Source organism: the organism of the source record quoted next, unplaced genomic scaffold, assembly GCF_019419815.1.
Source record: "Pyrus x bretschneideri cultivar Hongxiangsu unplaced genomic scaffold, Pyrus_bretschneideri_v1 Contig33, whole genome shotgun sequence".
In the NCBI taxonomy this organism is placed as follows: Eukaryota; Viridiplantae; Streptophyta; class Magnoliopsida; order Rosales; family Rosaceae; genus Pyrus; species Pyrus x bretschneideri.
Window position 1 is genome coordinate 4,438,414 of NW_025999646.1, and position 236,186 is coordinate 4,674,599.

At 37.2% G+C, this 236,186-nt stretch overlaps 40 protein-coding genes and 2 non-coding genes across 52 annotated transcripts; 18 read left to right on the forward strand and 24 right to left on the reverse strand.

Annotated features, from left to right (window-relative positions):
- The first annotated feature begins 8,246 nt into the window (after positions 1–8,246).
- On the forward strand, positions 8,247–10,444 carry LOC103948211 (chaperonin-like RBCX protein 1, chloroplastic). Its single transcript, XM_009359210.3, has 6 exons — positions 8,247–8,493; positions 8,678–8,772; positions 8,871–8,988; positions 9,213–9,229; positions 9,345–9,407; positions 10,176–10,444. The coding sequence occupies exons 1-6, from the start codon at positions 8,331–8,333 to the stop codon at positions 10,254–10,256; spliced, it is 537 nt and encodes a 178-aa protein (XP_009357485.2). The 5' UTR covers positions 8,247–8,330; the 3' UTR covers positions 10,257–10,444.
- Positions 10,445–17,110: 6,666 nt separating this feature from the next.
- LOC103948212 (protein STRUBBELIG-RECEPTOR FAMILY 8) lies at positions 17,111–22,697 on the forward strand. Its single transcript, XM_009359212.3, is given in 18 exon segments — positions 17,111–17,487; positions 18,028–18,160; positions 18,263–18,334; positions 18,451–18,516; positions 18,631–18,702; positions 18,809–18,880; positions 18,958–19,029; positions 19,134–19,199; positions 19,282–19,347; positions 19,434–19,741; positions 19,989–20,245; positions 20,850–21,121; positions 21,237–21,372; positions 21,478–21,617; positions 21,742–21,760; positions 21,762–21,899; positions 22,205–22,270; positions 22,272–22,697. Coding segments are annotated over 18 exon segments (2,223 nt in total). The 5' UTR covers positions 17,111–17,303; the 3' UTR covers positions 22,356–22,697.
- Positions 22,698–23,676: 979 nt separating this feature from the next.
- Positions 23,677–27,697, forward strand: LOC103948213 (O-fucosyltransferase 15). The gene is given in 11 exon segments (XM_009359214.3): positions 23,677–24,465; positions 24,744–24,833; positions 24,926–25,025; positions 25,129–25,190; positions 25,316–25,404; positions 25,817–25,937; positions 26,030–26,173; positions 26,288–26,622; positions 26,815–27,055; positions 27,142–27,388; positions 27,391–27,697. Coding segments are annotated over 11 exon segments (1,944 nt in total). The 5' UTR covers positions 23,677–24,018; the 3' UTR covers positions 27,459–27,697.
- Positions 27,698–27,709: 12 nt separating this feature from the next.
- Positions 27,710–31,339, reverse strand: LOC103948312 (subtilisin-like protease SBT2.4). The gene is made up of 8 exons (XM_048591357.1): positions 31,155–31,339; positions 30,757–30,901; positions 29,873–30,369; positions 29,705–29,774; positions 29,312–29,594; positions 28,878–29,218; positions 28,517–28,784; positions 27,710–28,414 (listed from the first exon to the last, which is right to left on the reverse strand). Exons 1-8 carry the CDS (start codon positions 31,337–31,339, stop codon positions 27,726–27,728), a joined length of 2,478 nt encoding a protein of 825 aa, XP_048447314.1. The 3' UTR covers positions 27,710–27,725.
- A 793-nt stretch (positions 31,340–32,132) lies between these two features.
- On the reverse strand, positions 32,133–34,354 carry LOC103948214 (chromatin remodeling protein EBS). Its single transcript, XM_009359215.3, has 5 exons — positions 33,976–34,354; positions 33,505–33,847; positions 33,346–33,414; positions 32,685–32,814; positions 32,133–32,394 (listed from the first exon to the last, which is right to left on the reverse strand). Exons 1-5 carry the CDS (start codon positions 34,055–34,057, stop codon positions 32,368–32,370), a joined length of 651 nt encoding a protein of 216 aa, XP_009357490.1. The 5' UTR covers positions 34,058–34,354; the 3' UTR covers positions 32,133–32,367.
- A 1,284-nt stretch (positions 34,355–35,638) lies between these two features.
- LOC103948216 (50S ribosomal protein L4) lies at positions 35,639–39,245 on the reverse strand. Of its 2 annotated transcripts, none has more exons than XM_009359218.3 (9): positions 39,087–39,245; positions 38,545–38,680; positions 38,392–38,453; positions 38,054–38,180; positions 37,409–37,557; positions 37,055–37,162; positions 36,841–36,960; positions 36,454–36,648; positions 35,639–36,151 (listed from the first exon to the last, which is right to left on the reverse strand). In XM_009359218.3, the coding sequence occupies exons 2-9, from the start codon at positions 38,654–38,656 to the stop codon at positions 36,050–36,052; spliced, it is 975 nt and encodes a 324-aa protein (XP_009357493.2). In that variant the 5' UTR covers positions 38,657–38,680; positions 39,087–39,245; the 3' UTR covers positions 35,639–36,049. The 2 variants fall into 2 exon arrangements, with proteins under 2 accessions (XP_009357493.2, XP_048446943.1); XM_048590986.1 differs by having other exon boundaries at positions 38,545–38,714; positions 39,087–39,240.
- A 1,406-nt stretch (positions 39,246–40,651) lies between these two features.
- On the reverse strand, positions 40,652–45,355 carry LOC103948215 (homeobox protein knotted-1-like LET6). Its single transcript, XM_048591430.1, has 4 exons — positions 44,838–45,355; positions 43,953–44,214; positions 41,190–41,437; positions 40,652–41,087 (listed from the first exon to the last, which is right to left on the reverse strand). The coding sequence occupies exons 1-4, from the start codon at positions 45,288–45,290 to the stop codon at positions 40,881–40,883; spliced, it is 1,170 nt and encodes a 389-aa protein (XP_048447387.1). The 5' UTR covers positions 45,291–45,355; the 3' UTR covers positions 40,652–40,880.
- Positions 45,356–59,663: 14,308 nt separating this feature from the next.
- On the reverse strand, positions 59,664–63,547 carry LOC103948217 (plant UBX domain-containing protein 4). The gene is made up of 4 exons (XM_009359219.3): positions 63,354–63,547; positions 60,722–61,007; positions 60,374–60,469; positions 59,664–60,196 (listed from the first exon to the last, which is right to left on the reverse strand). The coding sequence occupies exons 1-4, from the start codon at positions 63,482–63,484 to the stop codon at positions 59,816–59,818; spliced, it is 894 nt and encodes a 297-aa protein (XP_009357494.2). The 5' UTR covers positions 63,485–63,547; the 3' UTR covers positions 59,664–59,815.
- Positions 63,548–63,700: 153 nt separating this feature from the next.
- On the forward strand, positions 63,701–65,006 carry LOC103948218. Its single transcript, XM_009359221.3, has 2 exons — positions 63,701–64,375; positions 64,704–65,006. Exon 1 carries the CDS (start codon positions 63,864–63,866, stop codon positions 64,362–64,364), a length of 501 nt encoding a protein of 166 aa, XP_009357496.1. The 5' UTR covers positions 63,701–63,863; the 3' UTR covers positions 64,365–64,375; positions 64,704–65,006.
- LOC103948220 (transitional endoplasmic reticulum ATPase) lies at positions 64,944–68,961 on the reverse strand. Of its 2 annotated transcripts, XM_009359222.3 has the most exons (14): positions 68,632–68,960; positions 68,338–68,432; positions 68,064–68,231; positions 67,829–67,959; positions 67,524–67,671; positions 67,111–67,385; positions 66,896–67,020; positions 66,577–66,620; positions 66,367–66,498; positions 66,092–66,169; positions 65,878–65,960; positions 65,677–65,799; positions 65,341–65,401; positions 64,944–65,259 (listed from the first exon to the last, which is right to left on the reverse strand). In XM_009359222.3, the coding sequence occupies exons 1-14, from the start codon at positions 68,759–68,761 to the stop codon at positions 65,092–65,094; spliced, it is 1,761 nt and encodes a 586-aa protein (XP_009357497.2). In that variant the 5' UTR covers positions 68,762–68,960; the 3' UTR covers positions 64,944–65,091. The 2 variants fall into 2 exon arrangements, with proteins under 2 accessions (XP_009357497.2, XP_048447106.1); XM_048591149.1 differs by lacking the exons at positions 64,944–65,259; positions 65,341–65,401 and having other exon boundaries at positions 65,721–65,759; positions 68,632–68,961.
- An 8,844-nt stretch (positions 68,962–77,805) lies between these two features.
- Positions 77,806–79,215, reverse strand: LOC103948222 (translation initiation factor IF-2-like). The gene has a single exon (XM_009359224.3). The coding sequence runs from the start codon at positions 79,092–79,094 to the stop codon at positions 78,015–78,017; it is 1,080 nt and encodes a 359-aa protein (XP_009357499.2). The 5' UTR covers positions 79,095–79,215; the 3' UTR covers positions 77,806–78,014.
- Positions 79,216–84,118: 4,903 nt separating this feature from the next.
- LOC103948223 (pyrophosphate--fructose 6-phosphate 1-phosphotransferase subunit beta) lies at positions 84,119–89,025 on the reverse strand. Its single transcript, XM_009359226.3, is given in 17 exon segments — positions 84,119–84,578; positions 84,787–84,855; positions 84,964–85,008; positions 85,267–85,351; positions 85,526–85,637; positions 85,867–85,982; positions 86,071–86,241; positions 86,400–86,531; positions 86,795–86,883; positions 86,981–86,996; positions 86,998–87,045; positions 87,318–87,423; positions 87,633–87,739; positions 87,817–87,870; positions 88,098–88,219; positions 88,312–88,473; positions 88,710–89,025. Coding segments are annotated over 17 exon segments (1,713 nt in total). The 5' UTR covers positions 88,906–89,025; the 3' UTR covers positions 84,119–84,495.
- A 2,292-nt stretch (positions 89,026–91,317) lies between these two features.
- On the forward strand, positions 91,318–91,922 carry LOC103948313 (probable transcription repressor OFP9). Its single transcript, XM_009359321.3, has one exon. It carries the CDS (start codon positions 91,380–91,382, stop codon positions 91,884–91,886), a length of 507 nt encoding a protein of 168 aa, XP_009357596.2. The 5' UTR covers positions 91,318–91,379; the 3' UTR covers positions 91,887–91,922.
- Positions 91,923–91,977: 55 nt separating this feature from the next.
- On the reverse strand, positions 91,978–95,204 carry LOC103948226. Its single transcript, XM_009359229.3, has 6 exons — positions 94,551–95,204; positions 94,298–94,447; positions 94,100–94,207; positions 93,931–93,978; positions 92,929–93,563; positions 91,978–92,833 (listed from the first exon to the last, which is right to left on the reverse strand). Exons 1-6 carry the CDS (start codon positions 95,185–95,187, stop codon positions 92,177–92,179), a joined length of 2,235 nt encoding a protein of 744 aa, XP_009357504.2. The 5' UTR covers positions 95,188–95,204; the 3' UTR covers positions 91,978–92,176.
- A 6,101-nt stretch (positions 95,205–101,305) lies between these two features.
- Positions 101,306–114,345, reverse strand: LOC103948225. Its single transcript, XM_048591193.1, has 5 exons — positions 112,867–114,345; positions 112,610–112,723; positions 103,261–103,305; positions 102,369–103,048; positions 101,306–102,203 (listed from the first exon to the last, which is right to left on the reverse strand). Exons 1-5 carry the CDS (start codon positions 113,240–113,242, stop codon positions 101,547–101,549), a joined length of 1,872 nt encoding a protein of 623 aa, XP_048447150.1. The 5' UTR covers positions 113,243–114,345; the 3' UTR covers positions 101,306–101,546.
- On the reverse strand, positions 103,412–105,124 carry LOC125480390. The gene is made up of 2 exons (XM_048591194.1): positions 103,593–105,124; positions 103,412–103,483 (listed from the first exon to the last, which is right to left on the reverse strand). Exon 1 carries the CDS (start codon positions 104,489–104,491, stop codon positions 103,814–103,816), a length of 678 nt encoding a protein of 225 aa, XP_048447151.1. The 5' UTR covers positions 104,492–105,124; the 3' UTR covers positions 103,412–103,483; positions 103,593–103,813.
- A 114-nt stretch (positions 114,346–114,459) lies between the features above and the next one.
- Positions 114,460–117,618, reverse strand: LOC103948228 (plastid-lipid-associated protein, chloroplastic). Its single transcript, XM_009359230.3, has 3 exons — positions 117,114–117,618; positions 115,577–115,772; positions 114,460–115,017 (listed from the first exon to the last, which is right to left on the reverse strand). Exons 1-3 carry the CDS (start codon positions 117,551–117,553, stop codon positions 114,706–114,708), a joined length of 948 nt encoding a protein of 315 aa, XP_009357505.2. The 5' UTR covers positions 117,554–117,618; the 3' UTR covers positions 114,460–114,705.
- A 3,833-nt stretch (positions 117,619–121,451) lies between these two features.
- On the forward strand, positions 121,452–122,700 carry LOC103948229 (E3 ubiquitin-protein ligase APD1). The gene is made up of 2 exons (XM_048590997.1): positions 121,452–121,613; positions 121,733–122,700. Exon 2 carries the CDS (start codon positions 121,790–121,792, stop codon positions 122,441–122,443), a length of 654 nt encoding a protein of 217 aa, XP_048446954.1. The 5' UTR covers positions 121,452–121,613; positions 121,733–121,789; the 3' UTR covers positions 122,444–122,700.
- An 11,856-nt stretch (positions 122,701–134,556) lies between these two features.
- LOC103948231 (1-aminocyclopropane-1-carboxylate oxidase 1) lies at positions 134,557–136,402 on the forward strand. Its single transcript, NM_001302321.1, is given in 4 exon segments — positions 134,557–134,718; positions 134,961–135,187; positions 135,364–135,697; positions 135,911–136,402. Coding segments are annotated over 4 exon segments (945 nt in total). The 5' UTR covers positions 134,557–134,613; the 3' UTR covers positions 136,190–136,402.
- Positions 136,403–136,702: 300 nt separating this feature from the next.
- LOC103948240 (protein CLMP1-like) lies at positions 136,703–139,861 on the reverse strand. Its single transcript, XM_009359248.3, has one exon. It carries the CDS (start codon positions 139,333–139,335, stop codon positions 137,041–137,043), a length of 2,295 nt encoding a protein of 764 aa, XP_009357523.2. The 5' UTR covers positions 139,336–139,861; the 3' UTR covers positions 136,703–137,040.
- A 1,854-nt stretch (positions 139,862–141,715) lies between these two features.
- LOC125480510 lies at positions 141,716–141,842 on the forward strand. Its single transcript, XR_007260869.1, has one exon. It is a non-coding gene; the product is annotated as a small nucleolar RNA snoR111 (small nucleolar RNA).
- A 605-nt stretch (positions 141,843–142,447) lies between these two features.
- Positions 142,448–145,348, reverse strand: LOC103948239 (tyrosine-protein phosphatase DSP1). Its single transcript, XM_009359247.3, has 5 exons — positions 144,948–145,348; positions 144,768–144,861; positions 143,441–143,498; positions 142,853–142,896; positions 142,448–142,767 (listed from the first exon to the last, which is right to left on the reverse strand). Exons 1-5 carry the CDS (start codon positions 145,151–145,153, stop codon positions 142,582–142,584), a joined length of 588 nt encoding a protein of 195 aa, XP_009357522.2. The 5' UTR covers positions 145,154–145,348; the 3' UTR covers positions 142,448–142,581.
- An 824-nt stretch (positions 145,349–146,172) lies between these two features.
- Positions 146,173–150,903, reverse strand: LOC103948238 (E3 ubiquitin-protein ligase COP1). 6 transcript variants are annotated; one of them, XM_048591087.1, is made up of 13 exons: positions 150,603–150,903; positions 150,420–150,497; positions 149,461–150,042; positions 149,181–149,323; positions 149,026–149,091; positions 148,769–148,847; positions 148,269–148,424; positions 148,069–148,167; positions 147,827–147,931; positions 147,497–147,676; positions 147,285–147,395; positions 146,919–147,116; positions 146,173–146,627 (listed from the first exon to the last, which is right to left on the reverse strand). In XM_048591087.1, the coding sequence occupies exons 1-12, from the start codon at positions 150,879–150,881 to the stop codon at positions 146,946–146,948; spliced, it is 2,049 nt and encodes a 682-aa protein (XP_048447044.1). In that variant the 5' UTR covers positions 150,882–150,903; the 3' UTR covers positions 146,173–146,627; positions 146,919–146,945. The 6 variants fall into 6 exon arrangements, with proteins under 6 accessions (XP_048447044.1, XP_048447045.1, XP_048447046.1 ...); XM_048591088.1 differs by having other exon boundaries at positions 146,173–146,685; XM_048591089.1 differs by lacking the exon at positions 146,173–146,627 and having other exon boundaries at positions 146,786–147,116; positions 149,461–149,787; positions 149,887–150,042.
- Positions 150,904–152,298: 1,395 nt separating this feature from the next.
- Positions 152,299–155,692, reverse strand: LOC103948237 (ubiquinol oxidase 4, chloroplastic/chromoplastic). Its single transcript, XM_009359240.3, has 9 exons — positions 155,457–155,692; positions 155,073–155,256; positions 154,663–154,756; positions 154,047–154,162; positions 153,848–153,956; positions 153,419–153,487; positions 153,142–153,213; positions 153,010–153,057; positions 152,299–152,751 (listed from the first exon to the last, which is right to left on the reverse strand). Exons 1-9 carry the CDS (start codon positions 155,609–155,611, stop codon positions 152,537–152,539), a joined length of 1,062 nt encoding a protein of 353 aa, XP_009357515.2. The 5' UTR covers positions 155,612–155,692; the 3' UTR covers positions 152,299–152,536.
- Positions 155,693–157,656: 1,964 nt separating this feature from the next.
- LOC103948236 lies at positions 157,657–159,582 on the forward strand. Its single transcript, XM_009359239.3, has 4 exons — positions 157,657–158,153; positions 158,364–158,813; positions 158,909–159,212; positions 159,294–159,582. The coding sequence occupies exons 1-4, from the start codon at positions 157,758–157,760 to the stop codon at positions 159,425–159,427; spliced, it is 1,284 nt and encodes a 427-aa protein (XP_009357514.2). The 5' UTR covers positions 157,657–157,757; the 3' UTR covers positions 159,428–159,582.
- Positions 159,583–159,909: 327 nt separating this feature from the next.
- LOC103948235 (non-specific lipid-transfer protein 8) lies at positions 159,910–160,700 on the reverse strand. The gene is made up of 2 exons (XM_009359238.3): positions 160,294–160,700; positions 159,910–160,083 (listed from the first exon to the last, which is right to left on the reverse strand). Exons 1-2 carry the CDS (start codon positions 160,635–160,637, stop codon positions 160,068–160,070), a joined length of 360 nt encoding a protein of 119 aa, XP_009357513.1. The 5' UTR covers positions 160,638–160,700; the 3' UTR covers positions 159,910–160,067.
- A 2,774-nt stretch (positions 160,701–163,474) lies between these two features.
- Positions 163,475–164,013, reverse strand: LOC125480471 (non-specific lipid-transfer protein-like). The gene is made up of 2 exons (XM_048591358.1): positions 163,679–164,013; positions 163,475–163,490 (listed from the first exon to the last, which is right to left on the reverse strand). Exons 1-2 carry the CDS (start codon positions 164,011–164,013, stop codon positions 163,475–163,477), a joined length of 351 nt encoding a protein of 116 aa, XP_048447315.1.
- Positions 164,014–165,598: 1,585 nt separating this feature from the next.
- LOC103948315 (RPM1-interacting protein 4-like) lies at positions 165,599–168,316 on the forward strand. Its single transcript, XM_048591359.1, has 4 exons — positions 165,599–165,646; positions 167,232–167,750; positions 167,985–168,182; positions 168,287–168,316. The coding sequence occupies exons 1-4, from the start codon at positions 165,599–165,601 to the stop codon at positions 168,314–168,316; spliced, it is 795 nt and encodes a 264-aa protein (XP_048447316.1).
- An 875-nt stretch (positions 168,317–169,191) lies between these two features.
- Positions 169,192–173,052, forward strand: LOC103948233 (EH domain-containing protein 2). Its single transcript, XM_009359234.3, has 16 exons — positions 169,192–169,355; positions 169,458–169,537; positions 169,928–169,996; positions 170,100–170,154; positions 170,273–170,328; positions 170,415–170,454; positions 170,534–170,589; positions 170,844–170,957; positions 171,110–171,212; positions 171,300–171,349; positions 171,487–171,615; positions 171,726–171,977; positions 172,067–172,146; positions 172,244–172,370; positions 172,500–172,643; positions 172,737–173,052. The coding sequence occupies exons 1-16, from the start codon at positions 169,271–169,273 to the stop codon at positions 172,920–172,922; spliced, it is 1,626 nt and encodes a 541-aa protein (XP_009357509.1). The 5' UTR covers positions 169,192–169,270; the 3' UTR covers positions 172,923–173,052.
- Positions 173,053–173,772: 720 nt separating this feature from the next.
- Positions 173,773–175,900, forward strand: LOC103948232 (tropinone reductase-like 3). Its single transcript, XM_009359233.3, has 6 exons — positions 173,773–173,934; positions 174,507–174,623; positions 174,883–175,017; positions 175,204–175,332; positions 175,426–175,527; positions 175,629–175,900. The coding sequence occupies exons 1-6, from the start codon at positions 173,797–173,799 to the stop codon at positions 175,776–175,778; spliced, it is 771 nt and encodes a 256-aa protein (XP_009357508.2). The 5' UTR covers positions 173,773–173,796; the 3' UTR covers positions 175,779–175,900.
- A 403-nt stretch (positions 175,901–176,303) lies between these two features.
- On the reverse strand, positions 176,304–180,943 carry LOC103948241 (uncharacterized membrane protein At1g16860-like). The gene is made up of 4 exons (XM_009359250.3): positions 180,197–180,943; positions 177,568–177,705; positions 177,069–177,280; positions 176,304–176,960 (listed from the first exon to the last, which is right to left on the reverse strand). Exons 1-4 carry the CDS (start codon positions 180,941–180,943, stop codon positions 176,768–176,770), a joined length of 1,290 nt encoding a protein of 429 aa, XP_009357525.1. The 3' UTR covers positions 176,304–176,767.
- A 5,370-nt stretch (positions 180,944–186,313) lies between these two features.
- LOC103948316 (probable splicing factor 3A subunit 1) lies at positions 186,314–189,588 on the forward strand. The gene is given in 4 exon segments (XM_048591360.1): positions 186,314–187,455; positions 187,458–187,916; positions 187,919–188,538; positions 189,137–189,588. Coding segments are annotated over 4 exon segments (2,007 nt in total). The 5' UTR covers positions 186,314–186,818; the 3' UTR covers positions 189,428–189,588.
- Positions 189,589–191,000: 1,412 nt separating this feature from the next.
- Positions 191,001–193,589, forward strand: LOC103948242 (serine/threonine/tyrosine-protein kinase HT1-like). The gene is made up of 3 exons (XM_009359252.3): positions 191,001–192,167; positions 192,477–192,932; positions 193,201–193,589. The coding sequence occupies exons 1-3, from the start codon at positions 191,748–191,750 to the stop codon at positions 193,447–193,449; spliced, it is 1,125 nt and encodes a 374-aa protein (XP_009357527.2). The 5' UTR covers positions 191,001–191,747; the 3' UTR covers positions 193,450–193,589.
- A 4,628-nt stretch (positions 193,590–198,217) lies between these two features.
- LOC103948243 lies at positions 198,218–199,984 on the reverse strand. 2 transcript variants are annotated; one of them, XM_009359254.3, is made up of 2 exons: positions 199,124–199,984; positions 198,218–198,598 (listed from the first exon to the last, which is right to left on the reverse strand). In XM_009359254.3, the coding sequence occupies exon 1, from the start codon at positions 199,839–199,841 to the stop codon at positions 199,191–199,193; it is 651 nt and encodes a 216-aa protein (XP_009357529.2). In that variant the 5' UTR covers positions 199,842–199,984; the 3' UTR covers positions 198,218–198,598; positions 199,124–199,190. The 2 variants fall into 2 exon arrangements, with proteins under 2 accessions (XP_009357529.2, XP_009357528.2); XM_009359253.3 differs by lacking the exon at positions 198,218–198,598 and adding an exon at positions 198,613–198,771.
- A 1,111-nt stretch (positions 199,985–201,095) lies between these two features.
- On the reverse strand, positions 201,096–201,939 carry LOC103948318 (probable carboxylesterase SOBER1-like). The gene is made up of 3 exons (XM_009359324.2): positions 201,668–201,939; positions 201,280–201,349; positions 201,096–201,188 (listed from the first exon to the last, which is right to left on the reverse strand). The coding sequence occupies exons 1-3, from the start codon at positions 201,937–201,939 to the stop codon at positions 201,096–201,098; spliced, it is 435 nt and encodes a 144-aa protein (XP_009357599.2).
- An 834-nt stretch (positions 201,940–202,773) lies between these two features.
- LOC103948244 (mitochondrial pyruvate carrier 4) lies at positions 202,774–204,665 on the forward strand. Its single transcript, XM_009359256.3, has 5 exons — positions 202,774–202,931; positions 203,392–203,490; positions 203,596–203,648; positions 204,135–204,208; positions 204,394–204,665. The coding sequence occupies exons 1-5, from the start codon at positions 202,877–202,879 to the stop codon at positions 204,437–204,439; spliced, it is 327 nt and encodes a 108-aa protein (XP_009357531.1). The 5' UTR covers positions 202,774–202,876; the 3' UTR covers positions 204,440–204,665.
- A 324-nt stretch (positions 204,666–204,989) lies between these two features.
- LOC103948252 lies at positions 204,990–208,090 on the reverse strand. Its single transcript, XM_009359262.3, has 3 exons — positions 207,575–208,090; positions 205,781–205,939; positions 204,990–205,489 (listed from the first exon to the last, which is right to left on the reverse strand). The coding sequence occupies exons 1-3, from the start codon at positions 207,920–207,922 to the stop codon at positions 205,382–205,384; spliced, it is 615 nt and encodes a 204-aa protein (XP_009357537.2). The 5' UTR covers positions 207,923–208,090; the 3' UTR covers positions 204,990–205,381.
- Positions 208,091–214,518: 6,428 nt separating this feature from the next.
- On the forward strand, positions 214,519–217,311 carry LOC103948245 (phosphoribosylglycinamide formyltransferase, chloroplastic-like). The gene is made up of 5 exons (XM_048591071.1): positions 214,519–215,085; positions 215,683–215,794; positions 216,286–216,462; positions 216,581–216,707; positions 216,874–217,311. The coding sequence occupies exons 1-5, from the start codon at positions 214,695–214,697 to the stop codon at positions 216,985–216,987; spliced, it is 921 nt and encodes a 306-aa protein (XP_048447028.1). The 5' UTR covers positions 214,519–214,694; the 3' UTR covers positions 216,988–217,311.
- A 559-nt stretch (positions 217,312–217,870) lies between these two features.
- Positions 217,871–217,963, forward strand: LOC125480509. Its single transcript, XR_007260868.1, has one exon. It is a non-coding gene; the product is annotated as a small nucleolar RNA snoR109 (small nucleolar RNA).
- A 734-nt stretch (positions 217,964–218,697) lies between these two features.
- On the reverse strand, positions 218,698–220,377 carry LOC103948319. Its single transcript, XM_009359325.3, has 2 exons — positions 219,725–220,377; positions 218,698–219,461 (listed from the first exon to the last, which is right to left on the reverse strand). Exons 1-2 carry the CDS (start codon positions 220,119–220,121, stop codon positions 218,950–218,952), a joined length of 909 nt encoding a protein of 302 aa, XP_009357600.1. The 5' UTR covers positions 220,122–220,377; the 3' UTR covers positions 218,698–218,949.
- Positions 220,378–223,624: 3,247 nt separating this feature from the next.
- Positions 223,625–226,241, forward strand: LOC103948253 (alkaline ceramidase). 2 transcript variants are annotated; one of them, XM_009359263.3, is made up of 3 exons: positions 223,625–223,781; positions 224,518–224,838; positions 225,409–226,241. In XM_009359263.3, exons 2-3 carry the CDS (start codon positions 224,585–224,587, stop codon positions 225,920–225,922), a joined length of 768 nt encoding a protein of 255 aa, XP_009357538.1. In that variant the 5' UTR covers positions 223,625–223,781; positions 224,518–224,584; the 3' UTR covers positions 225,923–226,241. The 2 variants fall into 2 exon arrangements, with proteins under 2 accessions (XP_009357538.1, XP_009357540.1); XM_009359265.3 differs by having other exon boundaries at positions 223,654–223,808.
- A 195-nt stretch (positions 226,242–226,436) lies between these two features.
- LOC103948254 (phosphatidate cytidylyltransferase 2) lies at positions 226,437–231,465 on the reverse strand. 2 transcript variants are annotated; one of them, XM_009359266.3, is made up of 12 exons: positions 231,308–231,465; positions 230,212–230,363; positions 229,603–229,856; positions 229,337–229,488; positions 228,975–229,116; positions 228,735–228,891; positions 228,271–228,318; positions 228,084–228,170; positions 227,495–227,623; positions 227,344–227,400; positions 227,054–227,137; positions 226,437–226,947 (listed from the first exon to the last, which is right to left on the reverse strand). In XM_009359266.3, the coding sequence occupies exons 2-12, from the start codon at positions 230,293–230,295 to the stop codon at positions 226,864–226,866; spliced, it is 1,278 nt and encodes a 425-aa protein (XP_009357541.1). In that variant the 5' UTR covers positions 230,296–230,363; positions 231,308–231,465; the 3' UTR covers positions 226,437–226,863. The 2 variants fall into 2 exon arrangements, with proteins under 2 accessions (XP_009357541.1, XP_009357542.1); XM_009359267.3 differs by having other exon boundaries at positions 231,276–231,418.
- Between the last annotated feature and the right edge of the window lie 4,721 nt (positions 231,466–236,186).

The following is a 236,186-nucleotide window of genomic DNA, read 5'->3' on the forward strand; positions in this document are numbered from 1 at the left end:
ATAGGAGTAGTGCTCTTTACACACTTTTTTTTTGGCACACACATTTCATTTTATTTCTGTTGTCAAATTAAATGAATTAAAGAAAATCAAATAACAAAAATTAACAAGAGTGTGTGAAAATATGTGGTCATATTTTAGGAAACACATCCTCATTTTAAAAACTTGTTCGTGTGCTTCGCACACGATACCAAAAATCATAAATTCTAAATTCAGGGACCAAAGCTTTAATTTTATTTAATGCAGCGTAACATTGTTTTTTAATTGTTATCCACTTTAACTTTATTTATTTATAATCACTAAACAAGTCATTGAAAGAGTGAAAAAATTGGAATACTTTTCACACCCCTTTGGGCTTGTGCACCTTATTTTATTATTAGGAGCCAATTACATTGATGACCACGTCATATTCAAAGTGGACATTCAAAGATTAACATGTCAAATAAAAGGACATACGGCACTAATTTAGCACTATATAATTACTTTTAAAAAATGTTCGTGTACTTTTCATTACTTTTTAAAGAAAAGTAGATACGGTATTAATTTAGCATTATATAATTTCAAAATCTTTTCATTAATTTTTTTTGTGATAAATGTTCATGTACTTTTCTCGATACCAAAAATCACAAATTTTAAATTTAGGAACCAAAGCTTTAGTTAGAAATTATTTTTCAATTAATTCTTTTATCTAATGCAGCGTAATATTGTTTTTTAATTTTAATCCACTTTAACTTTATTTATTTATAATCACTAAAAAATGAGTACGTTGCAGATTAATGATAGTTACCAGGAGAGAAAGATTAGGGTAGGGTTGTGCATTTTTAGCGTAACTCTCACAAAAGAATGAAAATTTTATTTTTTTGATGTGAAACATGTCCATTAACGACCTAATATTCTACGTATCAGTTATGTGTTATAGTTTTTTTTTATTAAGCTAATATATGTTGAGTTTGACGGTAATACCACTTCAGGTTTTACTAATTTAGCTAGTATTACACATTAATTTATTGTTTTGATTGTTTGGGGTTTTACAAGCTTTGCATAAGATCTTGATTAATTGTCGTGGTTCAAACTTTATAGTTGTTTGAGCGGATTTTCTATGTTAGAATTTCGTTAGTTTTATTGGTTATTTTTGTTGAAAACTTAGATACTTGTCATATCCCGACCCGGGCGAGACCACTTCCCGGGCCCGCTCCACCACCGTAGCACGATATTGTCCTCTTTGGGCTTACCATTCCCTCACGGTTTTGTTTTTGGGAACTCACGAGCAACTTCTCAGTGGGTCACCCATCATGGGATTGCTCTAGCCACCTTCTCGCTTAACTTCAGAGTTCCTACAGAACCCGAAGCCAGTGAGCTCCCAAAAGGCCTCGTGCTAGGTAGAGATGGGAATATACATTTAAGGATCACTCCCCTGGGCGATGTGGGATGTCACAATCCACCCCCCGTAGGGGCCCGACGTCCTCGTCGGCACACATGCGACCAAGGTTAGGCTCTGATACCAAATTGTCACATCCCGGCCCGGGCGAATCACTTCCCGGGCCCACTCCACCACCGTAGCATGATATTGTCCGCTTTGGGCTTACCATTCCCTCACGGTTTTGTTTTTGGGAACTCACGAGCAACTTCCCAGTGGGTCACCCATCATGGGATTGCTCTCGCACGCTACTCGCTTAACTTCGGAGTTCCAACGGAACCCGAAGCCAGTGAGCTCCCAAAAGGCCTCGTGCTAGGTAGAGATGGGAATATACATTTAAGGATCACTCCCCTGAGCGATGTGGGATGTCACATACGAGTAAAAGTGGACATTGTGAGTAAATTTGTTGTGTAATAATATTAAATTTCACCTAATAAAATTTATTTTTCATTGAAAATGATAAATGTTTTTATTCAAAAAAAGAAAAGGATTTGGAGATAATGATTATTTATTATTTATTATTTTTTTGATAAATTAATAGCATTGTTGTCAAATAATATTTTTTTAACAAATGATATTATTTATACTAAGAATAATGAATGAGCTTAACCTTACAATAAACGAATAATAATATAATTCAAACTTGCATTTGAAGATAAATAGTTGGCTATAAAAAAAAAATCAGAAGAAATCATGTCCGCATGCATGGACAATGATATTTTGCCACCAAAATAAAAGCGTCCTTGGTTGTTTTGGGCCCTTTTGTTTTTTTATTGATTTGTTTTTATTTTTATTTTTTCATTACTTTTTGTTTTTAGAAAAGGTAAACTTTTGTTTTTGATTGATTTGTTTGATTGAATTGAACGTTTGTTGCGCCATGCGGACAAGTATACTGAAGACAGCTCGGACACCGTTGGTTTAAGACCGGCTGCAACGGATCGGATACTGTTACGCAGTTGTGACTTTTGGAGTGTGACAGGATTCCAAGAAATGGACGAATGGATTATGAATTCTGTCAACAAGGGCCCAATAAATGTCACAATCAAACCAAATCCCCGAAAGAAAAGATAATTGTGGTTACGCACGCTCATAGTCGTTGGTATATATATAATTTTTTTTTAACAAACAATATTCTATTTTAACAGGAGGATGATAGGTTTAGTCTGATAATATGTAAGATCCCACATCGTTTAGAGGAGTAATCATTATATGTATATTCTCATCCCTACCTAGCACGAGGTTTTTTGGGAGCTCACTGGCTTCGAGTTCCGTAGGAACTCCGAAGTTAAGTGAGTTCGCGCGAGAACAATCTCAGGATGGGTGATCCACTCGAAAGTTCTCGTGTGAGTTCCCAGAAACAAAACTGTGAGGACGTGGTCATGCTCCAAAGCAGACAATATCATGCTACGATGATGGAGCGGGCCCGGGCGGGGATGTGACAATTTTGTATCAGAGCCTAACTCTAGCCGTGGTGTACTGACGAGGGTGTCAGGGCCCTAAGGGGGGTGGATTGTAAGATCCCACATCGCCCAGGGGAGTGATCCTTATATGTATATTTCCATCCCCTACCTATCACGATGCCATTTTGGAGCTCACTGGCTTCGGATTCCATAGGAACTCCGAAGTTAAGTGAGTTTGCACGAGAGCAATCCCAAGATAGGTGACCCACTGGGAAGTTCTCGTGTGAGTTCCCAAAAACAAAACCATGAGGGCATGGTCGAAGCCCAAAGTGGACAATATCGTGCTACGGTGGTGGAGCGAGCCCAGGATGTGGTGGGGGCCTGAGCCGGGATGTGACATAACGGGTTAGCAATACTGTGCTTCAAATTAGTTTTTGACGATAATCTAAACCTAAGACCTCTCATTTACAAGTGAAGAAGAATACCACAAAACCATAGTACTAGCAGTTGTTGGTATATTAAAATATCAATAATATGACATTTGATTTTGGAGCTTAATCTAAAATGACATCAAGTAATATCTTTAGAATAGGAGTTGTGCTCTCCACACACTCTTTTTCCGACACACACATTTCATTTCATTTCTAATGTCGGATCGAATGAATTAAAGAAAATCAAAGAATAAAAATTAATAAGAGTGTGTGAAAACATGTGGCCATATGTTAGCAAACACATCCTCATTTTAAAAAATGTTCGTGTGCTTGTCACACGATACCAAAAATCACAAATTTTAAATTCAGGGACCAAAACTTTGGTTAGAAATTATTTTTCAATTAATTCTTTTATCTAATGCAACAAATATTGTTTTTTTATTTTTTATTTCAATCCATTTTAACTTTATTTATTTATAATCACTAAACAAGTCATGTTGAAAGAGTAAAAATATTGGAATACTTTTCACACACCTTTGGACTTGTGCACCTTATTGTATTATTATGAGCCAATTAGATTGATGACCACGTCATATTCAAAGTGGACATTCAAAGATTAACACGTCAAAGAAAAGGAGATACGGCACTAATTTAGCACTACATGATTACTTCATTTGATTCCATGGTTCCGAGTTTTGGACTGAATGGTCGGCAACAGCATTGGGTTCAAATATAACAGCATATATTACACGTAATGTATCTTAACGATCACAACCGTCTATTTTTTAGAATATCATTCATAGATTATTTTTGCAAAAAATTAGATAAATTCAAAACTATTAAGACATTCATTTGTAGTGAATAAAGCGGACGAAATTTGGTTCTACAAATAAACCCTAAACCCTAAACCCTTAACCCTTAACCAACAGTCATATGATTTGAGATTTTGATATTTTTTGTAAACATAATTTTTAAAAGATAATTTAAAAAATAGACGGTTCAAATCGTTAGAATACATTAGAAGTGGACCCACAAAACTTGTATCATAATTTATGTAATAAAAAAAGTAATGTCATGAATTCATCCCCTTTATATGTTTATAGAATATATGCCTTGCTTTGCTTAATTTGGTCATCCAATTGTGACAATTTATACAAAGCATAATTAGACAAATGGAGAGCATTGTAATGCATTGATTGAGTCTTTTTTGACAAGAAAGTAGTGCTTTTCCTTTGGTCGGTACAAGAAAGTATGCTTAGAATACCAAGAGCATCCTCGCCTGATCCTCTTTGTCAGGATCTTGAGGATCGCCAATCACATATGTTCATCATACATCGTGCGGTAAAAAATCATTGTAAATTTTTTATTTAAAATTGAATATAAACAGTACCTGACAAAAACTGACCACACGATGTATGACGAACATATGTAATTGGAGGATTCCCAGGATCCTCACTCCTTAGAATATTATCAAGCTTTCAAGCTTGATTTTGTGCAGATCCTTTTTTTTTTTTCTCCTCGCGTACAGAGAGTCATTTTTTTAATTTGTAAATCATATCATAATATAACACGTATACATAAATAATTCGTTAAAACGATATTAACCTAGTTATTTGAAAATGTAGGAAGCATGTAACATGAACGTGCACACAACGTACAGTAATATATAAATAAGGTAGAAACTTCGTTTGCTCATAAATATGAAGTCTAAAATGTTTCACACGTAACAGGCATGCCATGCTTTGAGTATATGGAAGCTTGCAGTTTCTGCACCTGTATTTGCAGGTGGGCTTCTCCCAAACTGAGATTAATCGTTAGATAAATTGATGTAGTCCAAAATTATGATGTGTGGCTCTCACATCAAAGGAGTACAACATTCTACCGTCTAAAAGTAGGTGGTCGGCTACTAATTGTATTGAGACCCTTTTCAGATAAAACCTCGTAGGATCTCCTATTTTTAGAATTTTCTTTCCAATTTTACTATCATACGATGTATGCGACAGATCGAGGAGAGGAAGAGAATGAGTTCAAGAAGCACAATAGTACACTAGTATAGCTGAGCATGAAATTTTCATCAAATGGAAACATAATTAACACTACGGACATGATCGGCTTAAGATACTGCGGATGATTGGCATTCCGAAAGAAGAAGGATTAGGACTATTGTTCTTCTGAGGTCACTTTGTCTAGGCATGTCTAATAAGCTTGATGTTCTACGTACTACCTCCCTAACATTAGATTGACTAGATCAGCTTCACTTTCGTAAAATGAACAGACATCCCAATCATCCTTGGACGATGTAAGTGTCATCAGCGCAACCACAATCGATCTCATGCTCGGTCTCGGTTGAGGGTTTTCTTGTGTGCAAGCTTTCGCAAGTTGTGCCTTCTGCACCCGAAAAGCCAGCATGGCATTGCTAATATAATAAAATCTGCATTCCGAAATGAAATTTTACCTTACAGATTGAGCTCAAGGGGACAATAATCCCCGAGTCTGGGGTCAAGTAGTTTACCAAGATCTTCTCTTGGATCAGGCCGATTAAGAACATTTTCAAACTGCATCACATTAAGTGTGTGGTGTATTTTCCCCTCTCTAATCGCTTTTGATACCTCCATCATCCTTAACAGGGAGAAACATATCATCTTGGGGTCACTCTGGAGGTTTAAGAAGTTCGGATGTATGGACCAGAGGTGCGGGGACCATTATTTTATTTATGTCTCCATGTATTATTTACTAATTTCTGATGGTTTCCCTGTTCTATTATTTCTTGTCATAATGTGCTTGCGATTGATATTTTTCCTTAATAGACTGCATATGATTGTGAAAATCCTAAGGAGTCCGAGTCTCCCCGTTTTCAAGCTTAACAAGTGCACCGAGAAAGAGGCTTCCTGCGGATATAAAAAGTTTTTCCCATGAACTGAATTCAAAAGGTGTACGACCTTTTCCATTTTGGAAGCCTCGAGGCTTGAACAACCTGGAAGTACTTATGTCTTCATCTTATATCACATTTTTATGAGTAAATAAATTTGAACTAGGAAATTTTACCTGCTTGGAATCATGCTTGGATATGCAGGAAATCTTGGTTGCCATTAGGGCAAAGTTTGAGAAAGCAAAGGAAGACGCGAACTCTGATCTGGCTATATTTGCAGCAGATTTAGTTGGAATTCTTGAAAAAGATGCAGATAATCATCCAGAGTTGCAGGAAACCCTTGAGGATTTGCTGGTTTTGGCACGAAGTTGTGCAATGACATCATCTCCCTTTGATTCAGCAACATATTCATTTGTCCTGATAACAACTTCCTTGGCAGATATTAGTTCACAAAGAACGACACCAAAGGCGTAAACATTTTGGAGAAACATCGCCATATTGAGCATACCTAAATAATCAATCATGTCAATAGAGTAAAAGTAGAAGAAAATTGAGTAGATGTGAGATTATCTCAATGCGTCCAGTCTTTGGAAAATGTTGTTAAAATCAATGACATTGAAATTGATGCTATATTGAACGAACATCTGTTTAATAGCCCGATTAATGAATGAGCATCTTTGGACCTGGGATTACTCACCAGAAAGCTAATCAAGCCCCCCATATGATTGATTAGCAGTTGTCCTATTCCATTCACGTACACTCTTGTCTAGTATCTTCGACAAAAATATGCATCCACAGATGCAACTGTGTTATTTGTCTTTTAATTCCCAGAAATTATCAGATAATCTCTTCAATTATTCTCTAATTATTGTTTGAGCACTGTCTGAAATTCGTCCATGTGTTTTCTATGAACGGGAGAAAGAGACCTAGCGAAAGACGGAATAAAACCAAATCCAGTATATTTGTCTAATATATTGCCAGTCACTGCAATTGTCATGCATACGATTTATTAATGACAATTAGGAGAATTAAATACATCATGGCTCATCTGAGTTCTAATCTCCTGCAAGTCTACTAAAAACTATATTTAGCTTATGATACTAAAAACTATTTTAGTTTATAAGAGAAATTTCAGCGGAACTGTCTGATTAGGACAATTCTCACATTGCATGAACTAGCGTAGAATTGAATAGAGCTAAAATACAAAAATCACATGTTTTTGTGTGAGGCTCTCTGTAGATGGTGTGGTTGGGCGCCCCTCATTTAACTTTTTACGGTTTCTGAGGAGTATAGTAATGAATAAAATAATTATAATGCATGCTAACCTCTTGCCGGCACAAAGACTAAGCCATTCCCAGAACTAAAACCGGACCCTTGGTTGTACAACTTCAGAAACCCTGCCGGGACACCCTTCTCCACCGCTAGGTACGACAAGTTCTCACCGGGACGGAGTTCACCCTTTGCAGCCACTCTGCGGTGAGATTAGCAAAAGCAGACTCAGCAAATATATTGTAGGTATCACCATGCTGGTTTATAGCTTCAAGTAGAGGACAAGAGCAAGAGAAACATTCATTTTCCTATGTCCTGACTGGTAGGCGGGCTGTGGGCCAATGGGTCGAAGTAAGAGAAAAACTTGAGCAAAAGTGTTCGATAAAGTAAGTTCCCTCCCCGTTTGTAGGGCACTTTTCACAAATAACACTTGTACATTAGTAGCACCGGATCTTATATGGTATGAATATTCTCATAGTCAGGCAATCTCGTAGAACATCTTCTCTTGAAGTTGTCGATTCTTTTGATTCTCCTCATTTATGCAATCATTGCGAACCTATGCATAAATAACTTATCAAAAGTACAGAAGTAAATATCTTACATGTCAAATTTTTACTTTCATGACATGCGTACATATCATTATAGTGTACTTTGCTAATTATATAATATTATATAAAGAGATATACATATATAACATTGTATCATTGATACGGAATGTAATATGACAGAATTCTTAGCTAAATAGGATAGAAAAACTTGAACAGGTGGGCTCCACAAATGGATAGCAAAACTCTTACTTGCTTGCCAGGTAGGCTTTCATAGATATTTTGGACCATGGAGCTGGACTTGTGGTGGCATGAACTTGAAGATATTTTTTTTTCCCAAATATCTGATCATTCAGAAATCCCAATTCAGTCTGCTCTGCTCTATTCTGCTCCTAGTTATCCATGGAATCCTCTGCGTCAATACTCCCACTCTCTCAGCTCCCTTCTGTTTTCCCACAAAAACCCAAAAGAAGCAATTTACCTTACAATCCTTCTTGGCTATCCAATTCCAAACCAAGAGCCTCTCGTCCCCCTCGCATGCACTGCCACAAGATGTATGTCCGTGGTGGGTACTTCAGTAAATTACGTTTGCTCCACACCCATATTTGTTGGCAAGAAATTACCTACAAGGGGATGCTGGCGTCTCTGTTGGTATCCCAAGTCAAATCACGCACCGTCGTCTCACATGACAGTGCGTTATACACTTGTATATTGTTATGCGTTTTAATATTTTGACATGTCATATGCAGGATTTGGAGAAGCGTCGCCGGAAGCAAAGGCGGCCAACAACCTCCACAGTTTCTTCACTTATGTTGCAGTTAGTATTGTCTGTGCTCAGCTTGAGGTTCTTTCCTCCTCCTTTCCTTTGTTCTTAATTTCTTCATCGAATTTATATGTATTTTCGGTAGTATATATTTGTTAACAGTAAATCTCTCAGAGCAGAGTTACAACACGGAGGCATACGAAGAGCTGATGGAATTTCTGAGTAGGAACTCGTTGAATGATGGAGACCAATTCTGTGCCAATCTGATGAGAGAATCTTCCAGGCATAAGGGTCTAGGTATGTCCATATCCAACAGCTGCTAAACTCCTGCTACGTAAATTATCTATGCAGAACGTCTGCTTTTTGTTACAGATGGACACATCGAAAATATTATCAATAAGTTGGGAAATTTTGTTAACAACGATAATAAAAACGGACGTGTTTCATAGGCAGATTACTTACCTAATCTGAATTTTGACAATGTGGGTTTATTTGTGATTTATGTGGCGTCCAAATGGCAGCTTTGCGCATCCTAGAGGTCAGTCCATGACTTGTGAATTAAGTCAATTTGGATGCTTATTTTATTTGTTTTATAATCCACCAACTTGTTAACAATGACAAATTTGAATATGGGGGCTATTTTTTGTGTCCAGGTTCGATCTGCATACTGTAAAAATGATTTCGAGTGGGACAACTTGCAGCGATTAGCCTTCAAGGTCAGGAATTATTACCTTTCATTTTATTTTATCCCCCGTGTCATGGGGGAAGCAGATTGTCTGCCCTCTGATATGGTGCCATTTTCATACCCTCCTATTTTATGCGATCACGGTTAAGCCACGTTAATATTTTATATTGATTTTTTTATAGAGATATAAGACAAAAAGCAATAGGAATATAAAATGTTGACGTGGCTTAACCGTAACCTCATAAATAGAAGGGCATGGGGAGGGCACCATATCAGGAGTGCAGACAATCTGCCTCCTGTCATGGGAAAGTAAGTCTGTTAAAAGGGTCATGTTTGTCGTGTTCATGTCATTTTCGTGTTTATTCGTTATCTTAATGAGTCATGTCATGTCAAACCCGTTATCTTAACGGGTTCTTATCTGGTGTCTCAATAACAACCCGATTCCTTAACGAGTCGTGTCTTTTTATGTCGGGTTAACAGGTCATGCAAGAAATTGTCATGCCGAATGTCTAGGTCTGGAAAACAATATCTTATCGGATTCTTAACAGATTACCTGAAAACGATTTGATCTGTTAATAGGTACTCAAAACATGTGATTTGAGAATAACCTGAATCGTTAATGGGTTGACCCGAAACATGTTATTTTCAAGTTGTTTTGTGCTTGGTTAACGGGCCGTGCAAATAATTATCCAGCCTATATAAAGTAGCTACTTATTTTACCGGCTTATAACTACAGGGATAAAGAGAAAAGTTACCCTTTTATGATTCTCGATCATTTCTCTTTCTTTTGTTTTTGTAGATGGTGGATGAATCCAATACGAGGCTCATGAGAGATTATGTCCTAGAAATAAGTCATGTGGAAGGTGAACAGGAGAAGTGAGAGTTGACCCGATCGAATCAGTACATAAAGATGAAGCAGGTTTCCGACGTGGGACTCTATTCTGTATATGTTTCAATAGTTACAGCAACGTCGTATTTAATTTGTTACTACTAATGTTCGATAAAAAAATGTATGCGATTACAGTTGCTTTCAAATTACCAGATGCAAATCAGGGAGTACCTTGTTTACTTCTGTATTATATTTAACTGCCAGCAATCTTGAACTACAGTCTAAACTATGACATGATGTTCGAGCCCTGCAACAAAATACAGAATATGTAATTTTGACTTCTTGTTTAAAGAATTAGGATTCTCTTCCCTCCTCTTTCTATCCACTTCCATCCCTTCGTCTCACATTTTTTATTTTATCTCTTTTTCTATAAAAAATTAATATAAGATGTTGATGTGACTTAACCGTGACCGTTCAAATAGGAGGGGAGGGAAAAAAAGAGAGAAGAGAATCCTACCCCTGTTTAGAGGGCTTCAAGTCTTACAATCTTCACCAAAATAGATTATACAAGCATTTTTCCATGGAAATGTAGGGTCTAAGCATCTTTTCTCACACGCGCATGAACATGTGAGGCATTTCTTACGGTAACTAAATTATTAAGGTGTCACTTCTGTACACGACTAATTGCTTAAATGTAGCTGCCAAGATCACTAGAAGTACGGATGAGCCCTGTACTAAAATACGACAGCATAGTCTTCAATGTGCTCCAATCTACAACCATGGATCAGTAATATCATTGCTTAATGCTTAACATTTGAGGTGTTGTACTCAGATTGAAATCTATGAGCAAAAAGGAAAAGGTTGGTTTTGGTTTTCTGTAAACATAATTCACCATAATGGATTTGGATCCTCACTGGGTCGCTCCCTGGGGATCCTAGGGATCAATGAACACGAACCGTTGATAAAAAATCGTACGGTCACAATTTTTTTCACCAAAATGATAGTGTTTTACTTTTAAAAATATAAAAAACATTTAATTGAGACCATACGATTTTTGATCAACAGTCTATGTTCGTTGATCTCTAGTATCCCAAGCAGGTGAGGATCCAAATCCCACCGTAATGCCTCCACTTTGATGGAGGCCTTTCTCTGACCGGTCCGCCATCATGTAATCCACAGTAAGAAAACTCAGACTTTGCATGTCCATGCATTACGGTGAAATTGATTCACTCTATTCATCATATTATACAACAAATATAATGCCTCCTATGAGGAAAATTAAATCTATAGTCAAAGAAACAAATAGCTGTTAATAGCGTTTCGTAAGGGACTGTAAAACTAGTTATGTCATTGTCAATTACACGCAATGCTGGAATGGTTATAACATTATTATTTTAATTAAAAAAAAAAAGTTATGTCATCGTCAATTATACGCTACTCCAATATCACTAATTTAGCAAGAAAAATTTCACTTAACAACAATGTATTAATATATCTGGCACACAGTCGCATTACAAAAAAGTTTGGAATTTCACAATCGCATTCAAAATATAAAAATTCAAGCTTTTAGAGTAACAAAAAAATCGTATAAAATAAAAAAAATAAAATAAAATAAAATAAACCTCTTATTGCTCGAGGCATTGAGCTTTTCGCTTCCATGCTGAACCAATCGTCCGCTCGATTGTCTTCCATCGGAATTAGACGGCGTTTGGTTAACCACGATCTGTTGTAAAATCACCAGTAAAAGTCCATTGCAATCCAAACGCGGCCTTAAAAGTTTCCAGACTTCTCTTATTTGGCTTGGGCTAATTCTTGTCCTTTGGATCCGGGTCACCGAAAATTAGAGGCCTCCTTGATTGTAACACTAGACTGGACCAAGGCTTAATTGGTCTTCAACCCTATAAAAATAAAGCCCAATGGCTTTGGTTTTTATAGTTTCAGTTGTCTAACTCTTGTAGTTTATTACCTCCAAAAAAAAAAAAAAAAAAAAAAAAGACTATTGTAGTTTATTAGTTGGAATTTGGATCATCTCTTAACCTTAAGTGTTCGGGCCTAATGACCAAGAAATATGAGCTCTTGGTTTGTGTGAAAGAAAAATTGGAGTCATTAGTTTGTGAGGTGGGCTAGCCGAATGAGTTAATGGGGACCATCATATTCAATTTGAATGGTCTGGATTGGTTGGTCCTTAGGCTCCTGATGATGAGATCCAAAGTAGATCTTTGTCATATTAGTTGTAGCAAATGAGGACTACTTTATTGACGATTTGGTATGAAAATAAACATATGTTTATTGAGTATTCAATACAATGAAATGTTCATAAAGTTGGCTTATTGACGATTTGGTATGAAAATAAACACATGTTTATTGAGTATTCAATACAATGAAATGTTCATAAAGTTGGAGGTCCACAGTATTTGACTTGTGCCTTTATTGTATAGTCAGTCACACACACACACACACACACAAGGGTGAATCCAGACCAATAAGACTTCCCGCATTACGAAAGTCGAAAAAACATCTATCGTAAACAGTCTTATATTTACTTTACAAAATTTTGAGGTCACAAATGTGTGTGTGTGTGTACTTATATACACACGTATATAAAGCCAGGTGTAGTATACAGAACTTGGAATAATGGTGGATGGTGGTGGTCACGTGGATGGTGGACTAGTATCCAACGCATATCTTACTTAGAACTTAAGAAAATGACAAACAAAGTGGATGCAATGACAACTGGTGCGGGATTATTCTTTGCTTCCTTCGATTTCTAAATTGTGAATATAAGTTGAATATTATTTATGGCTTTTTCTCAACTTTGTATAGGTTGTCACCGGAAACTCACTTGCGCCACGACTAACAGTAATAACACATACGGCACAAGCGGTATAAAAAAAATATCATTTGCATCAACAATTAACAGTAATTTTACACTCGAACAATTATTATCGTCCGATTGTCCTTGAATTAATACTAAATACAAACAATTATTCTCGTCCGATTGTCCTTGAATTAATACTAAATACAATCGTCCGAACTCAAAATTGTGTTTATTCTTAGTCGTCAGTACACAGAAGTGCATGATTTTAATAGTACGTATAAAATTACATGAAATTCACATGCAGTGCGGGCCATACTGATTGCGAACAGATATAGCGGCAAGTTTCTGTACCATAAATGGCATTGTTTGGTTGATGGGATGGGGACAATTCTTGAGAGAAACACTTTCAGGTCATGCAGGAACCCGGATCCTTTCCGGACTCAAAAAATCTGAGCCTAAAGATCAAATGATCTGTGCCGTTGAAATTTAATCAACGGCTACAATTATTATAACTTTTAAGGGGGTTTCCTGTTTGTAGCCGTTTGATCAATTTCAACGATCTGGATCATTTGATCCTTAGGTTCAGATTTTTTGGATCCAGAAGAGATCCAGGTCCATGTATTATCACTTTCGTATGCTAAGTAACAATGTGTGCCATGTAAGTTATTCTTGCTTTCTCAACTAATTGCTGTTACAGCCTATTTCTTATTAGTGTTATATTATAGGGCTCGTAAATGCTTTTAAAGTGACTGAACGCGCTTTTGATGAAGATGTTTTTTAAACTAATTATTGGTAAAAATCTAAATGAATCATGAAAAAGTACTTCAAATGTTTTCTACAAAAAGCATCAAAAAATACTTAGTGATTTTGAAATCCAAAATCAATTTCGTTAAAAAACGTTTTTAATCATTTTAAACAAACTTCTGAACGAACTCAAAATGTTAATTTAATTTTCTTTTTATTATTAAGTGGGGAACATCTGCAACGTGACTAACAATGCAGGGCAGACAAATTGGAATTAATGGAATACACCGTGGTGATTCTCTTTTCTTTGTAAGTTTGTAGAAGATTGAGTACTGTTAACGAATTGTTGGAAATTAACATTAACCTAGTTAACAGAAAGTGATTGATTTAGAATAAATATTATGAAAATTAGATCATGGGATCCTACTGTTCATCTGAACTTGGAAGGAGTAAGAAAAGTTCTTTATTCTGTTAACCAACCTCATCATGAAAATAAAAGTCATAAATTTTAGGCAGTCAACAAGGAAATCTGCTCCCTGTCTCTTCCCTTTGTTCGAATTAATTATCACACCGTTACATGTTGTTGAATCTTCGTATATACAGATGCATCAATATTATACTATAAGTATTGATATATATATATATATATTAACAACGTGGTTCACTGTATTATATATAACATATAAACTAAGAGCGCATTACATTGGAGTATGATTATCGCACTCATAAATTATCATGTTCATCTCTCTTCGTTTGTGTGTTATGAACCGTTAACATGAACTGTCGAAGGAATCTAAAGGCAGATCACGGGCAGTTCATTGCCTTCCCATTCATGGAATAAAATTTGGAAGGCCTATACAAGTTAGTTCTTCAAGGCTCACAACACAACATTCAATTCCACTTTTCTTTTATGATTGAGAAATGACATTAACGGTCCATGATCCTTTTTTACATATTTTTTAAGAAACTGTCATTATTGGTACTTTAAAATTTTCATTTTGTATTTCTTATAAGTATATTTTTTAATATAAAAATATTTGAATTGTAAAATGAAAATTTCAAAATACCAATAACAATTTCCTTACGATGATAATTTATGGCTGCATCGTTTTCTTAGGGTCACTTTAAAGGTTAGTATAGTAAAACTACAGTCGAAATTGGACTTTTTTTTTTTTGGTGAAGAACGGGGATTACAACCCAAAGAGAACTACAAAACAACAGCGAAACGAGTCCAAGGGACTCCTGCAACATCATCAATGAGAGCTGATCTAATCCAAACGGGAGGTTCATCAAATACAAGAACACCAATATCCATATTATAACTCCAGTTAACCAACTGATCCGCCATAATATTCTTCTCTCGGTAAATGTGATTCAATTCACACCTCCTCAATTGTCTCATCATTAATCTGCAGCTACGCATAATTGTCTCCAAAGGATGGAAATTATCAACTGGGGTTTGCTTCAACAACATAACAATAGCCTTGGAATCCATCTCAATATGAAGATCAATAGCACCCTTATCAATAGCAAGCTGTAAACCAAAGAATAAACTCCATAATTCAACATCACAAACCTGCCCTTGTCCCAAATTCACCGCAAAGCCAACTAACCAGTTGCCATTATGATCTCTTAGCACACCACCAGCCCCAATTCGACTAGAATTCATCCACATTTAGCTTACACTAACCTACATTAGGATGATCCCAAGAGAGAAATTTACCTCTTTACAGGTTTAACAGAAGACTTCATACAAGCCTTCAACCATTCAACGTTTTTAAAACGTAAAAAACCCATACTATTTGAAGTAGGACTTTCATGATTAGCAAGTCCACTTTGTTTTCAATTAATGTTAACTTTTTTTTGTGATTCGCATAATAGCTAATGCCTCGAAGACCAATTCTATAAAGATCAAAGATTAGCATGGTGTGATTAGCATGGCGTCGCGATACAATATTCTCGTATTATGTAAGTTGATTTCATAAGCATATTTTAAGTGGGATGGTTTGATCATGTTATTTATGTAGCAGTTGTTATTAAAAATAGAGATTACATGCATTGAGGCTCATCCGACCTTATTTGGCGTCACCCAAGTGTTTTTTATTGTGAGAGTAGTCACACACGATGCAATATATTTTTTTTTCTATTAGATGACTTATTTATATTTGAGCAAATTCATGTAATCCACATATTACATTACATGGTTATACGATTACATATACAAAAAGAGAGCATGTAAATGATATTTTCTCTCATCCATACCCATGAACCCACCTGATTGAGAACAAGGCTACATATTACGGCTGTACACACAAGATATTGTTGTTCTACATTTATGATTGTCTCCTCATTCTACATGTAAATATCAGCCCGCACGCTAATCCTATCTAATGCAAGTTTCTCTTTTTACACGAGCGTAATGATCCCATCAAAAATTTTCATATTACAGAAAGAACTCACTTGCAATCAAGGTTCTAAAAGACGCTAAGCGCTAGTCGGGTGGCTGATTAGGGCCGAGCGTCTAGGCGGCTAAGTAGGGTCTAGGCGGATTTAATTAAATCTATTATATTTCGTGTAAATAAGTGTCTGTTTATACTTACAATATATATAATTTCATCATAAACTACAAATAGAATGACATATATATTATGAGCTATTGAAACATAATGAAACCATGGGGAACAAGTATATAATGTGTGTTCCCTTAAGTATTCAACAAGTCTTTTACAATTTATTAATAAAATAAAATGTAAAATGAAAGTTATTTATTTTCTGTTTAAGTGAGTCGTAACCTAGGCGAGTGTCTAGATAGGACTGGGCCGGTGCCTAAGCGGTCTAGACGGGTGCCCAAGGGGTCTAGGTGAGCGCCTCAATAAGTCTAGTCGCTATTTCTTAATTTTCAAATGTTTAGGCATTAATTGGTACGGTAATCAACTCCCTAGTGCTTGCAATAGAATGCCACTTGAAAAGTATGTTAAGTTAATAACGTATTATTTATGAATAAGTTAGGCATATAACAATTGCGTGATTAGTTCACGGTAATGTCAAAATAAGTCATTTTCTATCCTTCAAATTAATCACACACGTTGGAAAAGCCAAGCAGAGTTGACCAAAAAGATAGGCAAAAAAGCAGATGATAAAAAACCAGAGAGAACTGGGCAACTAAGAAACTTCAAATGAATAATAAAAGCAGTAAGAAAGAGACCTCCCACAAAAGAGTCAAACGTTACTCGCCCACTCCAAAATACCAAACCTCTGTTTCCATCCTTTTTTTTCTTTCATTTCTCATATTTTTTAATATTTTCCATTTTTTCGCCGACACAACGCATGCACAGTAACATTTTATTTATTTATTTATTTATAATTTTGGTTAATTACTCAAGCTTCGAATCTCCCAGAGAGACTCTGACTCTTTTGTTTAATGGCAATGACGCTCATTGCTGGTGGCGATCTCCTACTCCAACTAATACTGCTACCAGATAATTCTCTCTGCTGCTTCTTCTTCTTCTTCCCCTGCGCCTCCATGGTCCTCCTGCATGCGCCCCACCTCACCTGAACACACTACACTCTCCCCCTCTCTCTGTGCTTCCAACACTGCAATGGCTGATCACCCTTCTGCTAACTCGCTCTCTGTGGCTCGCTGGCTCACTGAGTTCGTGCTAATCGCCTCGATTTTGGCTGCTCTGCCTCTCGTTAGTGGCACCACTGATGCTTCTGATGGTATATTTCCATTATTTATTTACTTATTTACAATAATTTTCTCAGTGATTTATTAAATAAAAGTTTTGAGCTTCGATCCTGGGTTGGTTTTGTTTTATGGTTTTGATTGGAAATGTTGATTTTTTTTTTTTATGGAAAATGGACTTTCGAGTCTTTGACTTTGGGGTTTTGTGATTTTGTGATCTGTCGATGTATTTTTTTTTTTTTTTTTTTTTCAAAGATGAACCCCTTAGGCCTTGTTTGGCTGCTGAGAAGGGAACAAAATGTGGGAAATTAAAAAAATGCAGGTGTTTTTTGCATTTTCTCCGTACAATGTTGATTTGGTTATTGGAAAAATGAGAAATTTCATCATAATTTGGCTAAATTCAGCTCAGAGGAGTTCACCTAATTGCATAGAGGAATCAAAGCTTGAAACTTTTCCCCATTTTTGAAGTTTTGGATTTATCTTACCAGATAGCAAATGAAGGCAGGAAATAAGTAGCTAAGCTTTTGTGAGAAATTGGTGTGGTTTTTTTAAAAGTGATGTTCTTTGCTTTGCAGTTCGAGCACTTCAGGTATTGTACACCTCGGTAAACAGTCCATCTCAGCTAACCGGTTGGAAAAGTAGTGGCGGTGATCCGTGTGGAGAGTCATGGAAAGGGGTAACTTGTGAGGGCTCAGCTGTTGTTTCAGTGTACGATTCTATGTTTCGAAAATGTGGCTGGTTTTGAAGTTTATTCAATTAATTGAGTTGGTTCATTGACTTTGTTAATGTGTCATATTCTTGTTATACCAGAGAGGTTTCCGGGTTAGGTCTCAGTGGAACCATGGGATACTTGCTTTCCGACCTGCTATCATTGTTAAAACTGTGAGAATTCTTTTGCTCTGTTTTTTTATGATTTGTTTTTGGGGTATTGCGATAAATTCTATATGTTTCATTTGATTTGCCTGAGTTACTAATATTAAGTTTTTCGTGTCCATCAGTGATTTGAGCGACAACAATTTTCATGACACAGTCCCGTATCAGCTACCACCAAATCTTACAAGCCTGTAATGCTCAATCATTTATTTATTCATTCTTTTGTTCTTAGAAGTTGTTCTCCTTGCTACTCTGATACTCAATTGTTATTTTTTTTCCTTCTTGTTTTGTGCATGTATGTACAGAAATCTTGCAAGGAACAACTTCACTGGAAATTTACCTTATTCTATGGCCAACATGGTTTCTCTCAGTTATTTGTATGTAGCCGGTATTGAATTTTATGAAGTTTCATTAACGTTCTCATGCAGTTCCGTTACACACGATGAGGATGTTCTGATGTATTTGTGAAATCCATGTTTTTAGGAATGTTAGCCGTAACTCACTATCCGAGTCAATTGGTGACATTTTTGCTCAACTTGCGGGCCTTGCTACCTTGTAAGATAGATTACCTCTGGCATTTCTTTTGCATAATCATTCTACTATCTTGATTTCGTTAATGCTTTTCCTTGCAGGGATCTATCTCTTAACAACTTTACCAGTGATATTCCTGATTCCCTTAGTTCATTGTCCAATCTTTCTTCCCTGTGAGTTTTTGTTTTCAAAGTGCTGATTTCTATTGAAATTTCTGTTTGCGAATATTCTGCTGTTTATTTGCAGTCAGTTGTAATTACATCTTGATTTGTGCCAGCTATATGCAGAACAATCAACTGACTGGTACTCTCAATGTTCTGACGGGTTTGCCTTTGACTACTTTGTAAGGGTGTTTTCCCTCCTTGTTTACTTTAACATCCGACTACCTACCCTTATACTATTGTTGTGCACATTTTTTTGAGCAGAAATGTTGCCAACAACCATTTCAGCGGATGGATACCCCAAGAGCTTAGTTCAATTCGTACTTTTATGTGAGTTCCTTCTTTACTTAATGCATATCTGAATTTAGTGCTCAATTTTTTCAGTATGTCTGATTTGGTTCTTAAAATTGAAATAGTTATGATGGAAATGGTTTTGATAATGGTCCTGCTCCTCCACCACCACCATTTATCCCACCTCCCCCAGGAAGATCTACTAAGAATCGCAGTCGTTCCGGATCTGGAACACCTCCACAGGGATCTGATGGCCAATCACATGATTCAAAAAATGGGCTCGCTGTTGGGGCTTTGGTAGGGATAATTCTGGGTTCTGTTTTTGTTGCTCTCATTGTCTTACTTGCTCTTGCCTTTTGCATACGCAAAAATAAAAGGGAGGACAAGATTCCAAGAGCTTCTGGGGGAAATGTCTCTGCTCGCACAAATAATGGTAGAATCGCTTTCCTCTTCTTTTCCTTTCCCTTTTCCTTTTGAAGCTTGGCTTTTTAATATGTTGGAACTATGATTTGAGAGGCACGTGGTTTCTTTGAAACAAGATTTGTTTTTTAGTAGCGTAAATACAAGCATTTTCCTCTTTCCAAATAGACGCAGAAGGGTTAACGCTATTTCTTACAAATATTGGATGGTACTCTGAGTATCGTAAACATTTACATGCTGCACCCTGCTCTATTTTGCAGTAAATACTGAGATGCAAGAGCAGAGGGTAAAAAGTGCGGCTACTGTAACTGATCTCATGCCTCCACCCGCAGAAATTTTGGTGGTTGATAGGTTACATAGTAAAAATGGATCGATAAAAAGGATAAAATCACCTATCACTGCTACTCCTTATACTGTTGCCTCTCTCCAATCAGCAACTAATAGCTTCAGTCAAGAATTTCTTATTGGTGAAGGTTCTCTTGGTCGTGTTTACAGAGCAGAGTTCCCTAATGGAAAGGTAAATTTGTTTATTGTTGTTTTCTTCCCTTTCTTTAAAACAGATTTTATGCACATGTATAAAGTGACGGCTGTATTAGATACTGTAACAAAGATGTACATTATAAGCTGTTGATGGTGCTGCCATCATTATAGCTTCTGTGGTGGGAACTGAACTGCTGGGATCCCGAGCTAGTTCTCTCCATACACGACACAAATGCAGACACAAATATTGATGGATGTATCTTTATTTTCTTTTTCCTTGCCGTGTGGAGTGTAACTAATCTTAATAGACACATTTTTCAAATTATGGCCACCTTTTGCCGATTTAGCTAGTGAGATATGTAATCTCAGCTGAAGTAAAAAGCTAAATTAGGATAAAATTTAGTTTGTTACCTGCAATATAGACTTTGGTCTTTGATAGTATTAGATGGGGTTATCTCCACCATCTGCTTCTTGCCTTATCTGTTCGGTAGTACTTAGTTTCACTTGCTTTGTACTGTTGGCTATATATATTCTCGCAACCCGAGCTCCTAGGTTTACTGAGGTTGAATTCTCCTGTAATACCACCTGTTATACTAGTGGCACATTGACTAATTTTTTCTGTCTTTTTTTTGGTAATGTAGATAATGGCAATTAAGAAAATTGACAATGCAGCACTATCATTGCAAGAGGAAGATAATTTCCTTGAAGCTATTTCAAATATATCGCGCTTGAGGCATCCAAACATTGTTACACTGGCTGGATATTGCGCAGAGCATGGACAGCGTCTTCTAGTCTATGAGCATGTAGGAAACGGGAGCTTGCATGACATTCTTCATTTTGCTGAAGACGGCAGTAAGAATCTGAATTGGAATGCCCGTGTTAGGGTAGCACTTGGCACAGCTCGAGCTTTAGAGTATGTTACATGTTTCGAAATTTAAGTCTGCTTGTGTGAGTGTGTGTGTGGTGTGTGCGGGACATGCATAATGATAGCTCAAAAACACTTCCTAAGTTAAAGATTCCCCTGCCAGGTACTTGCATGAAGTTTGCTTACCTTCTGTTGTACATAGAAACTTCAAGTCAGCAAATATTTTACTTGACGAAGAGCTCAATCCCCACTTATCTGACTGTGGGTTAGCTGCTCTAACGCCAAACACAGAGCGACAGGTAAAACCAATGAAGTTAAACTGTTCTTATGGATTGCAAGTCAGTATTCAGTCCTCATGCTTTTGTTGTGTACTCAAGTGATTAATTTAACTTCATGATTCACAGGTTTCAACTCAGATGGTGGGTTCATTTGGTTATAGTGCTCCTGAATTCGCCTTGTCAGGAGTATACACTGTAAAAAGTGACGTCTACAGCTTTGGGGTGGTGATGCTCGAGCTGTTGACTGGTCGGAAGCCACTAGACTGGTACGCCTGGCCCACATTAATGAAATGTCTGGTTTATGTTTTCTTTTTCTTTCCTTGAAATTGCTTGATTCTTTTAATGTTGATTAATAATTTCCCATTTCCCTGGAATTTGTTTAATGTTTAGTTCAAGGTCGAGGTCAGAAGCAGTCGCTTGTGAGATGGGCTACTCCCCAACTACATGATATAGACGCCCTAGCAAAAATGGTTGATCCGGCCTTAAATGGCATGTATCCTGCGAAGTCTCTTTCGCGTTTCGCTGACATCATTGCGCTTTGTGTTCAGGTAACTTCTTTATTAATGCTAGCAGGAATTTTCTTACTGTAGTTAGATAAAGAAGAAGCAATTAGTTGCCCACTTATGGCCTTTAAGAGCATCACTAACGGTTAAATACAAGATCGAGCTGCTCACACAATTGAAGATAATCGTGTTTTTCTTTCTTCTCGTCACATCTCCGCAAGGAAAGATAAAATAGGTTCTTGTAAAGGGATGGGGGAACGTTCAGTTCAAAGTTCTCATATAATTTTTTGACCTATATCTCGTTTCTCATCGTTTAGACACTAACCATTCACATTGTCTTTTATGCATAGCCGGAGCCTGAATTTCGGCCTCCCATGTCCGAAGTTGTGCAAGCACTGGTCCGCTTAGTGCAAAGAGGCAAGCGTGGTCAGACGTTCAAGTGACGAATCTGGTTTCGCATACAGGACCCCCGATCACGAAGCAATTGACATGTCAATTTAAGCGCCCCCTCTCTCTTTTCTTTTTCTTGCTAGGAGAGATTCGGTAGTGTGTGAGTTGATAGATTCGAACCCAAGCCTCGGGAAGGAGACGACACAGACAAGTACCTGTTTTCTTGTTGAAGCACATATGTTGAAGATATTTGCAGTTTTTCTTATACAAATGGGGAGGCGAGGGTCGGATGAAACACATAGAAGCAGAGACGAACAGACGACTTGTGCTAAATTTAGAATAAAAAGATATGTAATTATGATTCTAGAGTTTTATCTGCGCATAATAATAAACCTTACGATCACTGTCAAACAATTAAATGCAATGCAAATAATCTGGAAATTGGCAGCTAAATTTTTACCTTGGTTTAGCTTCCGAAGCCATTTAAATTCTAAACTCACGGAAATGTTGCTCTTTTGTGACCGAAAAGTTACAAGTTCAATTCGTGGAAATAGTCTATTTGCAAAGTAAGGCCAGATTGCGTACGATAAACATTCACTATCGGATCCTCGTTGAGCAAGGAAGCCTTGTTGATTTTGGGTCGGCCATTTAGAGGAAATCTTTAAGGGAAGGGATCCCTTTTTAATTTTTAATTTTTTTTTTTTAATTTTAAAAATAGGGATTAGTTATGGGGTCTACACTACATCAAATTTTAACAATCTGAACCGTCTATTTTTCAAGTTACATCTCATAGATCATCCTTACAAAATATTAGTCAAATCGGAAATGTTTAAGACATCTAATTGGGTTCAAAGAAATTAACGAATACTTTGTTATATAAGAAACAATGAAATTTTATCTTAATAATTAAATAAGCAAATGGTATCGGATTGAATTGAATTTTTGCAAAGATGATCTATGAATCGAGACTTACAAAATAGAAGGTTTAAATTGTTAAATTTTGATGTAAAATGAGCCCTATACCTAATTTCATTTTTTGAAAAAAATAAAGATCATTTTGCATAAAGGGCCTGGCCAATTGTCTGCGAAATGCCAAATTGTTGCTCTTTTGTAACCGAAAGGTTACAATTTCAAGTCGTGGAAGCCATTTAAATTCTAAACTCACGAAAATGTTGCTCCTTGGTAACCGAAAGATTATAATTTCAAGTCATGAAAACTGTTTTTTTACAAAATAAAAATTAGATTGCGTACAATAAACATTTACTTCCGAATTCTCGCCTTGTTGATTTTGAATCCGCCATTTAAATTCCAAAGTCAAATCGTCTGAAATGCGAAATTGTTGGTCACAAAAGCATGATCTTTTTAGGTCCAAATCAATTACGGATCCACTGTCAAATTATGGTTGACATGTTATTGTTACTTGTAGGCAGGAATGGTTGCGTGTTGGATAAGTAATTTTAATTTTTGATACAAAATTAACTTTAAAATGGACGGATTTGATTGGCCAATTGAAATCGGTCGTCCTAAATCCCACGGCAGAGAATCCTTCTATATACAGACAAAAATAATAAAAAATAAAAAAAAACGTCAAGTCCTCGTTGTAACTCAGACAAGTCCCGCAAATTCCAGTCCCATCTCCGCCCTACCCTTTTTGGCAGATTCCGACATCTATTTTTAGCAGCTTCCGACCCGAAATCGCCGCGTTTCTCCCTCAGGTCTCAGCTGTTCTGTTGAGGAGGGTCCAAATCCAGACGGCCCGACAGCACACAAATCGATGTCCGTAAACATAGTTCAAATTGAACCCGTCCCACCAGAAGAAGATGGACCCACCTCAGCTCAGCCCCTCGACCCCACCACCTCCTCCTCCGCCTGTCCCAGCCCCGCTTTTCTGCATTACCGGTCCGGCTCCTCCACTCCCCGGAGCCGCCCTTCATCCCCGACTAACTCGCCTGGAAACGGCCTCACTCGGTTTTCCACCGCGGAGGCGCCGCCGGATTGGGTGCCGAAGATGCAGAGGAGGACCTCCGCCAGGAAGGTAGGAGCTGAGAGGGCTTGGTATATTAAAAAGCGAGTGAAGGGGATTGTGGGGGTGATTGGATTGTTGGTATTTTACTTCTTGATGAATTGGGTTATGCTTTTGCGGCTTCAAGATCATGGGATCCGTTCTGAATCTGGGTTTCCTGGGAATTCGTCTCTGCCGTCGGACTCCGTCACCATTCCGGTATGTTGTCAGATGCCAAAGTTTTGAACTTTTTCCTCTGACATATTTTACTTTAAACTAATCTAAACGGGAGAAGCGAAGTTCCAAACTTTTTATTTTCATACGAGCGATATTTTATTTTTAAAACTGTGCATAGGGGGACTTGAACTTGGGTGCATTGGGATGCACGTCCGCTTGAAGTGAAAGCTTCAAACTTCGATTTGAAATAAGAACACAGAACCGAATTTGAAAGGTTACCAGATGTGTCCTAAGATTTTTCCTTTTTTGTATGTTTTCAGGCGAAATGGAGAAAAATTGGTAAAGTAAAAAAGGCACAGAAAGGTAACTATGGAAGGATGCTGGCTTTGGCTGCCCATGCATTGGCAGAGGTACTCTCTTCTCTGGTTAACTGGAATCTGAGTTTAGTTAATTGATGAGATTTCGTTCTAATCACTCGATGTGGGTACATTGAATGATGCAGGGGCAGAGTAAACCTGAGCCGAAAGATCTGTGGCTGGAGCCATTGGTTCCTTCTGTTTCTTGGAAACCTTGTGCCGACCAACGGAACTGGGAACCTAATGGTAGTCCTTTCTTCTTGCATTTTAAAATTTCAAACGATACTCAATTTAGTTTGTTAATGGAGTAAGCTAGCTCTAATATCAACTTCTCTGTGGTACCTTATAGAGGGAAAGAATGGATACATTTTGGTCACTGCAAACGGTGGGATGAACCAGCAGCGAGTAGCTGTAAGTGATACTTGCCTTAAGTCATCGTATCTTTGGAAACGTAAATATAGGATGTGGTTCTATGAGGCTTTATGTTTCTGCGAGTTCGATTGTTATTACCTACTCGTTATTTTGTTTGGCTACAGGTTTGCAATGCTGTCGCTGTTGCACGATTACTCAATTCAACTCTGGTTGTTCCCAAGTTTTTGTATAGTAGTATATGGAGAGATGTGAGGTGACATACTTTTCCTTTTCTCCGCTCAAGAATTTTCCTTTTTTTTCGTTTGCCATATGGTTGATGTTGTTTCTGCCATAAAAAAGACCTGCATTTAACTTCCGGATTTAGAACCTAAGCAGGGTCCGAGGGTTGTTGGGGCTGCTTTTTTGGCCTGTTGGATACGATATACAAATTTCTGGCTCCATTATCATTTTGCGTTAGTCATTTTTTTTTCTTCTCGTTTGAAATAACTTTTTAATTACTGGCTTTGATGTTTTGTGATGTTTCATCGTTTACCCTTCATCATATACTGATCATGTGTTGATGGTAGTAACATCTTGCTTTCTAATTATTTGTTTTTGTGTCTTTTATTCTCCTTTTTTTTTTTTTGCCTTTGAACATAATGATAAGAAACTGTATGATTTCATAGTCAGTTCGGCGATATCTATCAGGAGGAGCATTTTATTAAGTACTTGTCGCCTGATATTCGGATAGTGAAGGAACTCCCAAACGAGCTACAGTCATTAGATTTGGAAGCAATTGGTAGTGTTGTAAGTCCCTCAGCGAAATTAAATATTCTTATCAATTAAAGTGTTTGCTTCACTATGAGTTTCTTTCTAATTCCTTTTACAATTCATTCCAGGTGACAGATGTGGACATCCCCAAAGAGGCAAAGCCAAGTTTTTACTTCAAACACATCATCCCCATTCTACTTAAGAATGGAGTTGTACATTTTCTTGGATTTGGGCATCGGTTGGCATTTGATCCAATACCATTTCAGTTGCAGGTACACAATAAGCTCTGACACCCTAAGCGATTCTGGTCTTCCTCACACTTTTCACTTGCTTGCTTGCTTACGGCTCTTCATTTCCACTATTCCTAATTGGGGAACTTCATATAGAGACTTCGATGCAGATGTAATTTTCATGCCCTTCAATTTATCCCCAAGATACAAGAAGTTGGTGCTTTACTTCTTCAAAGACTGCGTCAAAATGAAAGTCACCCTGGACCACTTGATCGTTATCTTGTTGGTTCATTTGCAGAACCAGTCAAGAAACAGACTAAAAGTCGTGCTAAGAAAGCTTCCAGATATCTAGCCTTACACCTGAGGTTTGAAATTGACATGGTAGCTCATTCTTTGTGTGAGTTTGGTGGAGGTGAGGAAGAGAGAAAAGAGTTGGAAGTGTATCGTGAAATCCATTTCCCCGCATTGACACTTCTCAAGAAGACTGCAACGTAAGCAGTATATCATTTGATTGGTGCTTTTTTTTTGTGTGATAGTTCATGATAATTAATGGTAGACTGAGAGAACATTTGCTTTAAGAGTTCCCGTTCTTACACTGACCACTTTATACGTACTTTTTACTTTTTTAGCGGATCAAAGAGATTGAGTTTTACCATCTTATCGATTTTTTTTACTTGTTTCAGGCTGCCTACTCCTGCAGAGCTCAGGGAAGAAGGCTTATGTCCCTTAACACCTGAAGAAGCAGTACTTATGCTTGCTGCTCTTGGTTTCAACAGGAAGACTCATGTATTTGTGGCAGGTTCACAGATATATGGAGGGAGATCAAGGATGATTGCTTTGACTAGCCTGTATCCGAAATTAGTGACCAAAGAAAATTTGCTCACACAGACTGAACTCGAACCTTTCATGAATTTTTCATCCCAGGTAATGAGATGCTGTAAATGTTTAGATTATTTGTACGTTTCGGTTTTACTGCCGCTTTTACATGCCTAAGTCAGCTCCTTCTGTAGTTAGCAGCACTGGACTTCATAGGCTGCACCGCTGCCGATGCATTTGCCATGACCGATTCAGGAAGTCAGTTATCATCCTTGGTGTCAGGTTTTCGAATATACTATGGTGGAGGGAAAATGCCAACAATACGACCAAACAAACGCAGGCTTGCGAGCATTTTTATGAAGAATTCCACTATCGAATGGCGTGTTTTCGAGCAGAGAATTCGAAAGGCAGTTAGACAAACTAAACATATCCAACCAAGGCCTAGGCGAGGAGTATGTATAGATATCCACGGTGCGACGAGTGTATGTGCAACATGACAATAACCTCCTGACTATTGTTTCCTAGAGTTGTGTCATGCTTTTCCCGACAACTTGCGGCATTCGGATATCTGACTAGTCCTGAAGGGTACGTATAATCCTCCCTTTAATCTGAACGGCCAGGACAAACAACCGGAGGTGGCCCTGCATGAGCGCTCCTCTTGTTGCTGATTCAATTGTAATATGTAAATTCATCATGATTTGTATTCTAACCATTGATCCAATCATAATTTTATTCATTCAATTCCATTTATCAGAGTTGTGAAAGCTAAAACTTCTCATCAGTTCGATATCGAAACGGGAAATACCGATAAGGGTATCCTGACAATATGATTTAAACTTCCAGTAAGAACAATTTCACCAAATGTAAAATCATCCATCGCTTGCGTCACTTTAACTTGTATATGCAGTTCTTGGATGCCTTCAGGAGCAATCCTAAACCAAGTTGGACACAGATCTACTATTGTCCCATTAGGTGACACCGCAGAGCAAACATAAGTCTCTGGCTTGCTCCCCACGTTATTGAAAATCCGTCGGACGATTTGAGACCCCCTCAATGCCGATATTGTTATCGAAGGCAGGTTCAAATTGGCCGGATGGTCAAGCGTGTTATTGCACGGTTCACCAGTTGCATTTCTAACTGCAGCTGGACTGATTTCAGGCAATGAGCACAAGAAGCTGATATAATCTTCATATCCGGTAGGTAAGACTAGGCCTGGATCCAGGGCTCGACTTGGACTGACTAGTCCAGCTCCGAAATCAAAATGGCTGGAAGGATATGTACTGCCTATGCCAGATCCTTCCGCCATGATAAGTTCCCCATTTTTGTCGTACTTTGTGGCAGTGGTGGAAATCGCGGACGCAATCATGGATGGAGTCCATGAAGGATTGTACTGCTTGACGAGTGCTGCTATTCCCGCCACATGAGGTGTTGCCATGCTTGTACCAGATTGTAATGCAAAACTGTACCCTAAACAACAAAATCACCAAAGTTTGTTAATTACTTGCTTGTATATCAAGGTATTACCGAAATAACGCAGAAGATTGCTGCAGGCTTGCATCTTCTTATCACCTGTTAAAGCGGGTTCTGAGGCGCTAACGGGACTCCAAGCTGCCCAAATTTGGTGCCCTGGGGCAAGAATATCCGGCTTTAATACATCACAAGGAGTCCTGGAAGTGTTTACAAAATCTGGTCCCCTCGAAGAGAATCTGCTTACAACGGGCGCTTGTCCCATGAAAGAAGCAACTCTTCCTTCTCCGATAGCTGCTTTTGCTGCGAATCGAGTAGCAAATCCTTTCTCCTCCTTGTGTGTTTCTCGTTCATAATATTGTAATATAACCTATAATTTATTGTCAGTTATTGAAAGAATTTTCTGCTAATTCTGGATAGGCCAAGGCTCATGGAAAATATGATATATTTTTAACGTAGCTACCTGAGAATTGGTTAAATTAGGGACCAAAATGCCGGGAACAACAAAAGGAATAGGTTCTGCAATGAAATCACCGTAGACCGGACTTGCAACAAGCATAAAACCCATAAACCCTAGACCTTTTGCAGTGTTGATGATGGCGGTGAGGGTGGATGTTCCGTTGTAGAATCCATCCGAGAAGGTGCAGATGACGATGCTACCTAGTACTACATTGTGATCCAATGCTTCTGGATATTGGCACTCTTCGACATAAGGCGGAGTCCTTGGGAAAGTCCCATCTGCCTTCACTGCATCCTTTGCCAAAACCAACTTATGCAGAAGTAAACCATATCCAAAAGTCGGTCCTAAAATCGATAAAGATAATCATTCATGAAAAAATTATGGATGAAGTTGAACTCGGTCTAGTTAAAATGTTGTTGAAGTTACGATATTAGTACCTGATAATCCCACACCTTCGATTTTTGTGCCGTTTCCGAGAAGAATAGAACCCGGATAAGTTCTATCTGTGCCAGATGAAGCGACACCTACAGCCCAAGGGCTGTAAGACACTACGCTCGAAATACCTGGCCCTTGATTACCTGTTGCTTGCACCACGAATACCCCTGCTCTTCGAGCAGATAACATGGCAATATCGTACGCGCTTAAGAAGGTAACCGTGTCTTCGGGCGGTTCATCTGGCCCTACGGAGAGTGTTAGGATGTCCACTCCATCCAGAATTGCCTGTCGTCACAAACGAAAACACACCACACACCAAAAGAAGGTTTTCACTATTTCGGTTCAAACTTGGATGACAAGTTAACTCGAAGAATCTGCCAAATTACAAATCTTACTTGATCGATCGCTGAAACCACATCAGTTAAAGTTCCCACTGTAGGATACACAGCTTTATACATCGCAATTCTGAGACGAAAAAACAAAGTCACAACTCAAAGAAGCCAGAAATGTGAGAATTCTGGAATCTTGACATTGCTGCAATTTAAGCAATAGACAAAGCATACCGCGCCCGTGGTGCCATCCCACTTGCTTCTCCATAGTAGTAACCATTCACAACCACTGGAACTCCAGCATTACCCGCAGCGGTTGATGCCACGTGACTTCCATGACCAACTGCATCAAAGGGTGAAAGAAAATCCACTGTAGAGTTAAGAGTGGCAGCAGCTTCAGCCCCAGCTGAGAAGAACTTTGCCAAGACTATCTTCTCATTGCATGAACTTGCAGGGAATCGAGGACCCGTTTCGCAAGATCCCAAAAAATGAGAGATATTTCCGGTGAAAGGGTGCAGGGGATCATAAGCAAAACTGGGGTGTGTGGGGTTGATGCCTGAATCCACAAAACCAATCACGATTCCCTCGCCGGCGCTACGATCATCTCCTCCATCGTGTGTCCATGCTCCTTGGGGTAGTCCAAGGAATTCAGGAGTGTACGTTGTCATCAACTTTGCTCCTCTGTCTCTCTCAACTAACTTCACTCCTGCAGCGGCTTTGAGCTTCTCAGCCTGTAATGTTCATCATCAAATACATAGTTAAATGATAAGTCTATATCCAAGAAGTATTGAACTGCATTTTATATATAAGCAATAATTTCTTTAAACCAAATTAAATTACGGGGAGTGAGACTCGAACTTAGTGAATAGGGCTAGGGGCAGCATATACGCTCCAACCAATGTGGTGCTACGCCTACATTTACATATTGGACCGAAGTTGTAAATTGAAAGTTATTGGACCCTCGCTAAAAAACAACGTCCAAAATCCAAATTTCTATTATTCAACACGTGAAGTGTGCTTCCCCCTTGCATCCAAGTTCGAAATCTCCCGCTCAATAACTTAAATTATATTAGAATATCGCTGCTTGAATAAAAAAAATATGCATAGTGGCAGTGGACCTGGGAAGGGGTGGTATGGACAGCAAAGCCATTTACAATATGTTTAAAGCTGTAAAGCTTGCTGTAGCTTCCAGTCTCTAAAGCACTCTGTAGAAGTTGGTCATGAGAATCCACCAAACGCTTTGCATGGGCCTTGAAAACTTCACTAACGATATCCATGCATCAAACCATAGATAATTAAGATCATAATCAGCAATTATCATCGTAAACACACACACACATATAGAGAGAGAATTTTTGTACAGGACGTCCTATCTTTCTTTAAAAACATGACGTTCTGCACGGAGAATCTTTTTCTAAACGTATCACGTCTTCAAGAAAGACAATATATCCTGCACAGAGCCGGACTGCATATGCATGAAAATAAAATAAGACAAGTTTTGTGATCCCCGTCCCACCTGTTTGGATCAAGACGCCTTCTGTCTTCACGAGATGATATTCGAGAACCTCCATGGAATGCGACCGGGTCTCCTTCCATCAAAACCATGTACAAGGCTCGCTCTTCCGCAAAAGTAACGAACCCGACAGAAACAATAATCGCCAGGAAAAATATTGGAGGCAATACACTGGCCCTTCCTGCCATGGTTGCAGCACAAACAGAGAAATATGTTGGGGATTATGGTGTTGATTCGTTCGGTTTAATGGTAATTAATTGTGCTGTTAGATGTTTTCCATATATATGATTCTGCAGTTTAGGAATTATGAACAGAAATTTACTTGTAACCTTCACAAATTTAAAACATGAAGAAGTTGCCATATCTGCCATGCAAACAATCAATGGTTAACTGCACTATTAATGTGAATAGAGCTTTCTTTAAGAGGAAAACCAGCCTGCTTTTTGGACTAAATCGTTATCTTTCGTTTAATTCAGTTTGTAATTGAAAGTTTACGTGAGCGTGTTCATGCCCTCTCACACCAAACAACCTTGATGAGTTCGTTATTTTCCGGCGGAGAGGGAGGGAAGAAGGGTAAAAGCAAGAAGAAAAGCTAGTTTCTGGTTCACAATCAACAAAGTCTAGGAGCTTTAGTATCGTCCAGAGGAATAGGGCGTGTGACCGTATGAATCATGTTCTTTTGGTCACCTAGTGACTAAAGATTCATGGCCACACACTGGTGAGTGACCCACACATTCTTTGGTCACTTGATGACCAAGAGAACATGTTTGGCAACTGTATATAATGGAAACCATCTACCAGGTTCGAAAAGCAGCTATCAAACCAGAAATCTGCTGTAACATTTCACTGTGCATTATTATCTGCAGCTGCCATGATGCAATTCCCGCAACTTAAACATACAAAAAGCTATCCGACCACCACGATGAAGAGAACAAGCAAAATCAGATTCATGCGTTGATAATTAAAATTACGAAGCCACAATTTTTGGAAGGAAACGATTCATTGATTGTCGAGAAAGAGAACAAGGTTCGAACTCAATTCTGTTTTGTTAAAATTACATGACCAATTTCCTGAAAATGAAGCTGGTGCATATAGCCTAAATCAAACTAAGGTCATAATATGTAACCAAAACGTTAAGCTCCTGATATCCTACTGTACAGCCCAAACGGCAGACATAGCATCTCGGCTCCTAGCAAACCGATGCTTGCTAAGGATGTTATTTCTTCTGGCGCTTGGGCTCGAGCTGCAAAAGGTTATGAATTCAGATTACACATTTGTCGGAATTAATATAACATAATTTGATATATAGAGTGTAGAATGAATAAGAAGACCACTCTACTTTTAACGTACAACAGTTTTTGAACAGAAAAACAACCGGTGAATAACAAGGAGAATGGACAATAAACTTCCGTGACGAAAGCAAGCATCATTGATCGTAAAATATACAATGAACATGTGAAACCATTATTAATTTATAATTTGTCATTCAGCCTTGTCTATAGTCATCTAAAACTCCATTATATGAAATCACACCTCCGCAACAGCTGCTGGAACTGCATTCTGGGGATTTTTCTCGTCCTCTTCAGCTAAACACTCGGAACACAAAAAGCTTTCCAGTTTTTTTGCTTCCACAATAGTCATTCCCACACAAGCAGGATGGTACCTACAAGTCCGATGGTAACATCCGTGTATGTATCAGGATATTAAAATGTATAAAGGGGAGACTTAATAATGTTGCAAAAACGACCAAAAGTTCATCTGAATAAGACTCAAATATAAAATTACCAGAGTACTAAGTTGAATTTCAGAAACCAATTCTCAAGCATGAATGTGAACAATCAACTTCTAACTAAACAAACATATGAAAACCAACCTTCGTACAGCGCAAATTTTGAGTTGGTTAAGGCAAATTACAGTGATAACTCACAGAAGTATGCAACTCAAAGCCGCCAGGAGGGAGAAGAAAACATCATCAAATGATCATTCAAATCCAAACTTCTATGCAGTTTGCATATATGCTAACCAGTGTTCTGAGACCGCAATTTCGGGATCCAGTATAGATTTAGCCTCTTAAATGCTTCTTTTCTCACTCTCCTTTAGGTACAAATTTTAATAAATATTTGAAGCACATTCTGTTCAGCAAATACAATTTACGAATCGCCAAGATAATATGATGGAAAAATGAAGAAATTACCAGTCCTTGCACTCCTCACATTGCACCATGAGGTCATCCGGATTATATGGCATCTCACACTTGCAATACCTTCAAAACACACAAAACCAATCCATCAAATCCCATCCATATATTACTACATTTCCACTAAAACCGAAAACAAGCACAAATTACACTCACACAGCAACTCGGTCGGGCGAGAACGCTCCAGTAGCAGCTTTGTACTCAAATCTACAGTAGTAATCCTCAGCTCCAACATTCTCCAGCTTCGTGTAGTTCTTGAAGGAGTGCACCGTACACTTGCCTTCAATGGTGTGAGCGCTCTGCACATCATAGTGGTCAGACAAGAACAACTCTTTGGATCCGTGGAATTGCCTCCGCCCTCCAATCGACTCCTCCGGCCTGTAATACCACCTCACTCTCACTTTCATGCCGCCCCGGCTTTCACCTTCGATCTTCTCGATGCGCGCCACGTATGGCGGCTTTCCGGTGTCCGACGGGCGCATCAGGACTGTATCCCCAGCTGCAAAATCACCAAATTTCCTCAACCCAATTAGCGTTCCAGCAAAAATTGAACAATCCGACAATTATTTTTTTCACTTTTTTGGAAATTAGCAAAAAGATTTGATTTTTGTTTTGGGTTTTTGTTACCTCTGACGATTTTGTTGGTGCCCCTAATAGTGTAAGAGTCCGCGTCCCTTGACTCCTTTTTTCCTGGTCTGGTTTTGGCCATATGGGTCTTTTCTGGGAAGCTTTGGTGGTGGAAAATGTGGGAACTTTGAAGCAATTTCAGTGGCGGAAAGTGGTTTGATTTCAAAGCCCTAAACTTTTGGACATTTGGGAGGGAGAATTCATGCAGAGAAACCCTAGATCCTTCTTCTCATGAAGACGAGAGAGAGACAGTATACAAGTGACTGTGACGCTTGACCTTTATGGGTCTCTCTCTGTCTCATAACTCCCCTCTTAAATTCTGGCGTTAACGTCTGGATCCGTTGCTTTCCACGCCTCTCCAATAATTTTTAATTTTTTTCAATTGTTCTTGTGATTAGGAATTTTTGGGAAATTGGGTTGAATAATACTTGTAAAAGCTAAATAGCCAAAATAGTTACTAAGATATACATAACACATCACTTTGGTCTCTGAAATTGAAAATCAATAGAAATGGTCTCTGAGATTGTCCACCATACATTATTTTGGTCATTCCGTTAAATGTCCCGAAGCTTTTGGCATGAAGTTTAGACAATTTTCAAAGTTTCATAACTCAATTTTTTCTTAACCAGATTCGACTCATAATACATCAAAATGAAGATAGGAAAGTGTAAAACAAGATTATAATTATTTGAAAGCCCAATGGTTGCTGGATATGGTCGGAAAATAGCCTCAAAGTTAACTAGTCCGCATGAAAACTGGAAAACTCACTGGAAGTTCGGTAAACTTTAAACGTTCTTACCTTCTTTAATACTTAACGAAATCGAGTGATTCAAAAACAAAAATCATACTTCTCGATGAGACGAAGAAAATGGTACCTTTCTCGACTGCTAATTCATTGAAGTTTGGTTGGAAAAAGGCTTGAAAGTGACTAACTTGAAAAATAATGAGCCACTTTCGAGCCGTTTTTCGGCAATACCACAGTGAATTAGCCATCTAGAAAGGTACCATTCTCTTCGTCTTGTCGGGAAGTATGATTTTCGTTTTTGAATCACTCGATTTCGTTGAGTATTGAAGAAGTTATGAATGTTAAAATTTACCCAGTTTCTAGCGATTTTTCCAGTTTTTTCGCGGACCAGTCAACTTTGAGGCTATTTTTCGGCCATCTCCGGCAATCATTGAGTTTTCAAATGGTATAATATTGTTATACACTTTCCTATCTTTATTTTGATATATTATGAGTCGAATTTGGTTGAGAAACAATTGAGTTACGAAGTTTTGAAAATTGCCCAAACTTTAGGCCAAGAGCTCTGGGACATTTAACGGAGTTTTTAACGGAATGACCAAAAATGATGGATGGTGGACAATTTCAGGGACCATTTCTATTGATTTTCAATCTCAAAGACTAAAGTGATGTGTTATGCAAATCTCAGGAACCATTTTGGCTATTTAGCCTACTTGTAAATCACTAGCGAGGGCTTACTGTTTTGGATTTTTTTTTAACAAATAATATTATTTATGCTAATGTAGAGGGGTTGAACTTAATCTTACAATATGTTAGTAATAAAATGATTCAAATTGTAAAAGTCAAACCTAACCCCTCTTACTTAAAAGTGAATAATAATCCTACTAAACCGTTGCATTTTTTTTCCAAATTTTAATCAAGTATAGCTAAGCCATGTTTTTTAATCGATCTCTTGCAGGCATGATAACCCAACAGAGAAATCCAACGTCATTTACTAAATTTGGAGACATTTTCTAAAATAATTGCGACCCCATAAAGTAACTTTACCTCCACAACAGTAAAGGTGTACAACATTTTAACAGCCATGGGAATGAATGTCCTCTAAACCTCACTCATTTCCAACCACAAAATTTTGAGGTGAAGTTAACCTAGACACAGATAGAATTCACTCAAAGTGTCGATCACTGAATTTGATTTGCATACTGTTATGAAAAAACCGCACATTATTTTTCAGCTAAAAGTGTTGGCGTTGTTTTAGCTCCATCAAAAAACAAAAGCCGGGTCCTATCTGAGCTGTAAGTGATGAAGTGGAGTAGACAAGTAGGTACTGCATCAACGGTTGATTGGGGTGTGCATCCGCTCGACAATTTCATTTACAGCAGCTTGGGTCATCACCAGTGTGTCATGCTGCAGGATGCTGTAGACGTTCAAACCCTGCAAAAGTTGAAATACACAAGTACTGAGTTCAAACCAAACTTACATGGCAGCCGGTTTCATGTATCTATAAAACTTGAGAGCGCTGTTTTGATTGTTTACTTCTAGTTTTGTGAATCAAACATCTTCAACAATGTAAGCGTTTGTCAGCTAGTTTCTATCTAAGCCATTGCTAATGAATTAAGAAGCCCACTACTTTCTAGAACAAAGTGTCTATGTGGAATGGCATCTCAGGTTGCATAGAAATTGCTAGCTAGTAGCTATAATACAACACTTAGTAAGGATCAGAAAGAGCAACTCACTACTGCAGGCAGCACGTTCACGTAATGCAAATTTTGTGTAGCCAACTTGAGCTTTTCAGGTAACATTTGTTTACCATCCTCAGTTTTGGTACCATCCACCAGCAGAAATTTCTTGGAGCCCTCCATTTGTTGGACGTAGTTCACAATATTCTTGGTTTTATGCGTAGGGACCTCAAAATCTTCAAAAACCAGAAGCTGTAGTTTTCGTACAGTTTCACTTGTTAAGTTCCATATAAGAAAAAAAAATTAAAAATTTAATTAATATAATTCAGCCACACACACGGCACAACAAAGCAAGGGGAGGAGTGTTTGTGTGTGGAGAGAAGGATTTTTTTTTTTTTTTTTTTTGGGGGGGGGGAAGTGGGGGGGAGGAAAAGAGAGAATTGCCTTTCCCTCTGCTGCCCGAGCTGTCAGAGCAATCTTTAGTCCTAGACGCCGAACCTTCTTATTCAGCTTAAATTCATGGCTTCGTGGCTTAGGACCATGCATTGTGCATCCTCCTCGGAACTGTTAACACCCACTAAATTCATTAGCAAAACCATCTTAAAGGCATAATGAAAATCAGGAAACATGCTAATTCAAAAGCATGATAAACAAGTACCTGGGGGCCACGTAATGTTCCGTGCCTTGCTCGACCAGTACCCTTCTGATTCCATGGCTTTCTGCCAGTCCCACTAACCTCACTAATTGTTTTTGTTGAATGTGTTCCCTGTAAACCAATCAACAATCATAAGTTTTTTTCTCTTCTTCCTCACTTTCATTTGTGTATAGTCCCGCCAACATTGTATGAAAAATTTAAACTTGGATAACAACAATATCTAAGCCTATGACATGCCCCCCACCAAAACAAAAATGAAAGCCCGTCTACTTTCAAGTGTCAAGTGGCACAACCGCCATTAGTGCCAGCCTTACATGCTTGAGGTGTCAATGCCTAAGTGTACAGATACGTAAATACCTGTTGCCGTTTTGCTAGCTGCCATAGTACAACCCGATGAATAATATCCTTCCTAATAGGTACATCGAAAACATCACCAGCCAAAACTGTGAAGCCTTTATCTTCATAATGAAAATTTGTCACTGGAATCACAAGGTCTTGACCAAGTCCTATAATACAATACACAAAATCACTCAAACAGTTCTACAGTAAACGTCCAGTTTTGATAGATAACATTAATAAACCATACCTACATGTAAACCTGGTAAAGTAATATGTAAGTTTTACCACAAACTAACAGTGTCTCAATTTACTGCAAGACTATGACTACATAAATGTGTCCCTCTTAGCACATAAGACAAATGAAAAAATTTCAGTGCTACAAACTACGGGACTCCAGGAAGAGTAATGTTCGAGTTCGAATTAGTATACATGAACCATAGGTCCATAGTACACTCTTAGGTCAACTAGTAACTGGGTGAGATATCTATCGGAACTATAGGATTGTTCTTGATATGCATAGAATACACACACACACACACTCACCGTATAACAATTCAGCTCAAACTCACTGTATAACAATTAATGAACGCATTCCAATATTTATAATGATTTTCTAGGTAACATAAACCTCAAAACATGCAATGCTTTGACCTTTCCTCGTACCTATAGAACGGTCTGATGCATCGACGGGCCTTGCTGACAATAAATTAGAGGGAAAGGCACCTCCACTTGATTCGGGAGTTGGGTTGGAGGTTGAAAGCCTTCGATTTGCTAGAAAAAATGATCCAGCCTATATATAGAGATACAAAAAATAGGAGTTAATTATTGAGTTGCCACATATACAGAAAGCAAAGAAGCCAATAAATCACCTTATTGAGCATATGAAAATGCTGCACTGATTCATATGATATAGCTCAACTTTCACCATATTCTTCTTTTTTCCGATATAAAAAAAAAAATAGGGTGTGGAGGAATGTAAATATATATGATGCAAGGAATACCTTGGAAACAGTTGACAATTCTCCAGAAAGTAAGATAACCCCGGGAACATGGCCGCAAAAATCTGTTCAAGAACCAAAATAAAGGTTGGAAAAACTAATAATGCTTTCAATTCCTTCCATGGAAGTCTATAACAGACATGTACACGTACTTACCGAGAGAAGCACGAAATGATGATGGATATAAATTACTTGGAGAGTCACAGCGGCCCGATGCTAATACAGACCCAAAAGTACGCAAAAGCCTTCTGGACACCAACAAAGCCATGCCAAATAATTTTCAACAGGTTATCTGCATCCACAAATCAGCTTTCTCAGTCTTCTTACTACAAAAACACACACCTTTAGACCCTAAATTGATGTTTACACCAACATAAATTCATAACGAAATTCACTTCGCTGTCGAACTCGGGCTCTCATTCTTAAATGCACGAATGTAATATTACAATGTCTCATCCTATCCCACAATACAGACAATCATTACAAACCATTTTTTTCTATCATAATTTGAATGCTTTCGAGGTGTTCGATAAAATGCCCAAAACAAAAAGATAACTTTAGCAGCTGAGGAAACAGTGACAAACACTAACCTAAATTGTTCAACCAGTGTTCATCTATATACAGAATTGAAAACGCATACTAAAAAATAGTGCCCAAAAGCTGGAAGAACTTGAAGAAAACAAAGAAGAGAGAAGTACCCAATTCGAAATGCGATCGGAGACTTGCGGCCGTCGATCCTCCAACCGGAGGGCGCTGCCGAAGGAGGCGAGTGAGAGAGAGAGAGAGAGAGAGAGAGAGAGTAAGGTAGCCGGAGCCAGGTCCGGTTCTGAAAATGTAAAACGAAAAACCCCAATTTTCCAAAACCCCAAATTCTTTGTATTCGGATAGACAAATGAGCAGATATGGGCTGGGCTTATTATTACCCACGTACGTAGTGGGCTTATATTTTATGAAGCCCAAGTACTCTTTGTAGGCTGGACTACAGGATTTTTTTTTTTTTTTTTTTTTGAGAAGTAATTTTCCACTCTTTCGTAGTTCTCATATAGAAGACACTTTCACTCATAGATACTTTTATTTAAAATCCTAGTGTTGTTACCACTGGCTTTTTCTTTTCAAAATTTATTTAAAAATACTTTTACAATTGATTACTTACGACTTATTTGAAAGTTGTTAATATAGAGTTCTTTTCGATCCTTAAAATAGTCCGAGCTGGAAAAAGGCTATGAAAGACCCAATGAAAATTAAAACCCAAAGAAGAATAAGAAGCACATGGCCCAATGAAATTAGAAGAAGGGCATGACTAGAATTGACAGCTCACTAGCTTGGTCCAACTGAGCAACATAAAGTACTTCTCGATTGTCAATGATACGTGAAAAGATTGATAACTTTATAGAACAAAGCTTTAGAAGCAGACCTACTCAATCACCAATCAAGCCATACTCAATCACCAATCAAGCCACGTGTTTACAATAGGAGGTAAAGGTGGTCGTGCCGCTGCTCGGAGTGGCATTGTTGACCACTCAAGGCCGAGCGGGTAACTCTGTGCGTATGGATCTTGAAGGGCGTGCATTTACGAAGAACAATCAATTATGGACTCATTTTGAATTGTAGACGAACAATACACTACCTCCACCACAATCAGATTGTAATTAGGTTATTTGATGTTTCTTTCCTTGTAAAACACTCTTGTACATTATATATTTTCCTCCTTGGTGAGAAGAATGATATCAAGAAATTAAAACCCTAAAATAAGTCTTAATTAGCATGGTATCAGAGCCAGAGAGCAGGCCTATACTGTACTACCACGTGACATTATATATTTTCCTCCTTGGTGAGAAGAATGATATCAAGAAATTAAAACCCTAAAATAAGCCTTAATTAGCATGGTATCAGAGCCAGGGAGCAGCCCCGTACCGTACCACGTGATGGGTGGATCCCTTGGCCCCGCACGATGATGGTGGATCCCTTAACCCCACTTGTAGGATGAGTTCTCTTGACTCCACACGATTGTCAATGTATGGATCTTCTACGTGTGACCCACTAATTAGGTCGCACGTGAAGAGACGTGTGGAAATATCCCACATCAACTGTACCAATGAGAAAATAAAAGCAACTAATACCGAGGTATTTTGTGATAAAACCCCACCTGACGGATTGTGTAGGTAATAATTACCAAGTTAGAGACAATATCGATGTTGTTGGAAGTAAACCGTATGGCTCGCCTCTCTGATAATTCTACATTTACAAAGTCAATAAATGCACATTGAGAAGATAAGAACCCACTATTTATATTGGTTAACAATTAAATTAAGTGAGATTTTATACGACATACATAGTAGCACGCACGTACACATGCATGATTGTGTGACATTAATCACAATCCATAGTCAAAAGGAATTAATAGTTAAGTTGTTAAGAAATGTACCGGCATTCCTCAATAACACATTTAAATATATATAATTAGCAGCATACTAATTGCTTGTCATCTTAGTTCAGAGCAATGTGGGAGAGATATCCATTGGAAATGGATTTCCCATGACACTGTCCATGTAATAGTGGCCTTGGTGGCTAGCATCCATCACCACAAACTGCATATCCTCTGACGGCTTCCAATGTCGCTTCCTTTGGTTGATGAACCAGTTGTTTATCTGCTTCTGGTCCAGCCCCGTTGATTCTGCAAGAGCTAGTTTCTGTGATTCCTGCATTGACCACGTGTATGAAGATAATTAATCTAATTCCCCATGAGAAAATGTGCGCATACGTATTCCGATGTATAGAAAGAAAAATGTATGACATTATACCGATGGATAAGGCCATTTGTAATGTCGACTCCACCAATCTAGCAACTGTTGCCTGGCTTCTTTAGGGAGCTTCCCTTTCTTCCTTTTCTTCATGAACTCCTGCTTCAAACTACCCAAATATCCACTGTACTTGCGCAATAGCTGCCCTTTAAGCTCCCTGTCTTCAGCTTGGGGATCTATGAAGTTGTTATTAACATCAACCTCTTCCTCAGATGATACATTGTTCCTATCAATTCCATCGCCATAACCTAATGGCATAAAACTTGAACACATAATTAAAATACATCAACAATGAATTAAACAGGCTTTCTTTATCTTAGTTGCAGCTCTAATCATAAGTAAAACTGAATAATAAAGTTCTTTACATGTTTTAGGGCATCTTCCTTCAAGTCTCTCTTTATCAATCAAAACGAATATGATCTCAGTGATCACTGGCCACTTACATTTACGAGGCCAAAAAAGCAACTCAACTATTGAAAGGTCAAAAGTTCCAGCTGGGTTCAAATAGAACTCATTGCCATCGGATCTATCATTGCATGCTCATTATGCATATATATTACTCAAAACATACACTGCTGCTGTAAAACATTTCTGCATTCAATGTAGTAAAGACACAATATTCAAACTATATCTCTATTTCCTTTCACCTTTATCTTTTTGCCAAGGTTTTTGTAGAATACATCCCTGATCTTGAGGAATATATATTCAGCCATCAGAATGGAAGTACTTTCTTTGTTTTTGTACAGGCAAAAAGTGTCTGATGTAACTAGTGTCATTCTTTTGATACATAGGGGCACTTTTTATAGACCCACAGACATTCTTTTTTCACTCCCAACATCAAATATATCACCAAGCCATGCAAGACAACTGTATGCAAAACATATAGGCATGGATCTAGCTATCTTAATCCTACTTCGAAATGCAATTACTACTTATCATTGCAATCTAAATACATTTGTGTGTGAGTGTGTGTAGGCTCCTAAGTTACAAGGAATTCTTGTCCCGAATCCAGATAAAAAAAAATATTAACATATCGCTAAGTAACTGTGAAGAGCTAGGATACCATCAAGTAAAGGATGTTCAAGATTAGTTCAATATTTTGTCAAGCAACAGAATAATTTTCACTCAAGTAAGCAAGGTTATCAGCATTTAAGGATTAAGTCGCACGCACAGCTGATTGACGATGATTAGTTAAAGTTGGTTACCTCAGCTGCCTCTTCACTTGCAGCATTAGTTGGTATATTAAAACACACTAAATATGTTGGACAACAATAAATGATTTAAATCCAAAAATGTTGCTCATGTTAATAATTATTAAGAAGCATATCCACATTAATCAGTCTTTCACAATTTGAAAATGATAATAAAATAGAACTCAAATACTTCAAAGTCCACCGTATTCAAAACCTCAATTAAGGATATGCTGGCTAAACAAATTGAGGTTCAGAAAACCTGATTACTCTGAGTCCAGCATATTGTTAATAAAATTCAAGGAACCAAATAGCCAATTTCTAGCTCATCCCTTTTGAGGACATGTATTGGCTTTTATGAATTAGACCCACCAACAACTCAGTTCTTTTGGTATCATAGTACTAGGACACCACGAGTCCACTACAGCTACGTAGGGTTTGAGAACTAATTAAATGTGTGAAAAGCTAGTCTCACGTCACTGGTCATCGATGGCAGATATTCTGTGTATATGTAAAAATCCAGGATACCACATGATCAACTTATAGCTATTGCTAGTCTTTACATGAAGACTCGTGTTACAAAAAAATAAGCATGTGCAGAAAATATTGTATCTAAAGCTCAAAATGTACAATATTTAAGAAAGACATAAAAACATCAACGATTTCTAGAGCTCGGGTCTATATATCGAAATAACCATAGAACAAGGCAGACTACCATACAAAAACTAATTTAACTAATATTCCAAGAGTATAAAAGTCATTACAAATATTATGTTGTCCACACAAATTGGTCACTAGGGTGTAAGAAAACTCTAATAATTATGAAACAGAAATTACTTTGAGCATTGCTATGTATATGCAAGACATGGGGGAAAACGCAAGCTAACCCAGTTGTCTTATATTTCTAAAGATGCAAGCAGCGCGTCAAATTCAATTAGGTAAAACAAGGTGAAGAATTCAAATGAAACCAAACAATCTCATTCAAAACCCAAACACCGAGAAGAGAATCAAAGCCATACAATTCTATGTAACACCATCGATTTGTATATTTGCATGTGGTATTGAGTTTCTACCTATACGTCCCGGATTCGAAAACACTCCCCCCTCCCCCCTAAAATTATTGTAATAGTTTCAATCTCTCTTCCTCCCTTTTATAATACTAAAATTTGAAAAAAAATGACTTGCGAGTGGAAACCTAGCTTGCTAGTACTACTACCCAGTACTAAAACAGTTCTATACATGCCAAAGAACAGCAGACACATGATTAAATAAATTATAGAAGGAACCAATTAAGCGATGAAATGGAAGGGTTTGAAAAATAAGAACAAAGAAAACTAATTGGCCACCCGCTTTCTGAACATAATTGTTAATTAATAAAATAAACCTACAGGATCTTGGAAACGACATCCATGCATGGCCAGTTATTATATTGCATTAAAAATTTCAGATAATAAAAAATAAAGAAAATACTCAAAAGATCTTCCTATACATACAAAAAGTTCGAGAAAAAGAAACGGTGAAGATATACAGATGTATATACATACACACACAGAGATAATGGTGAGATACGAACCTGCAGAATCATAAGAAGAAAGAGAGAGCGCTTTGAATTGGGACTCGATTCTTTGGATGAAGATCATGGCTTCCTTGAAGGGTTTAGAGATTTCTTGCTCATACTTGGTAAGCATCTCGCAGTAGGCCTCCATGAACTGATCCAGAGCTGGATCTTCACCGAGAGATCCTGATTCACTGCTACTACTTACCATTTGACCTATAGTCGCCGCCGATGCGCACGCTTCTTCCAGTCTCGCCACCACTTCAGGCGGCGCTCCAACCTGCACATAATCGTTTTCAATTGAATAGTATTATTCAAACACTTTTAAATGATGATGATGAAAAGGGCCTCATCTATTGACCCCAAATATATATTTAAAAATGATCAAAACTCAAAAGTCGAAGAGACTTGGACCGTCTTTATCAACAACATAATTACTTAAAGTTCCTTGTTAAACCTAATTAACTCAATAAAGCATGACAAGAACAACTTGGTAGTAGCAGTACTGGATGAACAACTTCATAATACCAAATCTTTCCATGAGGATGGGCGTTCTGAGTCCTACAGCGTCCTACCTACGGAACTGATATCGCCGTCCACATTACTTTAAGACAAACCTTCATAATTACAATGAGAACATGAATGTTGTAGATATTCAGATCCAAACTTCCCAAAGAAACGAGACGGGAAACATGAATTATCTATCCCCTTCGGGCGCATGTCAACTAAATTTTCCCTTTTTATCTAACACAAAAAAAGAGGAGGACAAACAATGGAGAGTTGTGGTCCTAACTCCTACGTTTGTAGGAATTGAAAACCTAATTGGGAGGTCAAAATACACACACACACACACACACATATATATATATATATATTTTTTTAATTAGATGGTTTCAATTTCACCTTTTGACAGTTGATATAGGAGGCCAAGAGGCGGTGATAGTGAGGATGAGCCATGATCTTAGCCTTGACAGTTGAAGGCGAAGAAGAAGAGCTACCGCCAACACCATCATTGTTGTTGTTGTCCATGAAATAGGAGGCGGCAGCTGCAACTGGGTTGTGGAGAAGGAAGGAGGAGCCGCCGCTAGTGTTATGGGGATTTTGGTGGTCGTGATGGTTGTTGGACGGAGGCAGCTGGGGAAGCTGGCGAAACTGATGAGTCGTACTAGTATTATGTGTGTCTGCATTAGGATTAAGATTCATATGATGTTGATGAAGGTGATGATGAGAGTGATGAGCATGATGTGAGGAAGTCATTAGAGGCATCATCATCATTGGACACATTCCTCCTCCATTACTGCTGTTTTCTCCAAAGGCCATCATACTACAGGTGCCATTGGCACCAACACCTTCCATTCTCTCTCTCTCTCTCTCTCTCTCTCTCGATCTCTTGGTATATCTTATCCTTCACAAATTAACTTTCTTACCTAGTCCTCTTGTACTAGTTGTTTTGTTTTGTTCACTTGGCTTTGCTACAAATCACTTCTCTCTCTAGGTTAAGGTTTTTGTTTTTCTCTCTCCTACCCAATAATATTATACATATATATATGTGGGTCTGATCCTGATCGATCTCTCTCCTCCAAGGGAAGCGAGGGCTCTCCCGGGTTTTATGCTACGATACTTTGAGCAGGCTTTAACAGGAAAATCCTAAGTAGCGAGTGAGAGTGATAGTGGAGGAGTATAGTGGGTCAGTAGTTAATAATGTTAAGTGTTTTTTCTCCAATTACTGGGTCTGCCAAAACCCTGCCTCAGATTTCCTTCGCAAAATTCTTGTTTTATCTCTCGCTTTCTTCAGACATGCATTCTATCCTCTCACACACATACAGAAAAGATACAGTACTCTCTGTCCCTCTCTCTCTCTCTCTCTCTCTCTCATGTAAAGGGCTAGCAGCAGGAAGCAAAGGAAGGGCGGTGGTGGTGCACAAAGACTCAGCTGGTTGTTTTTCTTTTTAGGGTAAACAAAACTCGTGGTTATTGATGATATTGTGTGAATCCGAATAATAATAATAATAATACTCCTTATAATAATTAATAAAAATATTGTAGAGAGAGGAGGGGAGAGTGAGTGAGTGAAGGGGGGAGAACTTCACTCTGTCACACTCTGTGTGTCGTGTGATGCAAAAGCTTTACCTTCCCGATGAAAACTCTCACCCTCTTTTCTTGCACCGCCACTGATGCCCTGCCATTACTGGCAAAGAATTATGAGAGATAGAGAGACCCAACGATCGATCAAATCGAGGGAAGAGCCAAACGGGACACCTAATGGCTAATTGAGTGTGTGTGTGTATATATATGTATGTACGAACCCACACGGATGAAAATATTACCACAAAAATAAAATTATAGACGGGAAATTGGAATCACTACTAGGTCTAGCTTTCTCAGTCTACTGTACCCTTTTGCTACTTTTTTTCTTGATTACTACTGGAGCTTGATTGCAATCTGTCCACTCATTTAATATTCGCACTTCTGCTCGTTGTCCCCTTCCCCTGCGGCCCAACGCCAACACCATTATCCATCACAATCTTAATCAAGATCAAATTAAAATTAAAATAATAAATAAAGAATATTAGTCTTATCATGCAATGTATATTGTTTTAATTCAATGAAAAGGGATTCTTCTCAATCACTTCCATCTAATTATCTTCATCAAACAATTTAGATTTTTAAAATTTGATTCAATGACTAAAGTTATTATAATTTTTAAAGTGAACCCATGATTTTAGTCGTTTAATCAAATTTCAAGAGCTTAAATTGTTTAATGAGAATAATTACGTGAAAGAGATCCAGAGAGAATCGCTTTCCTAATTCAATTTAGTTTGTCACATGCTTGTTGATGTGTATTTAAACTAATATAAATAATAAATTAATTTAAACCAAATAAACTCGCAAGCGCACGAATCAATTTTAGTAAAATATGCAAATACAAGGTCGATCCCACATGAATTGCTTTAACACCAATTTAATCGATTAATCACGCTAGACTTAATTAAACAAACAACTGGTAGATTAAATTGAATAATTGAGTAATTGATTAAGACTTAAATTAACAAGAAAAGGAAAACACAATTAATTAAAATCACACACGACACAAAACAAAATTGAGAAACAATGGAAATCTAAGGTTATGAACCACCAACAATAATCCTATTTACTTTTCCTAGAGTCAACTACTATCTAATTACCATGTCAATGTTAAAAGTTGTTCTTTCTAAGGTATGAATTAATCCGTGGTCATGCATCAACTCTTTTATCTCTATATGATAATTATATCATATTGGTTAGGCATACAATTAAACACATAAAAACCCATTAAGCGTAGAAGAATCATGTCAACCAAGTAGTACTACCTTGATATTGGTCATCCTCACTAGTTTGTCTACTCTTCTTAATCTTAGTTCCAATAAACCTAATTGATTGGTCATCCTCATAGATTTATCTAAATATCTAGATGCAAAATTCCTAAAAGTGATCAGTCATTAGAAACTTGAACCTAGAATAAAATACTCACAAAGATTAAGAATATAACATGGCATATAATCAGATAATAATTAACAAAGTACTTCTCAAAAATTAACTTAATTACATATAGAAATAAAAATTAAAAAAAAAGATAGAACCCGGAATCCATGGCAAAGCACTTCCCTAAGCTCTTCACGAATTGCAGAGATGGTGAATGATAATATGGTGTGGGTGATATGGGTTATGCGGGGTGAGCTTAGGGCACTTATTTATACTACAAAAACCCTAAAAAGTCTGGGAGAAACTCTCCTAAAATAAAACAAACTCCTAAACAATTAATGACACAAACTAGGAAATAATCATTTTTGGCTTGGGAAACAATTCATCTATCTTGCACGCCAGTTTTGGAGTCGATTTATCTTCTGAAAAATTCTGTAAAAATATGGGAAACGTAACTTTATCTCTTATCTTTCCAAGCATATATCGCACGCCACTAGGAAAAATCGGGAAAGTCTCCAAATCTTCATTCTCCTACAGCTGGGCAATTATGACTGGAAAACAACTTATACGGAATTGATTTGTAAAACTGGAATGAATGGCTCCATGGAAAATTATGAAATTCGGACACAACGATCTTTAGCCTCTTAGCTTCCTTCTCCAATTGGCCTTGCATCAAAACTCCTCCAAAAAATCAAATTATCACAAAAAACGTTCTAAGTGCACATATTGGCTAAAACTGAGAAAATAAAAATAATAAGGTTTTTTTGCAATCAATTCTTTAACAAATTTAGAGATTATTAACATGAAAATATAATAAATAATGCATATATCAGTTGTGACCCACCAAAGTACCGATCTCATGCCCTAACGGACACTCATATGCGTCTAGAATGAGTTAGTGATGCCATTTTCTTTTCTCCTTGACACTTCTTTATACAAAAGTCATTTCGCATTGCACCACTCAATCACAAGTTGAAATGGATTGACTTGATATAAATAAGAGAATTTTAACGAAAAATTTCCGGTATTGTTTATTTTAACGAAAAACTATATTTTTATACTAAAAAGTCAATCCTGATACTATTCACTTTACTTTTTATTTTATTCTTATCGTTAAAACTCAAAGTTTTCAAATCCTTTTCATTAATTTTCCTAATAAATAATTATCCATCAAGTATAATTAATGAACAAATGCTTGCTCATGCATTACATTCACATAGTAAAATTTTTGTAGATTGACATTACTATTTTATTAAACTTTTCTATATTTTATTTGAATAGTAATTATCTAACGGGATTACGTCTATACATAATATTTAGGATGTTCACAATGTAATAATCAAAGTTAGTCTATAATATACGTCATCTTGTTTTATGAAACCTTTGTCATCATTATTTTTTTTATTACAAGTAATATTATTATTCTAAGTTACATTAAGTGAAAAGATAGTATTAACTCGAGATACATTGCATTAGGTTTGACAACTTCTGACACTACTTGATAACTCGAGACAGCATGATACAAAATTAACAAGTTTTTGGGTCAACACGATAGCGAATCAGTAACCCAATAAGCACATGTTAAGATAACAATTCGGTCCAGGTATACACGTAGATAACTCGTTACATGATAAGAAAAATATTAATTTTATAATTTGATACCACTAAAAGAAATACTATAATTAAAAACAGTAAAATTTAATCCTAAACTGAACTGAAAGTTAAAATATAAATATATATATTTTAACTAAAATTTAGAAAATTGATGCCCATTGGATTAGTTGAGATTTAATCTTGCTTGTCCAATGTTTTTATCAACCCTAGATCAGGCTCTCTCTCATTCTCGAAGGCTCGAATCGAAGCAGCCACTCTCTTTTTCTCCCAAACTGAACGCTTGAATCTTAGTCTTGAAGCTCCACTCCTGCCAACCTCCACGATCACCTTCTCCAGTCCCTCCCACCACACCACACCACATACGACCTAGTAACCCATCACCAGTCGACTTACTACTTTTATCTATCTGGATTGAGCGAATCTCGAGCCCTAATGGAGGTAATTGTTGATATTTTGAATTACATTCAAAATATAGGGTTTTACTTCAAATTAGTTTTGGAATTAAGATTGGTTTTGTTTCTTCAATTGAGGTTTTTTGTTTCAAATTAGTTTTCAAGGTAATATTTATGTGACAATACAGTATGTAGAAATTTAGAATTTTTTTTTTCTTAACATGACCCGACCTATTATAAACCCGTTAAGATAAAAAATGTGACATGACACGACCCATTTGCCAGACCTACATTGAGTTGAATGCTTATCCAATATGACAATCTAACATTTGCAACCTATTCATCATTGTTTAACTATACAATAAATTCTTACCATTATAATCTAAGGAAAGAGATCTCTCCGGATCTCTTCCACTAAGGTCATTGGATCAAATGATCCAGGCCTTCTAAATTTCATCTAATGACCCACTTGTTTTGACCCCTTAAAAGTGTAATAATTTTTTACTGTTAGATGAAATTTGAAAAAGCTCGAATCACTTGATTCGACGACCTTGATGGAAGAGATTCGGAAATGATCTCTTTCCATAATCTACCATTACGTTTTTTGTAAGACGTGGAATCAAGTTGACACTTATTGTCATGTTGTAAAATGTCCTTGACCCAACAAAAAAAAATAATAATAATTCTATTAAACAAAACACATTCCTCCTTTGATACTAAGAAAATGCGGTCTAATAGGATTATTTTTTATTTTAAGTTCGATTCTTGTCAATAGAGAAATTGAATCACATTAGTATAATAAGCTCATTGTAAGACTTAGATTATTTTCTCATTCCCTTAATATAAATATTACTATTTGTTTTTAAAAAATGCGGCTGTTTTTTTTTTTTTTTTTACACAAATGAAAGGAAGCTATAAAAAACTGTTATTGGTCTCATTAAATTTAATTATTCACTCTAAATGTGTTATATTTAGAAAAAAAAAATATTCCTATAAAAGTAACAATTAAAATTTACCCAAACAAGGGGTTGAGAGAGCTTTTTCAGTTTTCTTGGATTTGGTTCGAGTTAAAAATAACTGACAAAATCTTTTTCCTAAGCAGTATATGCATATAAAATCACTCACTCCATCTCACTTAATTATTAGTCAGAGTCATAGCATCTAATCAGTAATTATTTGGCATGAAGAAAAGTTAAGTTTACTGCAGCTAAAAAATAAAGCTGGTAAAGCTAGTGGGACAGTCCGAATGTCTCTTCCATAAATCTCTCTCTTTAGGCCTCTAGCCTCTACATGTACGTAATTGATCTAGGTTCCATTTTTTTCCCTCCCATTACAGTCGGTACATCTATGTATTCCTACGGAGCTTCACTCCTTCCGCTCCTCTGGAGTCTGGAAACAGCAGAAAGACAGAAGAGCTCCAATCCTTGAAGAACACATTGGCTCCATTTCATTATTTGTTGTGTATTTTATATATATATATATATCGTATATTTGTGTATTAATCTGTATTTCCTTTGCAATGTTTATGCGTGTGTGCTCTTAATTTTGTTTACAGAAAGAATAATTAGCAGGTCATAATCTAGAGAGCTCGAGTATCTTCAATGACATTATTAATCTCAACTTCACCATGAAAGCACGTTATTAGTAGAATTTTTTGTGTCTTAGTTAACGAGTTGGTGAAACTTGTTGGACTTTTGAATCAGAAAAATCTTCCAATCTCAATTAACCAATGACAGATACGAGTCATATGACGCAAAGGGGTGATTATATGGTCACATACAGTATAGTTGGTAGATTTCTTATAATTCTTAAGCTCCCACTCATTATCCGAATGATTAAGCTTCTTCTTCTGTTTTGGTCAAATAAAAAATAGGGAGATGTCAGTAAAAACGATTTTGTTTATTGTCCAAATGTTGCAAGATTATGGTGAGGGATCATAAAACGATTTGGTTTATTATACTACTAACGTTAATTATTATATCTTAGATTATAATATAAGCCTAAATTATTATTCATGTACGTTTTAGAAATAATCTATTAAAATTAAGAAATTTTAACGAAAAACTCTCGATACTGTTTACTTTAACGAAAAATCATATTTTTACATTAAAAAGTCAATCATGATATTATTCAATTTATCCTTTATTTTATTATTATCGTTAAAACTCAAAGTTTTCAAATATTTTTCAATAATTTTCCTTTAAAATTATAATTAATAACTCAGATTTACATGTTACACCATCATGTTAAGATGTTATGCTTGAAGGTGATTATACATTTATACTATGAAAACATCATCAGATTGAAAAATACCATTACCAATGCTTTTTCTGTTAAAAAGTCTCCGGCCGTAGACTAACCCTAGAGAATAGTAAGCTTCTTCAGTTTCATTTGAAATCTCTGACTAAATCAACGGTACCTGCCAATTTAACAAGGGCCCCCATGAAAGAGGGAAAAGAGGAAGGAAAAAGAAGTGAATTACCAAAAACCTTGACAGAATAGACAAAATAGTTTTAAAATTATATGGTGTATACTAGACTAGATGGTTTGAATAGATGGGGTCGTAAATCTCCTGATAGATATCCCGTACGCAGTAAATCAAATCAAACAAAGATAAAAATATTAGGAATCTAAAGAAAAATCAACCTGCAACTGATTAAATGTGGAATATATATATTTTTTTTGTTTTCCTGGTGTGGTGTTCTGGGAAGGGAGAAACAGGGTTCAGAGTTTGAAGAATGGGACCATTTGATTTGTAGGCAGACAATAGAAGTACTTAGGAACCATAAAAAAAACCACAAAAAAGACAGTAGAAGTACTTAGAACCCAAAAAAAAAAAAAAAGACAGTAGAAGTACTTGGGGTTAAGGTTAGGGTTTAGAGTTACGGTTAGGTGGGTCTAGGGTTAGGGTTAGGGTTTCGAAATGGAGTGGAGGACAGAATAAGTACGCGAACCCGTCTCAAAAGGAGAGGAATAAAAAATAAGTAGAGGGAAAAAAGTTAGAGATACGTCACTGGTGTGAAGTTTCCAGTGTGAAGGTTTGAAGTGTTGAAGTGTGTGGGTGTAGGTGTAGGCAGAGGGAGAGTTTATAGAGGGACAGGAATGCTAGACCTAGGCCCCTTGCAAGCAAAGCTTTTCTGATAAGCACTTTACGTCCTGTCCATCAAGGCATCAACAGTTGCATGATAGAATTATTTTATAAAATTAAAATATATTTAAAAGGCCAAATTTAGGACTTTTTTCTTGTCAGCAAATTTAAGACTTTTGTTAATATCACTTGGATAAACAATTACACTGCTAATCATCATTTTCTTGGTCAACAACAAATTATTATGGACTGTTTAGGAAAATGTTAAGGTCATCGACTTTCAAAAAGTTTATAGCATCAGATTTAATTTAAGTTAGTTAAAGTTGTGTGATATTTTCAAAATTTTAAATAACAAAAGACACTTTTTATATCATGATAGTGCATGTTTTTAGGGTTTAGGACCTTAGGTATCACTATTTTCATTGATTTATGTTATCTTATATTTTTTTTATTTTGCAAAAATATAAGCAATATCTATCTCATGCTTTTTAATATAATTGATATTCCATAGAATCTATACTACAAGATGAAGAATTTGGATCTAAAACGCAATGGACTGAATTTCATCACTTGCAATATCAATATTAAGATCAACCTTAAGTATAGTCGAAGTAGGCGCCCACCTAAGACTTCCACATCCGAGGAGCCTCTAAATTTTTTTTAAAAATGTTGTTTTATATATAAAATTTTACAATTCAAATTCAATATAAATATAAAAAATTAAATCATAGGCGATTGAAGAAGAATTGATCGAAAAATTACATTAACTAGTACATTGGCGTTCAAAAAACGTGAGACGTGTAATTTAAGTGATGTTTGTAATATATTACTTTTTTTTATGTGGATTTATAATTATATTTGTTGTAAAATAAATTTTTTCATATATTTAGCGTTTTTATTTTTTAATTTTTATTTTTATACATATCAATGTACAAAGGGTCGGTCAGAGGTCAAAGAACTCTACAGCTCCACTTCAAAGCTCGCATAGAGCCTTCAAATTCTCAAGGCTGACCCTGATCTATATCGTATTAAGTTAAACCGTTTTTAAGTTTTGAGCTTAAAATCCAACCATTTTTTAAACCAGATATTATTTATTAAATATTCAAAGTAAAATTAGTTTACCCTAAAACCCAATCCACTTTTTTGTGTCGTTTACGCTCCTTCGTTTTCTCATTTTTCGTTTTTGTTTCCCGACGAAGAAATAAGATTATGTGATATTTTCATTTGGAAGCACCAGAAATAGCAAGCCGATTAACAATCCGACTGAAATAATATTTGTTATATCATAAGCATGTTCTTCTGTTGTTTGGTCCGGCTTGGCCGACTAGAACCTAGCCTTTAGGCTATACATGGCGAAAATCGTGTAGCAAAGAATCCTCACAAACAGTCCAATTGTCACGTATATGGCAAAAGGAAACAATGACGGCACCTCAAGTGAAAGAGTGAATCATACAAACTATAAATATGCGTGGAAATTGGCAAGTATAGGGCTTGAAGCTCAATTTGCTAAAAGCATGTACGTTGCACTTAAAGCAGGAGCGAAACTAGAACTTTGATTCAAAGGAAGCAACCTCATCAAGCTTCTAGAGTTAAAACATGCATACAATAGAGATAAAAGAGTATTCTTCTTGGTTAGTTAGGGTGATTTGTCCATTTTGTAATGAAATAGTGCTATTATTATGGTACAAGGATGTGAATGAGAAATTTTTATGAAAAATTGGTACAAAATACTGCAAGATAGTTACAACAGGGCCAACAAATTTGAGGAGGAGCACGTGCCCCTCCCAAGTTTTATGTGGCCTCGCCCTTGACTCAGAGTTTCAAGTTTGAGTTCTATTCTCTCCGTCTTAATATATATTGTATAGGAAAAGGCAACCAGAGAGGTGAATGTAGTGGAGGAGGAAGGAATTATTTTGCTTGCACTTATGAAAGGATAAAAGTTTCATTAAACTGGTGTAGTCTTAGCAGTTTAATTTCCGAATGCAAATAAAAACATGGGGATGATGAGTTAATCGACCTAGCTAGTTCTTCTGTGTATATAATTCCCAAAGGATATGTAATAAGCTGTCAAGACACATCTAGTCAGTACAATTCCATCCAGTGAGGTTGATATGTTGATTCACGTAGTACAATCGAGTTGTGGCTGGCTAGCTGCATTAACAGTCTACCTGAGTAGATATTTACAAATCATGTTGCAACATATAGTAATTATTCTTTTTGGCTCTATGTTCTGCATGTTGTTCCCAAAAATGCAGCCTTCCAGCTTCTTCTTTGTTTTCTGTCTCGTTTCGATATCTTTTTCCCTTATTTCCCCAATCAAGGACTTGGTTTTTAGACCCTGCTTTTGCCAAAGCTGTCATTCTATGGCACTGAGGAATCTAAAATGTATATAGGAATAATACAGTGGGGCTTTGTTTCCATTGGAGAAACGCAAGCTTTCCAATATTTTTAATCCAATGATTGAGAAAAGAAAATAAAAATTATTGAATACCAACAAGCGACGGATGTGTGTGTGATGGATCTCACCATGTTGTTATCTATTTACAATTGTATATCGTACACCGGACACATCTAAAATTGCTTGAAAAAAAAAAAAACTAATATATAAGCCCATTAGCAGAAATTTCGTTCCACCATACCAAAAAAGGGCACACTAAGCCTTCATAAAAAGTATGTATTTACAATACAAAACCGAGGTTCAGACACAAAAAATATTGAAATATGAGTATTCAATTTGATAATCTGTTACTAACTCTTCTTTTGCTTCAGCTTCTGGTAAATAAAAATGAATCGGAGAATAATAATAAGAGAAACAAAGTTCATCATTTAATTATGAGGTGCTCATAGAAAAAGTCGTAGTCGGCCCAACAACCACTAACTCAATCCCGCGGGTAATACAAGGCCGAAGATTGATGCGAAGGATATTTGAAACTGCTCTCGGAAAATTACATGGTTTAGAGGAACTCTAATTCATTTATTTGGATGAAAGCTCCTTCCAATTCGTAAAAGATCGTGTATAGGGACTAAACACGATCTTTACAATGGTCCAATCCAGAATCGCTTAATATTCTATAATAAACCAAAATGAAATGAAAAATTCACATAATTGGCTTAATTTGACAGGGAACTGCAAAAGAGAATATTTACTATTAGTCAACATTTACAAAGCTTATCATGGATTCCATTAGGCGACAACTCCCAGCCAACTAGAAAGGGGTTATTTGCTTTTATACTTTGAAGTTAGCTTATCTTGTTTTCCCTTTGTGGTGCCTCTTTGCTCCCATTAATCTTTGTTTCCTGCAGGTGGAAATGGTATTAATCAACATTCTAATTTATCTTCATATTTTGTCGTTAGGAATAATACAACCATTATGTGGTATATAAAAGGGGAAGACTTTCTGGTAATGATTGCACTTGGAGATGAGGTTCTTAAAACTTAAAAAGGGATTGTGGAGTCTTGGCTCTTTCAAACGGGACATACTCGGTTGTCATCTCTGTTCACTTACATGGTAAATGATTATTAACCAACCAGATATTTATACAAACACGTAGTAAACTACTATTCAACCATTAACGACGCTACTGACATTATATATTGGTTGCAATAAACATCTATCATGTTGTGTGGCTGGTAGATTAGGCGATCGAACCTCTAATCACGCAGAAAGATCTTTCATCTTTAAATAGGAATAGGATATATATTGGCATAAAAACAGATGTTTTGGCCGACAACGTACGGCTTTTTGGTGTCCAATCTTCTATGCCACTATGAACGGAGCTCGACTGTTTCGCAAAGTGAGATGCCTAATTAGTTCCCTTCCCACACTCAATCCCTCCAAGAAATGGAAACCAGACCACATACTATGTCGACGTCGATGCCTCCTTGTATTAATTTACCATTTACTATGGTGGTATGTAGTTTTGGAATGTCCAACTTGAATTTCCACAAGCTTAAGTTTAATGAAAATAACACGAGAATAATATTTATTGTGGTTTTTTGTAGACATTCTTATATGTGATGGAAAATCGTGAGTTATAATTGATAAGTTCTATATTGAGAAAGAACTTGTGCGGAAAAAGGTTTTATAACGGTTTTTGTAGACATTAACAAAATAAAAAATGGTGAGTGTTAGGGCATCTCTAAGGGAAGATACAATATGCCATGCAATTTGTATTTTATATTTTTTCTATCAGAAAATTCTCCAACGGCAGAACATCAATTATCTATCTTTGTCTAGATGTAGATAAAAACCTATAGTACACGAGTGTTAGGGCATCTCTAAGGGAATCTCTAAGGGAAGATAAATAATAATCTATTTTGTCAATGGTTTTTGTAGACATTAACAAAATATGAGTGTTAGGGCATCTCTAAGGGAAGATACAGTATGTCTTGCAATTTGTATTTTATATTTTTTTTGTCAGAAAATTCTCCAACGACAAAACATCAATTATCTATCTTCGTCTAGATGTAGAAAAAAACCTAAATTTACATTTATTTTAGGGTAAATTACATTTTCATATCTTAGGTTTGGGGTCTATTTCAATTTCTTACAACGTTTTTAAAACATTTCACTTTCATATCTTAAGTACTATTTTATTTCAAAATAATACCTCCGTTACATTTTCCATCCATTGATTTGTTAAATGCTGATGTGGCTGCCACATATATGCCACGTGGTTGCCAAATATCTGCCACGTGACAAATAAAAAAAAAATTTTAACCTGAATTTTCTCAAAAAAAAAGAAAAAAAATTGAAAAAAAAAGGGGTAAATTACATTTTACCCCCTCAAGTTTTGGCTCGATTTCAATTTCTTATAACATCTTTAAAGCGTTTCAATTTCATACATTTACTATCATTTTATTTCAATTTCTTACATTCGTTAAGTAAACCGTTAAGTGATGACGTGGCAAATATGGGATCCACATTTGTGCTGACGTGGCTACCAAATTTGTGCCACATGGCAAAATAAAAAATTTATGCATTTAAAAATAATTAATTAAAGAAAAGTTTCAAAAAAAACAAAAACAAAAAACAAAAACCCTTAGAAACCCATCCCTTCCATTTTCCTGCAACCCCCTCTCTTCCCCTAACTGATCCCTTCCCCTTCCTCGCAACCCAAACCCCCCCCCCATCCTACCCCACCCCCACCTCACCCTTTATCATGCGCACCCCTCACCTGGTGCTCTAGAACTGGCGATTTCGCCTCCGTTGCAAACACCTGTACCCCATGGATAGATTCGACAGTCACCATTGCCATGACATTCTTGTTCTCATCCAGAGCCTGCACCACGTGCACCACCCTGGGGTGCCTCAGCCTCACCAGCCTCGTCGCATCAGCTCAAATGATCTCCAAAAACCCATCTTTGTCCGCCTTGGTCAATCCAGCGCACATGCGTGCCTCCGACAGAGCGACGCATACGGTGGGGTCGGGCATGAGTTCTTATGTGGGATCTGGGTGTGAGTTCTTCTGGGCGTTGGGCGTGGAGAGAGAAGGGAGATCTCAAAAACCCCGAAAAGGTTCTCAGATAGCCGCTGCAGAATCGGCAGATCGAACGCCGCTGTCTTGCCACTGCCAGTCTAGCCGATGCCCAGCACGTCCCGCCCTGTTAGGATTTCAGGGTGAATGTGGTGGCAGAGTCGGGGTTAGGATTTGTGGATATTTCGATTTAGAGGTCAGGGGTGGAGGGTGCGGCGAAAATATGGTTTTTTGAGGGTTTTGAGGACGTGGGGGTGCAGGGTTTGAAGAGAGGGAGGTCAACGACATGGATCGGTTGGGGAGGTGAACAGAGTGGAGGAGAGGGGTGGGGGATTGCGGGGAAAGGGATGGGTTTCTGCATTTTTGTTTTTGTTTTTATAAACTTTTCTTTAATTAATTATTGTTTAATGTATATAAAAAAATAAAAAAATAAAAAATTTGCCATGTAGCACAAATGTGGCTGCCACGTCAACTCTTAACCGACCAATGGATGGAAAATTTAACAGATGTATTATATTGAAATAAAATAGTATTTGAGGTATGAAAGTGATCCCAAACCTAAGGTGGTAAAGTGTAATTTACCTTATTTTTATTTTTATTTTTGAGAAAATTCAGGTTTTTTTTAAATAAAAAAAATAAAAATTGCCACGTGGCATATATGTGGCAGCCACGTCAGCGCTTAACGGATCCATGGATGGAAAATGTAACGGATGTATTATTTTGAAATAAAATAGTACTTAAGGTATGAAAGTGAAACATATTGAAGATGTTGTAAGGAATTGAAATAGGCCTCAAACCTGATGTATGTAAATGTAATTTACCCTTTATTTTATATGTTTTGGTGATGAGTCCTACTAATATTCAAAGAGAATAAATAAAACGAGTTCTCAAATTTACATCCTTCCCATGTGAGTAGAACTTTCATTTATAGCTGTTGAAAATATCAAATGAGATATAAATATAATTTTTATATCTCAAATTTGCATTTCTTCGTTAGAAATGCTCTTAGCTCACAGTTTTTAAGAAAAATTGTACCGTTGAGATTTGTAAGAAATGATTCAAGGGCATTAACGGAAAGGCATTGAAAGTGGTATTATCATTTTTTGAGTCCCCAAAGTATTTTTTACGAATTAATTAATAAAAGAAAAATAGCTTTAGCTCGGAAGTGATATGTGGGAGCTTACATGATTATTTTTGGAAGCTTTCCATGCAAGTGGAATTTGCACAAAAATGGTTTCATGATTGTTTTTGTAAAAATTCGCAAAACTATAAAAATCGTGAACATTATCTAACAATTTTTTGAGAAAAATGCACCCGTTGAGTTTTCACAAGAAATGTTTAACAGACATTAAGGATAAGGTCACAAGGTCTTAGGAAGCGTTACTACTAATTTTTTCTTGATGAATTTTTAAATTAAGAAATAAATTAAAAGAGCATTCATTTACCCCCTTTCTGAAAAAGATAAAACTGAAAAATATTGGAGGTGTTCCAGGGTAAGGTGGAGCTCTAAGCCCTTTGGAGAAAATGTTCAGTGCATCTCCCGTATGCGGAAAAATCAAGATTCCGCATACGGCAGCCACACTGAAGATTATAGCAGAAAGCTCCGACTTTATCAGAACTCTACAAGCGAGCATAAATAACCATTCCATGCCAAAACCAAATAGCTGAAATGAAAATTGCTTCCGGGACGCCAAATTGAACGAAGATGCTTTCTAGTTTCCAGACGTATTTTATCGTCAGACCGACATCTTGAAAGACAATGTACGTATGGATTAAACAGTACAGGTTCTTAATACCTGGTACACATGTTGCTAATGGACAAACAGAAAATATCATGGTCCAGCCGGCTATAATTTCTGGATCACAACCGAGTTGGCGAGGCCTGCCTGCTCAATTGTTTGACTCGGATCATTGAGGAGCTTGGGAGGGAACCCCATAATCTGCAGGTGATAATTTCTTGGACCATCAGGCCTTGATGCATCAATGAAAGCGCGAATGTCACTGATGGTATGGTGGTAGTTAAAATGTCCAACAATGCGGGTTCCATCAGCCAACCTAAGTTGAACCGATGTTGATGGCAACTTTTCATCCACAACCAGGCCTGCGGAAGGGGTTGGAGCAGTGTTGAGAGGAGTCGATGCAGTCATTGGCTCGGATGCTGCTGGAGTAGAGCTGCTACCTAGAGTTCTTCCCACACCCTGAAATGGAACATGTCGCTTCACCGGTTCCTGCAAGGACATAAATATTAGTCACTTGTAAAGTAAAATATGTCCACTGGCCTTGAAAACAGGCCATAAAAATTTAAAATACATTTGATAGCAGAGAGAGATGACTTCACTGGAAAATCTTCAACTAAAATATTCCGAATGGAATTGTTCAAAGGAGATCTTAAAGAGAGAACTCACTGGGCACTTCTCATTCCTCCTTATTAGATTAACATGAACTGAGGTACCTCTATCTGCAGGTTCCAACTCTTTTGGACATTCAGATTTTTTTATGCTCTGCATTGAGACAAAGAATGGGCAGATATAAAATATCATTTATGAGAATATCACGAAACCGAGCAAAATCAAACTAGTGCTTGCGCATGAGTAATTTGTTGCCATTAATAAAGGAAATCAATGAACAACGCAGACTGTACAGAAAACCAGTTTAAAGGACATTAATGAACAACCTCCACAACAACAATTGATTCTATAATCTACTAGTTTCTTTGTTCTTTTTTCAATTAGTCAAACTTCTATTGACATTACCTCTAAGAAAGATGCATTTTCAGGATCGTCCAACCGCCTTAAAGGGCCATCATTTATAGTAAAACCGTTGGACCAGAAAATGATGTTGTGAACAACAGTCTCAGGCTGCGCAGGAGTAGGTTGTACAGTTTCCCCAGAGAGTAATCTACCAGTTCCAGCAAAGCTTCTGGAGCTTGAGGATGCATTGGAAGCATCAAAAGGCCCCTCTGTAGCTCCTAACTCCCTTGCTTGATCAAAAATGGAATCCACATCGTTATCCTTTGTAGGATCCTGGACAAGCATTCCACTGCAAATATTGTAATTACCAATGTTAGACTTTCTTCAAAATTTCATGCAAAAATTATCAGCTCCTAGACCTGTTAATTTCTGTATGACAAAAACAAGGATAAAATAATAAGATTTTATTGAAACTTGGACATTAGCCATGAAATCAAGACTTAGGCATGACATAAGATTAAAAATGTGAATTGAAAACACTATCTAACAAATCATGGAAAGAAAAAAGGAAATAAGCACAGCGTGCATAAAGTCATACTATTCCTTTCAAGGCATAGGCTCCATTGTGATACATAGCGGAACCAATATGTGATGCAAACCTGTAAATAGAATACTAAGTGAACATATTATCGAGAAATGAACTACTTATTTCTTACTCTTCACCCGAATCTCACAGACCAATCAGAATTCCATCAGTCTATTTTTGTGTGTGAGCATTATTGTAAATTGATCACTGAGTTCGGCAAATATGAGTATAAACATTCAATAATCATACATGGAAGTATTCTTGTTGTAATACTAAGGCACAAGATAGTACATAACTTGCAGCGGATTCCCGTAAAACTCGCTTTCGAGCCATCATAAGCCCCTACAAATGTGTTTCCTAATGGAACCCAGAAATGTCTACACACAAGTAAGAGTTCAATAACAATTTCAACCCATCTGATCAAAATGAAATTAAAGACTATATCCTACTTACGACCCAATTGATGACAAACGCCTACTTTTGATGGTACGACTGTATGCCCTCCAAAGAATAATCCAGCCTAGACGGCATGGGTGCAACAAGATCAGATGATCCTTAGCTGGATCAATGGTTCCTTGGCGTTGGTCCTGTTTGTTGTCGCAAGCAAGCGCATTGCTCGTGCAACCTGGGAAGCCCTTGAACAACGGTATGCGTCCTCTTCCTAGAATAGGGTTCTTTCTGCAAAATGAACTCCTTCAAACTAAGAAAGTGATCTTTACGTTGATGATTACCTTGATCGTATGAATTCCATTGCTAATAATCTTGCCCTAGGTGGAAAACCAATTAATGATGATGAATTGGTTCCAATAATTCTGAATAACCTTGGTCTTGCTTTTGAATTGATTGTCAATGGAGTATCAGGTGCTAGAGCAAGATTATTCAGAATTATTGGAACCAATTCATCATCATTAACTGGTTTTCCAACTAGGCAAGATTATCGGCAATGGAATTCATACGATCAATGTAATCAACAACGGAAATCACCTTCTTAGTTTGAAGGAGTTCATTTTGCAGAAAAAGAATCCTATTCTCAGATACCGTTGTTCAAGGGTTTCCCAGGTTGCACGAGCAGTGTGCTTGCTTGCGACAACAGAAAGGACCGACGCCGCCAAGGAAACATTGATCCAGCTAAGGATCATCTGATCTTGTTGCACCCATGCCATGTAGGCTGATAACATCAATATTTCCAGGAAGATTCCTTCGAGGGCATACAGTTGTACCATCAACATACCCTAATAAATCGCGAATCTTGAGCATGGGGAGAATTTGGGCCAACCATACGAGATAGTTGGTCCTGTCAAGTTTGATATTGACAATGGTGGTCATGGAAGATGAAAATGGATTGACGGGGAGATGCAGGGGGTTAGGGTTGGTTGGCTGGGCAGCGTTGACATTGTTGTTGTCAGCGAAGGTGATGGGCTAGGAAAAAAAATGAAGGATCTTTGTCATTAGACAGTAAGGGCTCTTAATAACATGTAAAACTTACAAGACTCGAGGTTATCGGTTCGATTTGCGTACCCTCACAATGATGGGTTGCTTGTATTTATAATGGTTTACAGATCACATGAAGGTTTTGAAAACCTTATTTACACGGCAAGTTTGAAATTCAAAAATACAAACAGCTCACAAATCTGGCTAACAATGATTCAAATTCAACCTGGACCTAACAGACTTCTTCATGGATAAGGCCGGAAGATTGAGATAACAAACTGAAGAGTTTGTATCGGAACTGGAAGTCTGACTTGGTCTAACAGCCTACACACAATTAAGAGTTCCATAACAGTTTCAACCCATCTGACCAAAACGAAATTAAAGGCAATATATCCTACTTTCAACCCAATTGATGACAAAACGCCTCCTTTTTCTCACCAAAACACAAAAAATTTAGATTTCTATGTTTTAATTTATATAATTTGGCAAACAGGAGTGAAGAATAGGCAACGAAAAACATAAAAACTGTAAAATTCAAAAATTTACGGAACATGGGAATAATATAATTACAAACAAACCAGAAAGAAGAAGAATTTCATAAACCGAATAAAAACTTTGATCCGAAAATTGAAAGAAATGTTGAAAAGGGAGTAATCGGAAAGAGAGAGAAGGACGGACCTTTTCTCGCCACCAGTGTAGTACTCCGGAGGGCCATCGGAGTCACTGTCCGAGTCCGCAGACCTCCGGTTCAGATCGGAAAGTGTACGGATTCCTCCGGTTCGACTCTTTTTCTTCTCCTCCGACGCCATTTGCTATCTCAGCGTCGAAACCAGACAGGGAGAGATCTTGATCATTGACTGACTGACCAGCTTTGTGAGCGCGTCACTTAAAACGTATTCAACGCACTTCAGATGCGCGTGTAAAATATATTTCTGAAATTTACAGTTTACACCCCTCAAATTTGAGCTAACTACATATCACAATTTCATCTTTAGTGTTCTTTTCAAATGAGCCACGCTGTTTTATGTTTTTGCACATCGCACACTGAGATTTCGGTGACCACTGACCGAACCAATTTATAAATTACCGTATAGAAATTCGTCTATTAAAATTTTGTAAATCGGCTGACGTAAAATGCCAACCAAAATCGCTTTTTCGTAGTTGAAGCAGAACATCGCACAAACGGTGATGGTGAAAATGGCATTACGCACCAGTCGAACAATACAGAACCGGAGCGCGCGCAACAGCGCGGGCCGTCTCAATCACGCCGTCGATGCCGGACCCTTATCCGCCGTACATCCAAACTTAGTCGATCGCGATGACGAAGATTCTCATGCGACGCTGAGTTCCGACTCGGACAGCTCCTCCGACTCCGATGGCGAGTCGACGCGGTTGTCGGGACTCGCGGCGAGCTTCCGAGTCGTGTCGGAGTCGATTCAGAGAATGGAGCAAGCGGAGCTGGAGATGGCCAAGGCAAGGGAGGCTCTGCGGCTGAAGGCGGAGAAGCAGCGGGTCGAGCTGGAGACCGAGTTGACACAGATGCTGCTGCAGACTCAGTTGCAGATCGCGTCGTTGGTTTCTCAGCGGCAGAGTCGTCCGAGTCGTAAAAGGAAGCGAGTCGAAGAAGACGAGCCGTCGTCGGAAGGGGCTTTCGGCTTGAGCCTCCTTCAATGCAATTTACTATTTTAGTCATTTCATTGGTAATAATTACTAATGGTTGCCATCATTGGTTTGTGCCTTTCATTTTGGCATGTTGCCACGTCAGCGGTAACATTCCTAATCAGTAATGCAATGTAAAGTTAAAACACATGACATTGTATTATTCGTTTAAAGTTTCATGATTTTTGTTACGCCAAAAGTTAGACCTTTAAGTTGATTTAGAGCTCTATCCTTGTACTTCTACATAGTCGATTTAGAGTCGCACGTAAGAATAGAGAAAAAGAAAATCGAAGGAGGAAAAGGATGTAATTTAATTTGCCTTAGTTGTATTGTCATGGACAACTAATAATCCCATGCTGACTCCACCAGGTGCCAATACGACCCTCGAACTGCAGAGGGCTGGCAATTATAGTCCGAGGATGGAGTAGACGGAGTTGGAGATTGCCAAGGCGAGGGAGGCGTCGTGGTTAAAAGCAAAGAAGCAACGGGTTGAGCCGGAGCGCGAGTTGCCTAAGTTTCGATTGAATATTGCAAGCGACTTGAACAAGATAAGTCATCCTTCATGTCTTACGGCCAGGCCGAGTTCTTTGCATTGGTTCAGTCAGTGACTTGGGGGATCAAATTTTGTAGATGAAATTTACTATTTTAGTCATTACATTGGTTATATGCTAACTTGTCTGCTAAAATTTGGGGCGCATATAAAATTATCATGGATATATAGCCTTTTATATGCCCATAAATAAGCATATCTATGAAATTAATCAACTACGAGTCTGCGCTTCTCTGTGCTGGAGTCGGCATTTTGGGGTGTTTGCTGTGCAGAACTGAGTAGACCCTTCTGTCGATTCCTAGCACTATCGATGTAATGATGCAGAGGTGGAAGACAGCCTTGTTCTCCATCTTTGGGTACTTGTCCTCGGATTATCTGTCAAAACCGTGAAGATGAGCTTGCCAAAACTACAGTAGGAGAGAGCGAGAGGGATAAGAAGATAAAGATATTCTTTACCTTTGACGCCCACGACCGCTCAGCTTGTTGACAGACATCTCTAATATCCCTTCCAGACATTCTGAAAACAGAAGGACAAGAAAAAGCATGAACTGCCATTACAATTTCAAAACTATAGCATTGTTAGATTGATAAGCCAAGGAACGATATAATTGTACTCTGTAGCATATAAACATAAAATTAAAGTTCATTGACCCATTAAAACTCATAATGGTGTCGAGAATAACTCATTCCCACGAAGTAAAAACCAGGAGTCGGAATGGCATTGCCATGCACATGGTGATTAAATTGGGGAAATGAGGTAAAAGATTTTTGTTCGTCAGAACCTAAACTTACCCTTCGGTTGCTGATGCTAATTCTTCTAATTCAGCTTCGTTCAGGTGCTTTGCATACTGAGCGGCTATTTCCTTACGATTTTGCTGATCAGGTAGGTCAAACATGATAATTGAATCAAACCGACTGCACATTGTTGATTAAAAGTGAGCAAACAATTATGGAAACTTAGGGTTCTATCATCCTTCAAATAAGAAAACATACCTAATCAAGGCTGGATCAAGATCTTGCTTTCTATTTGTTGCAGCAATTACAACTACTTTCTTATCTTGTTCAAATCCATCAATCTGTGCGGAAAGAGTAATACTTAATAAGGGCATCACTTTAGCTTCTTAATCATCTAAGTTTCCGACTCAAATTACTCAAATAAAAGGTTCATTTTCAGCATTATTGTGAAGTAATGAGTATTAAATTTCACCTGTCGCAATAAAACTGATAAGACTCTCCGAGTGGCTTCATGCATTTCGCTATCACGCGAAATAGCAAAAGAATCAATCTGAGTAGAGTCAAAATAACAGAAAGCAATGTTATCACAACACTGTACAACCTCCAACTACATGATTTCAAATAGGATACAAAATACAACTACAGTCCTACAAGGGCATCATGTTACTAGTCTCACAGAAATTTCATAAAACTTGGGAGTTGGGATGAATGTCTCTAAGGTGGCGAGGGATTTATTGCTTCAATTACCTCATCCAGAAAAATGATAGCACCATCTGGAAGCTGATTTGCAAGTGAAAAGACTTTTCCTAATAATCGTTCACTCTCACCATAGTACTTGGACAGGATAACCTCAAGGGGTACGTATAACAATGGGATGCCCTGCGAAACAGTCACTGAACATGAGAATAGATTAACAAAAGATTAACAGACCAAAAATGGTAGTGCCTAGCAGCTCACCGCTTGATTAGCAATGACACGAGCAGAAGATGTCTTCCCCGTACCTAAAATTGGATACACATTATATCAACACTAATGCATTTGCATAATTCTCGTAAGTTGCAAAAAGCAGGCACAAATGAAGTGGACTATGCTCATACATTCAATATTTAGCAAACCCCTAAGACTATTTCTGTCGTTAAAACTATTGGTAACCAAAATCTCCCCAACTCATTCTCTCGACAAGCAAGAATAAAAGATATGTGAATAATTCAGTAGGTCAGTTGAAGAAAATGTATCTTGACAAATATAGAAAGTTATACAAGGTTGATCAGTGCACCTGGTGGCCCTTCAAAGAGTACAGCTCGAGGTCTATTTGACTCAAATTTACAACGAGTCCCACGGGCAATATCATCATATGTTTCAGGACTAAGCAGAGCCAACAGAATAGTGTCTTCTATATCTCTACACAATGAGCAAGAGTAGCTGGTCAGAAACATAGGGTTTATTAATTTCATATATTAAGGAAGAAAAAAAAAAAAGTTATCTACCCACCGTTTTTGCTGATCATATCCAGCAATATTGTCCCATGAAATCTCTTTTCTTGTGGAACTAACATTGGGTTCATTAATTCCATAAATTCTCACTCCCATGGACTCAAGACTAGCTATTAGTTTATCTGCAGATGGCATTTGTGTCGTGGTATCTTCCCTCGGTTTTCTTTCCATGGTACTATTTTGCCATAACTTTGTCCCTGCTAATAACAAAGCAGACACCAGAGCATCCAGCTCTTTGGGACTCAAGGTCCCATCCTTCATAAATTCAATTTCCTGCAATAATTTATGCTGACCGATATGAAAATCTTAAATTCCACCAGTTATTTACCTTTGGAGTTTGGTAATTGAAGCCGCACAAAGTAAAGGAGACAAATTGCAATAATATTCATAAACTGCATAAAACAGACTTACAGCTCTATCTGAGGAGGTAATTACTGAGTGGAACAAGAGAACTTGCAAATCTCCTTCATGCTTACTCACATCTTTTAATTCCCCTCCATCACCTCCAGCTTCCTTCTTTTTTTCTGGGCGAGTTAGCATGAGTTGCCAAGCAGCTCCACTGACATATTTCGAAAGAAACAGATAGCACTACTTAGCATATTTGAGTTCACAAAACTGCAATTAATGATGATGGGCTCGAACATAATGTTTAAGCAACTGTTATAGTTAGAACTGAGGAAACACTGAAAGGACCAAAAGCAATGCTCTAACAATACCTGTCCCAAGCACGTAGTGACATATCTAAACCACCACCACGTTCTTCTACCTTTACTCCAAGATGAGAAGCAATATTTGCTATCAGCTGTGAAGCTTCACACGCCGGAGGAATTTGGAACTTGATGGAAACCTATACCCATTGTAAGATTGTATTAACGCTGTTCGAAAGAGTACAATACATGGATTCTTTTATGAGAACAAAGCACACAAAACAATTCAGTTAACTGCAATAACCTTTTGTCCCTTAACAGCAACGGTAAAGGGGGGATAAAAACCGCGTCCAATTCCTTTACTTCTGAGGAGGTCTAGAATTTGCTGTCGTTGTTTCTTGGTAATTTCTTCCAGGTCTACATGACTTCCACTAGCAGGAGGGTCAGCAGGCAAAGCGGGCTTGGAAATATCCTGCAGAATTAAAAAATTCACATTAAAACTAGTTCAAGAATGCAGCTTTAACTCGGTACGTATTGAAAATCGACATAATCCTCCAGAAAAATCGATGCACAGGTACCTCCTCTGCATCTGCATAAGCCACCTCTATGCCTCCAAGTCCGATCAAACCAGCCAACACAGTTGGAAACATGAGAGATTGGTGCTCAAAAGACCCTGCATTTGGCAATCATAAGCATAAATTTTGAACTTATCCAATTCGAACTAATTATAATTAATATATTGACGAACAAAATGGCATAATCTTTAATATTCTTGAGCAGAAAAACAAATAATTCAAACCATTTAGCACCAAAAATGTCTTAAAATTCAGAAAAGTTAAATCAAATTTACAAGTTTAGAGGGGGTTACTTACGGTGGCAGAGAAGGCGAGGAATAGCGAGGTCAGGTGAAAGAGCACGCGGAGGATTAGGGTTTGGGGTTCTGCGGAGGGGGACGGATCGCCATGTCCGAGCAGTTGTCAGCACTCGTCGGAAAATTGTCATAGCTTCTTTACTGAGGAGCACAAGTGAAAATTTTGACCGCTATGTTTGATTGTATGCGTAATTGTGGCGCGGAATGCCGCACCCACTAAAAAATCTTATATATAGGGAGCAAGCAAGCAACCGCCCAAAACGCACCGCCGGTGGTTGCTGGTGTCGCCGCTGCGTCACGAAAACTGCGTTTTTAACAGGTGGGGTTGTTTGTAAATTTATCAGACAAAGCCCATCTCTAATTTTGGGCCCAATTTACAACTAAGTGTTAGTTTCGGGTCAACCTGTCAAGATCCGTTTATTAAATGATGGATCTTGGGTCAGCGTGTCAAACTCTTGTTTAATATACGGATTGAGTTTTGAGTTTAGCTTCAACGTCTAATAAATGAGTTGATTTCTATTAAAAATAATGTTTAAGAGATCAAATCTTGTAAACCAAATGATGTGGTGGTTGATGATTGAATAATTATTCAAGTTTTGATTAATATGCTTGTTTCCTATTGGTAACATATTATTTGATTTGTAAATTTGGTTGTTTTCTATTAGTGACAAATCGTTTGATTTATATAACACCGTTGACATATTTTGAAAGAAAAAGAGAGCAAAACTAAAGCATGTTTTGGTTCACAAACCCAGGATCAATGATAAGGGCTTAAAAAAAAAGAAAACTAATGAAAAGGACTTGAAAACTTTGAGTTTTAACGATAATGACAAAATAAAAGATAAAGTGAATAGTATCAGGTTTAACTTTTTAATGTAAAAATGTGGCTTTTCGTTAAAATAAATTGTAACGTGAGCTTTTCATTAAAACATCCTAAAAAAACGCAGCACAAAGTGTAACCCTAAAGTGATAGAACTGAGGAAACACACCAAAATCATTTTTCTAACAATACCTGCGCCAAGGTTCAAAATAAAATAAGCGCGCGTGTACACCACCACCCCTTTCTATTAGTCCACGCATACATCGTCTTCCTAATAAACATTAGAATTAAATTGGCCTAATCACTGATCGATTCAATGTTTGCTGATATAGAGAATAAACATAAGATACAACGGACCTGGTGTGTGCATATTGCTTAATTGAATTGAGATACCATCATAGTAATATTGCAGTTACAAGTAAATGCTCAAAACGTTATTATTATCTAGGAAACCGAAAGCCACAAAACCATATATAGTAGATAAGTAGGGTCTGGTTGGGACCTGCCACCCTCACAGGGTTCTGAATCCTTGATGATCATCATTCATCACTCACTGTGTCGTCCTTTGATGCTTACGACTAGGCAATTTAAGTTCCTATAACTTGTATTCTTTCCAATTGCTTATTGTTGGACCATCCGAACTTAGTTTGTCAACATGCATGCTTCTTTCTTGGAGATCCTTTTTTTGGGTTTTTATTTTTTATTATTATAATTTTTTTTAATTTTTGATTTTGGATGGCCAATGCATTTTGGGGGTTTACTAGTGTCTCCATTACAAAAATAAATAAATAAGGAACAAATCCGTTAAAAGATAATAGAAACAAACATGTTTCGTTCAAAACAACGACAAGCATCAAAAATAAACTTCATAAAAGTCGAATTATTAAGAACCATGTATGCCTACATACTTTGTTCTATTAATAAAGGATCCAACTGATAGAAAAAAGCACCAAAGAGTTAAATCATCTTGTCTCTCCCCTCATCTCTAGTCTGCAGATGCTGCAAATTCATTCATCTGGCGCTAGGCGGGCTCGATCTGCACAAGGTTATGAAGTATGATTACTCATTTTGTACAAATATATAAGTTATAGCATATTTGATAAAGAGAGTAGGATGAATACCAAAAACCACTCGCTTATAAGTAATCGTACGTACCTTCCCACCAGCTAATTGTGAAGTAAAAGTAGACACCAAAGCATCCACCTCCTTGAGACTCCGGATCCCCTCCTTCACAAATTAAATTTCCTGCAATAATTGATGTTGATTGATATAAAAATCTCAAAAGCCAACACTCTTTTATCTTTGGTATGCTGAAGAAGCAGCACAAAGTAAAACAAGAACAAATGCAGTGCAATATATTCATAAAAAACATAAAATGTAGACTTACAAATCTATCTGAAAAAGGAATTACTGAGCGGAATACTTGAATTCGCAGATCCCGTCCTTCACCTCCAGTTTCCTTCATTTTGTCTGGGCGAGCTAGCATTATTTGCCAAAAAACTCGACTGACAAAGTTCACAAGGAAATATAGCACTACTAAGCATATTTTGGTTCACAAAACCACAATCAATGATAAAGGGCTAAAACAAACAGCTTAAAAATAACCCAAACTGTGATAGTTAGAACCGAGGAAACACTAATAGAAGAAAAAATAATTTCTCTAACAATACCAGCGAGAAGGAAAAAAATAGTTGCAGTGCGCATGTAAACCACCACCACTTTGTATTATTAATCCAAGATCAGAAGCAATATTTGCAATCAGTTGTGCAACGTCACGAGTCGCAGGAATTTGGAACTTGATTGAAACCTATAACGTTGTAAACTCGGGTCAATTTGGCCGAAAGAGTGCTATATACATGGTTTATTTTATGAGAAGAAACAAACCGCACATGGTAAATCAATTAAGTGCAATAACCTTTTGTCCCTCAACAGCACTAGGAATGAAGCGCAAAGCGGGTTTAGAAACATCAATATCCTGCAGAATTAAAGAAGAATAAAACTAGTTCAAGAAGTATGCGTTGCTAATTGACATAATAATCTCACACAAATTTGATGCACAAGTTGGCTACTTTACTGTCCAGGCAGGAGTCATGTAGTGCATGGGCTAACATTCTGTCAGTTGCTTGTAGTCTCGACTCTCTTCTCTTTACGCTCCCTACAAACGCATAAAAGTTAGCCGAGTCTGCAAACATAGCCCCAAGTGCGGCCAAACCAGCTGCCAAACCAACCAACACAGCTGGAAACACGAGAGATTGCCTCGAACCATTCGGGTTCGGCATGCATTTTTTGGGCCCAATTTACAATTATGTGTCAATTTAGGGTCAACCTGTCATGATCCATTTATTAGATGATGGATCATGGGTCAATATGTCAAACTCTCGTTTAATATATGGACTCAAGTTTGTGTTTAGCTCTCGACACGTCTATAAATGAGTTAGAGTTTTCTACATCTGAGCTTCGGACTTCGTTTTATGGGTTGAAGGTAGCAAAAGTTAGAAAGTTATTGTAGAGGTTGATTGTGTTTTGATGATCTTTCTCATTCATGATTCACTTAGCTTTATTAATCATTTTCTTTATGGTTTTATCTCGAAGTGTAGAAGTTTGATCATAGAGCATTGGAGTTGTAATGTGCAACATGTTCATAAAGAGCATAATTTTGCAGCTGACGTATTAGCTAAATTGAGTTTAAATAGCGAGATAGAGTTTCAAAAGATTACGGAGCCTCCTCCTTGTTTAGTTCAAACTCTTTCAGATGACTGCTCTAGTTGCTACAGCTAGATTAGTTGTTTCTTAGTGTTTTCCTTTTCTTTTTCTTTTCCATGTTACCGGAAAAAAATGAGTTGAGTTGAGATTAATTAACTATTTCAATTAAATTGAAACTAATGCTCGTTTGGATCGATTCAATGGTTGTCAAGATAGAAATAAACTTAAACGGATATCTGTTTAGTTCCTAGATACTATGACAAATCTCTTAAAATGAAACTGGTGTGTTGCACACAATTGAAGCCAACCAATGGCTCTCATATCTAAATCAGGAAGCGAAGGCCCTGATATCCTACTGTAAAGAGCGAAACAAGCTATTAATAATTGTGATCACAATGAGAGCAATTATCTCCACTAATAATATATAACAATAAATAAATAAAGGAACACATCCATTAATAGATACTAGAAATAAATATACGTCTCTTTCAAACCAACGATAAGTATCAATTGTAGCAAAGAAATTAACTTCATAAAAATCGAAATACGAAGAACTAGGTAGTATGCCTAAATACTTTAGTCTATTAATAATGGATCTAACTGATAGAAGAAGCACCAAGGAGTTAATCTCATCTCTTGACCAAAAAAAAGAAGAGTTAATCTCATCTCTAGCCTACAAATGCTGCAAATTCATTCTTCTGGCGCTCGCCGTGCTCGACCTGCACAAGGTTATGAATTCTAATTACTCATTTTGCACGAACAGTATTAGTTATAGCATAATTTGATATCGAGAGCAGGCTGCAGGATGAATACCAAAAACCACTCAACATTTAAGCTAAAAAAGTTTTTGAACGCAAAAAACCCCTTGGCATTGCTGCTAAAGATTACAAGAAATCTCAAATCCCTAAACAGATCACTGAAGAAAAAGGGAGAATGGGGAATATATGTCAATGGTAGAACAAAAACAAAACAGTTTTGAATATAAAAAGATATGCATACATTCGAATATGTAAAGCTTTTATCTATAAATATTTAACCCTCTGTTATAAGTAATCGTAAATACCTTCACACCAGTAAATTGTAAAGTAAAGGTAGACACCAGAGTATCCACCACTTCAGGACTCCAGGACTCCAGCTCCCAGCCTTCACAATTTCAATTTCCTGCAACAATTGATGCCGACTGATATGAGAATCTCAAGACCAACTGCAGTGAAATATATCCATAAACAGCATAAAATGGATACTTACAAATCTATCTGAAAAAGGAATTATTGAGCGGGATACGTGAACTCGCAAATCCCCTCCTTCACCACCGATGTCCTTCTTTTTCCCTAGGCGACCTAGTATTACTTGCCAATAAACTCGACTAACATAGTTCACAAGGACAGACAGCACTACTAAGCAGATTTTGGTTCACAAACCCAAGATCAATGATAAAGGGCTAAAAAAGACGCAGCATAAAGTATAACCCGAAAGTGATAGAACTGAGGAAACACAGATAGAACCAAAATCATTTTTCTAACAGTACCTGCGCCAAAGGATCAAAATAAAATAAGCGCGCATGCACACCACCACCACTTTCTATTATTAGTCCACGACCACAAGCTCTATTATTAGTCCACGACCAGAAGCAATATTCGCAATCAGCCGTGCAGCGTCACGTGTCACAGGAATTTGGAACTTGATTGAAGCCTATAGCCATTGCAAACTCGTGTAAATTTTGTTCGAAATAGTGCCAAAATATGGATAGTTTATGCGAACAAAAAACCACACATAATAATTCATTTAAGTGCATTTACCTGTTGTTCCTCAACAGCGCCAGGAATAAAGCGCAATGCGGGTTTAGAAATATCAATATACTGCTGAACTAAGGAGGATTAGGGTTTACGGTTTGACGGACGGGTACGGATCGCCATGTTCGACCAGCTGTCAGTGCTCGCCTCAAAATTGCCATAGCTTCTCTCCCAAGAGTCAACTGAAAATATCGATTGATCGCTGTGTTTGTTGTGTCATGGAAACTGCGTGTTATCTTATCAGGGCGTGTTGCAAATTAATCAGAGAATTTCCAAGTATCACATTTCTTTTACAGATTGAGTCTCCAAGTTTCTCTAACTGGCATCCGGAACGAGTGCACATTTACAATAGTAAAACATGTGAATTTTTTCTAGTCCACGTCAAACTGTGTTTAAATTACACATATGTGGAAAAGTTGTTAGATCTCATTAAGTTAAAAGATCTAACACCTCTTATTTCTGTGTATAACTTAAATATGCATTTTATGTTAAAAAATGCCTCGTATTTCACATGTCATGAAATAAATGGGGACCAAAAAAAAAAAAAGCATTTCCTCTACTTGTAGTATGATATGTAGAGTACTGCTTGATATCCAACGCTCGGAAAAATCTCTCAGAAAACATGTACTATAGCTGTAAAAGGACCAAGCTTCGGTAACTTGTGACTAAGAAGACTAGTAATAATTAAGAGAAACATATAAATAAATATTTGTCGTCCATCCTTCATTTGAAACTCTAGTGAATGAGATAAGAGAGGACTTTTTAGTTAAATAATTACCACCGACGCAATTCAAACCTTCAAATCTAGCCGCGATGGCCAACTTAGTATAAGTTGTTGGACGCATACATCTTCTTCCTAATAAACATTATAATTTAATTGGAATAATCACTGATCGATTCGGCGTTTGTAGATATAAAAAATAACCATAAGATACAGTGGAGCTGGTATGTGCATACTGCTTGATCGAACTAAGATACCATCTTAGTAATGTTGCAGTTACAAGTAAACGCTCAAAACCTTATTATTACCTAGGAAACCGATAGCCACAAAGCCATATGTTGTAGATATGTAGAGTCTGGTTGGGACCAGCCACCCTCAAGGGGCTCTGAATCCTCGATCATCATCATTCATCACTTACTGTGTCGTCCTTTGATGCTTACGACTAGGCAATTTAAGTTCCTATAACTTGTATTCTTTCCAATTGCTTTTTGATGGACCATCCCAACTTAGTTTGTCAACACGCATGGTTCTTTCTTGGAGTTTATTTTGATGTGATGGTTAACAACTATATTTCCGTTTTCGTGTAAAACTTTAAATCGCAATTTATTTGGCTTGAAAGTGAAGTGATATTGCACTATGGTTAGGGTTTGACAGAGGGGGGCGGAGGATCGCCATGTTCTAGCAGCTCTCGGCTACCTAATCATTGCCAAGGTTAACTGAAAGAACACGTGACAGATGATTAGGTGTATGATGAACATACACCATAATTTATGTGGTGAGGAAAAATGCTTCCTAATCTCTAACATTCTTGAACAAGCATAAAAATAAATAATTCAAACCATTTATCAAGAAAAAAAAACCTTGACATTTAGAAAAATTAAATTTACAAGTTTAGAGAGAGTTACTCAGGTGGTGACCATCACCATCACTTAAGGGCAATAAGCAAAAAAATTTCATGAACAAATGTGTACAATCTACCCTGTCATTTTGTGTCTATCTAGCAAAAGCCACAAAATTCAACCAGCTGTCCTCCCAGCAACTTTGAATGAATATGTTTTCATAGAAGGGAAAGTTACTTTTCTGTAAAATATTTACCTACCAAGTACCAACTCATCTTTTGAAGAAACCTTCTGGTGACGACTGATGAGCAAGTAAAATGTCGTTAGACTCGCCCAAATGGATGTTTGGTTAGTTGGAAATGTTTAGGTTATCGAATCTTTTACGGTGAAAATTAAATTTATCTTCTTCTAGTGGCTCGCTCTAAGTTGGACGAAATTATATTTATATTTGTTAAATTAATTTAATATTTGCAGTGACGGGGTTAAGATTTTCAAGTAATAGGGTCATAATTGACAAGAAAACTTCATTGAACCATTTCATCTAGCACTTTGTGGACACTTGTAGATTCTTGTCGACATTTACCAAAATCTTACGCCAACGTATGTCGCGACAACTACTATGATTAGTAGAGACCTTTTTGAAGGCAGCTTATAGGAAATTGTGAAGTAATGTAAGGCTGCCAAGACTTGTCAACTGAGACATTTAATGGAGCACTTGATTCGCACAATAGAGTCGTACACAATAAAAAGAAAAATAAAAAAAGAGACGCATGTTTGATAAAAGAAAACAAAATTAGAAGAAGGAGGAAGTTAAGATTTTAGTTTGCCAAAATTAGAAGCAGTGAAATATACAAAAGGATTTTGAAGCTGTTGGGGTAATTGACAATCAATGAACCCATATAGACTCCATCACTGACTATCTTGATCGTTGTTTGATCGCCCTACGTGTATTAGGACTTAACTGATAATTAGACTCGGACTCCGAATGTTTTCCCGTCCTAGGCACCAAACGGCTACTAGACTTGGCAAGTTATATAGTCAGTGAAAGATAGCAACCAACGTCTTTTGAGTTACAGGACCACAGGAACCCATCCACTCGGATTGTAACTTGTAAGACCATGAACAATTTATTCATGGAGAACTATCACCATCCTAAAATCCGTATACTAGGAGGAGGAGTAGTAGTAGTAGCTGGTACCAAGGAACCAATTTTGTGAAACTTTAAAAACCCACACCACTTTCTTTTTGTGATAAAGGCATATTCCTATCCCATCCCTCACTTTCTTGATTGCTTTGCCATGCTTTCCATTTGCATTATATGGAGTCAAGATATTGGCATATTTAGGTTATGTCACGAATGCAAATTCAAATATGTAGTCGGTTAAAAATAGCAAAAGCTAGTTGGTCAGAATAATGCTTTAGTCAATTGTTATGTTTTGAGAGTAATTACAGTCACATTTATTTATATTTACGAGATATATAAATGTGTTTTTTTTTTTTTTTTTTTGCTATAACGAGGGAGATATAAATTTAAATTTGATCCCACCCCTTCTTCAACTGCCTAGACAATTGCTCTTTTTTTTTCTTTTTTTTTTTCTTTTGGAACAATTTTTTCTTCAATATTGAAATTTGTCTCTAAGATATCGAACGGTAGAAATTGTTTAAAAAGTCAAACTACTTAACAGACTAAACTACTGACGACCAACACTTTGGGAGATGGAATAGAAAACGTAAGGTTATAAAAACACTTAATATATTATTTTTAGGTCTAAATGTTTCAGTCGAAGATTTTTAGTTTCTAATTTAATAAAGAGAAGATATTTGTTTAAAAATAAAATGAAGAGAATATATGGATACAATTTATATAATTATCAAATCAAGTTTTGTTTAATAGAGAAAAAAAGGAGAATTTATCAAATTAGAGCTCGAAGACTTTGATTCATTGTTGCTCATATAGGATTGTTGGAATTAAAGCTTGTTCTTGGTTAGATTGAGCTAGTACGTGTCAAAGACTATATAGCTTAACGGAGAAATCAATAGAAATTTTGATTTTGGACTTAAATTTTAACAAATTTTACCACAAGGATTTACAATCCGAATTTGTTTATCACAACAACTATCTTTTGCATACCCTAAATTAAATATAAATAGTATCTAACGAAAACTGACTACATAATGTACGATGAACGATCACGATCACGAAATCTCTAGAAAATGATTCAGCGAGGATTCTTTTCCAATAAAGTCAAGCTTCAGAAATCCATAAAAATAAGCATAGAAAGTGCTCCAAAGTCCAAACTAACCTCAATATTAAACCTGATTTAAATTCAGCAAAATATATACATTAAGCTTACTTTTCGATCTAATTACAGAAGAAAAGAAGAAACTTTTCACTTAGTGAAGAAATAAAGAGAAGATTATACAAAATGGACCCAAATTCGTACAAAACTAAGTTACATAGTGAAAGATAGGATTAAGTGATGACTAATGAGATGATTAATTAAATACTTAATACACCTTCTTAGTGAAAAGGCTGCGCAGATTAAAAAGATTACCACCAGCCCCACCACTCCCACCGATGCCATTGCCACCTCCACCGTTAACGCCGCCGCTAACACCACCACGAAGGTTGATGCTGCTGCTGCCACCGCCGACCCCGACTCCTACAGCACTATTCTCACTTCTACAGCTCAAATGGCTTCTGTACCCAATACACATCGGAACATTCAAATTCAAGACTCTAGCTTTCGAGCCACTGCCGCCGGCGACAACTGATCGGGCCGTTTTTTTGCTCCGGCGAATCTCGGGTACTTCTTGTTTTGTACCTTTTTCAGCATTTCGAGCTTGTGGTTCGGAGTTTCTCTTTGCAGCCGCGGAGGCTCCACGCCGGACCTGCCAAACAGGACTGCTCCGACCCAAATGGACTCCGGGCCGACCCGGACTTGCAGGCGGCCACTTTCTAGACTTCGAATCCCCCGTTGAGTTGCTCCTTGAACACGGCGCACTGTTCACCTTTCGGGTCCCCTGAGCTCCGAATGGTTTGGGTCGGGTATACGCGTTTCCGGCGGATCTACTGCGCGAAAATGGCCATATATTAATGTTCAGCTCGGCCGAGCTCGCTCCGCTCCTGCCGCCCTTCCGCTCTTTCTTCTTGTCTTTGTCTTTATCTATCTCGTCGCCTTTGACTGATTTCTTCTCCCCCTTCTTGAAAATGTCTCTCCAACGCTTAGATGCGGTTACCGGAGCAGCTGACAACTCGGGTCCTGGACCCGGTTCCGATTCCGGGTCCGGTTCCAATAAGCGTTCTGGGTCAGGCACAGGTGGTAGCGAGATGGGTTGTGTATTTGGGTCGGAAGATCTTGGATATGGGTCGGGTGGGTCGGAGTTGTTAGGGAGAGGCGGGGGGAGGAGGTGGAGAGGGAGGAGGACGCCATCGACAAACAGCTCGTCGGCGGAGAGGAGATTGGGCTGAGGGAAAGAGGGGTTTCTCCAGAACTCGAACTCGGGCGAGTTGGAATCGGTGCTGGTTCGCCTTCTTCGACTGCTGCTCTGTGAAAGGAGGGGTTTGAATTTGGGGCTGTGCTCCATTGAGACGGAGATTTTGGAGAGAGAGAGAGAGAGAGATGAGTGGAGTGGGAAGTTTGTTTTGTTTCCTGATGAGTCGGGAGTAAGCGATCTCAAGATATTCACGTTGTATTCTTTTTTTTATTCAAATTACAACACATGTATTTAGTTTTTTTACTTAATAGATACGCAGAATGATAAAATAATGTGACGCTATTCTTGTCACATATAAATTTCTCGATAAATAGAGATGCGAAAGAAACTTACATGATAAAACAGTAATGCTAAAATTGTGACATCTCAAACTTAAATTTAATAGCAGAAGAAGAAAAGTTGGATGATAACTATTTTATTTTATACAACGATATTTTACGTTAAGAGGCTATTCAATGTTGAGGTCTATTTCTCTACGTCGAAGTGGCAAGCTTCTAACTGTAAAGGAGAATAATGGTGATGTCCCTTTTAAAAGTTGGACAATGACTAATGCATTTGGTGAATTTAAAGTGTTCGGTATGACGGTTGAATCCGAAGGCATGCCACATATTTATTATAGATTGTATGACTAAACGCATTATTTATACGGACACGTAAATGCGAATTCATTTTCGATTGACAGGTAAAATTTTCATTAACTAAAAATGACTATTAAGCATTCCTTACGTGTATAAGCAATTGATTGACTGATACGAACATTTCTTCCTCTTTGTTAGCGGTAATTCAGTAACCAACTATGGTTTTCGGATTATGATTGGAGACGAACCTTAATACATTATGGTACATCCTAATGTGAAATTTGGTAACCAACCATACCACTACATTTACATCTTTAATTTTAATCTTCTTTTTATAGAATTTTTTATGTAAACCTAATTAATCGTTCATGTACATCTTTTCATACGCATGCCTAATTTAGCTTTCTTCAAGTCCAATCCTTAATTATTCAACGACTTCAATATCTTTCTAATTGGATAGAAAAATGAAAGACAAGTTAGAATTCTCCATCAACAGTCATTAGTTTTCCAAACCATTTTTTAGTGAATGATGATAATGGATTAGGCCAGTCAAACTACACATAAGACTTGGTTGTCGGACTACAAAGTAGTTCTACGCTCTAAACCAGCACAAGGCGGTGAGAAAGAAGAAATAACCAAAACAATTGATACAATATCAAATTATATACTGCATGTATTTGATCAAAAATCTACAATGCACTAGAATATAATGTATTTGACGACTCAATTTGCATAACTGAATTTTGACAATCTCAATTTTGATGTTCAAATATCAGTATATCCCATATGTGTCATAAAAATCTCAATATATATATATATATATATATATAATTTTGATGATGATAATCCAATTATTAGCAAGGTAGTGACAACATATATACAAACAAAAGTGGATTAAATAACAACATCACAAATAATGTGGACAATATTGTGAAATGAGGGCAGATGTGGGGTTTCAAAAAAACCAAGTTGCCTTACCCAAAATCATTTCAAAGCGTTGACATTTACCACCACTGTTATTTCTCCCGGTTCATAAACGATCCGTTGATCCAAAATCATAAAAAACAATCATATCTCTCATAATACTAGATTAATAACATATGGTGTTTACTGCAGTGACATAAAGTAATGATACTTATGCACCCTTGCGAATAGTTAGTATCGTTACAATCAAATAAGAAAGTGAAAGTGGCTTGTAAAGGGAGTTCACGATCACAAACATACATATTAGAAAGGAAAAGACCCAAACTAGTCACAACATCAACCACAAAGTTAGTCTATAAATAGACATGGCTCCATGTATGCACTAAAAAAAGAAGCCAACCGTTGAATATCCGCAACTGTGTCCCGAATTCTCCAAGGGTCTTACATAAATAACATGGATGATTGTACGTAGTATGTTTCTGTTTATTACGAACGAATGAAGCGTGCTTAGAACTAGTCCAAGGTTTTTGGGGTATCTGATAAGTTTTCTAGAAGAAGTTTTAGCATACAATTATACAAACATCCGCATTCGACAGCACTTTCCTGTGCCACAGTACTCACTCACGAATCCAGATGTTCGCATGCAAGATTTTCTCTATTCATAGTATAAAACTAAGTAGCTAATTAAGAAATATGTCTTTAATTAATTAGCTAGTTATCGTTTTATCAGCAGTTGACTTGCATTCTTCAGCATCTCAGCTGGCTCTGCGGACTGTAATAATCCACAAAACATGCTGAATATCCACCAACCATCAAACCAAACGAACACAAGTCCAAGACAAAAAACAAATGTGAAGTAGGAAATAAATGTAGAAACTTATCAATTCAGTTTTTGGCATATCTAATCGAGAAGTTTTTTAGTGTTGCTGTCACAAATTTATGATTAGGTTGAGACTAAGCAATATATAACAAATTATATATAATTTTATGTTGTTTACTCATATTATAATACGTGAACTAGTAACACTACGTAAAAGCATTTATATATATACTCCATGGAGTCGTGGCAGTATCGAAACACATGCAATAGCCATCCTCATCACACCACAACATGACAACAACATTTCGGGTGGACCTCATCACAAACAATAAACCTTTGATGAGATGACGGCTAAGTTGTTGTGTGACAGTAATGGTGGCGAACTCTGTGGGCCTGGAATCGAGCATATATAGCAATCGAGGATTTCCTTCTTTCGATCTCTTCCTCTGTTAATGGCGTTTGTTTGTAGGCAAAATGATAAGCCATGTGAACAACCTATTCCATCAATGCAACGGGTCCCCTCCAAACAAACCTTGATTATGGTTAGACGTCGCTCACATAGATCTGATTAGAGGCGGATTTACTAAAGAACCATGATGGTTTGAGACCCATTGATGGTTGGAAAAAACAAGAAGAAAAAATGCACGAGAAGATCTTCGAGGACTCAAAATATAGTACGGAATTTAGGAGTTCTTACTAAGTGTTTGATGTAGTTAACACGCATTGACAATGTTCTGCAGGGATCTATAGGCATATGTCGACAAGCTCACTTGAAAGTTGTCATAACCTTTTGACAAGCTCGCTCAGAAGTAGTCGACATATGTTAATAGATTCGCTCAACACCTGTCAGCATCTATTGACAAACTCACTAGAAAGTTGTCAGCATCTGCAGATGAGCACACAATGTAATTCAGTAAATGACTACATGTTCATCCCGTGCACTAAGACTCTTTAAAGTTAAGTTTCTAAATCTGCCACTGATTCAGATAATAGACACTCAATTTGATTTGAGCAACGATTAAAAAGCGCCTAGTGTGACTCACATCAAATACACTTACACTCTTTAAAGTTAGAAGTCCCTACCAAGTTTAAATCATTAAATAATTAGGCTTAGTAGGTACTAATATCTTTGAGTTTCTAATGGATAGGGTAGGCTAGGTTATATTCTATTTAATTAAAAAAACAAATGCAAGTTAGGATTCCTGAAAAACGAAGTCACAGCCTGTCATGAAGCACAAAATGTCGAAGGCTAGGCCTCCAATATCTTTACAAGGACATGAACACATGCTATAGAATGTATGGTGACTATAAAGGGGTCCATATTGCTTAAATTCTAGCTTTTGATGGTTTTACAACTTTACAGTTTAGGTGAACTATTCTCCATAGTCCCCACAAATTTTACTATATTTGGGCTTTGACAACTAATACAAAACAAGTGCACAAGACACAATCTTCACATCTCTCTCTTTAATATGTTTCCTTTTTATTTTTGGTGATGGGGAAGAAAAAATATAGATAATTTCACATGATGTTGTCTTTCCTAATAGTGATGGAATTAACTTTCCTTAGAAGGAAGATAGTGGTCCCCAATTCATCTCTAAACTCTCTTGTGACTAAAGACACTACGCGACTTGTATCTATTGGACATACAATACATTTTATGAAAACGGGTTAGAGTTAATATTCGGATCATACATTTATTCTTTACAGAAAACAAGTCCTATTACTAGCAAGAATATAGAGTTCTTAGTGAGTAGAAGATCTTTCTTTTTTTTTTTTTTTTTTACTTTTCGAACAAAAGTAGAAGCTCTTCCTTGACCATTCATGGCTTCTTCAGGTAGGTTTTCGATCATTATCTTCATCTTCTAATGCTTCTATCAGTTACAAAAAGCTTTATATAGAGGTGATGGTAGTTCACTAAATCTTCAACTTAGCCTAACAAACGTGATTAAGGATTAGCTAATGGAATAGGGTTTATTATACTTGTTACAACTGTAGCAAGCTAACGCTTTGCTGTGTGAGAAAAACCAACTCATAGTAGAGAGTGATCGCTCAGGGAGAAATTTACTTATAACGAAGATGGCACTACAAAGGTATTCCAAATTAACCGAACAATTGAATGTGGAAATTTTAAATTGGATTGAGATACCTCCAAAGTAATGTTGCAGTTACAAGCTAATGCTCAAAAGTTCAAAACCTTCTTATCTAGGGAAACCGAGAGCCACAAAGCTTAGTAGAGTCTTGTTATGATGCTTACGACTTGTCGTACGTCATTTCGTGTAAAACTTTAAATCGCAATTCATTTGGCTTGAAGGTGAAACGATATTGTACTACGCTTGAATATCCAATCTTTAGGGTTTAGGGTTGAAAGCAAAACGATATATACGAAAAAGAAAATACAATCATGCGTCGATCATAATGGGTAAAAAACAGAAGAAGAAGGGACACTGAGATTGTGCCACGTAATGTAGATGATGAAGTCAATGGTGGAAGACGACGATGAAGCTGATCTAAGGGACGAGATTGAACGAATACTCAATGTATTTGCTACGTTCCCAAGCAAAATGCTTGGGGACGTAGCCTAGCCCGATTTATGGTCAACCTTGTCATCTTTTGCTCTTGCTTGATTTTGTTGAGTAAACAATGCTCATGTTTAATGTGTCGTAACCCGATTTAGGGTTAACCTTGTTATGTTTTTTTTGAGCTTTGCTTGATTTTAGTCTAGCAAACAATCCTCATTGACGCGATATCCATTTTTGTTGGATCAAGAATAATGTTTGTTGGATCAAGAATAATGAAGGGAAGTACTTTCTTAGACCCCCTGTTTATTTCTAACCGTCAAATTGAGTAATTAAATCCAGCAAAAACAACGAACAAAATTAGACAAGTGTGTACTTGTACTTCAACGACATATCCTTTGGCCACACTTCGGTGCAGAGAAATGTAGCAGCGGAATTTTCTTCAAGGCAAAAACATGGGGTGGATACCGTGGGTTGACAAATACCCAAATGTCTTGCACTTCGATGCAGAATTTTCTTCTACATTATCGTCCTTGTACAAAAAGTCACTATTCTACTCAAACGCAAGAGAAGACAAGGATGCTGAACGAAATCTTGAACTGCTTTCCCAACGTTATATGATATTTCACAAGCAAGGGGTAAATGAAACTCTATGCTTGAACAGAAACTCCGAGTTCCAAGAGTAGCGTGTGGCTGAGAGCGTTGGATGCTTGGCCGTGAAATTGAATGGGACCTGCAACAGAAAATTTTCAGATGAGTTCCAGAGAAATGGAGCTGCGATTAAAATGGAAATCACAATGTAGACTCATGGCTAAGAATAATCGGCGATAGTTTAGTTGGACTTAGATAACCCAAGGCGAACCATGACAGGTGGAGAAAACCAAGACCGAGAAAAGGAAAAAACTCATGAAGTTCATAGAATATTGGTATTCAAAACCCACCAGGACTGATGTAACGGTTGTTGATAGCCCAGTCGTTCCTCAGGGATGCAAATTTCTTGAATGGTGCACCTGAAAATTCAAAATAAATCAAGATTTGAGTGTGATCGTTATAACATAATACTTGAATCACACTATGCCTAAAAACAAAAACATAAATACTCTCGGAGGAATCTTTACCTTCAAGTTCCACCATTGCCTTCTTGATGACAGGCTTGAACTTGCCTGGAAAACAAATTCAACATTCAGAAAATCTCGAATAATTTAGAAGAAACCGGATCAACAAGATACATCCAATACATCATATAAAAGATCCTAACTACTCTTTCCAAAGGAAAACTTTTGAAAAACACAGAAGCCCATTTATATAGTTTAAAAGAAGACTGCCATTATTTTTGGAGAGACGATGATCCGATGGCATGCCTAGGACCCAGGAAAAGAACCTACAACTGCACAATAATAATAACGAAAGATTTACTATACCATGTCTCCTTTCCACGTCCATTAATGAAGTCAATGCCGTTCCACCAACTGTCCATTCTTCCACAGGAGCATCCAAATTCCCAACCTGGATCCACGTCACGAAAAATTACATGCATAAAAAGACTTAATAGTCAGAAATAATGCAACTATGAGTCTATGACAATGGAAAATGGAACCAACAGCAACTAATACAAGCCTAATTAAAAAAGAATATAGTTTGGCAGACTGAATAAATGAGATATAGGATAGAGGTACAAACCGATGATATCAACCCAGTTTTTCCACTGTGAAGGAGAGCTCCAGCGGCATAACCCAATGCATAGCAGTAGGTAGAATCAAAGTTGGTTGGTAAACCACATCTTCCTTCATACCTACAAAAAAATATTGACAACAGGTGAACAAATAGGGATGCAAACATTACACAATATCTCCGATACACAACCACTAAACCTGTATCCAAAATAAAATGATCAATCCATGCAGTGAACGAATCAGTTACCCTCAAAAACCCAAGTGCCCAACACATGGGATGCACTTGCATTTAATCATTGAAACCACATTTAGCCAAAGGATTATGTCATTAAGTTAAAAATTAAGTACCCGAAAAAGTGAGACTGTCCTTGGAACTGGCCATTATATGAACCTTCCTGCCTCCTCTTCTGCAAGTCTGTCTCAACCATTTGAATAAGCATCTTCTCTGTTTCTATTTTGGCAACCTAGTGGTAAAAATAAAGATTAGCATGCATAATGTGCCCAGAAAATCACTGAACTGATTTAAGTCAAATTGGAAAATGAAAAATCTACCTGAACATTTCCATGAGGATCTCTTTCAAGCATCAACTGCTCTTGGATTGCTTCAGGTAGGAAATCAAAAAGCTCTAGAGACTGGCTTGTAAGTTTCTTTTTCCACAGCCCATCTTCATCTACAACCTCACGGGCCAGAATTTCATTCAATTCAGCAATAAGTTGCTGCACCTACAAATGGCAAGGTCACAAACATTATATGTTAGTCAATGCAGGTATTTGAGTGTGCATCTATGTGTGAAACTGTAGCACACTTGCTTTCCAAGTACAAAAAGGACTGTGAAGAAAGAAGGGTTTAAAGATATTATATTAAAGATCAAGAATAATACCTCAGGAATGAAATCAATTAGACCTTCAGGGATAAGTATGACACCATAGTTATAACCAAGGTCAGCACGCTTCAAGATTACATTCACGATGTGGTCAGTGACATTTTTCAGCGTCAGCTTCTTTGCAGCAACCTGAAGAAAGATATAAGTCAGATGTATTCGGCAATTGGATATCTTTTGGTTGCACCAATATATTACTTTGCACCATATAGTTAAAGGTCTTTACTTTCCACATGCATACATAACGGACATCAGAAAGTAAGTGTCAATCAAGTTGTGACAGAGACACCAATGCTTATTGTGTTAATGTTCCCACAACACCAATTTAATTAATAAAAAAACGATATAGGCAAATTGAATATGAAAAAAAAAATATATATATATAATAAAAGTACCTCTTCTCCAATAATTGTAATGTTTGGATGAGTTTGCAAAGCACATTCTAATGTAATGTGTGAAGCTGCACGTCCCATAAGTCGTACAACTGCAGACAGATTCACATACACCCAATTATATTGTACACTGAAAACATAAGCGTAGAAAAATTAAGTATGTAACTAGCAGAAATGTCATTTACTTACAATGATAATATTTTCCAGGTTGACCGGGCATCTGTCATGACATTGCCAATCATTTCTGCATATATCTGCATAAAGTTTTTAACAGCCTATAACAATTATGCTGAAACAGTGAATTTTAGCAAAATGTATCAAATAAGGTGTCTAAATGCTAATTGAACTCCTGTGATTAGGAAGAATTTACATCTGATATCGTAGGTATAGGAATTAAGGGGGCCTTCATGTTTGTGATAGGAAAGATGAAAATATATAACAATACAACATGGAGGTGTACAATTTGAGTTATCAATTATTATTAATGGTGAAAAAAAGAAAAAAAGCTCGAAGTTATAGTCACCACCTTGCAAGCGGTGTCAAATCCAAAACTTATGGGGACCTCTTTGCATTTCAAGTCACCGTCAATGGTTTTGGGGCAACCTATCACACGAGTTTTCAAGTTCTTCCCCCTGGTTTAACAGATAAAACAAAACAATTACAAAACCGGAATTGTTTGTCTGAAAAGACTAACGCTGCGCAAAAGAATATGTTTAAAAAGAAGAAAAAGCACAGAGTGAGTGCAAAACAAAGGTAAACTATTCCTCTCACAATTAGATCAATGGGCTTCACTTTTCGAATGACAAGTAAACTAATTCCAAAGAACTTCTTCACAAGATACCTGAAGTTTTCAGCAAGGAGGCAGGCGTTTGTGTTTGAGTCATCTCCACCGATAACAACAAGCCCATCCAAATCAAGCTTCACAGCTGTTTCTTGTGCTTGTTTAAACTACAATTCATATCCATTTTAAATGGTTAGACAAATATACTTAACATGAATTTCCTCACAAACCAACCAAGAGTCACCTGTTCTGGAGTTTCAATCTTGTCCCTTCCACTGCGAATCATATCGAAACCACCCTGGAAAGACGAAAATATCAACGACACGCCAATTATCTTCTTGCCAAAATGCAGCTACATATTATACAGCTGCGTATACGTAACTAAGTACATGTGCTATGCACATTGCTCTCAAGAATTTAAACATAGACACTCACATATCCTCATGCCAGATAATTGATCCCAACAACAATTAACTTGAGGTAAAAGATTCACAGAAGGTAAAAATTCACGCTCAAAACACTCACCTGATTTCTGTATGGATAAATATACTCCGGGGTAAGTTCGATGTATTTGTTTTTCATGATCCCAGCAGGCCCGCCCCTAAAGCCATACATTGTGCTTCCTTTGGCGCGGTCTTGCAAGTAATCTAACACCAAAACACCGATCGAATTCAACCAAAATTCAAAAAGCATATGAAGTTTAAGAAACATACAACAAATTGATAATTAAGACACTCACCGAAAATTCCGGAGATCACGTTGTGCCCTCCGGGCGCTTGGCCTCCAGATAAAACGACACCAATCTTCAACTTCTGCTCTGGTAGACCCGAAACGGAATCACTTGGCGCCAGCAGTGCAGATGGCTGACCGAAAACATTAGGAAACAACTTCGCGATCTCCTCTGAGAAACCGAAACGAGAGTCGATCAAAAACGGAATAGAAAATCCAAAAAACGCATAGATTCTACAGCCTGTCTGATCGCTAATCTAATCAGCTAAAATTAAACTTCAAAATCTAATCTTTATTTATCATGATTTTCGGGGCAACAAAAAGAAGTCGAATTTCTCCGAGATTAAAAGCCACAAAAAACGCACGGATCCGAGCACGGAAGAAGAAGAAGAAGAAGAAGAAACTGACCTGGATTGCCGGCGGCAGAGCTGGCGGGACCTTCCACGACCTTGAAGGGCTTTTTGAGCACGGAAGGGAGAGGAAGCTCATGGTCGATACGACTGGCCTGGACCTCGCTGTAGACGGAGGCGAATCGGCCGGTGACTGGAACTGCCTCGACGGCGGCGGCGGCACCGCCGTTAGCAACCAGTGATGCTGGAGCCATGGCTAAAACACAGACAGTGTCTACGAGATCTTCGAGTTTTTGGGTACGACTGCGAACGGAGCGTGAAATCTATCGGATGGCGTTTGACTGCTGACAGTGAGAGCGTGGGTGTTTAAACGTGGGGTTGACAAGGGTACGAACGTCAGTTTACATCATTGGACTCTCAGCCGTGGAGCGGAATGTTAGGTGGCTCATTGGAAGCGAGGGTGTTTGGGGAATTGGACGGACCAGATTCACGGATGTGGTGGTGTATGGTATGTTATGGTGGTCTAGACGATAGTGGATATTGGGTCGCGGGTTCTACGTAGGTAGACACCGAACGTTCCGGCGGTTGGTGGGCGCCAGAGATCCAGACGTGCTTCGGCATATTCCGGAATCGCGGATCTTTCGTTTGATTGGCAATTGGGTATAAAAACTATAAGGCCCAATTATTTGGGCCAGCATTTGGGTTACCAAATTATAGGCCTAATTCAAAACCCAAAATTTGTGGGTTGGAGTCATAATTTTATCTACCGTGAGTACAAACGTGTTATATGAGAATTGGACCTCGAGTGCCCCTTATTTGAGTTGGCAACTTTAGGCGGCACGGGGTAGGATAAGTAATAGTTTAAAACTTATGATATTATCTACATTAACAGTGTGGGAGTGTTGGTTAAGTTTTACAATAGGTCAGCCATAATAATTTGGTTGAAATTTGACTTTGGCGATAATCGGACTTAAGACATCTTATTTATAAGTAAAGAAGAATACTACCAAACTAAGAGCGGATCTACCTTGGGGCATAATGAGTCAGCTGACCCTCCAAGCTCAGAAATCCTCCATACTATTGACATCAATTGACATGCTCACTTAGAAGTTGTTGGCATTTGTCGACGGATAATATTTTCTAACATTCGATAAAATGCCAATTTACATGCTCAACTGCACACTACTCTTACTAACCCACACAATAATATTTTCTACATTCGCCACTGACTGGATCGTACGACTATAGTACTAACTAGTGGCAGATAAACAGTAATTTAGCTATTGAAAGGCTGAAAGAATGGAAACTCATGAACACATGTGAGGCAATAAGTCTATCAAAGATATGGTGATGATTAGCCTACATATCACTTTAATCTCAGGCTGTTATGCTTTTTGCTTTACTTTATCAGTTACTAATCATGATTATCGCAACACCCTGTTCTCGTTTTAACAACTTGATTACCAGTAAATGATGCTTTTTCTACGTATGGATTAAGGATGATCATCCACACTAATCCAAACTGGTAAGATCACATGCTAAACACCTCGTATTAACGCTTTAATTTGATTTATTTTCTTCTTTTGAGCTAGCTATGTGTCCAAATTAGAGGGCGGAATCCATAAAAGAAGATTGTCACCAGATGTGTAAATCTCTGTCTGATTTTCTGCATAATTGGATTGGATAGGGGCAACGTGGAATCTCCCCACTCAAGAAATTGGATATAATTGAATTTGATGCAAGAAGCTCCATTCACTTCATTTTATCATCTAAAACTTAAAGGAGGCTCTAGCAAAAGCACTTTTTGTACCTAAACCATATAAGCACTTTAATCAATAGGGTTTCGGGGTTGTTTGGAAATTTTTAGGAAAGAATTATTCTCATCTCGTAAGTGCTTTTACTAGAAGGACGTCAAAAATTTCGTAAAAGAATCTTCCTCTTTTAAATGCGTTTATGGCCCAAAACCATTTTTAGTATGTTCTACCTAACTGCTTTTGATCTTCGAGCCATTCTAAAACACTCTAGGCCTTTTTGACGAGTCAAGATTTTCTCTGGAGTTCTGTGTCTGAAGCCAAAAGGGCCGAAGGTCCAGATGGTTGAAGAGAACGAGAGATCCAGATCTTCGGTTTGTGCAGATCAGCCAACGAATGGACCAATGATGATCGCAGGATTTAAAATGAGTGGTCGGATCTCTGGGTCTATCAACTCCGAACACAGAGATCTAGAGAGTACCTCAATTCCTTTTTGACAACCATGTCTTTATAAATCATAGAGCACTTTCTAGAAAAAGAATACGAGATGTGTTTCTTCTTCTTCTTCAAGAAGAAACACTTCAAAGTGATTTTTCTATTAAAAAATTTCGACATGGTTCTAGTATGAGCACTTCTAACAAAAGTGTTTACGAGCAATAATACTTTTTACAAAAGCAGGTCTTCCAAACAAACTCTCGTGGAAATGGAAGCACTACTTTTCGTGTTAAACAAACCCTTCAAAGTGATGTGCCAACTAATAGTAATTAGACCCTATAAATTTAAACTATTAAGCATCATGATTACTGGCTCGATTAACTAAAAGAATGTCCCCCATTTGCCTCCTTGCATTCACCAATTAATCTTTTAAAATGTTATAAAACGAAAGACACAATCATGATTAACAAACCCCACAATTGCCAATTGTGCTTAAATCATTAATTTGGCATAAAACTTCCTTCAAATCTCCAACTCAAACCATGTCTAAAAAGAAAGCCTCCTCCAAGCGGCAACAGAGAGTATGCAGGGCATTGTGTTGCAGCAGCTGCCGGCTTAGCGTGTCTTCGTCTAGCTCGGAGGAAGTAGCGAGCTCTAGTTCCGATAGGTACCCTTCGATATCAAGCCTATCGCATGCCATGGTTCAAGAGAGACTCGACCAGATGATCAGGGAAAGGCAGGAGGGATTAAGGCATGTTGATCATCGGAGAAGAAAGCAGAGAGCTGGTGACGATCGTGATCAACTTCAAGCAGGAGGAGGGACTAAATTTGTTGTAATGGTTGCAATGGAGAAGTGTTCTTATGATCCGAGGGAGGATTTCAGGGAGTCCATAGCGGCGATGATAGTGGCAAACCGGATAGAAGAGCCTAAGGATCTTCGTAGCCTCTTGAATTATTACGTTTCGATGAATTCCGATGAATATCGTGGAATTATACTCGAGGTGTTTCATCAAGTTTGCTCTGATTTATTCTTATGTAAATTCCATTAATTGTTAAGCAGCACATTGTAAAAGTATTCGAGCATAGTATAATTTTCTATTCCAATGCAAAAAATGGAAAGCAGATTCAAACTTGAGTGCAGAGAAGGAAACACATTGCTCTTTCTAATTTCTCGATATTTTAAAACGAATACACAATAAAATTGTGACATTATATTGGGGACAAAAGAAGAAGAAACCAACTGAAATATTCAAATGATAACTCAAATCCAACAATAACTTATGCGGCAAGATTGTGAATTTGAACCACACATTCTGCCCCGACGAAAAACATATGTGATTCAATGCACCTTACGCTTGCCCCATATTGAACTGTTCTTGGAAAAGCTGAGAATGCAGCGGAAGGGGTTCAAAACCCAGGCATCAATTTTCTGAAACATGACTCTGAAAGAATGATACATAGGAAACTGCAGCAGGCCGAAGAGAGGGACTGGGAAAAAGGCAATGGGGTAAAGTAAAGACTTGGTCCATTTCTTCTCGACACGAATCAAGAGCAAAATGGTCGCGGCAAAGGCAAGCATGGTTGTTGCCATGGACAAGAAGAGCAAGACGAATCCAGTCATGATCTTGCGAGGAAGGCTGCTGATGAAAAGCGGATACTCGAGTGGAGAGGAGAGGACAGAGAGAAAAAAAGCCACTGAAGACAATGAGCAGGCGATAGCCACAACGTCCATGCAAGTGAAGAGCAAAAAGAGAGGATCGTCCTGGAAAATAGGACGGCCACTTTGATCATTACCCCCGGGAATGGCGTAGGCGGCTGCAAAGACCACAGTGGCCACTAGCACCGCCACGGTTGAGCATGACTGAGCCGTTTCTTTTATCCATTCTTGTGCCGATTCCAGAAGCTCGTTATGTTCATAGTAGAACAGCTCCTCTGCTGTCAGTTCCTTCTTGTTGTTGTGCATGCTGTAATGAGGCGGTAGTATCTCTTCCACACGCTGACATAAACACAGTAAACATTTATCAAGTCGACCTACAGACTCGGTAACATATGCATTTGTTTGACAACATAAATCTAGCAAGTGAACATTACCATAAACCAGCGCAGCTCTGCTTGCAACTGCATGGCAGGACCAATTAAATTCTGAGACAGTGCTATAGTGTAGTAACTCCTATCTGCAGCCTGGTGCAGTATGGTGTTTCCATCGCAGTCGATCCTCTCATTCAGCCTCGCCAATACAGTTGGTTTGCTTCTGATAAGATTAAGAATTGGTATCTGACGGTACTTAATTGCCAAATGCAAAATGTTGCGTTCGTTATAGTTAACGTGCTCGACCGCTTGAGGATGCTGCTCAAGTATCTCCTTCACGAGGGGAACAGTTCCTGCGATAGTTGCTATAAGCAATGGGGTTGAGTTGTAAACTTTATTGGTTGCCCCCTCTTCCGGTTTGATTGCTTCTGCAGCTGCCTTTCCCTTTTCACCTCCATCATCGCCATTTCCCATCTCTGTTTTAGCTGTTTGTGCGGCTGCCTTTTCCCTTTTTCCTCCGTCATCATCTTTAAAAAGTTTTGCCACTGACCCCAGATAAATGGTCTTGGTTTTTGGTTTCCTGCTATTATGTAACCAAGAATGGTCCGATTTGACAAGCAACGGGATGAGTTTCTCTAGTGATTTTTTGTTTTTTTTGTCCTTCCAGATTTTATATATTATGCCGCCCTGCAGGCCTCCTGTTTCAATCCATCACAAGTTAAGCATATGTATACATTAACGTGTCATAATTGGAACGTTGTTATCGGCATTCCAACTAAGTCACCATGCACTCTTCATGTTCTTGTGTAAAATCATAAAAAAATAAGTGCACAATGACTTTTCTAGAGTTCCAATAACAAGAGTTTTGAAGAAAGTTTAGGTTCCACCATAAAACCAATTGACGCCCACATATTGCCAAGAAATATGATGGGAGGAGAGACCTTGCATGGGCTTATAAGAGGTTAGGCTATTCCTTATATTGCCAATTGGTTTTATGGTGGAACTCAACTTTCTTCAAGTTTGTCTTGATGACAATGCCGCGGCAAAGGCAGAAGGTAAACAAACCTTGAGCAAGGGAGTCCCATAGTGAATAGTATGCCTTCGCAGCAAATGCTAAACATTTTATGCATGCAACTTCATTAGGAACATCGAAAAAACCCAATTCAAGAAGCGCTTTTGGTAGCTTGCAGTTTAATTTAATCGAAAAATAAAATTAGATTACAAATTTGGTCACCTGCAAGCTTGTTCCGAAAGATGGATTGACGGGGATGGTTGCTACCGATGTTGCTCTCCACATCATCCTTGTGATTTGGTGTGACCACATCTCCTCCACCGGGAAGGCCTGCATATAATTATTGAGATTACTGCTTCAAAAAGAAACGTGCACGCACAAACATACACGTATACATAGCAGTAGAGTAACGATATGTACAATGATAAATGAGCATCTTCCATTGGCTCTGTTGAAACTGTGGCACAAAGGCTCTCGGCATTTGGGCTAGCAATTGAAGGCTTGTCAATCCTTCATCGTCTTTCTGTTGTGCTAGAAAATCGTAGTTCTCTAGTAACCAAAGAGCAGTCTCTGCATTGTGGAAGACAAAAGAGCAAAAGTTATTAATCTGCATTTGCATTGCATATATATTAAGTGTTGTGAATCAAAGTATGCATTTGTGAGGGAGAGAGACCAAAATGTTGGGCGATGACAGCCATACGAAGAACGGACATTTTGTCATATCTGTTGAACTGCATCGGAAGAGCGTCTGGATTCTCCTCCTTCAGTTTGCCAGCGTAAAACTTGACCAAGATAGTGTGACCAAGAGCAGCAGTTCTGTAGAGCGGAGTTTCTCCTAAATGGTTCCGAGTCCGCAGCAAAGGCAGCGCATCATTGTCTTCATCAGTAGTAAAACTGACTTTGACAGGCTCGTTGAAATTGCTCACCAAGAACTCTGCCGCTTCCACACTGCCGGACACACCCACCTGGTGAAGAGCATTGTTTCCGTCATTATTCTGAACCCTCAAAGATTTTCTCTTTTCATAGCTGGTTGAATTTCCGCGTATGTCAACCAAATATTCAAGGACTTTTTTTCCTTGTGATTTGCTTGTGCAAGAAGCCGCAAGGTGAAGTACATTGTCCCCATCCAGCGTCATTGGCCTGAGCAATTTTTCCGGATTCTTCTCGTAGTATTCCTTCGCGCCTTCCCAGTTATCCTCCATTGCAAATTCGTAGGGTGTTTTCAAGTCTTCAATTTGGCTTAACTCCTCCACTTGGTCCTCTTTCTCGATTTGATCTGGCTGAACAGTGTATGTTCTCTGGTACTCCATCTGTAGTACTAGCTAGCTTGCTGGAGTGTAATGTGGCGGTTTTCGTTTTAATTATAGGCTAGCTGCTGCTGCTGCTACTAATATTCTTTGCTTAATGTAGTAACTAATTATCTTTGACCAAATAAAGCGTAAAATGACTGAATATTTAAGGTTACCATTTTCTAGCTGTATATGCTTTATCCCTACAGGCTACAAGCATCTACCTTTGCTTAATTAGTTTCTTAGTTTTCTGCAGTAGATTCTGTTCACCAAGCGTGGAACACATGTCTTGCTACAATATATATTTATTAATTTGAGGGAAGTTCTGGTCTAGAATCAAAACGACGGAAAAAGAGATTCGAACTTAAGAGCAAACTAGTCAGTTTTATTTAGGGCGCTATAGATTTTGGCCCTTACAATTCATTATTTCTAGATAAAAACCCATCTATCTTTAAAGATCCAATTTAAGCCCTAATTTAAAATTTGCAAACATATAGGAACACTATTGACCTATTAATGCAATTTATTTACACTCATGCCACTCATACTTTATGGTCCCTTTTTCAAATTCATAAATTTATGCCAAATTAAAAGTAGTAGAAAAAGTGAAATAAAATGAAAAAAGTGTTTGCATTAACCGAATCTATGTTAAACTAGAAAAGTAGTTTTTTTTTTTCGTGATATATTTTGTAGCAATTTTATCCATATTAATTGGTAGGTAAATTAGTTTGTTCCAATTATTTAAAAAAAAATACTACACCTATATTATATATTTTGAATCAAATAACATTTCTCTAACTTGTAGGTAAATTATTTTCTATGTATTGTTATATATGTTAGACACGTTTTGTTGTTGTATAAACATGAGTGGAACATAATATTATTGATTTTATACATCTGCATTTCTTTTGTTATAAGTAAATTATTTTCCATGTACAAGTACTTATGTTAGGCAAGTTTAGTTGTTGGTACCTACACCCATGGTATAATTGGTGTAGGTAAATTATTGGAAATTAATTTGTAGTTAGGTAATGAACATTTTGCATCATTGGAAATGAACATTCCAAAGAGTAGGTAGGTAAATTAATTTGTTCTAATTATATAAAAAAAATTACACGACACCTAGTTATATTTAATTTTTCCAATTATTAAAAAAATTTATGCTACACCCAACCAAATAACATTTCTCTAACTTGTAGGTAAATTATTTTCCATGTATTGTTAGATATGTTAGGCACGTTTTATTGTTTTATAAACATGGGTGTTGTGACAGTCCGTCCCGGAAATTTTAAAAACGTACGCGTGAAAAGACGATTTTGCCCCTAGCAAGATTTTTCGTTGTGTGGTTGTTCTTTTTGGCTTGGTGTGGCTGGTTTTGCACCACACACCCTTCCCCACACTCACCCTCACCTTTCCCCCTACCCCTGCACCTGTCCCCCTATCCCTGCACCTATCCCGAGCTCCCTTTCCCTTCCCATTTTCCATCCAACGTACGGACACACACACAAACCCATCAAATCTTCACAGATCGAAGGAAAAAAATACATATCCATGCTCGTGAGGCTCGTAGAAGTCCAACCATACCCATTTCAGGTAAGGTTACCTTCGTTTTCACGTCGAACTCGAGATACCTGATTTTGGTACTGTTCATGCACACGTAATTTCTCATGTTTTTGGGAATTTCAAGCTTGTAGGAAGCTTGGTGAGGTCCCTAGGAGGCTCGGAGTGGTTCGTTTGAAGGTTTTGGACGTCGTGATCGTGAGTTTCGAGGTTGGCCGGAGTTGGGGGTATTTTCCAGGCGAGATTTCATGGATTTTAGCCCTTGAAAGTGGTATGATCTTGTTCCTCTCGTTGTAAGCTTCATTTTGGTACCAATTTTGTGAAATTTGGTTGAAAAACGCCGGAGCCTCGCCGGAGAAGACGACGGAATATTCCGTCAAAACTGACGGAATATTCTTAACGCCGTTGACGGAAACCGTTAGGGATAACGGAATATTCTTGACGGCGTCAACTGACGCCGTCAGCGTGCCAGGCACGTGCCTGCGCGTGGCCGGCGCGTGCGGTGGTGAAATTTTTTTCTAAAAATATGGGCATGTTCCTGAGGTTGAGTAGATCACGTTGGTGTATTCATACACCCCATTTGAACAATGTATGAGAAGTTATTTCTAAAGGTTGGTTATGTGCGTTAAAATTAACGTTTTTATAGTTGTTTCGCATATAGGTGAGACGTATCCCGAGGACGAGCGTGGTCACTCGAGGCAAGGGGGTTACGACCCTTCTACGTACCAGTGAGTGGGCTTTTGGTTTTCCGTATATACCTATATACTTATACGTTTCCCAGAAAATGAATTAAAATGTTTTTACATTATTATGCCATGTTTATTGGTTGCCGTTCGTTTATGCATTATTAGTCATATATATATACATGTGTATTGGTGCTGTGGACGCACAGGTAAGTGTCAGGTGAGTATGATTTTATATTTACGTTCAGTAGTGTTTCTAGTTACGTAGAGAGCTCATAACCTGCACCCCCGGTGTTAGTGCTCCCGCCCAGAGTAGGGCACAGTCCTTCACGTGATGTGCACCACACGCTCATCTTGGATCCAAGTTAGGTGCACAGGCTTGTCGTACAGACCACTTTAGGTGGTTCCGACTCGTAGGTAACCCACGATTATTCGCCTAGCCTTCACGTGATCGTAGCACTAGAGCGTACTTATATTACACCCAGGTCTGTCGTACAGACCACTTTAGGTGGTTCCGACTCGTGTGCAGGTATAGTTAGTGAGATGGAGATTCGAGCTCTAGATTCAGCCGTACAGGTCACGTTAGGTGACTCCGGCTGACAGTTTACATGGTATTGATTTGATATTTCCTGAGCACTGGCATATTACTTTGAGACATATTGCATGGCACGCTTTTCGAGCATGACTTATATATATATATTTTCTACTTTCTGGGAAGTATACAGGTTTTACAGTGAAGGGTTAGAACTTATTTATTAAAATGGTTTTCGAAAAGCTTTATTTTTGCCCACTCACGCTTTTGTTTTGCACCCCTCCAGGTTCTAGTTGGCTAGCACGTTTGGTGGCTTCCCTGAGGATTTCCCCGGCATATATGACAGACCACCACCAGCGTAGGACCACCTTCGGGTGTGCTTTTGTTGTCGTCATTTCCTTTTGGACTGCATTAGGCTTTATGCTCTGAACTTAGTGTCGCACTTACGCTTGCACTTAGTTGTTATTACTTGTGTAAAGCTAGTTTTATTTATTTGCACTATTATTATTTTATTTAGCTTCCGCACTGTGCACATGGTTACGTCACTTCCACGTGACGGCCAGCATGCCCTGATCTCGATCGGGGTGTGTCAGGTGTAACATAGTATTTTTAATACTATGCATCGAACTACATTCCTTCTTAATATAGGTAAATTATTTTCCATGTAATTAGTACATATGTTAGGCACATTTTGTTGTTGGTATATTATTTTGCATCATTGTAAAAAAGAGATATTATATTACACCCATGGTATAATTGTTGTAGCTAAATTAATGTGCATGTAGATAATGAAATACAATGTTCTAATATATTAATAAAAAGGGATAAATTCAAAAGTATTCAAGAGTAGGGTGAAAAAACTAAATCGAATAGTTTTATGAAAATTCAAAACCTTTCTAAAAAATTAATATGCAATAAATTTTTAACATTAATGTCTTTTTTTTTTTTTTCTTGTTGCAAAATCATTTACTATTTCCTTACAATTAATTGTCTACATCAAGTATGTAATAGGGGTATTTTAGGCATGTGAAAAATGTAAAATGTGTGAATTAATATGAAGTTAATGAATTTGCTTATGTGGATCCTAGTCATTGGATTTTCTTTGAGTAAAAAAGTTATGTAGAGTTTTATATGAAGAAAATTGAGTTTGAAGGGCTAAAGTCATATTTAATATTCATTTTCAATGTAGAGAATTACATCTTACGTCCTTTGAAGGGCGTTGGCTGGAGATTGTCTTTGCGACCGATGAAGCAGTGTCTTGATACATAAACCAACAATGCTCGAACCAGCACCATTACCGAAAACCAGCGAAAGAAGGACGTGTTCGTATCTCGACAAATCTGTGTATGAATTCTTATCATGTAAGTTACCTCTCTGTCTTCGCACTCTTCCCCAAGATCCGGGCGCCACTTGTTCGCACCTTCTCGTGCCTGTATTGCCTTGCACAGTTGTGCTTCTTAAATTGATGTGATCTCATTGAGCGGATTTTCGTTTACTTACCGATCATCATCACCATCACTCATTTCAGTAGGCTTACTTCTCTTCTTCCTCATCTTCGCATTTTGCTTCAGTTTCTTCATTTCTTTTTTTTTTGAACCTCGGCGGTACGGGTAAATTTATTGATATGAAAAGAAAACAAAGTTACACCTGATCAGAACAACATAAATTTTATCTTTCATAAAGCAAGAAAAACAAAGTACAAGAAAATAGGGGATATAAACCTTACTCTCCTTGAAAGAGAAAATACAAGAGAAATAGGGGGACATAGGACCAAACCCCTCTAAAAGAAAACCTAAAAGGTGAAAACCTGCAACATAAGCTGTAAAACAAAAAGGAATATCCACAAGGATTAGATAAAAAAAGAAAATCACACATAAAAAATGAGAGATAAACTTGTAAGCCAGCATGCCCAAGAAATCTGAATGTGAAAAAGGAAGAATCTCAATAAAGGAAATATTGATCCTCCTTGGCCTCTTCATATGCAATGGTCTATTTGTTTGGATCGCATTTGGAAGATGGCTTTCTACGCCTCTCACATATATCGCGAAGGAAATGTTGTTGCGGACAATTTTGCTAACATGGGCTTGTCTTCTCCAACTTTAGTATGGCATGATTCCTCTCCATTGGCGGCTCATGCTGCTTTGTTTTCAGATTATGTTGGCTTTTCTGGCTACCGCTTCTCAAATTAACTTGCGTATCGACATACAAGTTTGACTCACTTTCTTGTTTTTTTTTCTTAACCTTGTGATGTTGTTTAATCTGTTTTTTAGGTTTAGACTTTTACATTTGGTTTTAGAGGGGTTAGGTTTCATGTCTTCCCCCCTCACTTCCTTGTATTTGTGTTGTTTGCGTTTCTAGAAGAGTAAGGTTTATACCCCTTTTTTCATGTAATTTTTATCCATTTTTCTTGTATTATGAGGGGTTAGGTTTATGTCCTCCCTGACTAGGTGTAACTTCTTTTTCGTTATCAATAAAATTCCTCTTGTACCGTCGAGGTTTCATAAAATAAAATAAAAATCTCAATAGGAGGAGCGGCATGTCAAACAAGAGTAGATGAGAGAAAACCTCAAATGGCTAATTTGTCAGCAAGTGCATTCCCATCTTGAAATATATGAGAGCAACGAAAACCATGTACTGTAATTGAGAAATACAATTTTCCAACGAGTTTGGACCGACCAAGGAGGAGAAAACAAGCCAAAAGTAAAGCAAGATACCAAACTAGAAGAGTCACTTTCAAGCCATAAACTTTGTCTACCCGAGTTTATGCTTTCTGCAGGTTATTTTCTTCTTGTGTAGCTTTGGCACAATGCTTCCTGTCAAAAGTTTTGAAGATGTGTTTTATCGATCTGATAATCTCGAACGTATCCAATTTCTTTGAATTTAGTTTCAAACTTCGAGAGTATTCTATCGACAACCTGCAAGGGCTGTGTCCGTTGGAGAAAATATACTAGATAAGCAAGCAGATTTTCCAATATATTAATTTGACATTTTTCAGAGTGAGTCTCAGCAACAACAAATAAAGAAGCAGCACAATGTTCAGCAGGGCAGGGCAGGGCATTTTGTTACTGCTGCTGCAGACTTTGGGTCTTTGTCAAACTCGGAACAAGTAGAGAGCTGATAGGTACTCATCACTGTCAAGCCTATTTGCCTGGAGTTTGCTCTGATTTTCCATATAAATTCCATTGGTTGATGACTCTGTTTTGGTCTTTTGTATAAACTTGAAATTATTCTAGCAATATTTTAATTAATCTAATCCAATCCAAACTATGGAAAGCGGATTGGAACTTGAGTTTAAAGAGGGAAACGCAAGGCTCTTTCCAATTTGGCTACGCTGCTCGGATATGCTATATAAACTCAAATTATAATTTCAAATCAAACAAAAGTATGCATGGTACTAGATCTTTACCATACAAACAAGCCTCTTTATTCTTCACGTATTGCCCATAATTTAAACTGAAGACACACTGAAATTGTGACATTTAATTGGGGAGAAAAGAAGAAACCAACTGAAAATTCAAACGATAACTACAAATCTAACAGTAACTTCTGTTGCAAGATTGTGAATTTGAACCACACATTCTGCCCTTGCGAAAAGCTTACGTGACTCAATACGCCTTACACTTGCCCCATCTTGATCTCCTCTTGGAAAAGCCGAGAAGGCAGCGTAAGGTGAAAATCCAGTCATCGATTTTTTCCAACGCGACTATCAAGGATTGATACATGGGAAATTGCAGGAGGCCGAATAGAGGGACTGGGAAAAAGGCAATAGGGTAAAGTATAGACTTGGTCCATTTCTTCTCAACGCGAATCAAGAGCAAAATGGTGGCGGCAAAGGCAACCATGGTTGCTGCCATGGACAAGAAGAGCAAGGCGAATCCAATCATGACCTTGCGAGGAAGACTGTTAACGAAAAATGGGTACTCGAGAGGGGAGGAGAGGATTGAGAGAAAGAATGCCACAGAAGATAATGAGCAGGCAATTCCCACAACGTCCATGCAGGTGAAGAGCAAAAAGAGAGGATCGTCCTGGAAAACAGGAAGACCATTTTGATCATTAGTACCCCCCGGAATGGCGTAGGCAGCTGCAAAGACCACAGTGGCCACTAGCACCGCCACAGTTGAGCATGATTGAGCCGTGTCTTTTATCCATTCTTGTGCCGACGTCAGAAGACCGTTATGCTGGTCGTTGAAGAGCTCCTCAGCTGTCTTATCCTTCTTGTTGCGGTGCATGATGTACCGAGGCGGTAGTATCTCTTTTACACACTGACACAAACACAGTACACCTTTATCATGTTGACATATAGATTTTGTAATAGAAGTATTTGTATGACAACAAAAGTCTTTTACCAAGTGAACCGACTTAATTACTAACATAAGTATTTATCTAACAACGTAAGTATTTTATCAAGTTTAGCAGCAGAACATTACCTGCATCCAACGTAGCTCTGCTTGCAATTGCATTGCAGGGCCAATTAGTTTCTGAGACAACGCTATAGAGTAGTAACTCCTATCTGCAGCCTGATGCAATATGGTGTTGCCATCACAGTCTATCCACTTCTTCAGCCTCGACATCACAGTTGGTTTGCTTTTGATAAGATTAAGTATCTCTTTCCGACGGTTCTTAATGGCTAGATGCAATATGTTGCGTTCATTATAGTTAACATGCTCGACTGCCTGAGGATGCTGCTCAAGTATCTCCTCCACAATGGGCATAATTCCTGTGATAGTTGCTATAAGCAATGGGGTAAAGTTGTAAATTTCATACCTCGCTGCCTTATCCGAAGTCGATGGTTTTGCAGCTTCCGCTCGTTCTTCACCTCCATCATTACCTTCTCCCCTATCCGACTTGGATGTGCTTGCGGCTTCCCATCCTTTTTCACTTCCATCATCACCTTTTCTGTTATCCGATTTGGATGTTTCTTCGGCTGCCCATTTTTTTTTACTGAGATTGGACCCTAAAGAAATGGTCTTGGGATTTACTTGCTGATTAGTACTCAGGCAAGAATAGTCCGTCTTAACAAGCTCATGGATGAGTTTCTCTAGCCATTTTTTGTTTGTTTTGTCCTTCCATATCCTGTAGATTATGCCGGCCTGCGGGCCTCCTGTTCCTATCCATCACACGATCAAGCATATGCATACATTAACTAATGTGTCACAGGAGATGTACCGCCAATCGTCACTCTAAAAAGTTATTATGCACTCTTCATCTTCTCATGTAAAATAAAAAAAATGAGTAAATAATGTTTCTTTTCTAGAGTTCCAGTAACAAGTGTTTATTATGATGAAAATGCACTGAGGAAAAGGCAGAAAGTAAACAAACTTTTAGCAAGGGAGTCCCATAGTGATGAGTAAACCCTAGCAAAGCCTGCAAAACATTTTATGCATGCACCTTCATCAGAAACATTGAAAACATGCCAATTAACGGAGCGCTTTAGCTAGCTAGCTGTGTAGTTTATTTGATTAATTAACTAGGTTACTACCCAAGTTGATCTCTACATTCTCCTTCTGATTTTGTGTGACCACATCTCCTCCATCAGGAAGCCCTGCGTATATAACAACGTTAAGTATGAGATTACTGCTTCATATAAATTAAAAACGTGGCTGCGCACACATGCGTGTATATATAGCAGCACGTAGAGTAACGGTGCATACAATAGTAAATGAGCATCTTCCATTTGCTTTGCTGAAATTGTGGCTCGAAGGCAGTTGGCATTTGGGCTAGCAATTGAAGGCATGTCAATCCTTTATCTTCCTTTTGGTGAGCTAGGTATTTGTAATTCTCCAGTAACCAAAGAGCAGTCTCTGCATTTTGGAAGATAAAAGATTAAGCAAGAGTTATTAATCTGCATTATTGAGAATCAATGTGTGCATTTTCAGAGAGAGCCAAAGAGACCGAAACGTTGCTCAATGACTGCCACATGAAGAATGGACAGTTTGTCATTTCTGTAGAAGTGCCTGAAAAGATTGTCCGGATTATTCTCCTTCAGTTTGCGAGAATAAAAGTTGACCAAGTCAGTGTGACCGAGAGCAGCCGCCCTGAAGAGCGGAGTTTCTCCTAAATCGTTCCGAGTCTCCAGCAGCGGCAGCACATCATTCTCTTTATCTTCATTACCACTAGCACTAGAACTGATGATGACCTCGCCTTCAAGTTCAACAGGCTCGTTGAAGTTGCTCACCAAGTACTCTGCCGCATCCACACTTCCGGACAAACTCACGTCGTGAAGAGTATTGTTTCCGGTGTTATTAGGTTTCCTCAGAGCGCATCTCGGGCCATAGCTGGTCGAACTGAGTAAACTGATCAACATTTCGAGTACTCTTCTGACTTGTGATTTGCTGCAGCAAGAAGCCGCAAGGTGAAATGCAGTGTCCTTGTCCACCGTCATTGGAATGAGCAATTCGTCTGGTTTGTTCTGGTAGTATTGTTTCACGCCTTCCCAGTCATCCTGCATGGCACATTTATAGGCACCTTCCGAGTCTTCAATTTTTTTCAATTTACTATCACTCTCGTTTTGATCACTCTGATCCACCGCTACTGTTCTCCAGTACGCCATCTGTGTGCAGTATATTAGCTAGCTTGGCGGTGTGTAATGTGGTGGTTTTTGCTGTGATTTATAGGCCCGGCTAGCTGCTGCTACTGCTGCTTCTACGCACTTCCTATCCCGCAGGATTTATAGGCCGGGTAGCTGCTCCATCAATTGGTTTCTATTCCGATTCATGATTAAAATGGTAAACAGTTTAATAAGAATATGATTCTGATTCCTTCTCAATTCAACTCCTTATCAATTCAATTTCTCTTCAATTATACTTTTTCCATTTTAATTGTAGATTAGTAAACGAGTCATTAATATACGCTTTGTTTAAGGGAACTGTTTTCTTGTACCCATTTATATATGTTTTATCCGTACAAGCATCTACCCTTGCAAGTGCGCAACACATGCCTCGATTAAAATGTAATTTGATAAATGTACGCCAGCATCTATTTTTTTTTATTTATTTTTTGTTCAAAGCCTACATCTATTGTTTCTACCAATATTATTAGTTCTCAGCAACTGCACATATTCAGTTTTATTTATTCATTGTAGAAAGGGAGTTGAATTTTACGCACCATTCATTTTAATTTATGGCCCTCGCATTAGATAAATGGGAACAACAAAGAAAATGTAACAAGGGTGTATAGGAAACTAAAAGGTGTGCCTTTATTATTTTGCCCTGTAGAAAATTACATCTCATGTCCTTGAACAGGTACAAACATATAAATTACACGATAAAAGTTACTATGGTGAGCTTTGTTCCAGGGAGTCAGGAGGGGGCTGCGGCCTTCCTTGATTAGGATGAACACGCTAGTGTTGTCTCACTACTACAAAAGGATCTAATAGTGTCAGTTGTTGCGTCGGTTTAATATTATATAGTGGCGAAAAAGAGATTTGCGACACTCACTGAAGATGACGTCGTATTTACTGTCGCTTATAAGCGTCATAAAATTTCTATGTCGCTTTTAAACCGACGTAAAAATTTAGTGTCGCTTATAACCGACATATATTTTAATATTTTTAAGTACTGGCGTCGCTTTAAATAAAATAGTGTCGCTTTTAAGTGACATAAACTATGGGTGTCGCTTTTAGGCGACACTAATTCTTGTTTTTAATATTTTAAATCCTGCGTCGGTTTTGAGCGCCATATATTTTGAAAACCAGTGTCGGTTGTAAGCGACACATTGATCGTCTTTATATCCTCTCCCCCGTGTTTTCTTTTTCTTCTCTTGCACTTTTCTTATTCGTTCTTCCAATTTTTACAAAGTCTTCCGTGTTCTCTCTCTTTCAGCTTTCTCCTTTGGTTTTCAAACTTCATTTGTTCCTCTTCACAACAGTAAGTTTTTCTTGCTTATAATATTTTTATTTTCTCCTCTTATGTTTAATTTTTAGTTACAATTTATTTTTGTAGGAAATTTATTTGAGTTGGTTGAGTACATAAAGAATTGTTGACGTCGAAATTCTTCAACAAATCAGGTTTGTATCACTAACTTCTTTAATTTTTAAATTGTATAATACACAAGTTTATTTATTCAAAAATTATAATTTAAGCACTTAGATAAAATTCTACTATTTTTGTTAAATTAATAAAAATTTAGTCGAATTAATTAATTTTGTCACTCTAATTGTTATTTTAATTTGTTGTTATTTTGATAATTTTTTGTTGTTATTTACTAGAATGGATTAGATGAACATAATTTGAATTGTTATGAGAAAATGGAATGAATAATATTTATAAGCATTTATGTTAAATTAACAATATTAAATATAACATAAACTTATAATATTGAGTAATATAAGAATATATTATGTTAATTTTTTTTTTGCACTCTAATTGTTATTTTAATTTGTTGTTATTTTGATAATTTTTTGTTGTTATTTACTAGAATGGATTAGATGAACATAATTTGAATTGTTATGAGAAAATGGAATGAATAATATTTATAAGCATTTATGTTAAATTAACAATATTAAATATAACATAAACTTATAATATTGAGTAATATAATAATATATTATGTTAATTTTTTTTTTTTGCACTCTAATTGTTATTTTAATTTGTTGTTATTTTGATAATTTTTTGTTGTTATTTACTAGAATGGATTAGATGAACATAATTTGAATTGTTATGAGAAAATGGAATGAATAATATTTATAAGCATTTATGTTAAATTAACAATATTAAATATAACATAAACTTATAATATTGAGTAATATAAGAATATATTATGTTAATTTTTTTTTTTTGCACTCTAATAAGAATATAACCTAAACTTATAATATTTAGGAATATAAGAATATAAGAATATAACCTAAACTTATAATATAAGAATATCCTTTCATATAAGAATATAACTTTTCATATAAGAATATAACCTAAACTTATAATATTTAGGAATATAAGAATATAAGAATATAACCTTTCATAAGAATATAACCTAAACTTATAATATTTAGGAATATAAGAATATAAGAATATAACCTTTCATAAGAATATAACCTAAACTTATAATATAAGAATATCCTTTCATATAAGAATATAACTTTTCATATAAGAATATAACCTAAACTTATAATATTTAGGAATATAAGAATATAAGAATATAACCTTTCATAAGAATATAACCTAAACTTATAATATAAGAATATCCTTTCATATAAGAATATAACCTTTCATATAAGAATATAACCTAAACTTATAATAATTAGGAATATAAGAATATATTAATTAATTTTTTTTGCACTCTAATTGTTATTTGAATTTGTTGTTATTTTGATAAGTTTGATAACTTTTGGTTGTTATTTATTAGAATGGATTAGATGAGCATAATTTTGATAACTTTTTGTTGTTATTTTAATTTGTTTTTACTATAATAGGTGTTGAAAATTAAAAGATTGCAATCGTGATAGAGTTCGAGGGGTGAAAGATAGAAATTGAAAATTTTGATAGTTATGCCTACATGATAGGGATTGAAAGATTGTAGGCATCTTAGTGTCAACGTAATATTTTACCTTCGTAAAGTGGTAAAATATGGACAAGAGTTGGTTGACAATACCCCGAAATTTTGAAGCGTATACAACTGGAATTAATTTGTTTTTGGATCAAGCAGTTGCAAATGGTGTTGGTCCTGATAAGTTTAGATGTCCTTGCAAAAGATGTTGTAATCGATATACTTTTGTTAGGAACACCATTGTTGAACATCTCATATTGTATGATATGGATAAAGATTATAAAAACGCTTGTTGGCGACATCATGGCGAGCAAAACATTGGAGAGCAAAATGTGGGAATTGGAGAAGAAGAAACAGGAGATGAGGTGATTGGCATGCATGATTTTCTTAATGATGTATTTGTCCAACCATTAACAGAAGAAGGTGTTGGGCCATCTACTGAGCCCCCTATTGGGGAAGGGCGTCCAGAAGAGGTGCAGACTTTTTTTAAGTTGCTTGAAGAGGCAGATCAAGATTTGTGGCCAGGTTGTAAGGAGTTTAAGAAATTGGAAGCAGTTGTAAGATTGTATCAGATCAAGTGTTTAGTGGGAATGCCTGACGAGATCTTCACCACTTTACTGGAGTTAATTAAAAGAATGTTGCCTGAAGGGGATTGTTTGCCTGAATCCTGTTATAAGGCAAAAAAACTTATAAATGACTTGGGGCTGTCGTATGTGAAAATGTTAGATTTAATGTCGGATTTAATGTTTGTTACGACGGACGACTTTTTGGATTTTATGTGAAATGTTAGATGTACAGTTTGGCACTATTGTTTTTGTTATTTATTTTCATTAATGTTTATTTAGATCTTAAAATTTATAATTTTGATTATATAATTTACTTTAGTTGGAATTAATTGAAATTGCATGCAGTTGTCTATCTATTTTTATTATTATTAACAAATATAGTGTCGGTTAAGACCGTTACTAGATTTTATATTTTATTTATTTAATTGTTATCTAACGTCGGTTTAAGGAATATTTTATTTATTTAATTTTAATATAATGTCGCTTTAAAGTGACAGTAGACTGCATACTTTATAATTAAATAGCTGATGCACGTGTAAGTATGCGTCGCTTTAAACCGACGTTAAGGTTAGTGTCGCTTTAAAGCGACACTGTGTAGTGGCGGATTAAGCTCAAAAAGCGACACTGAAGCCCTTTCGCGACGCTAGCAATAGTGTCGCCATTGAAAAGCAACATTACATTGTTTAATGTCAGATTTGTGCCAAATTTTCGACAGAAATTTGATTTCTCGTCGGTTTGTCCTCCGCCGGTGATAGCATATATTGTAGTAGTGTCTCCCCTCGTAATCTGGAGCTCTCCGTTGAGATACGTTGTTAGCAACCACGACTCGGTATTGCCACTCGAGATGGGTAAACCTTTGAAGGGATCACCAGCTGTGTAAATATTTTTCTTTGATTTTCTGCGTATATAATTTGGACAAGGCAACATGCAGGACTAAACAGGTCATTTTAGAGGGATGGAATCTCTCCAAAAGAAATTGGAGAATGGAATCCCTCAACTCAAGGAACTGGAGTTAATCGAATTGATTCAATCTAAAACTTAAAGGAGACTCTAGCAAAAGCACTTTGTTCCTAAACCATATAATTAAGCACTTTAACCAATAGGATCTTGGGAATACCTGGAAACGTTTCACTAAAAAGGTCTTATTCTCCTAAAGTGATTAGCACATCAACTCATAAAAATGAAATGGCAATAACGGAAAGACCCCTTAAAGGCAATAACTCGGATTCGTTTAGATAAAAAAAAATTATTCTGGTTTTTGTTTCGTAAAGAGTTCCATGTAGTTTTATACGTATACTACCAGGAAATAAACTAAAATTTGAGGTAAGTCCTTATGATTCAACCAAAGGGCATATAATTTAGAGACTCCAAAGCAAAGACTTGAATGATTAGGCGGTTTCTTCAATTTCAACATTCTTTTGTGATGATACAATTCGAAATTTTATCCTTTTCGTTCAATATGCCAGAGACCACCGAATTAACAGTACAAACTACATTGAAAGGCAACGTTAATTACATGATGTATAACTCCATGGAAGCCGGGAAATCAGAGCTGCAACTATCGCACGCTTCAGGAACCATGCATGGTCCTCTAAGAGTTGATTGCAGTGTAAACAGATACACATACAGATACAAGAACAAGATCGGGGCAACTATATACATACATGTGCGCATCTCCTTGTCTACTTTGAACATTTGTGAAGCATAATCTGGAACTTGGTTTTATTGTAATTGTCTACGAACTATTGTATCATGATGTTGCCATTTTCTTGGCTTCAAAGCCTTTCTTTGAATGTAAGATTTCCCAGATCAAAGTAAAGGCAAGAGATGTCATGAATGTTATTGATGGCTTGAGGCTTTCATAATTTCAGCCACTTATACATTACTTATACAACAACAAAAAATTTGTTTCATTATCGAGCGCAACGTTGTAGAGGGTAATGAAGACTCCATAAAAAAACAAGTGTTTGGTGTTGGCAGCGTCCTTTTGGCATCCTCCTATAAACTCAAACCATAAATTAATTCTCCTCAATTCTCATTAATTTTGATTTCAATTTATATTAAATCATAAAAATTGAAAGAAATGACGACGGACCTGTTGGAAGGAGAGAGCGTTAGAGAAGAAAACGTCTGCCATGTCCTCTCAGCCCTCGCCACGCGTCACTTTTCCTTCTCTTTCACTCACCTCTCTCCTCGACTAGAAACATTTGAATAGAGCAGTCTAACCAGTCAAATAAGAGAAGTATCATCGTAATTAGGTACTATTAAATCTCTAATCTCACTGTAATTAGGTATGGAAAATGTTAGGAAAACCATGTATTGCAATCCACATGATGTGGCGGTTGATGGTTGTTTTTTAAATGATTTAAACAAGGAATTCAATTATCAACTGTCACATCATGTGATTTACAAAATATGATTTAAGAAGATGATCTCTCTAGAATCACCCATTAAGCATTATTAAGTATTGTAAGTACAACTCCCAATGTATATTATTAAGTCTTGCAAATATTTTTCTCCCAATGTATATTATTAAGCATGCTTGAGACGTAATAGCATACAATTTGCGACAAGCCTTTCATTCTTCACTGTTTTTTTCTTTTTTTTTAGAACTTCGACGGTATGAGAGAATTTAATTGATATGAAAAAAAAGAAATTACATCTAATCAGGGAACATAAACCTTATCCTCATAAGCCTTTCATTCTTCACTTATTGTCCATACTTGTGAATGAAGACACGATAATATTGTGAAAATGGGGGAGAAAAAAGAAAATCAAAATATTCAAATGATAACTACAAATACTGTAATGTAAGATTGTGAATCTGAACCACACATTATATTCGAACAAAAACGTTATGTGTATGTTGCTTCATGGTTCCTGATTCAGTACTCCTTACTCTTACCGCATATTGATGTCCTCTTGGAAAAGCCGAGAATGCGGTGGAAGGGATTCAAAACCCAGGCATCAATTTTCTGAAACACGGCTTTGAAAGAATGATACATAGGAAATTGCAGCAAACCGAATTGAGGGACTGGGAAAAAGGCAATAGGGTAAAGTATAGACTTGGTCCATTTCTTCTCGATGTGAATCAGGAGTAAAATGGTGGTGGCAAAGGCGAGCATATGGTGGTTGCCATTGACAAGAAGAGCAAGACGAAATCAATCATGACCTTGCGAGGAATATTGTTGATGAAAAGTGGGTACTCGAGAGGGGAGGAGAGGACCGAGAGAAAGAATGCCACAGAAGATAATGAGCAGGCGATGGCCACAACGTCCATGCAGGTGAAGAGTAAAAAGAGAGCATCGTCCTGGAAAACAGGACGGCCACTTTGGTCATTACCCCCGGGGATGGCATAGGCGGCTGCAAATACCACAGTGGCCACTAGCACCACCACGGTTGAGCATGACTGAGCCGTTTCTTTTACCCATTCTTGTGCTGACTTTAGAAGTTCGTTATGCTCATTGCAGAATGGCTCCTCCGCTGTCTGATCCTTGTTGTTATGGTGCAAGCATAATAAGGTGGTAGTATATGTCTCACATGCTGGACAGTGGACACGAACATGGACATTTATCAGGTCGATCAACATTACTCAATCAGTAAAAGAAGTATTTGTCTGACAATAAAATTCTAGCAAGAGAACGTTACCAGCATCCATTGTAGCTCTGCTTGCAATTGCATGACAGGGCCAATTAAATTTTGAGACAATGATATAGAGTAGTAACTCCTATCTGCAGCCTGGTGCAATATGGTGTTGCCAACGCAGTCGATCCTCTCATTCAGTCTCGACATCACACTTGGTTTGCTTTTGATAAGCTTAAGGATTGCTTTCTGACGATGCCTAATGGCCACATGCAAAATGTTGCGTTCGTTTTTGTTAATGTGCTCAGCCGCCTGAGGATGCTGCTCAAGTATCTCCTTCACAATGGACACACTCCCTTTGACAGTTGCTATAATCAGTGGGGTAGAGTCATAAACTTTAGTCGTCACCCCCTTATCCGATTTGGTCGCTTCTGCGACCTCCTTTCCATTTCCCTCTGATTTGGTTGCTTTGGCGGCTGCCTTTCCTTTTTCGTCTCCGTCGTCACCATCTTTACTAAGAGTTTCCACTGACCCCAGAGAAATGGTCTTGGTCTTTGCTTGCTTGTTACTGATCAACCAAGAATAGTCCGACTCAACGAGCAGGTGGACGATTTTCTCTAGTGATTTTTTGTTTTTCTTGTCCTTCCATATCTTGTCAATTATGCCGCCATACGGGCCTCCTGTTCCTATCAATCACATGATCAAGCATATATAATTAACGTGTCATAGGAGATATTATCAGTATTCTAAAGAAGTTATCATGCACTCCTCATCGTCTCATGTAAATCACAAGAAATGAGGAAATAATGTTTCTTTCCTAGAGTTCTAGCCAAGTGTGTATTATGATGTAAAAGCATTGTGGAAAAGACGGAAAGTAAACAAACTTTTAGCAAGGGAGTCCCATAGTGAAGAGTAAACCCTAGCAAGGCCTGCAAAACATTTTATGCATGCACCTTCATTAGAAACATTGAAAAAATGCCGATTAACGGAACGCTTTAGCTAGCTAACTGTGTACATATTTGCTTAACTAATTAGCTTACCTGAAAGCTTGTTCCTAGAGATGGATTGACGGCGCCGCTGGTTGCTATCCAAGTTGATCTCTACATCATCTTTCTGATTTGGTGTGACCACATCTCCTCCATCAGCAGGAAGGCCTACGTATAACAATTAAGTATCCAGATTACTGCTTCATAAAACAAACAAAAATAACAAAAAAAAACGTGCGTGCACACACACGTATATAGAGCAGTACGTACGTGCGCACACATGTAGCAGTGTGTCGAGTATTGGTACTTACAATAATAAATTAGCATCTCCCATTTGCTTCGTTGAGATTGTGGCACAAAGGCAGTTGGCATTTGGGCTAGCAATTGAAGGCTTGTCAATCCTTTATCTTCCGTTTGGTGCGCTAGATAGGGGTAGTGCTCCAGGAACCAAAGAGCAGTCTCTGTATTGTGGAATACAAAGGAGAAAAAGTTATTAATCTGCATTGTGGAATCAGTGTGTGCATTTTCTGAGAGAGAGAGAGAGAGAGAGAGAGAGAGAGAGAGAGAGAGAGAGTGAGAGATCGAAATGTTGTGCAATGATGGCGATATGAAGAATGGACATCTTGTCATTTCTGTGGAAGTGCCTCCAAAGATTGTTCGGATTATCCTCCAGCAGTTTGCCAGCATAAAACTTGACCAAGTCAGTGTGACCGAGAGCAGCGGCCCTGAAGAGCGGAGTTTCTCCTAAATGGTTCCGAGTCTCCAGCAGCGGCAGCACATCATTTTCTTTATCAGTACTACTAGCACTAGTACTGATGATGACCTTTTCCGGATCAGGCATGTTGAAGTTGCTCACCAAGTACTTTGCCGCTTCCACATTGCCGGATGCACTCACCTCGTGAAGAGTATTGTTGCCGTTGTTATTTGGAACCCTCAGAGCGCATCTATCTTCATAGCTGGTCGAATTTCTGAGTATATTGATCAACCCTTCGAGGACTCTTTTGCCTTGTGTTTTGCTGCTCAAAGAAGCCGCAAGGTGAAATGCAGTGTCCCCTTCCACCGTCATTTGATTGAGCAGTTTTGCCGGAAATTTCTCGAAGTATTCCTCTACGCCTTTCCAGTTATCCTCCATGGCACATTGATAGGGACATTTCAAGTCTGGAATTCGCCTTAAGCTATCCTCTCCCTCTGTTTGATCCGGCTGAACCCTGTTTTGATTGGGCACAGCCGCTAGCGTTCTCCAGTTCCCCATTTTTAGTACTATCTAGCTTCGCGGTGTGTAATGTGGCATTCGTCAGCTTTGATTTATAGGCTAGCTGCTGCTGCTGCTGCTTCTGCTATATGCTTTACTTAATTACTTAACAAAGAATGTTGAATAATAAAGCATAAAAGGATCGAACAGTTAAGGTTACCATTTTCTAGCTGTATATGCTTTACCCTACAAGCATCAGGCTTTGCTTAGTTTATTAGTTTTCTTTCGTACATTCTTTTCACCGTGCAACATATATATGTCGAGCCTTAATTAAGGAAGGGATAGATGGGAATCAGTTGTGAGACTCACATCACAGGCGAACTAGTTCGAATTGTCTGGTTTTTAAGTTGCATTTCATAGAACATCCATGCAAAATCTTAACAAAATAAATAATTGAGGCATGTAATTGAGTTCAAAGAAATTGAGAAACACTATGTTCTAAGAAATATTGATAATTTATCCATGACAATTAGATGGGCAAATAGTTTCTAGTTGCATTGAACTTTTGTAAGAATTGTTCTATGAACCGAAACTTACAAAATAGACGATATAGATCGTTAAAGTTCGTCGCAGAGTGTGTCCCATAAATAATCCCTATTTTTCTAAAAATAAAAATCCCTTCTCTTATTAAATATGTTTATATATATTGTAATTGAAAAAATGGTCAAATCTCATTTAAATTCTAAATTACAGAGAGGAGATTCGAATTTTATGTGCAGAATTCTGCTATGCACAACATTGTTTCTCAAGCATATTGAGTTTCATTCATTCACTGTAGAAAATTACATCTCATGTCCTTGAACAAGTACATACGTTATACATACATACATATATATATATATATATATATATATATATATATATATCACACCATAAACGCTGCTAAAGTGAGTTTTGTTCAGGGAGTCAAGAGGGGGCTGCCTTCCTTGATTAGCACGAACACGCTGCCGTTGTCTCCCCTGCTAATCCGGAGCTCTCCATCGAGGTACGTGGTTAGCAACCACGACTGGGCATTACTTGAGATGGAGAACTTAAAAGGGGGTCGACTGGAGATGGTCTTTACAACAGATGAAGCAGTATCTTGAACAGAATTGAGCAAACCTTTGAAGGGTGCGAGTTCGATTTTTTGTCCTAGAAACTCAACATTTTCGGGTATCACCAGCGAGTCTGTTAGTTGTGGGGTGCCAATTACGCCTTCTTCAAACTTAATCTGAATCAACAAAGTAATCGAACAAAATTCATTTACGGCCGAATCAACTAAACCAACACTTTCATAAATAGTTTCCAACGTTCCAATGAACCCTAAATTGAATTATGTTTGTTCTTTCAAATTTAATGGGCTAGCTAGCTTTCAAGAGGATATAAACACTTGAACAAAAAGGGGCACACTTGGACACAAAAGGGTTGGATCATGCAACCACCATATACTTTGGGTGAATTTCTATTACGGTTCTTCAGTTTACTAATTGCTACAAAAAGCTTAGTTCCATCAATAAAATAGCACGTGAGCGATACATGTGCAAATAAACTTGGGGTTCGGGGAGTTGTAAAAACATCTCACGTGTGCCGCTCGCGTGCTAATTTCTTAAACAAATGAGGTATTTAAGCAAACCATCTTTGAATTGTAACAATTAGTATCTACGAAAGTACTTGGCCACAAATGAAATACTCAAAGTGAAGTAAAACTTCGCCCAAACCACATCAAAGAAATTAATCAAATCAAGTTCATACATACACTAAGCAATGAAAAGGGAATGAATTAACCAAACCTGGACGCGCTTGGGGCTTCGGACTTCAAATGTCGCGTTGGTGCTGATGGAAGTGGTAGCCAGCGGTCCAGCAAATTGGACAGAGTTTTGTACGGTGAAATTATCAGAGTCAATTGTCTGAGATATGTCTTCAACCTTCACCAATGGAAGCGTCCCTCTTGACAACAACGGAAACAGACCCGCAAATGAAGTGTACCTATAAAACAAATTGGCTAACTGAATCACTGAATTTAAGTCAACAAATTTTTTTTTTTTTTTAACAATACGATATTTAAAACTACTCTAAACCGCGCAAGGACCGTGCAAAATAGTGGCCACACTGCCATACTAAGGAGCTTACAACATACAACAATCAAGCCTTATCAGACTAAGTGCGGTCCGCTGTATGAATCGTAGAACAGCACTGCGTTCAGTTCTATGCCAAGTCTTCCATTAGCTCTACTTCATATCTTTTCTTACAATCTCTTTCAAAGTTCATAGGTCTTCCTCTCCCCCTTTTGCATTGAGTCTCCTTCTCACATTCACATCTTCTAACCGGAGCATCTGTAAGTCTTTAGTTCACGTATCTAAACCATTTTAACAGATTTTCTCTCATCTTATCTTCAATTACGGCCACTCTAAGGAGCTTAACAATACGAATTATTTACTAAACTATATAAAGTAGAGAATAAATAGTACTTATTATGTAAATATATTTTAATAAGTACTATTAAATAGTCTAGGATACGAGAAGGGTATAACTAAAGAAAGGAAATCAATTAGTCATTCATCAAAGTTTCATTTATTCAATGACCAAAATTAAATGAGGGTATATAGCTTGAAGACGTAGAACAAAAATTTGTTTATTTGCATCAACCTTTCAAGGGGCACATTCAAGACTTACCCGTACTATTACTCAACAGAAAATAAGAGCTTAGGTTTCGGATCATCGGGATAGAGGTAGACAAAAGAGAGATTTTCATCGGTTGTGGATCACTCGGATAAATACAGTAATTCGCGAGAATAAAGTATACTTCAGCTATAGTAAATTTATACACTATATTTATTAGGATTCCTCTTTGCATAATAGGTACTGTAGCCAGTATTCGTGTGATCGGTTTAATCGGTATTTTCTTTTATGGTTCATATTCCGAATTAAGTCCATCCCTGTAATAATCAGATGAACTGAGTTGTAGACATGAATGCATAAGAATTCAACGGGATCCCCTCAAATCAGACAAGGAAAGAGGGGGTAAATCCCGTTAAGTTCTTAATAATCATAATATTTTTTTTAGAGGTGTTTCAAAAACCTCTACCTTTATGTAACAACTTCGTTAAATGATTTAGACCATCTTGTACTCAATAGTATCTGTCAATCTGCGAAGACGAATAAAATTTTTATTTACTTACTTTTTATGAATGGTTTACTCTATGTGTTGAATTTTTTTATTTAAGTCACATCTATGAATTTTGATTAACACAATTACTGGGCTGTAAGTAGAGTATAATATCACTAAATTGTAGTGACAAATAAATAGGCGCAGTTGGAGCTACTTACGCTAGAATCCATTTGCCATTGAGGAGAGGCAAGGCCTCGGTCGGAGCCGGAGTCGGGTTTTTGGCCTCCAACTGGGTAATAAGCTCCACAATCTCGGCCCGGGTCTCGCTGGTGGCGCTCAGCCCACGGTCAGTCCCATAAAACGAGTCCACCAAAGCCTTCTTCAGCCGACTGATCTCCGCTGGCTCCGGCTCAGCCGGCTTCTCCTCCACGGCCACATTTACATCCCCGCTCGACTCGACCTCCCTCTCGGCATCGTTCGCCGATCGGACCCGGGTCGATGGTCGGGCCCCGACGATCAAGTTGAATTTGTTGGTGGATTTGGCAGCGGCGATCCCGACAGAGTTTCGCGCAAGGAGAAGGCAAGGCTTGGAGGTGAGACGGTGGCGTGGCGGGTTTAGCAATAGAGGGTTTAGGGTTAGCTGCGAGACGAAGGACATGTTTGGGTGCTTTTTTCTTGAGCTGAGATTTTTGTGAAAAGCAGGGAGAGTGAAGAAATGCTTCTGGCTTTTCTTGTTTCAACCACCGAACTTGGGAAAATTGATGAGCAGGGCTCGAAATAGGGAGGGAGTTGAAGCCAATTCTATGTGAAAACCCAATTATGTCCTCGACTCGATTATGTTATAAATGATTGTGTCCTCTCTTTTTCTTCCTCCTCCCCTTTTTATTTTTTTATTTTTTTTATTTTTTATACCATAAATAAATAATTTACTCTTGTTCTTTTTTTGCGTTAATAATACTATTCCAACGGCATATATTGATTGAAGGCCCTCTCATTTCTCGTACTTTTCTGTTTGTATAGTTACGGATAAGTCACGTCAATATTTTATATTACTATTTTTTTATCTTATTATCTCTATAAAAATATAATATAAAATGTTGACGTAACTTAACCGTGACTATACAAAACAGAAAGGCACATGAAAAGTAGGAGGACAACTGGATATTGCTTAGAATTTCACTCAAACTTGCTAATTTAAATAAAAAATTACGCGTAGTGTCTAATATCTGTTAATTTTCTGAACTACTTTGTCGTATGTAAAAACAAAATGAATTTGCATATTGCCACTCAGAATTACTATGTTTTGAGATAGGATGGGAAGGGCAAAATGGTACTTACACTCCCAAAATCATGTGGGAGAAGTACACATGGATCCTGTCCACAACTGCAAAATTAATGGGACAAATTTATGTCGACGAATAAAACAAACAACAAAATTAATGACACGTTTCAAAGTTGTACTTAAACGACAAATCACATTATGGGAATATGGGAGAGCCATAGGGGACGTCGTCGTTTTTATACGATTTTCGTAAGCTATAGTTTTTTTGGTTTTCACTCTACCATCTTGTTTGGTCAGTTTTAAGCCTTATGCTTGATGTGAGAACTTAATGAGTGTGAGGAGCTCATGTCTTCACGTTCTTTTTCTTCCTTTTTATAGGAAAATATTTCATGGCTTAGGGTATTATATTGTCAGATTTACTCGATGGAATATGGACCGTCAGATGTGTGATGTTTTAAGTTTCATTTTCATTTTCATGAATGTACTCACATATTGTTGTTGATTACATAAAAGCCCAACTGATTTCAAGATACGTCAAAAATTTTGAATTGACTTCTTGTTGTGAGTTGAAATTCGTATATGTATTTACGTTTTACTTTCTTAAATTATGAGTCAAATAGATATACGAGAATAGATTCCCGATTACACGGTCACACCCAAATGTTTATTCAAAAGAGGTTAGTAACTTAATACTGTTGGAGTCATACAATTTTCTTGTAAACCATGACAAAACCAACCAACCAAGTTCCCCAAAATCTCTTTATCTTGTTCAGCTTTGAATAAATTGCCCCTTAGTTTCTGTAAAGATAAATTTGGGTGGATTTGGGCCTTGGAAGCGGGCTTTCGGGTTTTCCTGGACTGGGGAAAAGGCAAAGATGAAAGCTTGGGTGGGCTTAGAACTTATGGGCTATAACATTATTTAAGAAAATTTAAAGGGATATTTGCAGGCACAAGTTTGACATTTCTGAAGGTAATCCGAATTGGGAGTATGGAATTCGGAAATTGAATTGATATTCATTCATGAAATTTTTTGGATTGGAGTTGCAAACATGAATTTTTTTTTTATCTGATTAGGCCGAAAAATCAAGCAATAGTGATGTTTAGCATTAAAAATAAAAACCGTCACTATGACATCTTCATGTTTAAAAGTTGTTCAGAAAATATACATGCGAAGTTTTTTCGATGATCCTTTGAATACTTGGTATGGATCCTTTTTGTGTTTCGCAAGTGTTTGATGTAATACATGTTAGTCATATCTCGACAAAACTCTGCAGGTTACGTCGAGAACACTCGACAAATTCTCTTCATAACACTCATCATATTGCTTCAATATATGTTGATATATGTTGACATATTTAAAAACTTTAATTGACTTCGTCGTTGCTTCAGCATGCAATGTATGTATGTACCAACATCATTCATGAATCATTGAAAATTTTTTTTCTTAGTCGCTCATATATATATCATATGTAAATGTGGTTTGCCTTGTAATAGAAAAATATGAAGGGCATTGCATGCATATCAAAAGACCGAATATATTATTGGTAGAAAATGAATTTCGTGCAAAATTGTTAATTAAATAATGAGGATTTCAGCAATCATGGTTGCCAGCGAATATTTACCACTGAAATTACAAATTAAATCACTAGGATTAATTAAATTAAGAACACAGTCAATGCCCCTAATCCTTATAATTATAAGATGGTAATCGAGTTCGAGCAAGATGTTGAGAATGAATCTCATATTAATGAAAAAATGAATCTTGCATGTGTTTATATGTAGTTGAATTATTCTTTATATTATTAAATGATTTTATGAAAAAACCTCAATTTCTTCACAGAACCACTTATGCTACACAACCAACGAAATCAAAGCAATGCAGAGTCGCATGAGCCCTGCTACGTTGCGAAATCACGTTATTAAATTATCAATCACACTATTACATTAGCCTTTGGAAGGATTTTCTCCCTTTTATGCATTGAGGTTAATCAGCATTATTATTTTGACTTACTAATTAATCAGCTGTGCTTTGCATTGCAAAGTTGTTCTCAATTGCATCTGTGTCTTTTGAGCGCAATCAATGCAAGAGCTTTATTGGTAGAGGGACAAACTTTTTTTAGTCACATCATTACACATATCAAATAATGATTGAACTCACACCAACTTTAGGAAAGACTTTTTTATTATGGTTAGAACACATAACAGAATACCACATATCATTGTATAAGTAGAAGAAAAAAAATCTTATAATTATATAATAATATGTTGTGTTTCATCCCATATGTCATGCACATTAAAAAATCTCTCCAACTTCACATAAGCCGCCTTCCGATTTTAGAGGGATTTTATAGAAATACATATGAGTTGGGTTGAACTTAATTTCCCCTTTGTGCTTAATTTGGTACGTTTACGTATTTGAGCATTAACAAGATTTTGATTTGTGGCTATGAAACTTTACGAAGGCACTATGCATATGAATTGTGCTAACCATAGCAAATAGCCTGGTGAGGGCACAAATTTTGGCTCCTAAAATATCAAAAAAAGGAAGGTTTCGGGTTTGAGGCTCCAAGCTGGTGAGTCTGCTCGACCTTGGCCAATGAGAGGGTGAAATGTCTTTGTGAGTCTTTCAGCCCCCATAATTGATGGATAACCGTAATTTGCCACCAGTTATCCTCATTTTTAAAATAAAAAGGGTATATGAATTTTGCTTTAAATTGTTCTTATATGAAAATAAAAATTGTCGTGTGTATTACTCAACAAAAACAAAAACAAAAAAATTAAGGGAACTTTGACAAAAAGTTTCTAGTACTGTTCATTTTAAGAAAAAAAATCATATTTTTACATTAAAAAATTAATTCTGATACTATTCATTTTACTTTTTATTTTATTTTCATCGTTCAAGTTCTTTTCATTAATTTTTTTAAAATTTAAAGCATGATAGAAGGTAGTGCCACTTGGCAGAGAGCATCGAGTGACGCGCCGGCTTACAGGACTATTGACTTTATTCTTCGCCGGCGACGACCACCACCAGCGTACAAAGAACAACACCCCAAACCCAACTAAACTACCCGAAAAAGAAATACAACTAACCAACAATTTTCTGTATCCGAAAACAAAACGAACATAAATTTTTATACTTTAAAATTCCCAAACATTGCTTTCTCTAGAAGCCATCATTTTTGCCCTCTTTCCTTCTTCTTCTCGTTCTTCTATTTTGTCCCTTTTTCTTGCTTTTTTTCAAACCCCAAAATCCCTTTTTTCAACGGCAGAGCTGGCGCTCAGCTCGCATTTTACATAACCCAGTTTTCAGAATCCCCCTGAAGCCTATTTGGCAGTGCTGATTTTCTCACAAGTGCTTTTATTCTGTTTCTTGAAGACGCTCACGGGTTATCCATGGACAGAGTCGGACTTGGACCCCTCCATTTAATCCCAATCTGTACGTTTTTTCCCAAGCAACAATTCTCTCTCTGAATCTTTGTTTTTATTTTTTTTGGGTTTTTGGGGTGGGTTTTGAATCGTTAAAGAAGAATGAGTCAACTCAGTCTGTTATTGCAGGAAGCGGTGCGGCGGGAGAGGGCGGCGAGGACGGTCCTCGAGGTTCTGAGAGAGCAAATGGACGACGCGGGTGGAGCGAGGGGGGTTTTGGGCAGGCGGAGCTTCAAGCAACGGCTGAGACTGAACGGGTTCGGATGCTGTGGGGCCACCTGGGGCTTCGGACGGACGGCGGCGATTGGCGCCAGAGAGGATGAGGAAGATCAAGAACCGCAAAATCTTCCGCCACAAGAACGAGTGGTTATAACTGTGCGCCAGGCTGAATCGGTTAATATTTGGAATCCGGATTGCGTTGCTCCGGTTTCGAACGGGTCGGGTATGAATTTAGCTGCCGCTCTGGCAGCCGAGCGACAGTTCCGGGATCCGCAGGATACGGAGGCAGAGGGGTCGGTGGGTCCCGCGGATAATGCAAGGACGGGAACAACGGCACCGGGAACGCCGATGAGAGTGTCGCTGATGAGGCTGCTTGAGGAGACGGAGATGGACGGCTGCGACTCGTTTGGCGGTGGCGCGACGGCGGACAGTGAAAAAGCAGCGGAGGGAGGGATAGGGAATGATTCGATGTGCTGCGTGTGCATGGCAAGGAAAAAAGGCGCGGCTTTCATCCCATGTGGGCACACATTTTGCAGGGTGTGTTCGAGGGAGGTGTGGTTGAATCGAGGTTCCTGTCCCCTCTGCAACCGTTCGATCCTCGAGATCCTTGATATATTCTAATGATCGTCCGATTTGATTGGATAATCGAAGAAAAAACAAAAAACCAGAAAATATTGGATGTGATTGTTTGTGGGAAGATGCCTCGAGATTGGTGCATTGTTGAAACTTTGATGGTGGAATTTTCAATGACTGGAAAATCCAATTCAATTTTTTCACATGTAATATGGGGGTTCTTGAATTTAATTAGTGTTTCCGTGACTCTATTTTTCTGCAACTTGAAAGGTACAATGTGCATTTTGTGTACATTTTTATGGTAATTTTTTTTCTATTATTTTGGAGTTATGTTTTTTGTGAAGGCATTGGTATCTCACGTTGCCAAAACAATTATACATGCGTTTAATTTTCTTAAGTAATAATAAATGTTAGCATAGTCATTTTGTAATAAGTCTGAGTTTCGACCAATACACTTTATATGACTAAGTACAGTATCACTTGTACATTTAATTTAAAGTCACATAATTTTTTTTCTATGTCGCAATGCATTATTATCTTAAAATATCGTCACAATGGTACCAGAAATGTAAATGCATTGTTCTCGTAAAATATATAATATTGACCCGACCTTTGACTGAAGAAGCTAATTGTCAGATAAATACGTTTGATTTCTTTGGAGGCACATGTACAAGGAAGCTTTTGTTAAAACAAAAGCAACTGTCATCTTTTAAATTTGTCGTTAAAAAATAAGCTTGAAACGTTGGCTTTTGTTTGTGTTTCAAGTGGAATCTTGAAGAACATTTGGGGTGGGTTGGACCAACCACAACTACCATCAACTTATAAGTTGGTGGGCAGAAATTGGTGGTTGTGCGAATCCATTTATGTGGGCTTAAGATAATGTGTTATTTTTTCCAAGCCCATACAAAAACGTCCAATGTTGCACAAAGTTGGCCCTAGGTCCTTCGGTTCTATCATCTTCTAATTTACCGCTGGGGATTCAACGGGTTTTTTTTTTTTCCGTACACATTAAAAGTGCATATTTAAGTTACGGATGAGAACAAGGGTCATTGAATTTTGTTAGAACAAACAACATAACAACTCTTGTTCTCACGTGTAGCTTAAATGTGTATACTTCTGGCGTGCATTTGAGAAAGCCTTGAAAATTTCAAACTACCATCAAATCATTATTAAGAAGTTCAACGCGATGTTGTCTCCAAATTAATCAAATACTCTGATGTGCAATAGTAATTTACAGACCTAAATCACGTATGAATAGCATCACGGAATTTGGATCTAGCAATTCGAAAGAGATGCCCTTTTATTAATTATATTTATTTAAAGGAAAATATATTTTTGACCAAAGTAAAGAATATAAGTAAACTTATGATATATCAATCTGCATGGCATCTAAGTATCAAAAGATTCATGTATACAGTTTTCATATAAAAAATGGGGATCATTTTCATGTATATACGTGTATATAGTAAACGAATATAGAGAATGACTTGTACGACACAATGCTATCTAGCTATCTTGCGTTCAACCTATTTTCTCACATGAAAAAAGAATCCAAGTTTTGTTGTATATTTTTGAATTTTTATAAAAAAACACAAAACTCCCTTGTTTTTTTGGCGATGGATTATCTTCTTTTTTTCATTGTTTTTGTTTTAGTACAATAATCACATTATCACATGATTTTATTAACTTACGCATGTATCATAATATGGGTAGACAACTTTACATGGCAAAACAAATTTGATCACAATCTTGTGATATGAATCTTTTCTTCTTCTTTTGTGTTCGAAATGATAATCAAATATGAATCTAGTCGCCCATAACATTGCATGCGGGATGGACCCCATTTATGACTTATCCAAATTCTCAATCACATGACCGAATGAGCAACCCGGTCAAATTCTTCCACGAACAAAGAAGAAAGAATCTCTTCAGGGAGGGTCCACTTTATTATGTGCACTGATCGATTGATATATTACCTCATCACATCAGAGATCTTATACGAGCAATCCTAAAAAGTATAGAAATTGATAATTAGTATTACGGTATAGTGATATTTTATTTATTTATTAATGAGAGATTTTATATTTGATTTTTATTAAAAGTAAACTTGAATCATAATATTGCTAGCTTATTGTGAGGCTTAACTCACTCTCAATCCCTTAATGTAAATAATATATTTTGTTAAAAAAAAAAAATCATAAGCCGTTTATTGAGTACATGATTTTCACACGTGGGGTTCTTAGTAAATTGGTATTATAGATGGGATCCAAAATAACATGTTGCCACGCATGAGACGTTGGTTTGAGTAATGGACAAATACTAGAAAAGAATGAAAACAAAGCAATGTAGCGCAAATTTTGAGTTTTAAAATGTCAAGTGGCGAGTTTTTAGTTTTAAGAAACAAAGAGGGATCAAAATTGAATTCCAAGAAATAAAATGACGACTTTTGAATTTCAAGAACTAACATAAGATTGAAATCGACTTCTAAGAATGTAGCTAAAAATAAACCTAATTCAATAATATGCGGATGATAATAATTGGAGGATGCAAATATATAGAGTAACGTGTCATGCCAACCCAGTGGTACTGGCCCGAACGAAATAGATTGTTCTTTTTAAAACCCATACCTGCAGTATAATGGGATGTGATTGGAGTGGTACCCAGGCTCCGTGACCGACTCAGCTTTACCAGAAAATGATTTTATTTTCTAAATGATTTCTTGTGCACCAGCAACTTTCCATATGTACGGTGAAAGAAAGTTGAGATTAATTGCCAGAAATAATTATAAGTAATACAGTTCGACAACGTTAAGTATGACTTTTTACGTACAAATCAATTGATATCTTACGTCATCTGTTAAATATGGCTAAATAATAAGTAATAGAGAGATTTTGAATGCAGTCCTTATCAATCAATATTATTTAACTAAAATCTTGTTGATTTTCAATTTTTGATATAAGTCTCTAAAATTAATGTGATAATTTATTTTTATTTATGTTACTATATTTTTTAATTAAAAATTGAAATTTATAGTTTTTTATGTTAATGAGATTTTAAATAAAAACTTATAATTTGTGGGATTAAAAATATTAAAATATAAATTATACTATTTTGTGTGTGTATATAAACATGGGTACATTCATCAAAATCAACAAAAAAAATTAGAGAAATGTTATTGGCACTTCAAAAATCTCATTCTACACTCCTCACAAGTTTATTTTTCTTTCCTACTATAGAAAGTTTGGAGTGTAGAATGAGATTTTTGGAGTGCTAATAACAATTCCCAAAAATTATTGTACCAAAGCATAGGTACATTCTTCAAAACCACAAAAAAAAAAAAAAAATATTAGGCTTAATAATATTAGTAAATTTCTTCGATAAAACTTGACACAGATACATTTTCCAAATCAAAGAAAAAAAATGTATCCATGTAAATTTAAAAATGGATTAGAAAAAAATTGAATAGATTTTATATAAAAAAAATGGTACATTTTACATATAACAAATTGGTATATTTAAGAATGGGTACATTTTAAGATTAAAAACTTGAAAAAATTATATGAATGGGTACATATAAGATAAAAAAATTGAAAACATTTTTTAAAAAGACTAATGGGTACAAACTTATTCTATTTTTTTATTTATTTTGGAAATGTTTTGGATTAAAAATTAGTTAGGAGTTTAACAAAGGTGTGAGTATTAAAATCCTATATCAATTATTAATTTTTATTTTAAAAAATTATGCAACTGACATGTAAATTCATTATTACATTAATGCTAGAGACTTGGATCAAAATCTAAAAACTAATAAGATTTTAATCAATGAACATTAGTAACTAGGGACCGGATACTAATTTTTCCTAAATAATACGAAACTGAGATGCCAAATTGATAATGTTAAACTAATCATGCGATGTTATTGTGTATTATATGAATTTACTAAAGTTTTCTATCAATTTGAGTAAATGCATGCATGCACGCATGATGTCTTCATCGAAATTAGCCAATATACGTAAAGCCAACAGAGAAAATACATGGAATTTGGAACGATCGATCCAAAAACCAACAAATTGAGGGTCACTTATATAGATATATGAAGAGGGATCATGTTCCAGTTGTATATGCATGTACTTTGCTCTGATCCCTTAATGGAAAATGCATGAATTCTGAGCTTGATCAATATATATATCTAAGTTCTACACTTTTTTACTTACGTGTGCGTCACTAAGCTTAATTAGCATATGTTTGAACTAAACGACTAAAATGACAAATCAATAAGACCAAACTTTTTTATATTTGGCGTTGCATGCAGTCGTGCAGGTTTGGAACACATTTCTGGGATGATTCATATTCTTAAGGCTTAACTAATGTGTTATCCTTTGAAACTGTTCTCAAGTTTCACATTGCCTTTGAAAGTTATTTGATTTAGGAAACTTTAATGAAAAGCTTTCGATACTATTCACTTTAACGAAAAACCACATTTTTACACTAAAAAAGTAAATTCTGGTACTATTCACTTTACCCTTTATTTTGTCCTTATCGTTAAAACTTAAAGTTTTCAAGCCATTTTCATTAGTTTTCCTTTTGATTTAACGTGCCTTCTAAATCATGTTTTGATGTCCCACTTTACTTCTGCGTTTAAGTTTGTTTAATTTTCTTTTGAGTTATTTAGATATAGACCCCTGTAACTCTTATTTCCTATATAAAAATCCACCTAATTATAAACATCCAAATACAACCCAAATTTAAAAGTGATTGCCATGTAGGAAAGTAATTGACCTATTAATACAAAATATTTACAACTTGTACCACAATATTCAAAATAAATCAATAAATATTATTACTCACCTTAATTACAATGAACAAATAATTTATTGCATATTATTACCCCTAACACACACATATATATACATATATACGTTCAAATGTATATAGTACTACCACAAGCTCAATATATATATATATATATATATATATGCACAGGACTACATTTATGATCAAACATGGTATACTAATTAATCTACCAATATGTAAATTTATGATGAGCAAATAACATATATTTTGTCACATCCCGGCTCGGGCGGGACGACTTCCCGAGCCCGCTCCACCACCGTAGCACGATATTGTCAGCTTTGGGCCCCAACCACGCCCTCACGGTTTTGTTTTTGGGAACTCACACGAGAACTTCCCGATGGGTCACCCATCCTGGGAATGCTCTCGCGCGCTACTCGCTTAACTTCGGAGTTCCCATGGAACCCAAAGCCAGTGAGCTCCTAAAAGGCCTCGTGCTAGGTAGGGATGAGATATACATATAAGGATCACCCCTGGGCGATGTGGGATGTCACAATCCACCCCCCTTAGGGGCCCGACGTCCTCGTCGGCACACCACGGCCAGGGTTAGGCTCTGATACCAAATTGTCACATCCTGGCCCGGGCGGGACGACTTCTCGAGCTCGCTCCACCACCGTAGCACGATATTGTCCGCTTTGGGCCCCGACCACGCCCTCACGATTTTGTTTTTGGGAACTCACACGAGAACTTCCCGATGGGTCACCCATCCTGGGAATGCTCTCGCGCGCTACTCGCTTAACTTCGGAGTTCCCATGGAACCCGAAGCCAGTGAGCTCCCAAAAGGCCTCGTGCTAGGTAGGGATGGGATATACATATAAGGATCACCCCTGGGCGATGTGGGATGTCACATATTTTGTAGGTATTTTATTTTGTATGTATCATCATATACATTGGGCACATTTTATTATTATATGTACAAAATAATAGGTAAAATAGTATTAAATAAAATAATAATATTTGTTTATGTTGGTACATTATTTTGCATACATTGGGCTTGCTTAATTATGTAGCTAAATTATTTTGCATGTATTTTACATATAGTGGGGAAATTATTTTGCTTTTTTTAAGCAATCTAACATTTTATAATTCAAATAGTAGGTGCACTGAATCAAATAACATTTTTTCTAGGTAAATTATTTTGCATGAATTTTTAAGTATACCAGGCATGTTTTTTTTTTTTTTTTGTTATATATATGTGTGTGAAATAATTTACCTACATTTATATGTAAAATATAATTTGTTGACTTAACTAAGCATGTATTATTACAAATATTAGGCATGTTTTGTTGTTATTATATATTAGGCAATAAATTTATTATTTATTATTTTTGTAAAATCATTAATTCTCCCTTACAATCTATATGGAACTAATTGTGTACATCAAACATTCAGATATGGGTGTTTTGGGCATCGAAAAATTTTAAATCTGTAAAGTCAAATATAATTAATGAATTTGCTGATGTGGAATCTAGTTAATGGGTTTTATTTAAGTAAAAAACTTATGACGGGTTTTATGTGAAAAAAATTAAATTTCAAAGGCTAAAATCATATTTTCAGTTTTCTTCGTTCAAAATTCAATACAAATGTGAAAAGTATAAAGTGGGAATTCGTAAATATAATTAAAAGGGCATCGTTCAAGATCGATGCAAATGTGAAAAGGTATATAAAGTGGGATTCGTAAATATAATTAAAGGGGCAAGTTGGGTCAAAATGACTTTCAAGGAAGTGAGGCTTGCAAACACTTTCAGAAGGAATTAAACACTAATTAATTAATCTTATTCTTCAGCACTTAATTACCCATAACTCCAATGTACAACCAAAACTTATTTCTTTATTGGTAACTTTATTGAATTAGGGTTTGCATGTCAATGTAAACTAAGTGATTAACTGTTAATGACACTATATTACTTTCTAGTCGTTATTTAGGTTACTTCCAACATAGAATAAATAGGTCGTGGCAGTGACACATTTACTAAGCGACATCATGCATGTGACTCAGAGTCATGCGACCGAAAGTTGAAAGTTGAAATTAAGTTTAAAGATGGGATTTCTTGAATTGGTTTTGATTGGTAAGAATGTTGAAAGTTGATTTGGAATGCAGCAGTCGATGGAGGAGAAAGGCGTCCAAGCCTTCGTCAAATTAGTCAGTTTCAATGTTTCGCAGCCCATAGCTTTTCTCTAGTCTTTGGTTGAATCTTAGAAGCCCCTTGGTTTTAGGAGAAATATTTAATGAGTGACACAGTTGATAAATTAAAATTAATTCATGACCGCAAGATTGAATCAAACGGCGAAGATGACTTGATCAGCAGGTCTGAAGAGAATATGAATCCGTTGATTGTCCCACATTTAGTTTATATTAATAAAAAAAACAAACTCACATGCTATAAGTTTATAAATTGAGTTAAATAACGTCATGTAATTGTGTTTTGAATACAATAAAAAATGTCTACTCGTTTTATAACTTGAAACGAAAATTAACCACCACATTCGGATTCAACCACCAGTAATTACTTATTAAGTAGCCCACTCTCTCTGACATAGCATCAAGCCACCAAGCTTCTTTGGTCACGTGTTCTTTGTTCAATGCATGCAAGGGAGCTAGTTAAGCCATGCATTTGACAAATTAATTAATTTGTTAACTAGCTAGTTCTAGATCCTGTAATCTATTGTTTAGCAGATGATCGATCGAAAGCTAAATGTTTTCACTGATTTGCGCACAATTTTTTTTTCTTTTCGTAAGCTTCTCTCTTGTTGATGAATAATGAGCATTGCCTTCTTGTGGCATGCCTTCCTTTGGCTTTTACTGCATAATTAAGCTATAATTGCCATTATTAAGAAAGAAAGAAAAAAAGAACATGGAAAATAAATGTAATTACAGTGTTACTAATCCACATAGTATGATATAAGCATTGATATAATCGATGTTATATTGATCTAGAGCATAATCTAAACTATATGTTGCAACATATATAAGTAAAAAGATAGCGCTATATCATGACGTGACAAAAGATGATTAATTAAAGAGATCCTTTGATATAGGCGCCTCAGTTTTGAATTTTCTAAATCAAACATCCATGCCTTTTAGTAATTTAATTAAACTTTTTTTTGTCATAATTTTGGTGCTATATATATCGTAACAAATTTTCTATAATCTAGCCTTTTGATTACACTCTCCTCCGTTAGAGATAATTGTAAAAAAAAAAAAAAAAAAAAAAAGTTGGTTAGATTCAATTTATTTTCACAATAATGCTACAATTTAGCAATAATTATCTACAATTTAAGATATTTTCTTTTCAAAATAGTTTAAAATATTTTTAAATCCTACAAAATCAAAATACCGAAATAAGTTTTTCTTTTAGTACGTTAAGAGAAAATAAGATTGAGAATAATATAAATGTACCAATACACAATGTGTACAAAATAAAAATATTGTACCAATATTAACAATATGTATCAAATCAAACGTACCAAAATTACAAATAAACGTATCAATTAATTATTTTTGTAAATTCAAACGTACCCGTAGATAATATATACGTAATGTATTGTATCTAATAATAATTCGTCAACAACTATACTTAAAAAAAAAAAAAGCAAAAAAAATATAATTTCACAAAAAAAAATATTTGGAAAAAAAACCCATTTGGAAAAAGAAATAATATTAAATGTTTGCATAACAAAAAAAAAAACTATGATCGAAAAAACATATATGGAAGAAGAGAAAATATAGTTTAATTACTAATATCTCCACTAAATAAGGAAAAGTGCATCATGCAGATAAAAAGATAAATTCAAAAATTATTTTAATTTAAAAAAAAATTAATAATGACATGTAATTTAGCTTAAGTGGCTATTGGTCAAAGCACTTTAATAAAAAAAAAAATTGTCGAAAATTTAAATCAAATTTTATATTGACACAGATGTTTAATTTAAATGATATAGAAAAACTATATGGAATTCTAATTTTCCCTTAATTAAATATTAACATACATGCTCCCTCTCTCTAAACATATTAATAAAGGAACTTTGGGACATGCATTCGTGCATCCATAAGACACTTTTCCTAGTTAGGTTCTAAAAGACGCTAGGCGTTAGTCGAACGGTGGGCTAGGGCCTACGCGGATTTATGTAAATATATTATATTTCGTGTAAATAAGTGTCAATTTATACTTAAAATATAAACAATTTCATCATAAACTATAAAAATAGAATGACATATATATTATGAAGCATTGGAACATAGTGAAAACATAGATAACAAGCATATAATGTGTGTTCATTTAAGTCTACAACATGTCTCTTACAATTTATTGAAAAAAAATAAACTGCAAAATGAAAGTTATATATTTTCTGTCTAAGTAAGTCGCAACCTAGGTAGGTGCCTAGGCAGGTTTGGCCGGGCTAGGCGGGTGTCCTCAACGGGTCTAGGTACCATTTCTTAATTTTCAAATACCTATGTATTAATCAGGCCGGTGGCTAGCCGCCTAGCGCCTTGATGGGGCCTAGGCGGCGGTAACTTGTTTAATAATTCAAGTTGAATTTCATGACCGTTGTCAATGTTGAAAAAAGAAGTACTATTACCATAAACTAAATTACAGTAATTTTAAAAGATAGCATGCTTGGGAAAAATGGTTATGGAGTAAAACTTTTCTCCTCCGCTCCTGTCTTTCTTGCTCAATACTCTTTTTCTTTCTCTCTATAAAACTTGATTGTGACCTTTAAATAAAAGGAAACATGAGAGAAAGATAATTTAGAAAGAAGAGAATCTTATCTTCTATATATAAAGCCGGAGACCAATTTTAGTGTCACGGCTTCGACAAAAATATTAGGACAAAATTGCCCCTCAACCAAAAAAATCCAAAAATAGCTCAATATAATATCTCAAATAATGCAAGGGTAATTTGATCATCATAAAATATAATATAAATATAAGTGGGAAGAGAAAAAAGAATAAAAAATGGAAGGATGAGTGAAAGTTGATGGTGGCCACGTGAAGGGGAAAGAAAAATATAATAAAAAAATAAGAAAAATCATGAATATTGTGTTCAAAACATCTTAAGAGGCGCGTAATGCCAGTGATAAATTAGTAATGTTTTTTTTTTTTTTTAAATTAGTACCTTACAATAGGCTAGTAATAATGTGATTCAATCATATGTTGTGAATAGTAATTTTGGTGTCACCAAGCCGTTCAAAACATCTTAAGAGACTTGTAATGCCGGTTATAAAAAAAAGGCTTTCGCATGTTGATAATAATGTAATTAAATTAGTTGTCAAATAATTTTTTTTTTAACAAATAATATTATCTACACAAAGGGAGAGGGGATGGACTTAACCTCATAATAGGCTAGCAATAATGTGATTCAATCAGTTGTTCATTCAATATTATTTTCTCTATTTTTAAACACGTTCAAAACATCTTAAAATACGTCTAATGTTGGTTATAAAAAAGGCCTTTCGCACATGGATAATAATGTGATTAAATTAGTTGTCAAATGAATTTTTTTTTTTAACAAACGATATTATCTACACTAAGGGAGAGGAGGTGGACTTAGTCTCACAATGGGCTAGCAATAATGTGATTTAATCAATTGTTTATTAAATATTATTTTCTCTATTCTTATTGTAAATTCTATAGAGACCGATTTTATTATGTGAATTCAACTACTTTAATTGGTTTATGAGATGTTTCTTCTAGCATGATATAATATTATTCATTTACTTCAAATATCTGACTTTCTTTTTGTCAATTTACGCATAAATACATTTAAAATATATAAGTCGAGCGTAACATGCCGTGATTCAAAAAATGTTTTTTGCACGCGCTCAATTATGTAAATTCAACTACTTTAATTGGTTTATGAGATGTTTCTTCTAGCATGATATAATATTATTCATTTACTTTAAATATCTGACTTTCTTTTTGTCAATTTACGCATAAATACATTTAAAATATATAAGTCGAGCGTAACATGCCGTGATTCAAAAAATGTTTTTTGCACGCGCGTGAGCGCGTGCATGAAGACTAGTAAACATGTAAAAAAACTTCATTGAAACCTCTTTGCTTTCGGGGGCAGGAGTGGAAACGTCTGAGAGAGCGCTTCGCGAAAGAATCGTGTGGCGCGGTGAAAGGTTTCCCGTTGGGGTTTCTGGCCCCCCTGGTGTGTATGAAGACTAGTAAACATGTAAAAAAGGAAAGACAAGAAAGAAAGAAGATCCAACAATGTATAGACCATGGCCAATCGTGCGTGCATAAAAACTAGTAAACATGTAAAAAAACTCGCGTGCATGAAGGCTAGTAATCATGTAAAAAAAGAAAGACAAGAAACGATGATCCAACAACGTATCGACCATGGCCATTGGCCGCAGCCTCAGGACAAAAATTGGTAGGGGTCCGTCCATCAGGACGTGCTTACTTACTCCCTCGAGTCCTGTTCTTTTTAAATTTATTTTATTTCAATATCTAATCTTAATTTTATTTTCTAATTTTCCATTTCCTTTTACACTTATATGTACTTGTAAATTCTTCTTTAATAGTGTATTATTTTGCTTTAGGGGGTGTATTCAATTGAGAATTTGAGAGACTTTAATGGATTTATAAATCCATAAATTTTTATGGAGTTTAATTGATTTGTAGAGATTCCATATAAAATTTTGATTCAATTCCCTCGAAATCTCATGAGGAGAGGTGAGATTTGTGGATGCTTAAAATACATTATAAAATCTCTCCAATTCCCTCTAATTCCTCAACTTTCTCAAATTCTTTAAAATCAATTTCTAATTGAATACACTTGGAATGTTATAAACTTATTTAAAATCCTAATTGAATACACTCGGATTTCTAAGGATTTTAATAAACTATCTTAAAATTCTAATTGATACACCTTCAATTTCAGATAATCACTTAAAATCCTAATCGAATACCCTTAGGTTCATTAAAAGAATCAAAATCCCTCAAAATCCCAATTGAATATATCCCCCTTAGTGTCAACAGTTACCAAATTTGGAAATTGGTACATGGATTCTCATGTTTTGCATTTAGACAGTGCATTTACATTTTTGTTATACAAAATTTACATGTATCATGTGTAAATACAAATGCTTATAATCGAAAATGACATGATGTATTTTTTTTTTTTTCCCTTGTTATACTTTACCATATATATATTTGGATTAAATTCTAATTCGTCCATAAATATTTGAATTTTAAAAGATCACATTCGACATAAAAGATTATATAAAAAAATCCAAATTATTTACGGATCTGCCACTCCTTTAGAGCCTATAAATTGCACCATAGCTATAGGTACTCCACTCAACAAAAACAAAGGCTACACACAGAGCATAAAAACCAAGCAATCCAAAGAGAAATGGCGACCTTCCCAGTTGTTGACTTGAGCCTTGTCAATGGTGAAGAGAGAGTAGCAACCTTGGAGAAGATCAATGATGCTTGTGAGAACTGGGGTTTCTTTGAGGTACGTAACCCAACAAGCTGTGAGATCTTTTATTTTTATCCCTCCTCGAGGCACCAACTAGATGTCAGCCCCTCGTGTGCTTAGAGCGGAAATCTGTAAAGTAAATCTGTCTCTAAGCGCAAGGGGGTCGGAAAACAAATGCGCCGCCCTAGTTGCCCAGTTTTATGGTACTGCGTTAGTTTCTGTAGAATTATGACATTTCTATGCGTTTCTAACTCTTTTTTGTGTATAAATAACTGAAGTTGGTGAACCATGGGATATCTACTGAGCTTTTGGACACTGTGGAGAAGATGACCAAGGATCACTACAAGAAGACCATGGAGCAAAGGTTTAAGGAAATGGTGGCAGCCAAAGGCCTCGACGCTGTCCAGTCCGAAATCCACGACTTGGACTGGGAAAGCACCTTCTTCTTGCGCCACCTTCCTTCCTCAAACATTTCCGAAGTCCCTGATCTCGAGGAAGATTACAGGTCACACACTAATCACAACAAGCTTAATTAATTTTCCACAGAATTGGACTTAGTCAAGTTGGCTAGAGCACCCGTGCGGCCCCTCGTTGCATTAAGTTCGAATCTCCTCCATGTAGGTTAAATTGTATTAGACTATCGTGTTGATTTTCTTGTATATATTTTGAACAATATTTCAGGAAGACCATGAAAGAATTTGCAGTGGAACTGGAGAAGCTAGCTGAGAAGCTTTTGGACTTGCTGTGTGAGAATCTTGGACTCGAGAAGGGTTATCTGAAGAAGGTTTTCTATGGATCCAAGGGTCCGAATTTTGGGACCAAGGTCAGCAACTACCCTCCATGCCCCAAGCCAGACCTGATCAAGGGACTCCGGGCCCACAGCGACGCCGGTGGCATCATCCTGCTTTTCCAGGATGACAAGGTCAGCGGCCTCCAGCTTCTCAAGGATGGTGAATGGGTGGATGTCCCCCCAATGCACCACTCCATTGTCATAAACTTAGGTGACCAGATTGAGGTATGCCAGTTACCTGACTACCCATTTTTTATGGAACGGAAGTCCGATGCGTCATCAATATGTATTGATATCATTGTCGTCAACAAAACTTACGGACATGTTACCAATACATTTCAACGCTCGACCAATTTATAATGAAGAGTGGACGTCATGCACATATAACTAATACTTTCGCTATCAAGTTTACTGAATCGTAGACTAATTTTGATGCAGGTGATCACCAATGGGAAGTACAAGAGTGTGATGCACCGGGTGATAGCTCAGTCGGACGGGACCAGAATGTCGATAGCCTCGTTCTACAACCCAGGCGATGATGCCTTTATCAGCCCAGCACCGGCAGTGCTTGAGAAGAAAACTGAGGACGCCCCAACTTATCCCAAGTTTGTGTTTGATGACTACATGAAGCTGTATTCTGGCCTGAAATTCCAAGCCAAGGAACCAAGATTTGAAGCTATGAAGGCCAAGGAATCGACCCCTGTTGCAACTACCTGAGCTCTGAGAACCGTCCGATGGAACATGACACAAATATAATAAAAAATTAGTGCTTGGGTTTTATGCGTTTGTGCCAAATAAAGTTGGGGAGAAGAAAGTTTGGGTTTATTTTGTTTTCTTTTATTTTTTACCTCCACTGTTTTTGTGGTTGAAATCTATCTATATAAAATACAAATGATTAGATTCCAAATACAAATAATTAGATGCCGAAAACTCGAGGGACCCATCACCATGTTCTTCAAAAATTTCATTACGTTAAATATGTTATACAGATTAGTAATATCACGTGATTGGTATAGTGGCGCGATAACACGGATACAGTGATAAGGAGAGATCAAATTGTGCATTCACAACTTCTGAGATTCATATCATAAAAACAGAGATTGTATTCATAAATCACACTGCACTGAATTGGAGCTGAGGAGCAAGCTATATATCAGATCCAACTTAACTGAAGCTGCAAGCCAAATCGCAGGCCTTGAGCACATAAAGTAGAGACTTCAAACTAATCAGTACTGCGAAAAAAGTTCACTTTATCAAATATAAAGATTGCAATTACATACCACGCTGCACTGAATCGGAGCAGCAATGCTAAAAAATCAGACGCTACGCACATAAAATCGACACTAACAACTCATCATCATTGAGAAAAATGTTAAGAACATTGCCCAAAATCTTTTTGAGTACACAGCTGCATATTCCGGCACCCGACCTTTTCAAACTGAATAAAAAGCATTCCAGAATTCAAACATTCAGTACAGAAAACCTACACCTCTTCTCTCCGGTTATTCTCATGATGAACATGCAAAAAATGAAGCTTTTCATGGAAGCCACCACTAAAATAGATGATCTTACTTCCCTGAAAGAATCTCATCATCTTTATTGGCTTCAACAGAAACGTCACTGCCTAGAATCTGAACCTTTTTCTCATCCCCCTCCACTACTTCGACGTTGGAGAAATGATTCTTCAGAACCAATGCGATGTCACCCTCAGAAGCTCCAGCAAGCTTAAAGCGCTCCACAGCATCGTCCAGGTTTTTCTTCCAACCATCCATCCCCAATTTGCATTCGACCTGGGATCGCTCAAAAAGCATGTTACCCCAGAAGAGATGGATCTGTGATCTCATAACAGCTGCCTGTTCTGCAGCTTCATCTGCTGAAATCTCACCCTGACCAGATGCATCACCTTCATTCCCAGTACCTTGTTTTTTCCTTTTTTTCATCAACTCATCCCTCTTGCTTGCACTTGGATCCTTCAGTTCCTTTGCCCTCTGCTCCTCCAGCTTCTCCCACATCTCAGTTGCAACTCTCATCTTCGCCTCCGCACTGTCAAAAAGTGTCAGCATTTCTGCAGAATCACAGGTCGCGAGATCTATTTTCCTAGCAAGTGCAAATGACCAATGAAGTTTGGCCATTTCAAATTGTTGCTGCCCCAGCGCCAGCAACCCCTCGTAAAAATCTGGCTTGATCACAAGTGCCTCTTCATACTTCTCTCTGGCCAAGGAATATTTTTCCCTGACCCAGTCATAGGCCATTTGAAGCTGCGTAGCCACTACATCCTTGCAGGCAGACTCATCTAAGGGAATCCGCTTCCTTGCCGCACACATATAAACATTTCCCCAATTAAAGAAAGCTAATGCCGCCACCTCCTGGAACTTTGAGGCAGCCTTGTCAAAAAGACTCTGAGCTTCTTCACTAGTAACTGCCTCTTCAAGAGCCTCCGAACAAAGCTCCATTCCAAGCTCATGCAAATCAATATGAGCGTCTGGGTCAATGCCAACATGGCTGCGGAAAAGCTGAGAAAACTCAAACAACCAATCATCCATCTCCAATTCCTTGCACTCGGGATCTTCTGCAGCTCCTGGTTTCTCCTTTGGAACTTCTTTCTCTGTCTTGTCAGTTTCATAATCAGCAGGCTCCAAAACAGATTCACCAAGTGAAGAATTAGAGTTACTTTCATCTTCCTTGATCCCCTCGGTTTCGACAGGTTTTTCCTCCTCTTCTTCCAATAAAGGCGGTTCCTGTTCAGGAGTCACTTCCACGATATGCAATCTCAACATCCCAATAGAATCAGCTTTATCTATTTCAGGCTCTTCTGAAATGACCTTGTCAACACAAGACTCAGCCAACCTAAGTTCAGCAGTAGAGGTTATAGTCACCAGATCACCATCACTATCCTTATACTTGACCAAAACTGACTTTGATGATGGAAAGCGCTTCGTCACAATTTCCCTCAATACTCTGAAATTACAATTCACAGGCATTTGGGCAAGCCTTATGTCATGATCATAAACAAGCTTCAATGGTCTCCAACGAGTTGCAGCCTCTGGCAATGAAACTGAAGATGACGGCTCCTTCAGGTTACCCTTACTTGGATTGGCAGATTTTGAAGGACCATTTGACGGCTTCAATGTGAGTTTTGGCATTTGGGTTTTGTTCAAAGGTCCATTCTCAGCCGGTAAACTTGTTTGAGGCTTCTCAGTCCTATTACTTGGGGATATACCAGAACCACCAGCTGAAGCAGCTGCCTTCTTTGGAACAGGCCGGGCTGGTAAACAAGGCCCCAACCCACCAACTGGAGCACCGCGAACAGCAGAAGCCCCAAGGGCAGCAGGTGACGGGCGGCTCTGGAGGTCCTGCTGAGCCTCCTGACGCACGCCAAGCGCTGTCCTCAACCGCTGGGCAATCTCCAAAGCATCCCTGTGAGTTGGGTCAGCAACCAATAACACCTGAACATCCTGCATAGCCATTTCATACTTCCCTATCGCCTCCAATGCCCTCGCCCTCCGAAGCAGAGCCCTGACATACCGGGGCTGCACCTGGAGCGCCAGGGTGCACTCAGCAATGACAGTCTCATAATCTATTGGCTTCATTTGCATCAAACAAGCCGCCTTATTGCTATGGAAAACCGCCCGGTCCGGGTGGGTCTTGGGAGTGAGCTTAAGAGCACTATCATACTGGTCCAGAGCACCCACATAGTCCTTCCCCTGAAATCTCTTGTTCCCTTCTTCTTTGAGCTCGTGGGCTCTTTTCAAAAAGATCGAATTGTCCAAATCAACACTACCGTTTACAATCGGAGTCGAATTCGCATCCGTCGGGACCTGGTTCGAAGCTCCCTTCTTCTTCCTACCACCTGATTTCCCCATATAATCCTCTCCCTCTCTCCCACCCCCTATAAATTACACTCTCCCACTTATATACACAAAATATTGTATCTATCTAATCCAAAATTGATGGATGAAGAATCAAAGCAGCAAGCTTTCACTGTTTTCGACGAGAATTTAATGAAAAAGGATAGAGAGAAATGGGGGCACTTACCGATGAACAAGCTCGAAAAGCATCAATCTTTGACGCAAATGTTTTGATTGCGAGTGATGGGGTTTTGGATTAGATGAAATTACAACCGGAGAAATGTTTCAGCGAGTCGACGGAGGAGGAGGATAAAACCCTAGGTACCTGGAAGCAACACCGAACTCAACTCTTGCCCCTTGGGGTGGCTCAAACCCTAGAGATATCTGCAAATTATTTCCAATCGGGGTTTAATCTAATCTGATGTGGGCCCTTCCCTTCAGTTCACTTTCACCGTCGATCTTTCTTACGTGCGTGAATCGTTGACGGACTCTCCTACTGGAATATTCATTCGTCAGATCAAGTAAAATATAGGATTTGATTATCTTTTGGTTTAAAGCTGTTCACAGGGCTGGTTCATTCAATTTCCAAATATCGGTTTGGACTTTTTAGAGCTTGTTTTGCTTTAAAAAAATAACTTTAAAGCGTTTTTTGTATACATATTATTGAAAATTACTTGTAAGAAGCATTTCAAACTCTTAATTGTCAATTTAATCGTGTTTTGTGTTGTGCTTATGTTTATGGCAACCTATTTGTTATGGATCTTAAACTCGATCCAATTGCAACTCAAACATGATTGTGCTCGTACTACTTTTGAGTCTTTAGTTGCCTTAGGTTGGTGTCATGATCCGTCATGTGCTTGCCTCGACACATTAAAAGTTGTGTTCAACGCATCTTACTTTTAATGGACAGTGCTCGCCTAAATAAAGCGAGAGAGAATAGTTTGAACTCTGAGCCCAGTCTATTAGGGGGCGTTTGTTTGCCCTTACTAAGTTGGACTGGACTAGACTAGACTAGCTATTAGTCCAATACTGTGTTTGTTCCATGCTGGGACTAACATTAATGAGACTAAAGGGGACTAGCATGGACAAAACCCTTCACTAAGAGGTCTTAGCGAGACCCCCCAATAACCATGGGACTAGCTAAGACTATCCTCTCTTTCTAAACCTCGTCATGCTCAACGACCACTCCCGACAGACTCCTCGTCATCTCCGGTCACCTAGATCAATCATTAACTTTCCGACTCCATTTCAAATCCATTTCACAACCAACGTTCATATAAAATATACCAAATTGAAGCTGGGAGTGACAAGATTACGATTTTACCTGAATAGAGGCCAAAATGTGGTCGAATGTGGCCGGAAAATGGCTTGGAAGTCTCGGCCTGTTTGGGCTTCTTCAAATCCATGACAGATTCGAGCATTCAAAGCTAAGATCTCGGTCTAGGGATGGTGATGAATTTTTTGGCGGTGCTAACTTCATCCAATTTAACGAGGGTTGGCTGGAAAACACATCGGGAAACCTGCAACTCGTCGGAAATTGGAGCCGTGAGGTTCCATTCGAACAACACATAGCTAGAGAGGGAGGGAGGACAGAGAAATAGACACTGGAATCAATAAGGAGTTTGACCAGGAATGAGAAAGAGACATGAATTGAGAGGTCTAAGAGGAAAAAAAGAAGGAGAGGGTGGGACGATGAGAGAAGAGGAAAAGAGTGGGACAGAAATGGTAGGAAAAGATGAAGAAAAAGATAAGATCATAATAAAATATTAATAATTTATATATTAAATAATATAATATTAGAATTTGTTATTATCCAGCTTCTTAGTCCAATACTGCACCAAACGCTTCACTAAGTTAGTCCAGTTTAGTCTAGTCTAAGCCAGTCCAGCTTAGTCCTTGAAGCTAATCCAGTCCGAGATAGTCCGGCGCAACAAACGCCCCCTTAAAGTCTCAAGAGGAAAACCTAACCACCAGTAAAATTCACCAATTACGTCTTGTGGTGGACTTGGCATATCAAACACAGTGTTGGGCCGGTTCGGTTTTAAACCAACAATGCAGTTACTTAATTCGGCCGATCGGTACCATTTCAATTTGGACATTGCAGGCCCACTATTGAATCTACAGGCTTGGACGTCAGTGGAAAGTAGCGGGCCCATTAGCGAAATCCCCGCGACAAAGGGTAGTGTAGTAATTTAACAGGGAGGTACTAGGGTTGGAGCGACTCTATATAAATCCCCGATACGCAGCCACCAAATCGATAAATTTTGAGCTCCTCGCCTCCTTCTTCTTCCCTTTTTTTCTCTCTGTCAGTCGTATGCGTTTTGTGCTTCGTCGTTGCAACTGGATGTCATTTTCTTTGATTATTTTGTAGAATTTCAAAGCCTCGGTTGTTGTAGAAAAAATTGAGGGACGATTTGTGTGTTTCTTGATTGAGAAGAGCAGCTGAGGTAGAGTGAAAAGGCCGAGTCATCGTTTCGTTCGTCATCTTATAAATTGGCGTTTCGATTGTTTCTCGTCTAAATTTTAAATTACTTTAATTAATTTGTTTTTAATTAGTTTAAATTGTTGGTGAGAAGAGTGCAAATGATGCGTAAAATTTAATATTAAATTTTCTTCACTTTGAACCGACTTATGGAGAATTAGCCTCCCTGTGGATTTTCTACACACTGATGCACTCTCAATTTTTTTACTTTTATTTTCAAAAAATATTTTTAAAAGAAAATTGTTATTAGTATTTTAATATTTTTTTTTAAATTATTGTTAGGATTTCAAAAATTTTATTGGGAACTCCAAACTTGTTTTAAATCGTTTGAATTTTCTGGAAAACAATGTTTCCCAGAAAATCTAAGTTCAAGGAAAACGATCATTTGTATTAGACGGATAATTTAATGGATTTGTATGTGATATGATGAAACAATTTGATTTTCTCTATGAAAACGATTTTTTAAATTCCGCTCTTGCTTACCTCACATAAAATCAAACCTTAGAACGTATTTCTTTCTTAAACGGCTTGAATTTCTTGAGTTTTTGGCCCCGGATAGAGATTCGGAGAGGATCTTAATTCGGCAAATTGAATTCGGAACCTCAAAATTACGACGAATCTTAACCTAAAAATTGAACCTACGGATTATTATAAGGATTGAAAATTCAAAATTGAAAGTTAGTATTTATGTACAATATGCGTGCGGGTACAGCATTGCATGAAAACGAACTGACGAGTCACGAACACCCAAAAGATGCAAGGGACTTGGAGTCTGCTACCTACCTCTTAGAAGACGAAAACGACGTTGGACAGTTGTCGAACCTAGAAATATCAAAGACTTCGATGAACCTCTGATCCGAAACTCGAGCTTTTGCAGCTGCAAACCTCTGGTACTCGTCAAAGATTGAGGTCAGGCACCATCTTTGCAATCTTCTTAAGCATCCCACAAGGCAGCCCGTCCGGTGCTGCACAACATTAATAACAACATTGTTGGAAGATGGAGCCCGAGATTGTTTGAGAAAACACAAAAAATGGGAAATGATAGATTACCTTCCCTCGCTTGCAATGAATCAGGAGCGGGTGGTTTCTTACATCTGCCATATACACAGACAAGCAAATCAGTAAGCTAAATGCACTGTTTTAAAAATCCTCACCTAGGCGCTAGGTAGTTAACTATCGCCCCGATTAATGGGCGTTTGAAAATTTAGAAAGGACGCCTAGACCGCCTAGGCACCCGCCCAGACCCACCTAGACATCCGCCTAGGTTGCGACTCCCGAAAATAAATAACTTTCATTTTGCATTATTTATTTTTTAATAAATTGTAAGATACTTAAATGAACGCACATTATAGCTAGTCTTCTCATGTTTTCATTATGTTTCAATACTTCATAATATATATGTCATTCTATTTGATAATTTGTGATGTAATTATATATATTTTAAGTATAAACAGATACTTATTTACACAAAATATAACATATCTACTTAAATCTGCCTAGGCGCTAGGCCCCAGCCCGCTGCCCGACTAGCGCCTAGAGTCTTTTAGAACTTTGGCTAAATGTAAAACAAACAAGCTGTGGCATAATCTTAAGAACTTAAAAAATAAGAAGCTTTAAGTTCAAGGGGTTTAGTGATACCAAGGACAACTTTTAATGCTTCACGAATTGTGTCCTCCGGGATTTTCACGTAAGGTTCCTGTACAGAATATGTTACACAGCACATGCGTCAAACAACTGATATCATTTATAACTACTCAAAACAAAGTCCTGAGTTACAAACATGAGAAACAGTAATGCATCGTCGAATAGGTGTGGCGCGGTAAGATGATCAAAGTAAGATTTAATAATCAGAAGACCGGTGTCTGGAAAAGTAAAAACCAATCGATGAAAAGGTGAAAACCCAGAATGGCCTCCTATTAGCCTATTAAGAGGGAACACCAGGAGGACCTACACTCATTGCCAGCTGACAAAACACAAGGCCACTGAAATAGGTAAAGTAAATCAATAAAGCTAAAGGTGGACGGCTGCTTCAAAATTGAAAATACGTCACTAGAGAGTAATAATCCATATATACAAATCCAAATGCTGAGTAGGGTTGTCAATATATTTGTCTAACCACCTAGATTTCATGTATTTTTTTAGAGTAAGCAGATAAAGTAAGAATATATATGCAATTCACAGGTGTTGTGGAAGCCAATCAATCACCTAAAATATATGTGTGGACGCATATAGTGGTGCTTCACACTTTTATCTTCCAGTTCCGTTCAAGTATAGTATTCATGCAAAGCAAGCCATAGCGACGCGTGAAAGGTCTGGGTCACTGCCAACTTGCCGACCCCATTTCATGTTAGTGACTAGTCTCTCATGAAAAGCAGAGGTATCGTGGGAGTGGGACACAGCAAGGCCAAATGCCTCATCACACTAGCAATCTAGCTAATGAAGTGAAGTGATATCGATCCACGCAATTTGCCATCTCTCTTTCTAAAAGTGGGTCGATGGTGACAATTATTTCCAAACTCTATGAACTCAAACCAGAAAATCTTCACTCTGAGATGGTTTTATCCGATACCATCAACAAAAATAAATTCAGGCTTTTGTGCAAGTGCTTCAAATCTTATCTACGATCACTTCGTACAACAGATGACCAACGCCCTAATATTAATCAACAACGATACTGTCTTAACTTAACCACCTGCACGTACATACAGACTAGGGGGTGTGGGGCTTTATACAAGGGAACCACGCAATATAAGCTAGTTTCGGACGCGGGACTTTAAAAATCTTGATCGAATCATCAGAGAAGAGAACATCCCAATTTGAAAAATACAAACGAGTATAGTGCCATTACTGTCATCATATTCTCTAATCCCAACTTCCAAGCAATCCAAGCATAAGCCCAGACACAAATTACAATGTAATTATGTTAATATAATATCTGCAAAATAAAGATAAAAGAAAACGAAACCTGAGAGCCATCGATCCCAAACTGGAAAAGGCGAATCCCATTTGCTCTCAAAAACTCTTTGTTCTCCTCCGGATACAGCTCCGGACACAAATATCTGAAATTACCGAAATTCAATCAAACTAAAACCAAATTTGAAGCTAAATTGATCAACAGAAACAAGTTTACGGGAATTTGACTCACATGACGGAACGGAGGCCTAGGGATTTCAAGAAGCTGAAATTGGGGGAATGAGGAAAGCCGGACCTAAACACGCCATTGTCGACCATGGCGAAGTTCAGAGGGGGCACGAACGCCTCTCCGCCCCTCTCATTCTCGTCTCCGATCGCCGCAGCCTTCTCCGCCGGAGACGCCATGCTGATATTCCGTTCTCCGTTCTCTATTTTCATCGCTGCCACCTATTTTTTCGCGCCAAAAAATGGGAAAGCAAAAAATGAGATAATATTTATTTATTCATTTTAATTGGTTTTGGAGTGTTCTAATATGGATGATCAGAGAGAGAGAGGGATTCTGAGAATCCATTGGGGAGGAGGATCTGTATTTATAGGGGAGGGAGGGAGGGAGAGAGAGAGAGAGAGAGAGGGGAGAGGAATATCAGGCCATATTCAGTTGGAGGGCTAAAACTAGCCCAGGAGCCTTTATCTGTGTTTGAGTACATTAATATTTTTATATTAAATTAAGTGGAAATTTGGCTATACCACATAATAGATAGCCTAATTTGATATCGAATTCATTATCCAAGAAATTTGAACGTAAGATCTCTCACTTCTAAGTGAAGAGAAGTATTACCATAATGTAGTACTGAGTGACAACTGTGTTGTATCTTTTCAAAGTTTAATATTTTAAAGATTGGTGTAGACTTTTTTATTTCTTATTTTATTTTATATTTTATTACTTGTTGCGATCCAACGTAGTCTGCCTCAGGCCCTCAGAGTTACATGTTGCCTATTCGGAGGCTAAATTTAGCTTATTCTTTTAGCACAATTTTCTTTAGCTATTTGGTTGGTGACGGATATTTGTCAATTTTAAGGTTAAATGTGGCCTATAAACCTTGGCCGGAGATTTGCAAGAGGAAGAGGATTTTGCATGAGATGTGCACTGGGGTGACCGTGTGGGCGGGTGATGACTCCACTGGGATAAGGGATTTATTTGTGATTTGGGCTTGACTTGATGGAGATTTGGAGAGGAGAAAATCTTTCATACGGCTGATTGTATGCGGCTTTTGCTCACATGAAAAGGGGCCACAGGTAAGGGGTCGTTGATGGTTAATAAACCAATAGAGGCAGAGCAACTTTGATGGAATGCGATGAGTATAGTGACGAAATAATTGTGCTATAGAAGTCTTTCTCCAATACAGGAGACCTAGGTGTTTTGTGCATGTCCTAATGAGCCATGCGGTCAGATTGTCGGACTATAGAATTCTTCATTAGAAAGGAGTCTGTTTATTGACAAGTACGTAACGGCTCGACGGGTGACACATTTGGCACTTTGAGGTCTACTACACCTTGTCACTTGTCGAGAGGTTTTGTACTTGTTTGTAACGTGTAAATATCTCTCTCTCTCTATGTACACCTTGTTCACTTGTCGAGGGGTTTTGTACTTGTTTGTAACGTGTAAATTTATCTCTCTCTCTATGTATACTCACCACCTAATATGAGTGACATAGAAACATGAGGGTACATATCTCCATCGATGCAAGTTGCTCTCCTGATAAAGACGGGCTGATCTTGTTGCAATTATGCTCGACACATGGACTGTTTGTTGGGTACCACACCACGTTCCATCCTCCTACCTTACTCATTCATTGGCAATTGGGCATCCTTCTTTTTAGCTTCTGTACTTTCCAACTGGACTGAGAAGCTTCTGTACAGTTCAAATCACATTGACACAACATCGGTCTGAAAACATTTCCAAACGAGCTCTGAAAGGGAGAAACTTTTAAAAGAAACTGAACGATGTGTTCCACAGTGACAGTTTGAGTAAAACGTAATAAAGAAGACAGCCATCTGTACTTTTTGATATTCAGTGTGAAACCATAACTAAAAGATTTCATCAGTGCTTAAAAACAGAAAAGCTAGCTTGATGTGTAGTAAGCTGCATCGATATACAATGTTCTTACGAATTGTAGCGATTCAAGACGGGGTTATCAAATACCTTAAAACTTTACTTGATTACTGATACTCAGGCTGCAAGTACGAGCACTTTAATCGTTCCTTGACTGTTTGCAGTCAATATCATAGGGCTATCCTTCTTCCAACATACCGCACTGATAAAGTATGGTCCTGGATAGTCATCATTATCGCCTAAATCCGAAGAGCCAAATCTGTGCCAAGTCATAGGTTTCGAGATAGCCTGCAAGTAATCATCAAAACTGAATTAACTAATGTTGGTGCCAAGTATAATTTATAACAAGATGCCTCACAAAGTAGTGTTACTAGAGTAACATCAGGAATACTACTTTACAACTATGGCACTAATCGTGTGTGGGGTTTTAATTTGTTCACGTGTAAATTTCTTTACCTTGTGGTATACGAATAGTTCATTTGTCTCGCTGCCGCAAGCAATGTATTCATTATTTACCGCAAGACCTACAAAGTTCTTCTCGTTCATGTGGCCTCTGTACATGCACAACTGTCAAAGTGAAAACAAAATTACCTTAGACTTTGTTTCTAAATTCATGAAAGTATCATAATGTGTATAGAAATCTAACGTGTCATAAGAAGATAACTCACAGGCAAGTTTTCCTTTACGTCCCACAACCGCAGTGTGCTGTCAGTGGATGCAGAAGCAAGTTCGTTGTTAGACAAGAATTTTACATACGAAACAGCTTTTCTATGGCCACGGAACAGGTGCAGTGGTTGGCTGATGTTTCTCAAGTCATAATAATGAATGTGATGGTCAGCAGAGCCAACCTGAAAAATTACTAAGTGGATTAGGGCAAGACAATATATACTAGTTTTGTTTAATACCAATGGAATGGAATGAAACAAAAGGAATCAACTGTAAATGCTCGAAATATGGTGAAGGTTAGAAATTTGGAATTCTGAAGAACAGAAACATACTGCCACGAAAAAGCTGGATCCAGGATTATACTTGACAGAACATATATTTGCCTTCATGTCGATGTTAAGAACACTTGCTTCTTGCTTTGTGCACCAAATTTTGACCTGAAAACACATGATGAGACTGCTTATAAGCAATCTAATATGGGCCACATGAGAATTTCATATGGGGTTGGCAAGAGCACTGAAATGTCATATTCTTAACGGATTTTCCAGAATGAACTTTACTCCATCTCGAATACCTTGCAGTCATCACTTCCGGACACAAGCATTGAAGGATCGGTGCATGAAAAATCAACGCTCCAAGCTCGCTTTTCATGCTCCTCATATTCCATCATACTCTGGTAAGAGAAGAGCCTTGTTATATAGTATGTGAACAAATGTGGCTGGGGCAGCAGAGGTGTGTAGATTGGCAAATATTTTAATGACAATCTTTCACTACCTGACGAGTATTTACATCCCAAACAGTTACTATCCCCTCGTAGTCGCTACTAGCAATATGGTTTTTAGTGTACATATTCCAGCTCAAGCAACTAAGTTTGGATCGTGAGGATATCTCCACAATAGGACAGTGGATATCGGTTGGTTCGTTAACCAGCTGAAAGTAATCACATTAGAACTTCTTAACAAGTCAATTAACTAAAGTGTAGCAAAAGTTGACGAGTATATATATAGTATACACTAAACTGTAGTGAAAGCATTTTCTTATGAGAAAAATCAATAGTTATCTTAAAGTAAAATAAAAAAATCAAGGAAGGTACCCTTGCATATTAAACTATAACAAACTACTTTTAATTAAAGATCAACTAGATTTCATCAGCAGCACTTGGAAGCAATAGATTGAGTCATCACTCAACATTGGCCCTGGAACATTATCCAGTTTAATAAAAGACTAAAAGTTACTGACATTTTACAGCTGCGAGGTATCTGTCCAATGCTTACCGAGGAAAATTCAAAAACCTTGATGCACCGTGAAACTCCAGCAGTAGCAAAGAGCTCTTCATCACGATCAAATTCTATACTGCAGCAAGTATAATGGGAATCTCAAATGCCAACAGATTTGATTGAAATTTTCACACACAATTCGCAAGTTGTAGTAACCAAATGGCATGATAGGTCACAAGCTAGCAGCCCCTAATGAAAGGGAGTCATCCAATATTTACAAAAAACGGTGCATGAGAGTCGGTATTTAAAATCACCTTGACACAATATTAGCAGAGTGAAAAAGATCACCGGGACTAAGTTCAGCAATGACTCTCAATCGACTGTTTCAAGCAACCAAACAGGTATGAGGGACTATACCAAGATAGGATTCCCTAAAAGAAGTTTGAAATGATACTTCAGAAGCTTATACCTGTATTGTGTAAAGCTTGCAAGCACAGATTGAAAATCTTCAAGGCCTGGATTGTAACCTTCTATGTCCATGGCGTTTGTGTCCTCTTCCTGTCTGTTCCAATTTCGTCGCTTTTGCAAGTAGCACTCTTGTAGATCATTAAACTGTTGCAAGTTGCATAGCAAGGAAAAGGAAAAGTACAATATTTAGAAAGCCTTAACATAACCAGAACATGCAAACAATCCTTGGATCAATTAAGCCGACAACAACAGAACAAAAGTCACTTTGCAAGATTACTAACCTGCGAATGGACACGCCTTTTTCTTGCTAGTGATAGTGCTCCTGGTGTTGTAACACACTGCATTTCAGACCTTCCATAAGCATCCTTCAGTTGGAGCAACTTGGAGCTTGATTGCCCGTTTACATCAGCTCTCTTGTTCTGCAGGTTGAAAGAACTCATCCGGTCTTGCACATATTGCGTGCTGCAGGCAATGCCGTTGCCATGCTGATCACCGGGAACAAGCATTCTCAGCTTTGCGGACCTCTCCTGTTCCCAGCTGCATAGTTCTAGTCTATGCCTCTCAACGGCAGTAATGTCCTCCTCGATGTACCTGAGATCGGCCTCTAACTGCAGAGGGAAACAGAACAACATAACCAATCCCCGTGCCAAAAACAAAACAATTAGAAAACTAAAACAGTAAAACCAAAAACCTATTATAATTGGAACCTCATTGAGCTCTTGAAGCTTTTGCCTTCTCAGACAATGTAAGAAGCTAAGCATGATGTCCATGCTTTTCTCGGCTTCTTGTAGCTCCATTTTTCTCCTCTTCTCTTCAAGCAAGGACAAAAGGCCGTCCAGCTCTTTGATCGACATCTCGCAGCCCTGTCTAAGATTGCCAAGAACAAGTCATTCAAGTAAATACGACCATTTTTTTCTTTCCCTTTTTCGATACAAGTGATATTGGGGTAGGGGATTCGAACACAATAACTTGGTAGCAGTAAAATTTCGAAACCACTTGAGTTAATTAAGCAAGATTAAGTCAATAAAGATACAAAATTTCGATTAATTGTGACAAACATGACTAAGGCTTGGAAGTGCTTTTAGCTAAAAGCGCTTTCGAATAACCAAAACGTTTCTAATAAGATTTTACTGAAAAAGTTACAATTTATTAAATATTTCGACGTTCTTGTTGAAATAAAAGCAATTATGAGTAGAAGTGCTTTCTAGAAAAGCATTTTCAAATGGGCCCTGATACTGACCTTGTTCAATTCCCGACTAAGAAGTTCAAACGGAGATGCATTCTTCGCCATCCGAGAATCCAAAGCATTTTTCAGCAACTGCAAATTCCAATGAAAAGCTACAAACTTTCGAGCACTTTCTCGGCAACCAAACACCAAAACACGTCCAAATCCAAAGCTGAAAAAAGCGGTAAAAGAACGAACCTTGTCGAGCAAGAAATTGGGGAAAATGCTGGCCGGGGTGAGGGAGCTAGCGCAGCAAGGGCAATCGCTCTTGATGCGGAGATGAGTTGAAATGCAGACGTGGCAGAAACTATGGCCGCAGGCGGTGAGGAAGGCGTCTCTGATGATCTGCATGCATATCGGACACGTCATGTCCTTGTCCGGCTCGTCGTCAAACGGCGCCGTTTCGGCGGCGGAGTCCGTGAAGTGTTCGGATTTCACGGTGGGGACCAGCGCACCACCCATTGAGCTCTCTCCCATTGTAGGGACTGAAATAGAATTTAAGACTCTGTAGTGAGAGAAAGAGGAGAGAGAGAATTGAAGACTGTGTGTCTCGTCTGGGCGAAGCGTGCGTGAGTAGACCATTTGACTTGAAGAGTTTCTGAGGGCGATAACTGCGCACGTTAGGCGGGTAATTATTTTTTGTTTTATTTTATTTTATTTTTCTTAATTTGGAAGGGACGATCGAAAATTGAACACGATGTACTAATTTAAAAGCTAGTGTATCAGAAACTAACTACTACTTATTAATAAAATGGAATCGTCCACCGAACGGATAAAGTTTTCAATGTGCCGAGAACACAATTTAGTATACAAGTGTTAAAATATAATTGTTAAAAAAATTTCAAGTATCTGATCAATTGTATTATTGTATTTAGTGTATCGGACCGTATTTTACATACTGAAAAATCTCTCATTCAAAGAGAAAGAAAAGGTCAAGAAGAAAGGACAGTGAAGTTTTACATCTATTTTTCTCCCTGGTACCACCAAGTTCGAACCACTAATTTTTATAGTTTAAATCAATTTAAGTAGTATCGTTTGTGTCAAAATTAATAGAATGAATTTGCGTGTTCTTTATGCAGGTTAATTCGTGGATTTTCACCAATTTTTTCCTTCTAACAATTAACTAACTCGTTAAAATTATCACTTTACTAAATAAAGAGTTTTAATTTATGGTAAACGATAAACCTGTAAAGTAGGCGTATGTTTGCTCTATTTTCTAACCCCTTCAACAACTAGATTTTTAATACATATGTAATTAACATAACAAAACGAGAATCAGAATAATTTTAATACGCTGTTCTAAGTAGATAAATAGCGATAATATTGAATGATGAGAGAATAGGATAGCCTATAGGCTATAGTGCAAGTCGGTTTGGTCATCAATCAAGAAGACAGTTCCACGGTTCGATTTGTTTTCTTGGCAAAAATGGCCCATGGATGTGGACCAGAGTTCGCTGCTAGTGATGGGATGATGATGCTGCTGTTAGATATTTTCTCTGGTTTTAAATGCAGCCGGACCCAGGCGGTTTGACAATCCAACGCAACCTAGTTGAAGGATGCACCGAAACAAGAATAGAAGTTTTAACGAAACACTTCTATTTGAAGACTGTTTATTTTTAACGAAAATGATATTTTTATTTTAAAATGCCACTTCTGATACTATTTACTTACAACACATTTTTGTCATTTTAATTAAAACTCAAAATTTTCAAGTTATTTTCATTAGTTTTCCTAAAAAGAAGATGCTGGGTTTGGGTTACCACATGTTAATGATATTAGACACGTCCTCGGATTACTTTTGAAATAGCTAAAAGCGTTTTAGGACATGCTTCTGAGTCGTAAAAGTAATTTTTTAGTGTTTTTTTTTTTTAAGAAGTAACTAGGAAGAACTGGATTTTTAGTCAACACTCTAATCTCCGAAGTGTTTCCTACATGAGCGTGTTGTACATTAAAACCGAAAGCCCCGGCAAAAACGTCAAAGAAATGGGAAAGAACACCACATCCATGTCTTCGTCTTATACTTCTTTTGTAATTTAGATCTATACTATATCATTCTTCTGTATACAAATTTCTTTTACCATTCACTAATTGTACCTAATTTTCCTGTTTTCTCCTCTTGTATCGAGTAATCATCACTTTGCTGGCGTTGTTGTGACGGATTTCTTTATGCAATCTGCAATACCTTCACAATCTGTTTGAGGAACGACGCAGGTAGAGTCATCGTCTAAGGAGTCTTCCGTGCGTGCGTGAGGAGACGAGAGGTTCCCATGAGTCTGGCAGGCCTTCATTGTCTTACAGTGTTCAGCTTCATCATCTCTTATGTTCAGAAATGTGTCGTACAAATTCTCTGAAAATGGAACATTTGTCAAAAACACAATGCAAATTAGGTCATACCATCATTCTGAACTTATTCCCGCTTATGTTGGTACAAAGCTGTGCAAGACTATTTTAGGTTCCTGAGACTGGTCCCGTCCCAACTATTTATATAGCGGAAATGAGACGTCATAGTTTCAACAGGATTCTAAAACAAAGTCTAAAATTGAGCAAACTCATAGGCATGTCGATGTATGAACTGACATTAGAAAATCAGAATCTGAAGACTTGCCTATTTTTGGCCTTCGAGAATTGGGAGGTCTTGAAGTTTGAAATTCATCTGCATAAAATTTGGGGGGAATGTTAAGTCTTCGTTGTTGCCTTTCAGGATACAAACAAAGACTGAAAAACAGACAAAACTTACCAAATAAGTACATGTCACCGCTAGTGTAGTATTTCACAGCAACCTCAGGAGCAGGCATCTTTTTCAAATCCTCTACAACAGAAGAAAATACCACATCAGGTTAAGTGAATTTGTATTCGAGGTCAGTGTAAGACAGTGCATTTTACAACTGATTGATTAAGATCATCACTTGGACGTTACATGCTTAGAATATTCGATGTGATCCAACAAACACCTTTTTTGTGATTCAACCTACTTGGTCTTAAGGCATCAAGTCCTGAAAAACTCTAAATCGTACCTCCTCGGGCCTTGATAAACTTGTCGTAGGTTGAAAATGCATGGCTCTCTACACATTCAGAGAAGTGATCTGCAATAGTGATCAAACAAAATACATGAAAATGCATTTTAACATAAACGCTAGGCTGGCTAATTTTCTGGTTACCTATTCTACAATGCCCTTCGATTCAGTCACATAAGGAAGATGAACACAAAAATGCAATCAATAGAAGACTACTCAGTGCAACAAGGGATTCGGAAAGTAGAGATTAGAATGTAATCTTTTAACGAAGTCAGCCATATACTCTGTAATCATTTGGTTTAGATGGAGAGGAAGTTCTTGTAAGTTTGCAACCAATAAGGATAATGCACCAACACAACGCTCGGATGCAAGTGAGGCAACAAAAGCAGAAGAATTATAGTACATTAAAAACTAGATGCTCATACTTACATGCCATCCTTGGGCTTATTAAATACATAAAGGCCGTCATAAAATAATAGAAGACTGCAATGTGCTGAGCAAGAAAGCGGTCAAACCACCAAGCATTTCCCCCCAATTCCTGCAATTAGATCCATATTCTATTAATTATATCAAGCAAAACATGTAGATATTAAATAATATTATGTTATTACACAAAGAAGATCCTTACTTCCATGATAAGCAAATGGTGCATCTCATTCCAGCTCTCAGCAAAATGCACCTTCAGATAATCTGCTCTTCTCCACCAGCCAAAACTCTCATACATGTGCAGAACAGACATAAAGGCTGCCAAAGATTTACCACAAAGACACAGACTTAAAACTCGCAACTAGAAACCAGAGTAGATATTAGGAACACAACTACTGAAGAACGCACTGATCCACAAAGGTCATTAAAATGGATTAACATATTCCTAAACGGGTAAAATGCACAATTTGAGAGAAAATTAAAAGGAATGTAATGGCACACCCTTCCATGAAATCAATCATTATCATCTTGACCTCCAGAAGATGATGATACGAAGGCACTCCATATACCAGACCAAATCATAATTATAATAGATGATACGGTCAAATTTTGAAGTATGTGAGGGCATGCATGATTTGGCTGTACATTTTCTTGACTAACGTAACAATAAATATGCACTGCCTTCAAATGTGAGTTGTCCTCAATCATTTGAATGCTTAAATTCATCTTGCTTGAAAAGGAATTTCTTTGCATATTTTTATAAATACGAAGTACGGAACCCTTGCAATATTTACTAAAATTGGCGTAGTAGCACTCACCGAAGTAAGGAACCCTTGCAATAGTTTCCAGTACGAAGAACCTTGCATAATCTCGGTCCCGGTACAGAGTATCAAGTACCTTTATCACTGTATCCTGGAATGAATAGTAGAACTGAATTAAAATCTAACATCAATAACAACCGCCAAAGACAAAAGCTCCTAAACTTCCCAAAAGTGATATCAAATCAAGCGTATAATAAATCAACTAGGACGACATCTTAATACTAAAGTGCTAGGATCATCCTGAATATTCAACAGAAGGTACAAACTGCAATCTGTGTTTCACATTCGGTAGGTGCGCTGAATGAATAAAAAAAGCTACCAAATGATATAACATTTCTTCGAAAAATCGACACTTGGAGCTAGGCAAGCACAGTAAAGCGATTAATTTAACAAGAGTTATGATTTACCGTAAGGAAGATGTTGAAGGTTTGTTCACACTTGATAACCCAGCTCTCAAAAGCACTTGAAGACGAATTCTCTAGGGGATTCTCACTGCTTGCTTTCAATTCATCGAAGGTTGAAGCCTTGAACTCAAAGGACTCCTCCACTACCACTTTCTCTTCATCTTCTTGCAGAATAGTTGCTCGAACTCTATACGAATTTCAATACCAAATTACAAATTTTATTTATCAAATTATTAAAAAGTCCACAAATTTGAATTCAGAATCCGATTACAAAAATAACCCATAAAGCACAAACACCAAAATTTAAGGTTTTCTCGCAAATGGCAAGTTGGCAACATTAAGGATTCAATTTTTTTAAACCCATAAAGCGGTGGAAAACAGATATACCTGGAAATCGACGGACGAGCTGAAATGGGATTGTGAGGAAAACGATTCCGGGATGAAAAGGCTGAATTCTTCAAGCTCCTACTTGCTCCGAGAGAAGAAGAAGGGCGGGAGGCGGAGAATGCAAACACCGTCGAATACAGAGTCGCCGCCACCATTCTCGACGAATTTTGCAGAGAATTCAAACCCCCAAAAGAAGTGGAAATCAAAATTGGAATTTGGTTTTTCGATTCGTCAGTTGGTGTGATGGGAAATAGTCAACCGCCAAAGGGAGGGAGAGGGAGTGTGAAAAATAGCATCAAATATTGTGTCGTGTTGTAGGAAATGTGGGGAGGGCAGCATGCAACTATTGTTGATTTGAACATACAACATACGATAAACGAATAAGATCATTTAATCCTAGAAGTCTTAGCAAAATGATTCGGCGAAGATTCTTCTTCATGGCCGACTGCATTTTTACTTGGTGCTTTCTAGAAACACGACACAATGACAAACGTTTGTCTACACTTGAATTTTGTATTCATTTTTTCGTGGACGTGGCTGCTTTTATCACCAGTTGCTACTGGACTGTTGGGCTTTTGGTCTTTCTTGCTTTGATCACCCTTGGGCTTGAATTGGGCTTCTTCACTATGAATTGAAAATTAGTGGTTCTTTGTACACTTAAATTTTGTTTCTAGGCATTCATAACTTTATTTAAAAAAAAATTGTATACCAGTATATAAAATGACCACAAGGTAATTAATGATTTCTTAAGATAAACAATTATTTTCCTTGGACATTGTTACTCTAAAAATTACAAAGCTTACGTGGCGCACATGCTGAGTAACTAATAAGCTAACTACATGATTCGATTGAATACGAGGCGTGTCAACTCGTTGGCCGAGCTCGGCCGAGAAGTAAAATTTGTTGATGTTGCGTTGAGTGTGTTGCTAACTTCTTTATGTAACCAATCGACTGAAGAACTTCGTGACTGTTGAATTTTATAGTAAAATCAAAGAGAAAGCCTTCATAATTAATACAAGGAATATGGGCGTCCAAAGAAAATAAAAAATGGATGGCCTGTAAAAAATAAATTCATAAAAAAGTAAAAGAATAGTATATTTAGAAGTTTAGTAAATTATTTTGGATGTTCAAAAGAAATGTGTGAAAATAAATTGTGTGTCCAAAGATAAAATTGGGTGTACACATAACTACTTATTGAAAATAGGGTGTGCGATCTACACATCATTTTTTACTTCTTACATAATTTTTTAATTTTCTATCATCGGATCGAATGAATTGAAGAATATCAAATGACATAAACTAATAAGGGGTGTGTGAGAAGTAAAATGGGGTGTGTAGATAACACACCCCATTAAAAATATAGCAGCTCTTGCATGTTATGGTCGGTCGTTTACTAAAATTCCCCCTTGAAAAAGCTTAATTAAGTTTTGTAATCGCTTTTATCAGAAGCACGGCGATAATCTTATATAAAAATTCATGCGGCGATAAAATCATATTAAAAAAAAAAATTGTGTTCTTTGAACAAGCACATGCAAGTGCGTTAGTGTTAGCAATGTTTTTGGTTAGAGTGGTTTTTCCCGAGTACAGAATGTCGGTCACAAGTATTAGGAAAATGGCGCTTCCTCTCATGTTTTCTTACCTTGAGCTATCCAAAGTCAATAAGGTTTTTCGCTTTGCGAGGGTAGGGAAGAACGTTTATCCTAAATACGCAGTTTTATGCTTACTTTGCAAAAAAGTTATTTCTATGATTCGAACTCGTGACCTTTCGTGTTCTCTTACCTTATTGTAAATAACTAATAGAGAGATGTCCACTGCAAAATGGCAATGCAAATTATGGATCAATCTGAAATTCTAAATGGTAGCTTTCTTTAAACCTTATGGTCCTCACCTCCTTTTACACGTGTACAGATGCTCCTAATTCAATCAACCAAAACCCCAAAAAGACGTAAAAAAATGGGTTGCCCAAATTATTCATACTGTAACGTGGTGCATCATGATCTCATGATTAAGAACATTAAACATTATCTTAATCAAAGTTGTTAAACACTTGTCTTGTGCACCTTGATTCAAGTAGATCTGACAATTTTTAAGTTAAATTATTTAGTTTAAAATTATCGGTCCGAATCGAGTAAAACAATAATCTGAACTACTTTAGTATGCGAGAAATTCAACTCGATAAAATTAGACAGACTTATTTAGGTCCGAGTTCTAACCTGACCAATTGTCCTAACTTGAGTTTTGAACTTATTTAGGGTCTTGCTTTTACGTTTTCCTCTGTTTCTGCTTTTGACTTCCAAAACCATGGATGAACAAATGATCGCAAAACAAAGAGCCAATAGCTCAGACTACTTTGGCCGCGAAGGAAGTGAATTCAAGAGCTTCGGAGTATGCCTCAAATGGGTGTTCGTGGATCAGTCCAGCATATGGAGGACCGGACTTTCATGGTCCGTCTTCTTCGTCTTAGCCATTGGTGTACCACTCGTGTCTCACTTTCTCCTCGCCTGCTCGGACTGCGATGCCAATCACAGCCGCCCTTACCATGTTGTCTCCCAACTTTCGCTTTCCTTGTTCTCGGTGCTCGCATTCGTCAGCCTCTCTATCTGGACTCACAGATACGGTTTAAGAAAGTTTCTCTTCCTTGACAGGTTATATGAATCAAGCGAGAAAGTTCGCCATGGATATAAACAACAGTTCCAGGTAAATCACAATTTAACATGTATGTATAGACGTTATTCCTGACTCTCGCAAAGCGAGGAGCCTTGTTAGCTTGAGATCACCCCTAACATTGTGATTTTTTATTGATAGTAGATACTTAGATTTATAGTTATCAATATTGCGTCGATATGAATCTCGCTCCAGCTAAAGTTATTGAAACTTTGATCTCTAATCTCGAACTTGGTATTGCAGAATTCGATGAAGCTCCTTTGCTTGATCGTCATCCCCTGTTTTGTATTAGAGTGTGTCTACAAAATATGGTGGTACGTCTCGGGAGCAAGCGAATTGCCGTACTACGGCAACATCTATTTGAGCAACAGCATTTTGTGCACGTTGGAGCTGATTTCATGGCTTTATCGAACCACGATTTTCTTCCTCGTTTGTGTTCTGTTCCGGCTCGTTTGCCATCTTCAAATACTTAGACTACAAAATTTTGCACAAGTTTTCCAAGAGGAGACCGAGGTCGAGTTGATCTTGATGGAACACCTCAAGATCAGACGGAACCTCCGGTCAATGAGCCATCGGTTTCGCATATTCATATTGTTTTCTCTAATCATGGTTACAGCAAGTCAGCTTACTTCTCTGGTGTTGGTAACAAGGTCTAGTGCTCATGTCAACATCTACAAGGCCGGGGAGCTCGCGGTAATTTTCAATTCAACTCTATTTGTTACATTGGAAAGAATTGAACTCTGAACCTGTCCAAATTCTAACCCGTCAACTCTTTTTATTTTGTGCAGTTATGTTCCATTAGCCTAGTGACTAGCCTTTTCATTTGCTTGAGAAGTGCAACCAAAATAACACACAAGGCACAGTCAATTACAGGCCTTGCTACAAAGTGGCATGTGTGCGCCACATTACACTCTTTTGATTACACAGAAACTGAGACTCCTATGGCTCCGATTTCTTCAACTCCGGCGTTTCCTTTTGGTGTCGACATGGAATCGGAAGATGAAGAAGGTGTAGAAGATGACGATTTGGACAACACGAAGTTAGTACCAATTTACAGTCAAACAATCTCGTTCCAGAAAAGACAGTCTCTAGGTTAGTAGTAACAGATCACTTTATAAAATTATTTTTACCATTTGAGTTTGTAGCCATTAACTTGTGGTCTGTTTTTTGCAGTGACATATTTGGAGAACAATAGAGCAGGGATAACAGTTTTCGGATTCACGGTGGATCGAATGTGGCTTCACTCCATTTTTGCAATTCAACTGGCTCTTCTGCTATGGCTGCTGAACAAGACGCTGGGTGTTTGATGCACCCATTGCCATTGAGGATGGTACCAAAACAATGTAGTTATATGGGTCACTGAACTTTTTCTATGGAAAATGATATCGATAGATTTTGATTTGAGGTCATTATATATTTTGAAATTAGGATTCAATCAATCAACATTTGCGCTGTTTGCTACCGGAATAAGCCTAAACACATCAGTTCACCTTGTGTTGCTGGTGGAGATGAGATTTTATTAAATGCTTGGTGGGTAGTTTTATTGTTAGAAATTTCAAATAAGGCTCGTTTAAAAGTGCTTTTAAAATTACCGAAAACACTTTTAGAAAATGTTATTTTATTCTAAAAGCACTTAAAGTGTTATGTGCAAGAAACACTAGTTATGTGATTTTTTAGAATTTACTTGCATGTTTTACTAAGTATTGGTTCCAAAATTTTATGGCCAAATTTTATAGCCTTAAAGATTAATTGTTAATTATTGTAATTGGAGACGAAAAGGAAATTCGGAGAAGGGTAGAATTCCATTTGCATAATTTCTTTTTAATACATATTTTGGATGTACGAAAGGTAATCAAACACTAATTAATTATTTGTACATCACAAAACATCTGTGCTGATCCTTCTCCTAAGTCTTATTTATCTCATCATGCAATGCACGCATACCCTTCAGACTTGAGGAATTCTGCACATCAGAATAGTAATTAAACACATTAGCCCATATCAATGTATGAACAAAAAATCTAGAATATCGTTGTTAGCCAGCACTTGAAAACAGTCATCATGCACATTTTCATTATTTCTTCGGTCAAAGGACGAGTGCAAGATGATTTTTTTAGTGTTAATAACAGCTCATATAAAAAAATTAAAAATTAAAAATTGAGAGAGTGCTTACGCTTTGCAGTCTATTTTGGGGTCGAGAGGAACGGGAAGGGACACATGGCAGGAGTCAGGAAGCTGCCTGAGTCTGTCAGGGTTGATCGGAATGCCAGCAGCTGCTTTCTTGAAGCATTCACAGAGGTTCCTCCGACACTCTCTGGTGGTAGCCGCATCATAAACGGTTTTCACACCAATGCAACAAGTAATCGGAGGAGTCCCGGGGCCGGACCCCGTCAAGTATGCCTTACATGGCATCAAATCCATCAAGGCCTCTTGGCATGTGATATCGCCATTTGCAGGACTTGCATGGTTCAGAACCATAACCATCAGCCCGATAAGGATCACCAATTTCATCTCCATTTTCTTTTGGAACACAAAAATAAGGCAAATATTGATTATAATTTGCTTGGATATGCAAAAGACTTGAAGCTTTGGGTGTGGCTTGGAGTATGAACTGCATGCTCTATTTATAGTGGAGTCGCGGGCTGCTTTTTGGTAGCTCATTTAATGCGTAGAGGTGCAGTCAAAAAAATTTCTCCTTTTTAAGAGAATTTTTTTCTAAACAGCTAATTTTAACTTAAAAGTGTAAACCATGTCAGACCAAAAGAAATACAGGTTTAAAACTATGTAAAACCATAGGCGCCAGTTGATTAAGAGCATTTTTTCTTCAATTTGAAGCCTCGACCCTAAATATAACTTGTGTAAAACAATAAGAAATAGGCAATACTAAAGCAGATAAAAGTTGAACAAACAATTAATATTAAAAATCTACACAATGACCAAAATCTAGCAAAATTCGTATCTTGATGGATAATTATAATTTAATTCTTTTATCTTGTTAAGTTTATTTTTGGGTTCAAAAGATTATTCATGTAGATTGTGGAGTTTGATTTAGGGGGGCATTTCCGACAATTTCTGCATATAAACAAAACAACAGCTAGTTTTCCAGTTGGGAGTTCAGAGGGTTATGTATCTATATAGCTGGTTTTTACATATATGGAGAAGAAACGTTTTCTATGCTGGTATAAAACGCCTTTAGAGTTATAAGCCAGAAATAAATACAAACCTCAACATTGCTGAAAGCATGCTTGTATTCCATTAAAATTCAAAACTAACAGGCTTGAAATTAAGCCGTTCAGGATTAAAACGCAGGTCTAGTCTTCAACTGTTTGTAGGAAAGCGTGGTGAATTTCTTGTGTTTGTTTGCGCAAAAACAACGTGTTTCAGTATTGGAACCAGTGCATGCATTGTGTTCGATCAGTACAAAACAAAAGCTACACCCAAGGCATGTCTAATATTTGAATCCAATTCTCAGCCAGAGAAAATAACATTTAATCACTACTATCAATTCGTACTTAATATTTCAGGATGTAATTAGGCAGCAAAAAATTGGTGAAACTTTGATTTTCCAGCTAACAAAGAAGAAAGACCAACTTGAACAATCCCGGGTTCGTTTGTCTTCCTCCTTAGAAACACTGGGCTAACACCAACTCACATTACGTACTATGCAGGTCAAGTTTATGAGTTATGACAGATACTATATATCAATAACTTAAGATTATTACACTGACATTGAATATCATTATTAGGAGTGTCACAATACGGGGAGTGGCTGGTGGCCTTGTGAGGATGTGAAGGTAAAAGAGTCCTATATTGGTAAAAAAAAGAAACTTTGCAAAGGCTTATAAGAGGTTGACTACTTCCCACATTACTAATTGGTTTTATGGTGGAAACTCAACTTTTTTCCAACCCAACTCTTTATAAGCTCTATAAAGTTTCAAAACTTAGTTTACGATGTAAGACAAAACTTTCATACACACGCCTCATCACGTGTATGTTTGATGACACTCAAGTCAAATGCGTGAATGACATTTATTGGATGATGTTGGCCTTCAAAATTTGACCAATGTGCCAAATATGTACCATGAAGAAAGTTAATATTTATGTTAGTGCATAATCGTTTTAGAATATAGTTGTTGGTTGGGCCTAATAAAATGGGTTTGAAGAGAGCCCACTGAAGGACGAGAAGGTCAATATGTTAGATTTGCAAGCCAGCTCAAGGAATCTAGATGACAAAGCACCACCACAAGAACGAAAGACGACATCCCACAACCCAAGATTGTCCACTGACAATAAGAGACAAGTGCAAAACTTAAAGTACTTTCTGATTGCTTGAGCTAGGTGGTAGGCTTGACAACTTTTTGGCATGGAGCTCCAAAGACAGGTTTGCCTAGACATCAACTCCTAGCCACGCGTTGGCCATCAACGGCCAAAGAAGTTTATGAAGAAAGGCCTAGCGCTCGGCTAAAGTGCTTTCCAACCACTTTTGAATGAGCAGGACGCTAGATACGCGTCGACCCGAGAAACTGTGCAAGTAACTCTAAGCGAATACCACGTCTTCTCCACATATGGAGTGAATAATAGAGGAATAGCTTATAGGTCGTGTCTAGGGCAATGAGAGAATTAAGAGCCCAGGACTTTTGAGGCTCGTATAAGCCTATATAAAGAGGCAGAACACCACTTATAAGTTGTCGGATTCACGAAAAGAAAATTATATTACACTATTATAGAGCTCTCTTGTAATCCACATCACATATATATCAAACCACTATAGGAGACATAGCCCATTTTTAAGGATGAACCACTTAAATACTTGTATCCGTAGTTTAGCTTTATATCCCATACCCGCCAAGGGTAAACCATACAAGTTTTTGTTCACCTCCCTGTTTTGAGCATGAACGATTCCATATAAAAAAAATTGGAGCAATGGTCCTTAAACTTTGTTCCAATTGGAGCTTTAGTCATTGAACTAATAATCTGTGAGTATTGTTCTCCAAACTTATAATGTGGAGCAATTTGTTAAAAGGCTTGGTGGTGAAGTTGGGAATTCTTTCAAGTCTTGGTGGGTAATTTTGTTGTTAGGAAGTCATCGTGTTTCTGGGAAAGCATGTTAAATTTTATACCCGCAAAGCTTAATTGTTAATGAGTTGGAGCATAGATTTAGGAAAACGAAGAAATAAGAAAGGAAATTAGAGAAAGATAGCATTCTATTTCCCCACAAGTGCTTTATAATGCATATTTTGGATGCACAAATAGTAATCTACCACTTATTAAAAACACATCACAAAACATCTGTGGTTTAGCTAATCCTTCTCCAAGTCTTATTTATAACATCTGTGGTTTCGCGTGCACGCCCTTCAGACTTGAGGAATTCTGCACGTCACAATAGTGATTAAAAACACATTAACCAATGTCAAATTATGAACAAAAATCCTAAGAAAGTGTTGTTATCACTTTAAAGTAGTCATTGTGTTCTTTTTCACCATGAACGGTGCAAGATGACTTTTTTGAAGTGTGGATTATAGCTTAAACAATAAATGAGTGAGAAAGAGAGTGCTTACGATTCGGAATCAATTTTGGGGTCGAGAGTAACGGGAGGGGATACATGGCATAAATGAGGAAGCTGCATGATTCTGTCAAGTCTGAGTTGCATTCCAGCAATTGCTTTCTTGAAGCATTTAGAGAGTTTAATCTGAGATTCACTGGTGTTAGCCGCAGTTAAAACAGTTTTCAAACCATGGCAGCAACTAATCGGAGGAGTCCCAGGGCCGGACCCCTTCACGTATGCCTCACAGGGCTTCAAATCCATCAAGGCCTGTCGGCATGTGATATGGCCATATGCAGGACTTGCTTGGTTGACAACTATAACCATTAACCCAAAAACCAACGCAGACATCATTTTCATCTCCACTTTCAAACAAAGTAAGCAAACAAAAGGAAATGTTGATTATAATTGACTAATTTACTTTGATAAGCAGAGACTTGAAGATTTGGGTGTGGCTTGGACCATGAATTGCATGCTCTATTATATAATTATAGGGAAGTTGGAAGCAGCTTTTTGGTTGCTCATGTGCTTTTTCTCCTTCTTAAGGAGCTATACTTTTTTCTCCCTTCTTACACAGATTTCTTTTACTTTAAATTAAAAACCTCACCAAAAGAAAAACAGGTTTAAAAATGTGTGAAACCACAATCGCCATGAATGCTAGGAATACCATCTATTTAAATTATATTTTGTAAACTATGTAAGTAAGAGGTATTAGGTTCAATTATGGTTTCACTTAATACTTGTAAATGAGAGGTTTTAGATTCGATTTTCACCAAAGGCGAATTTGAACCACACTATTGCTAGCTCGTGAGGCTAAACCCACATTCTCTATTTTAGTGTAGATAATATCGTTTATTTAAATAAATAAAAAAATTTTGGGTTCAAAATATTATTCTTTGGCCATTTTCGACAAATTATGCATATAATTATACAAAACAACAACCAGCTAATTTCCAGTTAAAAGGCTTTATATGTTTAGCTAGCTTTTACCCTATCTGAGAAGAAACGTTTTCTTTGCTGTTAAAACGCTTTCTAATGGCTGGAAATAAACAAACCAGACCTGCGCTGGAAGCATGGTTCTTTTCCATTAAAATCCAAAACTAAACAGGCCTGAAAGTAAGGGGTTCAGGATTATAACGCAGCTCTATCTTCTACTGTTGAATGGACCGCGTGAATATATTTCTTCTGTATGTTTGCGTAAGAACGTGTTTGGAAGTTGGAACCAGTGCATTATAAAAACTGTGTGCTCAAAGGCGACCTTCTACTGGCTATTGGGAATTCGATTGTCTACTATTTAATCACCATCGATCCTATCTATTCGTACTTGAATTTTTAAGTCAGCAAACAAATTGTTTAGGAGTTGATTTTCCAGCTAACGAGGAAGACAAACCAAATTAAACAAAATCCTGGGTTCGTGTCTTCCTCTATACGAAGCATTTAGAGAGTTTAATCTGAGATACCACAAAGATGATCATCAATCTCTAATTCATGAACAACTGAAATATATTGGGTTCCAAGGTTAATGCATGTTTCCTTGTAGGGGTGTCACCTAGTAATTAAGGTAATGTTAATAATGTGCCGTATCTAATATTATATAAAAGGAATCATGCATCTGTGTATTATTTCTGTATTAATTATATCCAACATCGTACATATGAACAAGCAATCATATAAACATGCAATAATTTCTGCATCGCCTAGTCTCCATATGTTCCCATTTTTTTCCCGCACACACTCTAGGTTTTTCGACTTGTTTATGAGCTCGCTTAGAAGAGTAATAAATAAGAAAAAAACACATGTCCCTATAGGTATGCTCTCATTTACTGCTCTCTCTTTATGATCCTTTGATGATGATCAGTTGCATTTTACCATTTTTTATCCCTTCAATTAATTAATTAGAAGGAAACGTTTTTCTTATTTTTTGTGTTGGATTAGAATGGATGATCCACAAACAAACTGCAATTCTTCTGTCGACATTAAGCAGGTTTTTGGTTTTGTCTTCTGTATTTTTAAATCCTGATTATTTGATATCTTGCTTTAGGAGTCCTTTTAATTAAGCCAAATAATTTTGCTTATTTTGTTCTTCTTTACTATATAATATTCATGTTCGTAATGTATTATATTTGTGTAATTTCCCCATAAAAAGTCTGTTCATGGGAATTTTACACAAATATATATATATATATATATAGTGAAATGAAAAACAACTTTGGAATAATGTTTAACTTGTGTGGAAATTCCAAAACCAAAACAGAGGAGTACTTGTGCAAATCGAGCATAATGACGTTCTAGAATTTATACAATTTTGTGTGAAAATTCGGAATTGAAGAGAACATGCGAAAGAGGACGAAGAACCTCCACTTTCATGGCAACCATGGCATACATATGCTTGTTTTCTTGTTCTTGTTTGTTTTGTTGTTTTTTGTTAAAAATAAAAAATAAAAATCGCCTATAGGAGCTTTTTTTTTATGAATAAATTGAACTTATAGTATAAGCTAGCAAACAAATACACTGTTTGTCGAGGCTTTGAAAAGGTTTACACGCTTAGCAAACTTTGTAACCATCGGATCGGCAATTTTCTAAGGCACGTCCATGTCCCCCAATTTTCTTGGTGCTCGAAACGCGTACGGGATATATTCTCTGAAAACAACAAGTAATCGGATCAATCGCCCTTCTTCTATAGTTTTCGTCTTCCCCTCCACTTGTTGTTCCTCTTCTTCTTAAGGACTTATTTCTGCACAATTTATTCACCTGATATTATGGCCGTAAGTTATTTTCTGTTTTTAGTATTGAAATTCTTACTGTATATTATACTTTATTCAGTATTACAATTTGCCTTATAGCTACTAACTGTATTTTTTCATTTTTGAAGAAATTGATCATGATTTGTGTGTGTGTGTATATATATATATATATTATGATTTTAGGGCCGTATATTAGATTAATTCATACCGTAAAGGCGGTATTTGAATTGATAAATGCTGACAATCTTTGTTGATTGATCCTAATTAGAAAATCTTTGATACTATCCAATGTTTGACTAAATTCATATTGAATTTTATTTTTAGGAAATTGTCTAAAATGATCAATTTTCAAATCTCAATTGTAAAGTGATCAGTTTCAGTGTCTTGTCAATATTTGATTGCTATATTTGGTCAGTCATTGATTATTAATTTGTTGATATTTGGTTTTTGTGTCGTTTGATCTTTAATTTTGACTAGTAGTTCAACAATTGTGATATAATGTTTTATCATTTTAGTCAAGATCCCTTGATTTTTATGTCGTTGGATCTTTAATTTTTTGACTAGTAGTTCAACAATTGTGATATAAAGTTTTATCATTTTAGTCAAGTTTCCTTGATTCTTTATATGAGTATAATTTGAAAACTTATTTACAACGCCATCGCTGTTGACGATGCAAATCACACACTATCATGTGTTTTAACTTCTTATATAACGTTGGGCGAATTGTCCAGAATATAATAACAATGTCATCTCGATTCATGGAAGTCCTCGTGGAAGATTTTTGTTGTTGTAAGAAACAATATTAAAAAGATTAATTTGTTGCAGAAAAAACCCCATGTCCCAAAGTTTGGGGACTGGGACAGTGACAACATATCATACACTGCATGTTTTGAAAGTGCTCGTAAAAATGGAGTGAAGGGAAATCCAAATGATCCCGAAGACAACCCAGAGGCCTTCAAGAGCATGCTCAAGTCCTCCGCCGCACAACCTGCTTACATGTCCACGAGTTCGAGCAGCAAACCACGAACCTCAAGCGAAAAAGTACGCCAAACTGAAGGAGACAATAGCCACCGTGCGCATCAGCGACATGGCATTGCGCATGAGCATAGGGTTTCTGGAGGGAGCCGCAAGAGTTACACATCGGAGTCTGGCAGCGAAAGGAGCAACTCTGATTATTCGCTCTTGCAGCAACAACCGAGACACCACCGTGAGAGATCTGATAGAAAAAGTAGCTTGGCTTCATCAGGAAGTGATCGTAGTCATAGCGCTTCCAATTCCCAGAGCAAGCCTAATAGTACTGGCAGTAGCACTCATCAGTCCAGTAATCATATTCAACACGATACTGTAAGTTCTCTTCATTTTTCTCTCTACAGTAACGGATTGATAAAACCTTGTCACCGTCAAATGGTGTTATCAATCCGTTAAAGTCATAAAACACATATCAATTTACTAATGTTATGCCTTATTTTTATGTAACATAGTACTTATCGTCAACTGTCATATTATAGCTCGTAAATTGTAATCGTCCCGCTTACATAGAATTCATTGCTAAAGTATGCAAGATTCGTAATGTGACAGCATACTAGAGTAGCTTCAATACCCAAATTTGGGGATTGGGATGAAGAAGATCCCCAATCTGGTGAAGGTTTTACTTACATATTTGAACGAGTGAAGGAAGAAAAGAAAACTGCATCAAAGTTCCCAAATGTGCCTCAGCAAGCACGCAACAATCTCAACAGCGCAAATAAAAGTGGAAAATCGCCTTCCAAATCAAAGGTAATTTTGCGGCCAAACAAAGTATCGTAATTACATATTCTCGACAGTTTAAAATTTCATCGACGAATTACTGTTAATACATAAATTCTTATGCTCTTGTGCAGAGTTGGTGCTGCATATTTTCAAGTAAATAGGGCAATGACATGGAGATGATCATGCTTTGGTCCTTTTATTGCAAGACAAAGAAACTCAAATTATTCTCTAGTTTCTCTGAGACTGGACAGTTTATTATTTTTTTCTTTTTTTTAATGAAAATTTCGTTGTCGCTACTAAGTAATTAGTAATTGTTCATTTTTTATCCAACAATTATTCCTGATTGTTATGTGTCTAATTTTCTTTCGTTATGTTATTATTTCATGTGTCTAATATTTATGTTGATAAATAATTTCTTGCATTCTATTTTGTTAATGTAAGTATTTTTTTTTTCTGTTGGAATAATTAATGAAAGTATATTTGAATTGAGTTTGTTTACAGTGGAGTTGCTATTCAAATGTTTTTTTTTTTTTTAAATATGAAGTATTTTGAGATAACGAAATATTTGACGCTACAGTAACGTTTTAAGAATTATACAGTTGACCTTGTTTAATGAGATAAACTTTTATTGATGTTGTTGTGGGAAATAATTATCCAACAAATTAAAATAAAAAGTAATCGAAATTAAATGGCGCTCGAAATTAAAATTCAAAACTTCAAATTAGGTTATTGTTCATCGTTACCCAAATTCAAATATTATGGTAGGTCAGAATGCCCTACAAAAGGCCCCATCATCTTATGCTGTGCTGTATTACGCCAACGGCCCGATTACATCCTGTCGAGCCCCGATGGGGCCCACTTTCAACATCCACCTCCATCACCAGGATTATCACATCGCCCAATCGTTAAAAGTCAATCAAAATCATGCGTGTCGCTCCACAGCGACCCTGGCCCCACACGACCCCAATGCGACGCCGTTTGCCATTGCATTGGAAATAAAAACCCAAGTGCCAAATGCTGTTACGCAAACAGAGAAAATTCTCACTCTCTCTCCCTCCCTCTCTCTCTCTCTGGTTTTCAAATTTCTGAGTGAAGTTCCTCCTGTTTTCGTCCGAATGGAGAATGGATCGGGTCGGACCGGTGTGTGCCCGAAAGAGCATCAGAAGATTTACCAGGAGTGGTTCAACTTGGTTGATTCCGGTGAAATATGTTATCCTCTTTTTCTTTCGCAAATTTTTGATTAAAAGTTGGGTTTTGAACTTCTGATCGATTGTCTGTTAATCGTATTGCTCTGGTTGTTAGATGGCGATGGCCGTATTACTGGAAACGAAGCCACCAAGTTCTTCGCCATGTCGAAGCTTTCTCGAGAAGAACTCAAGCAGGTTTTCATTCTTTTGCGATAGCAGGCTCGTAGTTTTCTTTATTTATAGGGATTGCTTATGTAGAAGTCACTATTGCTCATAAGTGCTTTTGGTAAAAACACTTTGAAATTTTTATAAAAGTCTAAATACTTATTTGAAAGCACATTACAGGTGCTCAGAAGCACTTCTATATATTGTGTCAATCACAGTCAAAAGTGGTTTTGGTTGTGAGAAATGAAAATTCTTTTCTCTCTTCCGTAAGTAGTACCAAAACTATTATGTTCGACTAGGAAAGTATGATTGTATGGTTTTGCCCTCAGATCGATATGTATTGGAATTTAATTTGATTGTGTTTGGGATTAGGTATGATTGTTTGGAACTCACCTTTTGTTTTCTCATTTATCATTCAAGGTTTGGGCGATTGCTGACATGAAACGACAGGGATTTTTGGGGTTTTCAGAGTTCATTACTGCAATGCAGGTTGTGCATGATTTTTGGGATATATTTCTTGATTAGTTTATGCTTTATTAGCTATTGAGAATTGTAATAGAATCTTACCCTCATGTGTGGTTGAATTTGGTAGATGATTTCCTTGGCACAAGAACATGAACTAAGCCCAGACGTCCTCAAAACCGCAGGCAAGAATCTCCATTTAATATCGTATTTTCTGTTTTCGTAACTATGGAAGAACCAACATATACATTTTATCTAGGTCTCATTCATTTTGTGCCTCAAGTTATTCATGTTCAATTGCAGTTGACTGGGAAAACATTAAACCTCCAGTTATAGAAGGTTTGGATGATTTGATAGCTGTGAGTGTCTTCCTTTTACCTCCCTTTTTACTTTATATCATACATTGTGACTTTCACTTACTATTTTCTCGATTCTGTACTGACAGAAAACCAAGAGTTTAACAACATATGGAGTTGAAGTAAATGGTTAGAAAATCGATCCAACTTTTTTGGGAATGTACTTGTTATAATCTTGTACTGAATGTCTTCCTTGGCAATGATATAGGAACTGCTCAATTTCAACCATCAGTTCAGCGGTTTGGTTCAAAATCAGCAAAGAAAGTAAGACCAGATGTCCATTGTGCAATTGATTACTGCTGTATTTCTATACTCGTCGTATGTTTTTTCATGAATTAAACAATCTCCTTAACGAGTTTCTTTACTTGTTTGATTGAAAGGAGTTAGTTTCTTCTGTATTCTAATTCATCGAATATTACATATTATCTTTTTTGTCATCTATAGATCAACCTGTTTTTACATATTTATGGAGGGATATCTTCTCCTTATTGCCTGACTATTTTAACATTTTTCTTCAGCTCCCTCCCAATGCTGTGACTTCTATCGTTGATGGCTTGAAGAGATTGTACAATGAGAAACTAAAGCCTTTGGAACTTGCATATCGTTTCAACGATTTTGCCTCTCCATCGTTGGTGAGTGGATTTTCTATATGTTTTTGGATGTATAGTTCACCTCTTTATTCTTCATAGTGTGTTGGGGAATCAAATATCCTTTTGCTCTTCTTTGCACTGTTTCGTTTAGATAGTACATTTGCTAAACATATGGCTGATTTATTTCTTTGCAGATTAATAGTGATTTTGATGCTAAACCCATGGTCATGCTTTTGGGTCAGTATTCAACAGGGAAAACAACATTTATTAAACATTTGTTACGATGCGACTATCCAGGTTGGTTAAGTTATCTCTATTTTATTTTTGAAATGAATAATTGGCAACCTTAGCGTTGAAGGGCTTAACATTCGCTTGTTGGAACAGGAGCTCACATTGGACCAGAACCTACTACAGATAGATTCGTTGTAGTGATGGTATAATTGCTAACCACCTGGTTTCCTTCTAAAAGTCTATCAAGTTTATCATTATTTCTTTGTACACCCTGAATTTTATATTGTATGTTAAAATTTTTTTGCTAATTTCTAATTGTTGATCACAATTCGATTCTCAGTCTGGACCTGATGAGAGGAGTATTCCTGGAAATACTATAGCTGTTCATGCAGACATGCCTTTCAGTGGTCTAACAACTTTCGGAGGTGCATTTTTGTCAAAATTTGAGTGTTCACAAATGCCACATCCAGTGAGTTTTGAAATTTTTATAATCCTCTATTTGTATAGCATTTCCGTTGATTATGTCACCATAGTCTTCCTCTTGGAGTGTTTTAACCTTTCTTTTTTTTTTTGTTATAGTTGCTAGATGAAATTACATTTGTGGACACCCCTGGAGTTCTATCTGGAGAAAAGCAACGAACACAAAGGAGCTACGATTTCACTGGTGCTATATCATGGTTTGCAGCAAAATGTGATGTCATTCTTCTTCTGTTTGATCCTCATAAGCTCGACATCAGCGACGAGTTTAAACGTGTTATTTCATCTCTACGTGGTCATGATGACAAGATTCGAGTGGTCTTGAATAAAGCTGATCAAGTTGATACTCAACAAGTGAGATGCACCTCTATTTTATATTGCATTCATTATACTTTTGTTGAAAGCAAATTTCAAGTTATTAACTTTTCGTTTACACACTGAAGCTGATGAGAGTTTATGGGGCATTGATGTGGTCGCTTGGAAAAGTTTTGAATACTCCGGAGGTTGTGCGTGTTTATATCGGGTAGGCTTTCTTTTTTCGGATTTGTTAATTCTTTGGGATTGTTTTCGATGTGTAATTGATCTTGATCGAATATTGGTATTTCTTCATGGCTTTGCAGCTCATTCAATGATAAGCCTGTCAATGAAGGAGTCGTTGGCCCTATCGGTAAAGAACTGTTTGAAAAAGAACAAGATGACCTCCTATCGGATCTGGTTGATATACCGAAGAAAGCATGTGATCGCCGGGTAAGATTATATGCTTCTCACTTCGATCTTTCTTGATTTTGTTTTGGTTGATATACGAAAGAAGGCTTGGTTGCTCTTCTTGCGCACATTGCGTTTGAATCCCAAAATCTATTACTTCGTATATTGCAGATCAATGAATTTGTAAAACGTGCTAGAGCTGCTAAAATTCATGCCTACATAATGAGTCATCTGAAGAAGGAGATGCCTGCTGTGATGGGAAAATCTAAGGCTCAGCGAAAACTCATCGATAACCTCGAAGAAGAATTTGCAAAGGTATATCGATTCTTAAACAACACTCTTCGATCTTTAAATCTGTATCTTTGGAGGCATGCTTACTCTGGTTAATTTTTCCAAAAAAAAAAACAGGTTCAGAGGGACTTCCATTTACCGGCTGGCGACTTTCCAGACGTGGAGCACTTTCGGGAGGTGTTGGGCGGCTACAGCATCGATAAATTCGACAAGTTGAAGCCGAAAATGATTCAAGCTGTGGATGACATGCTTGGCTATGACATACCTGAGCTCTTGAAGAAATTCAGAAATCCCTACAATTGATAGAGATTAATATTTGATTGTTGCAGTTTATTTTTAGTTGAGTACTTTTGAGAGATTGCATTCTTCATGGGCATGTAAGAGATGGTTTGAGGTTAATAATCAAAGTTTTAACCTTTCTTAAGCTAAATAATCATTAGCTTCAAATATTGTTAGAAAGGAGAATTTAAACTTGGACGATATAACCAATGTGACTAATAACGTTTTGTTGTAGTAAATTAAATAATTACTATAGGCTTGTTTGAAAATGTTCAGTGAAATTGATTTTGAGGAAGAAACATATGTACTTTTTGCAAGAAGCATTTTAGTGTTTTTTGAGATTCAATTGAAATTTTTATCGAAAATTGATTTTAAAAATATTTTTATCAAAAATACTTTTAGTAGTTATTTAAAGGGGTTTTTTGAAATGGATCCAAAGTAACTAAAAATTAGATTTATTTCAAAAGTCAAAAGTCACTAAAAATTAGACCTATTTCAAAAGGTAGTCTATAAAATTGGACCTATTTCAAATTTTCCCTTATTATTTTAAAATACAATTGTGAACAAGTCCATATGTAATTAGTTTCTTAATCGCTCAGCGGCAATAATTGTCAAGAGGATTTTGGAAATCTTTCAATCACATTCGTTTATTGTATATTGTGCGATCAGTTTTTGTCAGTATTGTTTATAGTAAATTTTAAATAAAAAAATTTATAATAATTTTTTATTGTACAATATACAATAAACAGATATGATTTGAGTCAGAAAGAAGATTCGGCGAGATTCGCACTCGTAATTGTCAGTAAATACAAAAAAGGGGAGAAGAAATCTTGTCTCTGCCCGGGCTTTGCTCAGCTAAATAAACAAGTCCGTCTGGTTACGGAGAAACCCAAGAAAAATGGAGAAATCGAAGATTGGGAGGAGGTTCGAAGGCAAAGTAGCGATTGTGACGGCATCCACTCAGGGCATCGGGTTCGGCATCGCCGAGCGCCTCGGTTTGGAAGGCGCCTCCGTCGTCATCTCATCCCGCAAGCAGGTCAGTCTCCGACACTCATCAATTCTTCTGAAAGAATCTTAGACTTTGTTCTTCAATTTTAGTTAAATTTGATTTCTTTCGGGTTTCTGTGGAAATTGGGATCGAAAAATGAACCCCTGAATTTCGTTATGTCTTGTTGCTGAAAATGAAATTAAATGTTTCGGACGGCTTCTGGATAAAAGTGCTTTCTCACCGCCGAAAGCACTTCTGACTACGTTTGCGAGAAGTATTGCACCAAGCGCGTTTAAGAAAATTTCTATATGTTTTTAATAAAAGCATTCTATGTCGTAAGTGCTTTCTACAGAAGCAGTCCGAAACGAACATTTAGCTTCTTAAAATGGAGAAGTTTTAGATGTTTTTTCCCACCCATTTCCGGGGAAATGAAGAGAGGAAGAATTAGTGAAATATTGCATACCATGAACTTAAATCAATCTAAATCGTACATGTTTGAATCACAAATTTTGCTTCTTTTGCTATCTTCCATAAGCAGCAAGTGGTAATTGAGTTTTATGCTGTTTTTTAATGGTTGTGATGGGGCAAATATTCTTTCGTGATTGATCAAATTGTTCCAGAAAAACGTTGATGAAGCAGTTGAGAAACTTAAAGCTCAAGGAATTGAAGCGTTGGGAGTCGTATGCCACGTTTCAAATGAGCAACAAAGGAAGAATTTCATCAACAAGACTGTGCAGGTAAGAACATTTGTTGAATGATTGAATCCATGATTTTTTGTGTCTACTATCGAAGCAAGACGGGAAATACACATCCAAAAGCTGGTAGATATAGTAGACTGCTACGGTGTCATAATGAATTATACTTGATTACAACCTTTGATCTAACTCACCTTCGAAAGGAGATGATCTCTGTTCCTTATAAACAATCACTTTCTCCGTCTCAATGATTCTTCAATGCCATTTTACTAAACGATGAATTTTACTGGTTTGTTTGCAGAAATATGGAAAAATAGATGTGGTAGTATCAAATGCAGCTGCCAATCCATCAGTTGACCCCATATTGCAAACCCAAGAATCTGTGCTTGACAAGCTATGGGAAATCAACGTCAAAGCTACTATACTTCTTCTCAAGGTAAAATGTCATAGGAAGACATGATTGAGCAGTCGAGCTCTTTTCCGATGGAAATTTTCTGCTTGATCCTTAAACAGTTGCCGAGATAAACTTTTATATGACTTATTTTGTCCTCTCCTCACATTTTCGATGTGCATAAATGTCTGGTGTAGTATGCTAGGTTATAGTATTAGATTATTTTTGCAGGATGCGTCGCCGCACTTGACAAAGGGTTCTTCTGTTGTTATTATTTCCTCAATTGCTGGCTACAATCCACCAGGAGCTGCCATGGCTATGTATGGGGTCACTAAAACAGCCCTTCTTGGGCTAACCAAGGTATGTAGGTGGTTCATGTCTTATGCCGTTTGTTTCTTCTACTCCAGAAGCCACACATTTTCTTCTTCTCATTCTTTGCTGGTCTTGTTTTAGGCCCTTGCTGGTGATATGGCGCCAGATACACGCGTAAATTGTGTTGCTCCGGGTTTTGTTCCTACAAACTTTGCTTCATACATTACAGAAAATGATGCTGTGGTAAGTATATACATGCATATATACAGTTCCTTTACAACGGATCTTGGGTAAAGGGCTTTCACCTTCATGGTTGACTGAACTCGAATGGTATTTTGTTGCAGAGGAAGTCCCTCGAGGAGAACACGTTGCTCAAGAGGCTCGGCACCACTGCAGACATGGCTGCTGCCGCTGCCTTTTTGGCATCTGATGATGCTTCTTACATAACAGGAGAAACTATAGTGGTGGCAGGAGGGATGCCCTCTCGACTCTAATTCCCTTCTTTATCGACATGTTCTTTGCTCTAATCACTACAAGAACAAATGTTTTTCATAATTGGCATTAGACCTTGAAGTAAATATCAATAAGATTCACTGCTATTGATTTTCGACTTTAATTTTCGCTATCTCATAATGTACGGTCATTCTTTCCAATCTGATACCAAAAAATATGAAAGAAAACTAATGAAAAGAGTTTGAAAACTTTGAGTTTTAATGATAAGGACAAAATAAAGGGTAAAATGAATAGTATCATGATTGACTTTTTAATGTAAAAATGTAGTTTTTCGTTAAAATAAATAATATCGGGAGCTTTTCGCTAAAATTTCCAAAATATAATAATACATATAAATCTCACAACGGAGCGTAATTTTTGCATTTACAATCTTTGATACGAAACATTATAACAACAATAACAAAACGTCATCCCATTGAGGTCGGCTGTATGAATCTTAGAAGGCCACTGTGCTTGTTTTTGCACTAAAGTCCTCTGGCACGAAACATTAACACTACACAATCCCATGCTTAAAAGAATATCAACATTACTCTTCTTGTCACAAAAAATACATATTGCAGGATGAAATACAAATACACGAGAACAAAAAAGGAAACCACAGGAACCCTAGGAACTACTTTTTGTACTAAAATGGAGCATCAGATGAAAGTCACGAAAGGCAGCCGGAACCCCTTTGGGCACACTATGAAGCTATGACATATGTACATGAAATCAGAGCATCCAGATTTCCGACGTTACATCATCTACAAACTTCTTCAAAAGGGTAGTAGTAGAGCCTTGTTGCCCTATTACATTACCACCTTCACAGTATCTTCAGTCTTTCTGAACTGCATCTTTAGGCTTACATACACTTAACCGCGAAAGGAAAGAACAGAGCCGGTTGTCGTGTGTTTTTTCCTTCGGTTTCAGCCTTCATATTTTCACATGCCAAACCCATTTCTAAACAAAACTATCACGGAACTGAATATATCTACACAGGAACCACATCAGCATTCTGATTATCATCGCATGTCAGAATGAGACCGTCAACATAGGTTGGGAGAAGGCAGCGAAACCATTGAAAGCCTGTTGAGACAGGCTCTGTTGGAGGGACAATCATGACCACATTATCGTGGCGTCTGACAACCCCCATCACACTTACAGTGCTGCCCTCTTTAATATACCTGACGAAAAAGAAACACTCTTAAAATCCTATAAATTGTAAACGCCAGAACCTCAAAATTTGTATGATCATGCACAAAGTATGACTAGACACAAAAAAAGCAGCATACCCTTCTTTGAGGCGCATTACACGGTCATCAGCAGAGAGGTTGCGCTCACCAAGCCAGCGCAAAAAACTTGGAGACAGCTCTCTGTTTTCCTTTGTCACATCCACCACAGTCACTGGTTTTACAAATGGGGCAACCTTGGCTCCATAGCCAGCTTTCACTAATGCTCTTAAACCCGATTGGAAGTCTGATAAGTAGAAGTCAGACACATATTTCTGTTCAAAAGAAACATAAAATTAGTTTTTAAAATTCCAGCCTGATCGAAATCTTTGCACAAAGAATTGCATATGCATTCTTTTTTGTGGTGTAAAACATTTACAAAAGACAAAGCAATGGTGTTCATATCTATATACATGTATGTAACTACTAGATTTCACTTCTCAGAGGCCTGTCAGATCGGTGAGTGCATTAGTTACAAATCTTTATCACAAATCATTGTCGGCCAAACTTTGACACTGAACGCAACTAAGGGCACATAAGCACAAATATTCCGACAACTAACCTCTGAATGTCTAGATTTTTTATTCTCTGACTTGTGCACACAGCATCCCTTAGATTCACACAACTCTGTGGAAACATATACACACCTAGGTACTCTTTGGTAGGACGATTCCAACGGAATACTGCCACAGGTAACAACCTACATGCAGAAATATCCACATATATTACCACGATATGAAACACCAGCATAGAAGAATAAAACCAAACCATCATACTAGAATAAAAGAGCTACTACTATGGTGACATCCAAGATTGTTTCACATTTTTTACATGGCAACATTTTAATCAACCCTAATCTACATGGAGGGAGATTAAACTCGAGTGATGAGTGCAAAGGGGCAGACACACTGTCACTGCCAACTGACCTAATCCGCTTCTGCAATATTGTTTTACTTTTAACTTCTCTGCTAGTGATAAATGTAATTCCTAGGTGGTACCAAATGCCCGTATGTCTACAATACACAACTGGAAACATTTCAATTGACTGTGATAATCCAACCTCCTTACATTAGTCTTTGTCAAAATCAAACAATTGACCCAGAATGTCTTCAATGCAAAACTATAAATGTTGCATTAAACAAAAGGTTTAAATATAGTAGCTACCTGCATAAATGGGGTTAAATCACATAAAAATACTTGCAAGATAAAAGGTAATTGTACTGCAAACGGCTCAAGCAAGGTCATTCTCTGGCATAAATAACTTGTACTCAAAACACAATTCTTAATTACCTATTTAATACAAAATTTAGAAAGTTGGAAGAGTGAATTAAAAGAACAAATGAAAATAAGTAAAACATTAAAAACTAAAAACGCTAACTTTGAAGGTTAGGTTTTCCTAATGCATTATAGTTGTGGCATTCAAACTATAATGTATATCTAACATGCAATCCATCTATGGCTTTCAGATAAAAATAAACATGCAAGACTCATTAAGTTTTGTGAAAAACGTTTGAAAAACCATGCAACCCTTAAAAGCGTGACATTCACCTTAAGTGAACTTACAATTATCAATCACAAGAAAGCATTAACCAAATTTAGGGTGATATTTCAACAAAAATTGCATCCAATTACTTGCCTAAACATCTTAATGGTAGCTAAGCATTAAAACATATACATAGTTTAAAATCAGTTATTGACACTTCAAAGCAAGCATGCATAACATCATATGTAAATTGAAAAGAAACTATATATTCATGCTAAGCTAGATAATTGGTAACTCATAGTCATAATTAAATATAAAAAATTATTAAAATGAAAATACAGGAAAAACACCCTTGTATAATGAAGTACAAATCGTCAAGCTCTCTAAACCGAGTTCTCAAAGCAAAGTCGTGCATGAGAAACCATAAGGCTAAGACTCGGCTATAAATACCAAATCAATACAAATCCTACCTATAACAGGTCACCCAACAAATCTGGAGAACTAAATAAAATAATAAAATTGAAAAATACATTCCTCATTTAACGGGTATTTGGACTGCACAGAAATTCAACCTTTTGACCGACCAAAGTAGTTTGAGTTCAGTCCCAAGAGATATCAATTGAAAGCTTGAGAAGTCATTTCCAACTTTATAGAAGGAAATTTCCTCCAAAAAAGTAATCTTGACAGACTTACGTCCAGTCTTAAAACGTCAATCCATCAGCACTGGGCATCTGCCTTCATTTAATTGTCACGATCCAACGGCTAAGAATTACAGAAAATGATGGGATTTTGGAGTGATTCCAATTGAAGCCGATTCCTTAAGAAGTGAAGTTGATTATGTCAAATTTTCAGTCATTAATTCTTAACCTTGATCGTGACAATTAAATGGAGGCAAATACGAAGTGCTGGCAGATTGACGCTTTTGAATTGTTTGGACGCTAAGTTATTCAAGATGACATATTTTAGAAAAATTCCTTCTTCAAAGTTGAAGGGGGCATCTTAAGCTTTCCAACGCCAACTTGCATGCTTGATTTTATGCATATTTGGTTTGAAAACGTGTGACTTTCTGGCTACCCAGTTTACCAAAGTAGAATATGAATGTATATTCTGGTTATATTATTTTATTTGGTTTTCCAGATTTATTAGAAGACCTATTTTTGGTAGGATTATGATTTTCTAGTTTTCTTTATATATAGCAAGTCTTGCCTTAGGGTTCAATACGTTTTGTTTCTTTTCTTGGAGAACTCGGACGAGGAGCTTTTGACAATTTGTTCTTTATACTACAAGGGTGTCTTCTATATTTTTGCAAATTTGCATGTGTTAACTCATAAGCTGGTATGACTATATAAGAGTGTTAATGGTGACGGCTACCCTAGTGCTTCTCACATTGATTTTCTCCCTAACGAAAGTTCTTTATATTAGCCTCTGTGGGGATCGACTTTAGTTGAGCCGTTTATATTACAGTAACATTGTTCTCTTAAAAATATTTCTACGTGATTTAACCCTGGTTTTGCCTTGGCCTATCCTGAATATCTTTATGTAATTTAACCGCATTTATGGAGTGGGAAAAATCCTATCAATAATAAACTGGGAAAGTATCTAATTTGAATAGCAAGAGAACCCAATTATTTTAAGAGCGGGCAAGCAACTAAATAAATAAATATGAAAAAGGAAAGGAAAATCTGAGAGAGATGGGGAAAGTGATTACCCCAGTAACCTTGACGTACTGTCCGTCAATGGCACCTCTGAGCTCAGCATCTGGGTACCTCCTCACAAACCCTAGCAGCCCTTTTCTTCCCCAAACACAATTCCAGACAACAACCACCAGCACCGGCACCAGAAAGAGCGCCTCCGCCACCAACATCACCCATTTCTTGACGGCCACCATCAGAAACCCACCCACCAGCAACCCCATTGCCGCCACCACCATGAACACCCAAACCGCCACTTTCGACACCCGAAACTCCACTTTCACCTCCTCGCTTAAAGTGGTCACCGACGAACCATACAGCACTTTGCTCATCGAGCCAGTGTGTTCCAGCTGACCAGACGACCTTCTGGCCCCGGAACTTAGTGGGCCCGAGCCCAACGGCCCGGAGGTGATAAGGCCAGTTACCTGGAGCTGTGGAGTCAAGGGGCCTGAGGATTTCTTAGAAATCTGACCGGAGTTGGGTCCCGATCGAACGGATCCGCTGTTGTGTTGGGAGGAGGAAGACGGGCGTGAGCCTGAGAGCTTGGAAAGAGGAGGAGGTCCGCTGGATGGGGCAGAAAGAGGATGATCGGCAATTTGGATGTCGAACATTTTGCCTAGCTCTCCAGATTTCTTCACATCACCGCCAGTGTATGGGACGGCGCGCGACGCCATTGTCGGTTGGCGCTCTTTTAGCTGCTGCTCGGGCCGGCCCGACACCACCAGCCCGCTGCTGAGCTGGTGAGATGGGATTCGACTGCTCATTTTTGGGGTTTTTACAGAGAGGAAGTAGCAGCAGCAGCTGCAGACGTTAGAGTTGCAAGTGAGGAGAGAGAGAGAGTGGCGTGTGGGTGTGAATGGTGATGGTGGGAGTTCGAGGGAGGAGGTGACGCAAATGACTGAAATGGGTCTGAGGTTTTGTGATAACGATGTGTGTGTCCGCTGTCTTCAGATGTCGATACAGCGATGTTACTCGATTGGGTTTTTCCCTATTTTGATGATGGCTCTTGTTATGCGCCCACCTCACACACTCACTCACCAAGTAGCCTTTGATTTTACCCTTTTACCCCCTCAATCTTTGTTGCCTAGCTCACCGACTCCACTCGATACTATATTATACCACAGGTGGTAAAGTCTAAGTTAATATTAGCGACAGTCATTTATATATAAATTTATAGGTACAGAGTTAGTTCCTAGGGCAATCTTACCAGGCCAAACGCACATTAGTAGTCGTAGTGGCAGTTTTTTCTTGCAATGCATTAACAGTTATGATCAACTCATGCGCATAAGAATAGCATCGGATAATTCATCTTGTAATATATTAGTTCGTGAATTCAACTAATGCTTGATGCATGAGCAATGCATTGGTAGTCGTTGTGCTAGTCTTCTTACATTGCATTAAAAGTCAGAACCATCTCACACTCGCATGAGTAGTCATCCTAACAACATTATCACAATATATAAACGGTCATAATCAACTCACACGTAATAAGCGATTCACTACAACATTGTTCTACATCAAATAGTCTACATGATATTGATCTCTCACAACCATACTTCTTGGTCAAGTTTCCACCAAGAATAACAAATTTATTTATTTATTTTTTGAGATCAAAGAATAACAAGTCATTACCAACCTTAATTTTTGAAAAGGGTAATTTGGTAATTTTATGTTACGGTGGGCCAAAACCAGACATAGGAATTGGAATCGATAGTTTGTCATGGCCGTAAAGCTGCTCCCCTTTTTCTTTTGCAAGGGATTCTCTTCCTCTATGCTTGCAATTGCGTCCTTATTTGGAAAGTAGGTTTGTTTGCTGTATCTTTTTCTAATTACGCTACCTGTAGCTTAGTACTTTGTAGTAGCTTTGCATCTTTCCGTCCTTTATTCTTTAGTCTTCTTCAAGATTAAAGTTTGCTTTTAGGACGGTAAAATTGGTCTGAGCTCCAAATGTTTGGGCCGGTTTAATATGATAATGTTGGATTATGGACTGCTAGACCACATTGATACTGAACTACATTTTTATTTAAATAATTTTAACGAAAAACTCTTGGTACTGTTTATTTTAATAAAAAATTATATTTTTACACTAAAAATTCAATCATGGTACCATTCATTTTACCTTTATTTTATCTTTATTGTTAAAACTCAAAGTTTGCAAGCCATTTTCATTAATTTTCTTTTTTACTACTTAAGGTTTTCTAATTTTAATTAAGCCTATAACGTAATGGAATCGGCCCAATTGAGAGCTTGACCAAAAGTAACTTAAAATGTATAACGGATAGCCAGAATGTCATTCCACAACTTGTTCGTAAAAACTATGAATAAATACGCAATTTTAATTCAAACATTTGTTGTTTGAAAAAATTATGGAGAAAGAAAAAAATCATGATAAAAGGAGAAACTTGAGCGTCTCTTCAATCTACTCATTGGAACAAACAACAGCAATCATCGTACATCAAAACGAAAGAATGATGATTAGGTTTAACATAATTATAGCATTAGTGAATTATTAAATAAATTAAATGCAAATGTATATTAACTATAGTTAGACGATGAGTTGCTTTTAGTAGCAATATATTTTGATTGAACAATTATATATATATGCAAATAGATCCGTGACGATACCTTTTTTACACAATTCTTTATATTGATTTTTGTGGACTCATTTCGTAAGGTATTTTAATGATCTGAACAATCTATCTTTTATAACATTATTCATAGATCATCCTTACAAAAAATTAGATAAATCCCAAATCATTAAGACATTCATTTATGGTGAACAAAATGGACGAATACGGTCATGCAAAGAAATCCTAAACTTTTAATCCAATAGTAATATGGTTTTCAGATTTTGATGATTTTTAATGAACATGATTTTTTATGGAAGACTTAAAAGATAGATACTTCAAATCATTGAAATACATTATAAAGTGAGCCTCACAAAAATTTGTGTCAAAATTTGTGTAAAAGAATTGGTATCACGAATCTAACCCATATATATACACATATTTTCTTTGACGGGATCATTTTATATTTAAATAGGCACTTTGTAATTAAGCTATTACTGCTATCTGAAGTACAATAATGACATAGAGGGAAGCCGATTAGTGTCCTATTAAGGAAAGCACCTATAATTATAAGGGAATTTTAACAAAAAAACTTTCAGTATTGCTCATTTTAACGATAAATCATATTTTTACACTATAAAATAATAATGGTACTATTTACTTTATTCTTTATTTTATCAAAATTCAAAATTTTTAAATCATTTTCATTTGTTTTCCTTAATTATAAAAGCATTAATTAAGAAAGTTGTCGGTGGAGGGAAAATAATGGGTGCGACAGAGAAGGAGAGTTTGGTAATTTGGAGCTCATGCATGTTTCATGCAATAACAATGCATATGACATGACTGATGGCCTCATGACCATAATGCACATAGACATTAAATATGCTGTCATCAATCAGATGATCATTTGATTGATTTGACCAATTAGAAAAATTTCACTCAGATACGATGATGGTATATTTTAGGGGTTCGTTGTGAGTAATCGTACTCTTTTACAAGAGGTTTCTTTTCCTTCCTGCTCTTTCTTTCGTTCTATCATATCTTATTTAAATGATTATACTAATTAATAAAACATTCTTTATTAATTAAAATTCTATAAAATTACCAGATTTAACCTATGATTAAAACAGAACATGAATAAGAAATACGAGACAGAAATATAATTTCACACAATTAAATTTTACTATTTTTTTCAAAAATTCATCTACATGTAATTCTAACATATCTCTAATTAAATAAAAAAATTCCCACCTCACATTCTCTATCCCTTCTTCCTTTCTCCTTCTATTTCAAAAACAAAAAAAAAAAAATTTCTCACATAGACAATAAAAAAAAAAAAAATGTGAGAGAAGGTACAGTTGGTTCGGTATGGGATATCGAATCGAAAATCACGTCCTGATTTCCAAACCGAAGTTTTCAAGAATCCTAATTTCAAGATCGATCCTAAACCAAATTTTTGAAAATCCGAAATAATTTTAGGATTTCGAGACAAATTGGAATTCCCGAAATAGTGACCAATGCGTAAATTGCCTTAAGACCTGCAGAATTCGAACATACAAATCCAGAAATCAAATAGGAGAAATTGACCATGCAAATCCGGAAATCCAATCAACCAAATCCACATAATATTAATCAAAAAATCCAGAGAAAATTAATCTAGAAATCCAAATCCAGAAATAATCAGAAGCCCAAAATCGTAAATCCCTAATTCAAACCGCTAGATCCGTTGGTGGTATGAATATCTGTCTCTGCCTTGATAGCCTTGGGTAGTTGGGGGTAATTACTTATCCGGAGAGGTGGGGGTAATTACTTCGAGTCTGATTGCCATAGTCGTCAGATCTGTAATTAGCTAGGGCTGCTTCATTCCTGAATCCTTCTGCGGATAGAGGAGGGATTAGCTGTCCCATCCCCACAACTCTCCAAACCTGACCCACCAGGGCAAATCTGGATTCAAAGATTTGGGAATTTAAGAGTATAAGGGGTTGGGTGCATGCAGACAAGGTTTTAGTGCGGGATGTAGGTGGATTTGTTAAGGTGGGGATTTAGGTGGGGTTGTTGAGGGAGTTGAAGGCGTCAGAAGGTTGGTCAATGAATTAAAGACAGGAACTGAAATGTGTTCAAGGTTTCTCGATCAGACTCTCACCAAGAAGAGAAATACGCTCACAGAGGAGGGCTCTCACGGCGGAGAGAAAGCTCTCACAGAGGAGAGAACTTTTCTTTTTACGGTTCTGGCATTGGTTTTATTTGTATGCCAATCTTTTTTTTTTTTTGGTAGCGCTGGAAAGTAGGAACATACATCAAAGGAAGAGAGGATTTCGGGATTTCGAGATACCAAATAAATAAAATCTGGAAACCAATCCCATACTTAATATTTCAGTATTTTTCGGTACGGGATAATTTTGGTTTGGGTGTGGGATTTTTTCGATTTGGTTTGGGATTTTCGGAAATTTTTTTCAACCCTAAGAGGAGGGGGTGGTAATAAGAAATGAGAGAATCTTACTTCCCCTTATTTGGTAATTTTCTTGTTGGTACATGACAAAATTTTTATTTAGTGAAAATGATTAACACATAAGTCTTTTTAGATTTATTAAGATAATATATAATGTTTTTGGGCCGAATAGAGAGCCCACTAAAGAATAAGAAGATCAAAACGCTGGTCATGCAAGCTAGCCAGAGAAACCCCGATGACAGAGGCCACTACGAAAATAAAGATGATTGTGTCAAACAACCACTCATAGCCCTTAATTGTCTATTGGTAAGAAGAGATGAGTGTAGAATTTAAAGTACTTTCTGACTGTTCAAGCCAGTTATCATACTTAACAACTTTCTGGCACGAAGCTCCAGAGACAGGTCCATTTAGCCGCCAACACAAAACTACGTGTAGGCCATCACCAAGAACATAAGTCTATGAATGGATATGAATATTGTCAAACATAGCCTCGGGTAAAGTGCTTTTCAGCCACTTTCTATTAAGTGTTGTGCTCGTTACACGTTAACTCGAGAAATTATACAAGTAACTTTGAATAAACGTCACTTCTTCTCCATGTTCGACGCAATAAATGATAGGGTTGAGAGAATTAAGAGCTTAGGACGTTTTGGGCTCACTTATGGCTTATACAAAGGGGTCAGGTCCCCTTATAAGCGGTCGGATCCACAAGAAGAAAATTACATTACAACTATATGGTTGTGAAGTGCTCATGTAATTCACATCAAATATATATCAAATCATTACAGTGGACATAGCTCATCTTTAGGGGTGAACCACTCAAATCCTTTGGTTTATAATCTAGCTTTACATCCCGAACCAACCAAGAATTGACCATATTGATTTTTATTGATTTCTCAATTTTGAGCTTAACAACAATATGTACTTACTTTAAACGAGAAAGTTGTGATTTAATCTGACTATTTTATATGTTTAAACGAGAAGGAATGGGTACATAATCAAGTAGTTGATTAGTTAATCTCACTATTTTATATGTATTAGTAAACACGGAGAAGTTAAGGACGTGAATAATTGGAATAACCATTCCATATAAGTGAAATGAACATGCCAAGAAATCAAGAGAGAAGAGAAGCCTACTGTGAGGCTAAGTCCACATCCCTCATATTTTGTATAGATAATATTGTTTATTCAAAAAAGAAAAAGAAGAGAAGCCTTCCTTTTTGGGCCTATGTTTTAGCGGGCTTTGAGAAAGAGGTATCAGACTTGTTGGGCTGTTTCTGCAAAATCACTACTGTTTTGTATCTCCCATTTGAAACTTGGATTCCATTAGGAATTAGGATTCTGGATTTCCTACGGTAATTAGTATCCAAATATCTGTATATAAACAATGTGAATTATAAGTTCAGCAGTTCGTTCTTGCTTTCAGAACCCAGAAGAGCAGCGATCATAAACCCCAAGCTACTTTCTCTCTCTAGAATTTGCAACAATTTATTCGTTTTGCTTCAAAAGATTACAAATTGTTTCCGTTTTTCGATTCCGGTGTTCGAATTCCGTCCGGGTTCGATTCGCTCTTTCGATCGGTACCGAACTTTTCGAGAGATTCAGAAAATCGATTCCGACGTTTCAATGTCGCTGTCAAAGGATCCTGCTTCCGATGGAAGCTTCACGCTTGCCATTTCGGAATCCAAAACGACGTCGCACACTAGGATTATCGGCGTCATACGTCCTCCCCAAGACATCAGAACCATCGTCGACAAAACCGCGCACTTCGTGGCGAAAAACGGACCCGAATTCGTGAAAAGAATCGTCGCTGAAAATTCTGGAAATTCGAAGTTCGACTTTTTGAGTTCTTTAAGTCCTTACCATGCGTATTATCAGCATTGGTTGTCTGAATTCCGGGACCGGAATCAGCAACATGCAGACTCTGCCGCGCCAGAGTTGGCGGCGCCACCGGCTCCCGCCTCAGATGGTGGAGCAGGGTCACCAACGCCTGATCCCTCTGCCCAGTTTAAAACGGTGCAAGAGGCAATCGAGACACCGGAAGCTGAGCAGTATACTGTTCGGATTCCGGAAGGGATTACTGGGGAAGAGTTGGACATTGTTAAGCTGACAGCCCAGTTCGTGGCTCGAAACGGGAAGTCATTTTTGGCGGGATTGACAAGCAGGGAAATCAAGAACTCCCAGTTCAATTTTCTGAAGCCGGGCAGTGTGATGTTTGCGTTTTTTACCTCTCTTGCTGATGCGTATTCGAAGGTGTTGATGCCGCTTTAACAGAGAAGCTTAGGCGAAGTGTTGCAGACATGGAAACCGTGCTTGAACGGTGTGCAAACCGGCTGGAGTGGGAGCAGTCACAAGAGAAGGAAAGGCGGAAGGTGGAGGATGAGATTGAGCGGGAAAGGATCCAAATGGCTATGATTGATTGGTTTGATTTTGTGGTCGTTGAGACAGTAGATTTTGTGGACAATGAGGATGAGTATTTACCTTCTCCGATGACGGTTGAGGAGGTTTCTAGGAGGATCAGGGTCACGGATATGGAAGAAGATGTTGTCGAGTTTGATAAGGAGATTGAAATGGAAATGGATGACGAAGAGATGCAGCTTGTTGAAGAGGGGTTGGCGACAAAGGACGTAGAAGAACCGATGAGAGTTGTGAAGAACTGGAGGAGACCAGAGGAGAGGATTCATGCCGAGAGAGACTCAACGAAGTATGTTGTTTTGCCAGTCACCAGGAGCTTATTCCAATCAGTGAGATGTCTGAATACATGAGGATTTCTCTCATTGATCCGAAATTCAAAGATCAGAAAGAGAGGATGTTTGCTAAGATTAGGGATACTACTCTTGCTCAGGATGACGAAATCTCAAGGAACATTATGGGACTTGCAAGAACCCGTCCTGATATTTTCGGTACCACAGAGGAAGAGGTTTCTAATACTGTCAGGGTTGAGATCGAAAAAAAGAAAGATGAGCAAGAAAAGCAGGTCATATGGGATGGTCACACTGGAACCATTGGCTTTAAACAAAATTATGTTCTTAACAATGATGCAAGGAACCTTCCCGGTCCTACAGCACCTCCTCCAAAATTGAATGTGCCTTCAGCTCGTACTCTTCTCCCGCCACCTGGTCCGACCTTGAATCTACCTTGTGTTCCTCTAAACACAGTCCCGTGTTTTAAACCCACGCAAGTTCCCCGTGCCTGTATTCCTTTCCCTGTTCCTTTACCTACAATGCAATTGATGCCACCGCCGCCTTTGCCTCAGGTCATGCCTCCACCACCACCACCACCTGAAGAAGCCTGTCCACCACTTCCAGAAGAGCCCAAGCCAAAGCGGCAGAAGCTTGACAATGGTTAACGCATGGTTTTTTAGATTTATTAAGATAATATCTAGTGTTTTTGGGCTGAATAGAGAGCCCACTAAAGGATAAGAAGATGAAGACGTAAAGCCAACCAAAGAAACCCCGATGACAGAGACCACTACGAAAATAAAGATGATTGTGTCAAACGACCACTCATAGTCCTTAATTGTCTGTTGATAAGAAGAGATGAGTGTAGAATTTAAAGTACTTTCTGACTGCTCAAGCCAATTATCATACTTAACAACTTTCTGGCACGGAGCTCCAAAGACAGGTCTATTCAAGCGCCAACACAGATCTACGTGTAGGCCATCACCAAGAACATAATTGCTTTTCAACCACTTTCTAATGAGTGTTGTGCTCGTTACACGTTAACTCGAGAAATTATACAAAGTAGCTCTGAATAAATGTCACTTCTTCTCCATGTTGACGCAATAATTGATAGGGTTGAGAGAATTAAGAACTTAGGACGTTTTGGGCTCACCTATGGCTTATACAAAGGGGTCAAGTCCCCTTATAAGCAAACAGATGCACGAGAAAAAAATTACATTACAACTGTATGGTTGTGAAGTACTCATGTAATTCACATCAAATATATATGCTTATTCCGGAGGATCGGTTTCTGGCACAGCATCGGGGACCTGTTTGCATCAGAGTTTCTGTCCTAGTGCCAATGAAGGTAATCTTAAGGGGCAATTTTTGGAGATTACAGTGCAGTCTTTGTCTGAATCTGTTGTTAAGCTGAAAGAAAAAATTTCCTCGGAGATTCAGCTTCGTGCAAAACCCGGCTTTCTCAAGGACAATTTGTCGCTTGCTTACTACAATGTTGGAGCTGGAGAAACACTTACCCTTTCAGTACGAGAGCGTGGTGGAAGAAAGAGGTGATCGGATATGGTGACCAGGACGATTAAGCTGCTTGTTGGAATTTTTTCGTTACAGTGAGAATACGCAATATATCATGTTGAACTCTTTAATTCTGTTTTATTTGATGCTTATATGGTGGATTATCTGTCGATCATGCATTAATAAGATGATTTTATTCTGAAGGTGTCATTGTTGTCATTAAACTGATGCTGGTTATCGTATCTAATGCAGATTTGGCGCATCAGCGATTCTCTCTCAAGGAGAATGGGAATAGATTGATTAGTTCCTATTTGCTTTAGCCATACGTAGTCGTTTGCTTGTATATTTGATTACGGTTCCTTTTTAGCAATGCAGGTTCTTCCTCTTGGGAATATTTGGTTTTATGGTTTTGATATCTCTGTGCCTGTTTGGACACATAAAATGGCCAGTGGAACCGGTTAGATCAACACTGATGGCAATGCCATGGCCGGGTTTGATTTATGTAAACTCTGAAAAACATCAACTGCTGAGAACCACTCAGGTTCTTGTGACAAGTAGCGGAATATAAACTTTTTAATCTAATTCCAACGATCATATCAGCACATTAAATTTAGGTAATATTCATTTCTTTATATGCATGCTTGCTCTTTAATCTGATTCCAAAACCTAAGAATGATTGCTTTGTACTCCTAATTTCCTAAAGAATTATTTTGAAATGAGAAGACAACACTTTCTTCTCTCTCTCTCAGCTCCCCACCCCACATCCACTCTTTTTTCCTTAAGTTTGGAATAAAGTTGTGGGATGAGTATTTAATTTTAGGGCTCCAAGTATTATACCTGGTATTATGTTGACATAAATCAGAGCCATCAAAGTTTTCTTCAAGAATCAAGGGATATATTAATCTGGATATGAAGAAGATTAGGCATTGTTGAGGATATCGTATGATGGCACGTGGTGGATTGATTTGTTGAGTAGGATATTTCACTGTAATTTACTGTGTCTTCAGTTCAAACCTTCTCCCTTCCTCTTAGTGTAGCTTAGCGTAGTAATATACTAAATCGCTTGTATACAAAAGCATATCATATGATGGGAAGAGTAATAGATCATTTTGTCTGAATCCTAGATTCTCCTCTTGATTAATATTGATTAAAGAAGAAAGAGTTGTTGATGCAATTATTTAATTTTTACTCGAACCCATGACCGTCGTGGAAACAACCTCTTTGCAAAGTAAGAGTAAGGCTGTGAAGATAGACGTTCATTTTCCAACCATTGCAAAGTTGGGAGCCTTATTGGCTTGGAATCGTTCTTTAAATAAGAAATTATTTTTGTTAGAAAAACCCAACATGTAACATGATGTGGATCAAGTTCTGCCACTTTTCAATTGTCGCTCAGCCCACCAGTCCTTGTCGGTTGTGTAAATTTCATTTCTGGGTGAAGCCCCTTGCCACGTATGACGTTCTTCTTCTTCTTCTTCTTACCTATACCATGATGACAAGTGGCGATATTATAAGGGAATTAAGCATTATATCACACGTTTCTACTTTTTCTATTATAATTGATAATTAGTTCGGAACAGCGTCAGAGTAACGCAAGAAGTTTTTCTCTTTGTTTGTATGACATTTGAGTAGGGAGCAAGTGGCATTACAGTTAAAGACCTTTCCACTGTAACCACTTAGCCTTGATGATGCTAAAAAGAACCTGCCACAGAAACACAACAAAAGAAGTAGCTGGACTCTCTCTCTCTCTCGATCGATCGAAACAGAAAAGTAAACTTTGAAGCGAGCAATCACGAGCTACCCCTGAAATCTCTGCCTTTGAATTCGTCTTTTCAACTGCTGAATGACCTAATCCTCCTTATCCTATCACAAACAAAACAACAAAAAAATCTCTCTCTCTCTCTCTCTCTCTCTCTCTTCGTCTGCAAAATCTTCACTTTCTTGCTGCATTTTCTCTTCCTTTTGAACCTCCATTTTCTTCTTCCAACCATGAAATGAAATTATTACTTCTCTCTCGAACCACTTTGCTTCATCACAAGAGTTCTTCCTCCACTCGGTTAGTCAAGCTTTGATACACAACAACAAATAGCTTATCTTTTTCATGGAAAATAGTCTCTTGGTTCTTCTATCTCTGTGTTTTTTCTCCGAAAATTTCAAAGCTTTTTTGCCGATAACATGTTCTTAATGAAAACCCACGTATGTAATCCACTTTTCCTCAACACCCATGTTTCGGAATCAGTTCATGCACTTCATGAAATCAATTCACACATTCAGAAGGAAAATACATTTTGATTGTTTGTTTTGACAGAAATAAAAAGTATCTCCCCATATTTCATATACTACCAGCCAATTTTTCTTAACACCAATGGCGACGTCATGTTTCCATAAGCTCCGTCTGCGAAAGTTGAAGAGCAAACCTTTGCCAAACCCTTCCTCGTCAAAGAAATCCCAGTTCAATTCCGAAATGAACAGCATGGAAAGGAAGAGGTTTGACAGCTTGGATTCATGGTCTATGATACTGGAGTCAGAAAATGTGGAAACTTGGGAAGTTTCAAAGGAGGACCAGGAGGAGTGGACTGCTGATCTTTCTCAGCTGTTTATTGGTAACAAGTTTGCGTCTGGTGCGCACAGTAGGATTTATCGTGGAATCTACAAGCAGAGAGCTGTTGCTGTGAAAATGGTGAGGATTCCAAACCAGAGGGAGGAGACCAGAAGCTTACTTGAGCAGCAATTCAAGTCCGAAGTTGCCCTGCTTTCCCGCCTCTTTCATCCCAACATAGTGCAGGTAAAATTTATGTCCCAATTTCCAATAGAAGGAAAATCATTTCTGCACAGCGATGTTTGTTTCTATTTCTCGATTCTCTCTTGATTTATTCAATCCAAATGTCCAAAAATAAACGTAAGTGTGTGAAAATCACTTTTCTAATTGGAATGATTTTAGCTCATAATATGAGATAGACTTTTAAACTAGTTTTAATCTTGTAATCCTCGACTATCAGCACTTGCTGATCATATGATATATGATAATTGAAGATCTTGTAGTTAAATTAGAGTTTTGTGTTTCTAAATTGGTGAAATTTTTTTTGTTTTAAAGTTTATTGCAGCTTGTAAAAAGCCTCCTGTGTACTGTATAATCACAGAATATATGTCACAAGGAACATTGAGGATGTATCTCAACAAGAAGGAGCCATATTCTCTGTCCACAGAAACAATTCTGAGGTTAGCTCTTGACATATCCCGCGGAATGGAGTATCTTCATTCACAAGGGGTGATCCACAGGGACCTCAAATCAAATAACTTGCTTCTGAATGATGATATGAGGGTTAAGGTGGCGGATTTTGGTACATCGTGTCTTGAAACGCAGTGCCGGGAAGCCAAGGGAAACAAGGGGACTTATCGTTGGATGGCACCGGAGATGATCAAGGAGAAACCTTGTTCTCGGAAGGTTGATGTTTACAGTTTCGGGATTGTGCTATGGGAGCTGACAACAGCTTTGCTTCCCTTCCAAGGAATGACCCCTGTGCAGGCTGCATTTGCTGTGGCTGAGAAGGTGAGATGCTTATTTTCAAACAAATACTGCATGCTCCGTAACTGCCAATCACAATTTGGCACATGTAACTAAATATCTCGTTACAACTACAAAAAGAAAAGTTCATGTGCACATCAAAATCTAATTTACGATTGTGTACTTATATGTAACAAGACAATTATTTTTCTTTTCAAATTGTAAATCCTTTCATTAGTGTCAGAAATATATTTAATTTCGTATTTGATGATAGAGATGCTGTGTTGTAACATTACTTGTACTAATGGTGCAGAATGAACGGCCTCCAATGCCGGCTAGTTGTCAACCGGCACTGGCACACCTGATCAAGCGCTGCTGGGCGGAAAACCCTGCGAAGCGGCCAGATTTCAGCAATATTGTGTCTACTTTGGAGAAGTATGATGAGTGTGTGAAGGAGGGTCTTCCTCTCACGCACCACTCCGGATTGGTAAGCAGAAATGTAATTCTTGAACGTTTGAAAGGCTGTGTATCCTTGAGCTCCTCCGTAACTGTACAGGCCTGACTCCATTAGAAGGTATTAATGCAGTTATTATTATTATTTTCATGATAAAGATATGTTTTGTTGTTAATTAGTAAACTAATTAGTTCATTATAATTTGTACATGATGTTCTTTTAATTATCTAAAGTAACTTTGTATGTGAGGATTGTGAGCTTTGGTATGAACCCTACACCGACTGATCACGGGTTCTGTGCTTAGTTCCGATTCACTGATTTTCAGTAAATATCATAATGAATGTTCAGATATAGAATTCTTATTGAGAAAAAAAAAATATTTGTTCAAGCAGTTAGAGAAAAGTAAATAGGTTACAATCATATACGAGTAATGCTACACTTACTACATTCTTGATACCATACTTTTACCACCCCTCTAATAGAGGTAGGGTCCACCAACATATGTGAGTTTCATCTTTATTAGAAAAATGGTACAAATCTGGTGATTAAAAATGTGAGAAGAGTAGTATTTTTTATCATACACGAGTGAGACAAAGAGGGATAAGCTTCACCACTAATAGTTTTTTCACTACGTGAACAAAGTTATTGAGCAAAAATACGTAGCAATAAGTTCCTTCCAAAGTTCTTGTATCTTCCGCAAAGAAAGTAAAGTGGATTCTAAATTTATATATAAATGTGACATGTTGATAATTAATTCAAGATTTCTCTTTAAGAAGAAAATTATTGATGCATATTCGTTTTAAACGATACTTCAAACTTTGTATTAATTCTGCATATTCCGTTTTTGTTTTGTTATTTCGAAAGCGTTTGAATTGGATACTGCTGCGCTAAAATAGGAATCTGCTTTTGTAGTATTGGTTAAGGGCTAGAAGTGCTTTTATAATAATTAAAAGCGTTTTTAGGTTATTAAAGAAGTTTTGATTAATGTGACATAAAAAGTTTAAAGTACTTTTGGATTAAAAATTTAGAACTTGTTTGGAACTGTTTTGAAAGTAACAGAAAATGTTTTTTGTGAAAATGCTTTTAGAACCAATCTTAAGTAAAAATGTAAATGAACTCTTGAAAAACACTTTTAAGTTTAAATACTTTTGAAACTCAAAAATATTTTTTTTCATTTTTAATTTCAGTCATTTTAAAAACATTTATAATTTTATCAAATTTTTTTATAATATTATCATAAGTGATTTCAAAAAAAAAAAAAAGGCATTTCGAAACGGTTCCAGTGCATGCATAACTATGTATTAATAAAAACTTTGTACGTGAAAGCTACAAATGCGTAGCGTTTGATATCAGTTGCTGTCACACACACACACACACACACACATATATATATTCACACACGCAGCGTGATTTACTTCAGTTTTAAAAGTTGCAACAAACCAAAAGCAAGTGATCAGTCATCTTATATTTGTGGATGAGCCTAAACGATGATAATCAAATTGTTAAAATATGTTGACCCTTGACTCTTGACTCTTGACCCTTGATCCATTCGATACTCGAAACCAAACACTACTCCATTTCTCTAAAATCATGAGGGCTGTGGATTTGCCAAGAAATTACAAACAAAAAAACAAAACAGTTCTGATACAGAAAAGGATTAGGCAAAAAGAGAAGAAATAGTCAGAGGAAACGCGTGAGAACTAAGCTATGAACGACGACATGCACCTCCAGTCACCACCAAGTTGGCTTTCTGGTCAGTTGCATGGCTTCTATTATGCACGAAATTCAGGTCCCTTAAGGAAAGTGATTTCTATTTGTTGAAAACGTATGGATTAGTGTGAGACTCACTTCACATCGAATTTTAACAATCTGAATTATGTTTATTTTGTAATTCGCTATTAATAAATCATTTTTACAAAAATTCAATTAAATACGAAAACCGTTTGTCCATTTAATTGTCATGGCTCCTATTGTGCACAAACTTTAATGTTTCTTAGAACATAATGTTCATCAATTTTTTTTGAATTCAATTAAATGTCTCATATGTTTCCGATTTGGTTTTGCAAGAATAATCTATGAACTACTACTTGAAAAATAAAAAATTTGGATTGTTAAAATTTGATTTGATGTGTACCTCACAACTAATCTTATTTTAAATAAAAATGAAGATCACTTCCTTTAAAGGCTCTATGCATAACATATCAACCATCTAAATCATCTACTTATTATAGATTATTTTAAAGGAAAACTAATGAAAAGAGTTTGAAAACTTTAGTTTTAATGATAAGGACAAAATAAAGGGTAAAGTGAATAGTATCAATATTGACTTTTTAGTGTAAAAATGTGATTTTTCGTTAAAGTGAACAGTACCGTAGACTTTTTATTAAAACTTCCTTATTTTAAATCATTTTATAAAATATATAGATTAATAATATTGCGCAGCGTGCAACATGAACCACACATTTGAAATTTCTTCACCAAATACATATTTAACAAGCAGTTTGACTTCAACGTGCTACATCGACGACTTTGGTGGAATTTTTTAATTAACTTGCAGTAGGGTGATAAAGTGAGACACAAGGGGGCAAGTGAGATTTAACAATGTTTTCAAGAGTACTAAACTCACACCAGCATAGCGACTAAATCAACATATTTAACGAGTAATCATTTCATAGCTAAAACGCATATGTCAGAGTTTGTTGCCTTGCAATCTGCATCTTGATTAATATTTTTGCTTATGATTGAATCAAATATTCATTCGATTCAATAGTGCTAAACTCACACCACCTTCTTGACCCGCATCCTCAACTAATGCTTTGCCAGTTTAGAGACTTAAATGAGTTTTGGTTGCCTAAAAACGCGGGATCATGCACTTCCTAGGTTTTCCACAGCTACGTGTACGGTGATGATACGTAGATGCATGCAAGCTGACCATATGATAAGCTAAACTGTCGGGGAATTTCTGCTGAAGGCACTGAGAGCTGAGCCAATTGTCCCCCTATCGTTCTCTATTTATTGGCCCAGCAAACACAATGCAGAGTCCGCATTCCAGAGGTTTCTCTTTCACCTAATTTTAGCATGTTATTAACTTATTAATACATATAAAAAATACGAGAGAGAGGTCGCACTGGGTGAGGCATATACAAGGGTTCAAAATTTCATAGAATATCATGTTCTTCATTCTCTTTCTTTTGATGATCAAAATACCCAAATACCCTTTGAAAATTTCAACTTTGATGAACTGAATTATTATGAATTATTTAATCCGTTCAATGCATCTTATATCCAACCAATTCAAGATATTTTTCGATTGTGACTGCTGTGTTGTTGTGTATTATTATGAATTCATTGATATTAAAATATGTATATGTATTTATAATTTAATACTATACTATGCATTAACTTCCACTTATACTATAATTTGTATGTAATAATTACGGATGATTACACTAAAAAATCTCTCAAAAAATTCAGTCTATTAGTGAGTGTAGTTGATAGAGTGAATAAAAGACAAGTATAAGGGTTATTAAACTCATTTTTCCAAGGGGTTGTCAGATATCTGGTGCTCACTAAATACAGTACGCACGTGGTATATGCTTACAAGTGTCTTCATGTGTTGGTATAATCGTATTAGGTGGAACTGTATAAGGTTAGGGTTTACGCTTCAAAAAGGAGAGTGATTTTCTTGTTTAATTACGTTGTTAAAATCCAAACTCTCACTCGAAATATTTCTACACAAGTTACCAACGAAAAACATGATCTGTCTTTTCACTTGCCCTAGTTTTTGTAAACGAAGCTTTTAATATCTAGATTTTTTGGGGCTTCTCCATTTTATATTTTTAAGTGGAAAGGAATTAACAAAACTAATACACAAAAGTGATGGATAACCTCTTTCCTTTCGTTTGGTAAACTGCAACTCTCCCCTACCTTTTTTTCCCTTTGTCTTAAGCGATCCCTCAAAAGGATTAATGCAATTCAACTCAATTGAAACACCACCAAGTTTTCAACCCAAAAAAAGGAAAGACCACCAATTTTCCCTTTTTTTTTTTTTTTTTTTTGGGTATTTGTAATTATTAAACAATAAACATCAATTTGGTGTTTATATATAGCAATCTTAAAATTAGACGATGAAAAGTTTGAGCATGCATCATATAAAGTAGAACCATGCTTTGCTACTGAAAGAAAAACAGCAAGTGTTGTTGAAATCCAATCACAAATAGACAAGTGTCCAATGATAATTTTTTAATTTCAATTATTCAAATACGTATTCATTTGTGACTAGTTTTTTAGAAGCACTTGCTACTTTTCTTTCGTAAGTGCAACATGAAGATCAAGGAGAATTCTTAACATTATTAATTTACCAGCGGCCTGAATATAACTCGGTCGACCAAGGAAATGGGCTAAATAAGAAGAAAATAATTGGTATGCATAATTTAATAGCCTTGGAAAGAGCAATGACCTTGGGAAACAATGAAAAGAGGGTTTGCAATAGAGGGATTCTTCTGGGTTTTGGATCCTTTGCTTTGAACGAATACACTTTATCTCGTTACTTTTTGTGTTGCCGAATGTCAACATTGTCTAGTGCGACAGCAGCGAAACATCCCCATCGCTCCTCAAGGAGGAATTTCATATCTCAATGCCTCGATATTTGATTCTATTCAATTACTCAAAGTCACTAGCACTATATTTTGTTAATTTATTGCGTGATTTAGCTCAAGCTATTAAAATTCTCACTTTAAAATGCTAAGGAGATTTAAAATAGTAACACTTTTTATGAACTCTCTATTACCTCAAGTTATTGACACAATGATTTATAGTTTTGATACAGAATTAACATTAAACTATGAGGTGACAAAGAATCTATAAAGAGTCTCACTTTGAAAAAGCCTCTTTAACATTTCTCTTAGTTTTATAAATACAAAGTAGTGTACCTAAAGTATCATTACTTACTTTATAAACCTATCACAGATTCCATGTGATAGTTATATTACAAGACAATCGTGCAAAGTTACATATAAAAGTTGAGGTGAAATGTAGTAGTATATGATTGATGACATTTTTAATAGGAACGGAAACACCCATGCATCCAGTTCACACTGTGAATTTGGCAATAATTTGCCAAATATTCTTGCTTAGAAAAGAACGACGGAGTTACGACCAAAATGAAAAAAGACACAAACGATGGATTGTTCGACATTGTTGCAATACAAACAAACCAGCTTTCTAATTCCGCAGTTGCACTTGTGCAGTCAAAACCCTAGGAGGAAATTAGACAGTCAAAAGACAAACAAAGGAAAGGAGCCACCCATTCCCCGCATGCCACACAAAACAATCACAAAAGTATTTCCAGGCTTTCTCTTTCTTTTTTCCTTCATATTCCCTGTATTTCGTATTCCATTTTGGCCTTTTCTCCTCAAGAAAATATGTCCTCTTCTTAAGGATAAAAAAACAAAGAAAATATTACTAAGTAGGCTTATCACAGTGCTAAATTAACATTGAACATATACCGCATCAATGATCCAACCATATATACTATCTAATTAAAAAGCACACTGTATGCAAATATTTTTAACATTCATAATTTGTTAATTAAGTGCTAGACCGCACTGATAAAAACTGAAACTAAGTTGTGATCATGACTCCAAAAGTCAAAATTTAATTACCCATTTTCTTTTTACATAAACATGAAGGCGTAATTTATGGGCAGCCAAAAAAAAAAAAAACAAAGTAGTTTTTTCTTTGAACATGAAGATGAAGAAGATGGAATTTAGCTAAAACCCACCTCAAAATTAAGCCATATTAGAGCTTAATTACCGTCTTCAGGGAAGCAGAAGAACTTAACCCAATAATTATTGACTCCACACACCCCATATTCTCTCTCCAAGAAAGCTCACAAACCTTCTCACTGACCCTTTTTCCGAGGCTTCCTCAACAACCTCTCCGCCGCCACCACCGGCCTCTTGATCCGCCGTGTGAGACTGAGCCAGCTCCTTCCTTTTCACACTCAACTCGGACCTCTTCAACTCACCCGAGCCATTATTAGCCCTACTCTTGTTCCTCCTCTCCTTCCTACTAGTCTTTGATGAAAACCCTTTGCTCTCAGTCAGCAGCTCATCTTCAAAAGCATCGATGATCTCGTGGATGAGTTGGCGATTTGGCGACTCGTCCCATCTGACCCAGTAACTCGTGTAGCACCTGAAGCAGTCGCAGTTAAACCTAGCCGGGTGGTCCCCGCCAACCCCACCGCTCCCGCTGCCGCCCTTTGCTGCTGCCGTCTTTTTGGCGGTGGCGGTTGTCCTATTACGTGGAGGAGCGTACGAGGATGAGGAGGATAAGTTGACGGAGCAGTTAGAACAGGAGATAAGGTAAGCCAGGACTTCTCTGTCCTCGGGTGACAGAGCCGCCGCCAGGGTGAGGATGGTGGCGGGAAGAAAGGCCAGGTGGTCTGATATGATTGGTGGTGACGGATGAACCGCTCCCTTTCGGTAGAGCTTCTTCATGGTTTAATTGTTGGTGAAGCAAAGACTTACAGTTGGCGATGAAGATGGTGAGGTTTTTAGATAGAGGAAGAGGGAGAGATGAGAGAGAGAGAGAATCTCTGGCCTTAGAAGGGTTTGCTGAGGTTATATTCCAGATTCAGAGAAGAGAGAGAGAGAGAGAGAGAGAGAGAGAGAGAGAGGAGAGGCATTGGAGTTGGTGATGGGGTGATGACTGTAATGAGTTTTTGAAAGTTAGGTTCTGATTGGGCAAGTGTTCATGTGCGACGCGGGACTACTGACTGTATTTGTACATGCAGTCTCATCAGAGTGAGTGAATACTGAATTGGATTGCTTGGACGGTTGTGATGTGGTGGGACTAACTAAGTATGATATGATTAATTGTACGTAGGGTTGGTATGACTTTCTCAGTCGAAGCTTTGGCCTTATCTGCGGTGCCGCATCATTAACAACTATCATGCAACATGAATATCTGCAGTACTGCATCAAATGAATTGCGCTTTGTTACACGTGATAATGTGTGATAATATTGTAATAGTTGCATAGCTATTTTGGCCGTATCTACAAGGTTAAAGGAAAATACGTAATGAGATTATAAATGTGATAGTATTCTAAATCAATCGTATGCTGTTATGTAAAAATATTAATTATACATCAGAATATGATAAATTTAGAATATTTGTCACAGTGACATCTTTAGTATGTTTTCTAGTGTTAATACAAGACAAGGAGCTGAGTATTTTAAATGCCAAGCAATTTAGACTGCGTCAAAAGGAGTTTATTGAATAGATGTTTGAATAATATAGCACTGCAAGTAGGATGTCATGTTTCGGATACGAGTTCCATTTCGTAGTAACGTGCATTTTGCGCTATATCTTGTTGACTTGGAAATTGAAAACATACAACTGTTTTTAAAATCCAAAAAGGGACAATGTGTTAGACAACGTTGTACATATGCTTTGTGTTTTTTTAATTTTGAGTAGGATCTGAAAATTCTATAAACTTCCAATAAAAAAATTTATATACGTCAAATGGGAGCACCCTGATGAGCGATGCACGAAGGCCACTGGGAATAATAGGAAGTTAAGTGAAAGAAAGTTCACACAAGAGCAACTTACAGTTCTGCCGAATCCAATTCGAGAAAAAGCTAATGTTACACGAATCACAATGGTCAAATATGAACCACGAGTTTTGAATTTCGCACGTTTATAAAAATTTAACACTAATCGGATTAAAGCTCTGCATTCCGGTAAACCATCAAGATCGAACTACGTGGATGAGTTTTTGATCCATGATTCCAGGTTTCTTGAGCTCCTCATTGGTTACTGAATGACCAAGACCAGGATAAGCCTGCAGTTTAGAAACGGGTGAAATGTAGGAGTTGCATAAACGTGGAGTATGCGTGCATTTAAGGAATGTTGTGTTGCTCGCATATTATTACCTTCAACCCGCAGCTTACACCAGCTTGTTTGACACTGCTTCTCCAGCTTGTTTGACGAAACGACCAGTTCCTGTCAACCAAATTTAACATTGAGACCACAAACTAGACATAACGGAAGATAATATTTCATTTGAAATATATCAAATGAATGGGACAAAGTCCAGGATGATGGCGATGATGGTATCACAACAATGGTGAACATGATTTTTCGAGTTTGAAGCACGATAACGAATGCTAATCACGATAAACTTCTGAAAAGTACAATTTTCGGTTCTGGTTTTATTTGTTCCATCAGAGATGAATTGAAAGGAAGCCATCGACCAAACACTGCACCTCCTCCCAAAGTTTTAGGGTATGTATAGCAGAACACTTGCCAATGCCAAGGAACCTGATAAAAAGATTGTATTTTCGAGTTACCAACAGTAAGGAATTCAACGCGCAAGTCTTTCTAACAGTGTAACTGTAAATGTGAGTGCATAGAGAAAGAGACCGACCACCTTGACTGAATCCACACACAAGGACATTACTAGGATTTGTGCCAGCTTCTGTCTCATTGTCTATCATCTTATGCACATTCTTAACGGGTTTAAGCAGACCACCTTTCTTCTCGTGGATGTCAAACCAAGAAGGCATCACAGCACCATCTTCAAGAACAAGCATATCAGCATACTGAATGCCATTAGATCGTACTGACTTGCTTTAGAACTAAGTATGCTCTTCATAAAGTCGTAATCAGCACAAGGATATCTCTGCAACATTAAAATTGAGGCATGCTTTCTATAACAGAAAAAGTGATTTCTGCAGTTTCAACATTAACCATTCCCTAATTTTTTTGAGACTCCAGTTCTAAGAGCAATGGAGCTTAACTTAAGCCCGCATGCCAACGCTTTTTATGGCAACTGGTTTCGCTCGTAAGTGGTCAATACAAATTGTAACCTTTCTAAATGACGACTTGTCAAAATTTAACCATAAGTCTAAAATTTGTAACCAAATATTTGCAGTGTCATAGTTAACTTAGTGTTAAGCAAAAATCGTCATGATAGTTTTCTTTGCAAAATAGAACAAAAAATCGTGGATATATCTTACAGTTTTATGGAGATAATTGTTGAATTTTTGGAAGATTAACGGCAGTTAAAAATTAAAATTACATGTTAACGCAAGCTTAAAATCGTAGCCACCCTCCTCGCCATCAAATACAATATCATATGTTAAAAGTAAAAAATAAAAATAAAAAAATCGCAGTTTTACCTAGCGCCTTTACAACTGCTACAGAAAATATTTCGTTAAGGAAAGTATCCAGATCTCTTTCCACTTAATTCATCAAGTTCGTGATCGTGACTGTTGAAATTTAATGCAATAACTACAGTTATTATAACTTTAAAATGTCATCTGTTTGTAATCGTTAAATCAAATTTCAATAACCCGAATAACATATTTTGTGGATTAGGTGGAAAGAGATCAAAGAGGATCCATTTCGTTAGACCAGCCCGCCTTTAAGTCACACGTGGCTAAACACTACTGGCCATCTCAAAACACAAACAGATATATTGGTCTCTCTGACTTTCGCGAGTTACAGAGCTTAGAGAGAGAACAATCCATGGCGGCTACGAAGCTCCAAGCGCTGTGGAATCACCCGGCCGGCCCTAAAACCAGTGAGTCCCACTTCCTCCGATTTCACATCCGAATTATCTTAATCTCGATATATTTTTATTCGAATTTTCACATCTTTATATTTTCCATTTTTTAATTTGCAACCTTTTTCAAGACTTAGATCTTCTGCGTTGGATTGACTGAGCTGGTTCTCGTACCCTTTTCTTCTTTGATCGTATATTTTTAATTAGGTTTTTGATAAAGACACCCAATTGAGCTTTTTACCAAGAAATTAGAAGTTGGAAAAGTAGTTGGTTCTTTAGAATTTAGTTCAATATGTTTAAACAACAACCACCAAGCCTTATTTCGTTAAGTGGGATCGGATGCATGTATTGTTTGACGTGAGTGCATTCGGTTTTGCGCCAAGTCTTCCGTTAGACCAATGTGTTCAAGTTTTATTCTTTGAATTGTTTGCGCTTATTTTTCTTGATCAAGTGTAGTGGAAAATTTGTTTGATTGCAGTTCACTTTTGGGCTCCCACATTTAAATGGGGAATCAGCATAGCTAATGTTGCTGACTTCGCTAAACCACCAGAAAACCTTTCATATCCTCAGCAAATAGGTTTGTTCTGTACATATGTTGTTGTTTCATGTTCTATACGAGAGTAGTGGATTTGTCTGGTCTCGCCTCAAATTAATGTTTTTCCCGTTTTTGTTTTGTACCCAGCGGTTGCATGCACCGGAGTTGTCTGGTCACGTTATAGCACCGTCATTACTCCGGTAAGTTGAACTAATCGATATAATGTTCCTTCCTACCTCTAGAAGATCAGAAGATCGATGATAGTTGCTCGGTCCAGGAAGTGTCAAACAGCTTGTGCTTACTTTTTGTCGTTCTCTTTTTGTTGTTACCAAATTTTAGATCATGAACACTAGGAATGTATCTTATGTGGATTTGGCATTACTTTCCAAGGAGAGATAGGTTCGAGAATTAGATTTCAGGTTTCCTTAGATGATAGACCGGCTTTCAGTAAACTTGTGAGTTCCAAAACCGTGGATGCATAATATTCGTCATAAGAACAAGAGAGTCATGGATGTTCTTTGATGTGGAAATAGAACATAGAAAGGGACTTGGGGTAACAGATGAGTGAAAGTGCATGCATTAAGGATTAGCCTTGTGGTTTTCTTCTTGATTCTGTATATTGGAGCTTTCCTGGATGGAGTTTTTACTGGATTTTGAGCTTTGCGTTCTGCGATTCATAATTGCAGAAGAACTGGAATCTTTTTAGCGTGAATGTAGCAATGGCAGGGACAGGCCTCTACCAACTCAGTCGTAAAATACGGTAAGTTCAATGTAATGTTAATTGTTTTGATGAAATTTTGGTGATGATAAAAGGGATAGCTCTTACTAAATAGTTCACTAAACAGTGCTTGTTATCAATGGTTAACTGGAACCGATCAAAACTTTTTTATGGCGTGTTCATCATGACACGAACATCTGTATGAGATAATCTTCTACTTTTTCCAGGCATGACTATTTCTCGGAGAAAGAAGCAGCAGTTGCTGAAGAATGATGGCGAAAATTGTACCAACCACGTCTTGTCATGGGTGCCAAGGCTCATGTCGCCTCCTTCCCTTCCGTTTCTATTGAATTTGATTTCATGTTGCCGCCTTCTTGGAGGGATCTGGATAGTCGAGTTTGATGTGGTAACGGATAGTTTGTACTTCTCTGTTTGATTCAGTTTGCAACTGAAAAAAATCCCTAATTCGCTAATAAATTTCCTCTCCAAATCTCTGCTATATTATTTTGATTTGCAGTGCATATATCTAAATCTGGGCAGTACATATTTTGTAATCCCTCCTCCCCCAATTTCCCTGGTTCTGTTGTTCACTCCCGCACGGTTGGCGGGCTGCGGCCTACTCCCATATAGGAAGAGAGTAGTGCAGTATTTTCCTGTCAGAAGAAAGACGGTAGTGGATGAAAATGATCAATCTCACATAATTTCAGCAAAGTTAACTACTGACATATCTGTATAATTGGAATGATCAAGCATGACGAAACTACAACATTTCCGACCCGTGCTACATCTCGATGGTTTTGCAACGATAATCTGCCTAATCAAATTGTAATGAAGAACTAAAACTTCATAAATGTTTAAGAGTTCAGAAGTTTACAACCTCACTAAAATTTCGAAGTACATGTCCCATCTCAGAAGTAAACAAAAATGGCAGGCTAGAAAAAATTCAATGATTTGAATGTTGAAGTATGTAAGTTTTGCATCTTATACCGAATGGGTATAATTTGCAATCAGCTAAACAATGAAGACTAACAGTACACGCGAATGCCACTGAAACTCACTTGCCCTATATGGCCGTAGGTAAATTATAAAGCCAAAAGGGAAAACTGAATTCCGAATTCGTCACCAACAATTAGCTGCTCCTTGTAAGGTTATGAGTGCCAGTTTTCGAAGACCTCCAATATGGGCTCGCTTAATACTTGAACCAAGTCGCTGCAACTAACCATTTCTGGTTTGTTCACCTTTCAGACCAGAATCGTTATCGTTTTCATGCCCATTCAAGCCCAAACTTAAATTCAGATCTTGGCATACTACCTGATTACTCTCCTGCGAATGAAACAAAAACATCAAGCAACTGTTAATAAAAAAAAATGAAATCAAACCTCTTTTGATTTACCATTAGAATTCAAGTACCAATATTATGATTTCCACAATTTCTTAACAGAGAAAGGCGTAAATTAAATCCCTCCAACAGAAAAGCACAGTCAATTTATGGTTCCCACACACACTAATGCATATGATAAGCATGTGTCTCCACCATACAAAGTAATGCTACACGAACCCAAAAAAAGAAATGGTAGAAAAGAACGCAAGCATATAAAGGCAAAAACGTTTCACCTGATTTTCTTCCATAGGAACGTCATTAATGTCAGGTTTTTCATCTAAACCCTCATTCTTTGGGGTTGCCTCTGTTTCAACTGGCTCATCATCGATAGAGTTGCCGTCATCTTCAACCTGCTCTGCAGCCTCATTTTGCTGTTCTTCTAGTAAAGCAATCTGCTTTGTCAAAAGGATAAAATTATCATTCAACAGAAAACCCCCCACCAAAATCAAATAAAATCCTACGCAATTAACCCCATTCCAATCATGGAAACCTGTCTAGCAATGTTACGATGGAAACCTGTCTAACGATACTACCCAACTTTAATCAAAATGAACTCAATATCATTACTATCTTAGAGTCATCCTACCCATAATCCAATAAGAAAATGAACAATCATAGAGAACCTCTACGCTGTTTTCAAATGTTACACACTCTATACACACCAGTAAAAATAACTATTCCCAATATCTCAAACTCAAATTTGACTACTTCACCGGGGTAGGAGTTAGGCATTTAAATAACTACAAGGGAGTTCCTGGTGTAACTATTTTCCTAACTATCCAGTGTAAGCAAACCATGCATCTGTTTTCCCTCCAGCCATCCACCATAAGAATAAGATTTCTAGAGCCAGCTCACTTTATGAAATTGGTAATGTTTCTCCAAGTTGGAAATTGGCGACATGATGTTACACTTATGACACGCCCAATATCACTCGGATGATGCTTGATTCAGTCAAGCATGCACTAGTGCAGGTTTTAGGAAAACAAGAGATGGCCGGACAAACCAGAAAGGTCTTCAGAGTTCAATCTTTTTCACTGAATCTAGCTTATTTGCACAATATAAACCTCAAATCTTAACATAACACAATGTATAAATAGGTATTTGTAAATATTCAAAACTTGTCTATCCCACTGTTCCATCGCAACATACTTGTAAATATTCAAAACTTCATAGCTGCATTTACCAAATTTCGTCACTACATACTTGCCGGTTGGCACTATGGATGAATAGCTCGAAACTCTTTCCAATAGAATAAGGTTCAGAGAAATACCAAAAGGAACCACAAAACAAAAACCGGTAACAAAGTAGTATATCATTGTCTAGAGGAAAATGTCAATATAACCCCCCAAAAACCAACTCTTGATTACCAAGATTCTATATCAACTTTGTGAGAACTCTTGCTGAATTTTGTAATCACTACAACCTCGAACATCCCATGTTTTCTCAAAGTACTGAATCTTCACTACAACAACAAAGTTCGGTTTAACGGGAGCTGCATTAAGTATGATTAACCAATCAACAATCAGTTTACTTCTAAATACAAACCATTCCAATGTGCTAATCTTTTCTCGATTCTAAATGGATTCTCATGAGCCGCATGAAGTATGATTCACAGCAGGATCGCGACTACTTACGAAACATAAAAACCAAACCAAAATCCAACAACTATATCTAAACATCAACATGACAAACAAAGATAACTCATAACTCAATTTCAAATATTCATTTTTCGACTCGAGGACTCGCTGCACGCGTTATGCAAATCACGAGATCATCACTCCACTCAGTCCACAAAGAAACTAAAAAGAAGCATAAACCCATAATTTCCAATGTGTCAAACACCTCCTTCCCCAACATCTCTGAAACTAAACCCTAAATTACTAGTAACCCAAAACACACTATCAACTCAATACAAAAAACCCCACAAAGCTTTCATTAAAAAAGTACAAAAATCAAACAACCCAGGACATCAATCAGACTCCAATGACAAAAAATCAATCAAACAAGTAAAATTGGAGCAAAATTACCGGAATGTATTTGAATTTTCGGCGGGGCGGCTCCTCGCTCGCAGCCAAAAGGCCGTCGTCCTTGGCAGAAACCTTGTTCCTGTCCCCTCCATTGGCGACTGCACCATTACTAATGGTAGCGTTTTGGCTTTGGGCAATTGGGGTCCACTTGTAAAGCAAGAGATGGGAGCCGTTAATACCGTTAGAGGAACCGTTAATCTGGTGAGAGTGATGGGTGGAGGTGTTGTGGTTGGAGGGAGGAGCTACGTGGATCCACTTCTTCTTCCACTTCCTTACCGGCCCAGTGAACACCGTGGCCGGTCCGTGCCGGGTCGAAGTCCGCCCGAGTCGGGCCCCAACTCCCTCCATCTTGCTGATGGATCTCCGATTCTGCGTTGGCGAGTCGTTAGGAGTCCGATCCGTCGTTAAAATTAAAATTTAAAAAAAAATATCAAGAATTTTAAAGAATTGCTCTATGATTCTTTGTTTCTTTGCTTTCTCTCTCTAAAACAAAGACTTTCTCTCTCTAGATTTGGGTGGGGTGTGTTTTTGATTCGTATATATGGTTTCCGTGTCCGGGTGGGATTGGGTGGTGGTCATGCAGGCCATCTCCAATAAAGGTTCCAAAAGGTTAAAGAATCGAAAATAGTTCAAAAATCGTCTTTAACCGAGGACTAGGTCAGAGGGCTATGGAATCTAAGATGGTCCCACAGAATCGGAGAAGGCTGGAGGGCTGGCCAAAAAATAGAGCAATCATGTCGGTTATAACCGACAAGAATATATTTATATTAAAAATTAAATATATTTCTGTCAGTTATACCAGAAATAATTGCTTAAAAAAAATTTTGAATACAACGGCTAGTCAGCTAGCCGTTGTATTCAAATTTTTTTTTTTTTTTTTGGGGGGTTTTTTGGGCCAATTTTTTTTTTTTAATTCTTAAAAATTCTATTTTTTTTTCCTATAAATACCTAAACCATTCATTAAATTTAAGTTCTAATTTTTTTGGTTTTTTGGTCCAGTTACCGTTTTAGTTTTTAAATTTAAGTTGTTGTAGTTTTTAAATTTAAATAATAAATTATGTTTGACCCTTTGGTCCTCGGTTGAAGACGGAGGCAAATATGACCATGAATTGTTTATTAAAATATTAATTTCTTGGAGGGCAAGAGGGCTAAAACGAGCCCTCAGTTCAAGATGGTCTTACTATTGTGATGCTAAATCAAGGGCGTCTACGCGGATTCTTACCACATTGGGACCTTTTCTTTCTGATTCACCAATTTTTGGAAACCTAAGGAATCGTCAAGTGGAGTTAGATTCTATTTACTACGATCTAGTAATATTTCTCTTTATTGTTAAATGAAATGTAAGTTTAATTATCATTAAAGACGAATTTGAATTAGTAAGCTTAACAAAGCTAAATCCTTCTTAACCCATTTTTTATATGCTGTAGTAATTTCTTTGGTGACACCACATTAAGGAGTAATGCAAAACTTTGGTAGACACTGAGATTCCCCATTAAAGAACTCAAACAGATCATACCCTCTAAGAACCAATTAGAATTGATAACTCCACTTGACAAAATTGTCATCTTGGAGCTTCACAATTATCATTCCTAACAGACTTTCGATCTTGACATTATTAGACGCCATATCAACTCAAAAAATTCAGAAACAATTCTCAACACAAACTGCAACACAATCTTTGCGATAACGATCTTTGCACCAAGCGATCTTCAATTCACAATCTTTAATTCACAATCTTCAATGCACAATCTTCAATTCACAATCTTTAATTCACAATCTTCAGTTAACAATCTTGTAACTCACAATCTTCACTTCATACTTCTCAATTCACAATCTTTAATTCACTATCTTCTCAGAAAAATCAATCTTCTGCTGATATTTGCCTCTAATCGACATGCTTTTAGCACTAATCTCAATCAATCATAAACTTCATCAAACATTATCGAATTTCAATACAATTTCAAAGAAAACTTAACAAACTTCTCACTGTGACAATTTATCAAACACCTACTGTGCATAAAGTTTCAGGAATATAACCTGAGAAACCAATCCTCCGAGATCTTGAACCGAACAGATCGAAACCCAGATGAAGAAACTCAAATCGAAGCTCCCAAACAAGATCACCAATTTGTAACCTTCAGCAGAAGATGATGGCACGAAAGATCGTCCGGGCGAATGATACCATGATAACCAAACTAGAGAACTGAAAAGAAATGCTAAGACTACAAAAATGTAAGAAAAGAGAGATGAACAATTAGAGAGAGAAATCAGAATTTGATCTTTGTATTTCGACTTAGTACAAATGAATTACAATCTATCCTTTTATATCTCAAGTTAGTCGGTTACAGTGCTAACTAACTCTCAACAGATTCTAACAACCCTAACAGACTCTGCTGACATGGCAATGCTGATGTGGTTGCTGAAATGTCATTCTAACAATATCAACCACAAACATACCGGAGATTAACGCGTGTGAAGCCATGCCTCACGTGCCACGTCTACTACCATACCAGACACTCCGACGTCGGCGTCCTCCAGAACCAGTGCGCGCAGAGACGATGTGCTGATAAACTCCCTCAGGCGACCGACGGCCATGGCCTGCTTTTCGATCCCAATGCGCATAGATGTGTCGGCCTCCAGCTGTTGCACGAACTGGCTCATGGAGGTCCTCATTACCTCAAGTTTTTCCCTCCGCTTGTTCAATTTGGCCAAAATCTTGAATGCCTTCTTGACGTCACCGCGACTTTGCACCCGCCCACTGTGTTTCCTTGACGCCTCCCCCAACTTCATAATTTCTACTTCATTGATCCCTTCTCGAGCAGCAAGATGCTGCAATTGACGAGCATCGGAACGGTCCTTGGGATATCTGTTTATCAGAATTCTTGGTTCCCACTTTCGATTTCTCTTAAACCACTGATCATTTTTATGGTTCCATAACTCAATCAGCGATTCCAACTCGATACGACTCTTCACAACAACGCGAGCGGTGCGATGAACCTTGTTAGCCTTTTCCACGAAGCATTCTCTCGAGTGGGAAATCTTGGACTTCAACTTTTCACACCGATCTTCCATAGCCAGGAAATTGGCCATAGAAACCATCACCGACGACATTTCCGGGTTTGAATTTGCAGGGAGAATTATACATTTGAGAGAGAGAGATCAAAATCAATTAACTATAATCAAGAATCAATTAACTATAATCAGAATCAATTAACTAAATTATATACCCGAGATTAACGCGTGTGAAGCCTGCCTCACGTGCCACGTCTGCTACCATACCGGACACTCCGACGTCGGCGTCCTCCAGAACCAGCGCGCACAAAGACGATGTGCTGACAAACTCTCTCAGGCAAGCCGACGGCCATAGCCTGCTTTTCGGTCCCAATGCGCACAGATGCGCGGGCCTCCAGCTGCTGCACGAACTGGCTCATAGAGATCCTCACTACCTCAAGCTTTTCCCTCTGCTTGTTCAATTTGGCCAAAATCTTGAACGCCCCCTTGACGTCACCCCAGCTTTGCACCCGTTCGCCGTGTTTCCTTGACACCTCCCCCAACTCCACAATCTCCACTCCATTGATCCCTTCTCGAGCAGCAAGATGCTACAATTGACAAGCATCAGAACGGTCCTTGGGATATATGCTTATCAGAACTCTTGGTTCCCACTTTCGATTTCTCTTAAACCACTGATCCTTTTTCTGGTTCCATAACTCGATCAGCGATTCCAACTCGATACGACTCTTCACAACAACGCGAGTGGCGCGAGTTGGAATCGCTGCTCGAGTTATGGAACCAGAAAAAGGATCAGTGGTTTAAGAGAAATCGAAAGTGGGAACCAAGAGTTCTGATAAGCATATATCCCAAGGACCGTTCTGATGCTCGTCAATTGCAGCATCTTGCTGCTCGAGAAGGGATCAATGGAGTGGAGATTGTGGAGTGGAGATTGTGGAATGTCAGAATGCATGTCCTTGAGCTTCGATGTAGAAACGTTTTCGAGACCTAATAGTTTGTGGGGAAATGGATAGAGATCGTCTGAAATACGGTTACAAAATTCTAGATAGAATACCAGCTCAAGTACTTGAACTCTCTTATTCATTGCAAACTGAATCCATTTGTCGAGCAAACTTGAAAAACGGAAATCTACATAAAAGCAAGCCCGGAAGTGTTCAATGACTGGACCTCTATGTTGTTCCACCACATTATCTACCCAATTGACGTATCTATGCTGTTCTTGGTCTTTTAGTTCTGGTTCCATTACCATGAAGTGAAATAAATATTCACCAAGTTCAAATTTAGCATCCAGATCGAGATTCATAGTGGACGACCACACATACTGCCATCGTCTAGAAAGGATACTGGTAGCTGCTGCTTCCTTAAGTGGCAAGAGAGACACAATACTAGAAAGTATTTCATCAGGCAACTGACTAATTCTGTCCACCAAATTGTTGTTTTGGCCCTTATTTTTCTCCTTTATTCCCAAGTTTTTCTTTTTTCTTTTTGGCATGTCTCTACTCCGCCGATAAAAGTTCCTAGCAGAGGCTGCTCCCGTTAGCATGAAAAGCGAGAATAGAAGACTATTTGGCAAACGACGACTGATTTTGCCCACCGCGTTGCACTTGCCCTTATTTTTCTCTTTTGCCCCCAAGTTTTTTCCTCTTTTTGTTGCCTTTCCTCTCGTCCCGAAGTTGTGCTCATTCTTCTAATAGATCAACATGCCAACCCCAAAGGGAAAACAACAACAACAACAAACCGAGTAAGGATTAAGGAGTGTCACAGGGTAGCGTTCATCAAGTTCGGATAATACTTACATCCCCATAAACGTATTTTCATGAATATATTTCATAAACGAAACCGTTCAATTTCTTAATCATCATTTAAACGTCATTCGTACGAAAAATCTTTCGAATTGGAGATTCTGAAATTGAACAGTTCCGATTATGAATTTTCTAAGATGAATGAATGTAGATTATTAGCAATGGGGGGATGCAAGTAGTATCTTTTGCGTAAAGCAATGGACAAATTAGATATGTGGAAAAATATAAAGATTCAATTTTTAGATGGTGGCATGCGCGTTTGGTATATGGGAAACGGAAAGATCAAATTTTTCATAACAATTCGATATCTATGAAAGAGACTAGAAGAAAAAAACGTAAACTTCGGAGTTTTGAATCTGTTAAAAAAAAAAAGGGTGTGTACCTTGCTTTTGGAAAATTGAGAAGCTGGGCACCCCCTTTTGTTCATCAGATCTGGCAGTGGCAGGGCAGCGTTTCCGTTGAGGTTGTTTCCTGGTCCGAAACGGATCTCACTCTGCGACGCCTTTCTTATAGCTTCTAGGTTAGAGAGGATAGAGAAAGTCGAGCCCGGAAGAGAGACAGAGGAGAAAGACAAAACTAACCAGTCTAACTTGTTTGCTTCGTCGAAGTGTATAGGAGGGTTCCAGGATTTCGGAGATTTTTATTCTTTTAATAAAATTTAAGAGTATTTTATTAGAATTCTAAGTGATTATTTGAAATTCAATCTGTATTTAATTACAATTTTAATATAGTTTATCAAAAATTTTATAAATCTTGTTGTATTCAATTAAGATTTCAAAAAGTTTATAACGTTGTACTCAATCAGGAATTTATTTTAAATTATTTTAAAATGTTGACAAATTTTGGAGGATTTGAGAGATTTCGTAATGTAATTTAAGCATTCACAAATTTCACCTCTCTTTCTGAGATTTTCAAGGAATTAAATCAAAATTATGAAAAGTATATAATAGTTCAAATTTAACGTAACGGGGTGGAGAAAAAAAATTAAAAAAAAAATCAAAGTGCTATATAAGAGATGTGTATTTAATTGGGAATTTGAGATATTTAAATGGATTTTTATGGAGTTTAATTGATTTGTAGGATTTTCATGTAAAATTTTGATTTAATTCCCTCGAAATCTCATGGAGAATGATGAAATTTGTGGATATTTAAAATACATTATGAAATCTCTCAATTTTCCTTTAACTCCTCAATTTTTTCAAATTATTTAAAATCAAATTCTAATTGAATACAAATGAAATGTTATAAACTTATCTAAAATCCTTATTGAATACATCAAGATTTATGAAGATTTTAATAAACTATCTTAAAATCTAATTCAATACCCATTAAATTTCAAATAATCACTTAAACTTATGATTAAATATCTCTAGATTCATTAAAAGAATTAATATCTTTGAAAATCTGAATTGAAGTAAGCCCTTAAATTTGATAATAATTAAACCAAAACAAAATTCTAAATAATAATAAATAAATTTGACGTTCAGAACACAAAAAGCCAATTATAGTGTGTGTGTGTGTATAAGGCCACTCAATGATATTTCTCTTCATTTAGACGTAAGAACTTTTATGTTTAAATTTCATGGATGGCAAATTCGATGTATTCAATTGAGAATTTGAGAGACTTTGATGGATTTATAAATCCATAGATTTTTATGGACTTTAATTGAGTTGTGGAGATTCCATATAGAATTTTGATTCAATTCCCTCGAAATCTTATAGGGAGAGATGAGATTTGTGGATACTTAAAATATACTACGAAATCTCTCAAATGTCATCTAATTCCTCAACTTTATCAAATTTTTAAAATAAATTTCTAATTGAATATACCTAAAATGTTATAAACTTCTTTAAAATCATAATTGAATGCACGATTTCTAAAAATTTTAATAAACTATTTTAAAATTCTAATTGAATACATCTTAAATTTCAAAAAATCACTTAAAATCCTGATTGAATACCCCTAAATTCATTAAAAGAATTAAAATTTCTGAAAATCTCAATTGAATACATCCCCTTAAATTAGACTGATCATTTAGTGATTTAGTCGAACTCTCTCTTTCTTACCGTAAAAATATAACCCAATAATAAACAAATAAATATAAAATAAAATATGAAAAAACAACAAAAGCCGAAGAAAAAGAACCATCAGTAACACTCTTTGAGTTCCGCCGCGACTTCGTTCTCCTCCATCTCTATGTGAAAGTTGCTTCAAATCCAAGATTTTCATCACAGATTGACTCTGCTGCTTCCTCTCCTCTCAGACACATTCCAAACGCTTCAGAACTAAATATTCTGTCTGTCTTTCGATGGAAGCTCAGCGTCTGCTTTCTGGGTTCTGCTCACCCTCGCCGATTCCAAACGCCAGAACCCAATACTTCGTCAGATTTCCCTCCCCTTCTCCTTCTCCTTCTTCTTCTTCTTCTTCCTCCACCGCTTCTTTTGCTCAATCCCACAGGTGGGTCTCCTTCAAAGCTCGCCCTTTGTCTACCAAGCTAATACAGTGCAGGAACACCGCGGACACAGAGAGAGCTGAGGTGGTGGTTTCTTCGGATAAACAAGATTTGACAAGTGGCATTCGACGGAAAAAGCTTGCCGTTTTTGTTTCCGGCGGGGGCTCCAACTTCCGTTCGATCCATGAAGCGTGTCTTAACGGTTTCATTCTCGGAGACGTTGTCGTTTTGGTCGCAAGTAAACAAGGTATCCTCCACTCTCAAGAGCTTTTTGTCATTGACAGCAATCCAGTTTGCTTTTCTTACTCGATAATCTGGTTGCAATTGCTCGATCTTAACTTATCATGGGATTAAATTTCACTTCTACGCAATTGCTCTATCTTAACGTTTGTTGTTATCGCTTGCTCAAAATTTGGTCTTCGTTTTTTTATTGTCGTATCAAGGCAAAATCGGGCATATAGATTGAATGAAAAAGTTTTTGTAGTCACATGTTTTAGCATTCTTTCAATGGCAGCATTGATGTTTGAGATAGATTACATGCTTTTAGAATGAGTATTTAGTGCTTTTCTAGGAAGCACTTAAACTGTGAATAAAAATGGTCTTATGCTTCTGGCAAAAGCACTTATGAGCAGGAGTGCTTCCTGCAAATGCATTTCCGAGCCAGAGCCCTTAGACTTGTTCAAAAGGCTTGTTTCAAAATGCCTACATTGGCACTTGGGGTTTCGGCTGCTAATGATAGAGTGTGGTAAAAGCAAGTTAGGAATTTCAAAATATATTGTAGAAATCATTGATGAGAGTATTGTATATTCATTCAGGTGTACTGAATGTTATTTTTGCTTGTCAGGTTGTGGAGGCGCCGACTATGCAAGAGAAAAGGGCCTCCCAATTATGGTGTTCCCAAAAACTAAACTTGAGCCTGACGGAATATCTCCAGCTGACCTTGTTGCTAACCTTAGGTCAGCCTCTTCTACAGCTCAAAAGTTTCTCTCTCTCACTTGGTTATTTAGAATGTCGAACCATCTGCTTATATGCTACTTGTTCGATGACACCCCTCAAAGAGGAGGTTGAGGCATGGGCAAATATTGATACAAATGCATTAGCATTGGTGCTTTTAGTTTCGGGTGCCTTTATTGGCACGCAATTTTTAAATAAGTTAACCCCCTCATTTTATTGAATTCATAAAGGAGACAACCCAATAGTATGTTACTTACATTACTTATCAGCCTCTTCACATTTTGGTTGGTTATGTATAACATCAGTCTTATGCACTATAAACAATCTGTAAGACCGTAGCTTAAAAGTACATGCTTATTTTCTGGTGTTTCATTAGCCTAGGGACATAGACCAAGTTCAGCAGTAGCTAGCAGTGGTGTGAATTATCTATGAGCAGTCTTTTAAGCATAGTTTTATTGCTAATTAGCTTTTGATTGATTATATATATGACCAGGGGATTAGAGGTTGACTTTGTTCTCCTGGCTGGTTACTTGAAACTTATACCGGTTGAGTTGATAGAAGCTTATCCCAGATCCATACTGAACATCCATCCCTCACTTCTTCCAGCATTTGGAGGCAAAGGTCATTACGGTATGAAGGTCCACAAGGCAGTCATTGCTTCTGGGGCAAGGTATGCATCCTTCACCAATATCCAATGACTTTTGAGTCAAACTTCACTATTCAAGTTACATTTTCTGTTTGTATGTACAGGAAATGTTCTAATATTTTGTAACTTTTATTTTGGTTAGATACACAGGCCCTACAATACATTTTGTCGATGAGCACTATGATACAGGACGTATCCTTGCCCAAAGAGTTGTCCCTGTGCTTGCTAAGGACACTGCCGAGGAGCTGGCAGCAAGGGTTCTTCGGGAGGTAATGCAATTTTTGTCTTGTCTGAACCACTGAATAAATCCGAAAAATCTTTTCTCCGTGTGTTTCCTTTTGGATTCTGACCTCTTTCGGGTGCTGGAATCGTAAATGTGTTAGTATGTGCATTATATTCAATCAAATTTTTATTTGGCTTCGTTATTGATTTTAGGAGCACTCCTTGTACGTGGAAGCGATAACAGCAGTATGTGAAGAACGGATAGTATGGAGGGAGGATGGTGTTCCTATTATCCGGAGCAAAGAAAATCCCAACGAATACAGCTAGCAGAACCGAAAGTTTTCATTTTTGAAGAGACTTTGTCCCGGTTATATACACTACCTGTTACTTGGATGCGCACATTGCATATACTTAAAAAAAGATGGGAAGGTAGCAGAAAAAAGAGCTCAGCTCAACCTGTAGCGTGAGTCGTATATATCCTTTTTCTTCACTGCATTATCTGTACAATGGCTAAATAGCCTATGGCAAAAGTGAGGCTGTTTGCTTTGAGAGTTGTAACTGCGTTGGGCCAAATAGTACCCAAATACAGCAGTAGGGTACTCTTGTTCTTTTTTCAATGTCTACACATCTCGTACCCTAGTTTTTCTCGACTGTGTCAATATCTCAAGCTAGTTAAGAGTTATCAAGCTTTCAAAATTCTCACCTAACAATATAATTAATTTAAAATACCGCAACAGTTACATTACCTATTCTCAAATTTCCGCTCTTTCGGGTTGAATCTCCAAGGCCCCAAAATCATGAACGTCCAATCCATCCTTTACTCTCCTTTGTATGACGGGACCCCTCACATTTGGACGGTGTGGATCACAACATCTCCCTATAAGCCCAACTGGTCCATTTTCGCCACCATATTAGTGAAATCGAGCAGATGTACGGCTGAGATCAATCCTGCCAACAAGTCCTTTGAGATTCATACATTATAAATGAGCAGCCGCTGCTAGGGTTTTAAAAAGGTATCACACTTCCATCTCTGACTCGTTCTCCGCAGCCGCTGACCGTTTCATTTTCTCTCCCGAATTTTCAAGTTTTATTTTCATATTTTTTTTGTGGGAAATTTATGGATTTGATGAAAAAAGAAAGCTACTTGTACCAAGAGAAGGGTTTGATTTATAAAAATTCAACATACCCTTTCGCTTGATTTTGGCCAAAAGGGCTGTAGCTATATCGAATTACAAAAGAGAGAAGTTTACTGGCCGGTCGTTGTTCTCCGTCGACAGATCTGCTTACCGAGCTTCTCACAGTTCTTTCTTCCTCTTTTTTCATATCTAAATTGTTTTATTATTTTTATTTAATTTTGGTGTGATTTAATTTAATTGATTGAGAAGGGGAGAGGAGAGAAATGGCATAGGATTTAGCCTTTTCGTGAGACCCTTCTCGTACATGAACTAAAATTATTCGAATTTTAGGGTTACCTTCCAGGCAAACCTGCTTCGATTTCCCAGGCTGTTTGCGTCTATTGGTGCCCACATTTATTCACTTTTCATGCGGTTGGACATTTTTAATTACAACCTCAATTTACACTTTTTTTCAAAAGAAAAATAATTATTTTAAGCTACTTCAATCGAGTTGGATTTTAATTAGAATTTGTACTCATATTTGACTGCAAGCGGATACACTGCTCTAATTTAATGATTAGGATATAAAGGATCGAACATAAAAAAACGGACAGAATATTGTCCTATTAGCAATTCACCTCAAAATACACTTTTGGACTTGAAAATCCGATGAGTCTTGAACATCGATTTTGTTATGAATTACGGAAATGGATCTCCTTCTGATTCAAAGGAATTGAGTTCAATGATCAATTAATCTGAATCATTAAAATTTGATCAAACAGTTACAATTATATTTTTAGAGGAGTTCTCTATTTGTAACTCTTGAATTAAATTTTAATAGTCTGAATCATTTGATGAATGAGCTCAATTCTTTTGGATTCAAAGGGGACCCGTTCCGTGAAATACAGTGCAAGAGACGAAGCACTATTTTAAATGATTTATTTTTAACTTACAATTGAACTGCAAATTACATTTTGGAATTGAAATTTTTGATATATTATGAACATGGGATCGAATTTATCTTGCAATCTATTTTAATACATAAATTTTCTCTAACCAAAACCGAGATGGGTATTTTACGGTTGCAACAAGGCCATTGGGCCCGTTAAAAAAAAAAAAAAACAAACAAAAACAAAATTAATACGACCAAAATGAATCAAGACAAAACGACCAGCTATCCCTCTTGAAACGCAGCAGTCAAACGCCCAACTCTCAAGCCATCCTTACTAGCAAAATCATCTCTGCAATAGTAAGACTTCGTAGGCAATGCCTCAAGCCTCATTGATTTCTTGACACTTCCAAATCCATGGTTCGATTCCAATGCCGTATTGGCGGCGGCTAATGGTGCTACTGCATTGGTTGTGCGCTTGTAGGATCCAAACCATTTGGCCTGCATGTATCCGTTCCGCCGCCATGGCGGCATTGGCATGTCCACGCTCTTCATAGATTTTTTTATTGCCGTGCACATTAGCCTCACGATTTTCTTCAGCTCATCGACTTCTCCGACGAATGTGTTTGGAAAAACTTCGAGGAGCGATGTGTAACGTGTCGTGGGACGAGCAATTTCGAAATGTCCAACAAGGAATGGTTCCACTACGTAACGAGTTCCCTCGAGGTTGACATCGACAAACTCGTAGTCCCCTGCTGGAAACCGGCTCGATTTCACCCACTTTGATTTGCAAAGGCCTGCACACATTGTATGAATAATGTAATTAGTGATTAATCAATCTCATAATGTAATTAAATTGTATTATTTCTGCCAAATAACGAGAAAAAACTGATTTTTTTTTCTTTCAAATTTTGGGAACCAAAACATAAATAACACTAAAGGGCATCCCCAAGCAAATAACGCTTCTGTGATCATTCGGGCACATATAAGCAACATTTTTGTTGCGCCAAAACTCGTCTCAAAACATAAGTAACATTACTAAATTTAAAACTCCACTCACCAGCATCAAAACCCTTGTGGCGCAAGTGAGTCATCAACCTCCTTTTGAACCCCCGGGACGACTTGTCGTCCCCAATGCCCGCCAAAGCAACTTCCACCTCATCAGCAATCGTCTTCTTCAAATCATCACCTTTCACCTCACACAATCTCTCGAGAGAATTCTTCGTCTCCGAATCCGACCAATCACCGCCCTCTGATTCTTCATCGTTCCGTACGCCGTCTCGGTCGCCGCCGCCTTCTCCCAAATCCCCTCTCTCGATGAAGGACTTGACAAGATCCGACAAATCCGCAAAACTCTCCCCGGCCGCGGAGTACTCGCTCCCGCTGCTCTCGCACAGCCTCAACCGAGACACCTCGTCAAACGCCGCCGCCACTCTCTGAAACCTCACCGCTCCCATTTTTTCCGATTCGCAATCGAGAATGATCTTGGCTACTATATCTCAACCGTATTTCTTCAACTTGGTCGGAATTTCGCACTCCGACTCCGATTCGCTCTGCTCCCTCCTATCAGATCAGACTATCAATTTTTTTCGCTTTTGGGATAAATAATTGGAGCAAATGACCCGATTGCGTGTTTTTATATAGAAAGAGAGTGTTGTCATGGTTTGTTCATGGTGTTTACATAGAAGACAGAAGTCTTGAGAGAGAGAGAGAATGAAGATGATGACATGATGTGGTGACTAAAACGACACCGCGGATTATTTATAGGGGTTGGTGAGTTTAATGAGTTACGATGAACCTGCCCGATTTGACGTCTTGGTTCCGTTTTCTGTATTTCGTTTGTTGTACTTGTACGCCTGCGTAGATACTAAACTTTTATATTAACAATGTAACCAATATTTTGGAGATTTAGTCAGGGTTGCATTTTCTAATTTAAATTTGCATTAAATAAAAGAAATTGTTATTAACACTCTAAAAATCTTATTCTATAATCATCATAAATGTTTTTTTTTTTTTTAATTATAGAAAGTTTAGAATGTCAAATAAGATTTTTTTAATGCTAATAACAATTCCTTAAATAAAACCCTTCCTTAATTATATTTAGGAGATAAGGATGGCCAAAAATCAAGTTAGAATTACCAATTAAGTGATGGGGATTAATAATTTATTTTGTATAACTCAAAGTTTTACCAATAATTTAGCAGTTGAAGCTTTTACGATAACTAACTATCTAATATGATACTAGAGTTTTAATATGCAATACATGAAAGATTAGTCTTGGTTTTCATTTCCGTTTTATGACTTGCAAGCAAGGTTCTAAAAGATGCTAGACGTCAATCGGACGGTCAGTTGGAGTCTAGGAGCCTAGGCGGACTATGTGAATTTAAGTAAAGTTATTACATTTTATGTAAATAAGTCTGTTTACACTTAAAATATATATAATTTCATTATAAACTACAAAATAAAACGACATATATATTAGAAAGTACTAGAACATAATTAAAACATGGGGAACATGTATATAATGTGTATTTATTTAAGTATTCAACAAGTCCTTTATAATTTATTGAAAAAAATAAAATACAAAATGAAATTTATCTATTTTTTGTCTAAGTGAGTTGCAAATTAAGCGGGTGCCTAGGCAGGTGCCTAGACGGTCTAGGCGGACGCCTCAATAGGTCCAGGCGCCATTTCTTAATTTTCAAACACCTAGACATTAATTGGGACGGTGACCAACTACTTAACACCTAGACAGGGTCTATGCAGCACTAGAAGGGATCTAAATGGCGTTAGATGACGATTTTTAGAACAATGCTTGGAAGTTGCGTAGCTGTTGCGTGTATGGATTGGTGACTTGAGCGCGGTAACTTTACACTCATTGGCCTACGCATGCATGTGGATTCGTATACTCTCACACGTGCCAAATACGTCGGCGTTTCATCTCGGATGTGGCAAATCGAAGCTGATAATCATTGTTGGTGTCCAGGTTCAATGAACCTAATTGTGTCCACATGCATTGAATCTAAATTGTTCATCTTGTTCTAAGCCAATGTCATTACAAAATGTACACTAGTTATAAAAAAAACCGTGACCGCACGTGTTAAAATGTTTAACAGCTAAAGTAACAAGAAACTCAAACAAATTGCAGCCGCCAAAAGTGGACATATACAACTAAAAGACGACCCAAGCTAATAAGATTTTTCACTTTACGAAAATTGGAAGAGAACATATATCGTTCTCAGAATGCAATATGGTACTTATCGAACTTAAACATCAAGTAAAATTTTCAACTTTAATAGACATGCATGCATTTGAATGATTGATAAAGTGTAATATAGTGTTCAAGCTACATTCGTGTTGGTCCTTTAATAAGGAAATTCTTTTACTTTGAACTTTCTCAATAAATATGCATGATTAGTTTGAAGTATTGTCATTACAGTAACAATATATTATATACAGAAGTATTTCTTGTAGTGTTAAGGAAACTTTAATAATTGTAATTGTCTCATTTAGTTTGTGGACATTTCACATTCTATTTGAGTTACCTCTTATCGTAATTAATTAACATGTCATGTAAATATCTATCGTTGTCGAGAAAAAAAAAACATTAAAAAGAGGATCCAAATTCGTTGGACGTTAAGAGGCCGTGTGTATCTCCATCAGTCAATTTGATCATTATTTTTGGGCAATTGAAGTGAAGATTGTCTGCTTAAAATGGTCCCAACTCCCATGCATACATCGAGTACTTCCATTTGGTCCTATAAATAGAAATATATTCCAATCCGTCAGCTCTGCGATAGTCTAAGATCATGTATACGACTGCTTTTTCAGCTACATACATTGATTGATCATGTTGCCCTACTCCATTACTCTAAACTTATATATGTTGCGGGGAGCTTTCTTTTTCATCCCCATGTATATATTAATTAGCATTTTCTATACCATATATACTAATTAATTGATCACTGAGTGTTTTAACTAAATCAATAGTTTCATATCATGAAGAGAAGGAGATTTTTTTAATGTACTCAAGAATACAGAATGATATACTATGTTATTATACAAGTTGTTGGACACTTGAAAAATAAAACTTTCCTCCAGTTAACATGTGTCTCTGAGCACATCGAAATTTTTTTCCAGAATAAGGGTTAATGCTTAAGGAATAATAATCTTATTAGATACTGCACACTTCATCTTAGCATTCGATCGAGCATTTAACAAGTACCTCTACGTAATAGTTTGTATAATAAAATTTATGTAAAGTGCTCTTAACTGTACGTTCAAATGAGTTTTGTAGTTTAAGTAGTTGAGAATAATATTTTTGAACACGACGTTCTGTATTTAATCCCATCCTTTCAATATGATTCACGATGAAAATAAAAATTTATCACAAAATACACCTTTAATGTTCTTGACGAATACACAAATCCAAAATATAATTGACAAAATAAGGTGTAGTATATTTACTCCGAACGAAGACTGAATTTGTGTTATAAAACATTGTATACATTGTACTAGTAGGTGAGAAAATACAAATAAAATATAATATCGACGTGATTGGTAATTTGGCACTTACACAATTTTCAAAAACGAACACACTGTTTTAGTTTGTTCACATTACTGCCCATAAAGTCAGCATTTTGACAACTCAAGTTACTATTGTGTCTGGTCGAAATCATTCTTGCTAAAGTTGCTTTGCATTGTTAACAAGCTATATCCCTTGCATCAAAAAAAAAAAAAAAGATCAAGCTACATCCCTCGTTGATGCTGTGCACAGTTTGCCAGCCCAAAACGTAACAAAATTAATTGGACTTGTTTCACATCTAAAGCCCATTTAAGCCCAGCACAATATGGTCTGGGCCATCATTTTGTGTCGGCACCGGCCCAAGCAAGAAGTAAAAGGTTATTGCAAAACCACTAAAATTAATAGTTAAAAAAAAAAAAAAAAAAAAAAAAAAAAGAATAAAGAAGAAAAGAAACACAACTCGCAAGCAGAATCGGTCGCCGAAAAGAAAAGAAAATTTCAGAGACTGGAACGCCATTGAAAGAGAGAGGCAGAGAGTGGCCGCGTCAAAGCACACAAGGAGAATAAGATGAGATCTCTGTCGGCCAAGACGGTGCGTTTTGTTCCTCAATATGCAGAAGTAATATGCTTGTTTTAATATGCGTAAAATTGTACTGTTTATCTGGTATTTGTTTTTGTTTTGGTTCGATCTTTTGGTGGGGTTTTCAAGTTTTCTGAGCACGTTCGTTGATCATGGGTCATGGGAAATTATTGGTTTTTGGTGGGTTTCAAGTTTTTTTGGCTAGATTACGTGAGCTTTAACGGTTGAGATTGGATCTTATTGTGAATTATCTTTTATTGTATTGTGCGAATTTCTTGTGGTTTCTAGGATAATGGTGCTGGTGTAATCTGGGTTGATGATTTGGTATGTGGGATCTGATTAGTTCCTTTATTCGAGTGTGGGTTATTGGTGAAATTTGATGACCCATATGTGGAATTTGCTGGTTTTCATTTGTCATGGTTGATTTTGATCGTGTTGTATGGATCAATATCGGGACTTTTGTTTCGATTTAAGGGAAGTGCTACTACTATGTTCGGTTCAGTGATGAAGTTAAAAGAAGTTGCGTTTTGCGCGTGATTCATGCTAGTTGGTTTTAGGATAGTCATAATTGTTTGCTTTCTATGGAAATAAATAATTTGATGAACGTGATTTTCGCGATATTGTGTGGTGTTTTATTTACATTAATTTTTATGCCAAATCGCTTGCGATACTGATATGGTGTCTGTTTGCATTAAGTTTTAAGTCAAATCGCTCACAACATTGTCTTGTGCTGGTACATGATCTGCAGGTTTTATGAGCTCTGCAACGGTTGAAGTAAAAGACTCGGTTGAGAATATACAAACATAGAAATAGGAATGGCTGATGGAAGATCAAGCTTCTGGGGTCCTGTCACATCAACAATTGAGTGTTGTGAGAAGAATTATGCCTACTCTTCTTATATTGCGGAATTTTACAACACTATATCAAACATTCCATGCATTCTGTTGGCGCTCATTGGCCTTATAAATGCCTTGAGACAGCGGTTCGAGAAGAGATTTGGCATTCTACACATATCTAATATGATTCTTGCCATCGGAAGCATGTTATACCATGCCACATTGCAACATGTGTAAGTATCACTCTCGTTAAGTTTATATGCTGACAGAAGGGATTAACAGGAAAATTTGAATGACGTGTTTCAAAACATTAAAAATATCAATATTAGACTTTTATGAGTATATTATACATTTTACAAGTACTATATCTGATTACAAATTACATGAAAGTTGCAAATATTGTTAGCTTGTTTCTTTGAAAACAAAGCCCATGCACTCTGGAAAGTTTAAGTTGAGTTGGTTAGTTGGTGGTTAAGGCTGTCTTCTATGGACCAGGGTAAATTTCTTTAATCCTTAACAGTTTAAGGAATGTATATGACATGTCATGAAGTTGCAAAACACAGGTAGTCTGGGTAGCTAATGACAACGATGTGTTCACTCTCGTAAGAAATGACCGCATATATATGCATTCATTAACACATGCATAATCCACATTAGGTATGAGGTATGTGGACTTATTATCTGCCTAATAGTTGTTTTAGTTACTCGGTTTGTCAGGTCCAGTAACTATATTATTCAATTTATTTGTCTAAATTGTTGCAATGAAAGTTGAGTGCTGAAACTTTACTGGTATGTAATTCCAGGCAACAACAGAGCGATGAGACTCCTATGGTTTGGGAGATGCTCCTTTACATGTATATCCTCTACTCCCCAGATTGGCATTATCGCAGTACAATGCCCACCTTCCTCTTCCTCTATGGTGCTCTTTTCGCTGGTGTTCATTCTGTGGTTCGTTTTGAGATTGGCTTCAAGGTGCACTATGTGATCTTGTGTCTTCTCTGTGTACCTCGAATGTATAAGTACTACATATATACGCAAGACGTGTGCGCTAAGCGGATTGCAAAGCTGTATGTGGCCACCCTTGTTATTGGCAGTTTGTGTTGGCTCTGTGATAACATCTTCTGCGAAGAGATATCCAGTTGGATGATTAACCCACAGGGTCATGCCTTGTGGCATTTGTTCATGGGTTTCAATTCCTACTTTGCGAACACTTTCTTGATGTTTTGCCGGGCTCAGCAACGAGGATGGTCCCCCAGGATTGTTCGTTTTATGGGGTTTTTGCCGTATGTGAAGATTGAAAAACCAAAAACCCAATGAGAGGTTGAAAGCAAAAGGCAGGAGTATAGTTTCAGTAAGATTTCTCCGCAGGTGTGGAACGCAACCGGACAGCCGGACAATCATTTTCTTTCACTCTCTAGATTGGACCGAGAAGAAGGTTGGTTTTTGTTGTTTTAGATTGGATCTTGTCTTGATTTTCGTTGTAAAAGTAGGACGTGTAACATATCTATAAGCTCTTTTCTGTTGCGTTGGTCGATGTGACTTAATTTTGTTTTCGTTTTTCATTTCTGGAAGTGCAACTCTGGTTCTATCAATTGTTTGTCACCAAATTTTGAAAAAATTGTGAGATTTCATGGCAGGAGCAATTTTCAGTTGTATTTGTTGCTTGTCTCTACCACACCAAGCATTTTTTTGGCACTGTAGGAACCCCTACACGTTGCGTGGCACGTGTGTATGTACACGCCAAGCACATTGATTCTGAACAACCCTTGTCCGAAAATATCAAATATCGCATGTATTAGAAAGGAAGACGAGTAAAAGAAGCAAGAATCCATCAACAACCAAAAAACATTTTCTCATCAAGTGGGGTCGGCTATATAAATCCTAGAATGCCGTTGCGCTTGATTATGTGTCACATCTTCTGTTAAATGAATCCTAGACGCAAGAATCCATCAAACTATAAAAATACAATGTTGTCACAAAAGGCCAGCAAAAATTGAACACTACTACATCACCCAATTTCGCAATGGGCATGTTATCCATCGAAAGCGCAAGGGAAATTGAGAGAGAAATGTAAGTCCATCTAGAGTTGATGCCTATGAAACGAGAACGAGAATATACAGGGTCTGCGCACAAGAATGCCTCCAGCCTAATGGGGGTTGCTCTCCGAAAACAGAACACCGCCATTTACAAATATTCCATGTACAAACATGCAAGGGAGAGGCGAAGAGATGACCGAAATACAAGTTATTCACACACAATTAACCAACCAGCCTATCCTGCAAGACTTGTTTAAGCTTCTCAAACAGAATTTGCTGCTGCTCAAGCGTAAGGTTCATCAAAATCTAAATTGCAAAACGAAAAAAGTCAATCCAATCGCTATCAATTCTTGTTCATTAAAAATTTCAAAGCCAATAACAGAATTACGCACGACACTTGTAGAAAGGATACCTGGTCTATGATCATATCAACTGAGAGGCTCTGAGGCACAACGAAAGACTGATGATAGATATAAGCAAAGATAGCCATCACCATCTACAAGAAAACAAAATGGGTCGCGTCATCTAAGTCATTCGCTGAAGCCAAACATAAAGACCCCATCGTTTAGAGCAAAAGATCAAAATAAAGTGGGAATTGGAAGCAGCAATAATTAGTATGACCAGTTCATTCGTTGTACTAAAGAACAATTTAGAGCACTCCGACAGAAAAATTATTATCGTTATTATTTAGGAAAATCATACCTGGCAATCCATTCTATCTGTGATTCCACCATGTCCAGGGATACTATCACCAAAATCCTATGACAAATGGAAGAATGTTAAAATAATTTCGAACAACTGAAGCTTACTATGCAAAATTGCATGAATCCAAATTACAACAACAGAAGTAAACCTTGACTTTAAAAGCCCTTTTAAAGCCACTTGCAAAGAAGCCTCCAAAGGGAGCGATTATTGATGCAAACAAACCGAGACATAACGCATGCCATTGAACTGGCAAAATTGAGATCCCTTTCCAAGGAAACTGCAACAAAAAATAGATAAGGATTATATTTCACTCAATTTATAAGAATCCAAATTTAAATAGCCTATTTAATTGCAGGCATGGCTATAACATAACTGAAGCAGTCACTGAAAACAATCATCTAACTGTTAATACTAAGAGGGAGCCTGCTGATCCACTGAAAGAACAGTTAAGATTGAATTTTATAAGAAGCTTCAGCACGGAAGAAAAAGAAGAACATTGAACACTGTAGAGACTATTTATCAAATACAATATGCATGTTCTGCGAGCAGTTGACACAAAACTCTTTGGCCAAATAATGACTTCATTATCAAAAAGTGGAAAACAAGTTAACTGATCCCCAAAACAGAAGATTCAAATCACAATTTCTTAGGGATTACCATGATCTATGGTTTAGTACAATACACAAACGGGAATGCTGTCATGTAATTACAGAATCAAAAGGCGACACTTTACTCACCCATTGTGGGAGCCATTCTGGAAAGGTATAATACTCTGGCTTAAACAAGGGACCAGGATCACAATCAAGCCAACCAGTCGATAAATCCTGCAAGTGCATCAACAGAAACCAGTGGAGATTAGCTACATCAACTGAAATGCTATTTCTTTCCTAAACCAATTGAATAACATTTCATCAGAATCATTACCCCTCTCGGACACGTTAGCCACTTGAAACGACCCATGATGTTTGCAAGCTGCATAAACAAATGTACATACCATGTTTGTATTCAAATGAATATGTCAACACATTATCGTTTATTCACAAGCACATAGAGCTTATAGTCAGAATGTGTATACATCTGAGAACATTGTGCATCTGGTTGAAGCATGCAAACAAAAAGATAGGCTGTACGAGGTAATCTTGATACATTCAAAGTGGAAAACATTTGGTTTAACAAGTCACAGAGAAAAAAAACTTCTAAACACATATTTCTATAAGTTGAGATGTACCGTGACCAATTATGGTGGACCTTCAAGTCAAATAATTATCTTACTGGAGCATAAGATCTATAATAATGAAATCAGGGCAATCGGACTGAAACTATGGTTTATCTTTCATGCAAGACAAGAGAAGTCTATCTCCTATCACCCAATTAATTAGCAAGCTCACCAAAAATGCTGATATGATAGTTGTAATTGACGCTCCAATGAATCCCTCCCAAGTTTTCTTTGGAGATATCTTGATCAAAGGGGTTTTTCCAAAGAAGAAACCCCAGATATAAGCAGCAATGTCATTGATTACTATAAGTGAAGCTGGAAGAAGAAACCTGCATCAATTTTGTCTTTGTCTCAGATAATGAAACAAAAAAAAGGCAACATGTGAGTTTGTTCCTACAGAAACTTGAATTACCAGAAAATTCCTTCAAAGATGTTCGCTACAAAGAAAGAGGACTGGGTAAACACAATAAACAGAATCATGTGCGTCCACGCATACTGGCCAAATTGATACTTGTACATCTTCTTTTTTAATGTAAGAATGAACCACATAAATCCTGCACCCAATTATGGGGAAAGGAATAATATCAGTATCATCTGAGTTATATATAAATGGAAAAGGAAAAACACCAACGAAACAAATGTTCACCCAATTAAACCACTATGCATATCAAATATAGTATTCGATGCTGGTCAACAAGAGGCAAAACACAATGAAATCCAATTTCACTTCAACCAAATATTTGGCTATACTCGAACACATCATTTGTAACAAACCTGCGATGTACAAGAAATAACAGACAACCATATGATACTTGATAAGGCTGCTGACAAGCTGATATAAAACTTTATCTGAAGTGACAGTGTTCACAAGCCGTTGACTGAGTATGCGACCATAAACAAACAGCATCGCAGTGAAGAAAAAGTGCCTGAACAGAGAAATTGAACTTGAATAAATATTACAGTAACACTCTTTAAATAACACCTGAACTGATTCTGTGGAGTAAAATAGACTAGACAAAATGAAATGCTACTATTCTGACCAATTTAGATTCCTGAATCCCGGTAGGTGCTTATCTTCATGAGCTTTCCTGAGTAGATTAAACAGCTCCTTCGCCATAAAGATTTGGATAACCATCACCATAGCAGTGATGCAGAGATGACCCAGATATATACTCAATGCAAAACCTCCAATCATCCAAATAGAAGAGTACGCACGTACCAACATTGACCTGTATTTATTACGGTCATTAACCAGTAAATTGCCTCCATTTGTTTTACTATCATCGGGGACAGCCTGCAGCCATAAAGGAAATAAAATGAATAAGTACTACCGCCTTAATCTAAAATGCCTACATCTAATACAGCACATGCATAAAAATTTTAATTTTTTTGGTTTGCAGAAGAGCTCAAAACAAAAACACATATTGTGCAGAAACAACTAAAAAACATGCAAATGATCAGTTACAAAACCAAGAAAAATGAACAAAAAAATAGGAGAAACTCGAATGTGCGCTCTACATTATTTAAACTACCAGAGAAAGTCATACTGTCCCCTACAATTCTTTTAGATATAAAATCATACAGAATGAAGGTAGACAGCCCAACACTATCCTGAAAGAAAATAATATAAGTATCCAATTCTAACAAACCTCAGCTGAGCGTCTACGATGCCGAAGTCGAGCAATTGGGGACCTTGGATTTGGTGGGCTGCCGACACTATTGTCTCCTGGCATGACTGTTCTAACTTAGTTTTGCTCAACAGGTTAAAACATACATGTATCTGATGCAAAATGACCGTCACCTGAAAGAACAAATCACATTCAGATAAAAGGAGATGGTAATCATAAAATAAAGTGATAATTGTCTTGTCACTATGCACTGCATACATCAAGGGCCCTTTTGATGACCATTTTCAGTTTCCTTTTAAACCTTGAGATATGAGGAAAGTATGGGGGAAAAGTAGGAGGTGAAAGAGAAGGGAACAAATAAAGAAGAATGGATGAAAACAACATATTGAAAGTGAAAACAACTTCAAATACTTTTTCGTTTTTGGTCTTTAGATTAAACTTTCCGTACATTACCTTATGCATCTCTTCCACTTACTTCCTCTACCCTTCTATATCCCTAAATTCTCCTATGTATTTACCCTCTATCGCTAACACAACAACGAAAACTAAAAGTAAAACAAAAAACGAAATGGTTATCAAAATGCTCCAAGGTATACGAAGCTAAAACCTTAACACCCCGGCGGCACACTAAACTAACGTCATTTGTTGCAGCTACCAAAGATACAAACAGAAGATGAAGGGAACCCACCAATGAGTATCAGATATCAATCAAATGGATGTGACTACAAGCACCAGTCAAGAAACACTCTTTATGAGCTAGCATTCCAAAACTTTGGGAACACACAATTCAACCATCAATTTCAAACCTTTTGGGATCAACTCAATTTCAATACCTTTCCACCATGTTCATCACTTCCTTGCTTGGAAAATAAGATAAAAAATAACAAGTCTGCAAATCTTCACTGCCCCAATGGAAGATTCATGAAAAAAATAAGAACCTTGGCCCACCCAGAAGATTTAAACACACATACATAGTGCAGAAGTGCAGAAATACGAAATTTTAACAATTTAAAAGCTGAATACAAAGAAACTGTCGAAATTCAAATCTTCAAACCAATAATTTGAACCTAAAGATCGAAAATCACCAAAGAGTTAGAGATAGGAGAGAGAAACCCACCTCGTTTCGTTTCCTTGCTTGTGGGAACTGACAAGGTGAAGCCCAACGAAGGAAAAAAGAGGCGAACACGAAGAGAGAGAGAGAGAGAGAGTGAAAGTGCCTTTCTCGTAACTGGTTTTCTGGAAGAGGAGAGAAGAACACAACGAAAAACGAATTTTAGTTGTGAACCACCTTCTAATTGTACAAAGTGGTGGAGTTTTGACCGTCCGATATGTGAATTAGGTTTTGGGAGTACACGTGTATGGCTAGTGTTCGACCGTAGGAGATTCTGGTTGCGCTGTTTCTTTCCGTCACACTCCAATGAAAAAAAGTCAATGAATCAAATCAAACATTTAATTGGTTATTATGCTTATTTTGTACTTTGTGCAATCCATTTATATTGTAATTAAACATTTACCACTATTCATACCGAACACATAATTTCAAATGTGGACACACGCTCTTAATCTTAATCACTTTAATTTTTATGTATCATTCTCTTACTCGTGAGCAGATAATAATTTGAACTTTGAACACATTCTAATATTGAGAAGGTGTATCAGAACTCAAAAGTAGTAGAGGTCTGTGAGGTTTAGGGTTTAGAAGCTTGTGAATAATAGTCCGTGAACAATAATGAGTGAGATAATGCTATATCTATATATAAAGCTAACACAAAAAATAAATAGTGATTTTGATGTCATCAAGTTTCAACAAAAATATATAATTTCAAACGCTCTTAATCTTAATCACTTTAATTTTTATAAGCGAGGAAGAAGGGAAGCATGCTATGCTATTTGTTTGCTGCTTTCCCAATCTTTTTTTTTTTTTTTTTTTTTTGGGGAGAACGCTTTCCCAATCTTTGACACTTGGAATATTTCACATTTTTGTTTTCGTACTATGTTAATTTTGTAAAAGACAAGCTCTATCGAACTGACGCCTAGCCCAGCCCAAACGCTTCAGGCTGCGTATGAAAATAGTGTTGGGCCGTGAGGGTTTAGAGTTTGAATTTGAGCTTGTATTGGGCTTTTATGAGGCCCATATTTATTCTGCAATTTTAGGTAACTTGTGAAACCCAACGCATCTAAGAGAGAGAGAGAGAGAGAGTTTCTGTTTCTTTTTTTCATGTACAAGCGGAATTAGCCAACCTAAAACACTAAAACTGACATTGGAAAAGAGGCCACAAATTGATACAACTGAAACTAGTTTCGACTGCTAACTTTTTGCGGGGAGATCTGTATTGTCTCTGTTTTTTTGTCAATGGGAGCTTTTAGAACAAAGTCGGTATAAAGACTCTGCAGCAGATGAAGGTGAGAAAATAACAACCGCCCTATAAATGTGATAGGTACAAACGAGACGTCACTTATGCATTCAACGCATAATAAAGGTTCCTATCTATACTAAAACAAAAAATTACATAAAATGTGTATCAGCCAAAAAGCTAAGACCCACACAAAAAGTCCCAAAGGTGAACTCAACAGAAAAACCTAAAAAGCCTAAAGGGAGATTCACCCGCCACCTCCTCTACCGCATAATTGTTGGAGACGACCTATGAACATAAAATCCAAAAAAGAGTCTGCAGAAAGCTAAACTCGAGCCTATCTTCGTCTCAACGTCGGTAAAATGGAGCCAAACATGCAGATCAATAGTCATCTAAATGCCCTGATCCAAGTACGAAAAAAGCCAAGTGGTGTAAGCACTGAAGAAAGTTGAGGTTCGACCATAAGGTAATGCTATGCTATGGAGACTAAATTTGAAGACAATTTGCAAATTAAATGATGTGTCACCAATAAGAATGAGCACGTGTATCAACGATTAAATAATAAACTAATCATCAACTTCTATATCCTTTTGTGTCTAAAATTTTGTCTACAAATTTAGTCTTCCTAGTATTACTCTTGACCATATAACCAATTGACAATATGGGGAGTAGTCAAACCTCTTATAAGCCCTTGCAAGGTTTCTCCTTTCACCGATGTGAGACTATTTTACCTTCACATCCTCACACCTAAGACCCCAGACCTTTGTAAGGGTAACAACATATAGTTGTCTTCGATAGTAAAGAAGCACGATAAAGCAGCGAACTAGTGTTGAGATGAGATCCGCTAAATCTGGAAGGGATGGTAATGACGGCCGGATGTGAGTGGTTGGAGGCTTGACTCAAAACTATGGGAGAGTTTGAGTGAAAAGTCTCAAATCATGGCACAAAATCCCCAAATTAAAAGGTATAATACCTTTAACAATGGGCAAAATGCCCGGAGACAGAGCTCATTCACACCACTTGTAAAAGCTGGGTTGCTCCACGTTCTCTGACAGGAATCGGGGCAGGGAAGGAAGAGAGGAAGGAGAGGATAAAGAAGGGTTAAAAGGGAGGCTGCCACCGGCCCCAAGCAGGAGCTGGAGGCCGGCGGCTGGAGGGATTTAAAGTTTGGGGTTTCCTAGGTTTAGGGATACCTGAAGGCCCGGATCGTCAGATGTTTAGTATTTTTGTATTCTATAAGTTAATGAACGATCCCTCCTATAACGTAATTAATGTTCCCTTCTTGTTGGATTATGATTTTTGCATGTCAATAAGAAAACAACAAAGACGATATAGGAAAAGAGGCTGCAATAACAAATTAACAATCATACATATCTCTATATATCCACATACGATACATGCAAATTTATATTGACAAATCAAGACAAAGAGCACAGACAGACCCGTCACTACAGGAACTCATATATATGCTAATATTAGTATAGATATAAATAACACCTACGGCCACCGCTCACTGTCAGGTCATTAACAGTTGCTCTTTCCTTAGCAGTAGCTTAGCGATACTCCAATTGGATTCTCTGTCACTACCTACTGAGAGACGACAAAGATTCTGATGAGCTAGCAGATAGATTTCTACAATGCATCTCCTTCATCTGATGGAATTAAGGAAAAAGGCCAACGCAAGCATCAAAGATTTAAAGTTGGTTTTATCGCCATTTTTAATTGTCAGAATCTAAAATCCAACTTGTAAATTGTAATTAGGCAGTGAGTGTTGGCTTAGTAAGATGAAGAGTAATCCAAGCCACCTACGGTGGTTCTTGTTTGTATACATAATTAAATCAACCAATTGATGATGTAATTAAAGGCGTATTTTGCCAAGATATATCATGCATGCAATTATATGATTTAGTATATATTAACCCTAGTTTGTATAATAACATTCAAATGGAAGCTCCCTCTCTTAACGCATGCAAGGCGATGATGTTGTGGATAAAGCACGTACACACAAATACAGAAATACTAAACTTTGACGTTACCTAAGCTTTCATTGTGTTCATGAACAACATTAATCCTCTAGGCCTCTCCGTCTAAAATTTTCTTTAAAAAACCCTCCCACAAAAACAAAGTCAATACATTTCTCTCAATCTTCGACATGTTTTCAGTTCATCCGCGACGAACTTACGGTGAGTTAACTCTCGTTCGTTTGTTCGCCCGTACGTTGATTAGTCGTACTTTCTAATTAGTTAAGAAGCTAAGAGGGTCAGAAATGGGAGCTAATCAAAGCAATTGCAAGCCCTCATCGTTATCATATGGTGGCCATGGTGGTGGGAATTCGAGTCCTGTGCCGTCGATCATGGAGCTGCTGAAACCGGACTGCTTAAAATCGGAGAATAAGAAAAGGAAGAGACAATTGGCACCAGAGAAGAAGAAGAATATTTACAATAATTACACAAAAAATACTGGAATTGTTGGAGCAGCTGGGAGTAGGACTAGGATGACAACCCTAGAAGAATGGCTCTTGGCCTCCCCCGGCCACGTCAAGGCAGATCATAACTACAACATCAACGGAGGTGAATTGTATGTGTTTAGACCCAGCTCGAAAAGAATACATCCAGCTGCATCTTCTTCGTCAAAATTGCCAACTCTCTCTAAAGCCAAAGACAGCTTCTGCCTCGAGAGACTCGTAAAAAATGAGGATAAGAAATCTGATGAAGCAAACTTGATCGTCAATGATATTTCGGCGTCAATGAGCTGCAGAAGTATTAATACACAATTAAGTGAGAATAAAACTCATAAGTTGAAGAAGAAGGTGAGCTTTCGATTGCCAGAAGAAGCTGATATTTTCATATTTTAACCCTCAGAGGAGGCCATCACGACGGACGACAGCGAGAATGATGAAGACTTTGATTAATACATGATCTACCCTATTAAGATTTCATATCTTTTTTTATTAAACACACCAAATTTTTCTTTATCATATTTGGTTTTGGGTTTTGATGTCCCTTATTAAGATGGCGATATTCTCGTATTATACAATAAACAGTGATGATGCATGTCGCAGTTAGAAATAACTGATAAGATGCGAGCTATGTAATCTATATATTGCTCCAAAATCAAGTATGTACGTATCAAAATTCTATAGATTTTCTATCTCGGCAGCATTTTTCTATTAGTTTGCATCAATCAAATTTTTATTTATTTAATTAGAGCATGGACCGCGTTAATCCAAGTCGGCAATCCTCTGTAGACTGTTCTAAACTAAGGCACAAGTCCTCATTGATAAAACGCACAAGTCCCACGAAAGTAACAAAGTACTCTTATTTATTGATCCAAATTAATGGAGGAGATTCTTACTCTTTGACTGTATATTTTCGTTATGTGACTATAAAAATGAGAGGTAGATAAAGATGATACGTAGGAGCGCGTAGTCGATTTTCATTTAAGACCGCAAGTTCGAGTTGGTGTATGAAATGCAGCGATCACTACATGAGATCTCCTCCTGATCCCGCTCTGCTGTAAAATTTAATTACTATGCATGGACCATGGTAGAGGGTACGTACAATTTTCCTTGCTCCTTGGTGTTGTTAGTTAGGGTTGCGTTGGGAGAGTAGAAAAAGAAATAAAGCCTACATACCCTTCGGC

Excerpts from the sequence above, each read along its gene's own strand:
- LOC103948318 (XM_009359324.2), bottom strand. The coding sequence starts at position 201,939 with ATGCTTGTTCTTGAAGATGGTGCTGTGATGCCTTCTTGGTTTGACATC. Across the intron at positions 201,350-201,667 it reads AAATACAATCTTTTTATCAG|GAACTGGTCGTTTCGTCAAA; the intron begins GTTCCTTGGCAT and ends TTTGGTTGACAG. Across the intron at positions 201,189-201,279 it reads GTGTAAGCTGCGGGTTGAAG|GCTTATCCTGGTCTTGGTCA; the intron begins GTAATAATATGC and ends TCTAAACTGCAG.
- LOC103948233 (XM_009359234.3), top strand. The coding sequence starts at position 169,271 with ATGGAGAATGGATCGGGTCGGACCGGTGTGTGCCCGAAAGAGCATCAG. Across the intron at positions 169,356-169,457 it reads GTTCAACTTGGTTGATTCCG|ATGGCGATGGCCGTATTACT; the intron begins GTGAAATATGTT and ends TCTGGTTGTTAG. Across the intron at positions 171,213-171,299 it reads GTTACGATGCGACTATCCAG|GAGCTCACATTGGACCAGAA; the intron begins GTTGGTTAAGTT and ends TTGTTGGAACAG.
- LOC103948216 (XM_009359218.3), bottom strand. The coding sequence starts at position 38,656 with ATGGCTTTGTTGGTGTCCAGAAGGCTTTTGCGTACTTTTGGGTCTGTA. Across the intron at positions 37,558-38,053 it reads TGCATCAGACCGTTCTATAG|GACTTGGTCAAGACCTTGTG; the intron begins GTACGAGGAAAG and ends ATTGTATTATAG. Across the intron at positions 36,649-36,840 it reads CTCGGGCAGCAGAGGGAAAG|CTTCTGGTTTTTGAAGATTT; the intron begins GCAATTCTCTCT and ends CGAAAACTACAG.
- LOC125480471 (XM_048591358.1), bottom strand. The coding sequence starts at position 164,013 with ATGTCTGCGTTGGTTTTTGGGTTAATGGTTATAGTTGTCAACCAAGCA.
- LOC103948222 (XM_009359224.3), bottom strand. The coding sequence starts at position 79,094 with ATGGAGCACAGCCCCAAATTCAAACCCCTCCTTTCACAGAGCAGCAGT.
- LOC103948315 (XM_048591359.1), top strand. The coding sequence starts at position 165,599 with ATGGATGATCCACAAACAAACTGCAATTCTTCTGTCGACATTAAGCAG. Across the intron at positions 167,751-167,984 it reads ATCATATTCAACACGATACT|CATACTAGAGTAGCTTCAAT; the intron begins GTAAGTTCTCTT and ends GTAATGTGACAG. Across the intron at positions 168,183-168,286 it reads AATCGCCTTCCAAATCAAAG|AGTTGGTGCTGCATATTTTC; the intron begins GTAATTTTGCGG and ends GCTCTTGTGCAG.
- LOC103948312 (XM_048591357.1), bottom strand. The coding sequence starts at position 31,339 with ATGGCAGGAAGGGCCAGTGTATTGCCTCCAATATTTTTCCTGGCGATT. Across the intron at positions 29,595-29,704 it reads TGGTTTCAGCGATCGATCAA|GCAATTCTGGATGGAGTGGA; the intron begins GTAAGATTTGTA and ends TTGTGACGACAG. Across the intron at positions 29,219-29,311 it reads CGAAGGTGTGGGATTATCAG|GACCGACTTTTGGATATGGT; the intron begins GTACTAATATCG and ends TATCGATTTTAG.
- LOC103948313 (XM_009359321.3), top strand. The coding sequence starts at position 91,380 with ATGTCTAAAAAGAAAGCCTCCTCCAAGCGGCAACAGAGAGTATGCAGG.
- LOC103948232 (XM_009359233.3), top strand. The coding sequence starts at position 173,797 with ATGGAGAAATCGAAGATTGGGAGGAGGTTCGAAGGCAAAGTAGCGATT. Across the intron at positions 173,935-174,506 it reads TCATCTCATCCCGCAAGCAG|AAAAACGTTGATGAAGCAGT; the intron begins GTCAGTCTCCGA and ends AAATTGTTCCAG. Across the intron at positions 175,018-175,203 it reads CTACTATACTTCTTCTCAAG|GATGCGTCGCCGCACTTGAC; the intron begins GTAAAATGTCAT and ends TTATTTTTGCAG.
- LOC103948225 (XM_048591193.1), bottom strand. The coding sequence starts at position 113,242 with ATGCTGGCAAACTGCTGGAGGATAATCCGAACAATCTTTGGAGGCACT. Across the intron at positions 112,724-112,866 it reads GGAGATGCTAATTTATTATT|GCCTTCCTGCTGATGGAGGA; the intron begins GTAAGTACCAAT and ends TGTTATACGTAG. Across the intron at positions 103,049-103,260 it reads ATGGGACTCCCTTGCTAAAA|GAACAGGAGGCCCGCAGGCC; the intron begins GTTTGTTTACTT and ends TGTGATGGATAG.
- LOC103948241 (XM_009359250.3), bottom strand. The coding sequence starts at position 180,943 with ATGAGCAGTCGAATCCCATCTCACCAGCTCAGCAGCGGGCTGGTGGTG. Across the intron at positions 177,706-180,196 it reads AGTACGTCAAGGTTACTGGG|GTTGTTACCTGTGGCAGTAT; the intron begins GTAATCACTTTC and ends TTCTGCATGTAG. Across the intron at positions 177,281-177,567 it reads AAAAATCTAGACATTCAGAG|AAATATGTGTCTGACTTCTA; the intron begins GTTAGTTGTCGG and ends TCTTTTGAACAG.
- LOC103948237 (XM_009359240.3), bottom strand. The coding sequence starts at position 155,611 with ATGGTGGCGGCGACTCTGTATTCGACGGTGTTTGCATTCTCCGCCTCC. Across the intron at positions 155,257-155,456 it reads GCTCGTCCGTCGATTTCCAG|AGTTCGAGCAACTATTCTGC; the intron begins GTATATCTGTTT and ends AAATTCGTATAG. Across the intron at positions 153,058-153,141 it reads CGGTGACATGTACTTATTTG|ATGAATTTCAAACTTCAAGA; the intron begins GTAAGTTTTGTC and ends AATTTTATGCAG.
- LOC103948242 (XM_009359252.3), top strand. The coding sequence starts at position 191,748 with ATGGCGACGTCATGTTTCCATAAGCTCCGTCTGCGAAAGTTGAAGAGC. Across the intron at positions 192,168-192,476 it reads TTCATCCCAACATAGTGCAG|TTTATTGCAGCTTGTAAAAA; the intron begins GTAAAATTTATG and ends TTTGTTTTAAAG. Across the intron at positions 192,933-193,200 it reads CATTTGCTGTGGCTGAGAAG|AATGAACGGCCTCCAATGCC; the intron begins GTGAGATGCTTA and ends CTAATGGTGCAG.
- LOC103948235 (XM_009359238.3), bottom strand. The coding sequence starts at position 160,637 with ATGGAGATGAAATTGGTGATCCTTATCGGGCTGATGGTTATGGTTCTG.
- LOC103948217 (XM_009359219.3), bottom strand. The coding sequence starts at position 63,484 with ATGGCGTCGGAGGAGAAGAAAAAGAGTCGAACCGGAGGAATCCGTACA. Across the intron at positions 61,008-63,353 it reads TACACTGGTGGCGAGAAAAG|TGGAATGCTTGTCCAGGATC; the intron begins GTCCGTCCTTCT and ends CAATATTTGCAG. Across the intron at positions 60,197-60,373 it reads GGAGGAATGAGAAGTGCCCA|GAACCGGTGAAGCGACATGT; the intron begins GTGAGTTCTCTC and ends ATGTCCTTGCAG.
- LOC103948244 (XM_009359256.3), top strand. The coding sequence starts at position 202,877 with ATGGCGGCTACGAAGCTCCAAGCGCTGTGGAATCACCCGGCCGGCCCT. Across the intron at positions 202,932-203,391 it reads CCCGGCCGGCCCTAAAACCA|TTCACTTTTGGGCTCCCACA; the intron begins GTGAGTCCCACT and ends GTTTGATTGCAG. Across the intron at positions 203,649-204,134 it reads ATAGCACCGTCATTACTCCG|AAGAACTGGAATCTTTTTAG; the intron begins GTAAGTTGAACT and ends TCATAATTGCAG.
- LOC103948319 (XM_009359325.3), bottom strand. The coding sequence starts at position 220,121 with ATGGGAGCGGTGAGGTTTCAGAGAGTGGCGGCGGCGTTTGACGAGGTG. Across the intron at positions 219,462-219,724 it reads CCACAAGGGTTTTGATGCTG|GCCTTTGCAAATCAAAGTGG; the intron begins GTGAGTGGAGTT and ends CAATGTGTGCAG.
- LOC103948236 (XM_009359239.3), top strand. The coding sequence starts at position 157,758 with ATGGATGAACAAATGATCGCAAAACAAAGAGCCAATAGCTCAGACTAC. Across the intron at positions 158,154-158,363 it reads GATATAAACAACAGTTCCAG|AATTCGATGAAGCTCCTTTG; the intron begins GTAAATCACAAT and ends TTGGTATTGCAG. Across the intron at positions 159,213-159,293 it reads CCAGAAAAGACAGTCTCTAG|TGACATATTTGGAGAACAAT; the intron begins GTTAGTAGTAAC and ends TGTTTTTTGCAG.
- LOC103948239 (XM_009359247.3), bottom strand. The coding sequence starts at position 145,153 with ATGAAAATAGAGAACGGAGAACGGAATATCAGCATGGCGTCTCCGGCG. Across the intron at positions 143,499-144,767 it reads TTGGGATCGATGGCTCTCAG|GAACCTTACGTGAAAATCCC; the intron begins GTTTCGTTTTCT and ends TATTCTGTACAG. Across the intron at positions 142,897-143,440 it reads AGCATTAAAAGTTGTCCTTG|ATGTAAGAAACCACCCGCTC; the intron begins GTATCACTAAAC and ends TGTATATGGCAG.
- LOC103948220 (XM_009359222.3), bottom strand. The coding sequence starts at position 68,761 with ATGACAATTTTCCGACGAGTGCTGACAACTGCTCGGACATGGCGATCC. Across the intron at positions 68,433-68,631 it reads TCCTCGCCTTCTCTGCCACC|GGTCTTTTGAGCACCAATCT; the intron begins GTAAGTAACCCC and ends TGCCAAATGCAG. Across the intron at positions 65,961-66,091 it reads TATCAGTTTTATTGCGACAG|ATTGATGGATTTGAACAAGA; the intron begins GTGAAATTTAAT and ends CTTTCCGCACAG.
- LOC103948211 (XM_009359210.3), top strand. The coding sequence starts at position 8,331 with ATGGAATCCTCTGCGTCAATACTCCCACTCTCTCAGCTCCCTTCTGTT. Across the intron at positions 8,494-8,677 it reads CCACAAGATGTATGTCCGTG|GATTTGGAGAAGCGTCGCCG; the intron begins GTGGGTACTTCA and ends TGTCATATGCAG. Across the intron at positions 8,773-8,870 it reads TTGTCTGTGCTCAGCTTGAG|AGTTACAACACGGAGGCATA; the intron begins GTTCTTTCCTCC and ends CTCTCAGAGCAG.
- LOC103948245 (XM_048591071.1), top strand. The coding sequence starts at position 214,695 with ATGGAAGCTCAGCGTCTGCTTTCTGGGTTCTGCTCACCCTCGCCGATT. Across the intron at positions 215,795-216,285 it reads GACCTTGTTGCTAACCTTAG|GGGATTAGAGGTTGACTTTG; the intron begins GTCAGCCTCTTC and ends ATATATGACCAG. Across the intron at positions 216,708-216,873 it reads CAGCAAGGGTTCTTCGGGAG|GAGCACTCCTTGTACGTGGA; the intron begins GTAATGCAATTT and ends TATTGATTTTAG.
- LOC125480390 (XM_048591194.1), bottom strand. The coding sequence starts at position 104,491 with ATGGCGTACTGGAGAACAGTAGCGGTGGATCAGAGTGATCAAAACGAG.
- LOC103948215 (XM_048591430.1), bottom strand. The coding sequence starts at position 45,290 with ATGGAAGGTGTTGGTGCCAATGGCACCTGTAGTATGATGGCCTTTGGA. Across the intron at positions 44,215-44,837 it reads CCTATATCAACTGTCAAAAG|GTTGGAGCGCCGCCTGAAGT; the intron begins GTGAAATTGAAA and ends GATTATGTGCAG. Across the intron at positions 41,438-43,952 it reads TTCTTCTTATGATTCTGCAG|GTTATGGCGATGGAATTGAT; the intron begins GTTCGTATCTCA and ends TTATGCCATTAG.
- LOC103948253 (XM_009359263.3), top strand. The coding sequence starts at position 224,585 with ATGGCTGATGGAAGATCAAGCTTCTGGGGTCCTGTCACATCAACAATT. Across the intron at positions 224,839-225,408 it reads CATGCCACATTGCAACATGT|GCAACAACAGAGCGATGAGA; the intron begins GTAAGTATCACT and ends ATGTAATTCCAG.
- LOC103948240 (XM_009359248.3), bottom strand. The coding sequence starts at position 139,335 with ATGGGGAAATCAGGTGGTAGGAAGAAGAAGGGAGCTTCGAACCAGGTC.
- LOC103948243 (XM_009359254.3), bottom strand. The coding sequence starts at position 199,841 with ATGAAGAAGCTCTACCGAAAGGGAGCGGTTCATCCGTCACCACCAATC.
- LOC103948229 (XM_048590997.1), top strand. The coding sequence starts at position 121,790 with ATGGACGACGCGGGTGGAGCGAGGGGGGTTTTGGGCAGGCGGAGCTTC.
- LOC103948252 (XM_009359262.3), bottom strand. The coding sequence starts at position 207,922 with ATGGAGGGAGTTGGGGCCCGACTCGGGCGGACTTCGACCCGGCACGGA. Across the intron at positions 205,940-207,574 it reads GAAAATTCAAATACATTCCG|ATTGCTTTACTAGAAGAACA; the intron begins GTAATTTTGCTC and ends TTGACAAAGCAG. Across the intron at positions 205,490-205,780 it reads TTCCTATGGAAGAAAATCAG|GAGAGTAATCAGGTAGTATG; the intron begins GTGAAACGTTTT and ends TTTCATTCGCAG.
- LOC103948238 (XM_048591087.1), bottom strand. The coding sequence starts at position 150,881 with ATGGGAGAGAGCTCAATGGGTGGTGCGCTGGTCCCCACCGTGAAATCC. Across the intron at positions 149,324-149,460 it reads AAAGGCGTGTCCATTCGCAG|TTTAATGATCTACAAGAGTG; the intron begins GTTAGTAATCTT and ends AACTTGCAACAG. Across the intron at positions 148,168-148,268 it reads GGGATGTAAATACTCGTCAG|AGTATGATGGAATATGAGGA; the intron begins GTAGTGAAAGAT and ends TTCTCTTACCAG.
- LOC103948218 (XM_009359221.3), top strand. The coding sequence starts at position 63,864 with ATGGTGAAAATGGCATTACGCACCAGTCGAACAATACAGAACCGGAGC.
- LOC103948254 (XM_009359266.3), bottom strand. The coding sequence starts at position 230,295 with ATGCCAGGAGACAATAGTGTCGGCAGCCCACCAAATCCAAGGTCCCCA. Across the intron at positions 228,892-228,974 it reads ATCTTTGAAGGAATTTTCTG|GTTTCTTCTTCCAGCTTCAC; the intron begins GTAATTCAAGTT and ends AAATTGATGCAG. Across the intron at positions 227,624-228,083 it reads CAGAATGGCTCCCACAATGG|TTTCCTTGGAAAGGGATCTC; the intron begins GTGAGTAAAGTG and ends TTTTTGTTGCAG.
- LOC103948228 (XM_009359230.3), bottom strand. The coding sequence starts at position 117,553 with ATGTCCTTCGTCTCGCAGCTAACCCTAAACCCTCTATTGCTAAACCCG. Across the intron at positions 115,773-117,113 it reads AATGGCAAATGGATTCTAGC|GTACACTTCATTTGCGGGTC; the intron begins GTAAGTAGCTCC and ends TTTGTTTTATAG. Across the intron at positions 115,018-115,576 it reads GAAGCCCCAAGCGCGTCCAG|ATTAAGTTTGAAGAAGGCGT; the intron begins GTTTGGTTAATT and ends TTGTTGATTCAG.
- LOC103948214 (XM_009359215.3), bottom strand. The coding sequence starts at position 34,057 with ATGGCCAAAACCAGACCAGGAAAAAAGGAGTCAAGGGACGCGGACTCT. Across the intron at positions 33,848-33,975 it reads CACCAACAAAATCGTCAGAG|CTGGGGATACAGTCCTGATG; the intron begins GTAACAAAAACC and ends GTGATTTTGCAG. Across the intron at positions 32,395-32,684 it reads TTCCAGCAGCTGTTGCGGAG|CTCGAGCCCAAGCGCCAGAA; the intron begins GTGTGATTTCAT and ends AACCTTTTGCAG.
- LOC103948226 (XM_009359229.3), bottom strand. The coding sequence starts at position 95,187 with ATGGAGTACCAGAGAACATACACTGTTCAGCCAGATCAAATCGAGAAA. Across the intron at positions 94,208-94,297 it reads GAAGATGCTCATTTATCATT|GCCTTCCCGGTGGAGGAGAT; the intron begins GTACATATCGTT and ends AATTATATGCAG. Across the intron at positions 92,834-92,928 it reads CAGAGCTGCGCTGGTTTATG|CGTGTGGAAGAGATACTACC; the intron begins GTAATGTTCACT and ends TGTTTATGTCAG.